Below are 284,578 nucleotides of genomic sequence, written 5' to 3' on the forward strand. Positions count from 1 at the left end.
TTATAACGTGTGTATTGTTCGGCTGTGTGAGTCTATGTGCATCATGTGCATGCAGTGCCCACAGATGCCAGGGGGCCTTGGAAAAGGCAGTTTTGAGTCTGATGTGAATGCTGAGACCCAAACCCAAGTCCTCTGCAAGACTAATTAGAGCTCTTGCTGGGTTGTGTCTCCCTCTTCTGTTAAGGTCTCTAATTTGTTTAAGGTGCTGGAGATTAGATCTCTGAGACTGCTAGGTAACGCTCTGTCACACGACTACACTTGGAGTCCAACAGACAACATGTTTATGTGTGCACATGCAGGTATGAATGTATGCTTGCATACTTGACTGCATGTCAAGGCCAGAGGACAGGTTGCCTGTACCATATTAACTTTAAAGTAGTAAGCCTACTTGGCATACCCAGGGTAAACACTGAAGAGATATTATATCTCTTCATAGATTCCTAGATTGAATTTGCTTTATTCCTGCACATATATATGTGTGTACCATGTGTGTGCTTGGTACCTGAAGAGTTGAGAAGAGGACATAACTGATGCACTGGAAATGGACTTAGAGATAGGTTTGCGCTGTGTCACATGGGTGCTGACAAAGGTGTAAGCTATGTCATGTGGATGCAGGCTGTTGAACCTGGGCCCTCTGGAAGAGCAGCAGGTGTTGGTAGAGGGAGGCTGCTTGGCTAGCTTAGACCCCCCCCAAAAAAAAAAATCACACAGGAACTGTATTAATTAAATCACTGCTTGGCCCATTATCTCTGACTTCTTATTGGCTCACTCTTACATCTTAATTTAACCCATTTCTATTAATCTGTTTATTGCCACATGACTGTGGCTTACTGGGTAAAGATCCAGCGTCTGTCTCCGCCGGGCTGCATGGCTTCTATCTGACTCTGCCTTCTTTCTCCCGTGCTATAGGCCAAGCCAGTTTCTTTATTCAATAACCAATAAAAGCAACACAGAAGGACTTCCCACACCAAACAGGTGCCCTCTCCCAAGTCCTCCCAGATTCTCTCTCACCAACTGTATTTTATAAATGTGTGACTAGCCATGGTGTGTGTGTGGGGCGCACAATGCCATCATACCAGCACTGGGGCCTCTAACTTACTGAGTTAGATTTTATTTATTTATTATGTATACAACGTTATGCCCCCGTGTATGCCTACAGGCCAGAAGAGGGCGGCCAGATCTCATTACAGATGGTTGTGAGCCACCATGGTTGCTGGGAATTGAACTCAGGACCTCTGGAAGAACAGTCAATGCTCAACCACTGAGCCATCACTCCAGCCCCATAAGATTGTCTTTAAAGAAAAAAAGTGGACCACAGCCATGATGGTATAAATACTTTCTAACAAGATTTTGTGTCTTACTACAAGATACAAAATTAAGACAAATTTGGGAAAAGAGAACTCAGGAACAAAATCCTGCTCACAGTTGGTTTTGAAGTGGGGGAGGGTGTGGTGATATGGTTAGATGGAGGGAGGGTCCTGCTGCCAGCCCTCATAACCTGAATTTGATGGAAGGAGGGAGCTAACCCTCTCAAGGTGCCCTCTGACTTCCAGACATGCATCTTGGCACATGTGACCACCCCCACACAGTAAATGAAAGTAATAGAGACTAGGAAGACTGGGCAGGTGGTGGAGAACTTGCCGTGCAAGCAGGAGGCCTGAGTTTGAGCCCCAGAAACAGCCCAGGTGCAGTGATGTGCACCCATAATCCAGCTCTGGAGACAGAAGCATCCATGAGGCTTGCTGGCCAAATTGGCTGCAGACGGGGAACTCCAGGTTTGAGGCCCTGTCTCAAACATGGTGAAGAGAGATTGAGAGACACCTGATGTCAATTAGTAGCCTTCAAGTAAAGAGTAGGTACACACAGCCCAGAAATAAACCTAACAAAGGGTATGAAAGACCTCTGCAATGAAGATGTTTAAAGAAAAATGAAAACAAAAATTGATGAAAATGCAAGATTGAAAGAAAGGATTAGACCTCCCCTGTTAACAGTAAGCCGAATATTGTAAAAATAACTTAATACACGGATTCAATACAGTCCTGTCACAATTGAGTAACATTCTTTACAGACAGAAAAAGAATCCCAAAATTCATATGGAAGAACACATCCAAAAAGAGCTAAAATAATTATGAGCAGAAAACATGGCTAGAAGCTGGGCGGTGGTGGCTCACGCCTTTAATCCCAGCACTCGGGAGGCAGAGACAGGCGGATCTCTGTGAGTTCGAGACCAGCCTGGTCTACAAGAGCTAGTTCCAGGACAGGCTCCAAAGCCACAGAGAAACCCTGTCTCGAAAAACCAAAAAAAAAAAAAAGAAAGAAAGAAAGAAAGAAAGAAAACATGGCTAGAAGTATATTAGTATCCAATCTCAAATTGTATTAAACTCCTGTAGTGACAAAGTAGCATGGTAGCCGTGGTGCACACCTTTAACCCTAACACTCTGGAGGCAGGTGGAATCCCTGTGAGTTCAAGACCAGCCTGGTCTATAGTGTGAGTTCCAGGACAAGCTCCAAAAGCTACGGAGAAAGCTTGTCTTAAAAAAAAAAAGAATGCAGAACCTGTTTTTACTGCCAGAAGGCTGGAGCTGATGTTTTGTAGCCTGGTTACCTTTGAGCAGTTTGTAGGACCAAGGACTTTCAGACACTGAACCGTACCGCAGACCAGCATTTTGAAACTTGTTTCTCTCAGTCAATCTGGAGAACCTGTCTTTAGGGAAGGTAAAGGTGTCATGTGCACTTTACAAAGAGTTTAATGTCATGTCTGATCCGTGTTTGGCTTTGTTCCTCAGAGATCTAGGTATGTGGTGGTGTGCGTGTGGGGCTGACATAATCCTCACAAGAGTAGCTTTCTCCAGATCGCTGAGCTTAAATAAGCATAAAATAATCCACTTGGGTCAGACTCCGGATGTTTGAACCAGCGCTGGCTGCTGAGTTTCATTGGTCGGAACTGCCTTCTTGCCTCCCACGGCTTGTTACTCTGTTGCCTATGAAGTTTGCAGATGCCCCACGCCCACGAGCACCTAAAGGCCGGTTCTGTTTACCAGGAAAGTGGATCTCCTAAGGTGGGTGTCTGTTTACCAGGAACCTCCCTTAATCTCCCCAAAGGTCAACTACCCTGCAAGGGCATCTGGTTCTTAGTCTGTCCAAACAACTGCTAGATGAAATGGTGGAAGATGGCAACCTTGCCTTCGGGCGCCAGCAGCAGTCTGTTCGCTCAGGAGACCCCTAAGCTCATCTTTGGTCACTTTTTCTGTTGTCCCACCACAGAAGCTCGAGGACCTCCTATCACACAAGAGCCTTTCTACGTTGTCCCCTTGTACATCCCAACTTTTCCATATCCCCTTCCTAGTAAGGATTCCTGGCATCACTTGGCTCCCGCCCTGCACTTAGACCTCTGCACTCCTTCCCAAGGCCCCTGACCTCACCCATTCCTGCCTAGAACCATGTGAAAGTCAACAACTGTTTCCCCTGTCTCGTCCTGCCTAAGCTTGACTCAAGCGGGATCTCATTTTCAGCTTCACTGGCTCCCACTAAGCTCACTGTGCCATAGTCTCTAACCCGGTTACAGAGCCTGTGCCTTTACCACCAGCCCCCTACTAAAGATAGAGCGACTGTGAGAGTAGTCAGCCAACACCCCCATCCTCCTTCCTCTATTCTCCTGGCTCCTCCAAACTTAACTCGTGCCTACTGAAGTCCTAGCAACAGGCCCTATTCTCATTAGACGATTTAGTAGCCTGACCACCTGTTCCAGGAGCAGCAGGGTGCAGCGCATGTGCACTGAAACGATGCAGCCAGTCAAGGCACTGCCTGCTTACTGGGCATGCGTGCAGAAGGGGTGCTCTCTGCCAGGTTTCCACGCAGGCGCACCAGCTCCTCCCCAAGGAGCCTGGCCAGTTCTGGCTTTATTAATAACTTTGGGTCCAAAGATGGACATGTTGCTTGCTGATGTTACAAATGTAAGAGCCTTAAAGGGACAGGCGGTGGTGGTGGTGCACATAATCCCAGCACTCGGGAGGCAGAAACAGGCAGATCTCTGTGAGTTCAAAACCAGCATGAACTACAGAGGGAGCTCCAGGACAGAAAGGCTCAAGAGCTACAGAGAAACCCTGACTCGAAAAACTTAGAAAAAGAGCCTTAAGTTACTTATTTTTTTTTTTAGAAGAAAGCTTAGAAAATGCTCAGTTACCTGCCATCCTAATTTGGTTTCAAGCATAAAAGCCAGGCTTTGCCTTTTCCTAGAACTCACAGGTCAGGCTTCATGAAAAGCAGGCTCAAAACCACCATGCTGCTGCTACTTAGAAATTGCTCATTATTCCTTTATGCTCCAGTGATAATTCAAAAAGACTTGCCTTTCCAGTGGCTACTGTCATTAGTCAAGCATCTAAGGGTTGTGGTAAATGATTGGATGTTTCCAGATAGAAAGGAAAGGTAAAAGTTAAAAGATTAGGATGCCTGATGTTAAGCAGATGGTGGTGGCAGGTACCTTTAATCCCAGCACTCAGGAGGCAGGCAGATCTCTTAAGTTTGAGGCCAACCTGGTCTGCAAAGCAAGTTCCAGGACAGACAGAGCTTTTACACAAAGAAACCCTGTCTCAAAACAAACAAAGAAACAAATAAAAAAGATGGCTGGTGTTTCCAGGGGTCTTAAGCAAGCTGTGAATGTTATAATTTAATAACATGGCACTAGGGCTGGAAAGATGGCTCAGTGGTTAAGAGCATTGCCTGCTCTTCCAAAGGTCCTGAGTTCAATTCCCAGCAACCACATGGTGGCTCACAACCATCTGTAATGAGGTCTGGTGCCCTCTTCTGGCCTGCAGGCATACACACAGACAGAATATTGTATGCATAATAAATAAATATTAAAAAAAAAACACGGCACTAAGGAACACCATACAACAGAACTCTCACGGAAGGGGTTTATTAAGAGAGAAAGGCATACAAGCCTGCCTGCTTGCCCTCCTGCTTGTGCCAGCCTGCCTGCCCGCCTGTGCCAGTTCGCCCGTCTGCCTGCCTCTCAGAGGAGTGGTGGGAGAACAAGAAAGGGAAAAGAAGAGGAAGAGGAGAGAGAAAGCAGGCGGGGTTTCACTTTTTAAAAGGGTGGGGGTGCAGCCGACTAAGGTGTTGCCTGCCTGTGTACTGGGCATGCACAGGGGTGAGGCACTGTGCCAGGTCTCCCAGAAGTGGACCAGGTATGCCTAAATGCCAACATTCCTCATCTGTTTATTTTAGAAAGGTGAGGAGTTAGGAGTGGCAGGGAAAGTTTGGTCCTGCTGATCTGAGGCACTGGAGTCTTGGGGACCTGGGAACGCTGAGGTGCTGGCCACCTCCCGAGGTAGCTTACTGTTTCACATCATTGTCCAGGCTCTACAGAACTGTCTGGCACTGCTTGGACCTGGCAAGATGCTGGTAGGGCAGAAGATAAGGTTAAGTTTAGGGGAAATTTTTCCTTAGATCCTGGTACTTGAGGGAAGGGGTGTTCCAAGAGCAGGGAACGCTGGGAAGCTTAGGCTGTTGATTTTCAGTACTTCTCTGGAGTGCGGTTGACAGTGCATCTGACCTCTTCAGGGTGGGTCCAAGTCAACTCCCTGGATCTCACAAGAGGTTTTTGAGGGCACAAATAGATATGTTTTAGACACATTAGCATTCCCACTATTTGTATCTGTAACAAAATCCATATTTGTACCATATTATAGAAAAGGTGGTATACTCACACAGTGGTAGTACCCTGCCAGTTTAATACCCTATCAGCATTTCATCACTATGAACTTTTGGAATCTTTTTTTGTTGTTGTTTATTTTATTTATTTATTTATTTTTCAAGACAGGGTTTTTCTGTGTAACAGCCCTAGCTATCCTGGGACTTGCTCTTATAGACCAGGCTGGACTTGAACTCACAGAGATCTGCCTGTGTCTGCCTCCTGAGTGCTGGGATTAAAGGTGTGCGCCACACTGCCTGGCGAACTTTTGGATTCTTAATATAGCAGTAGCATAATGAGAGGGAGAAACCTGGAACATGTTTCATTCTTTTAAATTCTTCTCATCCTCAGACCTTCATAGCTTGCATTCTCACACCTTAAGTCTTCACATGCTTTCCTCATTCCCTGCTCCTTCTGCATCCTCTCTACTCCCCAGCTATGCTGGGTGACTGTGTACACAAAGTCTGAAGGATACTTGGATCTGAGGGATGAGGAAGGCACTGTTGCACCCGAAATCTGGAAGCTGAATCACTATCAAGAGACCAGCTCTGATGCAAAAACAGAGAGTCTTTATTTGTGAGTTAACTCAGGTCCCTCCATCCTTCTGAAGCGGCAATAGCAGCAATGACAGCAGCAGTAGCAACAGGAGAGATCCTGAGCAGCAAACAAGGGGTTGAAATAAGGAAAGAGCCTTAGGGGAAGTCCAAGCCCCTGGGCTTGTGCTTGGCTGTCCCCTGGAATTCAGACTTCCAAGCTTAGGATTGGCTGCCCCCTATGATGTAAGGAGGCTTTCCAGGCCTGAGGAGAGTTCCAAGCCTCTAGGGCCTCAGTGATTGGTCAGTTTTCCTTGTTCAGGGATTGGCTGGTTTAGTGTCAGGGGCAGAGATGGCTCCAAATCTGGGACCAAACTGTGTTTCTTTAATTCTTTTTACCTTTTTGATCCTAATTTTGGGATCAGGGTAAAATCTTTGGTATGCTCTGAATCTAGTATATTCTTTTGGTCCTGGTTTCAGGGTCAGGGACTTTTCTCTGGCTCTTAATTTGGGAACAGAGTATTTCTTCCCCCGGCTCTGGACCTATTTTCAGAGTGTGTCTCTTTTGTTGGGTTGGGGTTTGGAGCAGAACCATTCAGGGTCTAGGTAGGGTCTATGAATCAGGGATTTTCAGAGGCCTGGGTCTCTCAGGCACAACCCACCCAGTGAGTCATCACTCAAAGAATAGGGGCTGAGGGACTAAGCCTGAAGGACTCTTGGGTCCGAGAGATGAGAAACCAGGCCTTACTCATGGGAAGACAGAGAAAGGGGGCTCACCAGTCCTACCGGTGCTAGATGGAGGGGCCCAGAGTCAGTTGGAGAAGCAAAACATATGGACTTGATGTCAGTGTCCTGTTGTACCTCAGAGTGCTGGGGGGCAGGAGGAAACCCCAGGAGAGCCTGCCAAGATCGTGGCACCAATGTTATAATTTTAAAAAACGGCAGGCAACAAGCAGCCTTGGCAGGTTGGAGCCAAGAGGCCCCACTGCAGGTGAGAGAGACTCACCGTGCAAACGGCACTCACATAGAGGATTGTATTGGGGGAAAGGAAGGAGAGATAGGAGGTATAGAGCTGCCTCATGGGAAGAAAGAGAACGAGAGAGAGAAAGGGGGGGGGAAGGGAGAGAAAACAGGTGGGATTCTGCCTTTTAAAAGAGGGGGTGCAGCACATGTACACAGAGCCCACACAGCAGGCCAGGGTACTGCCTGCGTACTGGACATGCAAACGGGGGTGACACACACACGGGGGTGACACACTCTGCCAGGTTTCTAAGGGGCAGGCCAGGTGTGCCTGAATGCCAACAGTGAGGATCTGATGAAATTATTAAAAGTGTGTAAAGAATGATACTTAAAGATTATATATATAATGTTGAAACTTCAAAGTTCAAAACTTAACATATTACCGGGCGGTGGTGGCACATGCCTTTAATCCCAGCACTCGGGAGACAGAGGCAGGCGGATCTCTGTGAGTTCGAGACCAGCCTGGTCTACAAGAGCTAGTTCCAGGACAGGCTCCAAAACCACAGAGAAACCCTGTCTCGAAAAACCAAAAAAAAAAACAAAAACAACAAAAAAAAACTTAACATATTAATAAAGTCTAGTCTGGGTCGCAGTCATAAACACTGGCTGCTGTAGCTTTCAGTTGTATGCTGATTGCTCATGTTCTTATCCCCAGAACCATCTTCCGGTTCCTCAAACTCTTCCCCACCGTCATCTTTCCTGCCAGGAAACTTCTGTCTTATTGCAAATGAACTTCATGTTTCTGTCATGTTGGCAACTTTTCAGGCTTTGTTTTTGTTATGGTTCAATCCATGGTGTTTTCCAGCTGTCTGCAGACACTCACGATTACAGTGAGGATTTCAGTGTCGAGTACAGTGGTCCTGTTGATACATAAAACTTGATCTCTTGTCAGCTCTCTTACCCCCAACCTCCCAGGCAGTGTGATAGGCATAGACATCTCAAGCCTATCCCCCAAATAAAGATCCCCGGGCTCCTTAGCTCTATTTCGTCCCAGCAGGTTTCTACCCAGCTTTCAGATACCATCCAGGAACCAACTTCAGCCCTGTAACTACTCTAAAACCTGCTCACTTATTTTAACTTCAGAGGTCCTACAAAACCTGGAAGTCCTAAAATTGCTAACCATTGAAGTGGGGGGGAGGGGATTTCCTCTTCTTCAGTGAAGGATATTGCTGTTATGTGAGCTTGTCTGGCCAAGTGGAAGTGTAGATTACACACATTGGTTTACAAACTACAGCCTCCAGAGGCCAACCCCCAGGAGGAAATTCCTGCCAGAGTCCTCTCAAGGGCACTCGATGAAAAATGTGTTAACTGGGGGGAGGGAACGCAGGTCAAATAATCCCAAGCTAACTCCGAATAGAGTATTCTAAGGTTTTCCTTTATTAAAAGGGAACTCACGGATCACAGAGAGGAAATAGGAATGGTGTCTGACATCCAGGTGTGGCTCACAGAAGAGAGAGGCCAAGTAGGCGGGACCATGGCTTTTTGGTGCCCAAAGTCACGCCCCAACCTGGTCCAACCTCTTAAAGGCCATTGGCTGAAGGAGGTTCCCCATGAGGCACTGGCTTCCACCCCTCCTTAGTCTGCTAATCTCTATCCTTCTCATAATAATGGTTGCTCCTTTTCCTCGAGGAGAGAGTTAGTGAAATAACACAACACCCGGGGCTGGAGAGATGGCTCAGCGGTTAAGAGTATTGCCTGCTCTTCCAGAGGTCCTGAGTTCAATTCCCAGCAACCACATGGTGGCTCACAATCATCTGTAATGAGGTCTGGTGCCCTCTTCTGGCCTGCAAGCATACACACAGACAGAATATTGTATACATAATAAATAAATAAATAAATAAATAAATAAATATTAAAGAAAAGCCACAATGTTAAAAAAAAAATAACACAACACCTTGCACAGCTTTGGACTAGTGCTTCTGGCACCTCCTCTTCTCAACTCCCCAGTCAGCAGGAAGCAGCCAAAGTACTCTTGTTCCCCCTTATCAAACGCTAATGAAAAGATCAGTCAGGTGGCTCAGAAATAAAACCACAGCCCTACAGCCACCTAATCTTTTAGTTTATTTTGCATACAGACGTCTTACCTGCATATACATATGTGCGCCATGTGCATGCCTGCTGTCTGTGGAGGCCGGAAAAGGGCACTGGATCTCCTGGAGCTAGAGTTGTGGTGGGTACCCCCGGTGACATGAACGCTGGAAACACAGACCCAGATCCTCTACAAGAGCAACAAACGCTCTTAACTGCTGAGCATCTCACTAACTCTACCACCTCGTTTTGGACAATTTGTTAAAAACGTATATTAGAAGGTGGAGATGAAATGGCTCAGTAAGTAAAGGCATTTGCCACCCAACTGGAGGACCTAACTCTATCCCTGGGGCTCATCTGGTATGCACTATGATAAAAGGTTTAGGCATACTGTCCCTGTCGATGCATTTGGCTGACCTCAGACTCACAGAGATCCACCTGCCTCTTCCTTCTGAGTGTTGGGATGTAAGGGTGTGTGCTGCACCAGACTGTCAATCCCTTCATGTGCTGCTCACCTATTTCTTTCTTGGTGGTATCTTTGTGATGAATAAGGCCAGGTGAATGACCCCAGCCTTGTCCTGGAACCATGGCAGTATCAGAAGCTGGATATGAAGACAGATGGACCTCCAGTGTCCGGCATGGAGGAGGCTATGGCGCAGCTTTCTTCATTCCTCCTAAATCTGAGTGCATCTGATGCCCCCGCCTCCACCATGCCACCCATGTATGACCCCGACAAAATCAAAGTCGTGTTCCAAGACGCACTGGAGGAAAGGTTGGCTCCACATCACCTTGGCCCCCGTCTCCAGAAAAAGCTGATGACACTGCTAAGATCGCCAGTGGCTGAGCAGGCTTAAGGTCTACTCACAGAACCAGCACAGATGTCTTCTTTCCTCCTCACAAGTTCATTGACTGAATATTCTCACGGGACAGTGTTTCTCTTCTGTGATGGGGGTCTTACTATTTGTTCAACTTGAAATGAACGTGTGACCCCGGGGTCCACTTTCCTGTGGATGTGTGCTGCCTGACAGAGTTCTTACTGTAGATTTTAGAAACCTCTGTAGACACGTGTTTTTAAATTTTAAAACAAAATTTTGTTTGTTGTTTTTCTAAGACAGGATCTGTCTGCTCTCCATGGTCCCCATGTGCTGGAGTTATAGGCGCAAACCACAATAACTTGTTGCGAATGTATTTTGACTGCATGTGAAACACTAATTCAAAGCAACTACGGGGCTGTGGAGATGCCTACATAGGCAAAAGTATTGCTTCCAGGCCAGGCAAATTGATCTCCATCCCTGAAGCCACAGGATGGGAGGAGAGTCAACTCTCAGAAGTTCTCCAGTTCTTCTTGACTCACTTCTCCACAATGCCACGGCCCAGGTGCATGCACACACACATGCATGAATGCACACACACAGAAATATCACTAAATTTGAAAAGAATCAGTATTTTCCTCCCCATCGTATCTTCCCTGTTATTTCAGTAGTCTAGAGAAATGATACCAAGTTCCTTGGTAAGTCTTCCTAACGGGTCCCCCTCCCCGGAACAGACGCATGAGCCTTCATAATTGTCTCAGAGCACAGAAGAACAGAAAGGTCACTCAGCTGATTTTCAGAGGTGAGTAGGATTTCTCTATCAAAAGAGAGCAAGGAAACCGAGACAATGATGGCTCACTGCAAATAGACCTTTAAAATACTGAATAAAATATTAGTAAATGAAATTCACTATTGGATAGCATACGAACCAGAAACCAAGCTGGAGACTTAAAAACACATGCACACAGGAGGGGGAGGGAAATAGCAGGCAGGGAGGAGGCAGAAATTTTTTCAATTAAAAAAAGACACATGCACACAGACAGAGACACGGGGACAGGGGTCATCCTTGATACAAGAATGCCAAGTTTGCTGTGCTCCAGGGAAGCTTATATAGGGATCCTTAACTGATAGCCACGCCCCAACTCTCAGGATCATTCAGCTACAGGCCTAACCAAAACCAACTCCCCTGCCATCAGGGTCTCGTGCTCAAAGCAGCTACAGGCATAGGTAAAACAAGTTGTTTTGCTCAGTTCACTCCAGCAGGCAAAGAAAGTCAAGGGGCCAGGGGTCTGCAGCCCCCAACCCACTATTGAAAATTTTAAGGCCTTGCTGGGCAATGGTGGCATACACCTTTAATTCCAGCACTCAGAAGGCAGAGGCAGGCAGATCTCTGAGTTCAAGGCCAGCCTGGTCTACGAAGCTAGTTCCAGGACAGCCAGGGCTACACAGAGAAACCCTGTCTTGGGGGACGGGGGGGGGGAGTGCAATCTCGCCCAAATTCACACATGAACCCACAGCAACACATACATGTGCCTTTCCACCACCACATACAAAGATAACTATTGTTTACTTATTTTAGCCCTGCTGGGAACTAAATCTAGGATTTGTGTGTGAAAGATGTGTGCTCTGCCATGAAACTATATTCCCAATTCCAAAAGCAATTTAAAAAAATCCCACTTATAAGAACAGTAATCTCATTAAAATATTTAAAAATAACTAAAAATACTAACTATGCCAGTTATGATGGTGTACACCTTTAATCCCAGCACTAAAGAGGCAGAGGCAGGAAGATCTCTGTGAGTTTGAGGCCAGCCTGGTCTACATAGTGAGTTCCAGGACAGCCAGAGCTACATAGTGAGACCCTATCTCAAAACACGAAAATAAATAAACCTAATGACCCAAGCAAGTCTGATGCCAGAACTATCCTAAATCTCACAACACTCTGAACCCCAGCAAAGCTCTTCTGTGACCTCAGGTTTCATCATCAACAGTTGGATTTTTAGGATTGGAGAAATGCTTCAGGGGCAGCTTGCAAGCAGATATGCTGCTGCCTACATCTTGATCAGTGGAACAGGAAGTGGACTGAGTGACACACTGAGTAAAATTTAAGCAAAAGAGACCTCAAAGCCCACCCCTACAGTGACACACTTCCTCTAACAAGGCCACACCTTCTAATGTGCCACTCCCTTTGGGATTATGGAGGCCAATTACATTCAAACTACCACATTCCACTCCCTGATATCCATAAACTTGTAGCAATATCATAATGCAAAACGTATTTATTCCAACTTCAAAAGTCCCCATAATCTATCATAGGCTCAACAATGTTTATAATCTCAAAGTCTCTTCTGAGATTCATGCAATCCCCTCTAAATTCAGAATCAAAAAGCAGATCACATACTTCCAACAGCACAGGATATACATTACTATTTGGGTGGAGCTCTGTCTGGGTTCTCCCAACCCAACTCCAAACCCTGCCAATCATTACCCCATGAAACAGGGGCTTCTTCCCCAAAGATGCCCAGAACCACACCTACAGGCTTTTTTTTTTGGGTTTTTTTTTTTTTTTTTGGTTTTTCGAGACAGGGCTTCTCTGTGGTTTTGGAGCCTGTCCTGGAACTAGCTCTTGTAGACCAGGCTGGCCTCGAACTCACAGAGATCCACCTGCTTCTGCCTCCCAAGTGCTGGGATTAAAGGAGTGTGCCACCACCGCCCGGCCCTCCAGGCTATTTAATATCTGGTCCCCCAACTTGCCACGTCGTTCTCTTTAATGACTTTCTCCTCCCCTCCCCAGACCACCTGGGAGTTGCTTTGCTTAATAAACCTGAATTTTTAATTCTTAATTCGACTTAGTTTGATTGGCTACATCGGCAGAGAGACTTAATATTGGGCACACTTTCATTTGGTGCATTTTCCAGGAAGGAGTTGATCTCCCCCTTCCCTCTTTGGTCCTCTTCCATGTGGGTGGGAAGGCACTCTTTTCCGAACCCATCCTCTGCCGGGCTACATCAGCTTCTGGACTGGTAAACTGCCTATCCCAAGAGGTCCTCAGAGGCCTGGGACCTCTCCTGATTTTGGAGTGATCCTACCAAAGATGCAACTGCACTAGGACCACTGATCCTCTGTTCTGTGGGGACCCTTCCTCAGAAGACATCCTGATTAAGGCACACCCCACACCCTTTTCTTGACCCAAAGTTTACAGTTGTGGATATAGTACTTTAGGCTTTGGATCCCAATACAGACTTGTTAGATGGACAGTTGCAGTTCTAAGCCAGACCCCCATCTCCTTTGGAGTGTCTTTTGCAAAATCTTTTTAAATTGGGGCTACCTGACACCATATGTCCTGAATGCCTGATTTCTCTGTGCACTAAGGCTTGGCCACAATATGTCCTTGATGTTAAAGATGGTTGCCAGAGGAAACTTTTGAATTTTCCATACTCTGTATACAGAAGTTTTTGTCTTGCCTGGTTCTGCAGCCATTCAGTTCCAAAGAAACACACAGAGGCTTATATTAATTATAAACTGATTGTTCTATTAACTAGTAATTAAAACTTAAACTAACCCTTTATTCTTGTCTATGTTTGTCACATGGCTTGGTACCTTTTATCAGTAAAGCATTATCATCTTGCTTTCTCTGCATCTGGCTGGTGACTGTAGACTGAGCCTTTCCTCTTCCTAGAATTCTCCTACTATGGTCACCCTGACTATACTTCCTTCCTGGCTACTGACCAATCAGCATTTTATTAAACCAATACAAGTGACAAATCTTTACAGGGTGCAAGAGCATCATCCCACAGCAATCCTCCTTGAAAATTTTCACCAATGTGGGGACAAGTGGACAGCACTTCCGTATGTCCACAGCTTCTGGGTCCTGTGCTCCTGCGCTTCCCTCAGTAGCCCGTGTTTCATGGGACTGGTCTTGTTGTCTAGGCTCATAGTGCCCCCAGATTCCGGCCTATCTGGGAACTGGGACCCTGAAAATTCCACCCTGATTGTGCTGCCAGAGACACTGGCCCCTCTCTCACTCCTGCCCAACCCTGCCTATCAACCCCCTTCCTACAGGGCCACAGGTTCCATTCAGTAGCCAACACTTCTCTCATTCCTCTTCCTATCCACCCCTCCTTCCTTCTGCCCCCTCCTGGACAAAGGTCAAGGTCAACTTCCTCCTCCTTACCCACCTTCCTCTTCTCTCTTTCCTCCTACAGCTCCTCCCTACCCTTCCATGCCACAACCCACATCCTGGTCTTCTATACATTGGCCTAATCCCCCTGAATCTTCCTGGTCTCTTCTCACAGCTGGACCTGCCAAGACTCTTGCCTTCTTCTGCCCTCTCTGAGAAAGAGCTGCGGTTGATGGAACTGTTCAAGTCCATGCTCTTTTTTTCTTTTTTTTTTTTAGAGACAGGGTTTCTCTGTAGCTTTGGAGCCTGTCCTGGAACTCCCTCTGTAGACCAGGCTGGCCTCAAACTCACAGAGATCCACCTGCCTTTGCCTTCCTAGTGCTGGAATTAAAGGCATGTGCCACCACTGCCCGGGTCCATGCTCCTTTCTCCCTTCAGGACCCCTCACAGATAGAAAAGTGGTTGGGTTCCTTCTCTGCTAATCCTTCTGTTGATATCAAGGAGTTCCATTACCTGTCCCAAACCAACGATCTGACATGGCATGATCTCAATGTCATCCAGGCCTCCACTCTCCCTCCTGAGGAACGAGGTCAAGTTCAGGCAGCAGCAAGACAGTGTGCTGACCAGACTGGCCTAGTGCATAATATGCTTCTTGTGGGTGACTGGGTGGTGCCAGCTATAGAACCATAGAACTGATAGCTGGGACCATCAGTCAGGTATGATGACTGGCAGAGGTGGGACCTCATGGTCCACTGCTCCTGTCAGGGTATAGAGATGTCTTGGAAAAAGTTGTTAATTTTGATAAACTCCAAGACGTTACACAGTGAGTCAATGAAAATCCAGCCATTTTTCTCAGTAGGTTACAAGAGACCATGGTTCAATATACCCACCTTGACCCAGCTTCTCCAGGGGCATCCACTGTCCTGGTCATCCATTTCCTTTCTCAGTCGGCACCAGATGTTAGAAAGAAATTGAAAAAGGCTGAAGAGGGTCCATACAGAAATTGGCTCAGGACCTTTTCCACCTTTATCCCTGGTCCTAGCACTCTCCTCCAATATGTGGATGACCTCCTTCTCTGTAGTCCCTCCCTGCCTCTGTCCTAATGGGCCATCTCTTCACTTCTAAACTTCCTTGGCTCCCTGTGATATTGAGTTTCACCTGCTAAGGTTCAGCTATGCTCTCCCACTCTGGTGTATCTGGGTGTTTAACTCAGTCCAGGGTCTAAGACCCTCCCCACCTGTAACAGGAGAGGTGCTTGTTTGTCCTGGCCGCCCCACCAGCTTAGTTCCAAAGTCAGCACACAGAAAACTGTATTAATTAAACCACTGCTTGGCCCATTAGCTCTAGTTTCTTATTGGTTAATTCTTACATATTAATTTAACCCATTTCTATTAATCTGTGTATCGCCACTTGGCAGTGGCCTACCGGATAAAATTCCAAGCGTCTGTCTCTGGCAGATCCATGGCGTCTCTCTCTGACTCTGCCTCCTTTCTCCCAGCACGCCATTTAGTTTTCCCCACCTACCCAAGTTCTGCCCTATCAACAGGCTCAAAGCAGTTTCTTTATTAACCAATGAAAGCAACACAAATACAGAAGGACCTCCCACACCACTCACCCCTGACAGGGCCCAGGCCCTGTGAGATTTATAGCCCTTGACCACAGCAGCTCAGATTCTCTCATTTTTGGCCTGATGGGATCTTCCACCACTGAATCCCTAACTTTGTCATTACAGACAAGCCCCTATACCAGGCAGCCAGAGAGACCCCCAGAGGGCTTCTTACCCACCTGACCACCATCCTCCGTCCCTTCTCTTTACTGCAAAATTCCCTTCTTTTAACAGTCTCTACCCTTGCTCTTCCAGACCCCATACAACTTTATCACCTTTATACAGATGAGAGGTTGGGAGTGGCCACTGGGGTTCTAGTTCAAACGTTTGGACTTTAGAATCAGGCTGTCACTTTTTTTGTTCAAACAACTAAACCCCACTGTCTGTGAATGACAGCCATGCTTGTGAGCCTTGGCCACAGCAGCTAAACTCACTGGGGAGGCACTCAAGATCACCCTGTTCCAGCCAATCACAGTACATCCCACCCACCACCTCTCAGACCTGAGCCACTCTTCTCTCTTTTTCCTTGGGCCTTCACAAGTCCAAGTCTCTCATTTACTGTTTCTAGAAAACCCTAGAATTACCTTGAACTCCAGCCCTGCTCTGAACCCCATAACCCTCCTTTCTGTCCCTTTTTTCTCTGGTTCCTCCTCTCATTCTTGCCCAGAGACTGTAGAAGTCTTGTGCTCACCCAGTCTGGTCTCCTAGACCCCAACTGAGCTTCTTTGTTGCTGGAAATTCTATAATAGACAGATCAGGAAATCTCCAGGCGGGGTATGCAGTGGTCACTTCTACTAAAACAGTCCAAGTGACCTGTCTGCCAAAAGGGATCTCTTTCACAAAAGCCTGAATTAATTACCTTGACTAGAGTGCTCCACACAGCCAAGAGACAATGGGCTAGCATTTATACTAACTCTAAACTCTTTTTAATAGCCCAGATTCATTCTGTCCTTTGGAAGGGAAGAGGCTTCCTCAATACAAAGGGCACTCCCATAGTTAATGGACCCCGTATAGCCAACCTCTTGGAGGCCCTCCAGCTCCCTGCAGAAGTAGCCATAGTCCGCTGCCAGGGACACCATTCCTCCAAGGACCTAGTGGCCTTAGGTAATGCCAGGGCTGACTGAGTAGCCTGGGGACTGACCTCCAGCTCCTTTGGATTAATAGAACAAATTTTGTTTTTGACACCCTCCTATCAACCCTTCTATCAACCTGAGAAGGATGAACTACTGAAAAGGGGGTCACACAGACAAAAGGTAGATGTTTTATTTAAATAACCACCCCCTTCTCCCTCAGGATCAGGCACTCTCCATCATTTCAGACATCCATCAAACCTTGCATATAAGGCCCCAAAGCTTTGTTCCATTTCTTAGGGCCCCTCTTTGACTACACCCTTGTTTTACAGGCTCACTCCTGCCAGACATGTGCTAAGGGGGCCCTATAGACACAGCAGCCCCTGCACCATCTTTGAGATCAACCAACCTGGCCAGATTTCACCCACATGCCCACTCATAAGAGAGCACTGTTAACACTCTTACCTCCTAACTCTTGTCAACACTTTTACAAGATAGATAGAAGCATTTCCCACCTCCAAGAAGACAGCAGCTGTAGTGGCTCGGGTACTCCTGGACCACATCATCTCTGGGTTTGGCGTGCCACAGACCATAAAAACAGACAACAGGATAATCTTTACTTTCAAGGTCACAGAGCTTGTGTTAGAAGCTCTCAACATTTCCTGGAAGCTCCATATCCCCTGCCATCCACAATCCTCGAGTAGATGTAGTTAGGGAATAAAATGTAATCATCTGAAAAGAGCTGTAAATGTGTGGCTATATAGGGGAGATGTATGTATGTACAGAGAGATATGTAACTCTAGGAGAGATGTATGTATGTACAGAGAAATATGTAACTCTATGTAAAATCCCTGCTGAGTCTTTCTTAGGGTGAGTTTTTAACCATAAAAACCATGTTTTAGATTAGCATATTTCAGTTAACAAGAATAGTTAGCCAGAAGTGGACATTAGCCAGAGGAGGCCTCTATAAATTGGTGCTTGCTGCTGTCTTTTGATGTAGCCATTTGCTCAGCCAGTCCACCAAGCTGAAGGTGTGCCCTGTGGCCTTGGAATGTGGTCAAGGTCTGTACTGCCTAGGGAGCAGCTTTTTAGTCCTAGAGGGCTGGAGAGAAGGGTCCAGTTTCTGAATCTGGGTTGTTGTCTTGATCTTGTTGTGAGGCCTTCTAATGTTAATCCCATGGACATGAGGAGAAAGACCTCTGACCCAAATCATGGCCATATTAATTAAAGCCATCTGTCTCTCCCTAAAGGTGGAGTTCAAGAGATCAGCACTGAGCATGGGCAGAATAAGGGTTTTTATACTTCAGGAGTAAGGGCTTTTCAAATGGGGGTTGGTCAGGCAAATAAACAGGGTTACAAAAGTAGAAGAACATAAACATAACAAGTTGGTCATAACAATCCTTTGAAACAAAGTCATGGTTGGAAGGTGACCATAACAAGGTAGTCATAACAAGGTAGCTGTAACAAAGTAATCATAACAAGGTGGTCATGACAACCTTCTCGAGCAAAAACATGGTTGCAAGGTGATCATGACAAGGTAGTCATAACAACAAGTGGTTATAACAAAGTAATTATGGCGATTTAAAAGAAAATGGCTCCATAGGAAGTAGCACTATTGGGAAGTATATACTTGTTGGAGTAGATGTAGCCTTGTTGGAGGAAGTGTGTCACTGTGGGGGTAGGCTTTGAGGTCTTTTATGTTCAAGATATGCCCAGTGTGGCACACAGTTCACTTCTTGTTGCCTTCAGATCAAGATGTAGAACTCTCAGCTCTTTTTCTAACACCATGTCTGCCTGCATGACACCATGCTCTATATATTGATGATAATGGACTAAACCTTTGAAACTGTAAACTAGCCCCTTTATAAGAGTTGCCATGATCATGGTGTCTCTTCACTGTAATAGAAACCCTAACTAAGACAGTCGTTATAACCAGGTATGGTTGCAACATGATCATAACCACATCCTAAAGCAAAGGCACAGCTGTTGTTTCCTGGAACATGCAGCTCAGAACCATTTGTAGCTAAGGTTACAGGTTGGCCATAGCCCAATCCTTGAGAAATAAATATTTAGTCATAATCAGGAATGAACCTAGTTTGTCTTCACTGTAATATAGCTTTCAAGCCCAAGATGGAGGCAGGCTGGTTCATTAAGATTCCCTGTAACTGGAATTATTGGTGGTTGTGAGCCACCATGTGAATGCTAGTAACTGAACCCAAGTGCTCTGCAAGAGCAACAAGGGCTATTAACCATTGAGCCACCTCTTTAGGCCCCTTATTTATTTATTTTTTGATACACAGTTTTTCCCTGTAGTTCCACTGATCTGGAATTTGCTGTGTAGCCCAGGCTGGCCTTTATCTTCTAGTCCTCCTGTCCTAGCACTCTCTATGTTGGTATTTCAAGCATATACCATCCTCCATAGCCTGCAAAGCTACATATCTACTTGTCTATCCGTGAAATACAAGGTGACTATTAGCCACACCTATTGGCAATAATCTTGAGAGAGCAGAACTCTCTGATCTAAATCTAGGTGGGACCTTTGCTTGAGGTAGAAGCACAATAACCTTGAAGAAGTAGAGGTAAGTTCCAATTCTCTGACCTTTTATCAAAGTGGAAATAGGCTCACATTTTTGGGCCTCTACACTCTGTAGGCTAGAGAGATGTCTCAGTGGTTAAGAGCATTGGCTACCCTTCCAGAGGTTCTGAATTCAATTCCCAGCAACCACATGGTAGTATACAACAATCCATACTGAGATATGGTGCCCTCTTCTGGCCTGCAGATATACATGCAGGCAGAATACTGTATACATAATAAATAAATAAGTCTTTAAAAAAAGAAGTTCTTCTAGGAAAGAGCTCCTGTGTTCCAGCCAGCATCTACTGCCACCCTCTGTATGAGATACCTTAGTGCTGCAGTGACCACTGGAATCTTAGCCCCACCTGTATCTAGAGGAGCAATCACTGGAACCAAAGCCCTGCCTACACCTGGAGGAGTGATCACTGGGGCTGGGACCCTTCTGCACCTTGAAGAGCCATCATCTGAGACTTGGGCCCACCTGCACCTGGAGAAGTGATCACTGGAGGTTCTGCTCTGCCTGTACCTGAAGAAACATTCAATGGAGCTACAGTCCCCAACTACACCAATTGCAGGAAGAGGAACCCCCTGAAACACAGACTCCACCTATACCCATTGGAGAAAGAGATGGGTAGACAACAAGGTAAGACTACACTAAACATAAAGAGCGGTACATGTAAAGATGGAAAATACACAGAGAGTCTGGATTATGTTTATTATTGTGTGTTCTTTGAATTTTCTGACTGTGGATGAGCTAAGTACAGAGAGACATTACATTGTACGGGCTGCTAAGCTAAACCAGCATATATATTTTACAGGTATCTTGACTTCAAAATTTGGGTCTAAGGATATGTTACTTTGGAAAAGAAGTTCTACTATTGTTTCCACAGAAGATGAGAATCTGTGGATTCCTTCCAAACTAATGTGGTTTTATTAAACAAGACTCCCCGAAACAATGACCCAGATGGTCCAACATCCATGATAACTCCAGGACTGCTGGCTGAGATAAACCTACCACACAGGATGCCCCATGACAGATCTAATTAGCAGCATCTCCAATCAGCAGGAAGTAGTCTAGACAACAACACCCAAATTCCCTAAATGATTGTTTATAAATGTTTGTTTACATTTAAAGGGTGATATACTATAGATATGAATACTTTACATTGATATGGATCTTGATCTATTGATACAAATTTTAGGTCAATTTTGTTATATGCATATTTCTGCTCTTTATTAAGGTATTGTGTTTGTGCAGATCATTTAAAAATGTAATGTATAATTAAGAAATACAGGTTAATAGATAATCATCTATAATAGTCAAGCTTGTAGTCATGTTAGTTAGGTTTTCTAGATATATAAACATATATTTCAGTTAAATAATCTTCAAAACTTCCCAAGACCTACAGAATATGGCAATTAAAATGTTTTAAAAACTTAAGACTTTTTATGACAATGAGACACATTTGCTCCTGGCAGCACCAATCTACTTCAAGAGGATAATGGGCATCGAAGAAGTTTCTTATGGACTTTGTTAGCCATTTGGGCAAGAAATTGATGGAGGAGTTACTTTCATTGGTTAATAAAGAAACTGCCTTGGCCCATTTGATAGGCCAGCCCTTAGGTGGGTGGAGTAGACAGAACAGAATGCTGGGAAGAAGGGAAGTTGGGCAGATGCCATGCTTCTTCTCTCCAGGGCAGATGCGATGAAGCTTGAGCCCAAGATGGACATACACTAGAATCTTCCTGGTAAACCACCACCTCGTGGTGCTACACAGATTATTAGATATGGGTTAAAGCAAGATATGAGAGTTAGCCAGTAAGAGACTAGAACTAATGGGTCAGGCAGTGTTTAAATGAATACAATTTGTGTGTTGTTATTTCGGGTGTAAAGCTAGCTGTGCGGGAACCGGGCAGGATGAAAAGCAGGCCTGCCCACAGCTCCCACTACAAGAAACCACTCTTGTCTGGACTGCTTGGTGTTATGCTATATGAACTGGATATGCAGGACCCACAGAAAAATGACTGTTAAACTTGCCTAAAGATGAGACTGTCCTTCAGGGTTCTTACTTCATAAAAGAGTCTTCCAGACATTCTACAGGACACAGAAGAAAGCAACTGATAAACTTTGTCAATACAAGCCATAAGAGATCTTCAAATTTCCTGCTTCATGGAAAAGTCTGCTGGGTGCTATGGGCCTGGAAGCTGAAGGTGGGTGTCACAGTGTTTCAGAAGAACTTGGGTGACTGCCCAGGCAGTGAGATGTATCTGTCAATGCTAGAGTTTTGAAAGTTGCTTACAATGTACTTCCTGCTTACTTAGATAATACTATATCCTTCTGGGGTCTTTGATGGAGTTAAAGAATATATAGTTAGGGACTGGAGAGATGGCTCAGAGGTTAAGAGCACTGGCTCCTCTTCCAGAGGTCCTGAGTTCAATTCCCAGCAGCCATATGGTGGCTTATAACCATCTGTACTGAGATCTGGAGGCTTACATTGAGGCAGGCTTACATTGAGGCAGAATGTGCGGGCTTACATTGAGGCAGAATGTTGAATTCATAACAAATAAATCTTTTAAAAAAGAATAGATAGTTAGAATTATAGTTTACCTTAGTTATGACAAAATATAAAGTAGATATAAATACTGTAACTGTAATTCTTGCATGTCACCTGTTTTGTTATATGTAATTTTACTATGTTAAAGTTAAAACCTTACTTTTTTTTTTTTTTTTTTTGGTTTTTCGAGACAGGGTTTCTCTGTGGTTTTGGAGCCTGTCCTGGAACTAGCTCTTGTAGACCAGGCTGGTCTCGAACTCACAGAGATCCGCCTGCCTCTGCCTCCCAAGTGCTGGGATTAAAGGCGTGCGCCACCACCGCCCGGCTCTTACTTTTTATTTAAGCAAAAAAGGGGAAATGGTGTGGGCAGTCCTTCTGCAAATTTGTTGCTTTTACTGCTTAATGAATAAAGCTGTTTTGGCCAGTGGTTTAGCAGAATAGAGAAATCCCAAGCCGAGATAGAGGAAAAAAATAGGCAGAGTCAGTGAGAAGTCATGTAGCCGCTGTAGGAGACAGATATCTCCACTGGAAAACTTTTTTTATCTAGAATTCCTTTCCAATCTCTATCAGGTTTCATGTGGATTTAGCTAGCCCCAACTCGGTTGTCAATCTGCAGACAGAGGGTATTCATTTGTTCCCCTTCACTTAGACCCAAAATAATCACACAGAAACTATATTATTTGCAATACTGTTTGGCCAATAGCTTAAGTGTATTTCTAGCTAGCTCTTATATCCTAAACTAACCCATCTCCATTAATCTGTGCATCACCACAAGGTTGTGGCTTACCGGCAATGTTTCAACAGGCTGCAACAGAGGTATCTAACTTCTGCAAGCAACTACTCACTGACTCCACCCGCTTTTCCCTCTATCTCTGCTTGGAATTCCCACCTTACTTTATTCTGCTAAGCCACTGGCTGAAATAGCTTTATTCATTAACCAATAAAAGCAACACATATACAGAAGAACTTCCCACACCACAATACGGCACCACCAAAAACTAAAAGTTCTGTAACAGCAAGACCTGAACATTCCAATGCAGATGAAACAAAAAAACTGGCCTTAAAATAACTTTATGAAGATGATTGAGACACTTAAAGGGGAAAAAAATCCCTTAATGAAGTGGAGGAAAAGACAAACAACAAATTGGAAAAATCAACAAATCCCTTAAAAAGAAAACAAAAAAACCCCAAACAAACAAAAACAGAACAAAACAACAACAACAACAACAACAAAAACCCCAACCAAACAGGTGAAGAAAATGGTTCAAGATTTGCAAACTGGAATAGAGGCAATAAAAAAAAACAAACAAGAAACAAGGAATTCTGGAAACGGAAAATTTGGGTAAATGTTCAGGTGCCACAAATGTAAGCATAAACAACAGAATGCAAGGGATGGAAGAGAGAATCTCAGGTGTTGAAGATACGATAGAGGATATAGATTCATTGGTCAAAGAAAATGTTCAAGCCAACAAACTCCTAACACAAAATATCCAGGAAATCTGGGACACTGTGATAAGACCAAGCTCAGAATAATAGGGATAAAAGAAGGAGAAATACCACTCAAAGGCACAGAAAATATATTCAACAAAATCACAGAAGTAAACTTTCTTAACCCAAAGGACATTCCTATGAAGATACAAGAAGCTTACAGAACACCAAATAAACTGGACCAGAAAAAAGTTCTATTGCCACATAATAATCAAAACACTAAACATACAGAATAAAAAAAGAATATTATGAACTGCAAAGGAAAAAGACCAAGATCTATCAGAATTATACTCGACTTCTCAATGAAAACAATGAAAGCCAGAAGGTCCTGGATGGATGTGCTGCAGACACTAAGAGACCATGAATGCCAGTCCAGATTACTATTCCCAGCAAAGCTTCAACAGACAAAACAAGATATTCCATGACAAAACTAGATTTAAACAATACCTATTCACAAACCCAGGCCTACAGAAAGTACTAGAAGGAAACCTTCAACCCAAGGAAGTCAGCTATATTCACAAAAACACAGGCAATTTATGATCTCACAGCAGCAAATTCCAAAGAAGAGAAACACACACACACACACACACACACACACACACACACACACACACAATGCTGTTGTCAGAAGTTTCTGTCTGGCCTGATCCTGCAGCCGTTCATTCCAAAGAAATACAGAAGTCTACATTAATTATAAACTTGTTGGCCTATTAGCTCAGGCTTCATATTAACTAATTTTTACATCTTAAATTAGCCTATTTTTCTTGTCTATGTTAGCCACATGGCTTGGTACATTTATCAGTGAGGCATTCTCATCTTGTTTCCTCTGTGTCTGGGTGATAACTGTAGACTGATCCTTTTCTCTTTCTAGAATTCTCCTGTTTCATTGCCTGGTCATTCTGCATATACTTCCTGCCTGGCTACTGGCCAATCAGCATTTTATTAAAATAATACAAGTGACAGGATACAAGACCACTGTCCCATAGCACAATGCCACCACCACCAACATAAACAAAAATAACATGAAGTAGCAATCATGGGTCATTAATATCCCTTAATACAATAGGACTCAATTTGCTTATAAAAAGACACAGGTTAATATACTGAATACGAAAGCAGAATCCATCCTTCTGCTGCACACCTCAACTACAAAGACAGACATTACCTCAAAGTAAAGGATTGGGAAAAGGTTTTCCAATCAAATGGACCAAGAAAGAAGTTGGTGTAGCTATCCTAATATTCAACAAAATAGACTTCAAACTAAAGTCAATCAAGAGAGATGAAGAAGGACACTTCATACTCATCACAGGAAAAATCCATCAAAAGGAAGAAACATTACTAAAGCTTAAATCATACAGTAATCCCCACACACTAAAAGTGAAAAACTTCTGCACTCCACTCTCACCACTGGACAGTCTACCAAACAGAAATTTAACAGAAAAGAAGGAAACTAACAGATGTCACAAATCAAATGGACTTAACAGGCATCTACAGAACACTCTACCCAAAACACAAAAGAATATACTTTCTTGGGCCGGGCGGTGGTGGTGCACGCCTTTAATACCAGCACTCGGGAGGCAGAGGCAGGCGGATCTCTGTGAGTTCGAGACCAGCCTGGTCTACAAGAGCTAGTTCCAGGACAGGCTCCAAAGCCACAGAGAAACCCTGTCTCGAAAAAAAAAAAAAAAAAAAAAAAAAAAAGAATATACTTTCTTCTCAGCACACATCTACACACCTGACCACATACTCAGTAATAGAGAAAACCTCAACAGATACAAAAATATTGAAATAACCCCATGTGCCTTATCAGGTCACCACGACTTAAAGTTAGAATTCAACAACACTCATTTTAGAAATTCTACAAACACATGGAAATTGAACAATGCTCAACTGAATCACTACTGTACCAAGGAAGAAATAAAGAAAGAAATTAAAGACGTCCTAAAATTCAATGAAAATGACCACACAACATACCCAAACTTATGGGACACCAGTGTTGATGAAAGTTCATAGCACTAAACACCTTCATAAAGTGTGGAAAAATCTCACACTAGAGAATTAACAGAACACCTGAAAGTTCTAGAACAAAACAAAATTGACAAACCTTTATCCAAATTAACAAAATCAAGTCCAAATGGATCAAAGACTTCAACATAAATCCAGCCACACTGAGCCTCGTAGCAGAAAAAGTGGGAAGTACACTTGAACACATTGGCACAGGAAACTACTTCCTAAATATAACACCAGTAGCACAGACACTGAGCAACAATTAATAAATGGGGCCTCCTGAAACTGAGAAGCTTCTGTTGAGCAAAGGACATGCTCAATGAGACAAAACGACAGTCTACAGAAGGGAAAAAGATCTTCACCAACCCCACATCTGACAGAGGTCCGATCTCCAAAATATATAAAGAACTCAAGAAACTAGATATCGGAGGGATGGCTCAGTGGTTAAGAGCACAGACTGTTCTTCCAGAGGTCTTGAGTTCAATTCCCAGCAACTACATGGTGGCTCTGTAGTGAGATCTGGTGCCCTCTTCTGGCCTGCAGGGATACAGAACACTAACCCTAACCCATAAACAAACTAATAAACATATGAATGAATAAATACACCTTTAAAAAAGAAACTAGACAACAAAATTCCAAATAATCCAATTACAAAATGGGGTACAGATCTAATATAAGAATTTCATGGCTGAAAGACACGTAGGGAAATGATCTACATCCTTAGCGGAAATGCAAGTCAAAACAACTCTGAGATGCTATCTTACCCCTATCAAAAACACTGATGTCAGCTAATGCTGGAGAGGATGTGGAGTAAGGGAACACTCCTGCATTGCTGGTGGGAGTGCAAACTGATACAGCCACTGTGGAAATCAGTCTGACGATTTATCAGAAAATTAGGAATCAGTCAACCTTAAGACCCAGCAATACCATTTTTGGGCATATACCCAAAGGAGGCACACTCATACCACAAGGGCATGTACTCAGCTAGGTTCATAGCAGCATTATTCGTAATAACCAGAACCTGGAAACCACCTAGATGCCTCTCGACTGAAGAATGGATAAGGAGAATGTGGCACATTTACACAATGGAGTACTACTCAGCAGTAAAAAAAAAAAATGGCATCTTGAAATTTGCAGGACAGAACTAGAAAAAAAAAAAAAAAACATCATGAGTGAGGTAACCCAGATCCAGAAAGACAAATATAGTATGTACTCACTCATAAGTGGATATCAGACATAAAGCAAAGGAGAACCAGCCTTTCCACAACCCCAGAGAAACTAGAACCCTGTTCCAGAAACAGAAGCTGATGCAGAGACCCACCACTACCCACGGCCTGAGCTCCCGGAGGACAATCGAAGTGAGGGAGGAGCAATAATATGAACAAAGGCGCGAAGACCATGATGGGGAAACCCACAGATTCAGCTGACCCGAGCTCCTGGGAGCTCGCCGAGTCTGCAGTGACAACCGGAGAACCAGCACGGGACTGAACTAGACCCCCTGAGTGCAGGTGACCCTGGTGTGGTGTGGGCAGTGTGTGGAGCCTCTGGCAGTGGGACCAGGATCTAATCCAAATGCATGAACTGACTTTGTGGAGAGATAGCTTACTCAGCCTAGGCCGTGGGTGGGGATGGTGGGGGTGGGGAAGGCCTTGATCCTGCCTCAAGGAGATGATGGGACAGACTGAGTTGATTTCCCAGGGGAGGCCTTACCTCCTCTGAGTTGTGGATGAGGGGTGGGGTGGGAGGAAGATGGGGGAACAAGAAGAAAAGAGGGACGGGGAACTGGAATTGGTATGTAATAAATAAATAATAATAAAAAAATGAAAAGTTATTTTGGCGGGTGGTGGTGCTGGCACGCTTTGAGACCCTGCACTCACTGGGAGGCAGAAGCAAGTGGATCTCTGAGTTCGAGGTCAGCCTCGTCTACAAAATGAGTTCCAGAACAGCCAGGGATACACAGAGAAACTGGGTCTCGAAAAACCAAACCAACCAACCAAAGAAGCAAATAAATAGAATTTTGTTTATATGCGAATGTGGGGGTGTCTGCAGAGGTCACAGAAGGCTTCAGGTCTTGTAGCATGGGTGCTGAGAACTGAGCTTCAGTCCTTACCAAAAGCAGTCAGCGGTCTTAAGAACGGAACCATGCCTTCACTCCCTCTCCACTGCTAAGTTTTTTTGTTTTTATTTTTTATAATTCTTTATGAATCAAGACAAGATGTAGCACATTCTACTGTAATCCTTTTTTCTCGTGTTTTGAGACAGGTCTCAGGTAACCCAGGCTGGCTCCCACCGAGGAAAGAAAATGACCTTGAATTCCAGATCCTCCGGTTTCCACCTTCGGAGTGCTGGGATTACGTGCAGGAGACACTTAGCTGTCTCCTGTCTTAAAGCTTGTAACTGAAAAGAAAAAAAAAGGGGAGGAGGGTTTGCCAGGTGGAATTCAGTAACTGGTGGATACGGCAGGGTCTGTTGCAGGTCCTCTTAGAGAGGTGGCCATTAGGCAAAGTGGGGGAAAGGACAGGACAGGACAGAGGCATGCTCTAGGGGATGAAAGGGGCTGGAAGAAGTAGGGCAAAAGCCTCGGAGGAAATTCCTTGCTTGAGAGTTTGGAAGGTAAGTGCTGTGTGTCTCCTGTAGATTTCCCTGGCAGAGCCGAGACGATTCCATTCTGCGCTCCCGAAGCCCGGCGGCAGAGGGCGCCGTAGCCACGCCCGTCCTGCGCCTCCGGGGCGGGGCGTCCTCGGGGCGGGGGCGGGGCCGCGCGCTCACGTGACCCCAGCTCATGGCGGCGGCGGCGGCGGCGGTAGCGGCAGCGCCGGCGGCTCTCAGCGGCTGGAGCCGGATCCTGTAACCGGGGTGTGGGCCCGCGTCAGTCCGTCCCTCCTTCGGCCCCCTCTTGTCTTCCGGAGTGTGGCTGGCGGAGCCGCGATGGCGGAGCGAGGCCTGGAGCCGTCGCCGGCCGCGGTGGCCGCGCTGCCCCCCGAGGTGCGGGCGCAGCTGGCGGAGCTGGAGCTGGAGCTGTCGGAGGGTAGGCGCGCGGCGGCCCGGGCGGGCGGGCGGGCGGCGGCCTGCGGGGAGGTTGGGCCGGGTGCTTGCCGCTCCCCACCCGCGAAGCGTGGCTGCGCTTTCATTGTTGTCCCTGGGGGCCCCAGCAGGACTTGGAGACGGGTCAGCTCGAGACAAAGCTGCGCCCTCCGGCTGACACCTTGCCCCTCTGCCCTGGCTTTCTCCTGAAGGGCCGCACGCCTGCACCCATCTCCTGCCTTCGAAAGAGACCCAGGGCAACGCCGCAGCTCCATCTCTTCCTGCTTCTCTAACAATGCGAGGTGCCTCACCAGTGACAGGCGTGAGAAAGGAGCGGGGGAGCCATTGAGGGTCCGAGATTAGAGGCAGTGGCGCTAACCCAGAGAGACACCCGATGCTGCTGCTTTTAGACGGCTTCTCTCATGGGGGGCAGCGGGGCTTTTTCTTGGCACCTGTATTCAGGCTGGGTTTCCGCATCTGATCGTCTTTTGGAGTCTTTGAAGAGGTGGCTACCGGTTACGTGCAAATCCTGGCCAGCACCCTCTTTCTTTTGACAATGGATTAGTACAGGGAGGGTTGGGTTTATTTAGATAATTTCAAACATGGACTATATCTAGACACTGTTACTAGTAAAGTCCCTTGGACAACAATGAGAAGCGCAATGCCGGCTGTGGGCATGTGATCAGGGAATGCGCTGTTGCCACCAGCTCTCTCTCTCTCTCTCTCTCTCTCTCTCTCTCTCTCTCTCTCTCTCTCTCTCAAGTTCCTGTTTTTATCGCAGGCGGCCTCTGAACAAAAGCAGCATTTTCTCCGCGCTGGGTGTCAGTACTTTGCTGATGTCTCCAGAGTTACATATTGTTGAATCCCTTGCCAAAGGCCTTCACCATTATTTTTCAAGTGCATTAGAAACTGTTGATGGGGTAGGGGGGAAAGAATGTGACCAAGTTCCCGTGAGAGTTCCAGTTCTGACTTTTGTTAACTTACCATGGCTTTTTAAAGGGGTTTTCCCCTTAAAAGTCACTTACAGTGAAAAACCAGGATGAATTTGAGTGTTACAAATCTTAAGCAATTGAAGGAAATAATTAATTTTAATAACACTTTAAGGCTTTCCCAATGTATAGGGTGGTGTGTTTTCACCTGCATGTAATTACCAACATATTATTTTTCAATTAATCAGTTGGGATGTGCTTAGGAAGATAGGAATCCTTTGGGCTGGTTGCCCGGTGATACCTTTGGTCAAAATAGTCACCAGGTACAAAAAAGTCAGTTGAAGTAGTTTGTTAAGATATGTTTCCCTTAAGATTTTCCTTTGCCTTGTCATCCTTGTGTGAAAGTGTTGTCATTAAGTCTGATTAACTCCATTCAAATCTTTTTAAACAGTTACTATTATTTTTTTTTAAATAACAAATCAGCTATGGCTTTCCTTAGCCAGAAAGGGAGGTTTGGCTGAATGTTTGCGTGAGAGGGGGATTAAAAATAGGTTCTGATTGCTTTCATCGGGAAAGGGAAGTCCCGGGCGCTCCTCTGGATGTGATCTGCTCTGCGTGACTGTTTACACTCGGGGTGTTTCTAGACATCTGCGGAGAGAGCTGTTCTGAGAATCTATTTCGAGGATCTGCCGCTGATTAGCTCACCCTGCTCTCTGAGAAAGGTGCGAAAGTCTTAGAAACTGGAGACAGCAGCCTTTAGACATCTGAAGGTCAAGTGAATGGGTTATTTTCCCAGGCAGAATGTTTTGATTGGCACATGGCTTAGTTTAAATTTATTTCTTAAGGATTTGTACTGCATTAGCTTGCATTTTATTCTTCGTGCTCCAGAAGGAGATAACAGTTGAGAAACCTTGAGCCTGCAATGTCAGCGGATTGGCCATCTGTCTGTCTTGCTTCAAGTACACAGATGGTTGGTGCTATTTGGAGTTCAAGTGAAGTTAAAATAAGCCAGGGGTCCCCAAATCTTCGGTGGTATTTGTGACATCAGCAGGAGTCCCCAAATCTGTGGTGGTATTTGTGACATCAGCAGTATATTTTGAACTAGCCTTTTCAAAAAAAATTTTTTTTCTCTATAATTACTGTTCTGACAAAAAAACTTTGCTTTTTTTTTTTTTTTTTATCTTTTAAAGACCTCTGTCTGTGTTTGTCATGACTTGCTGACATTGGCAGATTTGGTCTTTCCTTGTTTTTTTTTCTTTTCTTTTTCTTAGTTTCAGGCTGTAGTTGATCCTAAAGGTAGGAGAATGTGAGCAAACTACTGGCAGAGAATTTTCTTTGTGTGTGTGTCAGTATGTGTCCGTGTGTGTTGTGCTACAGGCTTTGATCACACATGGGGTGAGATGTAGGTCGGTGCCTCCTTTGGGCTGTTTGCCGCAGAGCCAGTGCAGAGCCGTGTGATGGGTCCGCTTTTCCAGGCAGCTCATCAGGGACCGCTTCTGCACTAACAGCCTGGGACTGTCTGGAGAACCATTTAGAAACTGAATTTATAAATGAGCTTGATAGATGAGTTGGATATGGCTCTTAACATAGTTCCTATTTCTATCTTTTCTCAGGATCTGCTTGTGTCCTCCCTTGACAGTAAGCTCTGTTGGACTTCACCCCTTTGGTGTAATGGGCTTGATGAGAATTGTCTGTTTAAATCTGACCTATCGTCTGTTGTGTGATGCTTTTCCTAAGCACTGTCATCTGAACATCACTAACCTTCTCGATGGGGTAGAACAGGTATATTTACCCCCCCCCCCCTGGTTTAACAGCAGGGAATATTTGGACTCAGAAAGGTTAAAGGATTTTGTTTAACACTGCCCATCGAGTGGGCGCCATTATCTCAAGCCGTGATATTATTATGGAATCTGGACGATTGCAGTATCTGAGTTGTGATTGCTCAGATTTCCCCCTAGGAAACACTGCGTTCAGTGTTTATGCCACAGTTCTGCATAGCCTTGTTGGTTCTTAGATTCATGGTGTCTGCTTGCTGCTCAGCTGCCTTCCCTGTGCAGAGGATACAGAGGTGAGCAGGATGCTGTGCCAGCCTGCTAGGGGACATCTCTAAAAAAGTCAACAAAACGTCACACAAGACCATGATAGAGCCATGCACAGGGGCTGCCTTCTAAGAAAGAGGAAGCTTTCCCGTTGTGAAAAGCATCAGAGAGCTGTAAGTACAAGTTGTGTAGTTGGTAGCAAAGGCTGTGATTTGGCAGGCGCACAGCACTGGGTGTTAGGCCAGCGCTGGTGGTGCAGGCTGGAGGGTGAGCAAGTCTTTCCGTGTCTGAGAACAGCCCAAAGACAGTGGCGGCTGGAAAGGTATTTAAGATAAAACAACACTTACCGGAAGGGAGCCTCCCTTTTCTTGTTTGGACACTTCTGGGCATGAACAGCATCACACCCCCTGTCCCTACATGTTTCATTCCCTGTCTCTGAGTCCTGAAAGTGGCACAGAGTCCACCTTGGAGGCGGAGACATAGAGGGCACCTTCTTAGGAGTTGTAGGAGGGTTGAAAAGAAAGGGGAAATATGGGCAGACTGAATTTTAATCTCAGAAATGAGCAGGACAACTTTCATCAGCAGAAAATTTGTAAGGCCTTTCTGTTTACCTGCAGCGGGGACTCACTTCTCTCCAGATGTGTCACGAATTCATGGAGTTGTAGGCTACATACCCCACCCCCCAGGCAACTGAAATACCTGATGTCAAGAGTTCAAGTCTGGAATATAGATTATTTTTATTTATATTGCTGCATGCTAAAGAAGCATTCTACCACTGATTTCTACCCTCGCTCAGTCCTATAGACTTTTATTAAATTACATTAATTATTAATTACATACTATGTATGCACATGAGCTCATGTGTATGTGTCAGTGTGTGCTCATGTGCGTGTTCACACACACGTGTCATGGTGCGTGAATGGAAATCAGGAGAACAGTGGGATCAGTTTTCTCCCTCCCACCATCCAGGTCTTGAATGGTGAACTAAGGTTGTTAGGTTTGTTGGCTGGTGCCTTCCTGCTGAACCATTGGGCCAGCCCCAGATCCATGTGTTTAAAATGTCTGATTTTCTTTATTGGAGTATTAGGGATTGAGTCAGGGCCTTACACATGCTAGGTGAGTGTCTACCATCACCCCCATGAGTGCTCTGCCGTGGGGCTGTGTCACCATCTCCCCGCCACCCCGGTGAGGGTGAGCGCTCTGCCATGGGGCTGTGTCACCATCACTCCGGTGAGCTGAGCACTCTTCTGTAAGGCTGTGTAGATTTTACTTATTTTTTCCCCTTCATTGCAAAGAGAGCCTAGGCTGGTTTAGAAGCCACTATGCCTGGCCCCCATAGGTTGATTTGTTTTTGAGACAGGGTCTCTCTGTGTAGCTCTGGCTGCCCTGTAATTTACTGTATAGATCAGGCAGGCTGGTCTCGAACTCAGAGATCCTCTTGTCTCTGCCTGCCAAGTCCTGGGATTAAATCTGCACCACCACACCTGAATCGTTTATTTATTTAAATAATTTAAAAGAATTTTCCCCAGGGTTTGTAAGGTCATTATTGTAATTTTCCATTGCTCTCTTATGCCAAAATATGGAATAATGCCCCTTCTTGCCTGTTTATATTTTGTCAGTCACATGTTTTCTGATTAATTAAACTGCTTTTCATTTAATATAAACTGTAGAAGCCAGAGTTGTAAGGAAGTTTAATATGGGCTGGTATAATATGGCATGTAGGGCAGCGTTTGCCCCGACAGGGGATAGATGCTCAGTGACTTGGCTGTTCTCGTGAACAGGGTCCTTTTTGAAGTGATGCATGAGGTCCGCTGGTGGAGGTTTTTTAAAGCAGGGTTTCACTCTACCGTCATTTCCCTTGACAGCCTAGATCCTTGCTCTAACACACGCTGGTCCCTGTGGAAGGCTGCAGCAGAAAAGCTTTCGGTCTGTTTTCACTCATCGTCCGCCATATGCGTGATGAGAATGTACCTGAGCCTGAAGGACCAGGCACTTGGCTTGAGCATGAGTGTGGTTCTGAGATTTGGGCTTCTGTAGCCTGGAGGGCTGGTGTGGGTGCCTCAGCCGTCCAGCAGGATGGGCCTAAGCTCCCTTTGTGCCCAGTGAGCACTTCTTTTGCTTTTTCCTCCAACTGTTTTCTGGTATCTTTTCCTTTGAGTTGACATGCAGCCAGCCTTGTTGAACTGTAGTCCAGGCCCGCTGCCTCTCTTTAGAATGACCTTTGGTCTTTTCAGAAGCTAGAGCTTTGGATTGAAGTCTTTGCTAAGTCCAGGGTTTCAATGTTTATTTATAAGTTTGTATTATAAGTTTACTGAAGGAACATAAGCTTGCATGTTGCTTAACCTTGGGGTCAGTGCTAATTCAAAAATCAGTAACTTATTTTGTTGTTGTTGATTGTTGGTGGGAAGTTTCACGTGCTGATGGTAAATTAAGTGCAGTGTAGTGTGGATGCACTTCTGTGTACAGGAGGAGGGTTTGTTTGTTTGTTTTGGGATAGGGTCTCACTATGTAGCTCTGGCTATCCTGAAACTCGCCATTGTAGACCAGGCTGGCTTCAAACTCAAAGAGATCTACCAGCCTCTGCCTCCCAAGTGTGGACTTGTTTTTTGTTTGTTTGTTTTTGTTGTTTTGCTTTTTTATGTGATGCCTGCATGTATGGATGTACACCAGCGAAGTCAGGGCGCTTTGAATCCCCTGGAACTGGAGTCAGGATGGTTGTAAGCCACCGTGTGTGTGCTGGGAATTAAACCCAGGTCCTCTGCAAGAACAGACAGGGCTCTTACCTCCTGAACCATCTCTGCAGTTCCTACTCTTAGTTCCTTTCCCTCATTTTCAAGAAGAAGAACCATGTCCTCCCTGTTCTGAAGTGCACACCCCTACTGTGTTCCCAGTCCCATCTCCCACCTGTCCTCCTCTGTGGGAGCTTGGGACCTGCTGTAAGTATCTCTTCATTCCTAATCTTTTTACCTTTGTCTTTTTGCTCAGCTTCTCATGTAACTTCTTGACTCTTGGTCTCTTCTCTTCAGCATTTATAGTTGTTCCAGTTTTTTTCTGGGGAAGATGGGAGAACACACAACAAACGCTTCTCAGCTGCTTGCTGTCATGTGTCTAGAGGAGGAGATACTGACTGTGTCTGCGCCCCCTCCCACCCCCCAGGATTTTTCTGTAGCTTTGGAGCCTGTCCTGGAACTAGCTTTTGTAGACCAGGCTGACCTCAAACTCACAGAGATCCGCCTGCCTCTGCCTCTGCCTCTGCCTCCTGAGTGCTGGGATTAAAGGTGTGCGCCACCACCACCCGGCCCAACTGTGTCTCTTATTTTGCCTTTGCTTACTGCTCAGTCCACCACCAAAACAGCTGTTTCCATGACTGCTAGTTGCCTCGATTCAGACTGGGTACCTCTGGGTACTGCTGTAGTGCTGGGCACAGCCCTTTGCTATTTTATTTTTTTAATCTTTTTCAGACAGGTCTCTGTAGTCCAGGGTAACTTTGAGCTTGTGGTAATCTTTTTGCTTTGGCCTCCTGAATGCTAGAATTACAAGTGCGAACACCATACCTGGCTCTGTGGATCATGGTCTCCACAACATTTTCTCTCTTCTTGATTCCTTGTGGTTTCCAGGCTGTTCTCATGCTTTGTCCTGGCATCTCACTCCATCTTGCTTCTGATGCAGGTGTCTTCAATAGCTTGTCATCTTACTTACATATAATGTACGGAGCAGTCTCACGCACGCGTCAGATGTCAGTGGCCCTCAGTTGACTCCCAGGTATTAATCTCTAGCACTGAGATCCTTTGCTGTGTGCATACCACTGGTATCCCTCTGGACTACTTAGTAAACCCAAAGCTTCTTCTTGTTCCAACTCCTCCACAGCTAGTTCTCTGTCCAAAGATGGCCATTGTTTCAGAGTGCCTTCTTTCTGTCTGTGGTGCTCAGTTTTCATTGTCAGTGCTGTCCTAGTTAGGTCCACTGCTGTGAAGGAGAATGGCCATGACAACTCTTTTTTGTTTTTGGTTTTTCGAGACAGGGTTTCTCTGTGGTTTTGGAGCCTGTCCTGGAACTAGCTCTTGTAGACCAGGCTGGTCTCGAACTCACAGAGATCCGCCTGCCTCTGCCTCCCGAGTGCTGGGATTAAAGGCGTGCACCACCACCGCCCGGCCCCCATGGCAACTCTTATAAAGGAAAACATTTAATTGAGGTGGCGGCTTACAATTCAGAGGTTCAATCCATTATCACGGCAGGGAGCATGGAGATGTGCAGGAGACATGGTGCTGGAACAGGAGCTGAGAGTCCTACATCTTGCAGGCAACAAGAAGTTGAACAAGTATCACACAGAGGGAAGCTTAAGCAAAAGAGACCTCAAAGCCTGCTCCCTCAGTGACTATTTCCTCCAACAAGGCCACACCTATTCCAACAAGGCCACACCTATTCCAACAAGGCCACACCTCCTAATAGTGTCACTCCCTATGAGCTTATGGGGGCCAATTATATGCAAACTAAAACTTGACTGGACCAAGAAACATCAGTGAATTAATGAGATGGACCTTTGAATGTATCGTCATAGGCTTCTCCAGAGAGGGTTAGCTGAGGGGAAAGTAGGAAGATCGCTTTTAGTGTGGGTAGCACATAACAGTCTGGAGTCCTGGACTGGATAAAAAAGGAAAGAAAGAAAACAGACACAAGTTCACACATCTTTCTGTGCTGTCTAGACTGCCAAGGCGTGAGCCAGTGGTCGTCTGCCACCATATGTCTTCCACGCCATGATGGACTGTGTCCCCTAACTGTGAGCCGAATGAACCCTTCCTTAAGGATTTAAATACCTCTGTCAGGTAGTTTGTCATAGCAACAAGACAGCAACCAATACATCATCTAAGACTTTCCGATGCTATAACAGAATCCTGTAGACGGGATGATAGGTATATGATAGAAATGGATTGCTTACCATTTACAAGTTAAGAAGCCGGAGTTGGAGGCAGCCAGCACATTCTTTCTTGTGTGGGAAATGGTGCCATTGGGGCTCAGTGGGAGTTTGGGCAGGTGACTATGGAGGAAGAGACTAGATTGTGACTCAGAATTGTGACAACATTTGTGACTAGAGTCCAGTACCCACAGTGTGTCTCTGTATGCAGGATGGCTGAAGGCTGACGGGGGTTGGGGCTGCCTTGTGGACCATGTATTCCCAGCTGGATGCAGGTGGTCATGACTTCTAATGGGGTCTGTGTTGATGTTCTGCAGATATTCAGTTCTGTGGGATAACATGGTACATCTTGGAATGTTGATCTAATTAAAGTTTGGTAGAATATATTACTGTTTTAATAAAGATAAAAAAGATAAAGGGCTGGGGCATGGCTCAGGAGTTTAGCATCAAACATGAGAACTGGTATTTGCACTCTAGAGCCTAGTAAGTACTGGGTGGATGTGGCAGCCCAGTCCAACCTCAGAAAGCAAAGCTGGGGATCCCCAGACCAAGTTGGCTAGGGAGACTAGCCACAACATCATTGAGCTCTGGGTTTGGTTGAAAGACTCTGCCTCATTGAATAAAGGTGGAAGAGCCAACCAACTGAGGATGATTCCCAGCATCGGGTGTACCCACGTGCATGTGCAGCTCTACACATGTGTGCCAACACGTGCATATCACACACACACACACACACACACACATTCACAAGTTGGAAGAAGGAAAAAGAAACTCTAAGAAAATGAATTCTTAATGTTTAAAGTTTGTAATGAATCCAGTTTGCTTTAGTGGCTGGCCACTTCATGAGTCCTGTGTCAGTCAGTCCCGTGTTCCTTTCTTAGGAAAGAATTGAAAGACTAAGTGCTTTCCTCGGGCAGGATGGTTTTCGGTTCCTATGTCATGTGATAAAGGGCACCATTCACTTAGGATACAGTGTGTAGTGGCCCTAACTGGTGAGGACTGAGACCAGAGAGCAAGGGCAGGAGGCTCCCCTAGAGGCTGCTAGAGCCACTCCCCACAGTGAGGTTAGGGCGTGGCGTGGAGACCTGTAATTAGGAGGCAGAATTGTTGACTGGAGAAGCAGTGGGGCTGCGGACAGGAGATTTGGCGGAGGAATCTAGCGGACTACTATGCTCTGGGGCTTCCTCAGTCTACCCCTCTGTGATGGGTGTGATGGAGGTTGTCCTAGGAGAATTTGTGCAGCAGGAAGAAAACAGCTCTGGGAAGTACCAACATTTGGAGCTACAGAAAAGGAACCTGGAAAAGAAGGTGGCTGTGAGAGAAAGGGCAAAGCAGTGGGGATTCCCTTAAGAGTCCAGTTGCTGAGGCCGCTTGACTGAAGTAGATTCATAAGATGCCACTGAACTTACAGGCCAAGGAGACCACTAGTGGTGGCTTTTGCCTGAGCTTCTTTTGTTGTTGGTGGTTGTGTTTCTTTTTTGGGAAGCGGTCTCACTACATAGCCCTGGTTGGACTGGTACTCCCGCTGTGATCTAAGCTGGCTCAAACTCAAGGCGGTCTTCATGCTGGAATTGCAGGCGGTTTTGGTGGCCCTGGGGGCAGGGATTGTGTGTGGAGACTACAGCATGTTGGGTTCCTCTTGGTGAAGCATGCAAAGCCGAGAGAAGTGGAAGTGAGGCCGGCAGGAGCACGGCCTGGCTGTGAGGAGATGAAGTGGTAGGTTGCTTGTCTGTGTGTCTCTTCCTTGTCTGTCCCCACTAGAAAGAATGTTGCAGGACCCTTGTCCACCCCACAAGAACAGAAGGAGCTTCTGGTGTGGTAGGCACTGTCACGTTTCTGCTGGCCAAACAGGAGAGACTTGAGCATGTTAGATTTGGAGTAGAGGGGCTTGGGGACTTGGAGCATGGTCCTCTTGAGTCAGCAAAGTGGAGTGACTGCATCAGGGAAAGAGGAAAGGGCAGATAGTCACAAGTAGTAGAGGAGGGAGTTGAGAGGCCTCTCTTGGATGGCCTTGTGATTACTCTGTCAGTCAGAAATAAAGAGTAAAGAGTGAGTATATATTTTTGGTAAAAGCTTTGTGAAGACATAGAAAAAAGAAGAAAAAAAAAGCCAGGTGGTGGTAGTGTTTGCTTTTAATCCCAGCACTTGGGAGGCAGAGGTAGGCGGGTTTCTGAGTTTGAGGCCAGCCTGGTCTACAGAGCTAGTTCTAGTACAGACACCGTAGCTACACAGAGAAACTCTGTCTTTAAAAACCAGAAAACTACAACAAAAACAACCCAGACAGCAACAAACAAACCAACTAAAATCAGAAACAAGCCAGCCCTTCTAAAATGACTGCACCAGGAGGCACGCATAGGTGATGATCTGCTACGTAAGGGCAGCCGAGGCCAGGCTGTGCCAGACAGGCTGAGTAAGAGCAGGTGAGACAAGAAGCCGTGTGTAGTCTCAGACTGCAGGTCGGGTGTGGCTGAGCACGGAGGATTAGCACACTTGTGTGCATGCTGGCTCATTGTGCCACACAAGCAGCGGAGTTCATCCTTAGTGTCTTGGGAAGTTGGGGGAAAGTGGAGTACAGTGGTTCGCTGTCCCTCCTTGAGAAAACCAAAAGAAACCTGAGCTCTGAGTGCAACGGCAGCATCTTGGTCCTCATCAGGCTCTTTCCTGTGATTTGTTTCTGATTCATTCAGCAGGAAACGACTTCCCCAACTGTAGCAAACCTGTTTCTCAGATAATGTAGAAGTAAAGGTAACAGTGAGAAAGAGGATGTGTGCTGTCATGGCTAGTCACAGGAGACGTGACTGTATTGGTCTATCAGGTTTATCTGGAGGTAGGGAATAGTACACTGCTTTTGCTTACAGTGCCTTTTTTTTTCTTTTTTTGAGACAAGGTTTCTCTGTAGCTTTGGAGCCTGTCCTGGAACTAGTTCTTGTAGACCAGGCTGGCCTTGAACTCACAGAGATCCGCCTGCCTCTGCCTCCTGAGTACTGGGATTAAAGGTGTGCGCCACCACTGCCCGGCCAATGCTCTATTTCAGTTAGTCAAGTTTAAGACTGCTTATTTCTCAGGGTCTTTCTGGAAGAGAAAAGAATAGGAAGGACGAAGTTACAGCGTTTTAGACTTGGGTTGGAGTGAAATAACCCAATCAAGCTGTTTGGTTTTCTTTTGCTGTCAGTGAATAGGCTTCTGAGAGTGAGCTCTACAAGGAGGAAAGGTGGCTGAGCTGAACTCTTTTCATTTGCTAGGCCGTGTTCCCTGAGAAGGAGGGCGTCTTCCAGAAAGGACAGGCTCTGTGGGTCATTGGCTGAAGGTAGCTCCAGATTCTTCACACCGTGTTTAATTCTCTGTAGGGGAAAGCACCTGCTCCTTTTCAGAGATGGAAGGACATTTCCTTCAGATAGAAGTGCAATCAGAAGTGACTAAGGCATCGTGACTGGAACTTGGCATCGTTGTAACTGGTTCTACGGGTGGTAGAAAACTATCTCCGCCTCCCTAGAATCTCAGTCTTCACTGTTAGTTAAACAGCACCACAATTGACCACTCATTTTGCAGAAGAAAAATGACTTCATCAGCACTTTGAGGAAAACTTGGGCAACAGATCATGTGTTCACTTGCCATCGGAAAGCTGAGGACCCATTTATCATTTTACTGAGATTTATAAAAACATCTTTCAATAATTTTGAATCTGGACTGGAGAGATGGTTCAGTGATTAAGAGTACTGGCTGCTGGTCTCATTCCCAGCACCCACACAAGGGCTCACAGCCATTTTAACTCCCATTTCCAGGTGATCTGACCTTGTCTTTTAGTTTCCACAGATGCTAAGAACGTAATATGGTCCACAGACACATGTGCAGACAAAGCATCCATATTCATAAAAATAAAAAAATGCCTTTTTTTTTTCTTTTTATAAAAAGAACTTGGAACCAGGCCTGATGATTCACACCTTTAATCCTAGTACTTGGAAGCAGAGGCAGGTGGATCTCTGTGAGTTTTATGACAGTCAAGGCTACGTAGAGAGACACTGTCTTAAAAAAAAACAAAACTTTGAATCTGTATGTGGTCACCCCTAGCTGTAGTTCCAGCTACTTAGGAGGCTGAGGATCATTTGTGCTCAGGAGTTTGAAGCCAGACTGGCAATTTAGTTTGTTTTTTTTTTTTTTTTTTTTTTTTTTAGCCCTGACTGGCCTGGGATTCATTGTGTAGACCAGTTTTTGTTTTTTGTTTTTTTTGTTTTTTTTAAATATTTATTTATTTATTATGTATACAATATTCTGTCTGTGTGTATGCCTTCAGGCCAGAAGAGGGCACCAGACCCCATTACAGATGGTTGTGAGCCACCATGTGGTTGCTGGGAATTGAACTCAGGACCTTTGGAAGAGCAGGCAATGCTCTTAACCTCTGAGCCATCTCTCCAGCCCCCTGTTTTTTTTTTTTTAAATAGGTTTTTCGTTTGTTTGTTTTTGTGTGCCCCCCTCCCGAGACAGGGTTTCTCTGTAGCTTTGAAGCCTGTCCTGGAACTCATTCTGTAGACCAGGCTGGCCTCAAACTCACAGGGAGCCATCTGTCTCTGCCTCCCGAGTGCTGGGATTAAAGGTGTGCACCACCACTGCCCAGTGGCCAGTTTTTTTTTTTGTTGTTTCTTTTTTAAAGATTTATTTATCCTTATGTGTTTGTGTGTATATGTGTACCACAGATACAACCTTGAAGCCAGAGAGTGTTAGACCCTCTGGAGCTGGAGTTGGAGACAGTTGTGAGCTGCCTGATGTGTGAGCTCTGGAAGAACAGCTTGTGCTGCTAACCACTGAGCCATCTCTCCAGCTCCACCCCTCTGTTTTTTCCCTTTGTCTTTTTGAGGGGTCTCAGTATCCTCCCCAGCACTGGGATGCAGGTGGCCTGGGAGCCCGTCACCTCCTGCCTGTGCTGTCCTATGTGATTGTTCTGCCATCAGAGGAAGCAATGTTCATGTTTATTTTGTTTGTTAATTAGTCCTAATGCTACGTGTGCAAATTATGCCTAAATATTGAGACCCCACAGCTTTTGTAGCGTCATTATTAAGTAAATATTGCTTTTGGAACCTAGAACTATTGTTGGGGTCATAGGAAAAGAAGTACAATCTCTTATTATCCAGTCCTCTGCACTCAGTGAGAATAGCTCTGACTCAAGGTCCGCTAACTCTTCTTCTTACCCCATTGATGATGTTTCTTACAGCTAAATTTTTCTCTTCTTTTTTTTTAAAGTGGAAATGATTCTAGGCAGTGACACAGTTCATCAAGCACAGCATATGGGAGGGCAGAAGCAAGCAGATCTTGGCATTTAAGGCAATTCCAGTCTACCTAATGAGTAGGGCCACAGAGTGGGACTGGTTCAAGCAGCCACTGCCACTAACAACCCCAAACTGGGAATGAAGATAACATGAAGAACATACACGCTAAACTATAAAGTCCTTACCTTTCAAAAATTCTTTTTTTTTTTTTTTTTTGGTTTTTTGAGACAGGGTTTCTCTGTAGTTTTGGTGCCCGTCCCGGAACTAGCTCTTGTAGACCAGGCTGGCCTTGAACTCCCAGAGATCCACCTGCCTCTGCCTCCCGAGTGCTGGGATTAAAGGCCTGCGCCACCACCGCCCGGCCCTTTCAAAAATTCTTTCTCCCCCCTCTTTAAAACAATTATTTTTATTTAATTTAAGGTTATGTGAATGAGTGTTTTGCCTGCATATTTGAGCACCACATACAGGGCTGGTGCTGAGGGAAGCCAGAAGAAGGCATTGGATTCCCTAGAACTGGGTTTACTGGTGGCTATGAGCCTTTGTGTGGGTGCTGGGAATCAAGCGTGGGTCTTTTGGAAGAGCAATAGCGACTCTCCAGCCCCATCTGCCTTCCATATGGCCTCACTGTGTAGCCAAGGCTGCCATCAACTCTTGATTCTCTTGCTTCAGTCTCTCCAATCTTGGGGTTACAAGTGGGTGTTTATCACTGCTGGTTTCTCTCTTTAGCACTGTGTTTGCTTCATTTTACTTTATACCAGGTGGGCGGCAGACTGTAGTCCTTAACAGAGTTGACAATTGACTTAGCCCAGGAAGTCTTTTTCTTTTTTTTTTTTTTTTTGAGACAGGGTTTCTTTGTGTAGTCCTGGCTGTCCTGATACTCAGTAGACCAGGCTGGCCTCGAACTCAGAAATTCATCTGCCTCTGCCTTTCTGTGTGTTGGGATTAAAGGTGTGTGTACCACTGCCTGCCTAATCAGAAAGTCTTTAATATGTCTATTTTTAGTGCTTCTCTTGGGTTGGGAATAAAAGTTCAGTAGCTACACATGCACAGAGTCCTGGGTTTGATTCTGAGTTTCCAAAACAAAATAAACCAGAAACCTGTTTATTTTATCAATTGTTCTCCAACACAGATCTAAATTAGAAACAAAAATCGTTATAAGGACCTACACTGGAGGAGCTGAAACAGCAGAGGTGTTTTTAGACAGGGTCTCACTGGCCCTACGATGATGGCCTTGAAGTTGTGATCCTCCTGCCTCTGTCTCCTGCAAACTGGGGTTACAGGTGTGAGCCATGGTTACCTCAAAGTAGCAGGGTTTTTTTGTTTTGTTTTTCTTTTTTCTTTCTTTCTCTCTCTCTCTCTCTCTCTCTCTCTCTCTCTCTCTCTCTCTCTCTCTCTCTCTCTCTCTCTCTCTCTCTCTTTCATTTTACTGCATTATCATCACCAGGGTCCCTTTCTCCCGGAAGCCCTGCTTCTCCAGTGTCCTAACCCCCTAATCTGCTGCCTTGCCTGGGAGGGGACAGCACTAGAGCATCACAGCTTTTGCCTCTGGGATTTTCTGGAGCCTAAGAGGCTTCAAGACCCAGGCAGGCCGTTGTAGTCAGGCCTCAGCAGGGGACTGGCCTCTCTCCTCAGCAAGTCCTGCTCCTGGGTTTTTTTTTGGGATTTTTCGAGACAGGGTTTCTCCGTAGGTTTTGGTTCCTGTCCTGGAACTAGCTCTTGTAGACCAGGCTGGCCTCGAACTCACAGAGATCCGCCTGGTTTTTATCAGCATTCTTCCCAGCTTCTCTGAGCATGTCTAGTTAAAAGTTTTTAAGGAAGATTTCTTCTAATTTCTGAAGGGCAGGGTTTTGACAGCCCATCTTGGTTTGTTGCTTCTTCACAGACCATATAAAATGTGGTTTTTCCTTGTCAGTGTGAGTGACTTCCCTGTGAACGTTTGTAGCTTGTGTGCTTTTCTTCCGGAATTGAGTCGATTTTCCTAGATGTTTACAGTATTATTGTGCAGTATTATATATAAAAGAACATAGATAATGTGTGTTCACAGTTTGAGAAGGTGTACACTAGACACTGCTATACATGTAATTTAGTTTTAGTATTGAAACTTTAAAATACCCTTTAGGGCCCATAGACTTGTTTTTCTCCTTACACTCTGCATAGCCATCAACCTGAATTTCTTTTCTTTTCTTTTTTTTTTTTTTTTGAGGCTAAGTATCTCTGGATAGCCCTGTCTGTCCTTGAACTCCCTGTGTAGACCAGGCTGATCTCAGACTCACAGAGCTCTGCCTGCTTCTGCTTTCCCAGTGCTGAAATTAATGATGTACACCACCATACCTGGCTCCTTAGAATTTATTTCTGGGTTTTCTGTTACTTTAAATATTACAACTGTGAGTACTCTTATATATTTCCTTCATAGTTAAAAGTGTTCATCTATACTGTTAGTCTTGGATTTTCCCCATGTGTTGTACATAGCAGAAAATGTGAGCAAAATTTTTGAATGGGAAATTGTAAATGATTAAAAATTATGGCATTTCGCTGGGCTGTGGTGGCGCACGCCTTTAATCCCAGTACTCGGGAGACAGAGGCAGGTGGATCTCTGGGAGTTCAAGGCCAGCCTGGTCTACAAGAGCTAGTTCTGGGACGGGCACCAAAGCTACAGAGAAACCCTATCTCGAAAAACCAAAAAAAAAAAAAAAAAAATTATGGCATTTTTGTATTTTTCCATAGTCCCTTAAATATACTGTTTTTTATTCTCAGATTTTTTTTTTTTTTTTTTTTTTTTTTTTTTGGTTTTTCGAGACAGGGTTTCTCTGTGGTTTTGGAGTCTGTCCTGGAACTAGCTCTTGTAGACCAGGCTGGTCTCAAACTTACAGAGATCTGCCTGCCTCTGCCTCCCAAATGCTGGGATTAAAGGCGTGCACCACCACCGCCCGGCTATTCTCAGATTTTTAAAAGATTGCTTAGCTGGGTAGTTGTGGCGCACACCTTTAATCCCAGCACTTGGGAGGCAGAGGCAGGTGGATCTCTGTGAGTTCAAGGCCAGTTTGGTCTACAGAGCAAGTTTCAGGATTGTTGGGACTGTTATACAGAGAAACCCTGTCTCAAAAATTCCTTAACACTTACTCTCTTCCTTGAAGACTATAGAAAAATAAGGGACCAGAGGATTTTGAGTTAGGTACTAAAAATCATGCAGCTTTTGTTAGCTAGCTGTAATTTAGGCAAACGTGATGCTTTTGCAGAGACATTTCAGAGGTCATCTGCGTCACATATCTGTTTCAGGTGCTTCTCTTCGAACTGGAATGGTGTGTGGCTGTGAGTTTCATAACTTTTATAATTTATTCTTTCTATTTACCTCATCATTTTCTATCAGTAACTCAAGTTTTTTGTTTGCACTGTGTTGCAGTATATTTGTGTATGTGAAGATGTGTCCATGTTTTGTCTCACCTACCTAAGGCACCTGTTTTATTTAATAAAGAGCTGAATGACCAATAGTTAGGCAGGGCTTCCAGGCAGAGTGGGGAATTCAGGATGTGTTGTAATATGAGCGGCAGGGCTGCGTCCCCGGCACCCAGCCGCCCGCATGGCTAGCTTATGCCCCGAAATAATTACACGGAAACTGTATTCTTTTAATCACTGCCTGGCCCATTAGCTCCAGCCTCTTATTAGCTAGCTCTTACATATTGATCTAACCCATTTCTAATATTCTGTGTAGCACAACGAGTTGGCTTACCAGGGAAGATCTTAACCTGCGTCTGTCTGGAGTGGGAGAATCATGGCGACTCTCTGACTCAGCTTCTTTCTCCCAGCATTCTGTCTGTTTACTCCACCCACCTAAGGGCTGGCCTATAAATGGGCTAAGGCAGTTTTCTTTATTAGTTAACCAATGAAAGCAACAGATAAGATACAAGACCCACTTCCATCAAGGATGAATCTAGGTGTACAGGAGGCACCAGCTCAACGGGGAACAAGTCAGACATACAAAATGGAAGAGAGGTTGCAAAAGCCACATGGCAGAATGTAGATTAATAGAAATAGGCTAATTTAAGTTATAAGAGCTAGTTGGAAATAAGCCTGAGATAAAGGCAAAGCTTTCATAATTAATAAGAAGTCTCCATGTCATTATTTGGGGGCTGACATTCCACAGGAAAGTTCAACTATAGTTGGCGCCCAATGTGGGGTGCCAGATGAAGTGTTTACTTATATTGTTCTGTTATTAAATAAAACTCTAGAGTCAGACATTAGGGTAAGAACCTGATTGCTCAGAGAAGTGGCAGAGAAGCTACTTTCTCAATCAGAAAGGGCTTGTGAATCTTTCTAAGCCCCTTCCTACTACTTCCTCTGTCTCTCTATCTGTATTCTGGGTCCTCCAAAACCTTTATGACCAATTCTGGTCAGCTGGTTATGAACTCTGCCCTCTGATTCAAGATAAACTTTATTGACAGTCTCGGCATGTCTCTGCGAACAAATATTCCACAGCAGCACCGGAAAAACAAAAGTAAAAAACACCATAAAGCATTCAGAAGTGAAAAATTTAAATGAGAGGTGGTAGTGTGGCCCTTAATCCTAGCTCTGGGTATGGATGGGTAAGAAACAGATAGATCTCTGTGATTTCCAGGCCAATCTGGTATCAAAAAACAAAACAAAACAAAACAAAACATCCTTAGGAGATCTCCTGAAGAGTAGTAAAGCACCCAGATTGTAAGTGTGTTCTGTTTGAGTGCTGAACATTTGTCTCCAGGCTGAAGCATGCTCTACCTTTTTTTCCTTCCTGTTGGTGTTTGGGATTGACCCCAGGACTTTAGATACAGTAGACAGTGCTTTGCCATTTAGTTACGGCCACCCCTTGCTAGGGCTAAACTACACACTATGCTTGGGATAATAGTTTTCTTTCTTTTTTTTTTTTTTTTAATTTATTTATTATGTATATAGTGTTCTAGGCACCAGATCTCATTACAGATGGCTGTGAGCCACCATGTGGTTGCTGGGAATTGAACTCAGGACCTCGGAACAGCAGTCAGTTCTCTTAACCTCTGAGCCATCTCTCCAGCCCGATAATAGTTTTCTTATATCATTCTGGGTTAAAGGTAGTGGCAGAAAGAGGCGTCTGTCAACATGGCATGGCTCAGAAAAATTGTACTCAGTTTTGATCAGTGATGACAGGGCTGATAAACTATGGCACTCAGAGAAATCCATCAGAAATACCTTTAATAAGGAGTACCATGGCTGTGCTTAAGGTGTCTGCCAACAAGCCTGCAGACCTGGGTTCTTTCTCTTCAGGACCTGTGTAGTGGAGGGAGCGAACTGATTTCTGCAAGTTGTCCTGACCTACACATACAAACTATGACAATTACACTCTTCCTCCCCCAATCACACTCACAGTCATGAATAAAATTTTAAAAGTTAGCTATTTCTAAGCTACAGGGAACAGTTTGTTTGGGTTGTCTCGAATGGTGTACACCCTCTGATAACTGTCACCTTCTGGCCTCTGGAATGTTCCTGAAACGTAATTGTAGGTGTGCATTCAATTAGACATGAGATAAGAATGGGTTGGAGATTTTCTGATGATTGCTGCAGCAGTTACATTTTGAGAGTGGAACTTGCTTGAACACGAGAGACGGTACGTAGTTTTCCACGGCTGGGCTTATGAAAGAGCCTAAGCCTTGGGTTTGGAGGGATCCCAGGTGTCCTCCGCACTTGCACCGTCTCCTTGCAGCAACATGTACTGTGAAATATGAAAACAGTTTGGCCACGGTGCCAGGCTAGTTCAGGAAAGTCAAGTTTCAGAGTTAGGGTGGATGAAGAAAGTCTCATGCTAATAACTCCGTCTTAGAATGGCTCAAGAGATTAGAAAGTAGAGATTGAGATTGAGGTAGTAAAATTCTTAGTGCCCAGAGTGATTTCTAAACTGTGAGCATTTCATTTCTGTGAAATGTTTTGTGTTTTACCAAACAAATGCCTGCTTCCGTGCCCTGCCATAGAAAAGCTTATGAGGAGATAGATTTTTAGTTTTGACAGATAGAGAAATATTTGTAAGTTTGTCATAGAGAATGTCAGCTTTCCCTCATTTGGAATATGGAGTAAGAGATTAAAATGGAGACAAACTGACCAAAATACTGTGTCTAGTCTTTATTATTTTTAAAACTGAATTAATAAGTAAAGGAATCCTGATGTGCCTGGTTAGAGTTAGAATCAAGGTCTTGTAGCAAGTGATATAGAGGTTTTGATTCGGATTAAAATCTGCATTATTAAAATAGAAGAACTCATATCCTTGAACTTTAAGAGAGCTTTTACCCTACAAACTGGTAATGATGGCTTATGAATTCTCCATGCTGGAGGGAGAAGTCACCAACAGCTTCTGTTTGGGGAATAGAGAATTGCAAATCTAATTTGGGAGGGTTTAACTCTGTCATGGCTTACAGTGGCATCCCTGTGGACTGGACCACCTCAGAAATCTCTAAGTCTAAAGTGTGTGTGACTGCAGACCATCTCACACCTTTCTAGGTCTGGGACTTTCTGGAACCTGACTCCTCCTCTTGAATTTGTGACTCATGAAAGAAAGTATCATACATATGCAGTGAGCCCAACCTGGAACCTCATAGGACCCTGACTAGGCGCTGTGTTTATCTTGGCACTTCTTCCTCTTTTTTTTTTTTTCTTTTTTCTTTTCATATTTTGAGACAGGGTTTCTCTGTAGCTTTTGGAGCCTATCCTGGAACTAGCTCTTGTAGACTAGGCTGGCCTCAAATTCACAGACTTCCGCCTGTCTCTGCCTCCTGAGTGCTGGGATTAAAGGTGTGTACCACCACCGCTCGGCTTTATCTTGGATTTGTAACATGCTCCCCAAATCTTTTTAATCTGTGTTAATGTATATTTCAGTACTAGCTTTTCCTGTCTTCATATTTCCTTCTAAGAGGAAAAACACAGTTCTTTAGTTGCCACTCTCAAACCTCCTCTGTTTTACGCAGACCTGTCTGCGTATAGTGTTAGTTACGCTCGTTCCTTGTGATGTGAGGTGTGCCAGGAAGGATGCAGACAGGAGAACGGGTGACTGACTCAGATGCGCCATCCATGACACTGGGCAGCAACCACGCCTAGAAACCTTGACAATAACAGAGCCTGTGTTTGATACACCTCACTTGTTAAGTCCTGTCTGGATTTTACCATGCTGTACGTGTGTTGTTCATCAGCAGAACTGAACAGGTGCTAGAACATTCCAGAGCTTTAATCAGACCCATGACGACACTCTTCTGGCTTTGGCCTTACAAAGGAAAAGAACCACAATAGCCAGAACAAATTTTTGGTTGTTTCTTGTGGGGTGGTTGTGGTGAAATGGTTTAGGGCTCTGACCTCCATTAAGGTAGATTGTAATGGGTAAATTAAGGTGAAGGCAGTCTCCCAGCGTCTTCCCCTTCTGTAGAAGTGCCACTGCATAATGATAAAGAGGAACAATATGCACATCCAGTTCCCGGCTGTAAACATGGATCCTATACGTTCTTCTCTGTTACTTCTCCACTTAGGTATTTACTTAGAAACAGCAATAGAAATGGGTGAGTTCTTCTTGGCCTTGCTAGGAGCAAGTGTGAAAATGCAGTGCAGATACGAGTGGTGGTGCCTGCCTCTAATCATAGTGCTGGGCAGATTCTGTCTCTGCAAGTCAACCAACCAACAAGAACACAGCAAAACAACCAAGAAGAAAAGAGCCACACAGAATTCAGTGTTGTTTGTTCATTATTTATTTTTTTTGAGACAGGGTCTTATAGCCCTGACTAGACTGGAACTGGAGTTATAGCGATTATAAGCCCCTAATGTGAGTGGGACCTGAACCCAGATCCTCTGAAAGAGCAGCCAGGCCTCTTAATCACTAAGCCACCTCCCTAGTACTCAGAATAGTTTTTCAAAGTTCATAAAACCGAGCTCTATAGTTCAATGGATTTATATGGCATTTTTACAAAAGGACTGTGCCTGTGAACCTACTGCGGTGGTCTTAAAGGAAAACATTGGCTAGGAATGTGGCTTAGTATGTAGAGTGTCTATCTGTCCTGCAGGAAACCTAAGATCCCCAACACCCATAAAACTGCCTGTGTTAGTGTACACCTGGGGCTAGAAACAGGAAGATCAGAAGTTCAAGGTCATCCTCTGCTACAAGTGAGTTGGAGGCCAGCCTGGGTCACAAAACTAAATCCACAGCAAAAGAAGGAAAACACCTTCATTATCAAGAACTGTCCCCAGTAGCGTTTCCCCATCATAGGTACAGACTTCTGGGAATACCGCCAGGTTTTGTCCTCTTTTGCATTTACTTCAGTGATATCTTAGGAATGCTTCCTTTTGTTCTGGCTTCCCTTGCAGGAGTTTGTTCTGTTGCATGTGAGTTTCAGGAGTGCTTTCTTTTTCATTGTACACAATACTAGAATTATAGCTGTGATAATTCATTTGTTTTGTTGTTGATGGACAAGTAGATTCGTTTATAATTTTGATTGTGAATGTTCTTATCTTTCTTGGTGCCCATATGTTGGTTATAGTCAGTAGTAGAGCTTCTTGGCACAGGGTAGAATTTTTGTTGTTGTTGTTTGGTTTTGGTTTTCGAGACAGGGTTTCTCTGTGTAACAAGTTCCTTGCTGTCCTGGAACTTGCTTTGTAGACCAGGCTGACCTCTGACTCCTGAGTGCTGGGATTAAAGGTGTGTGCCACCACTGCTTTGCTTTAGTTTTATCTTTCAGTCCCTTTTTTTTTAAATTTTTGAATATTTCATTCATTTATTCATTCATTCATTCATTCATTCATTTTTGGTTTTCGAGGCAGGGTTTCTCTGTGTAGCCCTGGCTGTCCTGGAACTTGCTTTGTAGATGAGGCTGGCCTCGAACTTAGGTAGATCCACCTGGCTCTGCAACACCAAACCTGGCCTTTTTAAAATTTTTTTTTATTGATTTTTATTGAGCTCTACATTTTTCTCTGCTCCCCTCCCTTCTACTCTCCTCCCCTTCAACCCTCTCCCAAGGTCCCTGTGCACCCAGTTTACTCAGGAGATCTTGTCTTTTTCTACTTCCCATGTAGATTAGAACCTGACATGTTTGAAGTGCTTGTGTAAGATGGACATCCTAATCTAAAAATCTAAGCTCTGAAAGCTAAGACAGCTGGTCTTGGTGAGTACTGACAGTGTCCACAGACAGAGAGTCCTCACCTGGCTCAGCGCAGTAGACCACACGGAGAGCATAGTGCTGCCTTCCATCTTTATGTGCAGGGCGTAGGTAAAGAAGTAATGTAAGGTTAGGTGTTTGGTGTGTCTGGTCGCACTGAGATCATGTTAATAAAATTCACCTTGGACGGGGCATTGCCAGCGAGAAGTTGACAGGCACACGAAGGAGTAAGAATCTTAGGAATTCATAGGACTTAGATAAAAACAACAGTCACGCTTTTGTCTCAGCCTGAGACACCAGTATGCACCCGGCATCTTCAGGGTTAGACTGCCGAGCTCGGTCAGCAGTTTTCCTCAGCACAGGCTGGTCTTCCTTTCTGGGCTAGGGAGGACGGTCAGAAGAAACATCAGCCCAGCGGTGCCAGTGCTGGGAGCCTGGAACCTATCTGAGCCTCCTGGCAGCGCACACAGTGGGAAACGGTGGCTAGGCAGCACCGGCGTTGTTGGCAGCAGAGAATTTCTTTCTAGTCTTTTGTAGTTGCTGACATGAGATGCCAGCGTAATGTGACTTATTACAGATTTTGTGACAGACACTGACCAGAACCGAAAGCAGCAGCAGAGCTCAGCTGCCGTCTGTGACAGAGCCGGGAGAGCACAGAGGCCTGCTCAGAGCACAGTCCTTTCGCTTTGGACTTCGGAAGAAAGTGAGGTAGCTGGCATTAATGACTGGTACTTTGGTCAGTAATAGGGTTCAATTCAAATACATATTATTTGAGTACCCATTAATAGGTCAGATGACTTGCTGGGTGTGGTCTAGCCTACAGTACAGGGATGAATTAGACGGCGCCCTCACTGTCACTCAGAAGTGTGACACACAGGACACAACAACAGCAGCCTGCAGTGTCCTTGTGAAGATGTCCCCAAGGAAGTGAAGTGAAGGGGACAGAGGAGTTCCAGGTGAGCTCTGGACAGGGAGAAAAACAGCAGCAGCCTGCAGTGTCCTTGTGAAGATGTCCCCAAGGAGGTGAAGGGGACAGAGGAGTTCCAGATGAGCGCTGGACAGGGAGAAAGCTGTCCATGGTGTAAGTGTCAGAAAATTTCATTTCTCTTAGGTAAGTATGTGTAGGTGGGCAGGGGTTAGTGTGATGTGCAGTATTGGAGTACCCGTGTATTTGCTCCATATGTGTGGGTGGCATCTTGGTTTAAGTACTAGGATGGTAAAGAAAATAAAGAGCTCACTTTTTTTTTTTTTTTTTTTGTGAGCTTATTTATGTGGCTGCACGTGCTTGGTTAGAAGTGCGTGTGCTCCCTAATGTAGGAGAACACAGAACAGTGGAATGATCTTTTCCCCCAGATGAACTGGAGCAGTGTCTTGCTCAAGTACCAGGTTTTGTCTTTGAGAGAAGGTTGTTGGTTTAGTCGAGGCCTGAAGATCTTAGGGAAAGCAAAGGAAAGCAAAGGGAGAGTTTGACAAAACATGGACTTCTGGCTTTAGATCTGAATTTCTGATCAGCTAGGTAGAGGGAGTGGCTGCAGGTGCACCTCAAGAGTCCTGTGTTCAGCCAGGTGGAATGGTGAACCCTTTAGTCCCAGCACTCAGGAGGCAGAGGCAGGCAGATCTCTGTGAGTTCACAGCTGGCCTGGTCTACAAGAGCTCGTTCCAGGACAGGGCTTTTATACAGAGGAACCAGGTCTGGAAACCGCCCCCCCCCACACACACACATAAAAGTTCTACGGCAGGGGCTGGAGAAATGGCTCAGAGGTTAAGAACTCTGACAGTTCTTCCAGAGGACCTGAGTTCAATTCCCAGCACCCACATAGAAGCTCACAACTACCTATCTGTAACTCCAGTTCCAGGAGTTCTGTCATCATCACACAGACATGCATTCAGGCAAAACACCAACACATGCACAATAAAGATAAATATCTTTAAAAAAAAAAAGTTCTACGGCAGTCAGCGAGAACCATCAAGACTGTTATTATCTATTTTTCAGGATGAATTTGAACATTCAATCCTGCTGCCTCCACCTCTCAGTGCTGGGATTATAGGCATGTGCTATCATGGCCAGATTTATCAAAACTTTTTCTTTGGCCATGCATGGTGGCACATACCTTTAATCCCAGCCAGCACTTGGGAGGCAGAGGCAGGTGGCTCTCTCTAAACTGGAGGCCTGTCTGTTCTACAGAGTGAATTCTAGGACAGCCAGGGATGTGTGTAGAGAGACCCCATCTCAAAATAAATACATAAATAATAAAAAATAAAAAACAACAAATAATTTTTGATCAAAAATAGAAACTTTTATATTTATTTATTTATTTTAAAGATTATTTATTTATTATGTATACAACATTCTGCCTCCATGTATGCCCGCACGCCAGAAGAGGGTGTCAGATCTCATTACAGATGGTTGTGAGCCACCATGTGGTTGCTGGGAATTGAACTCAGGACCTCTGGAAGAGCAGGCAGTGCTCTTAACCACTGAGCCATCTGTCCAGCCCTTATATTTATTTTTATAAATATAAAGTGATATTAATAAGGTTTCTACCTTCTCCTGGCTGTTGGGAAGACAATTTTTAGTCCCAGGTTCAGTTCAGACTGATTATTTTGTGGGAAAAGAGGTGATGAGGTGACTTGTGCAGTAGTTATAATAATGTACTTTTAGTTTTCTAAACATGACAGAATGTCCCCTGTGTGTTGGGAGTAGCCATGTGTCACCAAGCCTGAGCCTCCATCCGTCTATCTATCTAGCTGTCTCTTAATTTTTTTTTCTTTACTGACAAGGTCTTATTGTGTAATCTAGGCCAGCCTTAAGCTTACCTCTGTCTTTGGAGTGCTTCAAGACCAGTGATTTTTAAACAATGTACACGCCAAAATCTTATCGTTTTAAAGCATGTATTCAGAGAGAAGGCCCAGCAGTCAGGAGCACTGACTATGCTTCCAGAGGACCTGGGTTTGAGTCTTCACAGCTCTTTTGTAGTTCACAACTATCTGTTCCAGGTTAGGCACCCTCTTACAGTCTTTTTGGGTGCCAAGCACACACATGGCACACAGCACGCAAAGCACCCATACACAGAAAGTAAAAATTGTAAGAAGTGTGTATTTTAGTGACCCTCAGTCTGTTCAGTACTATGCGGCTGCTGTCTAGTTTCAGATCTCCCATTTGGGTCTGATCTTAGTTTTTACCGTGATAGAAGATAGTAGTATTTCAGTGTCTTTGTTTGATATAAACCCACGCCTGGTTTCATTGTCTTAAACCCTTACTGAAAATCAAGGGCAAGAAAGATGGCAGCACGTAAAGGCTCTCGTCGCCAGACCCGATGACCCAAGTGGCCTCTGCACTTGTGCGAGAGTCAGAGGACAACTTTGTGCAGCGTTAGGTTCTAAGGATCGATCTGAGCTGGCAAGCAGGCATCTTCATGCAGCAAGCACCTTCACCTGCTGGGTCTGTGAGTTCAAATCCTATTCGTTCTCAGCTGCATAGTACCGAGGGGAGGGGAGGCAGGACCAACGCGGAGTAGGCAGTCTTGTAGAAGGGAGCAGCGGGCTGCGTCCCGCTGCCCAGCTCCTGCATGGATAGCTTAAGCCCCGAAATAACCACACACAGATTCTATTCTATTCTATTCTATTCTATTCTATTCTATTCTATTCTATTCTATTCTATTCTATTCTATTCTATTCTATTCTATTCTATTCTAATTATGTATACAATATTCTGTCTGTGTGCATGTCTGCAGGCCAGAAGAGGGCACCAGACCTCTTTACAGATGGCTGTGAGCCACCATGTGGTTGCTGGGAATTGAACTCAGGACCTTTGGAAGAGCAGGCAATGCTCTTAACCACTAAGCCATCTCTCCAGCCCCACAGATTGTATTCTTTTAAACACTGCTTGATCCATTAATTTTAGCCTCTTATTGGCTAATTCTCACATCTTGCTTTAACCCATATTTAGTAATCTGTGTAGCACCACGAGGTGGTGTCTTACCGGGAAGGATCTTAACCTGTATCCATCTCGGAGAGGAGAGCTATGGCGTCTGATTGACTCAGCTTTCTTTCTCCCAGAATTCTGTTCTGTCTACTCCGCCTACCTAATTTTTTGTCCTATCAAAAGCCAAGGCAGTTTCTTTATTAACCAATGAAAATAACACATAGACAGATGACCCTCCTCCATCACAGTCTTCACACTCTGAGCACCTGTTCGCAGTGCCTTTCCACAGAGCTAGCAAGCAGTCCCTGGAGTAAAGCAAAGCCGCACCACTCTGGGGACATCAGGATGATGCGTGGCTAAGGGACAAGCCTGGAACTGACCTCAACCAATGAAGTTTTTAAATAGAATTTCAATTCGTTATAATGACTTGTGTTTTCAATGTTACATATACAAGTATGAGTTAAGTAGATTTCAGAATCTCTTTGTGCTTTGAAATATGCCTACAGGATAGTCTTACAGAATTTTTTTGTTGTTTTGAGAAGGGTCTTACTATGTAGCTTAAGCTGGCCTTGAACTCTTTCCTCAGTCTCTTGAGTGCTGGGATTGTGAACTTAATCCATTGCTCCGTGCACTTCTGTGTTTACTCCTGATAATGTGCCTCAGAGTTTACATTTCCAGTGTATTTCCAGTGTGGTGCAAATACAGGGCCCCTGTGGCTATTTGTTCTCAAACTTGAGTACTTTTAAGTCTTGGAATGATTTGCATTGTGGTCTCATGTCTCAAGTTTGATATACTGGGAACTTGGAGATTGGAGACGGTGAAACAAAAGGAAATAATTGAGATGTTTCTCTGAAGTTAAAGCTGGTTTATGTATAGATAATTTAAAAACACATTGTTTAAACAGCAGTTGAAAAATATGCTGTCGCCGGGCGGTGGTGGCGCACGCCTTTAATCCCAGCACTCGGGAGGCAGAGGCAGGCGGATCTCTGTGAGTTCGAGACCAGTCTGGTCTATAAGAGCTAGTTCCAGGACAGGCTCCAAAACCACACAGAAACCCTGTCTCGAAAAACCAAAAAAAAAAAAAAAAAAAAAAGAAAAAGAAAGAAAAAAGAAAAATATGCTGTCCTTGCCAGGTGTGGAGGCTGAGGCCAAAGGATTGTGAGTTCTAGGCCAGCCTGAGCTACGTAGTAGTGTGAGACCCTCTCTCAAACCAATAAGACAAAACCCACCAAAATCTATAGTATTTTATTAAATGAAAGGCTATATGACATGTGCGACAGAATTTCTTTTCGTTCTTTCTTTCTTTTTTCTTCTTCTTTTTTTTTTTTTTCCCAGACAGGCTTTCTCTGTCTGTCCTGGAACTCACTCAGGAGACCAGGCTGGCCTTGACAAACACATTTATCTTAGTGCTGATTTCCTCCAGAATGAAATTAGAGGAGCAGAGTAATAAGTTCCCTTCTTACTCTACGTCCTCCCCCGAAGTGATAACTGGAGGTGATATATATTTTGTATCTGCATTTATGGGATTCCTTCTCAAATAGAACAGACTCAAGGAAAAACAAACAGAGCAGGAAGGGACCTCCTTTAAAAATGCAAATGTGTCCAGCACTCGGGAGGCGGATCTCTGTGAGTTCGAGACCAGCCTGGTCTACAAGAGCTAGTTCCAGGACAGGCTCCAAAACCACAGAGAAACCCTGTCTCAAAAAACCAAAAAAAAAAAAAAAAAATGCAAATGTGTCTTGTGTGTCTGAATTTATTTGCAGTTTATACAATCCCACCCTGCAGGTCAGTGCACTCACAGTAAAGCTACAGAGTGCATTTTATTGGCAGGCTTTTTCTCTACCTCTGGGGCTAGCCTAGGGCTTGAACCCAAAGTCTTGGGTCTGGTAGGCTCTACCCTGAACTGCAGCTTCGTTTGTATTGACTTTCATTTTAAAATTCAAGACAAAGATGGGATTTTCTTGTCTCCCATGTCCCAGGGTGCAATACATTCGCTAAGAACTGAAGTTCTTTAAGAAACTACAGGGTTTAGCCCGTGTGAACTTTCCGTGTACGGCAGCCCATGTGAGCTTTCTGTGGTACAGGTTGCAGCTTGTTTGTGTCTCTTAGTAAAAGTTTAAATTTCATGGTAATTAGCTAAATTGCATGATCATTGAAACTAAAAATAGAAAGTACTTCAGACCAGTGAAGCTCTGAATACAGCTGCTTCGGGTTTAGACTGTAAATTGGAATTACCTTCATTGAACAAGTCAGGGATGAGAGTGCAGGCTGATTTAGAAAATAGTCTGCTGGGGTCTCTGAGCTTTGTGTTAACTGGGGTGTTGGCAGCCCATTGAAACTCCTTTATAACTGTTCCTTATCAATATGCAGTTCATGTCTCAGGGCTCTGAAGGATGTGTGACTGTGCAGTGACTGTGAAGTGCTGGACACGGAACCAGGTCTCACCTATGCTAGGCAAGTGCTCTTCCTCAGGTGTACACCTCCTGTTCCACAGGCGTACACCTCCTGTTCCACAGGGTACACCTCCTGTACTACAGGGTACACCTCCTGTTCCATAGGGTACACCTCCTATTCCATAGGGTACACCTCCTGTACCACAGTGTACACCTCCTGTTCCACAGGGTACACCTCCTGTACCACAGGGTACACCTCCTGTTCCACAGGGTGCACCTCCTGTACCACAGGGTGCACCTCCTGTACCACAGGGTGCACCTCCTGTTCCACAGGGTACACCTCCTGTTCCACAGGGTACACCTCCTGTTCCACAGGCGTACACTTTCAGCCCTTGTTTTGAGTAATTTTTATACTTGATTTTAGTCAAGGCTGAGAAGCAATTTGAGTAATTTTAAAGGACTGACTCGTTCCTTTTTTAGATAGTGGTCAGTGATACAGTGTTGGATTTTCTAGAAACTTCCCAGTTTGTAAGTTATATTGGCCTTATGTCTTTCTTTCTTTAGCTGGTGGATAGCTGCCATTTTGTTTTGTATTTCTTGAACAGTGAAACAGAATGAGGAGGGCCAGTGAAATGGATTCTTTTTTTTTTGGTTTTTCGAGACAGGGTTTCTCTGTGGTTTTGGAGCCTGTCCTGGAACTAGCTCTTGTAGACCAGGCTGGTCTCGAACTCACAGAGATTCACCTGCCTCTGCCTCCCGAGTGCTGGGATTAAAGGCGTGCGCCACCACCGCCCGGCAGTGAAATGGATTCTAAAACCCCCTTGTGCTCTCTTGTTTTAAGTTTAAGGTTTATAATAGCATGTGAACTCTAGGATGTTCTTGAATTTTCTCTGTAGTTGCTGGTCTTGACTGCTGCTATTTCTCTGCCTCTGCCTGGATTACAGGTGTATGCCATACCTGGCTCCCAGATGATGATGATGATGGTGATGATGATGATGATGATGGTGATGATGGTGATGATGATGGTGATGATGGTGATGGTGATGATGATGATGATGATGGTGATGAGGATGGTGATGATGGTGATGATGATGGTGGTGATGGTGATGATGATGATGGTGATGATGATGATGGTGATGATGATGATGATGGTGATGATGATGATGGTGATGATGATGATGCTGGTGATGGTGATGATTGTGATGATGATGATGATGATGGTGATGATGATGATGATGGTGATGGTAATGATGGTGATGATGATGATGGTGGTGATGATGGTGATGATGATGATGGTGATGATGATGATGATTTCTTCTCCTCCTCTTCCTCCTTCTCCTTTTCTTTTTTGAGATAGGCTGATTTCTGAACTCTGCAGCTGAGGTGGGCCTTGAACTCTGGTTCTCTTGTCTCTTGAGTGCTGGGGTTGTACAGATTAATGCTACCATGGCTGGCAAAGAAGGAGCCTGCTTTCAGTTCAGCCCTTAGTAAAGTTTATTGGGTTATTTTTGGGAATTGAGGATTCCTGCTGTTTTTTTTTTTAGTTTTAATTTTTGTTTGCTTTTATTTATTTTCAAAGGACAGGGTTTCACTGTGTGGCCCTGACCATCCTGGACTTACTTTGTAGACCAGGCTGGCCTTAAACTGGAAGAGAGCTTTCTGGGTGTTGGGATCAAAGCTACCACACCCAGCTAGTTTTATTTATTTTTACTATTTGTGCAATCTATCTATCTATCTATCTATCTATCTATCTATCTATCTATCTATCTATCTATCAGCAAGGTCTCACAATGGTCTGAAATTTGGAGAGATCCACCTGTCTCTGTCTCCTAAATGCAGGGATTAAAGGTGTGTATTACCCCGGGCATTCCTCCTGATTTTTTGAACAGTATCCTCATTATTTTTTTCCCCACTCATCTTCATGCAACTAGTACATTTTCAAGTGCATTGAAAAATTCAGCTGCTTAGAATCTAATTATGAATATTCATGAAAAACCCAACGTAAAAGAATGAAGCTGTCATTTATAGCTGTTATTTCACTAGTAGCTACATAAAAGTTCTCCTATAATGAGGCCCCTGGAGGATCATTGGGAACCTAACAGGCTTGCTGTTGTTGTTTTGCATTTGAGACAGGATCTTATATAACCCAGCCTGACCTGGAGACCCTCCTGTTGCCAGAAGGAAACATGAGCCCCTGACCCTCCCAAGTCCTGGGGTTATGGTGTGTGCTACCACGCCTAGTCCCTGACAGGCTCTTCTGGACCTTATTGTTCATTTTTAGCTTATTGAAAATTATTATTTTTTTTTTAAGATTTATTTATTTATTTATTATATACACAGTATTCAGCCTCCATGCCTGCAGGCCAGAAGAGGGCACCAGATCTCATTACAGATGGTTGTGAGCCACCATGTGGTTGCTGGAATTGAACTCAGGACCTCTGGGAGAGCAGTCTGTGCTCTTAACCTCTGAGCCATCTCTCCAGCCCCTAGCTTATTGAAAATTATTAAAGCCAGGTGCCTATGCATATCTGCAACCTTAGAATTTGAAAGACTGAGGCAGGAGGATTATGAGGTTGAGGGCGGCTTAGGTTTATAAAGTGAGACCCCATCTCAATAAGGGAAGGAGAGAGTAGGAAGGGGTTGGTTAGGAAGTGAATAGGCCTGCTAGAGCCAGACCGCCAACCAACTTACTGCAGCGAGAGCCCTCTGTAAGTTAGCTCATGGTCACCATTCTCCACAGACAGTGCTCTGGTGGGCTGTCCTCAAACTCAGAGATCTGCCTGCCTCTGCCACCTGAGTACTGGGATTAAAGGTGTGCGCCACCACCACCCAGCTCTATTTCTGTTATTAATTCTCCTCTTGTTTTTTTAAAAAAGGTGTGGAAATAAATTTTTTAAATTCTTAGACTTTTATCAAATTTCTTTTTATTTTTTCACCTTTTAAAAGCTTGAGCTTTATTTTGGAGATGATGATTTGTGTTCTGTTAATTTCAAACTTTTCAAGTAAGTGGAGGAACGTAGTAGAGTTGGTGTGTTCATGGAGTCGTGCAGACAGCAGGAGCATCACATGTAAGGACACCCAGTCTATGAGCTATCCCTCCTGACCTCTCCCCAAGCTTCTTGCAGCACTCAGTTCCTTTTTGTTCCTATGGCTTTGCTGTGTGGCTTCTTTGTGTATATGGGGCCACACAGTGACATGCACGCCTCTGTTCAGGGGACCAAACAGTGATATGTATGCTTCTGGTCGGGGTCCTTCTGTCTTCTCCTTTCTCTTAAGCTGTCCCAGGAACTTAATCAGAACTAAGCAACCATGTAAGAATTCTCTTCTTATTGTTGAGTAGTACAGTATTGGATATGTAGACTTCCCAGATGACTGGTACTGGTGCATTTTAAGCACCAAAATTAGAGTGATGGTTGGTGCAAGTTTTTCTGAATTACATGGCCCATCGCTCTAGTGGTCTCATAGGATTTATGATGAGTGGTGATAGCTGTGTACTCTGCTCCTGTGGAGGATTGTGCACTAGCGGAAGACTAAACACAGGCGAGAGCAGCGTGTCTGTTCACCCAGTACTGCAGGGCTTCAGGGGCTGATGGTGCCTGAGGTCAGTTCTGCTTCAAATTAGAGTCTGATTTAAAAACTTCTTATACATAGCATAACACACACAACATGTGTTCATTGTTGAAAAGGTAAGATTCGTAACTAAGTCAAAGCAAGATGACAAGCTGTCCACATACCAAGATAGCTGTCCTTAGTGTCCCCCTCGTTTTCCCTGGCGACTGTCAGTGAGCTAGCTCCTCAGTAGCTGTAGCTGTGACTAGAGCCCCAGGTCACTGTATTGCTGTATGTTTTTGAATCCTTTTTTATTTTTATTTTATTTTTAAGTGAAACATGATTTCACTGGCTGGCTCAAACTCACGATTCTCCTGTCTCAGCCTTCTGTCCTCCAAAGCCATCTGGTTTCTTTCCTCAGCTCTCCTGTAGCCCTTCCCACAGCCCCTGTGCTGTCGTCCGCGTTGAGCAGCATGGCACTTGTCTCCCTCCTGTGGAGATGGCACCTGACACGTGTTCCATGTCATTATAGTTTGCTCACTGGGAGCCAAGTTCTGCCTTCTTTACTCTTGACAGCACCCAGTGTTCTCTGACTTGCTGAGCCTTCTTTCTACCCCAGCATCCTTAAGTTATGGGCTCACTTGTCTCATTCCTCTATTTATCTCTGTCTATCATATATCTATTATTCATCCACCCATCTATATCATACAAAAGTAGGGCCTTTCAGCCAGGCATAGTGGAGCATTCCTTTAATCCCAGCACTGGAGGCAGACAGACAAAGGCAGGCAGATCTCTGTGAGTTTGAGGCTAGCCTGGTCTACATAGAGACTTCCAGGACAGCTAGGGCTACAAAGAGAGATCTGTCTCAAAATAAAATAAAATAGGGCCTTCCTGTTTGACTCAGGTTGCCCTTGAACGCACACTCCTCTTAACTTTAACCCTTAAAGCGCTGGGTCCAGCTTTAGGGCACCACACAGCTTCCTGGCTTCACTCAGTCTCAGCCACTGCCGTTGATGGTGCCTCTCCCTTATCTCTTCCTGGAGTTTCAGTCTCGTGTGTAGGTCCTGACTCCATTCTGAGTTAATTTTTATGCGGTGCACATTCTTCATATGGATATATCTAATTTTCCCAGCGCTGTTGGTCAAAGACCATCTATTAAATGATTGTGAGATTTTTCACGAGCATTTAAAAAACTCATTTAAATGTGTAATTACTTGATTAAGCCTTTCTGCCCCTATAATGAAGTACTATGAGAAGGAATTGTGTTTGCTTTGTACACTCCTGTCTGCAGTCCCTCGAGCAAGGCCTGGCCCTTTGCAGCCTCACGTCCTCATCATTTACTGCAGAAGTTCACGGCAATTCTGAATGTCACAGAGGCAGTCTGCGCCTTGTCTGTCTGTCTGAGAGCTGTTGCAGGGTGAGGTCGGTAGGCTGAACTAAAGAGTGTACTAGGTGATTTGTTATTCCCATAACCAATAAACAATGTCTCCATCAAAGAGGACTTGTGGCTCATTGCTGTATTATTTTTTTCAACTCATTGTTTTAATTAAAGTTTTATTTTGGTTTTTCGAGATAGTGTTTCTCAGTGTAGCTTTGGAGCCTGTCCTAGAACTCTCTCTGTAGACCAGGCTGGCCTGAACTCACAGAGATCCACTTGTCTCTGCCTCCTGAGTGCTGGGATTAAAGGTGGCTTGATTTTATTTTATAAAATAAAATTTTGTGCACATATACTTAAACAGTTCAGTTCTGTAGGATAAACACAAATAGCTCTCCTCAGCTCTCCGCTGGCCTCCTGCTCTGGAGGTTGGGTTCCAGTTTTCCGTCTGCTCCTTTGGGCTTTCCCTTCACACCTTTAGACGTCGCTCTGGGGCTCAGTTCTTTCACATTGCCCGCTCGCCTTCCTCTCCATACAGTTGTGATTTTTGCTAAGTGTTGGATTGATAGTCACTGTTTAGATTATGGTCGTACATGCTGTTTACAACTAAGTTTTGTGGTGTACCATCATTTTTTTTCTCTTCCCTTAAATGTGTTTTCTGGGAATTGTTAGATTTTATTTTCTGTATTGCTCGTTGATGTGGATCCAGACTTTTGCAGTTGTATGTTTCTTCCTGTGTGACCATCATACCATAGCTTTGTTCAGTTTTAACTTACTTTTTCTCGATTTTTTTGAGACAAGGTTTCTATGTAGCTCTGGCTGTCCTGAAACTCACTTTGTAGACCAGGCTGACCTCAAACTCACAGAGATCCTCCTGCCTCCTGAGTGCTGGGATTAAAGGCGTGCGCCACCACCTGTACTGCCGGGCCTATGCTGGAGTCTTATATGGCTGATCACTGGGTGAATGGCACAGCAGAATAAATCACATTTCTCTGGTTTTCTAGAGGTTTCCTTTGTGAGTTTCCTTGATCACTTCAGCTTGGTGCATCTCTGAAAGATATCTGTGTGTGTGTTGTGTTTCTAGTATACAGTAGTCCCCTATTCCAGAAACTTTCTGTTTGTCCTCTGGAGACCAGTTCTCTCTTCTGCCAGAGTAAAGAGGGCAGAACTATTCTTTTGACTGCATGGAGGAGAGGGGAGGATCTGGAGCCTGGCTTTTCTTAAACTGAGAGTCTACCCATTGCAGTCACATTAGCTGAGGGATCTGGCCTCCCGTTCCCGTGGGTTTTTGTAGTGTGGATCAGTCTTTGCCACTTTGGAATTGGCTTCCTTGGGTCGTCTGGGAGACGTTTATCTCATAATTACCTGCTTTGCACATTTTAGAATTGCATAGCTGCGTGGTCTGAGAAAGAGCAGGCTGAGTACTTACTCTGCCTAGAAACTCCCAGCCACCCTTATCTCCACTCTTCCTCTCGTGCTGGTCTTCTGGTCACCTTTTATCTGCTGTCGCCCCTGGCTTCTGACTTTTACCCTCATTTGTTCCAGCCCCAGTCCTGTTCAGTACCTGTATTTTTCCAGCTCACTGGGCCTTTCAATGGTTTGTCACTCTTTATCCCCGCTTGCCTGGAGCCTCCTGTTCTTGTCTTGGAGTCTAGACCCATCGGATAGTCTTCTCATTGGTGTATTGTTGGTTTGCCTGGTTGTCTATGCTTCTTTGCTTCCCCAAATACGAAGCACACTCACCGGAGGGCAGTTTCTAGCTGTGTTTGATCAGCTGCTCAGGAGTCCTCAGAAGGGAAGTGTGGGGGCTGACAGTGTGCTGTGACAGCTGTGTCGCGCCACACCACCTCACTCCCTGCCTTTACGAACTACTCTTCAGGTGACGCGCCATTTTCTTCACAGGGTTTTACCACTATGGAAATGAGTATTTGCTTTTTAAAAGTAAAATAAACGTTGTGAGTAGAATAGTCCTTTTATTTAGAATTAGGCTGAGGTGGAAGGGTCTAAATGATACATGTTGTTAAGCTTTCTTAATGGCTGAGATTTGGTTCTTCGTCTGTCTCGTGGGGCCAGTAATCTCTTCCTACTTTATAGGACCGCAGAAGCAAAGGTAAGAGATTAAGGGAAAGCATTTGGGAAGCTAAGGAATTACCTGTCATCTGTGTGCCATTTGCTTCTCCAGATGTCCCGGCTGAGGTGTGGGGCTGCGGTCCTGACTGACAGCAGAGTCAGCAAGATGAAAATCCCCCACCCCCTGTATATCGAATGATTTTTTTTCTTGGGTAGTCACCATCCCTGCTCTGCCCCCTAGACCTGGCGTACCTGAAGCATTGACCTTGATGTTTGCATAACTGGGGCTTCCTAGATCCAGGGCATCTGCCAGGAGGGTGTGATTCATGGTTGATACCTGCTAAACTGTGACTAGCTAGCAGGTTGCCTGAGGGAGGTAGTTCCTGTAGTTCTGAGGGAATTCATGGTGGGCAAAAGTAGAGTGGAGAAAAGGCTCTTAGATCCTCTCCCTTCCTTCACTTAGCCAAGAAAACATCTTTCCTCTAGGTTAGCAGGAAATTGCAGATTGATATTTTCATATTATCTTTCTTCCTTCCCCCTCCCTCTCTTCCCCACTGCTGTGATCTTGTGAGCCTCCTGCCTTAGGCTCCTAAATGCTGGAATACTATGCTAGTCCAGATTTATTTGTGCGTATTTATTTATTGACAGGGTCTCACTGTGTAGCCCTGGCTACTTGCTATATAGACCAGGCTGGTCTTTAACTCACAGTGATCTTCCTCCCTGTGCCTTATGCTTGCTGCAGCTAGTATATTGTGTATATACATAGTACACTGCCAGATTCAGTATTACGACTACTACTATATTTTCTTCTTTCTTAGATTATTATTTTTATTTTATGTGTATGGATGTTTTGCCTATGTAAATCTGCACATCACATGTATGTAAGTAGCCATGGAGCCCAGAAGAGGGCATCAGATCCTTTTGAACTGGAATTTCGGGCAACTGCCATGTGGGATGCTGGGAATCAAACTCAGGTCCTCCGGAAGAGAAGCCACTAAAGCCATCTCTTCAGCTCCAGATTTACTTTTTAGTAAGGCAGAAAAGCAGAGTGTGTCTAGAATGGGGTGCAGCAGGCTTAGGAGAGGGCATGAGTAAGTTTGGTCGAGGTCTTCAGGCCTGTGTATAAATCTTCCCACTCCTAGCATTGTGTGACAGGGTTGTTATAGTTCACCGGACAGTAAATGGGGCGATCAGATGTCCTCCCTCACCTTTCCTCAAGGGACACATTTCATATTATTCTCCCATGAGTAACTAATCACATTCTTAAAAACTGTAATTTGGAAGTTAATCTTCATAGAAATGAATGTGATACTATTAAATTTAAAAGATTAAAGGTAATAATTTAGACTAAATAATGATTTAGTCTTTTTTTTTTTTAAAAAAAGACTGTTTTAGGGTCTAGAAAATGACGTAATGGCCAAGAGCATGTATTATTCTTGTAGAGAACCTGAATCCCATTCCCAGCACCACATCGGGTGGCTCATAGCCACCTAATTCCCAGCGGGTGACTAACGGTCTCCAATTCTAGGAGGTCCAGCACCGTCTTTGAGCCTCTGTGGGTACCCGAGATGTACATGGTACATAGATATGCATGCTAGCAACACACTCATATATATACACGCATATATATGTATATATATTATTTTGCACTTCTACATAACCTCTCCAGCCTTCAGTGCAGGGGATTGACTCCAGGTGCCTTTCCTACCCCTGAGGTGCATGTATCCCAGTCCTTCCCTGTCAGGTCAGTGGCAGTTTGACTATGTAGAGCCCTTCGGTGAGGTCCATGTTAGCATGTAGGGGTTCTGATGGCAGTCCTTCTCCCGCCTTTGCTGGAGTTACTGTGAGCATGCGTAGTCTGGGGCCTGGGCCGTGTCTGATGATAGTCCAGGTCTTGGCACTTTGTTGTTCTTCTTTGGAACAAACAGTTCTGCATGTGTGAGCTTGAGGACCATGTGGAGATTGACCTGGGTTGGTGTTCTTGTTCACATCTTGAGGTTCAGAGTCCCACGACTAATTCAGACCTAAGCCATGAGTGGAGAAATGACAGGAAGAGTGATTACCTTGTGCTTGTGGCTTACGTGAGTTTTTCTCAGGCTTCTGGCCAGGATGAGGTCATTTCAGCAGTTTTAGTTTGTGTCCACTGTGCTGTTTTGTGAATTGGGGCACAAGGACAAGGCCATTCTTGGGTGAAAGCCAGGAACTGAAGGAGTTTTGTTTTGTAACGCAGCAGCCGCAGGAAGTGCACAGCACTGTGAGCCCCAGTGCACACTCCTGCTTGCCTTGCTATTTTTCTTATTTCTCTAAGAAAACCTGATGGTTGTGCTTAATTCAGAACTTTTGTGGCAGTCAGAGGCAAGAGAGATGATTATGGGCCTCTTTTCGTCTTGCTTAATACCAGAAATAGACTTTTCTATTTGTTTTGTTTCGTTTTTTGCCTATAGAACTTTGATAAAATATTAATTCTAGGGCCAACAGGATGGCTCAATGGGTAAAAGTCCTTGTTAGAAAAACCCGATGGCCTGAGTTCAATCTCTGGAACCCGCTGTGGAAGGAGTCCTCAGAGTTGTTCTGTCTACCACATACATGCCATAGTATGTATTCTTACATACATGCATATATGCACACATACACACACAACTATATTGTGTACATAATAATAAAAAAAGATTCCTTCTAAATATCAGGGAATTAAGCCTTAGAGAATGACCCCCCCACACACTTGCTTTTTGTGTCCATTTCTCCTGTAAAAGAATTCCCATCCCTCATGTGATCAGGGCACCGCAGTGTGCAGCAGTGGTCACATGGTGCAGTGTGGTGGTGGATGCAGTAGCAGTTGGGTAGTATCACTTTGCCCTCTCAATTTGAAGAGGCCCCTCAGTTGCATAATACTGTCTCTTAAGTGTAATTTGTTAATTTTAGGGTCAATAAAGTATCATAACAGAGAAACTAGTTAATGGCCAGGTAATTAGTAGGGTTAGAAACTAGTTAATGGCTAGAGTAATTAGTAGGGTTATAAAATTGTTAATTGGTATGGGATGCCCTTCTGTATGCTGTGAATGTGTCTTGGTTAATAAAGAAACTGATTTGGCCAATAGCCAGGCAGAATAGAGCCAGGTGGGAAAGCTAGGCAAAGATAAAGGGAGAAAGAAGGTGGAGTTGGGGAGACACCAGCAGCCACTGGAGAAGCAAGATGTGAGGTAACAAGCCACGAGCCTTGTGTAAAATACAGAATAATAGAAATGGGATAATTTAAGTTGTAAGAGCTAGTTAATAATAAGCCTGAGCTAATAGGCCAAACAGTTGTAATTAATATTAAGCCTCAGAGTGGTTATTTGGGAACTGGCGGTGGGAGAGACACCTCCAGTTACAGTTAATGGCTGGAAAAAGTTAGTAGGGTTAGAAACTAGTTAATGGCTGAGGTACTTAGTAGGGTAAGAAACTAGTTAATGACGAGAGTAGTTAGTAGGATTTGGGGGTTAGGCTAGGGATGAACCTTTCTAGAGATTCTAAGGTGCTTCGCTGCAATGTGATAAATAACTTTCTCCATGGAAAGCCAAGGCTTAGTCCTCCCCTATCAGCCTACCTGACTTTTGCTATGAAAGGGAATGTTGGTGTGAATACCCTAAAGGTGGCATCCCTTCCAGTTATTTCGGGGAGTTTGGCTGGGGTGGGGCTCTATGAGAAGTTTGGAGTTTCAGCACCTTCCTAGGTGGCAGTTGGAGATTGTCCAGACCTACTGTTGGCCATTAGTACCTTTTACCAAGTTGAGTGTAGCTTTTTTGTTTGTTTTTTAAATAAAACATGCTCTATTTTAGATAAACTATTATTTTTAGGAACAATGTGTCAGATTTATCTCTGTCTCTCTCTGACTCTCTCTGTCTCTGTCTCTCTCTCTCTGATTTTCTGAGATGGGCTTTCTCTATGTAGCCTTGGCTGTCCTGGAACTCTCTCTGTAGACCAGGCTGGCTTCAAACTCACAGAGAATCTCCTGCTTCTGCCTCTTGAGTGCTGGGATTAAAGGTGTGCGCCACCACCACTAGGTTTAAGAGTAGCTTTTTTTTTTGATAAAAGATTCTTAGAAGTGTTGGTTTTACTTTCTCAACCAAACTTTTGTTGACTAATTAAGCTATTTAGTAGACAATGAGTTGTAGCAAAACAGCTGTGACCTAGCCCCTGCCCACAAAGAAGGCATAGTCAGGAAGTGATCTGAAATGAAAAAGAAGTTCAAGTGCAGTTGTGTGCTGAGGTAAGTGATAATAGGGACAGGGAAAGCAAATTCAGTGACTGTGTGGGGAGGGAACAGGGAAGGGCGGGCTGCTGGCTCAGGCCCTACAGAGAGTTTGTTGTTGGCAGCTTCTTGAACAATTGGTTCGTGGTAGGCAGGAGTCAAAACTGTGACCTTCAAAACCTAGGCCATTTCATTGTTTGTGTGGCTTTAACAGATATCCAGGATTTGGAATTGATTTAAAACTGCATCTTTGTTTGTGTTTCAGCTTTTAGTTTTAGTGTTCCTGTAGGAAAACCCTTCACGGGTGCAGCTGTGAGCAGCATTGAGGCTGCTGGCCCAGATGGTCCCGACAGTGCAGCTCTGGTGACACCGTCTCCGGGTCACTCCTTTGTCTTCAACACAGAGCAGCTTTTATTTGTTCTGCAAGTGGAAACCAAGACCCCGTCTCTGATTTGGATGTTTTGTCATCTTCATGTAGCTTCTCTTTCTCTAAGCTGAGGAGTCCATTTCATGCTGATGTAAAGAAATTGTTGGACCCAGCACTCAGGAGGCAGAGGCACGTAATCTCAGAGTTTGAGGCCAGCCTGGTCTACAGAGTGAGTTCCAGGACAGCCAGGGCTATGCAGAGAAAACGTCTTAAAAAACAAAAAACAAAACAACAACAAAAAAGAAAAACGAACAAAAACCCAAACAAAGACAAAAAAGGCCATAGCCTTTTCTTAAACTTCACTGGATATATACTCCTCCTTTAAAGGACAGTGTTTGGGTTGGTGACAGGGCTCCCCGGGTGACAGCGCTTGCCCTGAGGCTTATCCTTGGAGCCCAAAATGGAAAAGAGAGGTCTTCTGACCTCCACATATGATCTTGCTTGCTCTTTCTCTCTCATTCTCACATTCTCTTTCTCATACATTAATAAACAAAAATTTGAAAATTGCGTTTGTACAAAGCTGATTTTTTTTTCTTTGCGTTTACATTGTGAAGTTAAAATCTGTTTCCTAGAAAAATCCTTTGCAAGAGGAAACTGAAAGCATTGTCTAGGGTGGGGGTAGAGGTTGCTAATCTGTGACTCTGAGCTCAGGCTGTGTGGGAACAGTTTTGTAACATTTGACTCAAGCAAACATTTCCTGAGGGCTGCGGGCAAGGGACGCCTAGTTGATGTGATGGGTCAGGTTGAGCAGGAGAAGGCTATGTCTAGAAGACACTGACAAGGCACCGTGCTGACTCTTGTGAATCACCTCCCTTCCAACCCATCTTGGCCACTTTCCAGATAATGAGAGAGTTCTACTATGTCATTCGTGTAAGATGAAGAGCCTATTAAATTCGTTTACTTAAAATATTGCTTTCAGATTCTCCATTATGCTAATGAAATTGAGAGTAACAGCAAACATGTTGCTGTCTTGATGCTTGTTTCCATAACTGAACATTCCCAGAGTGCCCGCTTTTCATGGTGCACAGTGATCTGGCCCCTCTCCTACTGTGAGTCTTCCCGAGCAGCTCAGTGGTCCGGCCCTTGTGCTGTGAATCTTCACCAAGAGTATTAAATCAGATCCAAGCAGCTCCAGGAGATGGCTGAGAGCTTGAAAATGTGCCCAGCACAGCATCTTGGCCAGGAGGCATGTTAAACAAAGGATGCTCTTTGGCATTCAGAAACTGATAGGCATGTGCCATTCTGCATATGAGTGCTCATAAAAAATGCTGCTTAGGGTCTTGTGTGCTGTCATTCAGGCTGAATTAAATAGTTACTATCCTTGTAGGTAGTGCAAACTGTTGGCACATTACCCCAATGAAGCAGATCTCAGCCGCTCACCCAGATACTGCCGCCCTCTGTCCCCTTAAGCAGGTAATTGCTGGAATGCCTATTCAGAGCTCTGTGCTGAATGGTTTAGGGAGTGAAGCGATCAGTAAAAGTCAATCCTGTCAATTGCTTTAGCCTATCACCTACAACTCAGTGTTGGGACACTCCATGCTAGGGGATGTAGCAGAGATGTGCTGGAGGCCTAGACCAGGGGTTCTCAACCTGTGGGCCAGACCCTTTTGGAGTCAAACAACTCTTTCACAGGGGTCCCCTAAGACCATCATAAAACACATATATTTACATTATGACTCATAATGGTAGCAAAATTATAGTTATGAAGTAGCAATGAAAATAATTTTATGGTAGGGTCACCATGAGGAACTGTATTAAAGGGTCACAGCATTAGGAAGGGTGAGAACCACTGCTCTAGACTGCTGCTAGAGACTGGGAGTAGCACCAGTCGCTCAAGGAGCTGTTCAGGGAAGTTTTATTTTCTCAGTGGAAACCCACACTTGTCACAGAGGAGACAGACAGAGTCAGACGGGAGATGTTTTCAAAATTTTCTTTCTCCAGAATATGAACTTTCCCTTCCTCAGGTTAAGGATGGCAAAGTCTAATTATGGAGACAGCATGAAGGTATCTTACATGAAGGCAGAGGATTCATTCTTCCAATAAAATGGCTTCTCAAGTACTTTTAAAGCAACTAAAGATAAATATTTATGGATTATATTTCAGTAACTGGAGGGCATATTGAAGATGTATTTTTCTTCTGACTAAATGTGTTTTTCTTTTGACTATGTTTTTCTTGTGTTTAATGATCATAAGAATTCTTGGAACTCTTTCCCCAAATCTTACAATCTGAAAGTGGATGCAGCATGCAAAATTAATTTCAGTATGGAATCTTGACACTGCTTGCCAGTTTCATTTTATAAACAAACACGAAGGGCGACATTCTCTCTCAAAATACCTTAGAAACGTTCATCTGTCCGGGAGCTCAACATCGAGTGATACTTGTCCAAGACATTTCTTGTGGGGGTTGATGAGCCCTTGGGTGTTATTGACCAAGTTCCTAAGTGCCGAGTGGACCTGTGCCAAATCCTTCCCTGCTCCTCCAGCTCCTTCAGTCCTCTCAGCCCTGGACTTGCTGGGGCCTGTGGTAGTGACTGTGCACAGGTCATAGTGCCTTTGCATGTTTTTCCTCCTACTCCTCTTCAATATTGTTAGTACACTACTGCTTGTAGTAATAATGGTCATGGTAAAGGAAGCCGTTCATTGTTACAGTTTGACTTCCTAACTGAACAATGTTTTTATTTTTTGATTTTCGAGACAGGGTTTCTCCATAGCTTTTTGGTTCCTGTCCTGGAACTAGCTCTTGTAGACCAGGCTGGCCTCGAACTCACAGAGATCCGCCTGCCTCTGCCTCCCGAGTGCTGGGATTAAAGGCATGCGCCACCACCGCCCGGCTGTCTTCTCTTCTTAAAACAGGATCTCATTATGTAGCCCAGGCTGCCTTCAAAATTACAACCTCCCAAGTGCAGGATTGCAGACATTGACCACCGTTCATGGCTGGGAAGACGGGGTCTTTCTATATAGTTCAGGCTGGCTTTGAACTTGATTCTCCTGCTTCATCCTCTTTTCTCAAGTGTGAAATTACAAATGTGTACAACCTGCCTGATTCTTCCTCTTTTTGGTTTTTCAAGGCAAGGCTTCTCTATGTAGCCCTGGCTGTCCCGTAACTTGCTTTTAGACCCGAGAACCTTTACCTATGGAGCGCTGGGATTAAAGGTGTGTGCCACCACTGCATGGCTTTTCCTCTTCTTTTTAAGGCTTTTCACAAACTCTCTTGATCCGTCCGTCCTTCCTTCAATCCATCTATCCTTCCTTCCATCTGTCTATTCTCCCTCCCTCCCTCCCTCCCTCCCTCCCTTCTTCCCTCCCTCTCTCTCTTCCTCCCTTCCTTCCTCCCTTCAATCCTTCTTCCTTCCCCCTCTCCATTCCACAGGATCTCACAAAACTGAGACTCAGCTGGCCTTGAACTCCCTATGTAGCCAAGGCTGGCCTTGAATTCCTGATTTTTCATTACTGACTTCTGAATGTTGGGATTATAGGCTTGTGCTACCACATACAGCTTTAATGTCTGCTTTATTTTAAGAAAAATAGCTATTTGGAAAACACTGAATTTATTGACTTATACATATACTCCAAATTTAGAGCGTTTCTTTAAACACTATCAAAATCATGGGGACTGGAGATAGTTGTCAGCAAAGTGCTTGCTGCGCAATGAATGAGTTCTGACTTTAGATTTAGATTGTGTGAGATGCCAGCATGGCACACTTGGAATCAAGATAGGTGGATCCTGAAGCTTCCTGACCTGACTGTTGCTTTTTGACTGGTATCAAAAGCCAAGTGGATGGCTTCAGCTCAGTCTCTGACCCCCACACTGTTATGTAACACCTATGTACCCCAACCCCCTTCCCAACTATCAGGAGTTTGTTATGCTTAGCTTTTCAAAAATTGTGGGTTTTGCTTGAAATCACTTTGAGTTCATGGACTACAAGGGTCACTTCGTTTATTTCGGAGAAAATAGCTTTCAGATAGGCATTTCTTCCCAGTGCTTTGAGAGTGGAGTCAGAGAAGAGAAGCAGCTGACTCAGCTCCTCACTGGACTGTACATGTGTTTGCCTTGAGCTAATAACAAGTATGACAGTTGTTTCAAGTAGTCTTTCATATAGTCAACAAGGCAAGTAATGCCTTCCTGTCTTGATTAAAGTGCCCTTTACTTTGAAGACCCTCACTCAGTGCTGGGGGCTGGGGTGGCAGAGAGGTGGGCATATCATTTTAGGGGACTGTGGAGGAACTCTTGTTTTTTTCCTGTTTCTTCCTCTGCCCTCTGACTTTCACTCTTTGCCTTTGCTGATGCCCTGTAGGGTGCTGATCGTAGTTGAATGCCACTCTGGGTCAGACCTCCACTCCACCCTTCAGACAGGCACCAGGCAAATGCTGGGACTATCCTAGGGCACAGAGAGAAAAACCGGTCCTGAGCCTCACCTCAGCCTTCAGGGGCAAAGGCAGCAGGGAAGGGCCACAAACCTGCTAACCGCGTTTGTTGGCTTGCCTATGTGTTCATCCAAAGAGAGCTCACATCACACAGAGGAGTCCACAGTGAGGCTTTAGCTGTGAGTCATGTGTGATCCCAGGGTGGGAGCAACTCAGGCTACCTAGGGCCTCCAGAGCTCTCGGCTACATAGGCTGTTTGCACTCACCATCCCAGGAAAAGGCCATGGCAAGACTTCACGTCTACTTTTGTGACTGAAGCCTGTTTCCTTTAGTTTTTAACACAGATGTCTAACGATGCCCCTTGTGATTTTGTTATCTCCAAAGGTAGTTTCATTTCCTGTGTCTCCTCTCCCTTTGTGTTTAGCATGGTTCCTTTAGTTAGTCAGGTGTTCTTTCCTGGGAGCTACAAACATTGCTTTTACAAACTGGGAGTTTCTGCCGTCTAGGGATCTTGATTTCATCTTAACAAAGTCACTAATTGTGTTGTTATAGATGTGAGAGGGATAGCCTGTGGTACACAAGGTAGCTCCCATCAACAAAATTGTCATACAGGCCTAAATGCCAGCCTCAAACAAAACAAAACAAAACAAAAAACCAGTTTTATTTTAGTTCTCTCATAATCTGTTAGAGATTATGTATTTATTTAGAGGCTGGGACTCATTCGTAGATCAGACTCCACCCACCTCTGCCTCCCATGTGCTAGGATCCAGGTACATGTCACCACACCTCGCTGTTAGCCCTTTAAAAACATTTTTTTTAATTAAAATTTTGATTGGGGCTGGAGAAATGGCAGTTATGAGCAGTTGCTGTTCTTCCAGAGTACCTGGATTCAATTCCCAGCACACACATGGTGTCTCACAACCATCCATAACTCTAGTTCCAGGGAATCCCATGCCTTCTTCTGGCTTCCTTGGGCACCAGGCATATCTACAGACAAATACGTACATAAAATAAAAATAACTTTAAAGGTTTTATTTTTACTTTTTAAAAAATCTATAATTGTCTTATTTTGGAGAAAGTGTTTTTAATTATGTTCAGTAGGAGTTGATTTTAGAGGTGATAGATCCCTCTTAGGAATGAAGGCTCATATTTGTGCCTTAGGTCATCCTGGGTTATTAGTTTCTAAACCTAAGAACCACAGTATCTGATGATGTAAAAATACAGGTCCCAACTAAGTCTTAAAGTACTTCTCTAGGAATGCCTTTAAACTAGCCGGCTGCATCCCTGGAAGTGCTAGGAGTTCATGAGCTAAAAGTCGGATGTGCTCTGAAGACTCATTGTGTGAGAAGAAAATGCTCTTTGTTGCACTCAGAAATAACGTACACCCCTGGGACAACCAGTCCTGCCAGTAAAACCAGTCAGACCACCTGGGCTGAACCAGCTGGACTTTGAGGGCCAATGGAACCTGGCTCTCTGGTCTCTGTGCTGTGCAGTTCTTCTGGTTAGCCACCAGCTGCAGTAGGGAGGGTAGAAGGGAGCGTGGGAGGGATGAGGACACGGTCAGTGGATCCGTGCCTACTACCACTCTTACGCCCAGGAGGGAATTACTCAGTGCTGACTTCCCTCCTGAGCATCTGCTGCAGCCCACACTCACCACAGAACTAAGCGTCTTGCTGTAAATTCACCTGCCCAAGGCGGCAAGGCTAGGTGCTCTGTTCTTCCCATCAAGGGCGGTCCTGTGCTGTCTGCGTTGTCTTCTGGTTGGTAGAGAGGAAGGTGAATGTGGGCGAGCTGTTTTGTTGCAGGGGTTCATGAGCTGTGAAGTTGTAGAACTCTATCTAGGATGGAAAGAAAGATGGAAACCTTTTATTTGCCATATTTCTTTAGAACTGAAATGCCACCTCTCTTAATGCTGATGGGGCAGGGCTTAGTGGAGACAGGAGAGCCTCCCCAGTTAGAAAGGAGTGCCCCCTCCTTTTAGGTCCTTTGTGACTCAGATGCTATGATTGACCAGGGTGGATCCGGAAGGAGGAAAGAAGGGTGTAGTGGCATTTCATTTTAATAAATAAAGACTGCCTGAAGATCTGAGAGTGAAACAGTCCCACTGGTCAGCCTCACAGACCAGGCTATGGTAACATACACCTTTAATCCCAGTGACCACAATGACATGCACCTTTAATCCCAGGAGCCACACTAGTTGCCATAGAAACCGGGTGGTGCATGCCTTTAATCCACGGTGGTGCATACCTTTAGTCCCAAACCTAGAGAGGATTATAAAATGGGAGGAAACAACTCTCAACACAGTCAGGATCACCGTTTCCGACTGAGGTTGAGGTAAAAGCCAGTGGCTGGCTGCTTTGCTTTTCAGATCTTCAGGTTGAACTCCAATTTCTCCCTCTGGGTTTTTTATTAATCGTGCTTCAGAAGTGCACTCAGTTTTGAAGTGAAGTGGATTTTGTTTTGGTAGCAGCTTTTCCCTTGAGTTGCTGTTAAGAATGCAAGGTAGAATTTATGAAACTATAGTATCTTATAAGAAGCAGAAAGGTAAATACTGGCTCCATTTTAGCCTTCTCGATTACTATTGTCTATCACTGTATTCTGGACATTTTCAAATATAGAGGAAGTAGAATACCAAGACTCCATGTACCCATTGCTCAGTAGTGATAATTACAAATATACACAGGACCAGTGTAGTGTTATCTATTCTGCACCCACTTACCCATGTGATGTCATCTCTAGTAATTTTAAATATTTTTAAAATTTATTATTATTATTATTTTTTTTTTGTTTTTCGAGACAGGGTTTCTCTGTGGTTTTGGAGCCTGTCGTGGAACTAGCTCTGTAGACCAGGCTGGTCTCGAACTCACAGAGATCCGCCTGCCTCTGCCTCCCAAGTGCTGGGATTAAAGGCGTGCGCCACCACCGCCCGGCTTTAAAATTTATTTTAATTATATATGTATGGGTGCCTACATACATATGTATACATATATACATACATGAAGTGCCTATAGTGGACAAGAAAGGGCATTAGATCCCCTGGAACTAAGTTACAAGTAGTTGTGAATGGTCAGATGTGGGTGCTAGGAACCAGCTTGAGTACTCTTTTTTTTTTTTTTTTGGTTTTTCGAGACAGGGTTTCTCTGTGGTTTTGGAGCCTGTCCTGGAACTAGCTCTTGTAGACCAGGCTGGTCTCGAACTCACAGAGATCCGCCTGCCTCTGCCTCCCAAGTGCTGGGATTAAAGGCGTGCGCCACCACCGCCCGGCAAGCCTGAGTACTCTTAATCCTTAACCATTGAATCAGTAAAACATAGGCATCTGTGTATTATTTCCCTCAGAAATAGAGAAAGTTTGTGGTTACATTTCTCCCCTCACATCCCCCTACTTAGTTTGTTGTCCATTTTAAAAGGTGACTGATAATCAGGCAGAGGAACCTGAGGATGTGTACTCCATTTGGGAGAGGGGATGTTTACTTGATTTGATTTCCAGGGAAGGTATTAAAAGGCATAATTACTGGACCTCAGGAGATTGTTCAGTGGACAAAGTGCTAGTGGTGCACTATAAGGACCTGTGCTTGGATCCCCAGCACACAGATAAAAAATTCAGGCACAGCAGCCCCTCTGTAACAGTGACCATAGAGGGAGATGGGATTCCCGGGGCAAGAGACCCTGCCTCAGTCTATAACGTGACCAAGGAAAACTCCTAGTGTCAATTATGGCTTCATTGCACATGTGCACACACGTACTCATACGTGTGTCCACACAGATGAATAACTATATACATGTATGTACATTCTAAATGCATTAAACACAGAAAAATCTAATTCTTGGTATGAATCTGTCTAATAAAACTGAAGCGAAGACTATACACTAAGTTCTTTCTAGAATTCTGTGTAGTTGTAACTAGAATCATGCTTTTAGAGCCAGGATGATGCCATCTTGTGTTCTGAGAACAGTGTCATAGCTTCATATCAGACCTGCTTCCTTCTCTTCTTCTCCCGGTAGCTAAGCCTCATGCTTATGAAAAATTAGCAGGCAGTCCCAAACATCGTTGGGGACTTCCCACCATGGTATCACGTTACCCTTGGCAGCCAGGCCCCTGTCAGTCCCCACTTATCGTGGTGGCTGGTTATAGTGTAGGAGGAGTACTTGTCTACCTACACCATGCCTCAGCTCCTCCACCTCCTTCACAGGATTCTGCTGTCTCTTTGTCCCTCTTCTGTTTCCTGTGTCTGCTGGCTCTTCCTGTCTGTGGGTGGAGTCTATTGCTATGTTCTGGGGCACTCTTTAACAGGAAATGATCCTTATGCAGTCACCTCTTCCTATAGTTATGGCTCACTCCCTTCTCTTCACAGGAAAACCAATCTTCCCAGAGACTGGTCTGTTCTGGTCTTGGACTGGTCTCTAGGCAAGCAGGGCTGGCTGGCTCTGCGGCTGAGCTGTGCCCCAGCTCGCACTTCCCTTTTTTGTTTTCTTCCATTGCTGTGTTAAGCCACTTGACGCTGGTACCATTCCGTTCTCACTGCTTCACAGAGCCGATGTGATGAAATCCTGCGTCGTCTTTCTGTCTTACAGAGCCTTCCTCGTTCTCTTGACTGCCCCTTGCCTGTCCTGGGCTAGAGTGACTCTACTCTTTCCTCTCTCGGTTTCTTCTCTTTCTAGATCCTGTGGCTTTCACATGGTCTTTATGTTGTTGACTTTTAAGCCCATACCCGTAGTTGAAGCCAGTCGCGTGAGTTCCGCATGGATGACAGTGGCCTGTGGTTCTGTCTTCCTGGGTGCATAGGAGGGTTGGGGCTCTCCCCAGTTCGTTTTCACTTCAGTAAACAAACCCTGATGCATACAGTTGGTGAAGTCAGAACCTTAGGTCGCCTTCCACTTGCCGCCGTTTCTGCAGTACTTGAGCACACCTGTGGTTTCTGCAGTACTTGAGCACACCTGTGGTTTCCGCAGTACTTGAGCACACCTGTGGTTTCTGCAGTACTTGAGCACACCTGTGGTTTCTGCAGTACTTGAGCACATCTGTGGTTTCTGCAGTACTTGAGCACACCTGTGGTTTCTGCAGTACTTGAGCACACCTGTGGTTTCCGCAGTACTTGAGCACACCTGTGGTTTCCTCAGTACTTGAGCACACCTGTGGTTTCTGCGTTACTTCAGCACACCTGTGGTTTCTGCAGTACTTGAGCACACCTGTGGTTTCTGCAGTACTTGAGCACACCTGTGGTTTCTGCAGTACTTGAGCACACCTGTGGTTTCCGCAGTACTTGAGCACACCTGTGGTTTCTGCGTTACTTCAGCACACCTGTGGTTTCTGCAGTACTTGAGCACACCTGTGGTTCCCTCTGTGCCTCTCACATCCTCTTCCACCACTGACCATTGCTCCTCAGCTGGAAATTGGAATTTCGGAATTGGTCTCCTGCTTCCATTTTTGTCTCTTGTACACCGTTTTCCCAGGAGGCGGAGTGTTCTGTGAGAACCTTTAACCGTTGGAGCTGCTTGCTTAGTCTTTCATGACTGTTTGATGTAGAATCAACTGCTTGCTCTCTCAGGGCTCTGCTCGATTTGCTTCATCTCTTCCACACTTCCTGTCCCTCACTGTGCTGGCTTCTAACCGGCCCTTCACCCCAGCGCCTTTCATGTCCTGGGCTTCTGTGCACTCTTCTGTCCCTGGCCTCTGTCTGTATTCTTGAGGATGCAGCTTCAATGTTGCCTCTCCCCTGTTTGTTTTTTGTTTTATCAAGACTGTTCATCTGTGTAGTCTTGGCTGTCTCTGTAAACAAGGCTGGCCTCAAACTCACAGACATCCTTCTGCCTCGGCCTCCCAAGTGCTGGGATTAAATGTGTGGCTACCATGCCTATCTGGGAAGCAATCTTACCCTCTCATGTGGCTGATGTTTAGGCCAGATTTAGAATTTAGCAGACCTTTCCTTAGTTTTAGAAAGTGAAGCCCCAGCCGAGCGGTGGTGGCGCACATTTTTAATCCCAGCACTTGGGAGGCAGAGACAGGCGGATCTCTATGAGTTCGAGGCCAGTCTGCTCTACAGAGCTAGTTCTAGGACAGGCTTAAAAAGCTACAAAGAAACCCTGTGTTGAAAAAAAGAAAAGAAAAAAAAGTGAAGAAAGTGAAGTCTAGAGTAGAATGGTGCGCGTCTTGTAAAGATGTAGACGAGCAGGGCAAACTCAGTATCTAATGCTGAATAATGGGGAGAGCTCAGCATTGTCAGGCTCGGAGAGTCATTAACGTGTTTACAAATGTGTTTTTTAAGTTTGAGTCAATTCAGAAATAGAGTTTGGCCCCTGACAAAATGAACTTCCCTAGCTTTGTTATACATCAGCTTAGATATGCCCTAGTTCCCTTTCTGTTGCTGCTGTGAAATACGTGACAAGCAACTGAAGGGAAAAAAAGGTTCTTTTGGCTCAAGTGCATCCTGGGAAAGTCAAGACCATGGCAGCCGAGGCCACTGACCACACCGCACCTGCCTAGGGAAGCAGAGAGCAATGAATGTTCTTGCTTAGCTCCCTCCTTATATTCCTCAGGACTGAAGCCTGGGGAATGGGGCTACCCACCTTGATGAAGCTAGTCAGGATAAGCCCTCACAGGCATGTACACACATGTACACATGCACACGCATACATAAAGTAAGTGATCTTCATATTTTGTTAGTTAAATTGCTTCTGTAGGTTGCACAGAGAACAGAGAGGACTGGACAGGATTTGTAGCTCTGCCTTTCATGAGAGAAGACAAACAGACTCTGGTGCTGTTTGTCAGTGCACATGTGACTGATGGCTTCTCTGGCCCAGTCTGTGCTGGTGAATCTGTTTAGAATGGGTGAGTTAACTGGTTTTATGACCTGAACGCTTCTGGGACATCAAGGTTATACCCAGTATGGTTGTTGGATAGACTACATCTGTGAACAGCTGGTCACATACATTTTTATTCACTCATTTATGTGTTTATTCATTGTTTTGAGGGTCTCACTATGTAGCTCTAATTGACTTGGGGCTCATTCTACAGACCAGGCTGGCCTTGAACTCACAGAGATCTACCTCTGCCTCCCGAGTGCTGGGATTAAAGATATGTGCTACCACTCCCAGCCTACCAATGTAGTTTTCGAATTAAGCTAGCTTTTCACTAACTACATTGGTGGTTAAAAACATACCCATTGTCCGGGCAGTGGTGGCGCAGGCCTTTAATCACAACACTTAGAGGCAGAGGCAGGTGAATCCCTGAGTTCGAGGCCAACCTAGTCTACAAAGTGTCAGCCAGGACTGTCACATACAGAAACCCTGTCTCAAAAAACCAAACAAAACCAAGACAAATAAACAAACAAACAAAAACCCCACCAATTTCTTCTTCTTGTTGTGAATCCTGTTTATTTCTTCTGAGCTACACTTCCAAGCCGTGCTTTCTCTCTCCAAGCCCCGAGTTTTGGTGTGGGAACAAGAGCACTGCCACCCCCACTTAATGAGTTTGCTTCACTTACAGATGCCTTTGAGTTTAAGCGAAGACATTTGAAAGTTGATGTCTGATATTCAAGTGTTTAGAATCGTTTGTCAGCATTATGGCACTTCATGTAAATGATTCTTGATTTATCCATTGTGCTTAGAATGTGTAGGCGGCACTCCAGTATTCTGATTACCAAGGGAAAAGGTTAAGAATGAGCCCCTAATGTAACAGTAGGCAGGTGGTGGTGTATGTAGCTTCTCACATGTGCAGCACCTTGTTATTCCAGTGGACCAGGGGGTCGCATTGGGATGGAGCTGTCTGTCTGTCTGATGCATCTGAGGGAGCTTCAGGGCAGAGTATTGTGAGAGATGAACCCATAGCAGGACAACTCAGGCCTGCATGTGTGTAATGAGAACTGACTCTAATTTTGTCTAAACAATAGAAGGTTTTAATATTTGAATCATGAATTGTCATAGGACAATGCTGGAAACTGAATGTCAGGTTTCAGAGAAACCCACGACGATCTCATTCATACCTGTGGCCCCTCCCCTCCCAGGGGCTAGGCTTCTCTTTCCCCAGCCTGATCCCCGTAAACTCAGCCATTTTCCTTGGTCTCTTGGCTGGGAGTTCCCCTCTTGATCCTTTGCTGTCCCTTCCTCTTTCTCCTCTCATAGTCTGCCTCCTGTTCAGCCAGGACTCTCCCTCTGCCCATTCTCGCATCTACAGCGAGAGTCCTCCCCGTACTTTAGGGGCAGTCATGTCCTTCCCTTGTATCTCGTTTTCTCATTCACTGAACAGTAAAGTCCTTTGGCTAGTTTTAGCCAATGACTTAATTGTTTTTGGTATTTCAGCTTCCTTTCTGTTCTGATTTGTTTTAGTTTTTGAGTCATGCTATGGCTCCATCTCAGGGAGACCAGCCTGTTCTTGAATACACCACTCTCCTACCTTCCCCTCGCTGTGATTATGGGAGTGAGCTGCAAGCTTAGTTTTTCTGCTTCTTCCCATTGGGCAGGTGTGTTCTGTGTCCCAGTGGATGGCATGGAGTGAGTGTTCTTCCAGGAAATGGCTTCACTCAAGCGATTTCTCATGAGCTTTCCTTTCCCTCCTTCTCCTTATGCCTTTCCCGCATCTGCGACCTCGAACATGCTAGACGAGCTGCTCTGCCACTGAGCTACCTGCTCCCCAGCTTCTTAAGTGTATAGTTAAGTGTACATAACTATAAACCCAGAGGCTGAGGCGGAATTGTGAGTTCACGGTCAGTCTGACTGTGGAAAGACTGCTTCAGATAACATCTACAAAAAAAAATCAAACAGACAGAAAACCAAACCTAAACACATATAAATATTTTAAAGATCCTTGGGCAGTACACAGTTGCTTGACCTGAGGGCATGTTCTGATTTTATCTCTTGGTCATTTCACTAGATGTCCAATAGAGTATAGGATATAACTACCTCTTTCCCTCTCAGAGGTGGAGCTGCTGGACGTATTTGTTAGTGTGACAGTAATGCTCAACACCATCTCTCCATGTCTCTGTGATGCAGGAGGAGCTTTGAGAGTACAGACTTCTGTAGTCTGTCTGTGACCACTGTCCTGGAAGGAGAGTTCGCATCCATCCCCTGCTGCTCCCGCTCAGCCCAGCTGAGCAGCAAAGGAGATCCTAACTCAGATGTCTGGGTCTGGGCAGTGCTGTTCTCATGATGGCTAGGAGTGAACATTTATGCATTCAGGGTGTTAGGCAAGTACATTCAGGAATTATGTATTTGAATAAATATACCTCTGTCCCTCACTTTCATAAATAAAGTTAAAATCAGGCACCTTTTGATGTCTCAAATGATTTTCAGAACCAGCCCTTGGCTCCTTCAGTGAGTAGCAGATGAAGAGAAAATATTTTCTGCAAATTTAGTGTTTAATTATTAACATTATTGATTGACTCTAGAATTAGTTGGCTTCTAGTCTTCACAGAAATGTCATTTTTGTAGTGTGTATGATTGTGGATTAAATACCATTTTACAAATGAGAAAAACACGCTACCCTTGCCATGTAGCACTGTGGGGTTACTGTGTGGAAGCTGCAGGTTGGAACAGGCCTTACAAGAGGCGAGAGGCTGGGCTCTGCCAACCTGGCCAAGGTTAGCCTCCTCTTGCTTGGGGGTTCAGAGAACATTCTTCTCCCTCACCCAGATAACCATTTTAATTGATTAGTTCATACACAGATGACTGTTTTTAGAAATATTTTTGTGTAACGCAGGCACTCCTGTTTATCTTTTATTTATCTGAAAATTATTTTTTAAAGACAAGGACTGTTTGGGAGCAGCTGGCATTTACCTGGCATTTCCGGATTTGATTATGTTTCCCAATTTACTGATTTGCATAGCCAATTCTCTTTTTGAGGGTTTTGCCTAGTAAACTGTTCCCAAGATATCTGTATGGCTAATGCCTTCAGATTTTGTATCTCATTCTCAAAAGAGTTCTCATTGCCTTCTGTGCTCCAGCCCGGCTTCTCCTCAGTGCTCCAGCTCTGCTTCCCCTGGCTCTAGCCTGGCTCTCTGATGCCCCACCCCCTAGTTTTCCAACACTCCTCACCTTCCGTTCTACAGAGTTCACCTGTTGCACCTCTCGTTCTTTGTCCATCTTTTCCCTGAAATGTTTCTGCAGGAATGAAGTATTTTGTGATTTTTATCATATTTTAGCCAGTTAAGTGACTGCTTCTCACCTTTAACTTACTCTTGGTGACCTTCCCAGTGTTTATCCTCTATCTTGATGCCCCACTGCATTTATGTCTACTCTAGGCTATGTGGCTGGTGTCCCTTCTCTGAAGACCCCAGTCTGTTTGCACCCCTGTGCTCCTGCTCTAGTGTGCTGTAGATGTCACTCTCTTCTGGTACAGTTCAGCTTCTGATCCTTAACCAGAGAGCAAAAGTCCTCTCTCTTGGCTGCAGCACAAAGGGGAGATTGGAATTGTGGGAATTCCTGTTCTGGGGGGGGGAGGGGCCTGCGTGAAGTCACGTGGTTGAACTTCCCAGCTGCTGTGTTAGTGTGCCGAGGGAGCCCTCACAGGTTCTCCTTATGAGTCTGTTAGTGGAAAGAAGTGGGGTACAAAACCCACCAGTGCTTGTGTACTCCCAACATGCACTGCAACATGATGCAGCCCTGAAGACAATGAGAACAGAGCTGGTAGAGAGGGTGGCCAAGGCTTATGGTCTAGGTTGGGTTGATCACTCCTTTTTACATGTTAACTCAAACATGTGTTAGCAGTCTGTGGGACAGGGAAAGGTTCCCTTTCCAGAAACAGAAGCACAGCTCAGGGCTGGAGATATCAGCCAGTGCTAGAACATTCGCCTAGTGTGCAAGGCCCCGATTCACTCGCTGGTACTACAGGGAAAGAAAAAATGTTGTTAAAGTAGTTGCCAGAGAGACAGCTAGTGAGTGATCTGTGAGCATCAGAACCCGGATGGATCATCTCAGTCCCGAGCAGTGGCACCAGCCTCTTATCTACCCAGAGAGGCTGAGCAGGACTACTAGGAGCCAAGGCCAGCTTGAGTACATGAAACCTGACTCAGAGTTAAAGGAGGGAACCCCAATCTCTGCATTCCGTAAAACCATGCTATGATTATAAGCCATAAACTCAGTAGGGTTTTTTTTTGTTTTTTTTTTTGTTTTTTTTTTTTTTTGGTTTTTCGAGACAGGGTTTCTCTGTGGTTTTGGAGCCTGTCCTGGAACTAGCTCACAGAGATCCGCCTGCCTCTGCCTCCCGAGTGCTGGGATTAAAGGCGTGCGCCACCACCGCCCGGCTGGTTTTTTTTTTAAGCTTTTTTTTTTTAAAAAAATATTTATTTATTTATTATGTATACAATATTCTGTCAGTGTGTATGTCTGCAGGCCAGAAGAGGACACAGAACAGACCTCATTACAGATGGTTGTGAGCCACCATGTGGTTGCCGGGAATTGAACTCAGGACCTTTGGAAGAGCGGGCAGTGCTCTAAACCACTGAGCCATCTCTCCAACCCCTTTTTTAAGCTTTTAAGATTTTCTGTGGGGGCTGGAGAGATGGCTCAGCAGGTAAGAGCCCTGGTTGCTCTTCCAGAGGACCTGGGTTCCATTCCCAGCAACCACATGGCAGCTTACAACTGTCTGTAACTCCAGTTCCAGTGAATTTGACACTCTCACACAGATATACATGCAAGCAAAGCAAAATAAAGTAAATAAATAATTTAAAAATAATTAAAAAAAATTTTTCTGTGTTTGAGAGTTTTGCCTGAATGTATGTTTGTGTGCCGTTGCATGTGGTGCCCAAGAAGCCCAGAAGAGGGCGCTGGGTCCCTAGAACTGAAGTTAGAAGGTTGTTAGCTCCCAGGAATCGAACCCAGGTCCTCGGCAAGAGCCAGCTGTCTAACCCTACCTTAGTAGTTTTAAGAACTTTCAGCCAAGAGCAGGGTGGTTAGTGAAAAAGTCTTGTATTGACAGTGTGACTAAGCATAAGCCTCTACTAGCAGAGTTGATTTGGCTCAAATTTGGGGGGTTTCCTGAAATTACCAATTGTTCTGGTATGGTATAACAGGCTCTTAATCTGAACATGGGAAAAGCATAGCAACCTCGCTTATTTTCAGGTATACCCTCCAGCATGTAACAGATGAGAAGTTAGGAACTGTGTCACGTCTCTTTTTACTACAGTTTATTTTGATGATATTTTGAGGCAGGAACAGCATATCACGTGCTTGCTGGTTTTACTTTAATAGTGAAAATACCAAATGCAATTTAGAAAAGCCATTTTGATGGGCTGTGAGGTGGCTCAGCAGGTGCCTCGCAAGCCTGACAACCTGAGTTTGAGTCCTGGAACCCAAATAAAGGTGGAGGGAGCAAACCAACCACACAAAATTGCTTTCCCAACTCTACGTGCCTGCTGTGGCCCACGTGCTTGTCAGCCTCTCTAGAATAGCATCAGTCTGAAATTAGCAACATACTTTATTGATCCACTAACTCAAAGGCTCTTTTGAAAATCTTTACTATATACCTTTATCTATCTATCTATCTATCTATCTATCTATCTATCTATCTATCTATCTATCTATCTATCTGGAGTGTGTGTTTGTGTTTGCATGCATGCATGCACGTGTTGTGCGATCCTGTGGAAGGTCTCTCCACTGTGTAGATTCCCAAGGCTGAATCCAGGTCATCTGCTTGGCAACAAGTCCTTTACCTTCTGACCATTTCACTGGTCCTCGCTTAAAACTCAGAGTTAGGTGTGTGTTGTGTGTCCCCCTTCCATGCTCTGATTACAAGTAAGTAAACCATATTTACCTTGTGAAATTTCAGAAATTTCATGATTCCATTTCTTTTTAAATGATTTATTTTTTATGTGTACAGTGTTCTGTTTGCACATATGTCTGCAGGCCAGAAGAGGGCACCAAATCTCATTACAGATGGTTGTGTGATGTGGGATTTCCCTATGTATGCTGTGATTACCTTTTAATGAATAAAGAACTGCTTTGAGCCTATAGAAGAGGGGGCAGGGCAGAGCAGAGCTAGGCGGGGAGGACCAGACTGAATGCTGGGAGAAAGAAGGGCAGAGTCAGGGAGAAGCCATGGGGCCGTCTCCAGAGTCAAACATGCTGAAACTTTGCCAGTAAGCCACTGCCATGTGGTGATACACTGATTAATAGAAATTTGTTAAATTAGTATGTAAGAGTTAGCCAATAAGAATCTGGAGCTAATGGGCTAAGCTGTGATTTAATTAATACAGTTTCTGTGTGATTATTTCAGGTCTAAGCTAGCCAGGCGGCTGGGAACTAACAAGCAGCCTCCCACTACAGTTGTGAGCCACCATATGGTTCTGGGAATTGAATTCAGAACCCCTGGAATAGCAACCAGTGCTCTCAGCCTCTGAGCCATTTCTCCAGCCCTCATGATTCCATTTGTATACACTGATTAGCTGTGAAGATTGTTAGAGGTGTGTCTTAAATAGTAGTTAAAATGTCTTTTAAGCCGGGCGGTGGTGGCGCATGCCTTTAATCCCAGCACTCAGGAGGCAGAGGCAGGCGGATCTCTGTGAGTTCGAGACCAGCCTGGTCTACAAGAGCTAGTTCCAGGACAGGCTCCAAAACCACAGAGAAACCCTGTCTCGAAAAACCAAAAAAAATGTCTTTTAAGTGTTTTAGTAACAGTTTGCAGCTCTGCTGGTGACACCCTGTGGCAACAGTTATTTGCCACTGACTGAGTAGTTCCTAAGTAGTTACTGGATTATGGGTGTGATGCGTGTGACAGCCAACAGGCACTTAAGATAGTCTGAACTAGTGGAGTGTCTTTCATGAGGTGCCAGGTGCTAGGTCTCGATTGTCCTTTTCCTTCCCAGTCCTTGTATCTGGTTCACAATGGCAGTCCAAGGTGGCTGATCACCACAGTTCTCTTTCAGCCACCAGCAAGAAGGAGGGGGATGGAGGACACGACCTTTCTATTTGGGCCCAGTACCTGAAAGATGGACCCTCTTTAGTGGTACTTAAATCGCCCCTCAGTAAGTAGCTGAAAGGCATGTGGCTGCTAGCACCATGTTAAGTTCCATGATGCTGCCTTTGCTATGGTTAGGGTTGGATTTGTTCCTGATCATACATGTCCAAGCCCCAAGTATGTATAGTACAGGCATCACACCCCACTGGGAGCATCTCCTGAGTTAACTTCCTTTGCCCTTAGAATAGGAGGCTGATGGCTAGGAGTCTGTGAGGGCGTCTCCACGTATTAACTCTTTTCATAGTGTGTGGATTCTCTTAGTACATCTTGCAGTTGAGAAAACTGGGTCTTAGAAAGGCTGAGACACACACAAGGCATGGAATGTGTGTACACCTGCACTCCTGTATTCGCATGTACACACGCACACACAATTCAAAATCAATCAAAATGTCCCACTTCTTGTTCTCTCCATCTTAACGAAGTCTTAGGGTGGGTGTCAGTGTAGACCCCAAAGGCAGCCCTAAAGCCGGCGGCTCTCTTACAGGCCATGTGCGGGTGACAGGTGATCTCCATTACCTGTGCTATTCCCCACAACTGGCCTTTGTCACTGGTTAGAGGAAGAGGTGTCATTAATGTTCCTCAGTGCTTCTACCTTTTAAAAGTCTGACAAACACAGAGAAGTACATTTGTTTCATACAGTGGGAGAAAAAGACTTCTCAAAGTGACTGGCCCAAGGCTGCCACTCCCTTAGGATATTTATACACCAGTAAGGACTCACATATACCACCAATGCAGCAGAGGCTGGGAGGCCCTTGAACTAACCATTGAACCATCTAGTTCATTTAAGACTCTACCGGAGTCTCAGTTCTTAGCACACCTCATCCAATGTGTAATTACACCATTAATTATAGTATTTCTTGGATGTCTCTATTCTGAAAGAAAGTAAACTTCATGAGTGTGACTAAATTCTGGGGCAATGTCCCCAGCTAAAGTAATACCCTGCACTTATGAAGTTCCTAGTGTTTGTGGCCTGCATCATCAGCCAGCATCTACACCTCTGTATCATAGTTCTTTCCAGTTAGATATGCCCTGATCCGTCTTTACAGACCCCCACCCCTCCTCCAGCCTGTAGACTCCTGTGGAGACATGCTCACCCTTCCTTCTGAGCAGCCTGCCTCTCCCTCCCCATAAACTGTTGAGCAATTGAGCTGCCAATGGTTTTTCAGGGCTTGCTTTACATTTGTGGCTGTGGCTGTCATTCTTTCTCCTCTCCTTTTCTTCCCGTCTGTCCTGGATTCCCTGCTTCTTGGTGCCATCTTTCCCACTCTGTCTGTTCCCCAAATGTCAGTTTCCCCCAGGATTTCTTCCCTTCCTCTCTCCTCACACAGAATTCTTTGTGGGTGATATCATTCTCACTACCACTTCAGCTGCCACCTCCTACGCTGACGGTTGCCGAAGTCTGTAGCTTCACGCTGGCTCTGTCTGCTGCCCACTGGATATTCTCTTTTGCTTTTGACTTGCTACACGCGAGCAATGCCAGACAGTGATCAACGAGGAAACTGAGGCCAGAAAGTAGCGTAGGATCAAAGAATTAGTATATATCAAAACGAATGAAAAACTAAGACTCCTGATGCCTGGAACCCCAGACTACAAATCCCTGCCAAACACTGAGATGTGTGTCCTGTGCCATTGGCAAGCCTTCCCCACCCTGAGACAGCCCTTGTCTCAGCTCTCACTTGTGTTGACTCTGTGTGTGTGTGTGTGTGCGTGCGCGTGTGCACGCTCACGCACACACACACACACACACACACGGTGCTCTCTCTGCTCAGTAGTGCCTTCCCTTTCTCTGCACCTTGGTCTACAGAGAGTATGAGTTGGCTGCCACCAAAATTCCTCAGCTCTTTACCAAAGCTCCTCCTATTTTTCTGAATTTCCAGAGGACATGCTAGTTTCATCTAGCCTGTTGATGAAGCATGCCTGACTCATGCATTGCTTAATGTGGCTTTGTTGGTTAGTTCAGGTCTTTAAAAAATTATCCAGTAGGTGAAGAATAAAAGCGGAGCACTCGGCTACACTTGTGGGTCCCTGCTGGAAATAGTTTCCACCTTTGTGAGCAAATTAAAGATGATAGTCTGAGCGATGAAGTAGCCATAGAGAAAATGACCCTTTATCTTGACATCCTGGCGCTGGGCATCATCCCTGCTTCTGAGCATTTAGTCCTCTGTCCGTGCATGATGGCACTGTTTCCACTCGTGTGTGTGCTGACTGGTCTCCTTCACTTCCTTCTGCTTTTCCTCTCCTGTCTGCCACATCTAAAGCTACTGGATTTTGTTGACTTTGCTGACCAGAGTTCAGCACCTCACAGAGACCCCGGTGCCCTCTTTCCTCTTCTGATGTTACGATTTTAAAGCTTTTTACTGTTGTCCTTGGGGGATGGGGTGTGCCAACAGCAGTGCTTGGAGGTCAGTTGGGGTCCGTTCTCTCCTTCCACACCAGAGTGCAGGGTTGGAGCTCAGGGTGCTTGTGCACGAGGCACTTCTGCCTGCTGAGCATCTCACCAGCTCCTCTTCTTTTCAAAAGATGGAGCCAGAGAATTGTGCAGAACTGTAAAGCGGGTGTCTGGAAAGGTCCAATCAACCTAGAACTTTCTAAATGAACCTGTTAAATATAAACGTACATTAGGACCTGAGGGTTGGGTAGGGATGGGGTGTGTCAGCTAAACCTAGCTGAGTGTATGCTTAAGTGCCAGGGTTTATTATCTTTTTTATTTTTATTATTTATTTATTTTTTTTTTGGTTTTTTGAGACAGGGTTTCTCTGTGGTTTTGGAGCCTGTCCTGGAACTAGCTCTTGTAGACCAGGCTGGCCTCGAACTCCCAGAGATCTGCCTGCCTCTGCCTCTCGAGTGCTGGGATTAAAGGCGTGCGCCACTACCGCCCAGCCTTTTTATTCATTCTTTTGAAGTCCCACCAGAAGCACCCTGGAAGGAGGTAACCAGCTTGTTCTGTAGCTTCAGTAGCAAGAATCAGTCTAAACCGGGCTCTGCTTCTCTGTGGCTTATGCTTTTTCCAATGCCCAAGTCTGTGGGAAACTCGCCATTTCTTGACTCTTCCTGCTCCTTTTTAACATTCAGCCATTTGTAGAACCCAACTCTTTGCAGGCAGCTTTTCTAAGTGAACAAAGGAACATGCCCTTTGCACCAGTGAGATTAATGTGGCCAGCTGCATAATGATGTGGCCACACTTAAGAGTTCAGCTTCTTAGTGTCTTCAGTGTTTGTTTCACTTCGTTGCTTTTTATTTGTTTAAACTTGTATGATGTCTTTAGTAAAATACCATTTGTAAGAAGTCATATATTTGACCTAGAAAGCTGAGTGGTGTAAGCAGAGCAATCCCATGATTGGAGTTTTTGGAGTGTGCAGTCGGGGTTAAACATTCTCACACAGAAGCGGCAGTCGCTGTTCTCAGAGGCCCCTACTGAGGATGGAAGGTTGAACATCCTAATTTCTTTCAAAAATTGCTGTGCGAAATTAACAAGGTTGATTTTTTAAAAAAAGAAATTAGTTACCATGAGTTGTAAGGACATCTATCAATATTGCACAGAGAAACCCTTTCTCAACAAACAAAACAAAAAACAAGCAAAACCCCAAAATCCCAAACTGATTTTAAAACTATCAGGTATGTGAAGATTCTCATCTTCTAACTTGTGTTGTTTTAAGACAGTGTCTCACTCTGGCTAAGGCTGGCCTGGAATTCACTATAGATGGTAATAACTTCACAGAACTTCATTTCTTTCTTAACTATTAAAACTTTGCCTTTTCAATACAAAATTTATTTCACCTATATGTAGAAAGAAACACAAAGAGTGTTAGAAATAATTCATTAATTTCAAGGTTTTAAAAAAAATTGTGTGTGTGTGTGGGGGGGGGAGGCACAGGCACTTGTGCCTTCTACCTTTATCTGGGTTCCACAGCCGTGCCTGGCCTGCTGAGCCACCACCGTGCTGGCCCAAAACAGTGTATTTAGTTAATTGTAATCTTCGTAGACACTTAAGTTTATATGTTCCAAGAAATAGCAGGGAAAGGCTATTGGTTTGAGGGGTAAAGCCAGAGTTGTTTAGTGTTCTTATGAAGCTGTCTCAGGAAAGAGGATGTTTGAAGCCGTATGGCTGCTCTATGTAATATACTGAACATCTGTTTTCTTTTCAGGGCTAGTGACATGGATGTGTGGTAAAGGTGACTGCCACATGCTTGAGGACCCAAGTTTGATTCCCAGAAGGAGAGAACTGTCCCCAATCTTGATGTGCTTGCCATGGTGCACACACTTCCCCTTTAAGCTCTTACATGTGTGCATGTCGCATACAAGCACACACACTAAATGCATGTAAAAAGAATCTGCATTTGAAGGAACACATAAAACTTAATAAAAAGAATTTAAGTACCACGTAGCTTTTGTGCCCTTTCAGGTCAGCTTTCTAGATGGGCTCGCTGACACTCTCAGCTGTCGCCTTTCTTTTCCTCTCTGTGGTCTGTGGACATTGCTTGTGTCTGAGCTGCCACAGCTTTTGTTGTGCTACCTTCCCCGTGATGGGTTGAATAAGGGGGTGACGGGCATCAATTTGAAGACAGTGGGGACCCTTTATAACTTTTCTTTTTTAGATTTGGCAGTAAGTGGACATGAAACTCAAACAGGCTGAGTTTTGCCCCAGTTACTGAACTTGTAGTAGCTGCTGCCATCTTTGCCACCACCTCTAGCAATTTTTTATTTTTATATTTTAATGGTTTATTTATTTTTATCTTGTGTGCATTTCGTGTCTTGCCTGCACATGTATCTGTGTGAGGGTGTAGACCCAACTTAAGAGCAGCGTCAGTTGCGTCTTCTCTACCATGCTGAGGCAGAATTTTGAAGGTGACTAGACAGATTCAAGTTTTACAGGTCCCACCCTGCTCCTGGCTGGCTGGTTGTTTTTATGACTATGTACTCCTTCCACAGCCAGCTGCTGCAGACCTTTGGACAGGTGTTCTCTGATAAGCATATGCGTGGGTGGAAAACACATATTCTCTTACTGGTAGGGAAAACCAATCCCTGTATTTAGTTCTCAAAAAACTGAACGCTGAAGAGACGGCTCAGTGAGAAAAGGTGCTTGCCTCCAAGCCTGCTGGCCTGACTCGGTCCCTCGCGCCCACCCACCTTTCCCCTCCACAGGGGAGGGCAGGAAGAGGCTTAAAAATAAAATAAATCTTTAATAAAAACCCAAATGACCAGGGGCTGGGATTGTAGGCCAATGGTAGAGTGCTTGTATAGCTTGCGTGAAGTCCTTCCTTCATCTCCAGCACCACCAGCTTCCTCCGTAAGGAAGAGACAACAGCACAGTGGGCAGTAAACAGATGGGGTCAAGTCTGGAAAGCTTTGCCCTAGTGAAGCGAAACCTGCTCACCTTGCAGGGCTGAGGATGACTTCCGAGTTCTGAGTCCTGGTGGCTGTGACGCAGACAGGGAACGGCAGACATAATGGAGTGGGCGCGCATCTGTGTCTGCATGACTTCCTCTGGCTTTGAGGCTCTGGGATGTGCTTCTGTTCCTTCCTCTCCAGGTCCTGCGAGTGCTCTTCTGGACACTTTTATTGTTTGGTGTTTTGAGACAAGGTTTCACTTGTATGGACCAGGCTGACCTCAAGCTCACAGACCTCGGCCTGCCTCTGCCTCCCTGTGCTGGGATTACAGCCATGGTCGCCATGCCCTGCCCTTTGTTCTGATCACCCTTAAATTCTGCTGTCAAATCCCAGTAACCTTCCCTAGGGTCCTTTCCCGAGGCCGGTCAGCTCCTGCTGAAGTAAAGACTTTTTTCCATTCCAGTTTTCCACCCAGCTACACCTGTCTATTTGATTTACTGTTCCTTACTGCTTCCATTTTACCAATTGTCCAGTCTCCCCTTCGACAAATGTGTATTGTACCAGGATGTGGGCGGGCCACTGAGTTGAACAAGACAATCCCTGCCCTCAAGTGCACAGTGTAGTCGGGAGCCAGAGGTGTAAACAGATCATTAAAATACCAGTGGTGTGCTAAGTGTCCCCACTGAGTGTGCTCAGAGTTACAGGAGAGGAGCCCTGGGAGGAATGGCAAACAGTGGAGAAGACACGTCTTGGAGGAGCCCACGGTAGAGAACTTTACTGTCAAAAAGAGATTTTTAGGAGCCCACATCCGAGTCCCCACATTCCTGTGGCGCTCATGTTTCTTCCTGGTCTCCTTAATGTCTGTGCTCAGTTCTGAATCTAACCCAGCTAATTGGCATGGCAGAATTAGACTCTCTTAATTGACTCTTTTGAGAACCTGAGACATACTGACAATGAGTGATGGAGACCGTGAGCACCGAAGAAAGCCCTTGAGAGGCCTTTCACTAGCAGTACTGGCCCCAGGGAGGACTTTGTGAGTGGGCAGGAGCTGGGTGCTCTGTCCTTTACAGTGAGATCAGCTTTCTGTTGCAGTGAAGGTTTCCTGTGCAGTAGGGTCCTCTTCCTCTGTTCATTGTGCATATTCTTGGAGATTACCTGAATTCTTGAATTGGCCTATGGGAAGAGTTTTGATTTTTACTATTTTATTAGAGAAGGGTTAGAGAAGCAGATGAAACTTGTGATTTAGTTTGTATAGTTCAGTATGTAATCCAAATGAAAATTTAAAATTTCCTGAAATAGTGGGTTTTGTAGAGTATTAGGAAACGAAACTGATGCATTAGTCGAGGCAGAGAATTAGCTAACGTGAGTGAGGTCCTGGGGTCCAGCGCAGCCCTGCAAAGATGAAGAGATAAATACAGAAGAAAAAGTCACATTTTAAATGCACTGTACAAAGTATGGTACGTCTTGTTCTTTTCCCATTATTTAATTTGGATGTCTTATGCTAGCAAATATACATGTATGATTGTTCCTTTTATGTAATGTAATGTGAGTGTGTATGTGTGGGCTCACATGCACATGTCAGAGAGCAACTTGTGGGTGTTTGTTCTCTCCTCCTAAGTGAGTAGCAGGGATTGAACTGGATGATTTTATCCACGGAGCCACCTCACTAGTCCTCATTCTGTCTTCAAAAATATAAATAAATGCCGGGTAGTGGTGGTGCACAACTTTAACCCCAGCACTCAGAAGGCAGAGACAGGAGGAGCTCTGTGAGTTTAAGGCCAGTCTGGTCTACAGAGTGAGTTCCAGGACAGGCTCCAAGGATACAGAGAAACCCTGTCTTGAAAAACCAAATATATATAGGCTTGTAAAAAGATTATGTGTATGTGTGTCTGTGTGATATGCACACAGGTGCACACATACCCACAGAGGCCAGAAGTGTAGGATTCCCCTGGAGTTGGAGTTACATGCATGTGGGTTTTGAGAACTCTACAGTTATCTACAGGAGTAGAGAACTTAACCATTGAGCCATCTTTCCAGCCTCCCTCATTCTTTCTTAATGGAAAAAGGTTTTGTTTGTTTTTGAGATAGGAACTTAATGTGTAGCCCTTGCCAGCTTAGAACTCAGCAAGTAGACCGGGCTGGCTTTGACCTTGCAGGAATCCTTTCCCTCTGCCTCCCAAGTGCTTAGATGATAGGTGTGCATCGCTCTATCTGGCTTATTGGGAAAAATAGGATAGTATAAATCAAGCCTATTTTGTCAAAATCAAACTTGGTCAGAGTGAGTGAATGAAGTTAAGCTTCTTCTCCTTAGGTCCCCTCTGTAAGAGGAACTCACTTAGTTCCTGATCTTCTAGATTTACATGTCTCTGTGTGCAGATGTGCCTAGGTCTGTGTTTTGTAAGACTAGGTCACATGTTCCCGCTGTTCTGCTATTGTTGTTTGCATGGAACAAATTTTAGACATTGTTCTTTCCCACTGTATTTAGAATACCTATGTCTTCCCTAGATCAGGGCCTTTTAGCCTCAGCATTGTTGCTATTTGTGCTAGATGGTCTGTGTTGTGTGGCGTCCTGTTCATTGCAGAGTGTACACACACACACACACACACACACACGCATACACTTTGTCCCCAAGTGCTCACAACCTCTCATTCTCCATCTGAGACAAAAATGTTCCTAGACATTTGCCACACACCCCCACTCCACTCCAGGACCTCACTGTTGCTAACTTAAAGCCACTGGTAAGCACCTGGCTTGTTTCCAGGATTCTCATCACAAGAATGGGGCATTCTTTCACTGTTTTTTTTTTGTTTGTACACATATAAATACAATATTATAAATATAATATTGGGTACATTCATAGAAGTGAAGTTGTGAAATCAGAATTTTTATAGAAGTTGTTAGAGAGCCGGGCGGTGGTAGTGCACGCCTTTAATCCCAGCACTTGGGTGGCAGAGGCAGGCAGATTTCTGGGAGTTCAAGGCCAGCCTGGTCTACAAGAGCTAGTTCCACGACAGGCACCAAAGCTACAGAGAGACCCCGTCTCGAAAAAACCAAAAAAAAAAAAAAAAAAAAAAGTTGTTAGATAACTTAGATAATGTAACTTATTTTTATCAGTATCCTGATGATTCCAAATTCATACGGTTTTGAGGTCTATATGCCCTCCCCTGTTGATGGGGCATCTCCATGTGTTCCACAGGTCCGTACACAGTTCATCTCTTGTGTCTTTATCCCATCAGTAACATAGCTCATCTATTCCCCTATCTTTCATCTCAAGCCATGACCAGTCAAGGAGTCTAACCCAGTCTTCCTCCTCTCTCTTGGTTCATGCTCACAGTCTCTTTCATTCATTTGCTTCTTTTCCTGCTTGTGTCTCTGTAGCAGGCTGGGACATCAAGACTGCCTGTCCTTGCTGTCTGTCTTCATTGTGCTTCCTGCAGTCTGCATTTGTCTGATGGGGTAGGCTGAAGCTAGCCAGCTGCAGCAGACATGTATCACCCTGGATTTCAGCTTTCTATTGTCGGATTCTCCCCTAGCTATTGGCATACAAATAGTAAATGTTACCAACATGAGTGCTTAGAGTCAGGTATGGTGGTGCAGTCTCAGCACATCTCAGCACTTGGGCTGAGACTGGAAGATTGTGACTTTGTAACTAACCCATGTTATATAGCAAGCTTCTGTCTCAAAATTACACATGCAGGGGTTAGAGAGATTGCTTTGTGGTTAGGAGTACTTGCTATGCAACATGGGGACTGGGGTTCAGCCTGGTACCCATTCCTGTGAATGCCCAGAACCTTTGGGATCCGACAGCCTCCTGGCTTCTACACGCACACACACACACACAGAGAGAAAGAGAGTAAGTGAGTAAGTAAGTCTGTAAGGGAAAAAAACTGGCCAGGAGGTGGTGGCATATGGGATTTTGAGACCAGCTTGGTCTACAGAGTGAGTTCCACGACAGCCAGGACTGCTACACAGAGAAACCCTGTCTTGAAAAACCAAAACCAAAATACTGGAAAGTTATATGCTTAAATTATCTTTTATGCTACTTAAAAACTTTTTTCTGTTTTTATGCGTTGAGTTTTATATAAAACTTTATTTTATATAAACCTTTCTCTGCTTAAAAATTTCTTTCTCTCTCTCTCTCTCTCTCTCTCTCTCTTTCTTTCTTTCTTTCTTTCAATAGAAAAATGCTCTTGTGCTGTGTGTATTTCACTACCTGCATTTTTTGCCACAGCTCTGAAGCATTTATCTTTTCTTGAAGGCCTTTTGGGCCTGTGAGGTTCCTCTTCTCCTACTCAGCCTGCTCACTGCCCATCCACCTGCTCCTTGGAGTGCGGGCAGCTCAGTGGATTGTCTGTGTGTGTGCACTTCACTTTGTTGTAAGGAACAGCCGTGTATATGAATGATACAGGCGAGTGAATCAAGGAGAGGGTGTGGCAGCTCCAGCCTCAGGTTCCAACCCGGGTGTTAGCAAAAGGGCCTTGGAAAGTCGCTTTCACAGATCAGGTATCGCGTACCACTCCGTTTTGGAGCATCTTAAATACGAAGGAGGTGAGGATGCTGAGGGATGCCAAGGAGTCTCTGTTGCTGTGTGTAGCGAGTTTCTGTGCAAGGTTGATGAGGGCCAAGTCTGTGGGAAACCACACTTTACAAAGTCTTGTCAAAGAACCAATTTAAATACTCTATTGTATATGTGGTACTTCTGTAACACTGTAATATTTTTTTTATAGTGATTAACCACAAAATAAGGATAATGCATAACCTATTTCTGTTTCTTGCTGTTTTAGGGGACATCACACAGAAAGGATATGAAAAGAAGAGGTCCAAACTTCTGTCTCCTTACAGCCCACAGACCCAAGGTATGGGGTGAGAAATCTTTAAGTGTTCTTACACTAAAGAAATACTGTCTTAGTAGACATGTCTCTTAAGGGAAGAGAAACAGGCAAGATAAGAGGAAAAGAGTCTCAGCTGGGCATTTTTTTTAATAAAAAAGATTTATTTATTTATTGTGTGTACAGTGTTCTGCCTGCAGGCTAGAAGAGGGCACCAGATTTCGTTATGGATGGTTGTGAGTTACCATGTGGTGGCTGGGAACTGAACTCAGAACCTCTGGAAGATCAGGCAGTGCTCTTAACCACTGAGCCATCTCTCCAGCCCCTCTGCTGGGCATTTTAAAGATACCTGAGGTCACTACATAATTTACTTAGAGCTTGGGTAGTAGTGTGTGAAAGATGGAAAATTTCAGGCTGTGGAGAACCACATTTTATATATATGCAACTTGAGCATATGACAATTTTAGTAGTGATAGAGAGAAACAAGGAGAGCAAGGAGGGAGAGAAGACCGATGCCTGTTACAGGGTGTGCCAGTGCTGGGGGACAGGAAGACGTAGAGTCAGGACCCCCAAATGCCCGAGAGTCAGCCTACATCCTAGTTACTACTTCTGTGAAGAAATTGCCAAGTTTCTTATATGTCTGAAAGTCCAGAGTGCCCTTTGTGCTTAGCTCCAGTTGCTCTTCCTTGCCTCCGAGGGGTGGGACATAGGACTGTATGTGGTGGCAGAGAACAGTTGTGGGAGTTGGTGCCCTCCGTCCTGAGTACTGAACTCGGGTTTTCAGTTTTGGTGGCAAGTACTTTCGCTTGGGGAGCCATCATGCCAGCCCACCATAGGGTTATAATTTTATTTTTAAAAATGATTTACTTACATTTAGTTATTTTATGTATATGAATGTTTTGCGTGCCTGAGTGTATGTGTACCATCAAATGTGCCTGGTGCCCACAGAAATCAGAAGAGGACTTCAGATCCCCAAGTTACAAACCCTTATGAACCACCATATAGGTGCTGGAAATCATACCCAGGTCCTCTGTAGGTGCACAAGATCAACATGATCTCTTAGCCCCAGAGCCTCCAGCCCCAAGAGGTTTTTATTTTTATTTTTTTTAAGACAAGGTTTCATTAAGTAGCCTTGACTGGCCTGAACTCAATGTGTAGGCCAGCAGTCTGACCGCCTAGAGACCTGCTGTCTCTGCCTCCTAAGTGCTAGGACTAAAGGTGTGTACTGCCACACCCAGCTTAAAGTCACTTGTACTCTGTCATTTCTTTTGATAGCTACGTGCCGCTTTAATCATAACTTACTAAAAAACATTTTTATTTTTAGTTTCCCTTTATAATCAAAATTGGTTTCTGTAAGTTTGTTCTTTGTAAAGCTAATGGCTCAGTTATAAATGCCATGAAGTTTTGTATCTACCATGGTTGTCAACTAAATGTAGTATATGGTTAGAGTCTGTGAATATTTGTTGAATGAATAATAAACAAGGATTTCCTTCATTATCCCACAGCATCTGCAGGGGGCTGGCTCTAGGATCCCATTAGTTACTAAAATCTGCATATGCTTAAGGTTCTCCCAGACAATGGCATATTCTGTTTGTGTTTGACTGTAATCTGTGCACATCTTGCCGTGTTTTAAATCATTTCTCGCTCACTTCTGATGCCGACCATGATGTGAATGCTGGCTAAATCGCTGCTGCACTGTGTTGCTTAGACAGCGATGGCAGGAGGGAAAAGTCTGCACATGTTTGTACGGACAGCCTCTTCCCCAGAATATTTGCAGTCCAAGGCTAGTTGACTTCATGAATGTGGAATGTACAGACACAGAGGCCCGATGGTCCCTTCCTGTAAAACGCTAGTCAGTTTTAAAATACCTTATGAACAGATGGCATGGAAATAAATTGAGAGAAGAGAGGTGGAAATCAGTGACAACTAAGGAAAAGCCGGTGTTTGCTATGGCGTCTGATGAGTGGAAGGAGGGAGTGTTATGTGTCTGCTGCTTAGCCGAGAACCTCACCTGTCCTCGGAAAGCCCAGAGACATAGAAAGAGAGGCTGGGGAACGGCTCAGTGGACAGAGTGCTCGGCGTGCAGGCTTGAGAGCAGGGGTCTAGATTCCTTCACATCCACTGTAAACCAGCAACACAAAGGGGATCCTAAGTCACAGTGTGAAACCAGTATATGAATTCACAGTGAGAACTTTGTAGTGCCCTATGGGCAGACCTCAGACCTCTGTGCAGAGCCCAATCCTAAGTAAGTGATTACTTGGTGAGGTTTTTATCTGCAGTACACCGGGAGTGTGCACACGTCTTTCAGAGACTTGCCCTTGCAGATGGCCCCCATTCCCTTACACCTCTGTTAGCTTCCTGACAAGAGATTTCTGTTTCCTACGCCTGGCCCACCCATTGTTAGTCCTCCATTTTGCCTAACAAGGCTATCTGTCCAGGTAGAAGGGCTGTGCTTTGGATTCCAAATATTCCTTCCTCCCTTTCTGAAGCTGGGGGACTGTGTGTCCTTGTCACCCTGGATAAGGCATTGTGACTGGTGCACACTGAGTCCACATAGTGGGGGAGAGATGGCTCAGCATTTAAGTGGATGCTCTTCCACAGGACTCAGGTTCAATTCCCAGCACCCACGTGACCATTCACAGTGGTCTGTGACTCCACTTCCAGGGGATCCAACACTCTTCTGGCCTCTGAATGAACATGGTACGCAAACATACAAGCAGGCCAAAGACCTCTACACACACACACACTAATTTAAAGAAGACACATTAAAAGGCAGTAATACTGAAGAAAATGGGCCTGCTTGCTTCTTCCTGCCACCACGTGGAGCAGTTTTGACTGTCAGTAATAAAATTCTGCTCCTGCTGAGACCAGCAGCTGAGCTTCTCCTGTGCCTCTGCAGGCACCGCCCTTCCAGCCAGTTCTTGCTGTTTCTCCCTTTGCTGTCCATCCTCTGGCTCACTGCTCAGACTGTTTCTGCTCACCCCTCAGCCCACTCCAGCACCTGAAGCTGGCCCCACTGGATTCATTAGTGTTCACACTTGCCTCTCAGTCACTCTTTTTTTTTGGAAACAGGATTTTTCTGTGTAGCCCTGGCTGTCCTAGAATTTGCTCTGTAGACCAGGCTGGCCTCAAACTCAGAAAGATCTGCCTGCCTCTAGAGTGCTAGAATTAAAGGTGTGCTCTGAGTCACTTCTGAATTCTTCTTATTAATACAGTCTAGAATCACCTGGGATTATCTAGATCAGGCTGGCCTGTGGGTATGTCATATCTGTGGTGGATTGATTATTTAAGCATATTAATTTCTTGTTCCTCATATTGTTTTTGGTTTTGTTTGTTTTTTTGTTTTGTCTTATTTTCTCCCTTTTGAGACGAGGTCTCTCTGTGTAGCTGGCTGTCCTGGAATTTGGTATGTAGACTGAGCTGGCCTTAAACTCACATGATGCCTCTGCCTCCCATGTGCCGGGATTAAAGTTGTACACCATCACACCTGGGAAATGTTGGAATTCTTACAACAAGGCTCACGCCTTTTTAACTTCTCACAGTCTCTTGGTTTTAGGCACATTGATTGCAGGCCCAGTCTGGATTCTGATTTACTAAGTTTAAGGTGGAACCTGAAAATGTGCATTTCTGTTGGATTTCCAGATAATACTTAGGTTGCTGGTCTGCTGACCAGATTTTCAGAACCAATGGACTATCTCTCCAGGTTATTTGAGCCAAACCTGTGGCTTTATCGTTTGAATAGTGGCAACTCACAAATGTGAGTCTACAAGCCAGATCCTCTCTAGAGCCCCATCCATAGATCCACTGTGTACTCTGCTCTGCTCTTTTTTGAGACTGAGTCTCACTGTGTAGACCAGGCCAGCCTCAAACTCAGAGATCCATCTGCCTCTGCCTTCTTATATAATCCATTGAAAGTCACTTCTATTTCAACCTTTTCAAATTAATTAAATTGATGACTTCCACGTGCTACCCTTACTATACCTCCAGTCTGACCTCTACGCCACGTGTGCACACGTATACACACACACACACACACACACACACACACACACAATTTTGTTAATGTGATAGAGAGATCATCTTACATCAGGCTGGCCTGTGGGTGTGTCTGGGGATTATCTTATTGTGTCATTTGATGTGGGAGGGGCCAGCTCACTATGGGTGATACCATTCTTTGGGTTTGGGTCCTGGATTATATAGAAAACTTGAGCTAAGTATTAGAGGCATTTATGCATTCATTCTCTCTATGTTCTTGACTTTGGACATTTATTAGCTATTTTAAGTTCCTGCCTTCATTTCCCCACAGTGATGACTGTACCCTGGACTTGTAAGTTTACTTAAACCTGTTTTCCTCTGAGTTTGTCAGGGTGTTTTGTCACAGGACAGAAAATGAATCTAGGTCTCCCTTCCCTTAAGTCCCAGCTAGAGCAGAGTTCAACAGATTACCCTTAGCAGCTTTGTCTGGGGTTATCAGGATGGCCCAGGAGTGGAGGACTCACCCTCAAGGCAGCCAGTCTGAGCCTGAGTCCTGGGCCCATGTGCTGGAGAACTGACTGGTTCTGACCATGTCCTTAGTTCTCGGTTTCTCTTTAAGCCCATTTTGGTAGACTTGATTTTTCAAGGAAACTACTTGTGTTGTAAGTTTTCTGATTTATTGCGCTACTTACTGCGTTCTTGGGTGTCTCCAATTGTCTGTATTGTTTGCCTCTTTGGAGAATATGCTTTACTTTCTGATTTATTGTTTTCAGGTTCTTTTTGTAATTTTTTGTTTGTGTTAAGTTGGTTCATGAACTTTTACAGAATTTGCTGGATTGTTCACCTAGATTGTCTGCCTTCTTTCCTAAGAGAAGTGGTTCTTAGTGTCACTGTGCTCAGAGAACATGTCTGTACAGAGGGAAGCTGTTAAGACGTGTCTAGCCCTTAGTCGGTCTTTGAAGCTCATCCGTTAGTGTTTCGTGTGTGATGGTCCCTTGGTCAGGCTCTCACTCACATTGGCGGGAAGCCCTTTGCTGTCCTCCCCTCAGGCTCTGACCTTACAGTTTTAAAGGCTGTTACTGTCTTCTGAGGTGAGGAGGGCGCTCCTGTTAGAGCACTTGCCTACCTCAGCAAGACCTGACTTGGGGAGTTAAATATATATAAATAAACATAATTTTAAAGTATTGGAATTTTCCTCATATAAGAACTTTAGAATACTTTAATGTTGGTTACTACCAATTTCCATGTTACATTTTAGTATTTGCCTGCCTCTCCATTATCTGCTGCTACTGTTGTATGGACTTACTAATCATTTATTCTCCGTTCCTTTCGATACTTACTCCTCTCAAGTCGTCTTTCTTCCTATGAGCATAGTTAGTATTAGGTACTTTAACGAGGATATTGCTAGTAAATTCTCTCAATTTCTTTTGATCTTCCTTTTGTTCTTAACTCTTTCTCAGAAGGAATACCTTGAGGGTTGGACAGACTGTGTACAGTACTGTATATTCTATATCATAAGAAGACATTACCTCTTTGTGTATTATACCCCATAGAGCTGTAGATTTTGAAAACGACATTTAGCTCTGTTTTTTAAAAGTGACACTAGAATGTGTCCACTTCTTCCAGACTTTTAATCGCCTTCTTTTTATTCACCCTAGAGCGATGTTGATGCCGCTTTTCTTGTTGCTGTTAAATTTATTTTATTCTATGTTTATGTGAGTTTTGCCTGTGTTTATGTTTGTGCACCTTGTGTGTGCAGTGTCATCTATGCAGAGGCCAGAAGAGGACATCACATCCCCCTCGAAGTTGAGTTACAGATGGTTGTGAGCTGCCATGTTTGTGCGGGGAATCAAACCTACCACAAATGCTCTTAACCGTTGAGCCATATCCGTGCCCAGAGACTTGTTATGAAGGTGGCTGCTTCAGTACAAGTGCCTTTTAGAATAGGAAGTTAGCACTGCACTGCGACATGGTATTGTCAGAACTTACGTGCCTGTGCTCACTATCTGAGTTCAGTTCCCAGGCTCTCAGCCAGCCATTGTGTGTGTGTGTGTGTGTGTGTGTGTGTGTGTGAGAGAGAGAGAGAGAGAGATATGTGTACATATATATGATCTTTTCTCAAATGCTACATGATCTTTAAAATTGGAAAATTCAGCAGTCTAAATATAGCAGGTCGCAGAAGACTGAAGAACATGTTTAGAAGATAAGTCATGGAAATCAAGTGCTGACAGTTTGGGTTAATATTAAGCTTGATTTAATTCAGTAGCATCTTGGGAATTAGTTTGTACAGTCACCATGTGGCAGGAAGATGGCCTATCCAAATTATCCTGGCAAATCATTTTTGAGTCCAGCAACACACTAACTGCTATTCCTTTAAACAAACCCAACCTCTATCTGATATTTAGGTGTCATACTGTCTTCTAAGAACCAGGTCCATCTTTATGAAGATACAGTCTCATCCAAAGCCCTGAACACTTTGACTTTGAGCAGCAGGAGAAATGTGGATATAGCCCTTGGCTCTCAGCTCCTTCCTGGATGGAGCCATACGCTCTGGCCACCAGTGGCCTACTCCAGTGGCCTACAGAGCTCCTCACCGTGCTCAGAACTTCCAAAGTCCAGAGCACAGCTCCTGGGGTGCCTCGGTTAACACTTCCAGGAGGGCCAGGAGCTTAGCTGTCCTTCTGGTGTGAACTGGAGAACTGACTTCAAACCGTGTGTGTGTGTGTGTGTGTGTGTGTGTGTGTTCTGACTCCTGAGTCATTCTCTCTTTGCCAAGAGTGATTGTCTTTGGAGGGACAAGACAATAAAGGTTTTGTGTGGGATGTTTCACTCTGCTGACCTGTGGTCTGATCTTTAGTTGAGGGATTTTTCCATACAAATGTCTATAGTTCCAGCAGCTCTAAGAGGAGAGCATTTATTGTGACTCTACAGGCACTGCCGGCAAACAGCAGAGCATGTTTATTGAGTAGTGGCAGCGCCTGGGTGCTGTTGGGGCCCCAAGGCGGCAGTGCTGGACATGGCCAGCGAGCCCTTCCCATCTTTGTGAGTCTCTTGCTTCTCTTAGAGTCCACTGACTTGCTCTGACATAGGCTCACTCTACACAGGAGTTCTAGACAGTCTGTTGGCCTTGTCTGAATTGTATTCCTCTAGACTTAATATACTGTTACTACGTGTGTGAGAGTGGGTGCGTGTGCCTCGGCATACATGTAGAGGTCAGAGGACAACTTCATGGAGTTCTCATCTCCTTCCACCTTTATGTGGGTTTCAAGGCCCAAGCCCAGGTCACCAGGTTAATACAGTAGATAGACACCTTTACTACGGAGCTGTCTCACCAGCCCCATGAGCTACATTTTGAGAACATTCTCTGCACTGTGTGTCTGATTGAACTGCTGGGCTCTTAAGGTCTCTCAGAAACACTTTTGAAACTGCTTATCTCTCTCGAGTCCCTGCTTTGTAGTGCGGTACCTCGCATCCAGTACATGTGCAGCCATCTGCAGAGCTGAACAGAAAGGGTTTCCTCAGCAGACATCTAGTTAGGTCAGAAGCAGTGGCTTTTCTGCACACTGGAGGGATCGTGCCTCCACCTGGGTGACCTTGTCATTCAGATCTGCTGACACTGTTGGTGTGCTCATTCTCACCTGAGACAAGCATTAGTGTTTCCGCTTTCACTTTATTTTTCTATTTATTTGTTGGCTCAGGATCTTCTGTGTCCCGGGTTTGTCTCATTCACCGTTCTTCTTCAGTCCTGAGTGCTGGGGTTACAGGCCTGGACCACCTCCTCCTCCTCCTCCTCCTCCTCCTCCTCCTCCTCCTCCTCCTCCTCTTCCTCCTCCTCCTCCTCCTCCTCCTATTTATGGTAATGCTAAGAGTGAAACCAAAGTCATGGGACATGCCATGCAAGTGTCCTCTACTGAGATACATACCCATCAAGTTTTATTCTTAAATGGAATTAATTCATATGTTTTAAATAATCTGTATTACACGCCTCCAGCAACAAAGATGCATAGTGCCCTGCTTCTCCTTCTATAGGGACCAGTGTCTTCCAGTCTTTTATTGTTTTAACAGTTACTCTGTATTCTAAATAGTAGTCTTTTTTTTTTTTTAACTTTTCCTCAGCTTTAATCAGCTTGAGGATTATTTATTCATTTCCTTCTATAAAAGATTAGTTTCAGCCTGGTAATACAAACTTGGAGTCCCAGATACCTACCCAGCAGGCTGAGGCAGGAGGGCTACAAGTTCAAAGCCAGTGTGGGCAGTTTACCAAGATCCTGTTTAAAAATAGTGTTAAAAAGAAAGAAAGAGAGCTAGAGATACAGGTCAGTAACAGCAAAGCTGAGGTCAGTCCTCAGTGCTAGGGAAACAAAGATCAGTGTTTGTCACCTCTCCTCCTGACCACAGGCACACCACACCCTCCCCTCTCCCCCTTTCCCCTTTTCCTTTCCTTCACAGTTCACACCTCCCAACTCATACCCTATGCTATGCTTAGTATGAAGGAAGGGAATGTGCTTGCGCGCGTGTGTGTATGCATGTGTGTATGTGTCTTTCTGTTGGTCAGCGAGGTGTTTGTAATTATGGAACCAGCACAGCTAAACCATGTGGTTTACTGTGATTGCGTGTCCTTTCTTACACAGCTTTTGCTTTTGCTCAGGTCAATACGTCAGTTCTGTCTGTATTTTTGTAGTCAGCTCTTGTCTGCTCTTTCTGTGACCTCCCTGTCCTCTGAACTAAGTTGATCCCTTGTCCTGTAATAGGCATTTTGGAAGGAGGAGGCATAAATGGGAGTTTTCATTCTGCCATGTTGAGTCTGAATTCTTCATTCCAAAATTTTCTTTCTTTCTTTTTAAAAATATATTTAAATTTTAATTTTTATTATTTATGCGTTTTTCTGTATGTTTATTGTGTGTCCAAGAGGATGTGTGTGAGAAAAAGGTGTCAGAGGAGGGTGTCAGGTCCCCTAGTACCGGAGTCACAGGCAGTAGTGAGACCACTGGACATGGGTATTGGGTACCAAACTTGGGTTAGACAGAGGTCAAGTGCAGCGCCTGTGCTCTTAACCTTTGAACACTCCAGCCTTTCACCCAATACTTCTGTTAGGACTGTTGTGGATTTTCACAAAGATTACTTGTTTCCGAAGATCTCTTTGAAAGAGCCGGGGCTGTTCTGGCTCATGCAGTAATCTCGGCATGTGAGGTAGGGACAGGTGAAGCCGGAGTCTGAGGTGGTCTGAGTCTGAGGTCCTTACAGCAGAAGACAGACAACGCACAAGGTCTCCTCTCTTGGCTCCTCAACTAGCTGTTCACTACCAAGCTGACAACCCCCCTCAGGCTGGTCTGAGAAGAGCTGCGCCTGACCTGCTGCCTCCTTGCAGGCAGCTCATTGCTGTTTAAAATTGCTCCTGAGACCAAGTCTAGTCTGGTGAAACAGCTCTGTAATTCCCTCTTGAGAACTTGAGGCAGGAGGATGGCAAGCTGAAAACCTCCCTGGGCTATAGAGTGAGTTCAAGAACAGTCTGGGCAACTTAGGCAACTTTGCCTTGAAATAAAAGGCTGCTGGGGGTGTGGCCTAGTAGTGGACTGCTTTCTTCCTGAGTGTGGGGCTGTGCTTCAGTTCCCAGCACTGTCAAAGGCAGTGAATTAATTAGAACTGCGTTTGCAGTGTGACTGTGGTTCCCCTAGGTCCTAGACCTGCGTTTGTGCCACCACAGCTGCTTTTGATGGCTTTGGTCAAGAGGCTCCTGCCTGCTGTGTTGATGCTGGTTTGTTTTTGCTTTCCCTTTACTGATTTCTTCTCCTGTCAACTCCATTTCATTGGGTCTGTGTCCCAGTCAGGATGGGAGCTCTCCTCCCTCTCTTCCTCCCTTCCTCCCTTCCTCCCTTCCTCCCTTCCTCCCTTCCTCCCTCCCTCCCTCCCTCCCTCCCTCCCTCCCTCCCTCCCTCCCTCCCTCCCTCCCTCCCTCCCTTCCTTTTTTTCCTTGTTTGGGACAACGTTTTACTAGATAGCCCTGGCTGTCCTAGAACTTACTATGTAGACCAGACTGACTCACATTGTACACATTCCTTGGCCTGTAGATCTCTCTCTCTCTCTCTCTCTCTCTCTCTCTCTCTCACACACACACACACACACACACACCCCGCCTTCTTAGGGAAAAACATAATTGTGAATGTGGTTGTGTGGTGACCCAGGAATAAGCTACAGTAAGCAGAGTTCCCTTGTCAAGCTCAGGTGGGTGCTGTTGTTTTGTCAGGGTTCAGTTGCTCCCGAGCACCCCGTTTACAAGCAGCTGCACTGCAGTACTTGCTTTACAGGCCTTTCCTCAAAGGTCTTCTACGTTGAGTCTTGCCTCAAGGCTGTGCAAGTGTTTATAGACTGTTATGAAGACAAAGGAGAAGTTCCAGGTTAGCCCCCACTACCCCCGACTGCCAAGAGTCAGGACTACTATTTTCCCCAACAGCTTCCTGTAAGAATATGAAAGCAGAATCACAGTTCATTTTTCATAAAACATTTAACTTTGTGGACATTGGTAGACAGTATTGCTTTGGGGGTGTATGTGAAATACATACCCCACACACATCTACCCTTCCCACCCACACAGATACATGTACATGCCTGTGAGTGGATGCCTACATAAGAAGATCAAAGAACAGCCTTGGGTGTCACCTTCCACCTCCAGACAGCATCTCCCATTGTTGTCATTTGCCACAGCTTACACTAAGCTAGTTGGCCCACAGGTTCTAAGGATTTCTTTCCCCAGTGCCTGCCACTGCCCATCTCTCTGTGGGAGTGCACTGGGGTCACAGATGGGAGCGTCACCCACTGAAGCGCCGTATCTCCATTAAGTAGGAGTTCTTTAATCTATGTCCTAAGCTTTAAATTGATATCTTCATTTTTTTTCTCCCAACCACCAGCTATTGTTGGTAGATGTGAAGAGACCAGCAAATTTGTTTTAAACAAATTGTTAGGAACCTTGCTGTAAAAGACCAAAGGCAGCCACTTTATGCACCGTGTGAGTTTTCTTGGTGCTAGAGAAACTCAGGCTGCTGGGATGCAGCCACTGCCCAGGAGCAGTGTTTTGGAGTGTGAGGAAGTAGGCTTGCGAATGCCTGAGAGGTAGGAGCTACCTGCTGTGGAATCATTCTGTTCTGTGTCTTATTTTGACTTACAAGCCCCTTTGCAGGTAAGGCCTCCTGCATAATGGAGATTCTGCAGCTTCAGATCCCAGCCTGGGCCTGTGCCCTTTGTGAGGGCGTGGGTAGGATGGGAGGTGCCATGACTGGGCACACATCATTGTATCTGCCCCATATATCTTATCAGAAGGAAGTCTAGTCCCTTCCTCTCAGGGCTTCTTTTTCCCTCTGAATTGTCAAAGGGACTTAGGCGGCAGTAGAAGTGGTCCAGCCTCCACATCTGAAAGTGAAGAAGCCTCACTGGGTGCTACTGAAAGCCAGTCTCACTGTGGCCTGTGATGCCAAGCTGCTTCTCATCTGCCCCTCTGATGCATTCTGAAGGTGGTTCCCATTCTTCTTGACTCACGGTGGAGTTCCCGGAAGTGTTCCCTTAGTCTCTGGCACAGCTACTTTCCTAGTGTCCTGTGGCCCAGAAAATCTGTGGGTCAGGATCAGTTCAGGCACTTAACTCTTGGTAGATCAGGACTGCTGACCCCCTTTCTTCCCAGAATTCACTCACTTCCTGTGCTTGGAATCCAACACTCACAGGTCTTTCTCCAGATGTGAGGCTCTCAGTAAACCCCGGTGCCTTAGCGCCACAGCACAGGCCCTGAAGGACTTGGGCACCTTCATCCATCTTGAGCAGGGCAAGAAAGAGACCAGTGACCCTGCATAAGGGCTTGGGTGACAGCTGATCATTTTGTAGGCAGCTCTGTGACGGACCTCCTGATTTGTTAATAGCATCTGCCAGGTGCCGTTCCTTTGGAGATGTAGTGGTGTGTGTTAAGGAGCCTGTGATGCCTGTACTTGGAAGGCGGAGGCAGGAGGATCCTGAGTTGGAGGCCTGTGTGTGATCAAGGCTAACCTGCTCTGTGTATAGCCTTTTGATCCTGTCCATTACAGAGAAAATGGAGGGAGTGAGAAAGAAAGGAAAGAAAGCTGAAGAGCTGCCCTGCTGTCAGCCAGCCCACTGGACTTAGATGACTGAGCCCACTTTTCTTCTCAGCGTCATCTTGTTTCCTGTGCCATGCTGGGTTTGCTCCACCAGTCTTCTTGTCTGTTTCAGGGTTCCCTCCCTGGGCTGCTGCAAACTTCACACTGTGGGAATAAGGTGGCTTTCCCTTCTCTGCGCCCAGCCAGGTCCTGCAACAGCATCCCATTTTAATTGTCATGCGTCTTTCCTGAAGCTCATAGAAGTTTAATTCCCCGTTATGTGGGTCCAGATATCTTTGTTCTTTTCCTTTTAGCACATACCACGGGGTGAAAGCTTGAGGTGGGGTTGGCAGGGGTGGGTAAGGGGAGACAGTAGCCGGAATGCATTGTGTACATGTATGAAGTTAATAAGTGTGCCAGGTTAACCCTGGCATTAGCTGCGGCTCCTGTTTGGATGCCAGCACCACAAGACTGGGAGCACAGTCGCTCTGACCACCTTGCAAAAGCAAGTGTTTGTCCCTTGGTTCCTCTTAGAACTGTCTGTGTCTACTCCCAGGACTGTGACTAGTTCTGAAACCATAGCAGAGCCAAAGGGCTGAACCGAGCTGGCTTTCCCAAGTTTTTCTGGGTGGGGAAGCTGTGTGCTGTTTTCTACTAGTAAATGCTGTTCCTTTCTGAGCTCTCCTTGCCACTGTGTTCAGATAGCAGACAGACAGAAGACACAACACCTTTCTGAAAGAGTAGTACATTATATGCATGTTGATTGTCTAAAAGGAATACTTTGAAGAACTTGTTTTAAAAACAAAACCAAAAAACACATGTAACCAAACCTACCATCACCATTTAAATTTAATGGTGACCCCTAGTGGCTACTCCGCATAACTGAAGCGTCACAGTGTTCACAGTGAAGCTACATTTTCTGTTCCAGCATTTCTATAGACTTAATACCTTTCAAATTACTTTGATTTTTATAAATACTTTTGTTTTTTATAAACTGAACAGTGAAAGGGTAAAGAATTCTCATGTATATCATTTGTGCTTCATCCAGTATATAGGATACTTTTAAGTCCCATCTAATTCTTAATATATAAAGTGATTTTTTTCAGACTGAATGGCCTGAAGTTTTTCATTTTAACTTATAGATTATCTGATTATGTTACGACATGTAATGAATTCTGCCTTTGCTTTTTCTTTACCATGGAAACTTGTATCAACCCACGTCATTTCTGAGATCTGATTAGACAGGAGATGGTTCACCTTTGGTCAGCATCTTGCCTGCACATTCGAGGCTTCAGAGCGTTAGCTTATGTTCTCTGCCCTCCTTGTGCAGTGTTAGTTATGTTCTCTGCCCTCCCGTGCAGTGTTAGTTATGTTCTCTGCCCTCCTTGTGCAGTGTTAGTTATGTTCTCTGCCCTCCTTGTGCAGTGTTAGTTATGTTCTCTGCCCTCCCTGTGCAGTGTTAGTTATGTTCTCTGCCCTCCCGTGCAGTGTTAGTTATGTTCTCTGCCCTCCCTGTGCAGTGTTAGCTTATGTTCTCTGCCCTCCCTGTGCAGTGTTAGCTTATGTTCTCTGCCCTCCCTGTGCAGTGTTAGTTATGTTCTCTGCCCTCCTTGTGCAGTGTTAGCTTATGTTCTCTGCTCTCCCGTGCAGTGTTAGCTTATGTTCTCTGCTCTCCCGTGCCCTCAGACCCCTCCATCCTTGATATGGCCAGTGGCGTATAGTTCCAGTTTCATTCATAAACCAGTGCACTTGCAAGTGGCTTGCACTGACCCCCAGCATCCCTGTAACCTCCCTGGATACTGTTGTGCCCTCTCACTCCCAAGGACGCACTGATCTGTTAGTTCCTATAGCGAAAGAGCCATAACTTAGCTTAGTGCTGGAGAATTTTGCTTCAAGAGTCACTTTTTATCCAGGAGCATGTAACTGAATATTGTTTTATTTTGATAGGTTATAAATTTTAGTTTTAAGAGAATCAATATAACTTTTATCTTCTTCCTTACACTTAGGTAATCCCTAAATGTTCTATAATGACCATCTGATTTTATGTTCAGCAAAAGTACTTTAGCTATACATAGTTTTGTACAGCTCTCCGCAGCCAGCCTGTCTCAAAGCAGTACCTAGAAATAAAAGTTGATAAAAAACAAACAAACAAATAAATAAATAAAAGTTCATAGTGAGTGATGTTTCCATTTCATCAAGATGAGCTGCCAAACTGTTATATTCCCCTGGTGGACTTGGTGCTTCCAGGGAGTCTGCTTGGCTCTGTTTTCATTTTACAATTTCTTTTTATATTTATTTGTTCGTTCATTCATTCATTCATTCATTGTGTGTGTATGCGTGTGTGTGTGTGTTCGTGTCCATCTGCGTTCCTGAATGTCTGCACCCTGGAGTATGTGGAGGTCAGAGGACAACTTGCAGGGGTCAGTTCTCTCTCCGCCATGTGGGTCTTGGGAATTGAGCTCTAGTTGTGCAGTTGTGAGGCTTGGTGGCAGCACAGTTGGCCATGGAACTTTCTTGCTGGCTTTGTTTGTTGTCTTTGAGACAGTCTCACTGTGTAGCCCTGGGTGACCTCAAACTGACAGCAGTCCCCCTGCCTCAGCCTCCTGAGTGCTGAAATGATGGACTTGGGTCAACATACCCGGCTTCTGTTCCACCTTTTAATATAGCCTCTTGTCAAGTTGAAGCAGATGTGTTACACATTTGAGCCAAGTTTATTCTACCATAAATCCATGTTTCTGTGGCATGATGTGTAGGGCATACTTATTGAAATTGTAAATAAAACTTTTAGGTTTATTTCTGACAAATTATAACAAAATAATTGCCATGGTTTTAGAGCCCAGAGAAAATGGGTTGGCTTAGATGAATGGTTCTTGAGGGGACAGAGACAAACGTCACAGCCCCATTACTTGGTTGCTTGGTAGAGATCTGTGTAGGCTTTGTTTTCAGTGTCTGTTGGGCTGTGCTCTTGGCTGTGTGTCAACTAACCCCGTTTTCATTGGAAGACTTGCTCTATGTTGTGTGCCCTTGATTGACCATGATAACCTGTAGCTCATGCTGAGTGGAAATGTGTGCTCTCTCCAGGTCCTTCCTAGATGCATGCCTGGCATTTCTCCGTGGCAGCTTTTTTCATTTATTTATTTATTTTTAAAGAGGGCACCAGATCTCATTATAGATGATTGTGAGCCACCATGTGGTTGCTGGGAATTGAACTCAGAACCTTTGGAAGAACAGCCAGTGTTCTTAACCTCTGAGCCACCTCTCCTGCCCCCAGATTTTATTCTTTAGCCTACATTATCTTTCTCTATTTAATTGGCTATATTGAAAAACATAAAGCAGAGCCGGGTGGTGGTGGCGCATGTCTTTAATCCTAGCATTTGGGAGTCAGAAGCAGGTGGATCTCTGTGAGTTCGAGGCCAGCCTGGTCTACAAGACCTAGCTCCAGCACAGGCTCCAAAGTTATGGAGAAACCCTGTCTCGAAAAACCAAAAAAAAAAAAGAAAAAAGAAAAAGGAAAAACATAAAGCAGAAACATGTCTGAGAAAGACAGTAAAAATACTTAAATCTTTGTGCCTCCCCTTGTAAGTAAGAATTTACATTCATTCTTTTTAACATTTGAATTATTAACAATACAGTTTGGAAACACTATGTGTCTTAGAGTGATTTATGCTGTTTGTTTAATTAGTAAAATAACCAGTGGTAGATAATAACAATTGTAGTTTTATATGGCCCCTGTTACAATAAATAAATACATATCTTACTTCGACAAACAAACAGAAAAGTCCCTCAAACCAATAGGAGCATGTTTTGAGGATCAGTGTGCCACCTCAGACCATTTTCCCTGTGCGTATTTACAGAGTAGCTCATGTGTGCTAATGTGATTTCCTTCCTGCCTATATCATCTGACTGTAGAAGTAAAAATAGCTCCTTTCTATTTTTTGTTCTCTATTTAGAGTTGGTTGGACTGTATTTCAAGTGCTTTCTCTAACAAGTGGCTTTTTGCAGAATCTTTTCCGTGGTGGGCAGTAAGGAGTGTAGCGGTTGTGGGATTTTTGTTGGGACAGGAGCGGGGTGTGTGTGGGGGGGTGCTTTTCCCTCTTTACCTAGCTGCTGACTCTGAATCCCAAAGCATTGATGCTCCTAGCCTAGGTAGTTAATCCTTCTTAAAAGTTCTGGGATGTTTTCTGTAGTCTCTTTTTAGAGCCTTTTGTTTGAGAACCAGCAGAGGTAGACCAGCCAGGGTCTGTGCTCTGGCTCTACAACTCCCAGCAGCTAACCCATGTCTGCCCTCCCTGTTAAAGGGAACGGCAGGAGGGCCGGCTTTGCAGGCTTACTGTGCAGAATGAAAAATAAGATGAGACTGCTTCCAGGCACAAGCAAACATTTAAATGTTGGTTTAGTTATTGTAGCTTGGGTTGGTAGAGGCTTTCTATGAAGGACCAGATGGTATTTCAGGCTTTATAGACCCCGTAGTGTCTGTCATAGCTACTCAGTTCTGCTTGGACAGCATGGACACGGCCACAGACACTGTATGGGACTGTTCCTGGCTATATCCCAATAAGTTTATTTGTAGAAACAGACTGTAAGTCAGCGTGGTGGCACACTTGTAATCCTAGCACTCAGGAGGATCAGGAGTTCAAGGCCAGCTTCACCTGCATAGCAGGTTCCCACCTGGCCAGGAAGACATGATACCCTGTCTCACAAAGCAAAAGAAAAGAAAAATCAGTGTACCTTGGTTTGGTGGTGCACACTTTTAATCTCAGTACTGACAAGACTGAGACAAGGTTCCAGGTTCTAGGCGAGCCTGAGATACATAAAGACCCTGTTTCAAAATGAAACAAAAATCCAGGAGATGGGCCGTAATAGGCCAGGAACTCTAGTCTATTGACTGTTGTTCAAGACTAATAAAAGTAACATATGAAGAAGATAATGAGAATATAAGAATTCTGTGCAGCTCTTATTTGAAGTGGGCTATTGAGAATTTGGGTTGACTTAAAGACTAGTTTACAGACTCAGACATCACAAAGGCTGTGTCTGCATGAGATGTTAAAGGGAGTGGAAAGGCAGCTGGGTGTCAGGAAGGGAGATCAGAGGGAGCCAGAGCGGGACTGCAGCCCACCTGAACTGGACTGACGGTTGTCTTGTCTTCCCTGCTCAGTGCTGTCTAATGTAGTACTCACATTGTATCAGACAGCAGGTTTAAGACCTCTGTCTGGGGGCTGGAGAGATGGCTCAGAGGTTAAGAGCACTGGCTGCTCTTCCAGAGGTCCTGAGTTCAATTCCCAGCAACCACATGGTGGCTCACAACCATCTGTATTGAGATCTGGCGCCCTCCTCTGGCGTGCAGGCATACATTGAGGCAGAATGTTGTATACATAATAAATAAATAAATCTTTTTTTTTTTTTTTTTTTGGTTTTTCGAGACAGGGTTTCTCTGTGGTTTTGGAGCCTTTCCTGGAACTAGCTCTTGTAGACCAGGCTGGTCTCGAACTCACAGAGATCCGCCTGCCTCTGCCTCCCAAGTGCTGGGATTAAAGGCGTGCGCCACCACCGCCCGGCTTAAATAAATAAATCTTAAAAAAAAAAAGACCTCCGTCTGTGTCCTGTCTAATGTAGTACTCACATTGTATCAGACAGCAGGTTTAAGACTCCGTCTGTGTCCTGTCTAATGTAGTACTCACATTGTATCAGACAGCAGGTTTAAGACTCCGTCTGTGTCCTGTCTAATGTAGTACTCACATTGTATCAGACAGCAGGTTTAAGACTCCGTCTGTGTCCTGTCTAATGTAGTACTCACATTGTATCAGACAGCAGGTTTAAGACCTCTGTCTGTGTCCTGTCTAATGTAGTACTCACATTGTATCAGACAGCAGGTTTAAGACTCCGTCTGTGGCCGGGCGTTGGTGGCGCACGCCTTTAATCCCAGCACTCGGGAGGCAGAGGCAGGTGAATCTTTGTGAGTTCAAGTCCAGCCTGGTCTACAAGAGCTAGTTCCAGAACAGGCTCCAAAACCACAGAGAAACCCTGTCTCAAAAAACCAAAAAAAAAAAAAAGACTCTGTCTGTGTTCTGCCCTCCTCAGTTAATGAGCCTTGGGTGAGAATTCCAGCAACAGGAACCAGGAAAGAGCATCGCTAGATCTATGGTGCACACAGACGGAGAGCATCCTAAAACGTATCCCTCCTTGTTCTCTCAAACACAGTCAGTGTACTAAAAGATAATCTAGATGTCTGGGTGTGGCTCAGTGGTGGAACCATACCTGGCTCTTGTGAGGCCCAAGTTTGATCAGTACTGTAAAAATCTCAAACCAAGTGGCAAAACCATGACCTTATTGGAAGTTTTATTTCTCCATCTTAATGGGCCAGTCTCTAGGATGACTTTTACACAACATTTATTGTCTAGCTATTTCTTTCCTATCAGACATTGATAGTTATAGCTGTGAGGGAGTTTTTTAGCTTGAGGCTTTTTTTTTTTTTAAAGATTTATTTATTTATTATGTATACAGCATTCTGCCTGCATGTATACCTGTAGGCCAGAAGAGGGCACCAGATTTCATCATAGATGGTTGTGAGCCACCATGTAGTTGCTGGGAATTGAACTCGGGACCTCTGGAAGTGCAGCCAGTGCACTTAACCTCTGAGCCATCTCTTCAGCCCTAGCTTGAGGCTTTCATATCGAATTTATGTGCTTACCTTAACCTTTAGCCCTTTACTGTAGATGAAGGATAACTACCTTTAGCTGTGACAGGAATGAGTGTCATGCTTAGAACACAACCACCCACCCACTGTTGCTGTTGGATAACCGTCTTCCAAACTTTCTTTCTTAGAAACTGATTCAACAGGACAAAAAGACAGAAACCAGACTCCTGCTCCCACTCCGACTCAGACTTCTGCTCCTTCCAAATATCACCGAACTCGATCTGGAGGGGCCAGAGATGAGCGATACCGATCAGGTGAGAAGGAATTACAGACGTTTTTCTGCCTGAAATGTGATCTATGTTCTGAGCAGTGTGAACTGTGTGTCCCGGGAAATGTGAACTGTGTGTCCTAGGTGGTGTGAACTGTGTCCTGAGTGCCCCCATGGTTGTTGTGCTGCTTTTCCTTGAGCCAGGAGGTACATACTGAGTAGATACTCAAGTTTTCTGACCAGACAGCAGCAAATAAAACCATTCTGCCCTCTAGAAATTTCAGTTTCAGAAAAGGAGTAAGACAAGCGCAACATCATTGTGAATAAATAAATGAAAGGAAGGTAGGAGTCAGGTCACGTGTGGGGCGGCAGCTCCTGTGCTTGCAGAGTTGTAACCAGCCCGTGGCTCACAGACCTAGACAAACACAGTGGACTTCCCACAGCGAGCACATCCGTTTGGTGATGGCCTCTAACCCAGAAGGCCCTGCTGGCAAAGGGAAGGGCATCGCGCTGTACTTGGCAGTGGGACAAATCCTACAGCAGGTCTTTCTGAGACCATGTAGCGTATGTGTAGCATATCCTATGATTTAAGTAACAGAACTAGGCTGAAGAACTTAATAGTAATATTATTTTACTTCCTCTAGACTTTGTCCCCCTCTTACCAGCTAAAGGTACCATGACCCTTTCTCGAATTGAAAATATCCTCTCAGAAACATCATTTAAAAGGACATGGTTACAGAGCTGACCAATCCATTCTGAATGGGTATTACTAGACACATTTTCACATACAGAATGATGAAGGATGAGAGATATTCAGTCACCACCACAAACGGTCACACAGCATACCAGTTTCCCCTGGAATTCACCTTGTCCTGAGGGATCAGGTAGGTAGTAGATAGAAGCATGGCTGCCAGACAAGAATCAGTTAGGAAAATGGTACCAGATAGTAGGTCCAAAACTAGTTCATTTAGCCAGAACTTCAGGCTGAATTCAGGGCTGGCAGGGAGTGAAGACAGGCTAGGGAAGGTTAGAGGCCAAATCTTGAACATTCTTTTTTTTTTTTTTTTTTATTATATATTTTTCTTTAAGTATTTTTGCCAACAGGTTCTAATCTTGAACATTCTTAAGTGCTAAGTGTTTTAGCAGAGTGGAAATCGACTGAGATTTCCATTTGTTCTAGTAGCTCATTCCAGTGCACACTGCTCGTTGTACACTGCTGTACTCCAGTGCACACTGCTTGCTATACACTGCTGTACTCCAGTGCACACTGCTTGCTGTATACTGCTGTATTCCAGTGCACACTGCTCGCTGTACACTGCTGTATTCTAGTGTGCACTGCTCGCTGTACACTGCTGTATTCCAGTGCGCACTGCTCGCTGTCCACTGCTGTATTCCAGTGTACACCGCTCGCTGTATACTGCTGTATTCCAGTGCACACTGCTCACTGTACACTGCTGTATTCCAGTGCACACTGCTCACTGTACACTGCTGTATTCCAGTGCACACTGCTCACTGTACACTGCTGTATTGCAGTGCACACTGCTTGCTGTACACTGCTGTACTCTATTGTACACACTGCTTGCTGTACACTGCTGTATTCCAGTACACACTGCTCGCTGTACATTGCTGTGTTCCAGTGCTAAAGAGGTACTTTAAGGAAACAAAGGAAGTAAAGTAGGATTCCTTGTTTTGCTACTGGGTTGTGGCCTGGGCTGCCCTTAGATGTATGAGTCCCCCTTCCTCAGCTTCCCAAATGCTTAGATTACAGGTGTGCACTGCCACCCCAGCTAAAAGCAGCTGTGGTTAAAGGTGGGCCAGAGGGAGGTAAAAGGTGGAAGCAGCAGAGCGTATCCATACTTCCTGGTTGTTGCCAAGCATCCAACCTGGTTTCCTAGGTACTTCTGTCACCTTTAGAGGCCAACTCAGTCAGCAGTGTGCTCTAAGCAGAGCAGAAGAGGTTGGGCACTTAGAATTCTCATTTCTAGACTTCTGGGAGATTTTGTTTTCTCTCCTGGTTTATCTTTCTTTCTTGACATGTTCATTAATGGATTATGATAAAAGACCTAGTTTAAGGAACAGTGTGTCCAAAATGATTGTAGATCAAAAAGTCTTTGTGAGCTCACTGGCTGATGTGAAGTTTGTGACTCTCTTTTGCAGAAACACAGTCACTATCTCCAGACCCTGCCATTTAAAACCATTTCTTTTAGAATTCCCCAAATGATAGAAAATGTAGTCTGTGAAGCAGGTATTTGGAAAACGCAAGGGCAGTGATGAGGAGTCAGTGGTCAGGCTGGTCCTCGTCTCACTGGGGCTTTGTGAGAGAGGAAGCTAGCAGGAGATAGGCTGGGCAGGGGCAGTGGGGAGGAAGGAAAGGTCCCAAACATCACTTCTGTGGCTCAGTGGCGAAGAGCACTCGCCACTCTGACAGAGACCATAGTTTGGTTCTCAGCTCTCACATTGAGGGGCTCGCAACAGCCTGTAAGTCCAGCACCAGAGGATCTGACCCATTTACTGGCCTCCAAGGGTATACACACACATGTATGCAAACACACAACACATAAACACAAATAAAAATAATATGTATTGCCGGGCGGTGGTGGCGCACGCCTTTAATCCCAGCACTCGGGAGGCAGAGGCAGGCGGATCTCTGTGAATTCGAGATCAGCCTGGTCTACAAGAGCTAGTTCCAGGACAGGCTCCAAAACCACAGAGAAACCCTGTCTCGAAAAACCAAAAAAAAAAAAAAAAAAAAACCCCCCAAAAAAATATGTATTAATCTCAGAAGGGCTGGAGAGAAGGCTCAGTGGTTAAGAGCACTGGCTGCTCTTCCAGAGGACCCGATTTCAATCCCCAGCACCCACACGGCAGCTCACAACCATCAGTAGCTCCAGTTTCAAGGGATCCGATGCTCTCATCTGGCCTCTAATGGTACACACACATGAATGTGGTAAAGCACCCATACACATAAAATGAATAATAATAAAACTTTTTTGAAAAGTACTTCCCTAACATTAAAAAGAAATCTCCAAAAGTATGAAAAGCCGTGAGAGTTGCAGCATTGCCATATGGGGAACATAAAAAGGCGGGGAAGCATAGATTATAGACCAACATGGTGGCTTTCAGTATATTGGGACCTGTTCAGCTGAATAGCCATGGAAACTCTCAGCACACTGGAGAATGGAATGGTCTCAGAATTCTGGCATTCCTGAAACCAAAAGCAACTGTGTCTCTAGTCATGAGGTGGACTGTACAGCATGCCACACGCAAAATAGCTCAAGAGCTTAAGGAATGATTAGTAAAGTTTGCGCTTCAGAGTGAAGAGGTGGGTGCACAGAAAGGCCTGGTAATCTAATGCTGGCCAGTGTGGCTCGAAAATGTCCTTACTTGGCACAGGTTTATTGGCATCTGTGATATTTCAAACAGTCATAATCAACTCTAAATAACCTTTGTGTTTAATGTTTAAGATATAATTGTAAGAGCTGTTTTCAGAGTTTATTTATTTCATGTGTGTGGGCGTTTTGCCTGGATGTCTGCATGTATGTCTGTACATTGTGTGTGGCTACTGTGCATGGAGATCAGAAGAAAGTCGGATCCCCTGAACTGGAGTTACAGACTTGTGAGTTGGCACGTGGATGCTGGGAATGGAACCTGGGTCCCCTGCAAGAGCAACGTCTCTCCAGCCCCTGCTCTTAGGAGTTTAGATCCTGCGTCCTGTTCTTGGTGTGCTTTGCCAGAGGACCGTAAACACGCTGCTGCTGCAGTGCCTCTTCCTCCTGTCTACTTGTGTGGTTTGTTCCCAAGTGCAGCAAACACAGTTAATGCTTACAGTGCAAAGGAAATCCACCTTAGAATGCCTTAGATGTTGATCTTTGAAGAAATTAGCAACCCCAAATAAAACAATAAAATGAGAAAAGACATTCAGGGTGTGTTAGCATTACCCTGTTAAGCTGAAAAATGATACTCAGCTTTGATGGCTTCTGGGAGAGAAATCCAAAGTCAGCTTTGTCCAGGGAATGAACTACAGAAGTGATTTCTTTATAAGAGATCAAGATGAATCCTGTGCCGTTGAACCCGTCACATTCTGTTAGGAGGGTTGCTGTGTTCTGACCAGTAGGGATCTTGGCTGGAGTAGCTGGGTCTGTTCCCTTTGACACCAGTGTCTGAGCCAGCGTTTTCATGTAGGGACAGTTGGGTGGCCCGGTGTTCTTGGACCTGATGCTGTGACTCCTACTGTGTGGTTCTTCGTCATACAGATGGTGTGAGCTTCCCATCATCAGCGGGATGATGCCTGACTTTGGCAGCTTTGCTCTCATATTTCCTATCACATGTAAAAATACCTAGGGAGGTAAAGAACCAAGTGAGAGCACTAGCTTTGCTACTGTTCTGTCATTGAGAAATCCCTTATTTCATTGTGATTGCTTACTTATTTTCCAAGGCAGTGATGAACCATATTTCTTCTAATAAATGGACCCTTTTAAAAATATTTTAATTTGGAGGCTGGAGAGTCAGTGGTTAAGAGCACTGACTGCTTTTCTTTTTTTTTTTTTTTTTGGTTTTTCGAGACAGGGTTTCTCTGTGGTTTTGGAGCCTGTCCTGGAACTAGCTCTTGTAGACCAGGCTGGTTTTGAACTCACAGAGATCCTCCTGCCTCTGCCTCCCAAGTGCTGGGATTAAAGGCATGCACCACCACCGCCTGGCACACTGACTGAGTTCAATTCCCAGTAACCACATGGTGGCTCACAACCATCTATAGTGAGATCTGGTGCCCTCTTCTGGCTTAAATGTGTACAAGCAGATAGAGCACTCATAATACATAAATAAAATGTAAAAAATATTTTAATTTGTCTCTTTTGTAAGATAGTGTGAAAATTTCAATAAGATATGGCATTCTTGATTTGAGTGGACTTAGGGAACACTAAAATAGTATGAAATAAATATACATGTTACATAAAAGTATCCTATTTTAGAACCTAAAGTAAGTAAGTTGGTATTATACTTTTAAAAGTAATTGCCCAAACTGGACTTGGTAAGTAGTATACTCTGTAATCCCAGCATGGAGGAGACTGAGCATTAGTTAGTGCTCATAGGTACAGAAACTTGAGGCAAAAATGTACCCTACTATTGAGCTGGTGTTTCTTGCAACATTCTTAATTAGTGCTGTATGTGTTTAGATTGTTTTTGTAATATATGATTACTTCTTTGTTTCTTTTGGTGATTCTAGGGATTGAAGTAGGATTGGACTAGAGACCTCACACATCCCAGACAAGTGCTTGGCCATTGAGCAATTCCCTCTGCTCAGTTTTCTTATTGTTGACAAAATGACCCATACAATATCTGAGTGGTATAATTGTAACAGGACAGCAAGCTCAGCCGTGACAGTCATGTCTTACTGGGGTCCTCACCATCAGTGTGGCTTCTTCTGAGTTGATGCTGTGGAAATGCAGCATGCCTCCCTCTTTCATCTAGAGGAGAGCTTCTCTCGTCTTTTTCCAAATCTGTTTTGTTTGCGTAAAGTGACTGACGCAGGGGCTCCAGGTCATGTCTTTCTGTGTTAATACCCCTGGGTTCAACCAGGAGCGATGGAGCTCTCCTGGCAGCACTTCCTGTGGTCTGAGCACAGCACGATCCTGGGGAAGCATAGATGGAAACACAAGAGTCCTTCACACAGTCCGGGGTACAAAGGCAGCATCAGAAAGAAGCGGGAGGTGCCTGTTGCTGAGGCAGGCTTCATGCTGATGCTGTCCAAGCCATTCTGAAGGATAAATAGCCGTTTACTCTGTGCAAAAGAAAATGACAGATAATGTGAAAAATGCAAAAGCAGATAATGTGAAATATAGGACTGAAATTCTATCTTCCTGCCCCTCTTAGTACATAGAGCTGGGGTTTGCAGAGGGTTTGTAGGCCCAGAGAATTTACTTTTGAGATTTGTTTGAGAATGCAAAGAATAGCTTAGAAAACACAGAAAAATGTGAGAAATAGGTAGATATTAGCTATGTGATAGTAATTACAGCAGTTTATAGGGCACACATGCCTGTTGGCAGACTATTACAATAAAACAGCAAGTTCAACTCTCGACCATTGTGCTTCTGAGAGTCTTTTCTGTGTGCTGTGCAGCTGGTGTTGCTCACCAGGATGCAGGTTCTGTTGAGATACTGGCGTTCACACAGCTGGGAGATAGCCTGGAGATACGCTACCTCCCACTTCACCTCTCTGGATTAGAGATTTGAACGACAGAAGGTACACATACCAAAGGAAACCAGCCAACACTTTTATCACTTGGACTTTATATATAGAAAGACTTTCTGATGCAATAAAAGGCACATAAGTTTTTTTTTATGGTGGTAGGAAAGCAGTATAAATTTGCCTCTTGGCAATTTGTATCTCATATCCCAAATATATGAAAAAAATTAGGGAAAATAAAACTGGAAGTTGATGGGGAAGATGAACAAATGACTTGAAGGTTTGTTTTACCTCAGTGGGTTAAAGGCACTTGCTGCCCAGCCTGATGGCTTGAGTTCACTTCCTGAGACTCACATGGTGGAAAGAATGGACAGATTCTGACCTCTACATGAGTGACTTAGAAAAGAAAACATTTGACAGGACTTGCAGTTTCGGGGGATGAATCCCCCACCCCCATGGCGTTGGAGCAGAAGCCGAGGGCTCACATCTTGAGGTAAAACCCCAAGACAGAGAGCTAACTGGGAATGGCACGGGCTTGTGAGACCTGAATAAAGCCGTGCTCAGCAGGCGTGCAGCCTGAGAGCTGACCTGAGCGGCATTTGATTACGCTACTTTCTCCACGTAAACGCTCCGAGTCTAAAGACCAGACAGCTAGAAACAGGCACTGAACTCAACTTAGAAGATTTGTTACAATCGATATAACAATTTTGAAGTAGCTGTTTGTGTAGCATAATATAGATTCAGTGAGTGAATAAAATATTGGAGGCATTGTTAAAAGGAAGTTACAAATGGAAAGGGGAACATTAGAAGGAATTTTTTGGGTTGAATGAAATCAGAGTATCAGGGACTCATTTTTAATACACATATAGATAGAAATAGATATGGACATGTGCACAAATACTTGTGTTTGTGTTCCATCGATCCCTGAAAGGCCCAATAATACCAAGAGCCGCTAGTTCAGGATCCTGGTTCCTAAATGCTGCATATCTACCATTGACAGGAGCTCCTGAGAGAGCTGTGCTCCAGTCCTGGAGCAGGGAAGGTACTAGGTGATTCCCAGATGATCATTGCACTTGTTGTGTCAGGAAACCATAACTACCAAAATGAAAAGTATCCAAGAGCCAGGATGCCAGTAATTTGCCAAAAACGCTGACACCAGGAGAGTCCCAGAGTAGATACGGACCCAGTGAATGTGTTGATTCCCTAAGTAATAATTATCTCACCCAGGGTCCTGATGCAGTTAAGACTCATCAGTGGTCAGGCCTTAATCCCAGCGCTTGGGAGGCAGAGGCAGGTGGATCTTTGTTCAAGGTCAGCCTGGTCTACAGAGCAAGTAGAGTGTGTGTCTGGGGAAGAAACAAACAAACACAAAGAGGACGAACCGCGTGGATTAATTTAACAGACAACATTTGACTGAATATTCGAAGGCACTCTCTCCAATAATAGACAGGTATATCTTGATACCTTGTTTTTAGAATGGCTCATTCTTTGAGGTGTCCCTGTCAGAGTATATAGCTGGATCTAATAAGAACATATCAAAGCTGCAAACATTTGGGGACGTTTTATAAAAATAGGCTGTGCGACACTGTTATGACAATAAAAGACAGGAAGACTAAGACACTGTCCCAGATTATAAGAGGCCAAAGGATCGGGATATCCAAAAGGAATATGTGTCTAGATCAGGAAATGCTGGTGGGAAACTGTGGCATTATTGGGACAGCTAGGTTGTGAGTCAGACAGCAGGATGGGCGCATCAATGTTGAAGTTACAGATTTTAAAAAACAAAACAAGGTCTCACTGTGTAGCCCTGCCTGACTTCTAATTTACTTCTAATTTAAGATCCATTTGCTGCTGCCTCCTGAGTGCTGGAATTAAAAGGTTTCCTAGAGCACACCTGGCTACACTTCCAGATTTTGATAACTGAACAATGGCCATGTAAGAGAAAAATTATTATTCTAAGGAAGTATTAATAAGAAGTGGATATTCGTTGCTTTCACCCCTTTGCTTGGAGCTAATGCTAAGGAGATAATTAGATGTGTTCTAAAGTGTAATGTTGAATTATTCTTATTGTGGACAGTAGTAAGAAAAACAGAAACAATCTAATCTTTGATATTAAAGGGTTGCCGAAGTTGTAACCTGTTAACTCCGGGAAGTGCTGTGGAGCCCTTTAAAGTCAGGATGCGGAGCCGTTTATTTGTGTCAGTCAGGGCTGTTTTGGTTGCAGGAGCAGCTGCTGACTCAGGTTCCCTTAAATAGCTGGTACAGGTCACAGAAGGAAATGGCTGAGAAACCCCTAGGAAGGGAGAGAATTCTAGGGATCTGACTTGAAGTTCAGACTCTCCTTTCTGGGCCATTGTCCTTAGCTCACATCAACCCTGGGACCTACACTTTCTGACTCTGAGGTCACACTCAAGAGCAGAGAAGCTGGGCAGTGGTGGTGCACACCTTTAATCCCAGCACTCGGGAGGCAGAGGCAGGCGGATCTCTGTGAGATCGAGACCAGCCTGGTCTACAGGAACTAGTTCCAGGACAGGCTCCAAAGCCACAGAGAAACCCTGTCTCGAAACAACAACAACAACAACAACAACAACAACAACAAAGGACAGAAAAGCCTGGGACGATGTGTCTGGAGCCATTCCTGGGTAGGAGAAAGTGTCAAGTGGGGAAACCTTGGGTTTGCTCTACCTCAGCAGGATCTGTAAGAGCATCTTTATTTCCCTTCAGTCCTTGTGTGTGAGGGGGCTGTGTACATGTTTGTATACACATGTTTGTGCTGGTATGAGTGGGTGTGTGCTTGTGTGTGTGTATGTATGCAGGCCAGAGGTCCAAGTTGAATGCCTTGTAAAGAGGCTCCTTTACAAAGCAATGACAGAATGCATCATGCTGTGTGCAGAACAATCGGTTTTTTTTGTTGTTGTTGTTGTTGCTTTTTATTTATTTATATATTTACTTATTTATTTTGTAGTAGGGTGAAGAAGCCAGAATTCTGTTTGGAATATGCTAATTTTGAGGTTCCTATGACAAGTGCAAGAGGCCAGAGCCATGTGCAGGCTGCAAAATGAGTAACATGTACCCTTGTGACTTTTAGACCAGAATCACCCCTTCTGTCCCTGTGGCACAGAACTGAGGGAGTTCTTTCTGACAGTTAAGAGTACCCTAGGCTACTTTTGTTGGAAGTGCTCTAATTCAAAATTTTCCATGTAGGACACTAATTATTTCCTTAGAATTAACTTCAGTCCATGTAGAGGCTGGACTCCCTCTGGGCACAGGTGCTTGCTAGACTCATGCCCCCTCTAGTCAGCCCTTTGCTGTGTCCCAAACTTGTGCACTCAGTCTTCACGTTCTCTAGGAAATTGCCCTTGACTTCTTTTGTTTCTATCTTTGGTTTTTATCTTAATTGATCTGAATCAAAAGATAAATAAAAGCCGGGCAGTGGTGGCACACACCTTTAATCCCAGCACTCGGGAGGCAGAGGCAGGCGGATCTCTGTGAGTTCGAGACCAGCCTGGTCTACAAGAGCTAGTTCCAGGACAGGCTCCAAAACCACAGAGAAACCTTGTCTCGAAAAACCAAAAAAAAAAAAAAAAAAAAAAAAATCTAAATACCAATAGTTCATTCCTCAGATGTGCACAAGTGCAAATAAATCCATATGTTATCTTTTCAGATATCCACACAGAAGCGGTTCAGGCTGCTCTGGCAAAGCACAAAGAACAAAAAATGGCTTTGCCCATGCCCACCAAAAGGCGGTCCACATTTGTCCAGTCTCCTGCGGATGCTTGCACTCCTCCCGGTAGGTTTTTCAGAACCTTTCTCTTTGACATTTACTCTCTAGATGTTTGGACAAGTACCTTTTTCTCTCTGAGGTGGGCCTGGAGCTCTGCACACATCACCCCGTGAACCTGTGCAGTGCTCTCTGCTGTCACTTTCTGCACAGCACAGAGCACAGCATTCCCAGCCCTGTGCACAGCACAGCTTCCTTCTGAATCCCAGCGTTGACTGGCCTGCGACACCCACACTCATGTCACCAGCAGCATGGGCCAGGCCCTTCTGTGAGGACGATATGGCTGCTTTGTGTCACAGATATTAACTCATCCTCAGTTGATGCTTCATCTCAATTCAACAGCCAGCATAGGAGTAGACATGGAATAGAGTTTTGTTTTACTAAAAATTTTAGGATGTCATTAATACAAATTTGAAATAGATCTGAAAAAATAAATATCCTTTAATATGTTTGTATCTTTAAAGTTTTCCTTTTTAACAGTGAGGTCTTTTTCCATTGTGAATTTAGGAGTTAGAACTTTAGATCCTAGGACCAACTAGACAGTTCTCAAATTTCTTTCCTGTTCAGAATGTTTCATCAAATTTTTGAAAACCTTATTTTATTTTTTCTTAGATCAAACAGATAATATTCTTTAATGATTTGTTTATTTTATGTATATTAGTGTTTTGCTTACATGTATGTATGCACACTGTGTATGTGCCTTGTGCTCTTGGAGGCCAGAAGAAGGTAACAGGTACCCTAGAACCAGAGTTACAAACTGTTGCAGGTACTGGGAACTAAACTTGGGTCCTGTAAGAGCAGCAAGTGCTCTTAGCCCTCCCCTCGACACCATGGATTTGGATAGCCTCCCTGGAGGGCTGCACTGTGTGCTTGGTTTCTCGTTCACAGCTGCCATGCTGAGCTATGCTTATGGATTCAGGCTCACGTCAACAGTTTTCTCCTAGGTTTTGACTAACTTCTCAGAGCACTTGGGTTTGCTGTGGGCTCATTAGCTGTGTGTGCTTTTTTCCCTTCACATTTGTGGTGTCAATATGTTTGAAAGAGAAATAGCTCTGTGGCTTCAAGTGTTTCTCAAAATGTAACTGTAACATAGGATACCTCTAGCAGAATAACACAATGAAGCACTTTGTGTCCATAATGGTGCATACTTCAGACCCACTCATTCAGAATCTTGGATGGGTTCCCTTCCACATTTGTACAGTATTCAAGTTGGGTTCTTGGGCACAAAGGGGGCTCTCAGTCTCGAAGCCATCCATGTTGGCAGATCCCCTGCAGCATGGCTAAAGGTTCAGTTTCAGTAAATGGCAAAGGGCGGGGAACAGCACAACATGCAGTTCTTAGAAGCAGCCCTCTCCTGGCCCCCGTCAAGGCGGTGTGGGTCCAGAGTAAATGGCTACTCTCATGGCTGTGGGTTAAAAGTGAGAGTGCCCCACAGGATCAGGGAGGGCCTTTTATCAACCCTTTCTTAAGCATCACTGCCAGAGGGGAGCTCAGTGGCCCTCGAAAGAAGTCACAGCTGTCCACTGCTGAATGGAACCATAGTCCTTCGCCGTCGGCCCACTGCAAGCCTCTGAACTCTAAACATGCATTCTCTCTCTCTGTGGAACCTTCAAGATGAAGCATAATGTTCTTGATCACGTTACACATGTTAATAATTTCATAACAACGACATGGTTCTCTCTCCTAAGGCCCAAATTCAGCAGAGCGGGGTGAATAGGCTTTTTGTCCATTTACCTTCTGTTCTAGAGGTTTCTGAGTAGGAATTGAAATACTTCCATATGCTATTAGGGACACCTATGTTGCAAGTAGGAAATTTTTCCCAAGAGGAGATGCTGAGGCTCCTCTCCAGCAACCTCACACAGCCCCGGGAGGTAGACCCTGGTGTTTTCATCTAGCGATTCTGCACATACCAAGTACAAGAACTCTGCTCCAGAGAGGGCAGGCAGGAGGCTGTGTCATTAAGGAATCTGCCAGCATCTTTCATGTTAGCAGTGGAATTTGCCATTCTTGCTGGGTGGTGGTAGTCCAGGCCCAGCACTTGGCAGGGGTCAGGGGCAGGTCAATCTCTGAGTTCCAGACCAGCTTGCTACAGAGAAAGTTCCAGGATGGCCAGGGTTACCAGAGAAACCCTGTCTCAAAAAACAAACAAAAGAGCATCGACAAATCTTGCTATGTTGCAGTTTTAAGACACTGACAGCGTGTCCCAGGACCTGTGACCTCTAATTCAGATATCAGTTTTATATGGCTTATCTACTTTTGCTAGCCCCAAGTACCCAAGTTAAGAGGCTGTATTCTAGGAGTGGGAAGGAGGAAGAGAGATTACAGGATTGCTCATCACTCAATGTTTTTGAAATCAGCTTCTGGCCAGTTATAAAAATGATCAAAAGGTGGGCAGCTGGAGAGATGGCTCCGTGGAGTTTGGAGCATCCAGCCCCGTCATATCCACCCCAGCAGTGCATGGGGAGGATGCAGGTGGATACCGGAGTTCACTGACCAGTCGGGCCTGAAAAATACTGTGGGAATGTATTGAGGAAGACTTCACGTGTCGGCCTCTGGCCTCCCAGGCTCACCCTGCAAGGGCACCTCTCCACACACACTCCACCTCATGCGCACACACAAATAACCCAATTTACCCCACAGTGTGCCACATGAACCCGTTTCACAATAGTTTAGCCTTTGCTCTTTGTACACCGAGCTGTCACTGCACACATCAGGTTTGAAGGTTCTTCCCCTTCATGAGCTATGTTGTGTGGATCTCACTCTGGGACACTGACCACTCGGCTACTTTCCCTTTGGGAGGTGTCCAGCCACCTGGATTCCTAACCTGATGAAAATTAGAGCTACCTGATCCAGGGGGCTTAAGGAGGAAACCCCAGAGATTTTTTTTCTCTTACGGCATCATTAGTTTGGAAGCAGTGGTTAATGGTGTGGGAAATGATCTGTCGTCTCTCAGATAAAGATGTCAGCCAGCATACACTAACCTGCCATGGGTTTGAAAGTATAAGTTCTCTAAGTGTGTCATGAGTCCTAGTTTGAATGCTGTGCCCTTCCCCATCTTTTAGGGTGCTTGAATTACTATTGCCCAGTTCTCTTATGTGCTGAAATCATTTACTGACGTCATGCGGCAATGGCCTCAGCTTTCTCTGTGGAGGTTCTTGGTGTAGCACCATTGCCCATTCATATAGGAAAGCAATGCCAGCCACAGTAATTTATTTACTCGTTCCTGCTTCTGAGCTTTTTCTGTGGCAGTGGGAGCTTATTGTTTGCTCCTGCAAGAGTGGCCAGGTGACCAGATAAACTCCAGCACCGTGACCCCAAGACTGGCTCTAGTGGAGGCATGTTTTGTGTAGACGTGTGGGGTCCTGAATAGGGTCTTGCTTGGCAGTGATAATTATCTTGGGGTGGAAGACAAGGGTAATTTCCTCTCCCTAGTTCTGTTTTCAAGCCTTTACACACTGTCAATCTCTTTCCCTATGTCTATATATTGAAATGATGTCTTGGAACACATTTGGGATATTGTTAGTTTCCCATCTACCTCAAGGATGCTTTATAGAATTATTTTTTCTTATACTGTGCCAAGAACTTTCACATGACAAAGACTGCCCTGCCCGACTTGTGTCTTTCCTAAGTAGGAAGAGCAGATGTTCTGTAGCCGTGTGACAACCAACGTTCACAGTCGCTGAGTGACTTGCTCATTGTAAAATAGTAGTGATCAGACTCAGTTTTGTTCCTGAGTGTCACAGGTAGGAAATCCCTTTACTTAACAGCTGCCCACATATGCACAGTACTAGAATAGTATACATTAAATAGCCATTGCCTCCGTAGAGCTACAGACCAAAATACCTTCCAGTCAGTTAAATGTTACTTGAAAGGGAATACCGAGGCTGGGGATGAGGCTCAGCATACAGGAAGTCTTGGGTTCAATCCCTAGAACCACACGACAGGTTTGATAGCACAAACCTATAATCCCACATGCAGAAGGTGCAGGATCCTCTTTAGTTACATTCTAAGTCTGAGGCCAGCTTGGGGTACACAGACCCTATCCACCCCCCAAATGAAAAAGATTGGTGAAAAAGAGAAGTCTTAAAGACTACCAGCTTGCAGAATTGCCCGAGGATTATGACTAACTTAAAACCACGCAGTAAACAGTGGCTGGACCCTAGCCCAGTGCTGGGTCTGGCTTGTGTGGCAGTGTCCTTTCATCGTCCACAGGGGAAGCCGTAGTCACATGTGCTCGAGGAGCTCCTTCAGCAGTATTTGGTGTTCCTAGGCCACCGTGCCATCAGGCTACATTTGTGTTTTTCAATAGCTTTTTGTAAAATTATGATTTTTGCTAATGAAATTTGCTAATGAATGTAATCTCATACTTAGTGCTATTTATACATTTCACGTACTATTCAGAGGGAAGTAGAGATAGAGGGCATGCGGGCACAGGACTGAACTAGGAAAATGAACTTAGGGGCTGAGAGATGGCTCAGTAGTTAAGAGCACTGACTGCTCTTCCAGAGGACCTGAGTTCAAGTCCTAGCACCCGCATGGCAGCTCACAACTGTCTGTAACTCTAAGATCTGACTTCATCATGAGGACATACATGTAGCAAAACACCAATGCAAATAAAATAAAAATAAATTTAAAAAAAAGAAAGAAAAAAGTAAAATGAACTTATCCATAGATGGTATCTAAGTTGATTGTCTTTGGGAGCTGGTGAAGAAGAGACACTTGAGGAGACACGAGCTGACTTCATATGCAGTTTGTACAAGGCCCTGGATTTAGTCCCTGGTGCCCTTCCCACACAGAAAAATAAAAAGGAAGCAACAAGTAGGTTGAAGACGTCTAAGATCTGATTGTTGTGTCATAACTAGAACCAAGTCCAGAACAGTTGATTAGTTAACTAGTTAGTATGGGCACACTCATGTGTGTGTGTGTGTGTGTGTGTTCGTTCACACCTTCTACTGTGTGGGCTCGGGGTTGAATTTGAGTTGTCAGGCTTGGTGACAGGCACCCTTACCCATTAAGTCATATAGCAGTTCCCAGAGTGAACTGATTCAAAAGGTCATTCCTTAAGCTACTTAACATATTTGCCTCTTCTTCTGGACTGTTGTGTGTTGAATATATGCTTTCCTGAAAACTCAGAGCACTAAGGGTTGTTAGATATTCAGTTTAGTATTCAAATGGGCAGTAACCTGGGTGTCATGATGCAGGCCTGTAATTCCAGCACCTGGGAAGTAGAGGTGTGGGGATCAGAGGAGTTCAAGGTCCTTCTGATTTACTTGGCCAGTTAAGGCCAGTCTGACCTGCATGAGTCCTGTCTCAAAGAACCGAAACAAAACAACAGAAATGGTGTCTTGTCTCCCAGGGTATATATAGCATTTGTTTTCTAAGCAGACTTTCAATAGATGTGGGAAGTTCTCAGGAAACCTGTTTAGTGATGTGTGTCTGGGAGTTCGAGGCCAGCCTGTGCTGCAGCGGGAGTTCCAGGACAGTTAGGACTACATAGAGAAACACTGTCTTGAAAAATAAAAAATAAAATAAAATAAAAAAAATAATAAAATTAAAAATTAAAAAATTCTCTTGAGTAGTTTTCAATCTCTCTAAGAGCTGCATAGCAAATGACTGTCCACGTCCGTGGGCTTAGTGTTAGTTTAAATGGTTCAGAATTTGTAGCCTAAAATAGACTCAGCCCCTATCTCCAGAACAAACCTTTTTTAAAAAAAATAAAAATTACATTTATTTGTTGATTTGTGTGTGGAAGGTATGTGTTGAGGTCTGAGAACAGCCTGCAGGAGCCAGTTCTCTCCTTGCTCCATGTGAGTCCAGGGAGTCAAACACTCAGCTTGTCTGGTGAGCAGCAAGCACGTTGAAACTCTGAGCTCTCTGGATGCCCAGAACTAACCAGTCTTCCCTATGCTGTACACTGCCTTCTCCTAGACCCCTTCTTATTCTGTAAAGATTCGTCTTCTCAAGTTTTAAATCTCCCCTTGCCTATGTAAAAACCATCTCTCCTCAAAGTATTCTTGTACGTGCTGAAGTTGCCGGTCATCCAGGCAGGAGAAACGACTTTTCTGTGTGGCAGAGCCCCATCCACTTTCTCCTCCGCCAGATCAAGCCTTAACTGTTCCGTTGGCAAGTTTGTTCCTCTGTTCTCGGAAGCACTTGCTCGAAGTCGCCTCTTCCATGCCCAGTTGACCTGACGTGTTATTCTGAGTGGTTGTAGGGTGGTGGGTGTCCCTTAGCCTCAGGGGATTGTTGTTACTCTCTCGTCGTAGCCAGTGTCTAGACCTAAGCTTGGCATATTGCTGAATGGCAGAATGTGTTTTCCTTTGTTGTTCTTTTTTAAAAAGATTTTTTATTTTGTGCATCTGAAGGTTTTACCTGTATGCATATGTATATACCGTGTGATCTTCTGGAACTGGAGTTACAGACAGTTGTGAGCTGCCATGTGGGTGCTGGGAACTGAACCGGGGTCCTATGGAAGAACAGTCAGTGTTCTCAACTGCCGAGCCATCTCCACCTCTGATAGTAACTATTCTCCAGGAACTGGTCAGCTCATATTGCTGTCCCTCAGTGTTTGTCGTTTACTTTCAGGTGTCAGGTACTTTAGGTGACATTGTCATCCTTATAAGTCTTTCTTTTTTCTTAAAATATTTTTATTTATTTATTTATTAAGTATACAATATTCTGTCTGCATATATGCCTGTAGGCCAGAAGAGGGCACCAGATCTCATTACAGATGGTTGTGAGCCACCATGTGGTTGCTGGGAATTGAACTCAGGACCTTCGGAAGAGCAGGCAATGCTCTTAACTGCTGAGCCATCTCGCCAGCCCCCCCTTATAAGTCTTTTAAAATTAGTTTTTTTTAACCAGGAGGTGGTGTACACCTTTAATCTCAGCATTCAGGAGGCAGGAGGCAGTTTGAGGCCAGCCTGGTCTACAAGAGCTAGTTCCAGGACAGCCAGGGCTACAGCAGAGAAACCCTGTCTCGAAAAAACAAACCAAAACCCAAAAAACCCAAATAGAGCAGTGGTTCTCAACTTTCTCAATGCTGCAATATTTAATACAGTTCTTTATGTTGTGGGGACCCCCCAACCATAAAATTCTTTCGTTGCTTCTTCATAACTATAATTTTGCTAACTGTTATGAATCATAATTGAGTCTGATATTCACTATTGGGTTGTGACCCCCAGGTTGAAAACCACTGAAATAAATGATAGGCTTCTGGTGAACAGTATCAAATGGTGCTGTGTTAAATCACAGCCCAGCACAAAGAGAAAGCCAGGCTTTAAAGATTGTTTTCTGGCCTGGGGGTATAATTTAGCAGTAGTGTGTTGGCCTAGCGTGAATGAAGTCTTAGGTTCAGCCCCTAGAACCAAACAACAGCAACAAAACGTTTTGAGCTCTAGGTAGTGACTCAGGACTGTAATTCCAGCGCTCAGGAGGCAAAATGGCTGATTGTTACGAGTTAAAGGCCAAGCTTTCCAGGACTACAAAACATGACCCTGTCTCAAAAACCTCAGTCAACAAAATGGTTTTAGCAGATAACGACAGTGCGGTGCGCCAAGCCTGATGACCTGAATTCCATACCCAGGACCCATAGCGGAAGGAAAGGACTTAACTCCTGCACATTGTTCTCCATGGTACACTCTCCAACAAATACATACATTTTTTTTTTTTAAAAACAAAAGTTGGACAGTTTATTTGATCAAAAGTTGAAATACACTTAATCACCTTGCTGTTAAGCTTGCAAATGCCAAAGTTAGATCGCACTGGAGGAAACTGCTTTAGTTCTACACTGAGATACTCCGAAGTCCACAGCAGCAACTATGTGGTGCTGTTTTGAGTCTAAGGCATAGTATATTATAAGCAATATATAAAATTTGTCTGCTAGGTATTTAGTAGACAGGTTTTGCTAAGTTAATTCAGGCTGACCTCAAATACATACATTTTTTAAAAACTTCCCCAAACCCCCCATTTTTTTTATCTTGCCAAATTTTTTTTACAAATATTCCTGGTAGACATTTTTTTACACTACAAAATAATAATATTTAAAAGAGCCCTCTCTCTCTTTTTTGTGAAGTTATAGGCTCAGGCAAGTGTGGAGGCCCACTGCCTATAGACCTACTCCCAAGAGACAGGCTTGGGGAGACTCTAGTACAGATCCAGCTGCAGCAGCATAGCAAAGCTTGGCTCAAAAAGGAGAAAAGAAAGAAAGCACGGCCGTCTCAGAGCAGCACTAAGCATTGCACATCCCTGGGAGTTAATTCCCCGTGAATGTGACCACGCCCTTGGGTGCTGTGACCCTCAGAGCAGATGGTTTTCTTTTTTTCTACCAACCTTCAGGGGTCTGTTCTCTTGGTTCTCATTTATTATCTTTATTTTATGTGTATGGGTTTTTTGTCTACATGTATATCTGTGCATTCACAGAAGTCAGAGAAGGGCACTGAAGTCCCGGGAATGGGAGTTACCAGCATTTGTGAGCTGCCAGATTGGTACTGGGGTCAAACCTGGTTCCGCTGGAGGAGTTGAGAACAAGTGCTCTTGACTGCTGAGCCCTTTCTCTTTTCTCTGCTTTCATCCTAAAGGAACAGGCTGTTTAAGTTATTCTGTCTTTAAAAAGAAAAGATTTATTTTTTTACCTTGGGTATGCTGTTGTGTTGAATGCCCAGGGGTCAGATAGTGCAGTCTCCCTTGGAGTTGGAGTTGCAGATGTTTGTAACCCACTTGACAAGGCTGCTGTGATCTGAGCTCAGGTCCTCTGACACAGAAGTAAGTGCTTTTGACTGAGCCGTCTCTTAGTGCCTCATTTAAACTGTTACTAAGGGGAAATATCAGACACTGTGGCAGAGCAGAGACAGAGACATCTTTTCATCAGTCCGCTAGGGTCTGAGAGGGCTGTGTGCTGGCCCACAGTGGCCTCAGGAAGGCATATTTCCTCTTATGTCCTTAGGCTCCCTGATTGTGCCCTCACCTCTTTTGGTTTCTTTGTGTGCTTCAGCTGGTTTCTGTTCTGTTAATTTCTTCAAATATGCCTTGTTTTCTGTACCTGATGTTATTGCTGTGCCTCTCAGCCAATCCCTGCTTCCGCTGCAGGGCAAAGGAGTATGAACTCCACAAGGCTCCAAGCCCTCCTCACCCAGCATTTCATTCTCCCTCACTGGTACAGTGCTCATGAAGCAAGATTAATAAAAATTTAGAGACAGAAATTGGGGTTCAACCTGAAGGTCAGAAAAGCAAAACAGCCAGCCACTGACTCTTACCTGATCTCAGTCCGAAATGGCAATTCTGCCTCCAGGAATATCAGAATGAGACTGTGACTGAGAGCTGCCTCCTCCCGTTTTATAATCTTCTCTAGTGCCTTTAAAGGCATGTAGCGCCGGTTTTTATGGCAACTAGTGTGGCTCCTGGGATTAAAGGTGTGTGTTACCACTGCCTGGTCTGTAAGGCTGACCAGTGTGGCTGTTTCACTCTCTGATCTTCAGGCAGTCTTTATTTGTTTGTTTGTTTGTTTTTTCGAGACAAGGTTTCTCTGTAGCTTTGGTGCCTGTCCTGGAACTAGCTCTTGTAGACCAGCCTGGCCTCGAACTCACACAGATTCACCTGCCTTTGCCTCCTAAGTGCTGGGATTAAAGGCGTGCGTCACCATTGCCCAGCCAGTCTCTTTATTTATTAAAATACAAAAGAAACTCCACCACATGCTCAGGCATATTTATTTGTTGAATGGGTAAGGCTTCATAATGAATCATTTAACCTCAAGTTACAAGTAAACTTGGTGGGTCCTCAGAGTTCACATGGAAGACAGACACCAAAGCCATCCACATTTTGCCCTAGCCTAAACTATTCCATAGCTAATAGCCATTAAACACCCTGAGGAGGGCTGGCAGGCACAGCAGGTAATTGAATTGAAACACTACACCTAATTACATAATTGATCAAATACAGAAACATAATGCAGTCAGTTTTCCACAAATCCAATAATGAAAATATGAGTTTTACTACCAATAAAAATTGATTGATTCTGGTTTTTGACTTATACAAATTAAAACGGCACAGTAGGGGCAGCTTATAAATCCAGAGGCCTTTGTGGGATTCTGAGATGTTACCCCAAAACACTAAATTCTCATGGTGAGGGTCACAAGTCTCACTGCCTCCCTGCCCCCCCACTTTCTGCTTGTTTACAGAATGTTTTCCTTTCAAGATAGAGTTGAAATTTTCTTTTCTTTTTTTAAAAATAGTTATTTATTTATTTGTTATGTATACAATATTCTGTCTGTGTGTATGTCTGCAGGCCAGAAGAGGGCACCAGACCTCATTACAGATGGTTGTGAGCCACCATGTGGTTGCCGGGAATTGAACTCAGAACCTTTGGAAGAGCAGGCAATGCTCTTAACCACTGAGCCATCTCTCCAGCCCCCTAGAGTTGAAATTTTTTCTAGAGATTATAAAGTACTGCTTTTGTTAAGCACCATTGTACTTGTGTTTTCCTTTGACACCCTGTTATATTGTGTACCTTTTCCCTGCAGGGAGCCTTCTTGCTGTATCACTGAATTCTCTGGGGTCTCCATCTGTCTGGCCTCCATCTTCTACCTCCTTAGAACCTACTCCACTTAACACTGAGGCACTCAAAATCAAGTCCTCCTCCCAAAGTTCTTGATTTCTTCCATTGCTTACAGCACGTTATGTTCTTGTGTGGGGTTGTATGTTGCCAGTACCATACTGTAGGTCCTATCTCACAGGCATTCATATGTCTCAGCATCCCTAGGACCTGACATAGATTCCAGCATATAGTACATTAAAACCATTACAGTTTTTGGACTTTGTGTCTCCTTTAATGTGAGGTAATGCTTTGCTGGTAGTCTGAACAAGAAGTAAAGGTAGTGGCCATTGCTTTATTTGGGCTCTCTGGTTTATAGATTAGATTTCTGAATTCTGGATTACCATGGTTTGGTTTGGTTTTCTTTTTCTTTTTTTAAGCTCAAATTCCTATTGTGGAGTGTTAGTTTTTTTTTCTTTTTTCTTTTTTTTTTTCCCTCTTGTTTATTTCTCTGGCTCTTTGAATCTCTGAATTAGACAAAAAATTTCTGCAGAACTGAGCATAACATTTTTTTTTATTAAAAAAACAAAACAAAACAAAAATTGCTGGGCAGTGGTGGTGCCTTTAATCCAGCACTGGAGAAGCAGAGGCAGGTGGATCTCTGTGAGTTTGAGGTCAGCATGGTCTACAGAGTGAGTTCAGGACAGGCTTCAAAGCTACAAAGAAATCCTGTCTCAAACCCCCAAAAAACTGAATGATACTGGGGCTCTGCTAGTTAGCTCATATAGCTAACTATATGTGGGTTCCATTGTTAGTCCTGCAAAAACAAGAGCAAAGAGAAGGAGTCCATTCAGCCCACAGGTCACTAATTAGAGCCACCCAGTGTCATTTAGAAGTTTTCCCTGGGTCTGCACTTAAGTTTTTAGCAAGCTGTTCTAATTTAGGCCTGCTTCCTGAAGTTAGAACCCAGCTTAGTCAAGGGAATTCTCATGGCTCTGTCATGTTTGAAAACCTCACTAACCCTGTGACCAGCCAGCTTGTCAGTAGAGCCGGCAGTGCCTCCAGGCTAAGTTTCTTGCCCCCACTTGAGATCTCATCACCCTGCTCTCTTCCTACTTTTCAGCAGAAGTAGTATCCATGTCTCCTGTAGCCCTCTCCTTTTAAGCAGAGACAGATACCCAGAAAAACCCATGTGACCATCCCTTACAAGGTCTCTAATGAGCGAGCAAACCAGAAGAATGTAAACACTGATTGATTAAATTATTAAAAGTACCTAAATTATCAAATTAATTAAATTATTAAAAAAATGTTTTAAAGTTTCCCGTGGTCCTCTGAGGTCAGCGTTCTGTTTTGTGAGTTGTGTCCCCTAGATCTCTCTTCCACGTCTAAGAAATGTCACCTGATCATCTAACTTGAGAATGTTGGTGTTTTACTGGTGTCAACATCGGTTGTGCAGTCAACAAGCAAGAACTGAACAGTCTGTGCTCAAGGCAGGATCGAGACCTCTTTTTCTCTAATTCCACACAGACACGTCTTCGGCCTCTGAGGATGAGGGCTCTCTGAGACGCCAGGCTGCGCTCTCTGCTGCCCTGCAACAAAGCTTGCAGAATGCCGAGTCCTGGATCAACCGCTCAGTCCAGGGATCGTCCACCTCTTCATCCGCATCTTCTACGCTGTCCCACGGAGAGGTCAAAGGAACCAGTGGGTCTCTAGCTGATGTATTTGCCAATACCCGAATAGGTAGGAGTTGATCTACCCAAGAAGCCCACCCAATGTTTCATATGGCACCCCAGTATCCTGGAAACAGTTTATGATTGTGTTAGGTTTTCAATGTGGCCTGAAATATATGATCACAGAAACAGTTGATGAGGCAGAAAAAGAAGCACCAGCTATATATTGTTGTAGGGAAATAGGTATCATCAACATTATTGATACAAATATTGCTCACCTGAAGCCATATCTATTTCTGTAAGCAATACTGAAACTGCAAAAATATAACCCCAGTCTTAGCACGGGTTTATGCCAGGAGAGAAATAGTCCCTATATTAAGAGCTACCAAACCTCAGAGTTCCCAGAAATATCATCTGTATTCCATAAAACATAACATATTTAATCTGAGTAAATTCACACTAAGCCATTGTCGGCAAGGCCTTTTGTCTCTGGCTAAAGACTGGGTTTATGTTGCTTGCTGCGGTGATGTTGCTGCATGAGACGTGTGCAGGTTGTGGGGAGGCACACCAAGCCGCTGGCTGCTGCTGCTGTCGTAGGGTGTCTAGCTGTTGCTTGGCTCTGCTTTATGTATTTGTGAGTTCTGTCCCCCACCAGGTCTCTGCTTTACTTCTTGGCAGTGCCAGTCGCACGGCCATGGCCTAGTGCTGCGTCTGCTGTCACACTCCCTTTCCTGGACGACCAGTCACTTTTCGTTGTCCACTTGTCGTCTCAGTGACCTTCCTGTGTCACTTTATATAATATTCCAATTTGATTTTTGAAAAGGCTGGAAAATTATAGATTAACAGTATACTTTTTAATGATGATAGTTACCTTGTGGATATGATTGCCACATTAAAAAGCCACACGTCACTATTGTGACCCGCCCTGCACTCCTTGCTCTTCTCTGTATCCCTGAGCCTCCCAGTGCAGCCGCACACAGATAGGCATTTCCCCACCACCCTGCCACAGGCAGCAAGCAGCTTTGATTATTTTATGTCATATGGTTTGTGTCCTCTAATTTCTTTCTTCAGAAGATGTTGTCTAGTTTTTGTGGGGGGTTAGCTTCATTCGGTAGCTTTTTCCCAGCCCGCAGCAATCCTGTTCTCACCCCAGCTTACTTTCCACGGACACTGAGCCAGATAGTGTGCACCTGTAGTCTCAGCACTTGGAAAGCAGAGGCAGCGGGTCAGCTGACCTGGCTAAGGAGACCCTGTCTCAAAAAATTCAAAAGAACTTTCCCATGAAGTAGCATATGTGGGGAGCCTGGCCGGACAGTGGGTCCAGCTTAACTCTGGGCTGTCTCATCAAAATTAGAAGTAGGCTATCTCGTTTTCCTTCCTTTGAGAATATGGGTCTCTGACCCACTCTAAGCCACTGTTCTGGTTTGGTAGAACTGGAAACATCCCAGATAAAACATGACATACAGAAGTGTTCAAGGACCTAGAGAACTAGTAGAATTGGACCTTACTCACTTTGATTCCGTTTTTGAGTGACTTTTACAAATATTGGATTCCTGTTATCCACTCTGTAAGGAAATGATGTTTTTGAGAAACATTGGCTATGTGATTTGATCTAATAACCAAATCTACTCAGATCTTGAGAATTATGTTTTAGAAAGCTGATATGCTCTGGTTTACCTTCATTTTCCTCCAGTAATTTCTAGTAGACTTTGATGGAAATGTTTGTTTTAGGGCTGGTGAGATAGCTCAGCAGGTAGAAGCACTTTCAGGCAAGCCTCAGGAATCGTTCATCCTTGGGACCTCCAATGGAAGGAGAGAACTAGCTCACAATACATGATGATAATAATAAGTAAATAAGAGAATAAATATTTTTTAAAGTTTGTTTTAAAAGAGCTAAAACAAAAGATTTAGAGTGTTATTTTTACTGTTAATACATATGATTCTAAATTTTGTCTTTTCCCCTCAGAGAATGTCTCAGCTCCTCCTGACGTCACTGCAACTACCTCTTCCTCTTCCTCACTTCGCCCAGTAAACATTGACCTGCCACCATCTGGCATAGTTAAAGGCATGCACAAAGGATCCAACAGGTCCAGCCTTATGGACACGGCTGATGGTATGGAGTCCCTTGGTAGGGTTAGGGAATATACGTTAAACTGGGAAAATGCAGCTTCTGCCCAGCAGCTCTTCTCAGCTGCCCTAGCGGCAGAGACACCTGCTGCCGGCTCACTCGTCATCACCGTGCACAGTCCCTCTTGTCACTGTCCATGCTGGTGTTTGTAGAAAGCACCGTGAGTCAAGTGTGGAAGAAAAAAATGCTACACGAGGAACAGAAGCCTGGGGAGACCTTTAGCTGCACACTCAGCATAGCGCTGGTTGCCTCCTGTTGTTAGAAAGTTGGTCAAGTGTATATTTGGTCCTTTTTGAATAGAATAAGATGGCAAAGGCCAAGCAAGCAGAGCTGAAAGTAAAATCTGAACCAAGCGGTGGTGGTGCATGCCTTTAATCCTAGCACTCGGGAGGCAGAGGCAGGTGGATCTCTGTGAGTTTGAGGCCAACCTGGTCTACAGAGTGAGTTCTAGGACAGCTGGGGCTGTTACACAGAGAAACCCTGTCTTGAAGGAAAAAAAAAAGATGATGATCTGGGAGGGAGGAGGAAAGGAAATAAGGGTAAGAAAGAGAAATCACAGTTTCAATAAACAAGGCATTTAAATCCTTAAAAGTCTCATTGGTAATAAAAATCTTAATAGGTAAGTTTTTTAAAGAGAAGAATGAGGTAATTGAGGTAATAAAATGTATTTATTGAGCTCAATGAATTTTAACTGAATTTACCATTGCTTTTCCCCTTACAGGTGTTCCTGTCAGTAGCAGAGTATCCACGAAAATCCAGCAGCTTCTCAGCACACTGAAACGACCCAAAAGACCCCCCTTAAAGGAATTTTTTGTGGACGACTCTGAAGAAATTGTGGAAGGTAGTAGTGAAAGTGCCAGAAGCACACACTCACTAGCAGCTAGTACACACTGGGTGTGTGTGGTCAGGGCTGAACGTGGCATGGTTCTTACTCAAGGAGTTCATGCGGCTGTGCAGTTTCCCTCAGGATCATTTATGTGTTAGGTCTCGGAGAAGGGATGGGGACGAGGAGGACTGGGAGCTAAGAGCTATCCTCATTAGTGTGGTCTTTGTACTCAGTCATTGAGTCACAAGGCGCATTGTTGAAGGAGCTGTGGGCTGCGTTCCTGCCACCCAGCTCCTTCCTGGCCGCCTGGCTAGCTTATGCTCTGAAATAACAACACACAAACTGTATTCTTTTAAACACTGCTTGGCCCATTAGCTCTAGCTTCTTACTGGCTAATTCTTACATCATGATTACCCATTTCTATTAATGTGTGTAGCACCTCAAGGTGCACTTACCGGGAAAATTCTAGCCTATGTCCATCCTGGGTCGGAGCTTCATCGCATCTGCCCTGGAGAAGAGCAGCATCCCATCTGAGCTCACTTCCCTTCTTCCCAGCATTCTGTTCTGTTTATTCCACCCACCTAAAGGCTGGCCTATCAAATGGGCCAAGACAGTTTCTTTATTAGCCAATGACCTTCCTCCATCAGCGCATGGTGTGTGTGCCTGTGAGAGAGAGCATGTGTGGAGACCAGAGCACCACTTCCGAAAGCTGCTTCTCTCCCATTGTGCAGGTTCTGGGTCAGCAGGTTTGATGGCAAACACCTTTATTTGATGAACCGTCTCACTCGCCTAGAAATACATGATTTCTATAATTATTTGTAATTTGTATTTTTTGAGCATGTCGATAACAAATCCAGCCTCAAAGGTTTGTTTTCTTTCTTGTAGTACAGATGGGCCTTTTATTGACTCTGCCAGTCAGTGCACACACATTCACTTTCCAGAAGACAGAGTGGTAGATAGTAAAGACATTTAAAGACATGAAAATGCACTTCCTTCCTTCATGCTAAATGTGATGTAGACCAGTCAGTTATAAAATGAGTCAGTGTAGAAACAGGTTAGCCAGGATGTTCATGTTAGAGAATATGGGAGAGGTAGGAGTTAGTCCTGTGTGTGTGGTTGAAGACAGGTGGTCGAGCATCAGAATTTTTTTGTGCAATAATTAAAAACCATTCACTGGTGAAATCACGATATCCTGGATTTCATAAGAGAACTTGAGAAGGGAGAGGGTGTGAGTGTGGGTGAAGAGCAGCCATTCTGTGTGATTGAAGCTCATGGCAGACTCACAAAGAGTGGAGGGGACCAAGGAGACTGCACACAGGGAGAGAGACTAACGGACTCTCCTGCATGAAGAACTATCAGGAAGCCCTGTCGGTTTGCTTGTCCTGAGACTAGAAGAAGACTATAATCATATCAGAATAGTAATGGGATGTGGCATATTGGAGACTAGTTCTGATCTTTGCTGGGTTCTAACAGTGTTTTACTAATTATAAATAGGTTTCTTTGACTAATGGTTGTTTTTGGAAAAGGAAAACACCTGTATCTTTTGGAAGCATGAAGAAGTGTGCACAGAGCTCTAGTGGAAAACTCTACCTCCCAGATGCACAGTCTCTGTAGAGATGAAGTGGCTTATAACAGTTACTCCTGGGTATTCTTGTTAAATTTAGATTAAATCTAAGGGTTTTAATGGTCTGAAAATATTATGCAAAATAAGGAGTGAAATGAGTATTTTGTTAGTAGAAGAATGAATTCAGAGAAATGGATGCAAATAGGGAACATTACACTATGTAAGTAAGCCAGACTCAGAAATGTGCAGGCAGCATGTCTTTTTCCTGCAGAATCTAGATTTAAATGTGTGTGTGCAGGTCCTGAAAAGGGGGCACTGCGAAAGGGGAGAAGGGAGTCTTAGCAGAGGTGGGGCTAAGAGAGAAATGGAATTCACATGATGTGAAAGCAGACATGGTCTGCTTGGGAAGAGGGAGGCCAGCAGGAGCGGGTAGGAGAGGTGGGATGGGGATGAGCAAGAGTGAAATGTAATGATACAGATGCATAAAATGCTGTTTGGAAGCCCCCTGCTTTATGTGCTAACTCTAAAAAAAGAATGAGTCAAACAAATCCATCATAATAGTGAGTCACAAAGAACAGTTTTTTCTTCTTATTTTTAGTTGTCTTTCCTGATTGATTTTGTGTGGATGGGTGTTTTCCCTGCATGTGTGTATGTGTACCACTTTCATGCTTGCTGACCGCAGAGTCTAGAATTGAGTATCAGATCTCCTGAAGCTGGAAATACAGACAGCTATAAGCTGTCATGTGGGTGCTGGGAATTGAACGTGGGTCCTCTGGAAGAGAGACCAGTGCTCTTAACCACTGAGCCATCTCTCCAGCCCATATATAGCTGCAGTATGCACTAGGGCATGCACACAGCAAAACCAGGCTAACATGGGTAGTGGGTGACTGCACACTCCGAGTTGAGTCACACCTGAGCTGAAGTATCACTATCTGTGTGCCCCTGTGCACTCTGTAGCTGTAAGTGCAGTGCTTGTTTTCTCTAAGTGTTTTGTTGAGAGAAGAGTCTTGGCAGTATTCCTTGGCAGACCTTAAATTTGATCTTGTTCTTGCTTCAGTTTCCTGAACTTTGAGACTATGGGGATGGGCTCCCACACCCAGCTTGTTCACATTTCCAGTTTACTATAGTCTGTACACATGGTTGTACACAGTAATTACTTGAGTATTTAGCCTATATGTAAATTATCTTTTCTTCTATGAGAATATAGAGTTTAAGACTGAGCACAGTGGGAGATAGAGGTGGGTGGCTCTCTATGAAGTCAAGGTCAGCCAAGCCAACCAAGCCTAGATAGGGAGACACTGTCTTAAAAACAAAAGCAAACAACCAAAACCAACAATAAACAAAAGAAATGTAGGATTTAAAGAATTATTTGAATAATACTTGTCACTGTAGAAAAACCTACAGCATATATTTTGAGTATAAACAGTCTCTCTGATTCCTGGTGTAGGTGTTCCTCTCTCTCCACTCAGCTAACACCGTTAAGCAGCCCTTGCATTTGGGGCACTGTAAGCAGTGATGGGAGTAAACCATCCCTTCCCTGGAAGCTGTGACTCCCTGGGAGGATGATAGAAGCCCTAAGGCCTCACTGTGAGAATGAGCCAGAGAGAGACAGAGGAAAATGTGTTCGAGTTGGAGTTAGAAACACGTGAACTTATTTCATCTTCTTGCCTGTTTGCTGCAGTACCTCAGCCAGATCCCAACCAACCAAAGCCTGAGGGCCGACAAATGATGCCAGTGAAGGGAGAGCCCCTTGGAGTCATCTGTAACTGGCCCCCTGCGCTGGAGTCTGCCCTGCAGCGCTGGGGCTCCACCCAAGCCAAGTGCCCCTGCCTGACCGGGCTGGACATGTCTGGGAAACCAGTATATACGCTCACATACGGTGGGTCCCCACTGCGCTGAGGTTTCTCGAGGACTCTGGGCGGTGCTTCTTTGGGTGGTTCTCGGTTGCATGTGTCTCGGTTACTTCATTAGACCCTGTGTTCCAGGTGGAGCTATTGCCAAACACTTTGATTTGCTAAAGTGATGTGGGTAAGCAGCTAGGTTTAAGGGCAGCAAAAGAAGATTCGTTTTTGTTTTTACATTAGAAGATTTGTTTTTGTTTTGTTTTATGTTTCTGAGACAAAGTTTATGTAGCCCGGGATGACCTTGAACTCTTGGTTCTCTTAGTCTCCTGATTTCTGAGTTGCAGGCATAAATCGTGGCACTGACTAGCCCCTCCCTCCAACGTTCATCTGACACCTATGAGTACAGCCCTATGGCTCCTAGAACCAGCTTCTCTTTTGATCTTAGTTCTATAAGACAAAATTTCACTATGTAACCCAGTCTGGCCTTAAAGCAGCAGAAATCTTCCTGCCTCAGCCTCTGAAGGGTAGCATTATTGTTATGAGCCCACGCTCAGCTTACTCCGTTTATAGTGTTTTTTTTTTTTTAATCATTTGAGTTAAACCTTCTAGAAAACCCTAGGACATAGCCAACTAACTGTCTTTTAGTCTTGTGTTGTAAAACAGACAAACAAACAAAAAATGTTGTCCTCTCTTTAAAGGTATTAAGTATGCTCTTGTTACATTATTTAAAAAAGTATTGAAATGAGCCATATATCAGTGGCACTCACCTTAATCCCAGTACTTGGGAGGCAGAAGTGGACGGATGTCTGTGGCCTTGAAGCCAGCTTGGTCTACGTAGCAAGTCCCAGGATAGTAAGACCCTGTCTCAAAAAGAAAAAGAGAAAAAACAAAACGCAGGAAAGAACTTGAACTCTTTTTTTTTTTTTTTTTTTTTTTTTTTTGGTTTTTCGAGACAGGGTTTCTCTGTGGTTTTGGAGCCTGTCCTGGAACTAGCTCTTGTAGACCAGGCTGGTCTCGAACTCCCAGAGATCCGCCTGCCTCTGCCTCCCAAGTGCTGGGATTAAAGGCGTGCGCCACCACCGCCCGGCAAGAACTTGAACTCTTAAGTAAGGCAGGGTGTTTTTCATTTGTCCTGGGAAAGAGTGGCTCTTTAGAGTGCCCGGGAGGCTGCTTGAGGGGCGACTTCTGTGTTGGGGAGGGTGGCTCATCGCAGCCGCTGGTGACTCAGTGGTGAGCCCAGTGCTCTCTGGCTGAAATAGGCCTATAATCTCTTCCGTCTGATTGTTTTCTTTTCTCAGGAAAGTTGTGGAGCAGAAGTTTAAAGTTGGCTTACACGCTGCTTAATAAACTGGGGACCAAAAACGAGCCTGTGTTAAAGCCTGGAGACAGGGTAACTGATTTTGTTTGTTTAGAAAGGTGGTATTTGTTTCTGATACATGCCCTGGGCTTTGTTGTACAATGATAACACTTACATTATTCCTTTTTAAAATGCTTACTTGTTTTATGTGTATGGGTGTGCGGCCTGCATGTGTGTCTGTCTATACCACGTGTCTGGTGCCTAAGGACATCAGATTCCCTAGAACTGGAGCTGTGAAGTGATTGTGAGCTCCCACTGTGCTGGAAAGGGCCCCTGGTACCCGTAAGACCAGCCAGTGCATTTCACAGTGAGCTGTTTCCAGCTTCAGCGTAGCTCTTATTCTTAGAAAATGAAACCAGTTTAGTCGGGAGTCCAACGGGCCAGCTCAGCACTAGGTGCCGTTTGTAATTCAGAGGCTTCGGGCCTCTTTCTGGAGCTGCCTGTAGGTAAACTGAGGCAGTGAAAAGGAAAAGAAGTCTTTCTGAAAGTAAATACTTCCATGTCGGCTCGGATGTTTGTCTTTATAAAACTGGTTCTTAAAATTGTTAAAGGCAAATTGATACTGTTTCATTTAGTTCTTAATTGGAAGTGATATTTTTTAAAATTTTTTAAGTTTTTTTTTTCCCTGTTAGTAATGTATTGAATAGGACTACTTCCTGTCATTCCATATTACTGTTTATTTGTGACTTGTAGAATGAAATACCTGCTACTGCACAGCAGTTTTCATGAATTAACTGACTTCTAGCTGTTGATTTCCATCAATCTGAGACTGTCGGCCTTGTTCAGCAAGCACTTCTTCTCATTGAGCCATCTCACTGACCCCAGCTTTCTTTTTAGTAGACTAATAAGCAGACTTTCTTAATGTAACCTTTTTAAGAATTTTTTTTTCTTTTTTTTTTTTTTTTTTTGGTTTTTTCGAGACAGGGTTTCTGTGGCTTTTGGAACCTGTCCTGGAACTAGCTCTTGTAGACCAGGCTGGTCTCGAACTCACAGAGATCCGCCTGCCTCTGCCTCCCGAGTGCTGGGATTAAAGGCGTGTGCCACCACCGCCCGGCAAGAAAATATTTTTTACATTTATGTGTGTGTGTCTGTGTGTGAACATGAGTGTTCTTGTGGAGGTCAGAGGACAGTTTATGGGAGCTGACTCTCTCCACCACGTAAGTCCTTGGAGGATTAAACTCAGGTCATCAGGCTTGGTAGCAAGCACTCTTAGGCTATCTCATGGATCCTCAGTAACTATTTAAAAATGCTTTTACAATGTCCCAGAAATCCTTAAAGTATGGTTTTACATATACAGACTGACACTGAGGACTTCCCGTGAGTCACTGAACCTAAGCAGGCGATGCTGTGCCTACCCAAGTGTCAAGAAGGCCATTTCGTTCTGTGGAATTATTTTTAGACCTCTAGGACAGTTTAAAGGTTTAGATTGAACTCAGCTTTGGAGTGAGTTTAAGCAGTTTGATTGCAAATTGAGAAGAAACAGGAACACAGTGATTAAGGGGCTGGAGGAGTGGCTCACGGGATGAAGGGCTTGCTGTAGAAGCCTCATGTCTGCGTCCCATCTCTGGAACTCACAGACCTGACCGTTGTCCCCTAAGCACACACACTATGGCACGCACCCAGCACCCACACGCATATTTTATCCAAACAGTAATAATAAATAAAAGAAACTTAAAAGAATCCAGTGACATGATCAGATTTCAAACGTGAATCTGCGAATATTCCAGCCAGAGAACAAGCACCACAGTGTAGTAAGATGAGTGGTTTTGCATCCTTGAGTAAAGTTACTCCTGTGACTTAGCAGAAGAAATCACAGGCTTGCCCACATAGGGCTTTCAGTGTTCTCCTGGCTTACCTCTTGCTAATGAGCCAGCTGTATTTCCAGTTGTTCATATGTTACCAGATGCCTTCATGCTGGACTACTTGCATGTTGAGTGCCTAGGGACTGGTGCGATGAAATGGTTAAGAACAGACCTGTGTGGTCCCAGTGTGGTGACTGGGCTGGTTAATACTTGTAGGTGCCCTCTGAGACATACACAGCTCTAAATTACATGCTGTTGTGTCGTGAGATGTCCACCACATTTATCTATTAACCCTTCACTAAGGTAAATTGCGTTAAGCTTCCTAAGTAATTAACATATTAGACAAGCTGTCTGCTACTGAATCACAACTAAGATTAAATGAAACATTTTACCATAATGATAATGAATTGCATCTTTATGTCTCAAAATGTGTAAGTTTTAGGTTTTAGGTTTGCTTTTTGGTGTTCCTAGGAATGTAAATGGGGTCTTATATGAGGCAAATACTCTCTGAGCTACAACCTCTACCCCAGAATCTATAGTATAACCATGGGGATGATGGTGTCCCTACCAGATGTTTTTGTCCTTCTAAGTCACTTAATTTCCTTCAGAATGAATAACTGTTAAATTGTTTGACTTATTGTGTCCATGGAAAATGTTCTATGTGTATAGAGTTAATCAGTCTGTGCTCCACTGTTGTGTAATGTCTTCGGGAATTTTAGGTTGCCTTGGTTTACCCCAACAATGATCCAGTCATGTTTATGGTGGCTTTTTATGGATGTCTCCTGGCAGAAGTGATTCCAGTACCTATAGAAGTACCACTGACCAGAAAGGTAACATCTCTGTGCTAAATGTCTTTCGCTGTGATACAGTAGGCACTGGACTGACTCAGTGACACTAGAAGCAATGTAATCACTAGGCATGGTGGCCTCTGCCATTAATCCTAGCACTTGGGAAGCAGAGGCAGGTGAATTTCTTGTGAGTTTGAGGCCAGTCTGGTCTATATAGTGAGTTCTAGGACAGCTATACAGAGAGATACTGTCAAGAAAGAAAAAAGGAAGGAAAGAAGGAAAGAAAGAAAGTCATGGGAGGCGTATATTTGAGTGTGCAGTGGTTGCTATTCATACAGTACCATTCCTTCAGACTTACTTCATCAAGTGGAGGAGGCGGGGGAGGTGATGATGCAGTGGAGGAGGTGGGGGAGGTGATGATGCAGTGGAGGAGGCCAGGGAGGTGATGATACAGTGGAGGAGGCCAGGGAGGTGATGATGCAGTGGAGGAGGCCAGGGAGGTGATGATGCAGTGGAGGAGGCAGGGTGGTGATGATGCAGTGGAGGAGACCAGGGAGGTGATGATGCAGTGGAGGAGGCCAGGGAGGTGATGATGCAGTGGAGGAGGCCAGGGAGGTGATGATGAAATGGAGGAGGCCAGGGAGGTGGTGATGATGCAGTGGAGGAGGCCAGGGAGGTGATGATGATGCAGTGGAGGAGGCGAGGGAGGTAATGATGATGCAGTGGAGGAGGTGAGGGAGGTGATGATGCAGTGGAGGAGGTGACTGCTCCACAATGGAGATTGTGTTCAGACCATGTCAGCCCTGATAGTAAAGATGACAGGGCAGATTTCCATTCTAGTTTGAATGGTTTCTCCCTGAACTTTTCACACTGGCCATTTCATGCTGTTTATTTCTGAAAATTGATGTTAGAGACTAATATAGTAGAGAATGTTGATTTATAATAAAGTTTTTTAAGTAATAATAAACAGATTGGTGACATTGCTAAAGTTTTAGTTGATGGATAGATCATAAGGCTCCCCTTAAGCCGGCAGTCCTTTGTGTTCCCCTGGTGATGCTTCGAAGACGGTAGGTAAATACTTTAGACTTTGCCTTTGGTTGCTTTTGCTGCTATTTAAGGTTAAGATCTATTTCCTCTAAAGTAGAAGAATAAAGGAAGATAAGATTTGGTGTAATTGAATGGAAATATGGGCTTTGATATCTATCTGTGTTATTTATTTTGTTTTGGCCTGGGTAACTGCTACTCTTGATTTGGTGATAGGGCTGGGAGAAGAAAACTGTGTTAGAATTTGTTCCACTGGCCTCAAGAGTCACAGAAGGTTACACTGGCTTAGGGTGCACACTTTCCAATGTCAGGTTGAAACAGTGTTTGGTTGTACTTAGGAAACAACCACAGAAATTGTTTGAGCCATGTTGTCTCGAGCTGCGACATTTGGAAGCTGTCTGGGCTCCATTGCACAGTGGGTAGTGATGGGTGTCTCTGGGTGCCATTGCCAAGCGTGGTGTACTCATGCTCACTCACGCTCACACCCTCACTCACTGTGCTCACACCCTCACTCACTGTGCTCACTCACGTTCACACCCTCACTCACTGTGCTCACTCACGCTCACACCCTCACTGTGCTCACTCACGCTCACACCCTCACTGTGCTCACTCACGCTCACACCCTAACTCACTGTGCTCACTCACGCTCACACCCTCACTGTGCTCACTCATGCTCACACCCTCACTCACTGTGCTCACTCACGCTCACACCCTCACTCACTGTGCTCACTCACGCTCACACCTTCACTGTGCTCACTCACGCTCACACCTTCACTGTGCTCACTCATGCTCACACCTTCACTGTGTTCATTATTTTTTTCTCCACAGGATGCTGGAGGTCAGCAGATTGGCTTCTTACTAGGGAGCTGTGGGATTGCCTTAGCTCTCACCAGTGAAATTTGTCTGAAGGGCCTGCCAAAAACCCAGAATGGAGAAATTGTACAGTTTAAAGGTGAGTAATATTCATGCCCAAATTACCCATTGAAAGTCAGGTCTGAGTCCTTTAGATTTTTGTTTGTGTTTTGCTTTTTTCAAGACAGATTTTCTCTGTGTAGCTCAAGCTGTCCTCGAACCCACAGAGATACAAGTTGCCTCTGCGGCCTGAGTCCTGGCTAGTTCGAATTTTAATAGAGTAACAACTAAGGACTTCATGTGTATGGTTTTTTGTCTGTTTGTTTTTAATTCTTAGTCACGAGATTGGTATAGTAATTGTCCCTATTTTTCAGGTAGGAAATTTAGAATCAGAATCCTTAAATTCCAGCTAATAAAGGCAGAGCGGTGATTTGAACCCAGACTGTCAGGTTCTGTAGTCACACTCTTAACCTGTGTACATTAAGGCTGGGGGATGGTAGGACACACGGCTCTGCAGGCTTCCCCTGATGGATGAGTCTCCCGTTGTGGAGGAGTCAAGCCCGCATTTCTCATGTGGACAAATGATCTTTTGAAAGAAGCTATAATTAGCGACTTTTCACTAAACCTAGTAAAAATTAGGTATTTTATTGATGATGAAATGATCTTAATATGCTGATTTGACATTTAAGATGACTCATTCAGTGTGAAGTCCTTCACTGGTGGCTTAAGCAGTTCAATTTTCACTCTGGGTTGACAGGTTGGCCTCGGCTCAAGTGGGTTGTAACAGATTCCAAGTACCTTTCAAAGCCTCCCAAAGACTGGCAGCCCCACATCTCACCCGCTGGTACAGAACCAGCATACATCGAGGTAAGTCTGGAGACAGTGTGTGTTTCTTGGCTTTTTTTACGCTTTAGATGCATGTTAGTGACTGCTAAGAGGTAATTTTTTTGTAATAACAAGGATAGGTAAAACTTGAAATAGCTTTGACCATGAAAGAAGAGGGTGGGTGTAGTGACCTTCCTCCATCATTTCCCCTTTTTCTGTTTAAACAAAAAAAAAAAAGGAAGTCTTTAACTTTAACATAGCAAAATTACATATAACAAAACAGTTATCAAGTAAGAATTACACTTACAATATTTACATCTATTTTATCTTTATCATAACTAAGGAAAACTATAACTATCTATCTATTCTTCAACTCCATCAAAGACTCCAGAAGGATATAATATTACCTAAGTAAATGAGAAGTAAGCAACTTACAAAACTCTAGAAATCACAGAGACATCTTGCTGCCTGGACAGTCACCCAAAGTTCCTCTGTACCGTTGGGGCATCCATCTTCGGCCTAAAGGCCCATAGTATCCAACAGACATTTCCATGAAGCAGGAAATTTCAAAGTCAGTTCAGTCACTATCTGCTGTGTCCTGCAGAATGTCTTGCAGACTCCTTCATGAATCAGGAACCCCGAAAGATCATCTCACCTTTAGGCAAGTTCAGTAGTCCTCTCTCTGCGGGTTCTCTGTGTCCAGTTTATGCAATAGTCCAGGCAAGAGCAGTTTCTTGCCCAAATGGCTATCAAACTCCATAAGGTGCCTCTTCGATGCCCATCTTCTTTCTTCTTGAAGTAGATTGGTGCTGCCAGGAGCAGACGTGTCTCATTGTCATGAAAAACCCTAAGTTATTAAAACACTTAAAATGCCATATTTTATAATCTTTGAAAGATATGAAGAATGCCTATCTAAAATATATCTATGTACATCTAGAAAATCTAACTAACATGACTACAAGCTTGACTATTATTGATTATCCATTAACAACCTATATACATTACGTTTTTACATGAACTACACAATCACAATACCTTAATCAAGAGCAGAAATACATATACATATAACAAAATTGACCTTAAATTTCAATCACTAAAGCAAAATCCATATCAATGCAAATTATTCATACCTATATCATCTCCCCCTTTAAATGTAAAAGAACATTTATAAACAGTATTTGGGCATATGGGCGCAGTTATTTCTCTCCAAACTGCTTCCTGCTGAATGGGGGCGTTGTTAATTAGGTCTTTCAAGGTATAACCTGTGTGCTGGTTTCATCTCAGTAGGCAGTTGAGTAAAGTAATTTTTTGATGGTATTCACAGCAACCTTTCAGGAGGGCATGGTCCATCATACCATATTGGGATAAAAGCAATCCACAGTGTCTCATCCTCTGTGAAAACAAAAGAAGAAACTCTTTTCCAAAGTATCATATCCTTAGATCCAAATTCTGAAGTCAAGGTATTTTCAAAATATCTATGTTGGATTAGTTCAGTAGCATTTATAAACAAATATCTTTTAGCAGCTGTTGCTCCTTCCTCAGCATTCAAACAATTCAAACAGAGCATAATAGCATACAGTATCAAAATTCTCTGTGTATTTTCCATCTTTGTGTGCTTTGTTTTAACCTCTATTTTGTTTATTTTTACTTTTATTTTTTGAGACACATTCTCTGTATATCTTTGTCCTGGAATAACTCTGTAGACCAGGCTGTCCTTGAACTCTCAGAGATCCTTCTGTCTCTGCCTCCCAGGCATTGGGATTAAAGGCGTGTGCTACCACACCTTGGAGTCACAGAGGTCAATCTCCCTCTGCCTCCCAAGTGTTGGGATTAAAGGTGTGTACTACCACACCCAACTACTCTATTTCTTCCTTTTTTTTTTTTTTTACTTTTAAGAACTTTAACTTTTAGCCTGCATATATTTTTAAACATACTGTAAATCATTTAAACGTTTTCTTCAACTTTGAATCTTTCTTTTACTGAATATCTCTCCTTTTGTGACCACATGAGCCTTTAATTTGCCAAGCAATATCAGTAGAACTAAAGCTGTGGCTTTTACGGCTGGATCCAGCCCATTCTTTAGCTTTCAGCCTCATGGTGGAGGTACCGGCTGTAGCCATGTTTATTGCCACAAGTCTATGGCGTTTCAAGGTCCCTGCCAGCAAGCAAGCTGCAGCACTATATCCACAGACAACACTCAAGTCCTCTCTCTGTAGTCGGCCCTCCTGCCTCAAACAGTCAGAGTTTGCCCTGGCAGGACGGCCCAGAAAGCCAGCATTTTTAAACGGCACAGCTTTTTTCCTGCTACAGCTGAAAACCGAAAAGCATGTGTTCAGCTTTTCATCAACACCGTTTAAATGTTTCGTGGCAGGACCTCTTAAAAGAGCTACAGGATTTTGCAGCTAAAGCTGAGTCAGGAAGCCTCTCTTAGATGAGAGTGCTTGCTTGCCTCTAGCAAGCAGAGCAGACCCGAGAAATTGCTGCTTCCAAGAAAACATGCTTTACTCTATTCTTTTCCAAGCTTTCTCAGGCTTTCTGTGGATATAGTTGCCCCACGTTGGGCGCCATTCTGTAGTGGGGAGCTGCGGGCTGTGTTCCTGCCGCCTCAGCTCCTGGTAGCCTGGCTAGCTCATGCCCCGAAATAACAACACAAACTGTATTCTTTTAAACACTGCTTGGCCCATTATATCTAGCCTCTTCTCGGCTAACTCTTGCACCTGGACTAGCCCATTTCCAATAATCTGTGTAGCACCCCAAGGTGCGTTTACCGGGAAGATTCTAGCCTATGTCCATCCTGGGTCAGAGCTTCATCGCATCTGCCTTGGAGAGCAGAGGCATGGAGTCTGAGCTCACTTCCTCTTCCTCCCAGCGTTCTGTTCTGTTTACTCCACCCACCTATGTTCTAACCTATGAAGGCTAAGCAGTTTCTTTATTTTTTAACCAATGACCTTCCTCCATCAGATGGGCATACTGCTGATACTGCTGACGCAAAGAGAGTGGGGCCTGTTTGAAGCCATTCAGTGCGGGGCTTCCCTCATCCCACCCCTCCTGGGAACTGCTGCTGGAGTTGGCCCTTTATCATGTAGCCCTCCTCAGCACCCTGGCCTCATGGGAAATGTCATTGCTCTGTACTGCGAGGCCCTGCTCCTAGAATCCGCTTGCTTGAGAGCCTCACATTACCCACAGGTTCTCTACTGAAGGGGGAACTTTTAAAGGGTTGTTAGTAGGTGAGAAATAAGATTGACTTTATTGTATAAAAAGATTTGTTTAGGCCAGCTTGGCAGCTCAGCAGGCCCGCACTCGCTACTCAAGCTTGACAGGTTTGACCACAAAACCTCACGTAAAGGTGGAAGGAGAGAACCACCTCCACCACCTCCATACATGTGCTATAGCATGTGCACCCCCCCACACACACCTTACACGCAAATAATAATGAAGTTTTTAAAAGATTTGTCTAGATTGGCTGGGCTATGAAGGAAACACTGGGTTTTAGGGTTGGGTTTGTTGTTTAGTTTTGTTTTTTTTTTTTTGTTTTTTTTGGTTTGGTTTGTTTTTTTTCCTCTAAATTTTATATGTATGAGTGTTTTGCCTGAGTGGACCATGTGCATGCAGTTCCCACAGAGACCAGAAGATGGCATTAGCTCTCCTAGAACTGAAGTTCTAGACAGTTATGAGCTGCTATGTGGGTGCTGGGAACTGAACTGAGTCCTCTGGAAGAGCAGCCAGTGCTCTTAGCTTCTGAGCTATCTCTCCAGCCCTAGCCTGCATTTAAAAAAAAAGCTTTTGAGCTGGAGAGGTGGCTCAGTGCTTAAGATCACTGGCTGCTCTTCCAGAGAAGAGTTCAATTCCCAGCATTCACATGCAGTTTACAGTTGGAACCCCAGCTCTAGGGGATCTGGCACCCTCACACAGACGTACATTCAGGCTAAACACCAGTGCAAAGAAAATAAAAATAAATATTTTTTTTTTTTTTAAAGTTACTGAAGTGAGCCAAAGCTTGTGGAGATGGCTAAGAGAAGTGGATAGGGTTGAGAGACAGTAGGGAATAGAGCCAGCCAGACTGGTGACTGGTCCTGAAGGGAGAAGAGGCATCTGGATGGATGGCAGAATCCTTCAGTTAAATAGAAAATATAGAAAGAGTCAGGCAGTGTGTGGTACACGCCTTTAATCTCAGCACTCAGGAGGAAGAGGAAAGCAGATCTCTGTGAGTTCAAGGGTAGCCTGGTCACATAGTGAGTTCCAGGACAACCTGGTCTACCTAGTGAGTTCCAGAACAGCCAGTACTTCGTAGTGAGACCGTGCCTCAGAAAAACAAGAAAACATGGAGAGAGTTCTCATGGGTGGAGGTGGGCATGGGACGGAGACTTGGTAGCATGCCTTCCCGTGACAAGCGGGATCCTGGGAGTCTAGGCCTCTGAAGGAGAGGCTAGTGGACACAGAGCCAACAGTCAAGCAAAGATACCACACCCTGATGACACAGGGTAGGAGGGAAGGGGATTCTCAGGTGTGCCAGCATTTAAGGCATAATCAGAGATGATTCTGGGTGAGACAGCTCATGAGAGTCTGCCGCAGGGGTATTGCCACAAGTTGCCGGCAAGCCTGGGCTACATTGTGAGCCTTGTCTTGGAGGGGGAGAAATACAGCTCAGAGACAGAGCAGAGCAGTGAGGGAGAAATACAGCTCAGAGACAGAGCAGTGAGGGAGAAATACAGCTCAGAGACAGAGCAGTGAGGGAGAAATACAACTCAGAGACAGAGCAGTGAGGGGGAGAAACCAGGAGACACAAAAGCTAAACAAGGAACTCAGATGGGCAGAGATGTGTCAGGTAAATTGGGGAAAATATCTTTGATCTGACACAGAAGGAAGGCTGCACCCTGGATGAGACACTAAGGATAAACGCGAAGACGCCACCTGCAGGAGTGGATGGGGCCCTGCTACCAGCCGAGGCCCTGCTGCTTCTTGGTTTTAGTGTTTCTGTGGTATTAGGGGATCAAACCAGCGTCTCACACAGCTCGGCAAGCATTCTACCATTGAGCAGCTACTGAGGAATGGCTATATTTGGCATTTTGCTTCTGTTCATACAGCTCAAATCTCTTGGCATTAGTCTTTTTGGTGACCACATCACGTCGACGAGCGACTAAACTTTGAGGTCATTTTGCACATGCTCCAGTTGGGCTTCATTGTCATCCGGTCTGGGCTCTGTTTGACTAGAATTCGGGATCCAACTGCAAATAATAAATAAAAAGTGGTTTATCTGGGTTTAAGTTTAGGTTTATTTTGTCATTTATAATAACCCATCTTATTGTGCTTCTTACAGTTTTGTTTTTGTTTTATTTTTCTAGTATAAAACAAGCAAAGAAGGGAGTGTGATGGGAGTCACGGTGTCCCGACTTGCAATGCTGTCCCACTGCCAAGCTCTGTCACAGGCCTGCAATTATTCAGAAGGTCAGACCTCATCCCGTGACTGCTCTCATTGTTAACTTCAGATACTGTGGCTGTGAGTGCCCACTTGGTGATTGGACTCCATTTAATGACCAAAATCAGAGGGAAATGTTCCAGGGCACATTCTTGGCTTGCTTTTGCCTTCTTTCTCTTAAAAAAAAAAAAAAAAAAAAAAAAAAAAAAAAAAAATCCTGTAGTTTAAATAAATTTCTAGACAAACCAGATATGTAAAATCTGATTTCTAGAGTACAGAGATAGAAAACTGTATTTTTAGGCCTGGGGGGTGGGTGTCTCAGGTGTCTCCATCTTCCCATGGAAAACTTCCAACTAAGTACTTACAGTCCAAGCTGTGCTGCTCCAAGGGTTCAGATTAAAACAGAAAGCACTGTGAAGCAGGTACTGTGGCCCACAGCTGTAGTGCTGGCCTACTAACACAGTGAGGAGCAGGGTCAGTTTGAGGCCAGCCTGGAACACATAGCAAGATATGAGATGAGAACCTCTCTCAAAAAAATGAACAGAAACAAAAATGCACGGACACAAATTTAAATCTTTTGCTATCTAAATATATATTGCATAATTACAGTTCAGACTGGCCTCCACCTCAAGCCCCTTTGTGCCAAAATCCCAGGTATGGGCTCCAGACCTGACTAAAGTGTTACTTCCCAGTGCTCCATTTTCTTTGCTTTCAGAGCAACAGGCATGTGTGAGAACAATCATAGGATTTAATACGTGCACAGGCATGTGTGAGAACACTCATAGGATTTAATACGTGTGTAGGCATGTGTGAGAACAATCATAGGATTTAATATGTGCACAGGCATGTGTGAGAACAATCATAGGATTTAATACGTGTGTAGGCATGTGTGAGAACAATCATAGGATTTAATATGTGCACAGGCATGTGTGAGAACAATCATAGGATTTAATACGTGTGTAGGCATGTGTGAGAACAATCATAGGATTTAATATGTGCACAGGCATGTGTGAGAACACTCATAGGATTTAATACGTGTGTAGGCATGTGTGAGAACAATCATAGGATTTAATACGTGCACAGGCATGTGTGAGAACAATCATAGGATTTAATACGTGTGTAGGCATGTGTGAGAACAATCATAGGATTTAATACGTGTGTAGGCATGTGTGAGAACAATCATAGGATTTAATACGTGCACAGGCATGTGTGAGAACAATCATAGGATTTAATACGTGTGAAGGCATGTGTGAGAACAATCATAGGATTTAATACGTGCACAGGCATGTGTGAGAACAATCATAGGATTTAATACGTGTGAAGGCATGTGTGAGAACAATCATAGGATTTAATACGTGCACAGGCATGTGTGAGAACAATCATATGCCACATCTGGGTCCTGTTAAGTTCCAGGGCTTCATTCAAAGATTCTGACCTAGGGAGCTGAAACTTAAGCTCCTGAATATTAGAAACATAGAGAAATCTGTCATTGAGTGAGAACAATTAGATGCAGGCTTATGTATGCCTGTTTTATCTTGTTGATAATCTGTCTATAGATATACCTAGAAATAGGCATCTGTATACATAGTTTTTTTAAAAATATTTATTTATTTATTATGTGTACAGCATTCCTTCCATGTGTGCCCGAAAGCCAGGAGGGAGCGCCAGGTCTCATTATAGATGGCTGTGAGCCACCATGTGGTTGCTGGGAATTGAACTCAGGACCTCCGGAAGAGCAGCCAGTGCTCTTAACCACTGAGCCATCTCTCCATCCCTATACATAGGGTTTTATGTAGAATAATATTTCATGCTTTTCAAAGAAATATAATTTTTATATATGTTTGTGAAAATTCCAGAGTTTCTTTTTTTAAAAAGACTTATTAATTATATATACAGGACTCTTCCTACATGTTACCAGAAGAGGTAACCAGATCTCATTACAGATGGTTGTGAGCCACCATGTGGTTGCTGAGAACTGAACTCAGAACCTCTGGAAGAGCAAGCAATGCTCTTAACCTCTGAGCCATCTCTCCATCCCCAGAGTTTCTAAAACAAATAGATGTTCCTTATTTTACTAGGAAGAAACTTTTGAATAATACCTCTAAATACTACAGAGTTTCTACCTTAGTGTCCCTGTAGTGACCATATCCCTGTCACTCTCCTCCAGCCAATTTGTAGGGGTCTCAGTGACCAGAGACTCTGATCCCCTAGTGCTTTTCCAGAGCCACAAGTTGCTTGGTAGGAGCATGAATGCGACTGTCACTTTCTGCTCACCATGACCTCTTCCTGTTTCCCTCCATCTTTTCTAGGAGAAGCCGTAGTAAATGTTTTAGACTTTAAGAAGGACGCTGGATTGTGGCATGGCATGTTTGCGGTAAGCTGTCAGAGTCGGTGTCTTTGTACTACAATATGTCTGAGGCTGGGGCTTTGTGGCAAGTGTATCTCTTGGGACTTGCACCTGGAGCTCTCAAAATAACATTTTTTAGAGGACACACAAACATGAGGACCTGAGTTTAGCTCCTCAGGATCCATGGAAAGCCAGGTGCAGTAGTGCACATCTGTAATTCCAGTGTGAGATGGGAGGCGGAGACAAGAGAATCCCCTAAAGCTGTGCCCAGCTAGCTTGGTGTAGCAGCGGTGAACTGTGAGCCATCTCTGCCTTGGGCTGCAGAGATGGCTCAGGGTTAAAACTCTTGCTGCTTTTGCAGAAGATCCGAGTTCAGTTTCTAGTGCCTATGTCAGGTACATTACAACTACCTGTAATTTCAGAGAAGGAGGAGAGGGCGGTAAATCAGTTTAAGTAAAAGAGGCCCTGTCTTAAAGCAGGATGCAAGGACCAACACCCAAGATTGTCATCTGACCTTTACATTCACACCATGGCACCATGGTCCACAGTCATACATGAACATTCAGGGACACACATACAGTAAGAAAAAGACAAAACTACATGCTTGGAGCACAGAATAGAGTAACAAGGAAGAGGGGCTTCCTGTAATAGGATGGGAGCACAAGGAAGAGGGGCTTCCTGTAATAGGATGGGAGCACAAGGAAGAGGGGCTTCCTGTAATAGGATGGGGAGCACAAGGAAGAGGACTTCCTGTAATAGGATGGGAGCACAAGGAAGAGGACTTCCTGTAATAGGATGGGGAGCACAAGGAAGAGGACTTCCTGTAATAGGATGGGGAGCATGCCGTTGGTGCCAGAGAAGGGTGACTTCTCACTCATCCAGTCACTTGGGAATTTCTATGAGAAGATGACAGTCAAGTTGGACTTTGGAAATAACTAAGTTTATCTAGGTAGAGATTTTTGGTGGGCAGAGTTGGAAAGGGTTTGTTTCTTTGGGAAAACTATGTATAACATGAAGTTAGGTGGAAAGAAAAATATGGGATCATGAAGTTGGAAAGGCCTTTAGAGAGCTAAGCACCCAGTCCAGGATCTAGAGAGATGGCTCAGCACTTCTAGGAGCACTCGCTGTCTTCAGGGAACCCGAATTCTATTCCCAGCATCCATAGCAGGCAGCTCATGAACACCTAGTTCTAATGGATCACACACACACACACACACATGCACACACACACATGCACACACACACGTACACACACACACACGTACACTCTCCCCTCTCTCTCTCTCTGTCTTTCTCAGCTCCTTAGGGGTGTAGGTCTCTACCGGGGAAACCCACCCTTATTTTGGAAGAGCTGTATCTCTTGCAAATCTATTTCCTTTTTTTAAAACCAGAAGTTAACGAATGAAAGCTGTGTGAGGAGGGTCTTCCAGCGCGGACAGAACATTTTCCCTGAAGCTCACTTAGCGCCGGCACTAGGACTTGATGGCACAGGGATGGTACCTTGTATATAAGGGCATGTAAATGGCGAGGAGTGTAGCCAATGTCAGGCTTAATTGGGGATGGTGACTGGTAATTATAATTCTAGTACTTAGGAGTCTGAGGCAGAAGAATCACCATGAGTTGTTCAAGGCTAGCTTGACACACACACATGCTAGCTTGAATATTCAAATTCCAAACGAGGTAGGATGATCTCTCTTTCTCTCTCTCTCTCTCTCTCTCTCTCTCTCTCTCTTCTCTCTCTCTCTCTCTCTCTCTCTCTCTCTCTCTCTCTCTCTCTCTCACACACACACACACACACACACACACACCAACAGAATCACCACAGGCTTGATTACTCTGCCTCACTAGGTCTCTGGGGATTGCACATCCTTGATAGGGATGGCATAAGGGACAACAAGCTGCCTGACCCTCAGTTCTCTCAGCTGTATTATCTTTACAAACACTTAACCTAGGGAACGGGAAAATGAGTCTTTTTCTTTGTAGTGCTGTCCCATTTCCATTCCTTTCCCCTCAGCCTGTAGTGTGTGGCAAGCAGGAGCACCATGGAGCACTGGGTAGGCTGGGAACAGTTTAGTAGTACCTACTGACTCTGTAAATGCAGCAACTCCGTGACTCAGCACGGCTTCTCTTCTCTATCTACCCTGAAGAACCAGCCGTGTGTGTGCCAGGGGTGTGAGGGCGGGTGCATTGCTTCCACACTCGCTATGACTAAGGGGACTAGAGCCCTCTGATTCTAAGGTGCCTAGATTTATCTATGAAACAGTCAGAGTGAAAAGCAGCAAGTGGGAGGTACATGTATACTGTGATGGCTTTCATTTAAAGACTCTGTATTTCTAAAGAATATATGTATATACATTCTACATATGTGTGTGTGCGTGGACAAAGGGCCCGAGGGATAGATATTCATTGCTGTGACGCCTGGGAGAGAGGAGCAAACCAGGGTTCGAGCAGCTCTCAGAGGTGCTGCAATGCTCCTGCTAGAACTCCAGTACTTTTCGAAAGGGTGGGCTTGAGTAACGCCTGTAACATCGCTAGGAGAGCGTCAGCACCACTCTCAGGTGCTCGCTGCATGCTTTGTATTGACTGCTTTGTATGTTTCTTTTCTTTTCAGAATGTCATGAATAAGATGCATACAATCAGCGTGCCCTACTCTGTTATGAAGACCTGTCCTCTCTCGTGGGTCCAGAGAGTCCATGCCCACAAAGGTAATCATACACATCGACATGCTAGTTATGAGACTGGTGCGGTGTGCCCTGGAGAGAACTGTCTGGCCGTGATGGCTTCCCACAGTCTGGAGTTATAATGTGGGTATGCTGTCTGTGTTAGCTCACTGTGCTCTTCCTGGACTCTCTGGAATTTGAGCTGTTGTTAGCTCCACTGAATGCTGTGTTGTCAGAATTCCTGTGACTGTGACCTGTGAACTGGACAGGGTCACACAGGCTTTCTTAAACTCTTAAAATTGTTCTTTAAGTGAGAACTTTTACAAACTAAGTAAAAATGTTGTTATTGTAATACATTGAATCTGGGCTCAAATTTAGCACGTATGTGTCATGACTCTTTCCCTTTGCATTTGTAGCCAAAGTAGCTCTTGTGAAGTGTCGAGACTTACACTGGGCCATGATGGCACACCGGGACCAAAGGGACGTGAGCCTGAGTTCTCTGAGGATGCTGATTGTCACTGACGGTGCCAATCCCTGTGAGTGCGGGGTAGCGATCCCAGAACATCTGCTTCCGACATCTGTACTGAGGGTCACTTAGAAGCCATGCTTGTCCGTTTCAAGGGTCTGACTTGGTGTTGTGGTGTTTGTATCTGCACATCTGTCACCATGACTCAAGTTTCAAAACACCTGTTAGCCTAAGAGAAACCACATGCTGACTCTTTGTCACTCTTGATCCTCTCCAGTGTCCCTCACCTAAGACTCTCATGAATTTCCTTCCTCTAGAACAAAACAAAACAAAACAAACAACAACAACAACAAAACTGATTTAAAAAATGTGTGTGTGTGTGTGTGTATGTGTGTGTGTCTGTATGAGTGTATGTGTGCAGGTTCCCCAAGTGCCCAGAAGAGGGTGTCCGGCCCTCTGGAACTATGAACTGCCTGGCGTTGGGGCTGGCAGCAGAACTTGGGCCCTGTGGAGGAGCGGCAGGCTGTCTCAGCTGCTCTCACTCTGCAGTGTCCTCACCCCCATTCTGTCTGTAGATTGGCCTGCTCTGCACACTGGGTGTGAAGCTGCCGTGTGTTAAGTAATAGGCTTCTCTCAGCTGGCATGTTTTGCACTTGTCTGTAGCCTTTTCGTTGGCATGTTGTAGTCCATCACAGACATACCACGTTTATTCATCCGTTCACCTCTTGATGGACTTAAAGGCTCCAGGAAACCATGCCTTGCTCATTTAACTCCTCCATGTGAGGCTCTTGAGTGAAAGGAGAGGTTTGGATGTAACTTAATATGTATCTTATGAACTTGGTGTGAATTCTTCCAAGCAGCAAATAGAGAGAATTTGCAAGAAACTTGTAGAGATCTTACTGTGCTGTCTGCTTTTCTGGGTAAGCACAGCAGTGCTGGTCCTCCACTCTGGGAACTCAGCGAAGCATTGGCAGCTGTGTTCTGTTTCTTACGTGAACGTACTCATCATCCTGCCTTCAAACACACATGGAGAACTCATGAAGGGTCAGACACCATCACTGAGAGCAGGTGGGACTGCCATGGCTGCGCTGCCATGGCTATCTTAGATACTTCAGGGGCTGCTCGAGTCCCACCTGGCTGCATATTACCTGCATTGTTGTCTCTTGTAGTGGAGTTGCGGGCTGTGTTCCTGCCACCCAGCTCCCGGCCGGCTGCCTGGCTACCTTATACCCCGGATTAACAACACACAAATTGTATTCTTTTAAACACTGTCCATTATATCTAGCCTCTTCTTGGCTAATTCTCACGTATTAATTTAGCCCATTTCTAATAAACTGTGTAGCACTACAAGGTGCGCTTACCAGGAAGATTCTAGCCTACGTCCATCCTGGGTCAGAGCTTCATCGCATCTGCCCTCGAGAGCAGAGCTATGGCATCTGAGCTCACTTCCTCTTCCTCCCAGCATTCTGTTCTGTTTACTCCACCCACCTATGTTCTAACCTATCAGGCCAAGCAGTTTCTTTATTGATTAACCAATGACCTTCCTCCATCAGTATCTGAGCTTGCTCTGTCTCCTTGGTAGGTGTAGCCTTTCCAGATTGTAACTATAAGTACTGTCAGGATCTTTCATGGGTCGGATGAGCACGTGTGCAGCCCTCATTGGCACAGTAAACTGTTTGCACGGAATGACTGATGTACAGTGGAGGTTCTGACAGACAACTATGTCACACACACCCATTAGTTCCCACAGTAAGGAAATGCTCGTTTCCGCTTTCAAGTTGATCTGTTCCCACTCCTTAGGGTCTGTGTCATCCTGTGATGCTTTCCTGAGTCTATTCCAAAGCCACGGACTGAAGCCTGAAGCCATCTGTCCATGTGCCACGTCTGCTGAGGCCATGACTGTAGCCATCCGCAGGTACTGCTTAGGATGCCAGACTCTCTTGATGGCTGTCACAGCCTGGATGAGATGTATGGTTTTTTTTCCCCAGTGATGAGAATAGAATTTTAAGTGATTATCTGCTTTATAAACCTAAAAGTTAGGGCTGGAGATGGCTTAGCAGTCAAGAGTACTGGCTGCTCTTCTAGAAGACCCAGCACCCACATGGCAGCTCACAACTGTCTGTAACTCCAGTTCCAGGGCTTCTGACAGACTCACACAGACATACATGCAGGCAAAACACCAATGCACATAAAATAAAAAATAAATTATTTTAGAAAATGCTAAAAGTAAAATTTACCTAGTAAAGTCATTTCAGGCATCTCATTATTTTTCTTCTTGCCAGAATATACCTTGAAACTGAAATTGAACTTTAATTGTTCTTATCTCATTTTGTGAGTTATTTTTCTATGTTGCCTACACTTCAGAATCCTTTGCATCTTAAATTAGAAGTAGGCTGTTCTTTTTGGTTTTTGTTTTTCTTTTATATATACATATGTTTATGTTTATATATACATATATATTTTATTTTTATTTTATGTGCATTGATGTTTTGCCTGCATATATGTCTGTGTGAGGGTATCAGATACCCTGGAATCGAAGTTACAGACAAGTGTGAGCTTGTAGGTGCTAGGAATTGAACCCAAGCCCTCTGTATAGATCTGGTTTGATGGTTTGTTTGTTTTTTCACATTTTAGGCCTGGGGTTCCAGGGGCTCCCTTACCAGGAAGAGCCATTCTCTCAATGAATGGATTGAGCTATGGGGTAATACGGGTCAATACTGAAGATAAAAATTCAGCCCTGACAGTCCAGGATGTGGGACATGTGATGCCTGGAGGTGAGTTGTGAGGCTGTCATTGGGATTTCATGAGAAATAGTGGTGCTGCTGCACTAGAAAGGTAGCTTGGTGGTGGATTGCCCGCCGTGCGTGCCCAGAGCCCCGGCTTCCATCCCTAGTACCTTGTAAAGAGGGGAATGCTAGAGGATGTGTAACATGAAGGGCCTGCTTGTTGGGGTTTATGTCCTGCCCAGTTCCCACAGCCGGTAAGCCCCAAAGAAAACACACAAAGGTTCTGCATTAGTTATAACTGATTGGCCCATTAGCTCAGGCTTCTTATTAGCTCTTGTAGCTTATATTAACCCATTATTCTTATCTATGTTAGCCACATGGCTCAGTACTTTTTTCAGCGGGGCAGATCACATCCTGCTTCTTTGGTGTTCTGGTTAGGACTGGGGAGGAAAGGGCTTCCTCCTTCCCAGCATTCTACTGTTCTTATTGCCCCACCTTTATACTTCCTGTCTGATTGTCCCACCTATACTTCCTGCCTGGCCAATCAGCATTTATTTAAAACATGATTGACAGAATACAGACAATTCTCCTGCACCAGGAGGAACAGAAGACTGGTAAACCAGAGGGTTAAACTCGGAATCCAGTTTCACTGCTTAGTCACATCATTCTGTGAGCCACTCCAGTGACGAGTGGGTGTCATCATGCTGGCCCTGTGCTCGCTGTATGAGGTCAGAATCTCAAAGGCATGTGTAATTACACTCTTTACGTGGGTGCCAGCCATTGTTTTCACTGGAGTTGCCAACTCAGGAAGGCAGAGAGTGCTGCTCTCATGGGTGCTGTCCTGACCCTGTGGAACGCCAGCACCCACTTCATTGGGAGGCTGATGCAGTCCTTCCTCGGTGCACCCATGTCCAAGAGCTTTAGGTGCCAAGTAAACTTCACAAGTTCATAGCTCTCTGTAGCACTTCTGTTGGCTGTTCTTTTGTTAGTTTTTGTTTTTGGTTTTTTTTTTTTTTTTTTTTGGTTTTTTGAGACAGGGTTTCTCTGTAGCTTTGGTGACTGTCCTGGAACTAGCTCTTGTAGACCAGGCTGGGCTGGCCTTGAACTCCCAGAGATCCACCTGCCTCTGCCTTCCGAGTGCTGGGATTAAAGGCATGCGCCACCACCGCCCGGCAGCTCTCTGGGTTTGTAAGCGAAGTTGTTGCTTTCAGTTTTCTAGACTGTCTTGTTCTGTTTTCTGTGCACTAGGCATGATGTGCATTGTGAAACCAGACGGACCTCCTCAGCTCTGCAAGACAGATGAAATCGGAGAGATCTGTGTTAGCTCCAGGACTGGAGGGATGACATACTTTGGACTTGCTGGTGTGACCAAAAATACATTTGAGGTACATGATGTTATTTCTCGGGGACATGTTGGGTGAGGTCAGATGTTATATGGAGACCTTCTGGCTTCGCAGCACAGCACAGCGTAGTGGTTGAGCTCTGGGCTTCAGGAGCCCGGTGCCTAGCATCAGATTCCACTCCTACACTCACTGGCTGCTGTGGGGCCACTTTGCCTTACTGAATGCCCAGTTCCTTTATCTTAAGATGTGAGTGGTAGGCAGACATGGTGGCCAGTGCTTGCAGTCACAGCACTTGGGAGCCTGGGGCAGGGGACTACACCTGGGCTGCAATACAGGACCTTGTCTCCAGAAACGCAGAAGCAGAACAAAAGGTGAATGGTAACAGTGCCTATCTTACCTCGTGGACTCGGTCAGCCTCTGGCAAAGGACATGGTGTGGAATCTGTTGGATATTAAAAGAATGAGGCCTCACAAAGGTTTACTCCAGCAGATTTGCCACTGGTAGAGCTTTCTGGGTTAAAGATTTTGACTTTGAGAGTGCTGTGACAGTTGTGCCTGCTGCGTTAGATCGCCGATAAAGGTGTGGGACTGGGAGATGTGCAGTGCTGGCTGTGTGAGCATGAAAGCCCGAGTTGAAATTCTCAGAGCTAGGCGTGCATCCCAGCTGCCCTAGGCCCAGGCAAACCACTCAGCCTCACTAACGGACTTGGCAGGCTCTGCATTCAGCAGACAGTGCACCTCAGTGAAAAGACCCCAGCATCAGATTTGAGCTTCGCACACGTGCATTCTTGTGCACATACACATTGTACACGTATAAAAAGACTCAACCTGTTGCAGGGGTCAGATTGCTCCTCATGCAAGTACTCACTGACTCCTCTCTCTACCTGCTCTGTTCTGGGTGCTGGGGACACCCAAATCAGGGCATGTAGAGCTTTTGGTAAAGCTGTTGTTCTAGAGGAGGCCGCATTTTCTAAGAAGACAATGCATGGCCTTCCTGTAGGCATTCTCCTTGCAAAGCTGAGTTGTAATGAGAAGTTGCCCTGCTGAGCCTGCACACTGGAATAGGTGGCTAATTGTCTGGGTTACCTTTAGGGGCCAGAGAAATTTTGTTGATGGATTATGACTCCCTTACACTACTAGATGGGACTAGCAAGAATGCTGCTGACTTTTAGCGCTGTGAATTGCTTTTTCTGCAACAGCTTCACTCAGGTTTCTCAAGAAGATAGGACAGTGTAGAGTAAGTCTGCAAACATCAGAAGCTGCATTTCAAGCAGTCTGTTTGGAAATGCGATTGTACACTAGCTATCACTGGTGACAGCATGGCTTCTGTGTGACAGTGCATCTATGTTATCTGTCATGTGCTCCCTGAAGGGGACTAAGAACAGGGATGAAGCAGCATAGTATGAACCTGTCCTGTCATCAGCACCATCGCTTCAGTGCCCTCAGTGCTGTTCCCATTCACTGTGGGAGTGGAAGCGTGCAGGTGCCCAGGGTGTGCTCAACACCAGGCTCTTGGTTGCCACGCGGCTGTGTTTCAGTCTGTGCACATTTTGTTGTCCTAAGTCTTTCCCTCTGCCCATGGACAGTCAACCCAAGTCCTTGTGCACCCTAAGCATACACTCCACTCCTTCTCGGTCCTTATTTTTCCTTCTTTAAAATTTGTTTTTAGACACTATCTCCCCTGTAGCCCAGATTGACCCCAAATTCTTGGTAATTCTTCTGTGTCAGCCTTCTAAGTTGCTGGGATTATAGGGGTGAACCACCATACCCAGTTTCTGTTTCTAAAGAGATTTTTAAACATTTGTTTATTGTGTGTCTGTCTGTGTGCGTGCGTGAGCACATGCATGTGGAGGTCAGAGAACAGCTTGCAGGAGTTTATTCTTTTCTATCATGTTGTTTCTAGTGATTAAACTCAGGTCATTAGACGTGGTAGCAAGTGCTACAACCCCTAAATCCCTTGATGGGCCCCAACTTGTTTTTAAGTACTTGAACTACATATATATATATATATCCAGTGCTTGTCATTGAGTCTTTCTTACTGAAAATAAGGTTCTCACTGTTGGAGACTGTCTCACTGAGTAGTCTGACTAGCCTCAGGTTTATCATCCTCATACCTCAGTCTCTTGAGAAGCTGGCATTACAGGCACATACCACTGCACCTAGCTTCAAACGGAATTGTATTATCACGTGTGTATATGATAGAAAGGAAGAGAAATGAGTGTGAGAGAGAGGAAAGGTGGGGAGGGGGAAAGGATAAGAGATTGTTCCAGCTGCAAGTGTGTAGAGGTCAGAGGACAACATCGGAGTCAGTTCTCCCCTTCCGCTTTGTTTTTAATTTTAATTTCAATTTCAATTATTTATATGTATAGGCAGTTTGCCTGCATGTATGTCCATGTACCAGGTACATGCTTGGTGCCCTTGGAGGCCAGACAAGAGAGTTGGAACCCCAGGATGGGAGTTAGAGATTATTGTGAGCCACCTTGTAGGTGCTGGGAGTCAAACCAGGTCCTTTGGAAGATGCACCGGTGCTCTTAACCATTGAGCCATCTCTCCAGACCCTATTCCCACTTGGTTTAGCAGGGCCTCTCTTGTTCTGCTGCAATGTGTATTTCAGGCTAGTTGGCCATGTGGACTGTGTGGTCCCGTCTCTATTGCCTAGCAGCAGTGCTGGGAGTATAGATGTGTGAGGCTGCATCTAGCTTATTATATAGGGTCCAGAGATGACGCAGGTCATCAGGCTTGCAGGGCAAGCACTTTCGCCTACTGAGCTATCTGCAGGCCTTCAAGCAGTATTGCAGATAATGGCGGGAGCTGCATGCCTAGAGTTCTCACACTTTCTTGGTGGTGCTTGCAGTAGTGGCCAAGTGCAGTACTGCTGAGATGCATCCCCAGCCCATGAGAACATTTCTTATCTCCAGTATAGACACAGTTATAGCAAAGTGGAATGAATCCTCACCTAAAAAAGGAAAAAACAGCCAGGCAGTGGTGGCCCACGCCGTTAATCCCAGCACTTGGAAAACAGAAGCAGGAGAATCTGTGAGTTTGAGGTCAGCCTGGTCTATAGAGTAAGTTCCAGGATAGCCAGGGCTATACAGAGAAACTGTTTTGAAGAAAAATAAAGCGGGGGAGGAGCAGCCAGGTGAGATGGCTCAGCAAATCTCTGTGAGTATGAAATCAGCCTGATCTACAGAGTGAGTTCCAGGACAGCCAGGGCTGCACAGAGAAGCTCGGTGGTGGTGGTGGTGGTGGGAGCTGGAGATAGGTTGGTGGTTAAGAACACTGCTGAATTTGCAGAGGACCTGAGGTCCAGGAGATCCTGTACTCTCTTGACTTCTGTGGCGTGGTGCACATAGTGCATGCCAGTACACAATACCTAAGACGTCAAATAAAAACAAAATTTAAAAATTAAAAACAAAATAGCTACTGAGAGAAAAGAGGAAAAACAGCTATAAACAGCTATACAGACCCCAGTAAGTGAACAAATGAATAAATGATTGAAGCACGCTACCGGGGATGTAGTTAAGTGAGAGAGTATGTGCCCTGGGTTTTGTGCAAGACCCTGGGCTCCATCCCCACACCAAAGCACCAGAGAGAAAAAGTGAACAAGGACAGCTGGAGAGAGACCTCTAGCGTGCATGGAAACAAAGTTCCCATCACTGCTCTGGGTTACCTGTTTGATTTTAAACAAACTAAGTCTGTCCCTCACCTTCTCATCTGTAAAATGGATATAATCCCATTTTGAGGACTTGACATTATGATTAACTGTAAAGCAAATTAACCGGTTAACAAATATTAACTCTTGTTACAAATATTTTAAAAATTAAAGGAAGGAGGCTGGAAGACACTTACTGCTCAGTCAGACGATGTGCTGACCTGAGTTCAACCTCAGGTACACAGGGTACAAGAGGAGAATTGACTTCTGCATGCTGTCTTCTGGTCTCTATATGAGCACTGTGACATGCAGACACAGACACACAGACACACACACACACATACACTAAGATAGATAGATAGATAGATAGATAGATAGATAGATAGATAGATAGATAGATAGATAGATAGATGAGTGTAAAAAAATAAAGGGAGGTAGGAATGGAGAAATGAGTTAAGTTTCAGGCTGTTCTTCCAGAGGACTCAGGTTCAGTTCCTACCACCCGCATGGCAGCTCCCAATCATCTAAAACTGGTTCCACGAGATCCTGTGCCCTTTTCTGGTTTCTAAATGCACCAGGTATGCATATTGTGCGCAGACATACATATAGGCAAAACACCTGTACACATAATTTTTTTTAAAAAAAATTAAAAGTTAAAGGGAGGGAAAAAATCAAGTAGGAGTAAAGAATCCCAGGAGACACATGCGAACCAGGTCTCTCCTATGCATGCTCATGTACATGCACACAGGCGGCCAGTAAATAGCCATCACTAATAAAGCAATACAGTTTCCCCCCCCCCTTCTCCCCCTTTTTTCGAGACAAGGTTTCCCTCTGTAGCTTTGAAACCTTTCTTGGAACTAGCTCTTGTAGGCCAAGCTGGCCTCAAATCTACAGAGATCCACCTGCCTCTGCCATCTGAGTGCTGGGTGCTTACTACCACCTGGCCGGAAAAATAGGTTTGTTTTTGTTTTTGTTTTTTTAAAGAGAACAAACTATCTTTTTTCATTATGCATATAGGAAAAGTAGTTTTAATCATAATGGAATGTCTGCCCCCCCCCATGAGATTAACATAGTGTTAGCTGTAACATGGGGAAAATGGACATTCAGTGTGACAGATGTTCTGTGTGACGTTGGTGGAGTCGGTGTTGAGTTGTGTGGGAAACTACTACAGTTGAAGACTCGAATTATGTAAATATTTTATGATAGTATTCATCAAAGCTGTTTGACTTAGTGAGCTATCAGATCACCTGTGCAGACCACACCCTAACCAGTGTGTCCTCCACCTGTGCATGTACTGCACCCTAACCAGTGTATCCTCCACCCATGCAGACCACACCCAAACTAGTGTGTCCTCCACCTGTGCAGACCACACCCTAACCAGTGTGTCCTCCACCTGTGCATGTACTGCACTCAAACCAGTGTGGGTGGCCCTGGGTGGGCTGGAGAGATAACTCAGGGGTTAAGAGCACTGGCTGTTCTTCCAGAGGTCCTGAGTTCAATTTCCAGCAACCACATGGTGGCTCACAATCTGTAATGAGATCTGGTGCCCTCTTCTGGCCTGCAGGCATACATAGAGGCTGAACACTGTATACATAATAAATAAATAAATAAATAAAAAGGTAAATAAATTAACAAATAATTTTTTTTTTTAAAAAAAAAGATAGTCATTAAAAAAAAAAAAAAACTGGCCCTGGAAGCTGGGCAGGGATTGGTGCATGCCTTTAATCTCAGCACTCGGGAGGCAGCGGTAGGTAGATCTTTGTGAGTTTAAGGCCAGCCTGGTCTAGAGAACAAGGTCTAGGACAACCAAGGACTGTACACAAAAACCTGTCTTGTAAAATAAAAATTAATTATTAATTAAAATAAACTGGCTTTGCGTCAGACACTATACATGTTTCTCTAAATCTGTGTGTACTACTTTATCTTTATACAAGCTCAGAGGAGGATCTGAGAGCATTCTTTTTTAGCTGAGAAGAACTTGAGGCTCAGTGCCATCACAACTTGACTAAAGTCTACTTTACCAGTAAACTGACTCCCAAAGATTTGCTGTCTTATCCCTATGAAATGCTCTATTATACAACCGTCCTACACCATGGGCTAGATGAGTTACTACCAGATGGGAATATTTATCTCAGGTATATTGTGAAAGTTCTGTGATATATATACTTTTTATTTTTTAATAGTTTTTTTTATTTGTGTGTATGTTATATGTCTTTCTGTGTGTACATACCCATGTCTTTGTGTTGACTGAGGTTTTTGTCTCACCTGGTCACGCAGCTGTTCAGTCTCAAAGAAACACACAGAGGCCTATATTAATTATAAACTGGTTGGCCTATTAGCTCAGGCTTCTTATTAACTAATTCTTACATCTTACATTAACCCATAATTTTGTCTGTGTTAGCCATGGTGGCTTGGTATCTTTTATCAGTGAAGCATTCTCATCTTGCTTCCTCCTCATCTGGGTGACAACTGCAAACTGAGCCTTTCCTCTTCCCAGAATTCTCCTGTTCTCGTTGCCCCACCTATACTTCCTGCCTGGGTACTGTCCAGTCAGCGTTTTATTAAAATACAAGTAACAAATCTTTACAGGGTACAAGACCATTTTCCCACAGCAATTCCCTCCCCCCCCTTTTTTAAATCAAGAACTCTGAATCTGATCTCCCTTGTTTAACTTTCTTCCTGACCATTATCCATAACAACTTATAACCAACACTCTAAACAAAGAGAAACATCCATAATCCATTTTTTTTTTGGTAATGTGGACATAGTTTCTAGGATACTTCCTACTGATCAGGGTACTGATAATCTTATGAGCACCTAAAGAAAATTTAGAATTATGATCAAGTCCTGACTGGAATATTCTGTGAGACTTGATCATCTCAGCCAGCAGTCTTGAGGCTGTTCTGGATGTAGAACTCAGACATCTGGGCCATCCGCTCCTACCAAGAGATTTCTCAGGGGGTCTTCCTTGATCAAACCTGATTTTTCTTTCTTTTTTTTTTTTTTTAAAGATTTTATTTATTTATTATGTATACAACATTCTGCCTCCATGGATGCCTGCAGGCCAGAGGGCGCCAGATCTCATTACAGATGGTTGTGAGCCACCATGTGGTTGCTGGGAATTGAACTCAGGTCCTCCGGAAGAACAGTCACTGCTCTTAACCGCTGAGCCATCTCTCCAGCCCCCCAAACCTGATTTTTCTTAACCCACAGCCTCTTATTTCCTGTGGAAACAAAAACAAAACCTCTTCTCCAAAGTAACATATCTTTTGATTTCAGTTTTCAAGTCAAGGTATTTTCAAAATACCTATCTTGGATTAATCCAGCAGCATTTATAATCAAATGTCTTTTAGCAGCTGTTGTTTATTCCTTAGTCATCAAACCATTCAAAGACAACACAATAACATACAGTATGTAGACTCTCTGTGTATTTTCCATCTTTACGTGGCTTTATTTTAAACTGTTTCTTTTGTTTTTATTTTATGTATTTATTTATTTTGAGGTTTCTCTTTATATCTTTTTTTAAAATATTTATTTATTTATTATGTATACAATATTAATTCTGCATGTATGCCTGAAGGCCAGAAGAGGGCGCCAGACCTCATTACAGATGGTTGTGAGCCACCATGTGGTTGCTGGGAATTGAACTCAGGACCTTTGGAAGAGCAGGGAATTCTCTTAACCGCTGAGCCATCTCTCCAGCCCTTCTCTTTATATCTTTGTCTGTCCTGGCACTCACTCTGTAGATCAGGTTGCCTTGAACTGTTGGGATTAAAGGTGTGTGCCACACCCAACTATTCTCTTTCTTTTTATTTTAAAGACTTTATCCTTTTTTCTCCCAAGCTTACATATATTTTTTAACACACTGTAAACCATTTAAATTTTTTTTTATTTTTAATCTATCTTTACTATATATCTCTCAGTTTCTGACCACATGAGTCTTTTTTTTTTTTTTTTTTTTTGGTTTTTCGAGACAGGGTTTACAGGGTTTCTCTGTGGCTTTGGAGCCTGTCCTGAAACTAGCTCTGTAGACCAGGCTGGTCTCGAACTCACAGAGATCTGCCTGCCTCTGCCTCCCGAGTGCTGGGATTAAAGGCGTGCGCCACCATCGCCTGACCGACCACATGAGTCTTTAATTTGCTAAGTGATATGGCTAAAATTGAAGCCGTGGCTTTGACAGCTGTATCCACCCCATTCCTTAGCTTTCTGAGAGTCTGGCATCATGACGGAGGTACTGGCCAGAGCCATATTATTTATTGCCACAATTCTGTGGAGTTTCAAGGTCCCTGCCACCACCAGGAAGCATGCTGTTGGCTACTCATAAACACTATGTGTTTGGCGGAAGGGCCTCTTTAAAGATCTGCAAGGTTTTTGCAGCTAAAGTTGAGTCAGGAAGCCTCACTTAAATGAGACACACTTGCCTATAGCTAACAGAGCCCACACGAGAAAATGCTACTACCAAGAAGCCATGCTCATCTCTTTTCTTTTGTACCTAGAATTACGTCCCCCAAGATCCCTCAGGTTTTAAGTGGATTCAGTTGTCCACGATAGCGCCGTTTATTGACTGAGGTTTCTGTTCCGCCAGGTCCCACAGGCATTCGGTCCCAGAGAAACACATCACCTACTGGTTGGCCTGTTAGCTCAGGATTTCAATTAACTAATTCTTACATCTTACATTAACCCATAATTCTTGTCTGTGTTAGTGGCTTGGTACCTTTTATCGGTGAGGCAGTCTCATCTTGCTTCCTCCTCATCTGGATGACTGCTGGAGACAGCCTTTTCGCCCCAGAATTCTCCTGTTCTCATTGCCCAGCCTATACTTCCTGCCTAACTACTGGCCAATCAGCGTTTTATTAAAATACAAGTAACAAATCTTTTCAGGGTACAAGATCTTTGTCCCATAGCATGTGTGTGTGTGTGTTTTCACGTGCTCTGTATATGTGTGTGTGTGTGTGTTTTCACATGCTTTGTATATGTATGTGTGCATATGAAACAGTTCACCTGGGGTGTCCTCCTCTGCCACACTTTACCTTGTTTATGTTTGTTTGTCATTTAGGTTTTAGTAGCTGGCCAGGAAACCTCTAGCTTCTGCAGTTTATACCCTCCCCCAACTTTTTCCACGGGCGCTGAGATCAGAACTGTGGTCCTCATGTTTGTACAGCATGTACTTTACCCAATGAACTGTCTCCCCAACTACGCAACCCCTGTTTTGACATATTTGGTTGTTATGTCAATCTGTGTATCTTGTGTGCTCATGAGGTGACACATTTGTTAAGGTATTTCACATACTGCCTGATGTGTTATGCCCACAGTCCACGTGGTGAAAGGAGAGACTTCATTCCCCACAGTTATCCTCTGATACACATGTGTGCAGTGGCATGTGAGTATGAGCACAGACAAAAAAATAATGAGGTAGTAAAACATGTATGTACATGTATCTTTTTATAAGTACAGGGGAGAATAACAAACATTGAAATGGTTGAGAGTCCTGGATTTGTTGCAGAATTTGGCTTCTAATAAGCATGGTGTACACACACACACACACACACACACACATACTGGGGGTGTTCTTTGTTTGTTTTTAGAGATGGGGGGGTCTTACTGTGCAGCCTTGGTCAGCCTGAAGATTGTTCACTGAGACCATCCCTCTGTCTCCTGGTGCAGGGATTATTAAGGGCGTGCACTAACCATGCCCTGCTCAGTTAGCATGTGTTACTTGCAGCTTTTCTTTTGTAAGACTTTTTTAAAAATCCAGTGAATTTGCAGAAAAACTAACCAAGCTTTTCACCTTTTCCTTTTGTCTTTTAGGTGATTCCTGTGGCCTCTTCAGGCTCTCCTGTGGGAGATGTGCCCTTCATCCGGTCGGGGCTGCTGGGCTTCGTAGGACCGGTAGGTGACAGTTTCCTGTTGATTTTGCTACATACGATCTAAACATTTGAACCTTAATTCACAGAATTGCATAATTCTGTATAACTGAAAGTGCCATAGTACCTCTTATCAGCAGTCGCAAGTTGTCCCTCTCCTGTCTTCAGCCGGTCTTGCTACATGGTCCTGGCCGGCTTGCTGAGACCCTGTGTCTGCCACCACACAGGGCACTTGAGTTCTATTTAGAAGATTGCTTAAGGCTGTCATAGGAGCTGGACAGTGCCAGCTTTTTGTCCCAGCACTTGGGAGGAGAGGCAGGAGAATCTCTGAGCTCAAGGCCAGCTTGGTCTACAGAGTGAGTTCCAGGACAGCTAGGGCTACACAGAGAAACCATGTCTTGAAAAACCAGAGAGAGGGAGGGAGGGAGGGAGGGAGGGAGGGAGGGAGGGAGGGAGGGAGGGAGGGAGGGAGGGAGGGAGGGAGGGAGGGAATAATTTGTTACTTGGTAAATGGTATTTACAGGTACTGAATCTAGAGCTGACTAGGACCCGAAAAGTCTTTCTCAAAGGGTACATGATGAGCCCAAGGAATCCATGAGGATGGCAGAGGGCCAGACCACGGGAAATGATGGGTGGTCACTATCTTATAAACTCATCTGTTGTTGTCTCCTTCCTGCCCGCTTTCCTGCTCTCAACTGTTCAACTCCTCTGAGAACGTATAGAATTGACTTTTGCTTCTCTTTCCACCTGGGGTTTGGGTGCCAAGACTCACCCTCTTAGAAACTGTATACACTGAGTGTAACCTCAGCTGTCCTGACCTCCTGTCAGCACCAAATCGTCTCAGATGCCTAGCTCTTTAGCTTGTGACACTGCTGTTGGGGTCTGGGACGGAGCTTCAGCCATCTCTGAAACAGACTGTAGTCCTGCTCTCTAGGGTGACCCCTAAACCCTGACCTAGCTGCCAGAAAGCTATGCCAGCTGAACAACCTCACTGGAAAAGATTTGGAGAAACAGGCATCTCTATTTTAAGATTGTTTTTATTATTTAATTGTACGTGTGTGTACTTGCATAAAGGAGTTGAATGCCGTGGAGTTGGAGTTACAGAACTTGTGAGCCACATGACATGGATGCTGGAGACCACACTCAGCTCCTTCATAAGGCCAGTGTATTCCTAACCACCAGCCTAATCTCAAGCCCCTCTTCTCTGACTGACACCAGCTCTTAACACAGTTGGAAGTGGCTGGCTCCCCACTGGCATTGTAGGTGGACCAAAGCTTCATCTGCATAGAGATTCTGCCTTTCTGTTTGTAGTCCAGTAACTCTGGGCCACTGCACTGTGCTTAGAAAGTTAATGAGTGACATTCATATGGAGATAATACTGGCTCATTGAGTAGATGTCAATAGGCCAAGCCTTGGGACTAACTTACTAGGAGGGAGGCCATGGAATGTTCCCACAGTGCCAGCTGCTCTGTTGTCCTGGGAAGAAGACCTGCAGCAGTCTTGGGCCTTTTTCTCCATCTGCTCCTGCTCTTGCCTGATGGAAACAGTGGTATCCTTCCATGCTCGACACAACTTTTTAGAGATTAAAATTACTTGACTTCCCTCTAATTCCAGTAGTCAGCGAACATGAACTAACCCATATACCCATGGCCAGAAAAGTAAATGACACATGGTTGTAGTTTCTTCCTTGTGAAATTCCCCTCTAAGAATATAAATGAGTTCATCACAGACTGTAAGACCTCAGTGCGTGCTAACTAGTGACTCAACTAAACCTAATGACTTGAGTTCAATCCCTAGGACCTATTGACAGAAGTTTCTGTCCCACCAGGTCCCACAGCCATTTGGTCCCAAATAATCACACAGATGTCTACATTAATCATAAGCTGGTTGGCATAGTAGCTCAGGCTTCTTACTAATTCTTACATCTTACATTAACCCATTATTTTTGTATGTTTTAGCCACATGGCTTGGTACCTTTTTCAGTAAGGCAGCCACATCTTGCTTCCCCTATGTCTGGGTGACAACTGCAGACTGAGCTTTCCTCTTCCCAGAATTCTCCTGTTCTCATTGCCCGATCTCTACTTCCTGCCTGGTCACCCCACCTATACTTCCTGTCTGACTACTGGCCAATCAGCATTTTATTAAACAAGTACAAGAAACAAATCTTTACAGGGTAAATCCATTGTCCCACATCAAGGACATCAGGTGGAGGAGAGATCTGGCACTTTTGAGTTCTCCTCTGACTCCACAAGCATGCCTATGCCCACCCACACATGCACACACAAGAGAAATGGTGTGACTTTTAAACAGACTTCCTTGACTCAAAAATGCCACTTTCTCACTGATTCCAGAGGGTTTCTTTAAAAAAAAAAAAATCCAATTGATGTGGTTTTAATCCACATTCAATCCCACATGTCTTTAATCCCAGCATTCAGATGGCAGAGGTTGGCAGATCTCAGTGAGTTTGAGGCCAGCCTGATCTATCTAGTGGTTTCCAGGACAGCCATGACTACACAGTGAGACCCTGTCTTGGGGGACTTGGGGAAATATAAATAAATAAATAAATAAATAAATAAATAAATAAATAAGGATTTGCTGAAGGAGGTGGAGACAGGAGGATCACGAGTTCAAGGCCAGTCTGGGCTACACATTATATATATATATATATATATATATATATATATATATATATATATATATACTATTACATTGTTTTCTTTAATGTAAACACACGGGTTTTTTGTAGTGTTGGGGATTGAACTGTGTACATGCCTTAGAGGTATTTTTCTTAGCCGTGTTTTTTTTTAATGAGATTTACTTCAAAGCTGGAGATGTAAAGTGTCTTACCCATTAACCATGGAAATGAAGGTTAAAGAAATCATTGTTAACTTTCAGGGTAGCTTGGTGTTTGTGGTTGGGAAAATGGATGGATTGCTCATGGTTAGTGGTCGGAGACACAACGCTGACGACATTGTCGCTACGGGACTGGCTGTCGAGTCCATCAAGACCGTCTATCGAGGAAGGTAAGTGCTGCACAAGACGATGTCACCACTTTGGGGTCGTCTGCTGTGCTTTCTCTAGACGCTTCTTCCAGTTTCTTAGGTTGGCTTGGGTTCAAACGACAGAAGCCTGACTTTAAATATCTGGCTTACAGGGTTTGGTCTCTAAGTGACTGAGAAGAGTAAGATGGGTATCAGAGCCTGTGACTCTTTGAGTTCTGAAGATGGAGGAGAATTGAAGAAAGAACATTGCCCTCCCATACTCTGCAGAAATGCAGACCTAAGAATTCTTCCTCTCATTTCTTACCCAATTGCTGTATTGTCCATGTGCAGATTGACATGTCAGCTAGTGTTGAGAATCCAGGTTCTGTGGACAAGGCCAGGCCTTTCCTTCTGTTTACTAATGCAAGAAGAGGTATTCCAGCAGTTCAGTCTCCTACAGGGGTCTGGTAGGGTTATTTTTGTTTAGTTTTTGCACAAGAACATTTTGATACACATGTATGATGTGCTTGGAGCATGTGTCTCCTTATCCCTCCTTTCCTGACCTGAGTTGCATAAGAAGTAAGAAAATATGAAGATATTACAAAGAACCAGTTCCTGAACTATGTGGTTTTCCGTAACTGTGTGGCTCTTAGGAATGGAGGAGCTCCTGGGCCCTAGACCCACTGTGTGTGGTCACAGTTGTGTCCTTGGGCACAACACAGTGGCAGGCAGGTAGTTAATATCCCATAACTGCTGTGGAGGGAGGGCGGGACTCATGCTGGCAAAGCAGCGTCTTTGCTCTCCAGTCCTTCCCCACCCTTCCTGCATTCATTCAGCAAACACTCCCTGGCGGCAGCTATACGCTGCTTTTCTGGGTGCTCTGACAGGGAAGGAAACAGGTTATGTGTGTGCCCTCATGTTCTCACGACAAACACAGGAGCCAGGCAAATGGCCACATAGATGGCACCGAGGGGGTCATGAGTGCTGTGGGGTGACCACCTGCAGTGGCCTGGGGACGCCTCACTAGTAAGGGGACATTTGAGCGCAGACCTCCCCTAGATCCAACTCCATCCCCCCCCCTTGGCCTCAGTCTTCCTCACTCCCTTGCCCATGTCTGACTTCCGCTCCACTCTCTGCTTCACCACTCTGCTCCAGGCACACTGGCCTTCTTGCTGTTCCTCAAACCTGCCAAGCTCGTCCCTACCTCAGAACCTTTCCGCTTTCCGTTCCTTCTGCCCGGAATCCTCTTCCTCCAGATCTCCGCGTGGCTCACGTCCTCACCTCATTCAGGTCTCTGCTCCAGTGTCCCCTCCCCAGGGAGGCGCTCCCCCAAGCATCCATATCCCACTCTGCTGGGCACCCCACTCCACCAGTCCTGCCCCAGGTGCTTCCTGGTGCACATCACAACATGGCTTCATTATCTGTGTGTTGATTGGTTCTGTCTGTGACACGTGAGCATCACAAAGACAGGAACTGTGTCTTCTTTACCATTCTGTGGGGCTTAATTCGTGTTGTCTTCATTTTTGTTTCAAGTGAACCATTCGACCCTGGTTTGGTGATGATGGCACCTTTCTCTCTACTGCTCATGTGTGGGTGGTATGTCGGGACGGCTCCTCTTCACTTCCAACTCAGGAAAGCAAACAGGATGGTTTTGAAGGGAGACTGATGTGTCTGATCTGTCTCTCTTAGAATTGCTGTGTTTTCTGTGTCTGTATTTTATGACGAGCGCATTGTGGTGGTGGCAGAGCAAAGGCCCGATGCGTCTGAAGAAGACAGCTTCCAGTGGATGAGCCGTGTGCTGCAGGTGAGCACTGGGTCTGTGCCAGGTCACAGGTGGCTGTGACTGCCGCCTACCAGATATGCTGTCTTTCAAAATTATGTTTGAGGGCTAGAGAGATGGCTCAGTGGATAACAGCATTGGTTGCTTTCCCAGAGGTCCTGAGTTCAAATCCCAGCACCCGTACAATGATTTACTGGGTGGTGGTGGCACACACCTTTAATCCCAGCACTGGGGAGGCAGAGGCAGGCGGATCTCTGTGAGTTTGAGGCCAGTCTGGTCTACACAGTAAGTTCCAGGACAGCCAGTGCTACACATAGAAACCCTGTCTCAAAACAAACAAACAAACAAACAAACAAACAAAAAAAAAACAGAATAAAACAAAAAGACCAAAATAAAAGTTGTGTTTCAGACTTTGATGTGCAGGAAGTGAGATGTGTTCATGCCCACTCTCCTTCCTGCCTCTCCCACTTTCTCCGTATCTCCCAAACACCTTATTTGTTTCATGCCCGTGTGTTTACTACCCATGAAGCTTTTGGCTGCCCTCTGTGGCACGCATCTCTGAAAGTAATCGTTGTCAGTAGGTAACCTCAGTCTTGCCATACCATGTGTGTAGAGGGTTCAAGCACATGTAAGTGAGAGAGCTTTTCTGTGGAGCTGGCGGAGGTGGGTAGATGGACCAGTGTTGTGCCTGTCTTGCGAGACTCCCAAACAAGACCACCACAGAGCTGGTATCTGAGGTAGGGATTTACTGAATACAAGCTTTCATCCTGCACTCAGACGTGGTGGGTGGAGGAGAATGGCCCTGAGCCTCTGGGTTTGTTTTTGTTTGTTTGTTTGTTTGTTTGTTTCAAGATAGGGTTTCAGAGCTTTGGAGCCTGTCCTGGAACTAGTAGTTCTTGTAGACCAGGCTGACCTCAAACTCACAGAGATCCATCCGCCTGTCTCTGCCTCCCTAGTGCTGGGATTAAAGGCGTGCACACCACTGCTCAGCTGGGTTTGGGGTTTTTTAAACGGAAAAACTGCAAGCAGGGTGGCCCAGCCTTGGCGGTTTAGAATTGGTAAGGGCATGCAAGGAACCTTTGAGTTCGTAGGCTGGGGTCTAGGGGAATTTCAAACAATGGTTATCAAAAAAATCACAAGGAGGGGCTGGAGAGATGGCTCAGTGGTTAAGAGCATTGCCTGCTCTTCCAAAGGTCCTGAATTCAATTCCCAGCAACCACATGGTGGCTCACAACCATCTGAAATGAGATCTGATGCCCTCTTCTGGCCTGCAAGCAGACACACAGAATATTGTATACATAATAAATAAATAAATATTTAAAAAAATATTTTAAGAAAAATCACAAGGACATTTGTAGCCTGCGAGTGTTGTTCACCCAAATTTCTCACTGGTTGTCTCACCCAGGTGGGGTCGCCCTGACCAGGGTCCTGGCAGTTAGTAGCCTTTTTTGGAATATTTATGCCTTTGTTGGAGCTGAGTTCATCCCCTGGTTAAGTCCTGAGTTCTTTCTCAAAATGGAGTTTGTTCTGCTCCTTCACCTTGAGGGTAGGAAGAAGACTTGTGCTCAGTGTTGAGAATGTGTTTTTAGTGGAAACTGGCTATGAGAGTGTAAGGAACCAAGTCTCCATCTGTCAGCACCGTGGGTGGAAGCTGGTGACTTCAGAACTCGTCCCCCGACCTGTAGAGATGGAGCAGGGTCTCTTTAAGGACAAGTGGATTGAGTGAGGTCACCAATGGAAGTGCCTGGTCTGCCCTCACTAGACAGTGGTGATCTTATTAATATAAAACGCTGATAATATTACCCACTGTGAGTCCCACGCAGGCTGAGACTTCTCTGTCTTTTTTATTCTCCACTCAGCCCCCAGAGCTTGAGAGCGATGCTAGCGTGTAGCATAGTACCATTCAAAAATACTTGTTGGCTAAATGTACAGTCCAGAGCAAGCTGGCCCGCCCTCCCAGTGACAACTCTGACGTGCTGGACGTGTTTCCAGGGCTGTGACTTCTCTGCCTAGGGCGCTTAGCCTTCTGCACAGTCCCTTAATAACATAGAAATGATGCAGACACAAAATGAGAGTCAGCACCGGACAATTTCAGGTTTCTTTCTCTTCTCAGAATACGTTATTCTGAATTATTAGCTAGTCTACAGGCAGGCTGTTTGTAGTACAGAAACGAAAAGAACTGCTGGGTACAGTATATGCCTTTAATCTCAGCACTCAGGAAGCAGAGGCAAGCAGATCTCTGTGAGTTCAAGGCCAACCTGGTCTACAAAAGTTCCAGAAGAGCCAGGGCTGTTAAACAGGGAAACCCTGTCTCAAAAAACAGAAGACAACAAAACAGAAAGAAAGGAACTAGGTATGATGCACATGTCTTTATCCCAGCACTCTGGAGGCAGAGACAGGCGGAGCTCTGAGAGCTGAGTTCGAGGACAGCAAGGGCTACATAAAGAGACCCTGTCTCAAAAACAAGCCAACAAATCAGAGGACATAATCTGAGTATAAACCAGGCTAAAATACTGTGAAGACTGTAGGATTGGGCTGATACCTGGTTATCTGAAAGGTGGCGGCAGACGTGCAAAGATTGATTTTAGTCAGGTATGGCAGTATGTACTGTAACCCAGCACTTGGAAGGTGAGGTTAGAAGGTGAGGTGAGAATTTAGAGTTCAAAACCACCACATTAAACACTGTCACCAAGGAACAATAGTAAGGCCTAGAGAGAGGGCTCATGGGATCTTCCAGAGGACCTGGGTTGGAGTCTCAGCCCCCAGGCTGACAACCATCTGTGACTCCAGTGCACCCATGGGCACCATTCATACACTTGGTACACACGCATACATATAGGCAAACATCCACATACATAAAATAAAGAATTAATTAAATGAAAAAGAGTGAGAAGGGCTCTGCTGGTAAAGGCAGTTGCAGTGCAAGCCTGATGACCTCAGGTCAGTCCTGGGGACCCATTTAAAGGGGGGAAGAGAGAACAGACTCCTCTAAGCTGCCTTCTGCCCTCCTCAGGAACGCTGTGCTGTGTCATTTGCATGTGCATGCACACACATACACACCATCACAGTGGCACCACCATACCCATCCACACAGGAGATTTTTTTCTTTTTTCTAATTCTGTAACTTTATTTGATATTCATTGAGTTAGTTCTCATCCCAGGACTAATTCTGTAACTTTATTTGATATTGAGTTAGTTCTCGTCCCAGGTCACTGTAGAGGTTTTAATGTGGTTGTAGGACACAAGTTGCTGACATGAAGAGCTTGTCTGGTGAGTCCTCATCCTCATTTCATTTTTCTGGACAAACATACGGGATACAGTGTGGACCATTTCTTATTCTTTTAGACCAGATGAGCCTGGTGTCAGCGTGCACCCCTGAAGTTCCCTTTGCTTCATCGCACATTTCTGGATTTCTGGAGGGCCTGAGGGGCGTGTTTCTTGAAGCCCTCCATGGGTGTGCTCATGAATGTTGATGGTGTATTCTCGGTCACCTCTTTGTTGATGGCAGAATGTTGATGGTGTATTCTCGGTCACCTCTTTGTTGATGGCAGAATGGCTCATTTTCTTTCTTCTGCCAGACCCAAGTTGGAAAGGAAGGGCTCGAAGGATTGTAGGAAGGAAAACCGGGTGGCTGGTATCACTTCCAGATCACAGGGAGGTGGAGAGTGGAGGTGTAAACAGGCATATTTGGGGACTTAGTGATCTACCAGACTCCCACCTGGGATGGATAGAGAGGCACCCTGCCGAAAAATTATGGGCTCTGTCAGGATATATCAAATGTTCTCAAAGTAATCTCCCTGTTTTTCTTTGTGTTTTTCCAGGCAATTGATAGCATCCATCAAGTAGGCGTTTACTGTCTTGCTCTGGTGCCTGCCAACACATTACCAAAAACTCCACTAGGAGGAATCCATATATCTCAGACAAAACAGCTCTTTCTGGAGGGATCTCTGCACCCGTGTAATATCCTCATGTGTCCACATACATGTGTGACGAACTTGCCCAAACCCCGACAAAAGCAGCCAGGTAATAATCTAGCTTCTAGCTGTGACATTACAATGCAGCTTTTTGAAGGCAAATTCTTTCAGCGCCGTGGTGCGTCGGTTTAGGCTCTGTGCAGAGATAACAAGAACAGCATACGCTGCCCAGCAGCCAGGAAGACGGCTGCCTGTGGGAACGCTGCCCTGGCTGAACGTTTCTCCTCTTCTGAGTTTGCCACGATGGTCAGTGTCCCCCTAGGAGAAAGGGGTAAAGCGCGTCCTCTGGTGACAAGAGCAGCTGGTTTTCCGTGGGTGCCCACTAAATGCCATGCACTGGCTCTGCATCTTACGTGTGTGATCCTGAGTGTGAGCCGTGTGCTCGCTCTTAGTATCATTGTAACACACTGACTTTCTGCGGGAATTTCATGCCTAGAGCTACTCCTTCTCTCATAGCTGCTGAGGTTTGGTGTGGGCCTATCTTACCTCTGGGGAATAGGCATCTTCCGAGTTATAACCGGAAAATAAACAGCATGCTTTATGTTGGCCATTTTCAAGGTACAAACCAAAAGAATATGAATTGCCACATGGAAAAGAGAAGAAACACAAATCAGTTTCACCTTCTTGCCTGATTTCTCAGCAGACAAATGTCACGGGGCTGGGTGGAAAGCTAAGGTACTGATGTGACCGATTGATAGGCAGTCCTCTTTAAACATATGTCAAATTCAGTTGATGTCCTGTCTCAAAAAATTAAGAAGTCAGCCGGGCAATGGTGGCGCACGCCTTTAATCCCAGCACTCGGGAGGCAGAGGCGGGCGGATCTCTGTGAGTTCGAGACCAGCCTGGTCTACGGAGCTAGTTCCAGGACAGGCTCCAAAGCCACGGAGAAACCCTGTCTCGAAAAACCAAAAAAAAAAAAAAAAAAAAAAAAAAAAATTAAGAAGTCATGGCGTGGTGGCATACACCAAGACAGTGGGATCTCTGAGTTCAAAACCAGTCTGGTCTACATAGTAAGTTCCAGGCCATCCAAGGCTACACAGTGAGGCCTTGTCTCAATGAAAGAGATGAGGAGGGACTTAAAACTGGCATGGCTTTGCTAGATGTGCTGACACCTTTTAGCCTCTTGTCTGCTTAGAAACATCAAAGCCCAAACCAGGCCTCTCCAGTGCCCCCCTCTGCCCCCGGCCCCTACCCTGCATGGTGAGTAGAGGGAAAGAAGACAATGGGAGGACTGGAAAGGAAGGTGTGGCATTTGAGTCTATTTTATGAGGTGGCCGTTACTGACAGGTGAGCAGCGTGTGCAGTGATGAGGTATGGGATGCTTGCATGACCCTGCACTGCTCTAAAGTGGAGAAGTCGGTCACCGTGCTCGCTGTGGTCCACCGTCCCAAAGTCCTATCCCGCCCTCGGCCAGACCGTTAGAACTACCCTATCTTAGTGACAGTGGGCTCTGCTCGTGGAAATGAAGGGGTTATGGAGGCTAGCATTCTAGTTTTTGTGTTTGTTCATTGGTCTTTTGTTGGTTGGGACTACTGTTGTAATACGAGAAAGTCTGGATCAAGAAGGTTGTGTGGTTGATTAAGAAATGTAAGGAGCTGGAGAGATGCCTGAACACTAAGAGTCTTTGCTGCTTCTCTAGAGGATCTGTATTCAGATTTGAGCGTTTGTACAGGCGACTCACAACTGCCTGTAACTCCAGCCTCTAGGATTAACACCGTCTTCTGGCCTCTATTAGGTACCCACACATATGGCACATGCGTGCACTCACACACATAAAAATGAAACAACAGAAATGGAGTATCTTGACACACATTTCCTACATAGGCATATAGCAGCTACATAAAATGCACTTCCTGCAGCAGGATGGATTCGATTCCCAGCACTGAAGAAACACAGACCTGTTCAATCTCTTCTTCATCCTAAATCTTATTGCTTTATTATGAATAGAATCCTATTTTAAGTAGCAGTATAAGATTTTTTTTAATTTATTTAATTTTTTGAGATAGGATTTAAATGTGGTGGGCCTTAAATTCACGGTCATTATGCCTCAGCCTCCTAAGTGCTGGATTACATGCATGCTCACCCTGATAAACATATGATTTTTTTAATGAAATCATTCATGTTTGAGTAGATGCTTTTAAAATGTTCTTAGAGGTACAGTAGACTTTAAATTTTTCTTTTCTTTTTTTTGTGTGTGTTTTGAGACAGGGTTTCTCTGTGTAACAGCCCTGGCTGTCCTGGAACTCACTCTGTAGACCAGGCTGGCCTTAAACTCACAGAGATCCACTTACTTCTGCCTCCCAAGTGCTGGGATTAAAGATGTGCATCAACACTGCCCAATCCTATACATTTATTTTTATGTGTATTGGTATTTTGTCTGCATTTATGCCTATGCAGCATGTGAGTGCAGTGCCCAAAGCGGCCAGAAGAGGGTGTAGAATCCCCTGAAACTGGGTTATAGATGTCTGTGAGCCATCTTGTGGGTGCTGGGAATTGAACACAGGTCCTCTGTAAGAACATCAGTGCTGGGGCTGGAGAGATGGCTCAGAGGTTAAGAGCACGAACTGTTCTTCCAAAGGTCCTGAGTTCAATTCCCAGCAACCACATGGTGGCTCACAACTATCTGTAATGAGATCTGGTGCCCTCTTCTGGCCTGAAGGCATACATAGAGGCTGAACACTGTATACATAATAAATAAATAAATCTTAAAAAAAAAAAAAGCATCAGTGCTCTTAACCACTGAGCCAGCGCTCCAGCCTCCTTGTCTTCTAAGGCCACATGGCTATGACAAAGATCACTGTAGTTTGAACATGCTGGCACTGATGAATGGAGAGGGCAGGCGAATAGTGTGGGCGTAAAACATCAGAAAAGTAGTCGCTGGAGAAATGGTTCAGCAGTGTGGAACCAGGCCTGTCTTCCAGAGGATCCAAGTTCAATTCCCACCACTACATGACAACTCAAAGCTGTCTGTAACTCTGGTTTTAGGGGATCTGCCACCCTCTTCTGACCTCCTCAGCCAATGCATGCACATGACATACAAACAGGCAAGAAATCCACATCTAAATAAATAACTGAATTCGTAAGTGTTTTTAATTCAGAAGAGCAGAGAGTTAGGAAGACAAAGATAATGAGTGTCGAGTCAGCCTCACCGAGATGCTGTTGGCTCCAGTCATGGAAAAAACAGAAGCAGAGCCGAGTCTGTTTCTCTTCAGGTGAAAGGTTCAGAACAAGGCAAGCCTGGCGAGGATTGATCAGTCCTCCGCTGTGCTGTGCCACTTCCTGGCCTTTTTGTTGTTGTTGTTTTGTTTTTATCCCTTATTTTGGTTTTTTGAGACAGGGTTTCTCTGTGTAGCTCTAGCTGTCCTGGAACTTCCTCTGTAAACTAGGCTGGCCTGAAACTCAAAGGAATCTGCCTGCCTTCTGCCTCCCAAGAACTGGGATTAAAGCCATACACCACCACCACTTAGCTAAATACTTATTTATTTTTATTTTGTGTGTATGGGTGTTTTGCCTGCATTTATGCCTGTGTACCATGTGTGTTCAGAGGCCAAAAGAGGGCATCAGATTCCCTGGAACTGGAGTTAAATGTGGTGGTTAGTTGCTGTATAGGTACTGGGAACTGAACCTGGTCCCCTGAAATAGCAGCCAGGTGCTCTTAATGACTAAGCCATTCCTCCAGAATCTTTTTGTTCTGGTGACTTGTTACTGAACTATTGCTATAGGTGTGCTGCATGACAGTAGCCTTTGAAATAGCAGGCATTTGCTTTTCCCTCTTGGAGTCTACATAAGCTGAAGGTCACACTCAGAATTTGCCATTGTTCTCTTTGGAATGGGCTGTGGCCTGAAGTCCCAGCAGTCTCAGCTCAACCTCCTTACTACTGGATTTGCTAGTATAAGCCACTATGCCCAGTATGGGCAGTACTTTTCACAGGAAACATGACTGAAACGGGATGTCCAGCCAACCCACACAAATGTGGTTAGGGTGTCTATTTCTGTCACCACCTCCTACTGTTTCTTGTCTAGAGCAAGTCAGACCATGTCCAGCAAGTCAGTGTAGCCAAGTAGCATCCGGTGTGAGTGCAGCTAAGAAAAGGAGGAAGGTTCTGACAGAAACAACTGTGGCCATGAGTCTCCTTAGCAGCCTGCCTGACCTCTGGCAGTGTTTCTGCATCCTGACCAGCAGAGAGGAGAAAGCTGTAGAGAGAATTCCTTCTCCAAACAGATCTCACGGAAGTTAGAAGTCACGGGTGACCTTTTCTCCCTTGTCTCAAACTAAAGAATGCAGTCTATTTCAGGGTGTGTACAGACAATCTGGGTTGTCAGCAACTCTGAGTTCAAGGCCAGAGTAGTCTTCAGAGAGTTCTGGGTTGGCACAGTAAGAACTTGTCTAGGAAAAAGAAGAAGCAGATAGAAAACTGTGTTGTGTTATCGAGAGAGAATAGTAGGTAAAGTACGGTGTTGGCCTCAGGGAACTTTGAAAGTCTTTGTGGGAAAGGTGAGGGAGTGTCCTGGGAACTGCCTCCTGCCTCTCCATTCTCACTCTGACCCATCTGCTCAAGAACTGCACCCAGAAGACCCTTGTTCATGTGCTGCTGCTGTGGAGAGACACGTGACCACGGCAACTCTTATAAAGGGAAACCTTTAATTGGGCTCACTTACAGTTCAGAGGTTTAGTTCATTATCGTCGTGGCAGGAAACACGGTGGCATGTGACAGACATGGTGCTGGAGAAGGAGCTGAGAGTTCTACATCTTGATCTCAGGCAACAGGAAGTGAACTATGTTCCACACTGGGTGTAGCTTGAGCATGTGAGACCTCAAACCTACCCCCACAGTGACACACTTTCTCCAACAAGGTCACACCTCCTAATAGTGACACTCGCTATGGGCTAAGCATTTGAGCACTTGGGTCTGTGTGTCCAAACCTATTCATACCACCACAGTCTTATACCACAGTCTTTAAGGTGTTACTGCTTAGAGTCCACTTTTTAAATGTCACTCCTGGGGCTAGAGAGGCACTCAGAGGCTGAGGGCAGTTGGTGCTCTTACAGAGAACCCTAGTTCAAATCTCTGCACCACATTGGGTGGCTCACAACTACCTAGTTCCAGGGGATCTGATCCCCTCTTCTGGCTTCTGCAAACATGTACACACACATATACATATATATAAATAATAAAAATAAATCTTTAGAAACAGAAACAGCAGTTCTGTTTATTGCACACTGTAAAGCTAGTTCAGATCATTTTCACAGGTATACGCTGGATCCTTAATATGGAAAGGACTGTTTGGAGAGTGGCATATCTCATTTATTATGCAATTTTATAAGAAAGGATGGTGTCTTAAGATTACTTTGAACACTTTGTAGGCAAGCTGTTCTCCCATCAGAGTGTGGAAACAATCTCCCATCCTCAACTTTTTTATCTTTTATGGCAGACAGTTTAAAATTGCATTTTTTTGTGTGTGTGTATCAAAGGACAATTTGTGCAAGTAAATTTTTTCTTTCATTAATCCTTAAGCTGCTGACAAATAAATTTTTCCTTCAACCATGTTGATCCTGGAGATTAAACTTAGGTCATTAGACTTGTTGAGTCTTCTTGCTGGTCCCTTTTCTTTTCTTTTCTCCCCCCCCCCCCCCCCGCCTCTGGTTTTTCGAGACAGGGTTTCTCTGTAGCTTTGAGGCCTGTCCCGGAACTAGCTCTTGTAGACCAGGCTGGCCTCAAACTCACAGAGATCCACCTGCCTCTGCCTCCTGAGTACTGGGATAAAAGGCATGCGCCACTGCCGCCCACCTTTATTTATTTTTTATTTATTTATTATGTATTCAGTGTTCTGCCGTTACAGATGGTTGTGACCACATGTGGTTGCTGGGAATTGAACTCAGGACCTTTGGAAGAGCAGACAAAGCTCTTAACCACTGAGCCATCTCCAGCCCCTTATTTTTTTTTAATGCATTTTGAAGTAATTACAGACTTACAAAAAATTGTCTACTACTATGAAGTTATGGCATATTCTTTATCCAGTTTCCCTAAATATTCACACACACATATACCTTTTTTTTGAGTTCTCACTGTATAGCATACAAGTGCTGAGAATAAAAGACATTGCATATTAAGCATCATTATTCAGAACCTAATGGCAATGATGGTTTTGTGGTTTGTTCTCCGTTGACTCTAGATTGCAGACATCATGACCTTTTACCCGTACTGTTTGAACACTTTTTCCAAAGAAGCACAGAACTTTCTCCACTTGTTTTATTATAACAGATTTTTCACTCAGGTAGTGTGTAAATGTAGATGAGGCTGGCTGCTTGTTTGTTTTCCAATCGCTCAGACCCGAATAATCACACAGAAATTATTATATTAATTACTACACTGTTTGGTCTGTTAGCTCAGGCTTCTTGTTAACTGACACATCTTAACCCATTTCTATTAATCTGTGTGTCACCATGAGGCTGTGGCTTATCGGGTAAGGTTCTATTCTGGCATCTTTCTCCTTTGGCAGCTACATGGTGCCACTGACTCTGCCTACTCTCTATATTTTTCCAGCCTGGCTATATTCTGCCTTGCCATAGGCCGACGCAGCTACTTTATTAACCAATGTTAATAAAACGCACTCATAGCATACAAGGGGAATCCCACATCATGTCAAGGTTATGTGTTGTATTTGGCTGCCTTATTTTATCTTTAATGCAAAGACAGTTCTGGTGCCAGCAACAGGAAGCTAAGAGAGGACTGTGAGTTTGAGGCTTGCGATTTGGATTTCCTCATTTACTTTTAATAAAAAAAAAAAACTTCTCATTCCCTCTTTTAAAAAATTATGTATGCTTATATGTGTGTATGTAGAGTATGTGCACATGCATGCATTATGGCACACATGTGGAAGTCAAAGGACATGGTTCTAGAGATGGAACTGCTATCAAACTTGGTGGCAAACACCTTTACCCACTAAGCCATTCTCACTGGCCCAGCACTACTCAGATTTCTAATGATCTCGGGCTACATCCTGATAGGTGATCAGTTTCTTGCAGACCAGATACCAGTTACTGTAAGCACTCTTTTTGGGGGTTGTGTTGGTCATAGCAAATAAAGCTGTTTGTAGGAACCGATAGAACTGTGGACTCTGGCCGGGCGGTGGTGGCGCACGCCTTTAATCCCAGCACTCAGGAGGCAGAGGCAGGCGGATCTCTGTGAGTTCGAGACCAGCCTGGTCTACAAGAGCTAGTTCCAGGACAGGCTCCAAAACCACAGAGAAACCTTGTCTCAAAAAACCTAAAAAAAAAAAAAAAAAATTGGACTCTGGAGTACAATTGTCCCCATAGAACCAAGCGCAGTGGCCACCTGTGCCCCTTGTTCCCTCACCCTGAGTCTCCTGCGTCCGTTCTGTTTGTCTCCAGCACTTCCCAACTTTGTTCACAGCATGTATACCTTTTGGTTGCCTTTTGCACTGGAATACAGGCTCTTCGTTCCATGTCTGAAAGACCACATAATCCCTGACGTTGTTGAATGAACTTCTGAACCAGTTTGGGCCAGTCCAGAAACGTTTGGAAGTGTGTAACTTGAGTCTTCACAGGCTTGGTGTCTGCTTCTGTTCACAGGTGTCGGTCCTGCTTCTGTGATGGTTGGGAATCTGGTTGCAGGTAAACGCATAGCACAAGCTGCAGGAAGGGACCTGGGGCAAATTGAAGAGAATGATCTTGTGAGGAAGGTAAGTTCCAGATATGCCAAGTGTCTGCCAGTGAGCTCAGGATAGAGTGCAGATCTGGGTTCATTCCATGAGTCTTTGAGACTTGCTGACCTGAAGTCCTTCTCTCTGCTTTGTGATTTTAGCACCAGTTCCTGGCAGAGATTTTGCAGTGGCGAGCCCAGGCAACTCCTGACCATGTACTCTTCATGCTGCTAAATGCCAAGGTATTGCACTCGCAGGACTGGGGAGGGTTTGTATAGCATGTTCAAGGCCCTAGGTTCAATGGTGATGCATGCCTATAATCCCAGCACTGGAGTTAAACTCATTATCCTCAAACTATGTATATAGGTTACAAGAGACACTGTCTCAACGCAAGCAAACACATGAATAGAATAATTCATGTGTACTAAGAAAGTAAGAAAACATTAAGAAAGAAAGACTCTAAATATGTTTGGTTTAAGTCAATGCTAACATACCCTAAGTACCCGGAACACTGGGAGAGAAAAAGAAATCCATACATGTCTTTAGTTACCAGGGGAGTTTTCTCAAGAGAATCCTTGGCCTGAGGTGATGTTCCAGAGGCCAGGTCTGTGGAGTGTGATGTCCTCTTGACTGTGCTTGTTTGTGCTTGTTTCTTTCTGAACGTCAGCCCACTTCTCCTTCTCTTGAAAGGGAACTACTGTGTGCACAGCCAGCTGCCTTCAGCTTCATAAGCGAGCTGAGAGGATTGCATCAGTACTTGGTGACAAGGGACATCTAAATGCAGGGGACAATGTGGTATTGCTCTATCCACCTGGTAAGTGTTGGACTGGTAAACTGGACTCTGAACTGTTCTGAGATGACATATACCAGGAGAGGAGAGGATGGGAACTTGGGGCCACTGTCTGCTACCACAGAGGCCTGGTGCTCTGCACCACCACAGCTCTGCCTGTGCACTTGCTAGAACTGAGCAGTGGGACGGCTCTGCTGAGAATGTCTGTTTGCAGTCCCTCTGTTTCCATCAGTACCTGCTTCATACAAGGTCCTCAGGCCACATGTGGTAGCACACTGCTGTGATTCCAGTCCTCAGGCAGTAGCAAGGGGAATTAGTTACATAACAAGTTATAGACATATCTAGCCTGAGCTGTTTAACAAGACTTACAAATAGCCAACATTGTCCTAGCCCTCAGGAGGCTGAAGTAGGTAGACCTTTGTGAGTTTGTATGATGAGTTCCAGGCCAGCCAGAACTACGTGGTGAGACCTGTCTCTAAACAAACAACACCAAATAGCCAGGCAAGGAAGCACACACCTAATAATCCCACCCTTGGGAAGTAGAGGTGAAAGGATCAGGTTCATGGCCAGCCTCAGCTACACAGCAAGGAGAAAGCTCAGTAGGTTAAGTGATTGCTACAAAAGCATAAGGGCCTGGGTTTAGAGCCCCAGCATCCATATCCAAAGCCAGGCTTGGGTCAGTGAAGGAGCTTAGTGGGTAAAAGTGCTTGTCATGCCTGATGACCTGATGTTGATCCCAGGAACTCAAGGTAGTAGGAGAGAATCAATTCCCAAAGTTGGCCTCTGACCTCCACATGTACACATACACACACACATACACACACACATACACATACACTAAATAAGTAAGTTTATATTAAAAACAATCCAGGCATGGTGGTATGCACCAGCAGTCCTAACCTTGTAGAGGCAGAGGCAGATGGGTCCCTCAAGCTCCGTGACCATCTCATCATCTAGGCAAATTGGTGAGTTCCAGGTCCAGTGAAAGAACTTATCTCAAAATATAAGGTAAAGAGGCCAAAGAGATGGATCATCAGTTGAGTTCTTGCTACTTTTCCAGAGGACCAGAGTCAGTTCCCAACTTAGTGCCTCACAACTACCTGTAATTCCAGGTTCGATGCTCTGTTCTGGCTTCTGCAGACATCCACGCACATAGGTACCTGCTTAGACACAGACACTCACGTACACAGGCACATGCTTAGACACAAACACACACATGCACAGGTACATGCTTAGACACAGACACTCATGTACACAAGTACATGCTTAGGCACAGACACACACATGCACAAGTACATGCTTAGACACACACACATGCACAAGTACATGCTTAGACACAGACATACACATACACAGGTACATGCTTAGACACAGGCACACACATCCACAGGTACATGCTTAGACACAGACACACACATACACAAGTACATGCTTAGACATAGACACACATCTTGTGGAATAATCATTTTGTACAATGTGAAGATGTGTCTTTTCCAAGACACCTTCTGATTGGTTTAATAAATAGCCGAATAGTTGGACGGTGGTGGTGCACGCCTTTAACCCCAGCACTCGGGAGGCAGAGGCAGGCGGATCTCTGTGAGTTCGAGGCCAGCCTGGTCTACAAGAACTAGTTCCAGGACAGGAACCAAAGCTACACAGAGAAACCCTGTCTCAAAAAAGCAAAAAAAGAAAGAAGAAATAGCTGAATGGCCGATATCTAGACAGGAGTGGATAGGCAGGACTTCCGGGCAGAGAGAAGAAGAGAAGGTGAATGGCCGATATCTAGACAGGAGAGGATAGGCAGGACTTCCGGGCAGAGAGAAGATAAGGTGAATTGTAGTGTGGGAGAGACACGAGAACCCAGAGAGGAAAGTAAAAGTCACGAGCCACATGGCAGCATGTAGATTAGTAGAAATTGGTTAGTTTAAGTTATAAGAGCTAGTTAGAAACAAGCCTAAGCTAAGGCTGAGTTTTCATAATTAATAATAAGTCTCTGTGTCATGATTTGGAGGCTGGCAGTCCAAGAAAGCCTGATACATATGGTGCAACATGGAATGCCAGATGTTGTGATTCTTTTTATCGTTTTATTAAAAAAATAAAACTTGGGGGTGAACATTAGGGATTAAACGAGAGATCTGCGGAACAACTGAAGCACTGTTTTCCTCCTCTCCACTTCCCACTCCTATTCCTCCCCTTGTGCCCTTCTATCTCCCTCTGAGTCTTCCAGGCAACTCTTTGGTCCATCTCAGCCAGCTGAATGTGGACCGGCTCGGAGCATTGAACACAAACAGCTCTCCCCAACACACATGCACACACAAAAGTTTTGAAAAGGTAGAGCACAATGGAGGAGGACAGCCAGCTCCGGCCTCTGACCTCTACCTGCGTGTGCACACACTAGTGTCAGCTCAGGACAGAGGTGTGCATAGCATGCCCTGTTGCCTGCTGAGCCGTCTCACTAGCCCAATAGTCAGAATTCTAAGGGAAAAAATTTTGGGGGGTGGGGTTTGTTCGCAGACTGGGTTTCTTTGTGTAGCTCTGGAGTCTCCTGGAACTGTAGACCATGCTGGCCTTGAACTCACAGAAATCCGCCTTTCTCTAACTCCTGACTGCTGAGATGAAAGGCTCCACCACTGCCGGGCTCTAAGTGAAATATTTGAATTGTAAGATTGACACAAGACAAACAAAGATATTTGCATTCCCCTTCTGTGTCCCTTCTGTCCCCTCACTGGTATGCCTAGGCTTCATCGGTACTCTGTCCCCAGTGCTACATTTCACCGTATCCTGCTCTTTTCTCCCTCTCCTCCACTTTTTCTGTTGTTCTTTCTACACTGTTCATTTGTGTGAACACTAATAAGAATGCCTAGGAGACTGTCTGCTCTAGGAGGGATGTATCCTGTGTGTTTGCATGAAGTTCTCTTCCATCTGTCAGTAATGAGGTGGCAGGTCCCCAGTACTTCCTGAGGCTCCCAGGCTGCACTCGTTGACCCACAGTGTCTAAGAAATCCAGTTTTGCTGGGCGGTGGTGGCGCATGCCTTTAATCCCAGCACTCGGGAGGCAGAGGCAGGAGGATCTCTGTGAGTTCGAGGCCAGCTTGGTCTACAAGCACTAGTTCCAGAACAGGCTCCAAAGCTACAGAGAAACCCTGTCTCGAAAAAATTAAAAAAAAAAAAAAAAAAAAAGACATCCAGTTGCTTTTCTTGCAACAGCCTTTGAGCAAGGAAAGCTTGACAGTTCCTCCCTGTCCTTATTTCCTTAGTTAAAATCCTTGATTTCTGCAACCATTTTTCCCAAGTAATAGAAAATAAAAATCTTCTAAGAGCTCACGTCTCACCTTGAGGATGTACTCAGAGGCACAACACGTGCTAGCCCTGTCACAGCTCTGGGTTCCGTTGCTGGACCACCCAAATATATTTGTGTGGATATATTCCTTCCTTGTTTCCTGGGCCTCTTTATATAGTTTAAATTGTTTCCTATGCTTCCTTCTTTCTTTACTTATTTATTGTTGTGTTGTTGTTGTTTTAAAGATGGTCAGACTGGCCTTTAGCTATCACTACGTAGTCTAGGCTGATCTTGAACCCTTGGCAATATGCCTGCCTCAACCTCTCAAATACCAAGTGTGAGCCACCATGCCAGACTTTTTAGTTTTTGATAGGGTTCCTCTTGTGTATTTCCAACTGTCCTGAAACTCACTCTGTAGACCAGGCTGGCTTTGAACTCACAGAGATCTGCCTGCCTCTATCTCCAGGAGTGCTGGGATTAAAGGTGTGCATCACCATCGCCCAACAATGCCAGACTTACTATTTTTCTTAATTATTGGAATTTATTCTGTCAGGGTTTTGTTTGAATTGTGGTCAAATAATGCACGTGAGCCAGGTATGGTGATGCTCGCCTGTAATTTCAGTGTTTGAGAGACTGTGTCAACACCAAATGAAGCTGAGTGGCAGTGGCCTTTAATCCCACTACTTGTGAGGCAGAGGCAGGCGGATCTCTGTGAATTCAAGACCAGCCTGATCTACAGAGAGAGTTCTAGAACATTCAGGACTGTTATACAAAGAAACCCTGTCTTGAAAAAACAAAACAAAACAAAACAAACTCAACACCAGATGAATAACTAGCTCACACACCTGTCACATGGGTTCAGTTTCTTGCGGTAGCAGCGGCTAAGTGATTCCCCTGACAGTGCCCTTTGTCTTGCAGGCATCGAGTTAATCGCTGCATTCTATGGCTGCCTGTACGCAGGGTGTGTACCTGTGACTGTGCGCCCCCCCCATGCTCAGAACCTCACTGCCACATTGCCCACGGTGCGCATGATCGTTGACGTAAGTTCTTTCTATATCTGTGTCTACCCCATTTCATAGAATCACATTCAGACAGCTAAGAACTCCGATAACTTCCTGCTATATAGTGCCAAGTTGTCACATTTTTCTCCTAAGAAGTCTCCCAGCTTGGTGTGGTGTGGTGTGGTGTGTGTCTGTGGTCCCAGCACTCCGGAGGTAGATATACAAATGAGAGTTGTAGGCTAGCCTGGGCTATGTAGAGAGTCTATGTCCAAAACAAAGAAATAAACAGGCAAACAAAACCAGACTAACAGCTGTTCCCTTTTCTGACCAAAGTGGCCATGATCGTTCAGTGAATGGGAGAGCGATGGTCGAGGGTTGGGATGGTGCCTGTCGGTAGAGTAGAGCAGGGCTCAGTGATTTCCCGTAAAGCTCGCCCCTCCTCCCGTCTCAAAACAAGGGATGATCTGGCTGACTTGTTTTTATTGCATAAGAACCAGTGTAATTTTGCATGTCAAGTCCTCCCAGTCAGGTCACTTTGGGTTAATTTTGTATGTTTGGCATTAAAAGGTGCGTCGGGGGAGGGGCTCCCTGAGCTCCACCCCAGCTGAGAAGTTGATGGCTGTCAGAGGAATGGAAGTTGCTTTTCTTTAGGAGTGTGGCCACTGATAGGTTCCCATGTCCCAGTGATTGACCCATGCCTGTGTGCAGATGGGCAGCACTAGCTGGACTCAGTAGCTTAAAAGGAAGTTAATCAGCTGGGCAGTGGTGGTCGTGCACGCCTTTAATCCCAGCACTCGGGAGGCGAGGAAGGCGGAGCTCTGTGAGATCGAGGCCAGCTACAAGAGCTAATTGCAGGACAGGCTCCAAAGCTATAGAGAAACCCTGTCTTGGGGGCGGGGGCAGATAATTAAGTAATGAGAAATTATAGAAAGGGCATGAAACTGGGAGGGAGATTAGATACGGGGACTTGGAGGAGATGGTGAGGTGAACATAATCAAGACAGTGTATTTGCATATGGAGTTTCGAGAAAAAAATAAAGATGGAACTTTTAAAAAACTGTACAGGGCCGGAATATGACTCAGTGGTTGAGAGATTGTTAAGCCTTAGCAACACCAGAATAAACAAAATGCCCTGAATTTTGTCCTAGGGTTGATAGAAAGTTTTACAATATATGAGAATTGAAATTGAATAAATCTCTATTGTGTCATATTCTGAGACCTTTAACAGAAGGCAGCCTGGGCCAGTGCACTGACTGGCATTTGTTTCTCCAAGAGCTGTTGCTGTGTCAGCAGCTTCAGCCACAGCATAGAGCCACGCTCATCACAGATGATTTCATTACATTTTAATTCAGCAAAAATGTCCTTGTTAGCTCATACAGAGAGGCCTGGGGAAGCGCTGGGAGTTTCTTTCTGTTGACGCACTTTGTGGGTGAAAGTAGGTCATTTTGCTCTTCCTGCATAGCTGAACAGAGCCCGTTTGTGTGGGCACTTCGATCTGGATCCATGGCCAGATTGGTGTGCACCATAGGTCTGGATTGCACACACCAGTTCCGAATGTACCCACTATCTCCTCCCATTCCCTAAGCACTACAGAGTCCACGTCTTGGTTTATTAGGTCTTTATGAAGATTAGGATTGCAGGGTCCTTCCTGAGAGTATGACCGTTGTAGGCAGCAGCCCCTGTTAAAAATGCCTGGGAGAATTAAGCATGCCACATTTTCAGAAATAAAATCACAAGAGGGAAAGAATGAAACAACCCTGGCTGGTATGGCGAGCAAGCTACTTCTAGGAGCAGACAGCGCTAAGCCTTCTGGTATTTACTGCTGTCCCTTTGTTTCTAGGTCAGCAAAGCAGCGTGCATTCTCACCACTCAGACTCTGATGAGGTTGCTGAAGTCTCGAGAGGCAGCAGCAGCTGTGGATGTGAAAACCTGGCCAACTATCATTGACACAGGTGAAAGGAGTTGTCCAGACCTGCTACCATTCACTACCAGAGGTTTCCTAGAATCTCACACATTTGCACAGCTTTGGTGTTGTGACACCTTCATTGTCTGCTCACGGAGCAAAGCCAGATACCCCGTGTGTACTACCAACATGGAGGACACAGTAAAGCTACGTCCAAGAACTAGCCCATCATATGCTAAGTGCTCTCCAAACAAAGTATCTTGCTGAATGTGATTGCTATATCTATAATCTCAGGACTCTAGAGACTGAGGCAGGAGGATTATTAATTCAAGCCCAGGCCTTGCCACAGCGTAAGACCCTGTCTCGGGGTGGGTAGGGGGAAGGCAAATGGTGTTTCAGCATTGCATTGGCATCCTCCGAAGGTATCTGTATCTGGTTATATTTTATCGCCAGATACATGAGACGGGCTGGAGAGGTAGTTCAGTTGGTAGCTGTGGAAGAGTGAGGAGCTCCCTTTGATCTCCAGGAACCATATAAACAGCTGGGCACAGAGGTCTCGAAACAGGACCCTAGAGCTTGCTGGCCAGTCTAGCCTAAGTGGGAAGCCCCAGGTCCTAGTGAGAGAGAGAGAGACCCTGTCTCAGAAAAACAAGGGGTATGACTCCTGAGAAATGACACCCAAGGTTGACCTCTGGCCTCCAGTGGCACATAGACACATACACACACACACACACACACACACACACACACACACACACACACACACACTATTAAGACAGTCTGACCCTTGACTTGGTAGATGTGTTGTAATTTAAACAAGGGACTAGAAGTTAAAGACCTGGGCTCTATCTTGAGCTTCATAAATTGCTATGTAACCCCATTCTAAAATACTGTTGCTGTACCCCAAAATATCAAATTATCCAATGTGTTGAATGATATGAAAACCAGAATGTTAGCCAGGCGTTGGTGGCGCATGCCTTTAATCCCAGTACTTGGGAGGCAGCGGCAAGCAGATCTCTGTGAGTTCAAGGCCAGCCTGGTCTACAAGAGCTAGTTCCAGGACAACCAGGACTATTACACACAGAGACTTTATTTAATTGGGCAGTGGTGGCAAATGCCTTTAATCCAAGCACTTGGGAGGTGGAGACAGGAGGATTTCTGTGAGTTTGAGGCCAGCAAGTGAGTTCCAGGACAGCCAGGGCTGTTATACAGAGAAACTCTGTCTTGAAAAATGGGGGAAAAAAGATTGTACATGAATTTTAGTGATATTCAATCAGATTCAGATATGGGAATAGCTGGAGAACTGGGGGAACAGGGAGAGTGGGGTTCTACACGTAGACAGGACTTAAATACTGCTGCTGCTCTTGAGAATTCTCTCCAGGTTGGACAATAATATAAAGTGAGGCACGTAGAGCTTGGTATAATGTCCAGCTGTAGTGTGGGGCCATAGTGGTAACACATAACCAGAGATAGCCACCCAGTGACATGGAGATTTAAAATTCACGATGGTTTCTTAATCCAGAAACCAAAGGACTACCAAGGGGCATAGTTGAGCTAGGGACATCTTGATATTCTTGGTTTTGACTTGAAAATCTGGGATAAGGGCAAGCTGTCCTACCATATCTAGTTTTCTGGAGTCCCGGAAGTGAGCCCTGCTTGGGGCTCTGCATGTCAGGCGATTGTAGGCGTTTAAATGAGTGGAAGAAAAGAATTCCAAATTCTAGGGGAGGGAGCTGTCTAACTTCTTTTTTTTCTTTTTTCTGTTTTTTTTTTGAATTTTCGAGACCGGGTTTCGCCGTAGTTTTTGGTTCCTGTCCTGGAACTAGCTCTTGTAGACCAGGCTGGCCTCGAACTCACAGAGATCCGCCTGCCTCTGCCTCCCGAGTGCTGGGATTAAAGGCGTGCGCCACCACCGCCCAGCAGCTGTCTAACTTCTTAAGTAGCTGTGGTAAAATATTATGCAGAAACAGTGTAAAGAATGAAAGGGTGGTTCTGCTCACAGCTCAAGGTGCAGTGTGTCTTGGTGGGGAGTCCAGGCAGCAGGGGCTTGGGAGGAAGAGAGCAACGAATGATCACCTATGCCTAGCCTTTTCCTTTTTATGTGACTTAGGAACCAAACTCACATACGGTGCCATTCTCCAATAGGCACCATATCTGAGCTCAGTTACCCTAATCAGGATTATCCTATGCCCAGCATTGGTGGCCACACACACCTTTAATCACAGCACTTGGGATGCAGAAACTGGCAGAACTCTGCGAGTTCGAGGCCAAGGCTAACCTGATACAAATAATGCTCCCATGCATGTGCCTAGAGGCTGTCTCCAGGTGATTCCAGCTCCTGTCAGGTTAACAGTCAACACCATCACACCGTGCATGACTAATGTGACACACTAATCTGTAAGTGATATGTTTTAATGGGAAAAAGCATAAGAATAATTAATGCATCTTGAGTATATACACAATTGTTATTTTAAAAGTGCTTCATGTGGGAGTTAGATGGCTCAGAGGTTAGATAGAGTATTGGCTGCTCTTGCAGAGGTCCCAGGTTCAGTTCCCAGCTGACATGGCAGCTCATAGCCACCTGTTCCAGTGGGATCCTGTCTCTTTCGACTTCTTCAAGAGGCTCCTGCATGCATATGTTACTCCTACATACACTTAGGGTCACACACATACACATAAAATAAATAAACTAGCTGGGCGGTGGTGGCGCACGCTTTTAATCCCAGCACTCGGGAGGCAGAGGCAAGCGGATCTCTGTGAGTTTGAGACCAGCCTGGTCTACAAGAGCTAGTGCCAGGACAGGCTCCAAAGCTACAGAGAAACCCTGTCTTGAAAAACCAAATAAATAAATAAATAAATAAATAAATAAATAAATAAATAAATAAAATAAACATAAAATTTTAAGGCTGGAGAGGTGGTTCAGTGGTTAAAAACACTGACTGTTCTTCCTGAGTTCAATTCCCAGCAACCACTTGGTAGCTCACAACTGTCTGTAATGAGGTCTGGTGGCCTCTTCTGGCCTGCAGAAATACATGCAGGCAGAACACTGTATACATAAACAAATCTTTAAAAAAAAATTTCCGTGGTTGATGTGAGTTAAATTTCCAGTAACCATTGAAGGTAGATATTTGGAGATCTGTTTTAAAGAAAAGGAAAAAGAGATGTCAGGGACATAGAGCTGGTGACATAGTTGACCTCTGGGATTGAACACCAGCACTCTGCCTTTTCCAAGATGTTACCATTGGGACATCTGCAAATGAATTTGTTGGCTGTGGTGTTGCAGGTAACCTTTACCTAGTGGCATCACGGCTCCTGCTTGCATTTGAGGGTGACAATAGTGAGCTGCTGGGTTAGACACAGGAGGTTGAGACCTTGACACATCTTAGAAGCAGTTAAAGAGCAATGGTTTCTGTGTTCAGGCACGTCTGCTGTACATCAGCTTTCTTTTTTGCATTGCAGATGACTTACCCAGGAAACGGTTACCTCAGCTGTATAAACCACCCACTCCTGAGATGTTGGCATATCTTGATTTTAGTGTCTCCACAACTGGCATGCTTACAGGAGTAAAGGTAAAGCGGCCTCACTCTGCTGGTGAGATGCCAGGCCACAGTGGGCTGACCTCTGTTGTGGAGGCCAGCCGGCTGCACCAGAGGCCAGTGGGTGGAGGGTTAAGTGTCCTGGCTATATTTACATCTGAGCACTGGCTCTTCCGGAGAAAGTTATCTCAAAGGATTTGCACTGTGAAGTGTTGTGGCGGAGTACGCGTGCTACAGATAGTAGGAGCGCTAGGTAAAGTCTGTGTGCAGCCATCAGTTCAGGTCCCGGGAGGCTGTGTCCGCTGCGGAGTAGAAACCCATCTTCTTAGTTTGTACTTAGGCTAGGCTATGAAGCAGCAGAATCCATATGTCACATGGAGAGTTTGGGGGCTAAAGCTGGTCAGGGCAGTTCCTGTGCCTTTGGGGTGCCAGCTGCATCCCGTGTGTGTCCTTGCTTTGCAGATGTCCCACTCTGCGGTCAATGCTCTCTGTAGAGCCATCAAACTCCAGTGTGAGCTGTACTCCTCTCGGCAGATCGCCATCTGTCTTGACCCGTACTGTGGACTTGGCTTTGCCCTCTGGTGTCTCTGCAGGTAGGATGGAGAAGCCTGCCTGTGAGTTTGGGGCTGTGACCATCTCCTCCTCCCTTTTGCTTTCTCGGTTTAGTTAACTTTAGTAAAATGCTGCTGTTTCTGGAATATGAGCACCTTTTCTATTTCTGGTGTTTGTTTAGTTTTGATTGCTTTTTTATTCTCCCTACCTATTTTTCTTCCTCCTGGAACATGGCACTGTTCTGTCACCTGCTTTCTGTCCCATCCTGTAATCCTCGTTGTAGAAGCCACGCCAGATAGAAGGACAATTTCCAGGTGACGTCTGACATTAGACAGCAGGATGTGCTCTAGGCTGGGCAGGAAGGCATGGTGGGATGCAGTGTCGACAGCAGGACGTGTCCTAGGCTGGGCAGGAGGGCATAGAGGGATGCAGTGACATCATGTGGCTGGAACGCAGCAGTTTGCCTTGACCAGATTACTTCCTGAGGACTGGCAAGTCTCTGCTCTTTTCACTGCCTGCCAGAAAACCGTATCTCAGGCCTGAATTTTCGCTTCCTGTAGAGATGCCAAGAATGTTTCCAAGTGCCTGTCTCTCTTGTAGCATCTTCCTTCTGTGTCCCTGTCTTCATTGGGGTATGGCTGTCCATGGGGCCAAAGTATAATGTGGGTGTCATCTTCAACTTCCTCTGCCAGTTACATGTAATGCGCATTGGTTCAGTTGTTCCTATTACCTACCTTTGCCTTAAAGTCACTTCGGGGTCTTGGAACGTTTCAACAAGACCAAGAATGTCTACCTGTAATCCTAGGGGCTAAGGCAGGAGATCATAAGACAAGCATGGTTTATAACAAGACCACACCTCTAAAAGGAAAAGAAGTGGCTGGGGAGGATGGCTCCATGGCTAAAAGCCCTTGCTACTCTTGTAAAAGACTCTGTGATTCCAGTTCTCAGAGAGCTGCTGCTGCTTCTGACTCCCACAGCACACACATGATACACTTATGTACATTCAAACAAAGTACTCATGCACATAAAATAAAAATAGCCAGGTAGTGGTGGCACACACCTTTAATCCTGGCACTCAGGAGGCAGATGCATGTGGATCTCTGTGAGTTTGAGACCAGTCTACTCTGCAAGAGCTAGTTCCAGGACAGCCAGGGCTACCCAGAGAAACCGTCCTTAAAAAACTAAAATAAATAAATACAAGTCTCCTTTAAAAAGGAAAAGAAACAAACAACAACAGAACGAGGTATGATGGCTTGATCCTGTGAGTCTAGCAGGAGACTAAAATGGAAGGTTGACCATGAGATCAAGGTCTCCTCTTGTGGGTTAGAGGGATTATTGTATTTTTATACCCTAGCAAATTACCCATTGTACATGGAAGAAAAAGCTGATGAGGCCTTCTGGACTGGATTGATCCAGACCCCCATTCTGGTGTTGCTGGGCTCTTGGTGATACTGAGTTTAGAGGTTAGCCGTCGTGGCTGTAGATCTTCTCGGCGACTCCACATTCCTTTCGTTAGCTCTTGCTGCACTGTTGGGATTCATCTGTCACCATCCCTTGCCCAGACTCCGCAGCCTGTCTGACCGTCTCCCAGTCTTCAGTGGCTCCAGCTCCAAAACCTATGCCATGGTGGTTTTATAGCAGCTTAGAGCTGCACTGGGTGTGAGACCTTTCACGACTGCTTCAGTCTTCCTGGCCTCACTCCTGTGCTCTGTTCCAGGAATGTTATGCACACCCTACACGCTTTTCCTCTGCCTTCCCACTTGTAGACACTCATCTGGAGTGTTCCCCACTTTCTCAGTTTGAGTGGTTGTCTTTGTCCTGTGCTCTTGGCTCGTCCTACCGCAGCCGACTTTGTTTTTGTGGTCACATGTCCTGTGAGTCTTGCAGAAACAGGATGAATGGTCAGCCTTGTCCCTAACGTGGCTCTCTGCTGCCTCTGCCCTGCTGGTGCTCTAAGATGCAGAGAGTGAGCGCACATCAGCTCTCCACTTATTCTTTGCAGCGTCTACTCCGGGCACCAGTCCGTCTTGATTCCTCCTCTGGAGCTGGAGAACAACCTTTTCCTCTGGCTCGCCACCGTCAACCAGTACAAGATAAGGGACACTTTCTGCTCCTACTCCGTGATGGAGCTCTGCACTAAAGGGCTGGGGAACCAAGTGGAGGTGCTAAAGGTGAGGAGCAGCCCCAGCAAGTGATGTCCTAAGAGGCTTGATAATGCTGGCGCAGAGGGAGGTAGACAGACCAGCTTGTCTGCTCTTTGTCTTCTTTCTAGCCAGATGACTGGGAAGCTATTTTGTAAAGATCAGAGAGTTTAACTTTACTCTTCCTTAATTTAATGCCTTCTTTCAAAGCCTAATTTTATTCTTTGTGGAGGGGTGGGGATCGATTTATATAATAGTATGGGAAAGTCACCTCCAATAGATTTATTTTCTTCCCAGTAAAATGAAAACCTCAGAATACTGAAGGTTGGGTACTTCCTAAAGAAAAGGGCTTATGTGTTTCCAGTGACCATGTGTGAGGAAGTCAAGTACTAAATTCTCTTTAACAGAGAAACAGGACCCCAAGAACTAAAACAAGAGGTAGAAAGTTAGTGTCCAAGACCAGAAACACACACCACAGAAAGAAAAACTTGAGTTCGGGGTTTCGGCAATGACTAGTGCTTTTCTAGCCAACCCCGACCCTATCACAGCAGGCGCAGAGCACATCAGATGTCCCCGGGGGTGATTGACTGTGGAGGGTGTTTTAGCATTTCCTTTCTGAAGCTGCTGTTCTCCATTTCTGGGCTGAGAAAGTAGCTCTTGGCTTTTCCTGAGCAAAAAAGAATCTTCTTAACCATGCTTCTTTCAGACCAGAGGGATCAACCTCTCCTGCATCAGGACCTGTGTGGTGGTTGCAGAGGAGCGACCACGCATCACCCTGCAGCAGTCCTTCTCCAAACTCTTTAAAGACATCGGTCTGTCCCCTCGAGCTGTCAGCACCACGTTCGGCTCCAGAGTCAACGTAGCAATATGTTTACAGGTGACTCCGTGAGCTCATTCTTGCTGTTAGTGGAGCAGGCCAGCAGGCTCCAGAGTGCTGCTTTCTCCTGGTGTGAAGAGCTCCAGGACTTCTCCAAGTCCTGCTTGCATTTTAGTAATTAAGATACAGTATACAGCCTTTTTTTTTTTTTTTCCCCGAGACAGGGTTTTCTCTGTATACCCCTGGCTGCCCTGGTACTCTCTGTGTAGGCCAGGCCAGTCTTGAACTCAGGCCAGTTCCACGTGTCTCTGCCTCTTGAGTGCAGATTAAAGGTGTATGCCACCAAGCCCAGCTAATACATAGTGTAGCCTTCTTTTTTTCCTGTCTCCTACATGTTTTGCCTTTTAAAAATCAACCTGCATCTATTCTTTTGCCCTGTTGTTCTTGGTGGGTCTAGAAGCATCTGATTTCATGCTGCTTGGAGGCTCCTGAGGTCAGTGAGTACAAGGACAAGAGAGAAAGAAGGTGGCCAAGACTTGGAGCGCTCCTGTGACCATGGTCAAGTGGCTTGCAGGAAGTGTCACGATACTTTCCTGTGGAATCTCATTGTGTCCCTTGCTCTCATCTGTTTTGGCATGGTGGCTTCTCTCGTTCCTACTCTGAGCCCTGCACCTGTGCAGGAAAGCCCCCTGCATTTGCTATTGTTCCATTGCTTCAGAGACATTTAAGGATGCCAGGGCCAAGGTTCCCCATCTTCTGGCTTTGCCAGAGTGAAGGTTTCAGGGGCCTCCTTGCTTCTGTGAGATGTGGTACAGAGACCGCTCATTTAGCCTTAAATAAACATGTGCTGGTTTGTTCTTTAGGGAACCTCGGGGCCTGATCCGACGACTGTGTATGTAGACCTGAAGTCGCTGAGACATGACAGGTACGGTGAGCAAAGGGCTCGGCCTCAGGGTCAGCACCCCGTCCTCTTCGTGTCTGGATTTCCAGGGCTGGTGGAGGAAGGGAAAGGATTCATGTCTATTATTAATACATGGTAGAATTTTTCTTATAAAAAGAAAGCTTCATTGGCATTTGGTGGGTTATGTTTTCATTTTTATTTTGTTTGTTTGTTTGTTTCCACCCAAAGGGGTGGGGTAGGGTTTGAAATGTCAGTTTGTTAGGTAGCCTAAGATGGCCTTAGATTTACAGTCATCTTCCGGCCTCTCATTCTGCTAGATTATTACAGGCGTGTAGACCAGGCATGGCTTGTTGCTTTGTTCTGTAATTAAAATGTGATCTTCGTTCCTAGCTATATAAAAATACTTTTGTGGAACTGGGCATGGTGGTGCATGCCTTTAACCAGAGGCAGGCAGATCTCTGAGAGTTTCATGCCAGCCTGGTCTACATAGTGAGTTCCAGGACAGCCAGAGGTATACAGAAAGTCTCTGTCTACATTTTTTTTTTTTTTAAAAAGTGTCTTTGCTCTGCAGTCTAAAGATAAAGATGCGAGCAATGATAAATGCAGCAGGACAGGGTCTCTGAAACACCGCATCTGACTCCAGGGTTGTAAAGCCAGCTCCTCCCCAGCTCAGAAGATTTTAACTCTGTCTCACAGTACACACTGCTAAGATACTGAGTCCTCTGCACGCCAGGCTGGTGGCTGGTCCCTAGTGTACCCAGGTATACACTAGGCTGCACCATGGTGATTAGGCCTGTGTGTCTGTGTGTCTGTGCAGGCCAGAAGACAACCCCAGGTATTGTTACTCATTTACTCAAGGAACATGCACCTTGTTTTGCGAGACAAGGCTCTCTCTCTGAGACCTGTGACTTACCAATCCTGCTAAGCTGGCTAGCCCCGTGGATACACTGGTCTCCACGTCCCAGCACACTTGGCTTCTTACATGATGCTGAGGCTGGCATTCATGTCCTCATGCTTATGCAGCATTCTTGCACCGGAGAGATTTGCCCCTCTTCTCCAAAGACTTCACCATGCCTGGAACACTTGTGGTTGTCACAGTGGGAGCTGTTACTGAAATCTAGCAAATAGGACCAGGATGTTGTTAACACCCTCACCAAAATCTGTCTGACGTATAGCATCAAGAATGCAGAGTAAGGGGCTGGAGAGATGGCTCAATGGTTAAGAGCATTGCCTGCTCTTCCAAAGGTCCTGAGTTCAATTCCCGGCAACCACATGGTGGCTCATAACCATCTGTAATGAGGTCTGGTACCCTCTTCTGGCCTGCAGACATACACGCGGACAGAATACTGTATACATAATAAGCAAATAAATAAATATTAAAAAAAAAAGAATGCAGAGTAAGTCGGGCGGTGGTGGCACACACCTTTAATCTCAGCACTCGGGAGGTAGAGGCAGGTGGATCTCAGTGAGTCCGAGGCCAGCCTGGTCTACAGAGCTAGTTCCAGGCAGGACTGTTACACAGAGAAACCCTGTCTCAAAAAAACAAAAACAAAACAACAACAACACCAAAAAAACCAACAAAAAAGTGCAGAGTGTAAGCAAGCCCTGCTCTGCTGGGAACAGATGGTACCACTTAGAGGCCTTGCAGAGGCAGCCATAGTGGTGAACCCAGTTTTAGAAAGACTGCATACATTAACTGCTGTTTCTCTGCAGGGTCCGACTTGTGGAACGGGGTGCCCCCCAGAGCCTCCTGCTCTCCGAGTCTGGAAAGGTACTCTATTCTGCCAGCTGCCGGGGGGGTGCGGGGGGGGTGCGGGGGGGGCGGGTAGGCTGAAGCTTGAGGGAGAGCCTAAGGTTAATTCCACAGTCTCATCTAAGTGGATGGCTTTATTCAGTGTACATGGTCATGAAGACAGATGTGCACTCATCTCCATATTGTTTAAACCCCATGGCCTGCCATTCTTACTGATAAACCAGCAAAATGTGTTCATTGTGTACAAGTGCATAGATAAGCAGCACCTAAAAAAAGTCAGTTCTATATAAACTTGAAAGGCAAGTCAGAAGGTGCCGACTGTGGGGGAGCAGAACAGCTGTGCCTGTGCAGGGAACATCCTTCATCAATTCATCCCCGTCTCTCCGTCCTCATCACTTCATCCCCGTCCCTCCATCCTCATCACTTCATCCCCGTCTCTCCGTCCTCACCACTTCATCCCCATCCGTCCATCCTCATCACTCATCCCCGTCTCTCCGTCCTCACCACTTCATCCCTATCCTCTCCGTCCTCACACTTCATCCCCATCTCCCCGTCCTCACCACTTCATCCCCATCCCTCCATCCTCATCACTTCATCCCCGTCTCTCCGTCCTCATCACTTCATCCCCATCTCTCCGTCCTCATCGCTTCATCCCCGTCTCTCCATCCTCATCACTTCATCCCCGTCTCTCCGTCCTCATCACTTCATCCCCGTCTCTCCGTCCTCATCACTTCATCCCCGTCTCTCCGTCCTCATCACTTCATCCCCGTCTCTCCGTCCTCATCACTTCATCCCCGTCTCTCCGTCCTCATCACTTCATCCCCATCTCTCCATCCTCATCGCTTCATCCCCGTCTCTCCGTCCTCATCACTTCATCCCCGTCTCTCCGTCCTCATCACTTCATCCCCGTCCTCAGCATCTCCCCCACCCACATTGTCCCTCTGCCCTGCACTGTCCAGACAGAGGACAGGATTGTGAGGCACAGACAGGAGAGAAGGTCGAAAGAGATCTTACGTAATCTATCCAGCTGATGTTACCCCAGAAGAATCCGACTTTAGTTTTTCTGCTGTGTGAACTACTTGTGTGGACTGTGCTATTAACTGCCCCATGTCTGCAGTTGGGTGCCCAGTCTTCAGGAGTGCCATGTCATGAGGGCAGGCTGCGGCTCCAGGGAACTGTCCTTTCATTCCCTTCCTCCCAGCTTTAGAAATTTACACCCTGGTAGCCAGTCTCAGACTTTAGAGACCCAACCTAACAATTTCAGCAAGGTGAGACAGGTGACTGGAATGGCTGGCCAGCCCACCTGTCTTTTTGCCCAGCTGGGTCCTTGTACATACTAAGCAAGCAGCTCACTGCTGAGCTACAGTCCTGACCCCAGATAAACCTCCTGGAAAGCCTGAGCCGTTTGCTCATCAGCACTTAGTTTCCTTTCCCTCCTGAAGATAGAAGTGTGACGTCTCTTGAGATGCGAGGGCATGAGGTCCTTCTCTGTGTTCTCGTTACTGCTGCTCCCCAGCCTGCAGCCCCCATTGACTATGGTGTGGTCTCCAGTTGGGCTCCCCTGCTGTTTTAACTTTGGAGAGGATTTACCCAGAAGGGTACCAGTCTCACTGTTGTGACCCTGGGCAGAAGTTTTTCATCCTCTGAAGAGATGGCAGTCTGCGTCTGCTTAAGTTGGAGAGTGGAACTTATTGGTCCTTAGGTCTCAACCAAAATGAGGAATATTGACCAGGGACAAACAGAAAAGCACATCAGGGCACCTTGAGTAATGGCAGCTCCTGCCATTTTAGTCCCTAGAGGTAAAGGCTCAGGTCCTAGAGGTCATTGGTTATTTTGCGGGGCTGGTGGTTGAAGCCAGTCCTCAGGCATGCTAGATAGGCTTTTGACAGTAAGTGAAGGCACAGTCAGAGCTGGGAGTTTTGACTGAACTGAGCATTTGTATTTCTCCTTTGATTCTTAGATCTTACCTGGAGTAAAAGTTGTTATTGTTAATCCTGAGACCAAAGGACCTGTGGGAGACTCTCACCTGGGGGAGGTAGGTGTGAATCTCATGTTCACTCTGAAGTCAGGACTCTCACCTGGGGGAGGGAGGCGTGAATCTCATGTTCACTCTCATATCGGTAGCCAAGATTTTAAAGATTTTAAGAACACACACTACAAGCAAACAGAACTAGACTGAATGAACTCTACTCCCTCCATTGGGAATATCTATTTTTTCTGGGAGGGGCAAAAGGAAGAGGCTGATGATCAAGACTGGGTAGAAATAGTCTCAGGTTTGTTCACTACCATCCCCTTAGCTAAAAGCAAACTAGCCAAATGCTACCTGTTCCTACCTGTGAAGGGTTGGAACCAACAGGAGCCATGTGTATACATTTTTTTATAATTTATTTATTATGTATACAATATTTTGTCTGAAGACCAGAAGAGGGCACCAGATCTGTTACAGATGGTTGTGAGCCACCATGTGGTTGCTGGGAATTGAACTCAGGACCTTAGAAAGAGCAGGCAGTGCTCTTAAATTCTGAGCCATCTCTCCAGCCCTGTATACATTTTGTTGTTGTTGTTGTTTTGTTTTGTTTTTTTGAGACAGGGTTTCTTTGTAGCTTTCGAGCCTGTCCTGCAATTAGCTCTTGTAGACCAGGCTGGCCTTGAACTCACAGAGATCCACCTGCCTCAGCCTCCTAAGTGCTGGGATTAAAGGCATGTGCCACCACCGCCTCGCAATGTGTATATATTTTTAAATTCACATAAATGTTAAGAGTCCACCCCCCAGTGTCATACTTCTTCTAACAAAGCCACACCTCCTAATCCTTCTAATCCTTTTAAATGGTACCACAGATGTCTGAGCCTATGGGGGACATTCTGACTCACACCAGCACAGCCAGTAACTAGCCTGTCAAAGCTGGGCAGGCTGCTTACTTCCCTAGACTTGTTTGCTGAGCTTTAATAATGATGACATGCACCACACAGAAGGAATAAATGCTGTCATATTTGAATGCATTATCCCTGTATCTGCAAAGCACAGAAACAGTCTCTCAAGTGGTAGCTGGTGCTATCCTAGATGCCAGCTGCTGGCCTGTTAGCACTGTGAGCTCAAGTGCCCTGGCATCCCCAGAGCTTGGTGCCATGGTTACACCACACGTGTAGCAGCTGTGCTTTGGTGTCTTTGTGGGACTCTGAGCTGGTGAGAATGAACCCAGGGGAGCAGTGCAGCCTAGTGGTTAAGAGTCCGGTCTCTGGTGCTAGCCACTGGTGTTGGGGCTCCTTTATAGTCCTGCATCTTAGAGGAGTTTTTGTTGTTGTTTTGGGGAAGGGGAGCAGTTTTAAGACAGGGTTTCTCTTTGGAACCTGTCCTAGAACTCACTTTGTAGACCAGACTGGCTTCGAACTCACAGAGATCCACCTGCTTCTGCCTCTCGAGTGCTGGGATTAAAGACATGTGCCACCATTGCTCATCTTGGGTTTTGTTTTTTGTTTTTTTTGTTTTGTTTTGTTATTTCGATTACAGACGATTTTTAGACTTTTCTTTCTCCCTGTATAGTGAGAAAAATAATGATGTGACTGTCTCAGAGCTGATGGAGTCTGGCAGAAAGTACATGCTGGCAAATATCAGCTACATACTGTTGTGCTTGCATTGTTAATATGAAAATGAGATTTAAAAAGAAAATCTGAGGCCTGGAGAGATGGTTCAGAGGTTAAAAGCACTGACTGTTCTTCCAGAGGTCCTGAGTTCAATTCCCAGCAACCACATTGTGGCTCAAAACCATCTTAAGCATACAGGCAGACAGAACACTGTATACATAATTAATAAATAAATCTTAAAAAAAAAAAACATGCTGGTTGCTGTTCCCGAGGACCCGGATTCAATACCCGACACCCATGGCAAAACACCAATGCATATAAAATAAAAAATTAAAAAAATAAGTCCCACAAGAATTGAACTGATGTCTTCATCTTTCCTCTTGTAGATCTGGGTGAATAGCCCCCATACAGCTAGTGGCTACTATACCATCTACGATAGTGAGACTCTTCAAGCTGACCATTTCAACACCCGCCTGAGCTTCGGTGATGCTGCGCAGACCCTCTGGGCCCGGACAGGATACCTTGGGTTTGTCCGCAGGACAGAGCTCACAGCAGCCACTGGAGGTAACTTCCACCCCTGTTCTCTTCCCAACTTCCTTGTTTGCATAACACTGGCCAGGCTGTTCCACCCACCTGTGGAGTATAGAGTCCCCCTCTGCACGCTGAGCATATAATGGAGTCACATTGCCCTCTGAGGACTTTCAGGAAGAGAAGCCCTCTAGACTGTGGCAGGAGCATCCTAGAACAGGGTACTGGAGCAGCTTGTAACTCCAGGCACAGCGGAACTCTCTCGGGCTGACACCAGCGCTGAGCAAGCCTAGGATAACTAGCTCTTCCTCGTCTCTTCTTCCCTGGCACGCCATTGAGTCCTGGAGAAATAGAAACATCCTTTATCACTGAGAGCGAGTTGGTTCTTTTTTTTTTTTTTTAATGGTCTTACTACATAGCATGACTGGCCTCCGACTCACAGAGCTCCGCCTGCCTCTGCCTCTAGAGTGCTGGGATTAAAGGCATGCATTACCCTGCTTGGCCTGGGAATTGTTTTGGAAGTGGGTCAAACCTGCTTTTTGACAACACTCTTTCAGAGGAGTCCCTAATGTCGTGCTCTGCCCACCCAGTCATCCTGGCCCCTCCTCACTGGCACTGGGAGCCACTGCAGAATTCTCAACACTAGCTGTATTTGTACACTGAAAACACCATGAGCTGTAAGACCTCAGCCAGAGCACACCATTTCTCCTGATCTGAGCAGTGTGTATCGTTTCTTCGTAGTTCTTGGGGAGATGAGGGCTGTGGTCCCTGACCAGGTGATCATGAGTGGCCCTCCACTCTAGTAAATGTCAACATGGTGTCCTCTGCCTCACGGAAATGATGTGCAATTCAGTGCTGTGATACATTCAATGCTGTGGTACATTCAATGCTGTGTGTGGTACATTCAGTGCTGTGTGTGGTACATTCAGTGCTGTGTGTGGTACATTCAGTGCTGTGTGTGGTACATTCAGTGCTGTGGTACATTCAGTGCTGTGTGTGGTACATTCAGTGCTGTGTGTGGTACATTCAGTGCTGTGGTATATTCAGTGCTGTGGTACATTCAGTGCTGTGTGTGGTACATTCAGTGCTGTGTGTGGTACATTTAGTGCTGTGTGTGGTACATTCAGTGCTGTGGTACATTCAGTGCTGTGTGTGATACATTCAGTGCTGTGGTACATTCAGTGCTGTGGTACATTCAGTGCTGTGGTACATTCAGTGTTGTGGTAATTCAGTGCTGTGTGTGGTACATTTAGTGCTGTGTGTGGTACATTCAGTGCTGTGGTACATTCAGTGCTGTGTGTGGTACATTCAGTGCTGTGGTACATTCAGTGCCAGCACGGAGGGCAGATCATTCCTCAACGGTTGTCATGTTTCTGCTGTTATTTCATCATCAGAAATCTACTCTCATCAGGAGAGTATTGCAAACGCTACCTTCCTTCTGTGTGCTTGCTGGGTTGGACCTGGCTGGTCTCCCTGCCCTGCAGTCTAGAAACTGTGGTGCATGACCACTGCCCCTTTGTGAGGGCCCTCCACTTTCCGTCCTCTTCCCCTCCCCTCTCCCAGCCATATCTGGCTAATTCTTGTTCATTTGTCAAAACTCAACCATGGCATCAACATTCTAGAAGCTCTCTTTAAATCCTTGATTAGATTAGGGCTAATGAGTCTCCCCAGTTCCTCAAGATTTTATGCCTACCCCTGCCTTTGTTGTTGTTGTTTGTTTGTTTTTCAAGACAGGGTTTCTCTGTAGCTTTGGAGCCTGTCCTGGAACTAGCTCTGTAGACTAGGCTGGACTCCAACTCACAGAGATCCGCCTGTCTCTGCCTCCCGCGTGCTGGAATTAAAGGTGAACACCACCACCATCTGGCTATACCTCTGTCCTTCTTACACTTAACTTGCTATAGGGAAATTCCTGTTTGTATCTCCCCCAGTTAGGTCTTTTCAAAAAATGTTTTTAGTTGCTAACCTGATTATTGTATGCATATGTGCTCGAACATAAGACGGGAGGGGTGAGCGAGAATGTGTGTGATTGGAGGACAGTTTACAGGGCTGGGTACTCCTTCCCCGTGTGTACCCTGTTGACAGGTACCTCCATCTGCTGAGCCGTCTCACCGGCCCCTATTTAGGTCTTCAGAACAAGACCTGTGTTTTGTCATTTGTGTCTCCCTAGCACTTAGCACAATTGCCATCACATAATAGTAATAACAGTGGCTATTTTTAGCACCTAACAATTACCACACACCATGTCAACTACCTTGCAAAATCATTTAATTTTTTTTAAAATTTTTATACCATTGAAATGGCTCCGCTGTTAGAGGATTTGCAGCTCTTCCAGAGGACCCAGGTTCAGTTCCCAGCACCCACATCAAGTGGTTTATAACCACCTGTAATTCCACCTCTGGGGTTCCAATATCTTCTTCAGGACTCTTAGGACACGTACAAACACACAGAGACACTTATTCACACAATTAGAAAATAAAATCTTGCTGGGTAGTGGTGGCATATGACTTTAATCCCAAGGGTGGCAGAGGCAGGTGGATCTCTATGAGTTTGGGGCCAGCTGGATCTACAAAGCAAGTTCTAGGACAGCTGTGTCTGTTACATAGAGAAATCCTGTCTCAAAAACCAAAAAAATCTTTAAAAAAAATTGTGTGCTCACGCATACTACCACACAGATGTGGAGGTCAGAGGCCAACTCTGTGGAGTCAGTTCTTTCCTTCCCCCGTTATGTGGACTCTATGTGGAACGTACTTACCAAGTCGACTCTCCATTCCAAACTAAACAATATATCCCTTACAGCAGCTGTTTACCTGAGCTCTGTCCACAGAGGCCCAGAATCATAGCCAGCTGACTGGCAACATCAACCCTGTACTCTTAAGGCCGACACTTTATGATATTTATTGGGCGTCTGAAGTGTGTTCTCTTCTTTCTTTCAGAGCGCCATGATGCCTTGTATGTTGTGGGTGCACTGGATGAGACACTGGAACTGAGAGGATTGCGGTACCACCCGATTGACATCGAGACCTCCGTGTCCCGAGTCCACAGGAGCATTGCTGAATGGTAATCCCACACCTTTTTCTCACTGTGACTTTAGTTAATCAGCCATTTAGTCCAGTTCTACCTAACCAGAGTAAGGAAACATGTGAACCACTTTCCATCGTGCTTCCACGGTCCACTGTGGCCACCAGAGCCTGTTCACCAGAACCCAAAAGAACATGGAGGGAAGCTGTGGGCTGAGTTCGTTTGTAAGGGTAGACTCTCATGGGTAGAAGAATTAGCAGGTCTCCTGCCTCCAGGAAGTCAGTATAATGTGGCAGGAAATAACTTTAGGCTCAAAAGACCCACCTTGAAATTGCTAGGTGGCCCAGAAGGTCAAGTGTTTAGCACTAAGTCTGGTGACTTGAGTATAGTTTCCAGAACCCCCACTAGTTGTCCTCTGACCTCTACATGTGAGCTGTAGTAAACACATATGCTTCCTCTCTCATGAATAATATGATAAAAATGACTGATAATAAAGGCTCACCTTCCCATACTTCCTTGTTCTTCCCAATCACCAAAAGGCTCAAATCAGCCTGCGCTTTTTAAACCATCGGTAGGAAGCAGATGAAATCGCTGGGGTTGTCATCTCAGCTGGTTTTCTCATTGCAGGAACATACCTGCAGTTCCCTTAGGGATTAGCCAACCTCATACTGACAGAAAATTCATTAAAATTAACACTGAGTTTCACCTACTAGTTTTCATTCTGGGTTTTTATTTTTGTTTTTAACTTGGGTCTGTGTGACTATATGCCACATGTACAAAGGTACCTATGAAGTCCAGAAAAGATGTTGGATGGCCTGCAGCTGGCCTCGCAGGTGATTATGAGTCACCCAAAATAGGCTCTGGAGTCAGAGCTCTCATCTTCTCAAGCAGCAGCCAGTACATTAGCCACTGAGCCATCTCTCCAGCACCTCATTTTTGGTTTTGTTTATTTGTTTTGAAGCAGGGTCTCTCTCTATAGCCCTATATATCCTGGAATTATCTTTGTTTTCTTTGTAGACCAGGCTAGCCTCAAAATTAGGCGATCCACCTGCCTTTGCCTCCCAAGTATTATTCTGAGTTACTCTTTTTGGGGGGAGGGTGGTTTCGAGACAAGGTTTCTATCTCTGTATAGCCCTGGCTGTCCTGGAACTCGCTCTGTAGACCAGGCTAGCCTTGAACTCACAAAGATCCACCTGCCTCTACCTCCCAAGTGCTGGAATCAAAGGCATGCACCACCACGGCCCGGCTTATTCTGTGTTTTTAATGTATGGTGTTTCTTCCCTGTTTAACTCCTGTGTCCTTGTCCAGCTTGTCCCTTGTTGCGTAACCACATTTTCTATGATAGCGGCTCATACTTTCCAAATACTCCTTTGTCTAAAGATGTTCTTGCTGGGCATGCCAGCCTGTATTTGTATGCCAGCACTGAGGAGGCTGACACAGGAACATTTGGAGTTGTTCACGAGCTTGTGCTACCCAAGGAAGAGATCCTGCCTCAAAACAAACACACGAGAAAGGGTCTTCATGTTGCTTGGGTCAGAATCTTTCTCTAGACCTAAACCAGACTGATCAAGGCAAGAACATCTTAAATGAAAAGACTTCTGTAAAGCATGCAGGGAAGCTGGCGTCAGAACTGATTTTATATATTTGACTTTATTACAACTAATTATTACTTCTAGCTATCTTTACTATGGGATCATTTTAAAAATCTGTTTAGCATTGTGGATGGAAAGCCAGCCCATCCCTTCTGACTGAGTCATTTGCTCAGTGGGAAGTGTGTCCCTCACAGTACTTTCACACAGTGGTGACTTTGCAATTGTGTTCAAGAAGGTTTAAGTAAACCAGGCGTTGGCAGTGCACACTTTTAATCCCAGCACTCAGGAGGCAGAGGCAGGTGGATCTCTGTGAGTTTGAGGCCAGCAGGTCTACAAGAGCTAGTTCCAAGACAGCCAGAGCTACACAGGAAAAGTCTATCTTATGGGGCAGTAATGTCAGACATACTGGCTCACGTTAGCTAGAGAGACCTTATCCCAGACAAAGAAACCACACTTAAGCTGAAGAGTAAATGGGAGGGACACCTGAATCTTTTTACCTCTGTAAAGATTGAGTCAGGACAAGGGACAGGTGGACAATTAGGGATCGCTGCCTCCTCTCTCTGAAGCTCCTTCTTTCCTGAACAGCTGCTGTGCCCTTCCACTCAGTCCCAAACTATCAGACATGTGTGTTCTCAGTTCAGGCAGTGCTACACTTAGAAACTGCTGGAAGGCTCGGCTAGTCGGCTGTTCACATACATGGCTGCTGGCTTCTGACATTCAGGAGAAAAGACAGTTCACGGGGGATGTGCGTCAATCTCGAAGGACCAGGGCTGGCTCGCGGTAAAGGCACTTGCCAAGCCCGATGACCTGAGCAGGATCCTCAAAACCCGGGAAGGAGCCAGCTGACCTCTCCACCCCGTGTGCATGTGCACTCCCCACAGTGAATGCTGAACAAGTGTTTTAAAGATGAAGAGGCTGGATTGATGGCCCATCAATTAGGAGCACTTCTGCTCTTACAGGGATGCAGGTTCTGTTCTCAGCACCCGTGTGGTAGCTCACATGGAACTCTAGTTCCAGGGGATCAGACAGTCTCTTCTGACCCCCTCGGGCTCTGTAGCTTACGGTGCACTTATATGTATGCAGGCGAACAACCATGCTTGTAAAATCAAAATCCTAAGTATTTTTAAAGGATGAATGTTAACTGAGTGTCATTGGATTTCAGTGCTGTGTTCACGTGGACCAACTTGCTCGTGGTGGTGGTGGAACTGTGTGGCTCTGAGCAGGAAGCACTGGACCTGGTTCCTCTGGTGACCAATGTGGTTCTAGAAGAACATTACCTCATCGTTGGAGTTGTGGTTGTGGTGGACCCTGGGGTCATCCCCATCAACTCCAGAGGAGAGAAGCAGAGGATGCACCTCCGAGACAGCTTCCTGGCTGACCAGTTAGACCCTATCTATGTGGCTTATAACATGTAGCCAGCCCGTAGGGGCCGTCCTGAGTGTCAGACAGACTGAAGACCCGTGGCTAGGGGAAGGCTTGCTGCTAACATGAAGATGGCTCCAGTGTAGCCTTCATCTCATCTTGTGGGATTCTGCAGTCACAGAACACCCAGGAAAGGGGAATTCTGTGGTTGCAACGAAAACATGTTAGCAGTGCGTTAGACCTGACGCTGGCATCCGCGACAGCACGTTACTAAAGCAGTTACATGCATGTTGCATTTTCCTCAACTGGTATACATACTTGTATTTTTACCTAATGTTTTAGACTTTTATAAGGGAGTTTAATGAATTCATATGAAGGGGTAATCTGTGTGCCACAGTTCCCCACTCTGTACTGTATTTTGCCATTTTCCTGTAGTCAGGTGTTCTGCGAGGTTTCTTCAAACGAAACCACCAAGCTTGAGTCAGCCCATAAGCAAATCAGATGATCACGTGAGAGCTGCTCTGTACGTCTAGTGGTCAGTTACGAGCATCTGACCCGTGTTTAAACGTGTAAATAAGAGTGCGCATAACTCGGCTAAGGAGCTGAGCAGTCGGCTCGCCTAACTGCAGCTGGTGTAGCCGAGCTTCCACCGCCCCGTATGGTAGGACCGCCTGGCCCAGCAGGGCAGCGCCTTCTGTCTGCACGAGAGCTGCCTGCATTGGTTTTCAAAACTTGTATTCCCAGAATTAGCTTAAGCTTCTAAGGATTCTTTAACCCATTCCTCTGAGCTGAGAAAAAAAAAAAAATCTCATGTCGGGATTTTAGAGGTAGCTAAGATTCATCAACTCCTAACCGACTCTACAGAACCATGGTAGTCCACTCGGGCCAGTGTTGAAACTCTCATTTAGAGTGACTGGAGAATTGTGAGTTGTGCTCTTTCCATGCTCGGTGTCTGCAGACTACATGTAGAGCTTCCCCCGCCCAGGAAAACTGAGGAGCGAGCTCATGGACTGTAGGCCACATGTGCACATCTTAACACTAACCAGTCTGGGCTGCCAGGATAGCCGGCTCCTCGGAAACAGGGAAGTCTGATGTATGCGAGAAACTCCTTTGAAATAACTGGTGCCTGGGCCACACTCAGTGTGGGACTGAGTTTGACCTTAGGCTCAGTTCCCTTTCTTTGGTCTGAAACTTCATGTATTTGAATATAGTTAAATTTTATTATTTTTTTCTTACAGAAATATTTTTAAAAATTAAAGAAAACTTCAAGTAAAAGAATTAACCTGTTAAATCAGAACGGTTCTCTTTGACCCGTTCCGGTCTATTGTGTAAATATTTATTTAGACTATTTTGATAAAACATATTATTTACCCCACTGTAACATCCTGTAAACTAAATGTGTTTTTAAGCAATTTGTAAGACTTGTAATTACCCTAAAAATAAGGTTTATTAAGCAGAGACCAGATTCTTCACCAGGGCAGTACTCCTGGGTTGCCTTCAAGCTCATGACTCAGCTGCTATGGCCCTTCTCCATATCGTCATCCTCCCGGCTCCTGCTCCACAGAAGTAGGACCTCCGAAGAGAGCTTCTATTTCAGGACCTTTGCATTCTGGGTAGGACTGGTTTGCATGTGATGAGGGAGGTCTTGGGGTGTACAGGAAAGGGGTGTCTCCTGGGAAGGGTGATATCCCATCCAGAGACCCCTTCATCTACAAAGAAAACAGCCTGCTTATTTTGTAAGTCTTAAACTGTTTTGCTTTATTTTTTTTTTGAGACAGGTCTTTCTACATAGCCCAGGCTAACCCTGAACACCGTCCCCGTGCTGGGATTGCAGGGATAAGTAAACTCTTAAACCAGTTTGTGATGATTTATTAAGCAAAGCAGGGGCCTGGTCGACAGTTCTATGCCAATAATCTGCAAATTCTAAGAGGAAAAAAATGTAGGCCAGTCTATCTTGAATGATAACTTGTTTTTAATTTTGATTTTTTTTTGAGACAGGGTTTGGGTTTCTATGTGTAACAGTCCTAGCTGGCCTGGAACTGGCTCTGTAGACCAGGCTGGCCTTGAACTCACAGAGATCCACCTGTTTCCCAAGTGCTGGGTTTAAAGGTGTACACTACCACAGGCTGGCTCTTGAATGGTAACTCTTACAAATGCAAATTATTAACTTGGCATCACCAGTCAGGAACACATTGTGATAAATGTAATGTGAGCCACATCTGTAATTTAAACTTTCCTAATAACCACTTTTTAAAAAGAGGTTTCATTGTGTAACGCTAGCTGCTTCCTTCCTATGTGGACCAGGTTGGTGGCAAATTCACGAAGATCTTCCTGCCTCTGCTTCCTGAGTGCTGGGATTAAATATGTGCGCCACTATACTACCCATCTGAACACATCTTTTAAACATTTCTTAAAGCATATGGCATTGATTTTAATATATTTACTAAAAGTACTATTTCTTTGATATAAAATTATTGAAATTTTTTTAATTTTGGAAATCTTATGTGTAGTAAACATGTTTTAGTTCAGACTAGCCACTTGAGGCCTCAGTGACCAAATGTGACGAGTGGCTGTCATCATTCCTTCACGCACAGGACTGTAGCCAGTTCATCTCACTGTGACCAGCTCTCAATACTTAGGGTGATTGTCAAGTTGTCATTCCCAGGTCATCTTTTTAAAAACGATGCTGGGGTGGAACATAGGACCTGTGGTGAGCTCACCCTTCCTAGCCCAGGCTGGCCTGGAACCCCTGCTCTTCTTTCCTGTCCAGAGTGCTAAGATTGCAGCAGACCCTTGCTGATCATGACTAGTCTCCCCCGCCCTCCCTTGCTTTGGGCCCATCCCCTGAACCCAGATTGTACTAGCAGAGAACAACTGAGCGCTTCCCCTGGGAGCCTCATCACTGCTCCCTCCTCGATGGGCTGTGCTAGACCCTGCAGTAGACCTTAACAAGAGTTTTTCCTTACACAGCACTGGAAACTTCCTGGCTGAACTGACAGTGAAAGCAGCCTTGAAATGAAGTCTATCACTAACAAATCAAAAACAGCCTGCAGCCCTGCCTGACCACTGGACATGGGGGCTAGGCTGAGCCTAGTTACACAAAGGAAAACTCTTTTTTTTTTAGTTTTTATTTTGTGTTTGTGTGTGTATAATAGGATTTTACTGTATAGCCCATGCTGGCCTCAAATTTGAGGCTCTTGCCTCAGCCTTCCAGTGGTGAAATTACAGGCTTGTGCAACCGACCACACTTGGCAATAGCAATCTTCTCATCTGGAAATCTGTGAGCTTTTGTCTGGCCCTTAGGAGAGTGACTGAGATGGAGCAGCTGCACCCATGCCATCCTGTGCATCTGAGCCTTCAGAATGCCCACCATGCCCACAGAGACCCTGTTGTCCCCAGTACAAGTCCTTCAGTGTGCAGTTGTACAGATTCGGCTGCTGGGAACCAAGCCTGTCTCCTCACTGTAGTTCTTTGGCAGTGCTTGCTTAACGCTCTCCTGGAATCCCAAGGGCCTGAGGCCTTAGGCTCCTATTAAGGTCTCTGCCCCAAGCATGGTGCTCAGTATCTTGGCCAAATAAGTTACTTTCCTTGAATATCCGAGAATTTTAAAGTAAAGCAATGGGGACTTATTCCCTTACCCTGGAGCTCCAGTAAAACTAACTGCCTTAGAGTGGTCCGTGTCATGTTTTCATGTGAGACCCGGCGTGTCTGGAGCCGGCGGCCGCAGTCCTCCATATGCACAGTAGGCCTTGGCTTTCACTCAACAGTCCTGACTTAGACGTGTGTAGGATGGGCCATAAGATTTGTCCTGAGGAAGAGACTGCAAAGACATGAAGTTTTTAGTCATAAATGCTGTTTTGTTTACTTTCTGTCAAGATGATATTTACCCCTGTCAAATTCAAACTATAGTACTGTGTAATTATGTATAAAGGTTTTTTTATTTATTTGAAATTAGATTAGATATACATTTTTAAATTTAACATCTGGCTGGACAGTGTTCTATTAACTCATTGAATGTGTTTCCTTTGTCTTGTGTTAATAAATATTGATGCTTGATTGTGTTTAATCCTTCACACATTTTGCTTATGTGTGTATGGTGTGAGAACTGAACCCAGGTCTCCTGAAGGCTACGCATTTGCATTCAGCCTACTCTAGCGCTCAGCCACACCCCTTTTGGGAACCGACAGAATAAGCCTCAGACAGTAGGGTGGAAGGTGACTGTGGCGGCCCAGCAGAGAGCTCCAGAGCTGTGCCCTGTAGGCGGCTGGGGCAGGGCACAGTAGTGCTGCTTTGTAAACCAATTGGGTTTCTTTTTCTTTCTCTCTCTTCTCTTCCTTCATTTTGTCTTTCTTGGTTTTTTTTTTAAGAAAGAGTTTCTTTGTGTAACAGTTCTGGAAGTCCTGGAACTCGCTTTGTAGACCAGGCTGGCCTCGAACTCAAAGAGATTCGCCTGCCTCTGCCTTCTGAGTGCTGGGTTCAGACGTGTGTGCCACCACTGCCCAGCTTGGATTTTGTTCTTAAATATTATTTTACTATTTTTGATCTTTGTATAAGTGTTTTGCCTGATTTATGTATGTGTACTGAGTGCATGCCTGAGAAGGCCAGAAGGTACTGAGTCCCATGAAACTGGAGTTAAAGATGATTGTGAGCCGCCATGTGGGTGCTGGGAACCAAACCTGAGTCCTCTCTGCAAGAGCAATAGTGCTCTTAACTGACAAGCTGTCTGTCTGCAGCCCCTTGCTTTTTTTTCCTTAGGGTTATTACATTTGAACTTATTTTGTTGGGATGAGGGGAGCTCGCTGTGGTGCCTGTGTGGATGACAGGAGTCAGTTCTCTTTGTACCGTGGGATCCCAGGTACCCAACACAGGTCCTCAGGCTTGACTGTAAACATCCTTAACCACTTGACCCAGCTCTCAGGATTTCTCAGAGTAAAATGTTTAGTTTCTGCCCTCTGAGCCTGTGGCACGTCTCGGTTGCAGGCCGTTCTTCTTCCTTGAGCTGGGCTGAGTTCCGGCCTTCCTGGATGTGAGGATTCATTTGCTGTATGTAGCATTTCCTGGTCTCTGGAAACCTGAAGGGAGTCCTTTCAGTATGGACCACGCTGTTTTGGCATTGAGGCCCTGCCTCCCCAGCTTGGCAGACTGTTACCAAGTGATCCCCACCAAGAACAGTGTGTTTGAGAAAATCACAAGGTGTGCCTTCAGGGCAATGCAGGAACCAGTCATGATGTGTAGGAAGTGTGCCTTCAGGGCAATGCAGGAACCAGTCATGATGTGTAGGAAGTGTGCCTTCAGGGCGATGCAGGAACCAGTCATGATGTATAGGGCAGTTAGGAGCAGTGGGTGAGAGCAGGCACACAGACAAGGAGGACAATGAGGACCAGCTGGAGGCCATCATCTGAACTGAAGTTAGACTTTTACTTTAAGTCATGATCTCTAGCCTAGGCTGGCCCCAAAACCCATCATGATCCTCCTGCCTCAGCCTTTGGAGTTCTGGGATTAGAGATGTGAGTTACGATGTCTGACCTGAATTTAAGTTTTGAAAGATGACATAGGTAAGATAAAACAAGTAGGAAAAGCAGGCATGGTGATGCACACTTGTAATCCCAGCCCAGGGAAGCAGAGCAGGAGGAGTTCAGACTTGTTCCCAGCTACATGGGCAGTTCAAAGCCAGCCTGGACCACATGAGACTCTATTTCAACAAGCTATGAGTCATTAGAATTGCTATGATGTAAGACTGGAGATGGCTCAGCGGTTAAGAGCACTGGCTGTTTTTTCCAGAGGACCTGGGTTCAGTTCCCAGCACCCACATGGCAGCTTACAACTGTCTGTAACTACCTCCATGGGTCTGATACCTTCACACAGACATGCATGCAGGCAAAATACCAACACACATAAATGTAGCTCAGAATTGAGAATAATAGACGTGATTTATTTAGGGGTAGATTCACAAATCAGAATCCTCTGCTGGAACAGAAAACAGAAACCAAATCCCGCAGCCGGAAAAGAGACCAGACTTACACTTTACATTGGCATAAATAGTTTAAGAGTCTACGCCCCAGTGGGCAGGTGACTTAAAGGCTACTGGCTGTAGGACTTCCTTTAGTACCTCCTCCTTCGTTTAAATAAGAGAGTTCTAAGCCTAATACAAAATTATATACAATAAGAACAAGTATCTTTTATCATAACTAAGGAAAACTATAATTATAAATTCTACAACTCCATCAAAGACTGCAGAAGGATATAATATTACCGAAGTAAACAGGAAGTGCATTGTAAGCAACTTCCAAAACTCTAGACAGAGATATCTCGCTACCTGGGCAGTCACCCAAAGTTCTTCTGTACCGTTGAGGCACCCATCTTTAGCCTACAGGCCCATAGTATCTGGCAGACTTTTCCATGAAGCAGGAAATTTCAAAGACAGTTCCACCTATATTGACAGTTTATCAGTCACTTTCTTCTGTGTCCTGCAGAATGTCTCGCAGACTCTTTTATGAAGCAGGAACCCCAAAGGACCACCTCACCTTTAGGCAAGTTCAGCAGTCATTTCTCTGTGGGTCTGCATGTCCAGTTCAGCAGTCTAGGCAGGAGCAGTTTCTTGCCCACATGGCTAGCAAACTCCATAAGGAGCCTCTTCGGTGCCTGTCTTCCTCTTGAAGTAATTGGTGCTGCCAGGATTGGCATGAAAAGTCTTAAGTTATTAAAACATTTTAAATGCCATATTCTGAAGGTCTCTGAAAGATCTGAAGAATACCCATCTAACTGAAATATATTTCTATACATCTAGAAAATCTAAGTAACATGACTACAAGCTTGACTATTATAGATGATTATCTATTAACCTATATTTTTAAATTATACATTACATTTTTAAATGAGCTGCCTAAACACAATAATACCTTAATCAGGGCTGGAGAGATGGCTCAGTGGTTAAGAGCATTGCCTGCTCTTCCAAAGGTCCTGAGTTCAATTCCCAGCAACCACATGGTGGCTCACAACCATCTGTAATGAGGTCTGGTGCCCTCTTCTGGCCTGCAGGTATACATGCAGACAGAACACTGTATACATAATAAGTAATACATTTTTTTTTTTTTTTTAAAAAAGGAGTTATGGAGCTGAAGAGATGGCTCAGTAGGTAAGAGCCCTGATTGCTCTTTCAAAGGACCCGGGTTCAATTCCCAGCACCCACATGGAGGCTAACAACTGTAACTTAAATGATATCCACACAGACATATGCAGGCAAAACACTAATGCCCATAAAGGGGGGGGGGGGCGGTCACAAGCAGAAAATTTCCCCCTATATCCCAACAGCAGAAGTAAGCTAAGGAGCTAGCTACTCCAGCTGGGCATGGTAGTACATGGCTTTTATCCTTTGTAACCTGGAAGGCTGAAGCCAGACAGGAGTTCAAGGCTAGCCGGGGTAACGTAGTGAAACCCTATCTAATAAAAGGCTGAGAGTAGTGGTGGCAGTGGGGACGTACTTATTACTAGAACAGGTGAGAGCAGTGTATGCAATGTCAGGCAACCGTGTTTAAAACAGGATCCTAGTGTGTCACAGGGTCAAATTGGTTTGTTTTGGGGGGGGGCGGGGGGTGATGCGGGTTGAGACAGGGTTTCTCTGCATAACAGCCCTAGCTGTCCTGGAACTAGCTCTGTTGGCCTTGAACTCAGAGATCCACCTGCTCCTGCTGGGATTAAAGGCCTGCGCTGCCACCGGCCAACACCGTCTAGTCTAAGGCAGTGTCATATGAGGACAACTTTAAACTTTAGGGAACCAAACACAGGCCTTCATCTATACGAGGTAAGTGCTCTCCTACTGATCTTCCCTAGCCCAACCTTTACTTTCTGCTCCCTCTGCCTCCACCTCCTGGGATTGGAGGTAACACCCAGCTTGTGCGATGGTATCCCGAAGGCCAGATACTGAAAAAAACGAATAAAAGCCTTCCAACATCCTTTCGCCTTGCAGCGCACAGAGCGGTACCGGTCAAAGTCAGGGACCTCAACGCTGCCGAATACTTAAGAGCAAATAGCTCAGCCTGGCGTTGGAGAGCAGCCTGAGCGAGAGTTAGGATGCGAACCCCGAGACTTGCCCAAAACGCGCGCACCCGGCTAGCCGCGGTGACGGCGTGCCACGTGAGCACGCGGTGACGCAGAACGCAGGCCCCGCCCCTCCTCACGCTCCGTGCACTGTTTGGCCCCCGTCCCAGCCCCCGGCCTGCCGCGGATCATGCCGCCAGAGACGCCCCTCGCGGCCGGGAAACGGTAGCCCCGGACGGTTGGCTCTCGAGTTACACTGGTTCTCCCCGCCCCGCCGACCCTAGGGAGGAGCGCCACCCCGCCGCGGTGTGCGGCTGGGACGTGAGCGAGCGGCGAAGTCGGCGCCGCCTGGGACGGGGGAGTGGAAGTTCCCGCCCCGGGCAGCGGCCAGGCGGCTCTGCAGGTACGTGGGGGCGGCGGGGCGGCCCGGACGGGAACGCGGCGCCGGCGAGGACGCAATGGCGGCCACGCGCCGGCTGGGGGTCGCGCGCGACTTGCCGCAGGTGGGGGAGGGGCGCGGGGGTGGGACCGGCCGCGCGCTTCCGGCCGCGCGCCTCCCGGGCGAGCGCACGGGCGTTGGGCTCCGGTCCGGTGGCCCCGCGCTCTCGACGCCGCGCTCCCGCGGCCCCACGCGTGTCTCCGTGCGTGGAGGCGGGAATAGCCGTGACGGCTCGCCCTCAGGCTGCAAGCACCCAGTCCTCGGGCTCCCACCTGCGCGACTGGGGAGAACCCCCGCCTTAAGGCGGGGTGCGGTGCTTTGCTCTTCCGGGTGTCTCTCCGCTTAAGTTACAGTAGAAAACTCTGTCTCGGTAGCCGCTCTTTCTTTCTGAGGCGGGATTTGTTAAGTAGAGTTTCTGCTGCAGGGCGTCTAGATGTGGTCGCCTTTAGTTTTATGGTAGCCTTTTTAGTTTTGCCTGAGACAGGGCCTCCCAGACTGATCTTTACAGTCTAGGCTGACTTTTGTTGTTTTTTGTTTGTTTGTTTGTTTGGTTTGGTTTTTCGAGACAGGATTTCTCTGTATAGCCTTGGCTGTCCTGAAACTGTTTTTTGATAGTCTATTGCCATGCGGTGTGGTGGTGCACGCATTTGATCCCAGCTTTTGGGAGGCAGAGGCAGGTGGATCTCTAAATTCTAGGCCAGAGCTAGTTCTAGGACAGCCAAGCTAAGAGGAACCCGTCTCGAGAGGAGAGGGAAAAAAGAACAAAATATTTATTGCGGGACATGGTAGCACAGGCCTTTAAGCCCAGCTACTCCCTCGGGAGGCAGAAGCTGGTAATCTCACTCTCTCTCTATATATATATCCTCTCTCCGTCTCTCTGTCTCTCTCTGTCTGTCTCTCTGTCTTTCTTTCTGTCTCTCTGTCTCTCTCTCTCTCTCTGTGGTCTACACAGCGAGTGCGAGTTCCAGGCTAGTAGGTCCCAATAGTAAAACGTTATTATTTTTTTGTATGCTCGCCTGCCTGCATACAATTATGTTCACCTCCTGTGTATCTGGTCTGAAGAGGCCAGTGGGTGCCATGAACTGACCTTAGGTCCTGTGGGCTCTTAACGCCCAGCCATCTCTCTAGCCTAGTGTTAGTTTTGGGGGGTGTTTGCTTGTTTGAGAAAGGCCTCATGCTGTATTTCCAACTGACCTTAAACTCTTATGTGCCTCAGTTTGGCCTAGAACTCACAGCCTTGAAAAGCATCGTGCCTAAAGTCTTCAAGGGCCTCTTGACACCTGTGGTCATTTCAGCACAGGTGTGGTAGGAACCTTTGTGAAACTGGCATCACCCGTGTTAAGAGTTTGTATTGTATTTATGTTCGCAAAATACATTTATCCCCAGATTTTGTTGCCAGTAGATATTTTGTTTAAAATTCTAGTTGTCCCCACCCCCACTTTACAGTGACCACTTAAGGTTTATCTCCTATGTAATGACGCTAAGTGGGGGTGTTTGCCTAGCGTGCTTCGCACTCGGCACTAGGAAACAAAACAGGAAACTGGACAGTCAAAAGTTGAATGAGACAGCTCCTAAATAGTGTTTGTAGTTCTTGATTGTTGATCTGCAGGACTGTGATAGTACATATCACCAGTAGATGGTACTCAGGTCAAAAAAACATGATCTCACTGAATTTCCTTTTTTGTTTTTGTTTTTGTTTTGTTTTTTGAGACAGGGTCTCTGTGTACCAATCCTAGCTGTCCTGGAACTAGCTCTTGTAGACCAGGCTGGCCTCGAACTCACAGAGATCCGCCTGGTTCTGCCTCTCTAGTGCTGGGATTAAAGGCGTGTGCCACCACCGCCTGACATTTCCAGTTTTCACGTAGGATGTTGAAATGTCAAGTTTTCCTGTGCCTCGGTTGCCCTGTTTCTATTCCTGAGCTGGAGTGATTCTCTGTGGATATGTCTTTAGCCATTATTTCATCAGTTCTAATTAGATCCATCTAAGTAAGAAGGTGGTTTTGTTAGTGTTAAATGTGAAGACATTGGTACTGTGTAGGAAAAGGGTGTGCTTGACTTCCTGCGACTTACATTACTATGGTAGGTGCCATGAGAAAAGCCAGCCAGCATGATCTACAGGGAGAATTCCAGAACAACCAGTGCTACACAGAGAAACCCTGTCTTGAAAAACCAAAAACAGAGAGAGAGAGAGAGAGAGAGAGAGAGAGAGAGAGAGAGAGAGAGAGAGAGAGAGAGAGAGAAACATAAAGGGTCCAGGATATATGGTCAGCTTCTAAACTATTCTTGTAGGTTTGCCTGGAAGAAGAAATCGTAGACGCCTCAGGAGGAGGAAGTGGAATAGTGTTTGTAGCGTAGGAAATAGCATGTATGAGGTGAAGCAAACCAGGCACATTTGAACATCTGGAAGAGATTCAGTGTGACTCATAGTTGTGGAAATGGTAAGTAAGGGGCTCCCTGACCCCAGGCTTAACACAGCTCAACGTTGTTAGAAGAGAATGCGGTATTTGGTATTTCCTGTTCACTATGCTGTCCACTGAGGACACGTGAGGGTGGCTTAGAGCTGGGAGAGATCGGCAGGCTGGTGAACAATCCGGAGAGAGAGATGTGCCAGACAAGGGAGCCCCATCAAGACGGAGAGGTGGTGATGTGAGGGTGTGGTTGGCACAGGGGCATGTGAAATAAATGAACAAGGCTTTGGGGAAGCCCTAGCTTCCAGTCTTTTGCATGGTAATGTGAGATCCACAGTGAGCACAGGTTTTGAGTGAAATAGGTAGTGTGTGACGTGCTCCTAGGAGCTGGGGGAGCTCAGTGGAGGGTGCTTGGTAAGACCCTAGTTATGGCCTCCAGCAACAGCACAGAAACAAAACTCTTATCATGGAATTTCACTTGGGAAGCCCCTGGCTACAGAATTTGTTTAAAGCACCTTGCTTTGGACTAGAGGGTGTAACTTAGAGAGTTATCTGCTCTGTAGAGGCCCTGGGTGTGATGATAAATTCTGCATAAAGCTGCTGTGTCGGTAGGTGTATTGAGAGGTGGAGACAGGACCATCGGAAGTTCCAGAAAGGTCATCCTCTGTTATATAGCAAGTTTGGGGCTAAACCTGAGCTACCGGAGATCTTGTCCTATGGGAAAGTACCTTGCCTTTACTCTGCCAGCAATGCTTAGCCTGCTGTGACTTCTCAGTATCCGGAATCCTTCTAATTGGTATGTGCATGTTATGTATTGCTTTGGTTCTTTTGTTGTTGTTTTTATTTTGGGTTTTGTTTTTTTTTTGTTTGTTTTTCCAGACAGGGTTTCTCTGTGGTTTTTGGAGCCTGTCCTGGAACTAGCTCTTGTAGACCAGGCTGGCCTCGAACTCACAGAGATCCACCTGCCTCTGCCTCCCAAGTGCTGGGATTAAAGGCGTGCACCACCACCGCCCGGCAGTTCTTTGTTTTTAATAGTAGTAATTTTATTTTGTAAGTATTGGTGTTTTGCCTGCATGTTTATCTTTGTGAGGGGTTCAGGTCCCCTGGAACTGTTACAGACAGTTGTGAGCAACCATGTGGGTGCTGGGAATTGAACCCACAGTTACGAGCAGGCGGTGCTCTTAACTGCTGAGCCAGTTAACTCTCCAGCTGCTCACTTTGGTTCTTATTTATTTGAAGCTGAGTTCCATAGATCCTTTGTGAGTCTGCCCAACTTGCTATTACCTCATGACAGATACTGCTTGGAACTTAATTTATTTTTATAAAAAATACACATATAACATTTATTGTGTTTTTAAAAATGTTATTTTAAAAAACAGAATTTTAGCCAAGCACGGTAGGGTACAGCTGTTGCCTTGCTTAGCACTTGGGAGATGGATGTCTGGTTAGCAGCCTGGGTTTTAGGACTCTGTCTCAAAAACAAAGATAAAACAAAGCAACTACAACAACAACAAAAGCCAATCAGATTTAAAATTTTTAGGGACAGCCAAGAAAGGGTGAACAAAGTATTCCTGGGCCTGGAGAGATGGCTCAGCAGTTAAGAACCAGGTTCAGTTCCGGCACCCACATGGCAGTTCACAACCATCTGTAGTTTCAGGGAATCTGATGCCCTCATACAGGCAAAACACCAATACACATAAAATAAAAATAAATCTCTTTTTTATTTATTTATTTATTTATTTATTTAGGAGTATATTTGCAGTTGATGATGTCAGTAAAGCAGAACAGGTGCTGTTATTGCTTACAATGAGCTAAAACTATAAACTTGGGAAAAGGCTTGATTTGATTCTTTAAAAAAATTTTGAAAATTTTATTTTTAATTTATGAGTGTGTTGCCTGCATGTATGTTTGCTTTTATTGTTTATTTGCTTGCTTGCTGAGACAGCGTTTTCTGTGCAGGCCTGGAAGGCCAACTCACTGGGTGGCCTCAAACTAAAAGAGATCCAATTGCCTCTGCCTGGACCAAAGGCATACACCTCCGTGCCTGGCCTTTTTAACAACAACAACAAAATATTTTTAAAATTTTATGTACATGGATGCTTTGCCTATATGTGTGCCTGTGGAGGCCAGAAGAGAGCCTCAGTCAGATCCCTTGAGACTGAAGTTTCAAATGGGTGTTGGAAAGTAAACTCAGATCTTCTGAAAGAGCTGCCAGTGTTCTTAACCCGCCGAGCCATCCTCTAGCCTGTGATTACGATTTCCTTCTATATTTTTGGTGTTGGGGAAAGGGCTGGTGTCATCCGTAGAGTTGGAGCACTTTGTATAGGAGGTGAGTTTTCACTTTTTTTCAGTGACCAACGATAGTTTACATCTGGAGAGTAAATGAATTTGTTTTCTAAGACAGGCATGGTGGTGCATTTCTGTAATTTTAGCACTCAGCATGCTGGGGGCCAAACTAAAGGCAAAAAAGGGAAAAGCTGGCTAGCACAAAGATGGAGAGATGCTCAACTTTATTACCAGTGGGGGGTGAAAACCAAAACCACAGTAAGGCACCACCTTGTTCTTACTGTACCTTAAGTTGTAATGTACTGGTTGGACTGGGGGACTGCATTGCTAAACTGGGCGGAGGTGATGCACGCCTTTAATCCCAGCACTCGGGAGGCGAGGCAGGTAGGACTCTGAGTTCAAGGCCAGCCTGGTCTAACGGAGTGCTTTTGTGGACAGCTAGGCCTTGTCTCAAAGAAAAACAAACAAATGGGCCTGGTGACACATTCCTTTAATTCCAGCACTCTGGAGGCAGAGACAGGCTGATCAGTGAGTTCCTGGACAAGTAGGGCTAAATAGACCCTGTCTCAAAACTACCAGAATAGGGCTGGGGAGATGGCTCAGAGGTTAAGAGCACTGCCTGCTCTTCCAAAGGTCCCGAGTTCAATTCCCAGTAACCACATGGTGGCTCACAACCATCTATGATGAAATCTGGTGCCCTCTTCTGGTGTGCAGGCATACATGTAGGCAGAATGCTATATACATAATAAATACATAATTTAAAAAAAAAAACTACCAGAATATGAAAAATAAAATAAATGATTTAGATGAGAAAATTTTCTCTGTATTCTATACATCTAAAGTTTTTTTTTCTAAAGACTTTTTATGTATACAGTGTTCTGCCTGTATACGTGCCTGCAGACCAGAAGAGGGCACCAGATCTCATTATAGATGGTTGTGAGCCACCATGTGGTTGCTGAAAATTGAACTCAGGACATCTGGAAGAGCAAGTGCTCTTACCTCTGAGCCATCTCTTCAGCCCCACAATTAAAGTTTGTAAAGAATGGAGAGGTATGGACAGTGGCACACGCCTTTAATCCTAGCACTTGGGAGGCAGAGGCAGGTGGAGTCTGTGAGTTTAAGGCCACCCTGGCCTACGGAGAAACTGTCTCAAAAAACAAACAACAAAAAACGACTAGAGAGATGGATTGGTGCTTAAAAGCACTGACTGTTCTTTACAGGACCTGGTTTAATTCCCAGCACCCACATGATAGCTCACAACCATTTGTTACTAGGGAATCTAGTACCCACTTCTGCCGTTCTGAGACACCAGACATGGCATACAGATATACATGCAAGCAAAATACCCATGCTCATAAAATAAAAATTAAAAACCTGTTTAGAAAGCAGGGACAACTAGGTACCCACTTTTTAGCATCACTGACATTCAACAGAAGTTTCAGCCTCTCTCTCTCTCTGTCTGTCTGTCTGTCTGTCTGTCTGTCTATCTACATTCATTCTCAAAGGAAATATTTTCCCTCCTGCTTTTTCCCTTTCTTTTGCCCCTTCCCCTTTTTCTTTCCTTTCTTCTTTTTTTTAAATTTATTTATTATATATACAATGTTCTATCTGTAAGTCTGCCTGCAGGCCAGAAGAGGACACCAGATCTCATTACAGATGGTTGTGAGCCACCATGTGGTTGCTGGGAATTGAATTCAGGACCTCGGGAAGAAGGAGCAGTGCTCTTAACCGCTGAGCCATCTCTCCGGCTACCCCTTTACTCTTTTTTTTAAGAAACCATTGTGCCTCTTTTTTTTTAAAGATTTATTTTGTTTACAGTGTTTATAGTGCATGTATGCCTGTAGGGCAGAAGAGGGCACCAGATTTTATTACAGATGGTTGTAGGCCACCACGTTGGTTGCTGGGAATTGAACTCAAGGCCTCTAGAAGAACAATCAGTGCTCTTAACCTCTGAGCCATCTCTGCAGCCCTCCTTTATTTTTGAGATAGGGTCTTGACTATGTAGCCCTGGCTAACCTGGAACTCTATATAGACCTATTTAGAACCACAAGACTATCTCTCTCTCTCTCTCTCTCTCTCTCTCTCTCTCTCTCTCTCTCTCTCTCTCTCTCTCTTTTTTTGGTGTTTTGAGACAGGGTTTCTCTGTTGTTTTGGGGCTGTCCCGGAACTAGCTCTTGTAGACCAGGCTTACAGAGATCCACCTGCCTCTGCCTCCCGAATGCTGGGATTAAAGGCATGTGCCACCACTGCCCAGCAAGACTAGTTTGTTTTCGATAGTGCTAAGGTTAGTGCCAAGACCTCATGCATACTAGATAAACTCACTCTCTTCCTGTATCTAACCGTAAATGCAGCTTTTTTATGACAGTGAGACATACCCTCCTGGCAGCACCAGTCTATTTCAGAGAAGATAATGAGCATCGAAGAAACTCCATGGAGTTTACTTTTGGGGGACAAAAGTAAACCACTGAGCTTAAAAATGTCCTTGTCTCAACTGCTGGCAGTATTCTGTCCCAATTGGACAGGCAGGACCCAAATGAAAGTGACTGTCCAACATTGTCAGGATGAGGATGGACAGCCCTTCAGAATATCCTGCTTCATAGAAGTCTGTTGGATATGCTAGGCCTCTAGGTCAAAGATAGATACCCCAATGTTGTAAAGGAACCTTGGGTGACTGTTGAGGCAGGTAGCTGTTTCTATCATTGCTCACATTTTTTGGAAGTCATTTGCTTGTACTTTCTGCTTACTCAGTTATTATTTCCTTCTTGTGACTCTGAGGGTTGAAAATCAGATATAGTTTTCCTTGTTTACCAGGTGCAGAAAGCAAGTTATGATAGAAAGTAAATTAGGTACAAGACTTCAGACTCACCAAGATAGGACAGATATGAATTTGTCAAATGCAAATGGACTAAACATTGTTGATGTATTTATTACCTGTATATATTGTATATAGTCATTGTACTTATTTTATATAGTTTTTCTTATATTAGTTACCGTCTTTTTTATTTTAGACAAATAGGAGAAATATAGTGATATTTTAATTGTATTTTAACAAGTAAAGCTTGCCTGAAGATCAGAGAGTAAAACATCTGCCCTGGTCAGCCTTACAGACCAGGCATTGGTGACACACCCCTTTAATCCCCATAGCCACACTAGTTTGCCACAAAAACCGGGAGGTAGTAGTGCACGCCTTTAATCCCTGCACTGGAGAGAGGAATATAAAATGGGAGGAGACAGCTCTCAGGATCAGATTTATTCTAAGGATTCCTGGAGGCAGGATCTCCTTGTTGGCTTGAGGCTGAGGTAAGAGACAGTGGCTGGCTGTTTATTTTTCTGATTTTGAGGTTGAACCCCAATATTTGTCACTGGGTTTTTATTACTCGTACTCCGCATACAGACCTAAATCCTATCTAAATCTTCTATCAGTCTTTTTCTTCGTGGTTCTCCCTGTCACATTCTATCACGGTTCTCATTTTTCTCAGCCCACATATCCCGTGAGTTAATATTTAGATCATCTGGTCCTTAGAATAAGAGACAGTCTCACTGTGTAGCCTGGCGGGCGCCTGAGACAATCACCTCCTGAGGTCTGGGGTTACAGTTGAGCGTCATCACCTGGTGGCTCCCACCTTTAATCCTAGCACTCAGGAGGCAGAGTCAGGTGAATGTCTTAAGTTCAAGACCACTCTGGTGTACAGAGCAAGTTCCAGAAGGGCCAGGGCTACACAGAGAAACTGCATTAAAAACAAAACAAAAAGTTGAGTACCAGCCCTGCCCTTTATTTTGTTAACCTGTTAGTAAATTCTCTTTATGAAGCCATGCATGCAATTAGAGACTCAACCCTAGATTGGAGAAAGATCTGTTGATAGGAAGACTCAAGTATCTAACATTCTAGCTTTTCCAAAGTTTAAAATGTCAAAGAATACTCTCTGAACTGGTTCTCTTCTGGGTTTTTATTACTAACCAAGTGTTATGTGACTGTAGTAGTTGCTGATTCTGAAGCATTTTAACTGCCTTTTTCCCTTTCAGTTGATTATGGAAGATTCCCACAAGAGTAACTCTTCAGAGACTGCACCTCAGCCTGGTTCAGCAGTTCAGGGGACTCACATTTCTCAGATAGCCCATCCGGTAAGTCAAGAGCTAGCCAGCATGCTGAGCCGGTTAGTAGTGTTCACAGATGCACCTGTCGTCGTTCTGTATGCTCAGAAAACCCAGCACAGAGAGACTGGGAGATGATGCTGCAAAGTTGGGGGTGGGGAACTGAAGCACCTTTAGAAGGAAGTCTTCCCCCTCCATTTGTTTTTTTGTGGGGGGGAGGCGCAGACTGTCCTGAAACTTGCTATATAGACTAAGCTGGCCTCAAACTCACAGAGATCTGCCTGCCTCTCTCTCTGTGCTAAAAATAAAAGTGTGCATCACCATGCCTAATGTGGCCTGGAATTCTTGATCATCATCTTCTAGCCTAGTACCAGAGTACTAACATTATGGTACTGGAATAATAGGTGTATGCCCAGCTTGGACCGTTCTCATTTTAGCAAATTCATTATGGATATATTGAAATTTTTTTGTGATAAACATATTCATTAGAGAATTTAGCTTAATTGACTGATGTGTGCTCAGACCAGAAATGTCAACTTAGGAATTGTAAATATAAATTTTAATATAATTAAAATCATGGAGCATCTTCTGGCTTTTCCCTAGGGCATAGAAAGCTGAAGAGAGTCTTATTCCTACCTAAAACAAGAGTAAGTTCCATAATGTACAGGCCGCTGGCTTTTGAGACTCCCAGAAGTTGAAGGTGGGGTCATATGAGGAGGGAAGGGGAAGTCATCTACCTCTTTTTTTCTATTGGTGTTTGAGACGGATTTCTCTGTGTAGCCGTTGCTGTCCTGGATCTACCTCTGTAGACCAGGCTGGCCTTGAACTCACAGAGATCCTCCTGCTTATGCCTCCCAAGTGGCAGACAAGTCAACTACATTTTAAGACAAGGTCTCACATAGCTCAGGCTAGCCTCAAATTCACTGTATAGTGAAAGGTGGCCTTGAACTCTGATCTTTCTACCTCTGCTTTAGCGGCACTTGCTGTTATTCCTAGCTATCAGCTACATTTTAAAGTTATTATCATTTTGAGTGGTGGTATGCACATGCCATGACACATGATTTGGGGTAGATAACATGCATAAACAGAGGGATTATAGAAGAGGGAATTGGATGTTACATAGGATTACTAGAAATAAAAATAGCATAAGTTAGTAGGTGGTACCAGGGTTTATTAGACTCGACAGTCAGTGAGCTTGAAGATAGACAAGTAGAAATCACCCAGATGGAAAACAGAAAGGAAAGGGGGAAGAAGAACAGAGCATCCAGGAACTACAGGGGAGGTGTCTGTTACATAGTCACGCTGCAGATGAGATTGCTGAGATGTGAATCTAGTTGGGGAAGACTTCACTGGGTGTGTCTTGGGGTTCCACTGTTCATATGGAAACATTTGGCGCTACTGATAAAGGCTGACCTGTCTTCTAAGTCCAGGAAGGCCGTGGTGTGCCTTATGGAGAATGTAGATACCAGGGTGAACTAGAATGCTGTTTACTGCCAGTCAATGGTAATAAGTTAACTAGATATCAAGTAAGGTATCTTGATACCTGTTTGTTTTTGTTTTTCAAGACAGGGTTTCTCTGTGGCTCAGGCTGTCCTGGAACTCACTCTGTAGACCAGGCTGGCCTCAAACTCACAGAGATCCGCCCGTCTCTGCCTTCCAAGTGCTGGGATTAAAGAAAGGCGTGCGCCGCCACCCAGTGGTATCTTAAATCTTAAAACCAAAGTGTATATTGATGAGTGGACCACATATTTCCCTAGGACAGTGGTTCATGGTGTGTGATAACGTTACAGCACCTGCAGACAAGAACCATCTGTGTTTCTCAGCAGCTTCACAGAAGGCCTTGACAACGACTGTTTTAGTGGATGTCAGGATAAAAAGGAAGAGGAGAACAATGAATGGACAAATTGTAGACTGAATCAGCAGCTCCCTCCAGCTTACTTTTGAAGATTGTTTATGTGTATGAGTGCACGCACACCTTTGTGAATTAATGTTCTCTGTGTGTAGGTGCCCTAGGAGACCAGAAGACATTGAATCCCTTGGAACTGTAGTTACAGATGATTGTAAGCTACCAAGTAGGCTCTAGAAATTGAACCTACATCCTCTGCGAGAGGCGTGAGCCATTTCTCTAGTCCTGAGAAGTTGCTTTGTTTCTTTTGGTTTTTCAAGAGAAGGTATCTATTTGTCACTCTGGTTGTCCTGGAACTCACCCTGTAGACCATGCTAGCCTGTAACTCACAAAATTGGAGTTTGGTTTTGTTTTTAAGGAGGAATTGGCTGGGCAGTGGTGACGCACACCTTTAATCCCAGCACTCAGGAGGCAGAGGCAGGTGGATCTTTGTGAGTTTGAGGCCAGCCTGGTCTACAAGAGCTAGTTCCAGGACAGGCTCCAAAGCTACAGAGAAACCCTGCCAAAAAAAGGGGGGGAGGGGATTGTAATCTTTTATTCACAAATGCATTTTTTTTTTATAATTGTGTTTGTTTTTCGTGTGCTTTTTGTCATGACTCACTGTAGCTCTTGCTGCCCTGTAATCTGGCATTTGGACAGGCTGGCCTCAGTCTGCCTCCGAGTGCTGGGTTAAAGGCACGTACCACCATACCGAGCTCAATCTCTAGGAGTGGGTTTCATTATGGCATTTTCTTACATATGGGTCATTATATTTCATTCTTATTTGTTCCCCCGCCACCACTCCATGCCACCCCCACCTCTGTCCTTCCTTCAGTTAGTCTTCTCTCCAACATTCTTATCTCTCTATGACTTAAGGTCTCTTGACCTCTTGTGGTCCCTTCTAGACAATCCCCTGCCCCCCCTTCTGCCTCTGTCTCATTTTCAGTGTGTTTGTATCTGCCTGCCTGTCTCTGTCTTTTAAATGTTGTCTCTGCATATGAAAGAAAACACATTTATTTTTCTTAGTCTGATATTTTTGCTTAATGTATGATTTCTAGTTTCATCCATTTTCCTATAAAGGTCATGTCTTCATTTTCTTTACAACTGAATAAAATTTTACTGTGTATATATGTACTACATTTTCTTTATTCGCTGCTGATGGGCATGTAGGCTAGTTCAACTTCCTACTTATTGTGAACAGTGCAGCCGTAAATGTGGATGTGGTATTTTGACTGAGAGTCCTTCTAGTATATAGCTGGGAATAGAATGGCTGGGTCATATGGCAGCTTTATTTTTACTTTTTTAAGAAACCTGCATACTGGCTGCACCCGTTTTTATATCGTGTGTTAGAGCTTCTATTTCTATAAGGAATGTCATTGATACTGTGATGAGAATGTCACTGACTTCCAGATTGCTTTTGGTAGTATAGCATTTACATCTTGTTAGTTCTGCTGATCCATGCGTGAAATGGTCTCTCCATCTTTTAAAATTTACATTATATTCCTTAGATTTATTTCTAATTTTTTATTATCACTGGAAGGTGTTGTAAAATGGGTTGTTAATTTCTATACTAGGGCATAGAACATAACTGATTTTTGTGTGTAGTTTTGTGTCCTATTGCTTTGGAGACAGTGTCAGATCTAAGCATTTTCTGGTGGGGTTTTAAGGTCTTTACGAATAGGATCAGACTAACCAGTTGGCTTAGCCAGTAAAAGTACTTTGATCTGGATTTGATGAAAAAAGGTAACAGATGTGTTGTGAGCTGCTGTGTGGGTGCTGGGAACTGAACCGAGGCTGCGCAAGGACAGTGAGTGCTCTGAACTGGTCATCACTGCCTCCCGTGACTTCTCTGCTGCTGCTTCCTCAAGTATTTCATTGTGTCTGCCTGAGAGTCTGACACATCTGTACAGGTGCTTTTGGAAGTGAGATAGCTGTGGGATCCCTTAGTGGAGTTGTAGGCTGCTATGAGCTGTCCCTTGTGGGTGCTGGGAACCAGCCCCGGTCCATCTCTCCAGTCTCCTTCATCAATTTAAAAAAGGTAATTGTGTTGAATATAATAATCGTGGTTGGCCGCCGGGCGGTGGTGGTGCACGCCTTTAATCCCAGCACTCAGGAGGCAGAGGCAGGCGGATCTCTGTGAGTTCGAGGCCAGCCTGGTCTACAAGAGCTAGTTCCAGGACAGGAACTAAAAAAAGCTACAGAGAAACCCTGTCTTGAAAAATCCAAAAAAAAAAAAAAAAATAATAATAATAATAATAATCGTGGTTGGCTATTATTTACTTTGAGAGTTTGGGGTGTACTGTTTCATGGTTTGTGGCTTATGTTTCTGTAGAGGCTAATGTAGGTTTTCTTGTGTGAGTCAATGTTTTTTTTATTAGAGATTTTAATTTTTTTTCTCGAGTCTGCTATTTTACTATGTGTTATTAAAAGGCCTTTTCTGGTCATGTGACTAACCCCCTTTTGTGATTCATGTCCTCCGCCTGAGTTTGATAAGGTTTGTGTCATAATTTCATTGACTATGTTTTCTGTACCTTTAATTTTCACCTCAGTTCTTTATAATGTAGTCTTAGCTTTTCTCTTTTCCTCTCTCCTTTTCTCCCTCCTCTTTACATTTTTTGAGACAAATTTCATGTTGAGCAGAGGACCTTGGAGGGCCCCTGGCAGCTTTACAGTCAGGCAGAAGTCTAGACAGGTGCCCACTGTAACAGGTCCTTACCTGAGGTATGTACATTCAGCTCTTCCAGCTGGTTTGTTGCTGTTTTAATATTCTTATTAACATAATCATCTGAGAAAGAACTGTCTTGATGTCAGTAACCGACACAACAATATTAACCGCTGGAATCCTGAGTCTGAGCTGGCAGAGCTCGAGTCAGGGCTCCCTTCCTCCCCACGCCCCTGTAATTTTGCTTTAGAGCTCTTCCATCTGGTTCCCTTTATGTCCCCTCTTCCTGGGCTCTCCTTGCCCCTTAACCCCTCACGGTTTCCAAGTTTGTCATTTTGTTCTTTTTTTTTTTAAAATATTTATTTATTTATTATGTATACAATATTCTGTCTGTGTGTATCTCTGCAGGCCAGAAGAGGGCACCAGACCTCATTACAGATGGTTGTGAGCCACCATGTGGTTGCTGGAATTGAACTCAGGACCTTTGGAAGGGCAGGCAATGCTCTTAACTACTGAGCCATCTCTCCAGCCCTGTCATTTTGTTTTTATTTTAAATAAGGCGAACTTTTCTTATTTTACATAACAATTCCACTCCCTCTTCTCCTCAACTTCCCCACCTTCCTCCTACCCTGCCCACCATCCACTCCTCAGGGTAAGGCTTCCCCTGGGGAGTCTGATACAGCACTCTGAGGTGGGACGAAGGCCCTCCCCTCAATATTTAGCCGAGCAAGGTGTCCTTCCAAAAAAGAATAGGCCCCAGAAAGCCAGCTCAAGCAGTAGGGATAAATCCTGGTCCCACTACCAGTGACCACAAAGACTTCTCCAACCACACATCTGTCAGCCACATTCAGAGGGCCTCCTTTTGTCCTATGCTGTCAGTCCAGAGTCAGTGAGCTCTCACTAGCTCAGGTCAGCTGTTTCTGTGGGTGTCCCCACTATGGTCATGACCCCTTTGCTCATATTATCGCTCCTCCTTCTCTTGAGCTGATCTCTGGAAGCTCAGTCCAGTGCTTAGCTGTGGATCTCTGCATCTGCTTCGATCAGTTGCTGGATGAAGGTTCTGTGATGACAGTTAAGGTAGCCATCAATTTGTGATTACAGGGGAAGGCCAGTTCAAGAATCTTCTCCACTACTGCTTAGCTGGGGTCGTCTTTGTGGATTCCTGGGAAGTTTTCCGGTGCCATATTTCATGCTAGCTCCATAATGGCTCCCACAATCAAGATATCTCTTTTCTTGATCTCCTCCTCTGCCCTCCCCCCATCTCAACTGTCCTGTTTCCTCATGTTCTCCTTCCTCCCCTTCTCCCCTTCCCTTCCTCTTACACCCCCTCCCCTTTGCTCCCATATTTCCCCTTCCCTGGAGGATCCATGTATGTCCCTTTTAGGGTTCTCCTTGTTCCCCAGCTTCTCTGGGATTGCAGACTGCAGGTTATCCACTTCTGAGTGAGTACACACCGTGTTTGTCTTTCTGGGTCTAGGTTACTTCACTCAGGATGTTGTTTTTTCTGGTACCATCCATTTGCATGCAAAGTCTGTCTTTTTGTTCTTTAGCTCTAAGAACTCTCATCTTTTAATTCACCGCTGCTTTATCGTGCCTGCAGGTGTACAGGCAGAAATTGTATACATAATAAAGAAATCTTGAAAAAAAGGGCTCAGTAAAAACTATATTATAACAAATTATAGTATAATAGATACTGTATTAATTAACAAATCTCTATTCCTGAAAAGTTCTAGGTTTGTCAGGTATCAGGATAGGATTGCATTTTTCCTTCCTTTGGGGTTGGGTTTGAGACAGGATTTCTCTTTGTAGCCCTGACTGTTCTGGAACTCACTTTGTAGACCTAGTTGGCCTCAAACTCAGAGATCTACCCACCTCTGTCTCCTGAGTTCTAGGATTAAAGGCATTTGGCACCATCGCCTGGCTAGCATTGCATTTTTTAGTATATATCCAGCAGCCAGCATGTTTAAGGTTATTCCTTCAAGCTGTGCATAGTGATGCATATCTTAATCACAGCACTTGGGAGGCAGAGGCAGGTGGACCTCTGTGAGGATTCATTTGTTTGTTTATTTATTTATTGGTTTTCAAGACCGGGCTTCTCTGTGTAACAGCCCTGACTGTCCTGGAACTCTGTAGACCAAGGCTGGCCTTGAACTCAGAGATCAGCTTTTGCCTTCCCGAGTGCTGTGTGCCACCACCGCCCAGCTAGTCTTTAATTTCTGTATCCTCATTTTGGGGTGCCATTGAAAAACACAGAACTGAGCCACGTGGTGGTGCACTCCTTTAATCCCAGCACTTGAGAGGCAGGGGCAATTGCAAGCCAGCCTGGTCAGTGGAGCAGTTCCATGACAGCCAAGGTTACACAGAGAAACCTTGTCTCAAAATAAACAAACAAATTAAATGAGCATATTAAGTGAAGGACAGATTTTAGACTATGGCAGCATGGCAGACTAGCATCAACTGAACCATACTCTTACAGCAAAAGGAAAAAGAGCTGTGTGGGGGTATAGATGTATAAGTGCCACACGTGGAGTGCCCTATGCCTTGTGAGTCATGTGGAGGCTGGATGTTGACAATGGTGTCTTTCTCAGTCCTTCTACATTTTAATTTTTGAGGAGGTTTGCTCACTGGTGTGGCTGCAGTAATTGGTCAGCAAGCTCCAAGAATCCTCCGCCTCTACCTTTGCAACACTGGGACCCCAGATTGCACTGCTGTGCCAGGAACTCAGTTCCTGAGCCCGTGCGGCAAGCATTCCAACCAGTGAACCATTTCCCCAGCGTTGGAGCTTTGTAAGCACTGGGGTGTACCAAATAAGAGTTCGGAGGACCTTAGTGTGTGTCGGCCACCTGTGATTGCTGAGTGGCATTCGTCACAGTTAGGCTCCTTCCACAGAGCAGGAGCCCCATTTTGAAGGGGATATATTCAGGGTTTTTTGTTTTGTTTTTCGAGACAGGGTTTCTCTGTGGTTTTGGAGCCTGTCCTGGAACTAGCTCTTGTAGACCAGGCTGGTCTCGAACTCACAGAGATCCGCCTGCCTCTGCCTCCCAAGTGCTGGGATTGAAGGCGTGCGCCACCACTGCCTGGCTTATACTCAGGTTTTTGAAAGACATTTCTGTCTTGTTGATGATTTATGTCTCAAGGGACAGAAAATAATTTCTGTTTTCCTGAAGAGTGAAGATGGACCTAAGAGTCACACCCTAGCTAGCACAGACAGTGATTTAAATTTTTTTGGCAGAGGTGTGCTGCTGAGGCCTTTTTAAGGGGCTGAGGAAACTGGGGGTGTTGCATTGTGGAGCAAGCCTTGAAAGATCTTGGCTGGACTTAAGTTTACCATCAGATTTCCACAGAAATTGCATTTGTGTTGTTGAAATTTCACCTGAAATACTCGACGTTTTAGAGAAGATAGTGCCCAGAGTTGGATGTTCTGGTCCTTTGCTCTTGATTACTTGAATTGTTTTCAGTCAGGTCTTCTTGGAAGAGCATGAAGCTGTGTTGGGATTTAGCCCAGTAGTGGAATGCTTGCTAGGCCCTTGGTTGGTCCTCTGGGTGCACAAGTCTGTTCCTCAACCGGGAGATCCCTTTTGTCTTTACCTTCCCACTGCCCTTCTCCAGGCTTTGGGGTGGTCCTTTAGGATTGCCTTAGGACCTCTGATCCCATGTCGTCTTTCCAGGAGGCTGTCGGGGAAGGAAAGTGCCAGTATACTTTCTTCCTGACCACACAGTGACTGGCAGGGTTGTCTGATTAGTGTTTTGTCAGTTCAAGTACAGTCTGATCTGTGTAGTGGGTTCCAGAACAGCCAGGGGTACATAGTGAGGCCCTGGGGTAGGGGGTGGGGGTGACATCTGTGACACCTCGATCAGTGAAAGCACTGTTACTCGAGGGCCACTTGTTCCTTTTTCCTGTCAGATGCACATTGGCTGTGAGCTATGAAGGGCGTTGTGAACTCTGCAGAACTCTGAGGGTTTGCTTTCTTTTTTGAGACAGGGTGTCACTGTGTCACTGTTTAGTCCTGACTGGCCTCAAAACATAGTCTTCCAGCTTCCCGAACTCTGGGGTCACCGTAATGAGCTGCCATATCAGGCTGGAACTCATTCATTGAAGACGATGATTAAAATGTGCAGCAAGCTTTCCCACACTAGCATGGCCTCCGTGATAGTGAAGGGAAGGCTTTGGATAGAGGCTAGCTGTGCAGAGGGCTGGCTTCCAGAGACTGTTTGCATTATTTTATGTTTAATCTTGAAAAACAAAAAAACAACAAAAAAAGGAAGCCGAGTATCCTAATCCAGTTTTTTTTTTTAAAGATTTATTTATTTATTATGTGTACAACATTCCTTCCATGTGTGCCTGAATGCCAGAAGGGGGCGCTGGGTCTCATTATAGATGGCTGTGAGCCACCATGTGGTTGCTGGGAATTGAACTCAGGACCTCTGGAAGAGCAGTCAGTGCTCTTAACCACTGAGCCATTTCTCCAGCCCCCTAATCCAGTTTTAGGCAAATGTTTGGTATTTAGTTCATTTGAAGAGCTAAAAACGGGCCGGGCAGTGGTGGCGCACGCCTTTAATCCCAGCACTCAGGAGTCAGAGGCAGGCGGATCTCTGTGAGTTCAAGACCAGCCTGGTCTACAAGAGCTAGTTCCAGGACAGGCTCCAAAACCACAGAGAAACCCTGTCTCGAAAAAACCGAAGAAAAAAAAAAAGTTAAAAATGGCTGAGCTGTGGTGGCACACCTTTAATCCAGCCTGCTCTACAGAGTGAGTTCCAGTACAGCAAGAGCTACATAGAGAAACATCTCTACTTAAAGCTTGGTTTCAAAATGTTCAAGAATAGTTAATGTTTACTGTGTATCTGCTGCACATATTGGTTCATTTAATCATGAGACAATGCTGATGCCGACCACTGCAGTTCTTGAAATACATTCCCCCCACCATCTCTTCCCCTAAAACTGCCCGGGCCTTTGCTGGTTTCCCAGGGCAGCTCACTCCCTTGTCTCATTTTTATCTCCTCCTACTCTTACCAGTCTATTAATGGTAAAGGATTCTTGAGTTAAGTGTGATTGCCTGTTTTGATTTTATGCCTTTAAGGACTCCCAAGAGCTTTGCCTTTCAAGTTGTAAGTATTTACTCTTATTATCTTAAGTTATGTGTACTTGTGAGTACCTGCACATATGTGCAGGTAGCCTGTGGAGGCCAGAGGTATCAGTCCTTCCAAGGCAGCGTGGCATGGCTGCTAGGAATTGACCTTTGGTCCTCTGGAAGAACAGCTCATAATCACTGAACCATCTCAATCCCCAGCCTCCCACGTGCATCCGTCTAGCACAGACCTTGATCCAGCAGTCTCCTTGGGACAGTTATCTATAGGCAAAGTACATGTCTAAATATGGTGCAGGGTGCGATCAGAAGTAGATTTATTCTTAACCAGCAGAATATCATTTAAAGGTTTATTTACATGTGTATTTTATTTATAAGTGCTTTGTCTACATGCTGGGAATTGAACTTCAAACCTCTAGAAGAGCAGCCAGTGTTCCTAACTGCTGAACCATCTTTCCAGTCCCCAGCTAGTATCATTTTATTTGCGACATAAGCTTTATTGTTAGCTCTGTACTGTATTGTATGTTCTGATTTCTTTTCTTTCTTGGTTTCTTAGGACAGGGTTTCTCTGTCCTAGAACTTGCTCTATGGACCCACCTGCCTCTGCCTCCTGAGTGTTGGGATTAGAGGTGGCACCTTGCCCAGTCTAAGTGTTTGTTCAATTGCTGTCCTTCCCCTTTCCTCCTTTTAGATCTTAGGGGTGATGTGCAGGGAATTTGGGTGACGGAAGACGGATCATGTTGAAAGTAACAACTCGATTCTTTCCCCATCTGTATTCTTCAGCATATTAAATCAGTTCTGATTTTTAGGTGTCATCTTTATCAGAAAGTGAGGAGTCTCAGGACTCATCTGACAGCATAGGCTCCTCACAGAAAGCTCACGGGATCCTGGCCCGGCGACCATCTTACAGGTTGGTGCTTCGTTTTCAAATGTGTTTAGATAGTTCTGTGAAATCTAAAGAGGGCAAGCATGGTTAGGCAAGGTCACAGATCTTCAGAGAAGTTGGTTGGAGCCTGGCGTGGTGGTGCACACCTTTAATCCCAGCACTTGAGGCAGAGGCAGGTCTCTGAGTTCAAGGTCAGCCTGGTCTAATTTAGTTCCAGGACACCTAGGGCTGTTACTGGCGGGGAGTGGGAGGTAGGTTGGAAGCACATTAAGCGGAGGAATTTAGATTTGAAATAGTTTGCTGTTTTTGAGATGGGATCTTTCTGTGTAGATTAGGCGGCTGTCCTGAACTCACAGAGAACACACCCCCACCCCCCACCCCCGCCCGTGCTGGGATCAAAAGCGTGTGTCACTGCCCTGCTAGTATTTTTTAACTCTAATAGCCATCTAAAATCAGGACTGCCAAGTTCAGGATTGAGCTGTATTGTGTGCTCTTTCTTCTCTGTCTGCATCTGAGCCTTTGTCCAGGCCCTGTGCGGTTTGTCTGAAATACCTGTATTCTGCACAGTTCCTGTATGTGCTTACCAGAGCCTCTGCTTACCTCTTCCTGACTGCCCTGAGACAATAAGCTTTCTTCTCTAGTCCCTTTTAGTGCTTGTTAGTGTATGTGTGTATGTGCTTTTAGATTCATTTATGTTCATGATGTTTGCCTGCGTGCATATGTGTGTGCGTCTGTGTGCGGCATATGTATTCAGGAGGGTAGAAGAAGACATATTTCGAGTAAATGAATTTACTACAAGTTCATGGTCGAATTGACCAACAATAGAGGCTGTGTGGTAGGGGGACTCGGAGACAGTGTGACAAAGTGCGTAAACAGTGTAGCGAGGTTTCAGGAGGTGTGAGAGAAGTATATGAAATGTCCGATGCGAGTGAGAAGACGTGAGACACAAACAAACCCACTTAGGAGTTTATTAGAGGAGGAAGGTACTTGCAGGCCTGAGGAAACAGTGTATGGAGGGGGGGGGCAAAGATGGTGCGTCCATCTTTTAAAGGCTGCCTGGCACATGTGTACAGGGGGAAGACGTGCCTACGTCACACACTGAGAATGGTGGACCCACGCCTTGCACGTGCACACAGGGGGTTTGCATGAGTGCTCACACACTGATGACGCAGGTAACAGGTGATCCACGCATGCTCGCAAGGGTTTTAGTTGAGTCGCACGTGAGTCATGTAGGCCCTTTGTTCCCAAGGGTTCACCCACATGTGCCTGCCTTTAGGATCCAGAAATGCAGCCTTATGGGTGGGTGAATAATTACAGTATGTATAGGGTCAATCTATATAGTATAAATAGGCAGGAATTACTAGGTCTGAATCAAGGCAACACTAACTTGAACTTTATATGAAAATGGAGCAGGCAGAAAAACCTAGCAGAAGGGCCCCTTCAGCTAAGGACAACATAAGCCGGCATAGACTGGAGGAAGGAGAGCGGGCCTGCCCGTTGTAGGGACGGGAAGGTGAACAGGGAGTAGGCACTGGGAACTTTGTTCTCTTGAGTATTTGGACTCCTCATTAATGTTAATGGACAGGCATGTTAACCTTGTTTACTTTTTAAGAGATTTCCTTTAATCATGTGTGTGTGTTAGGGTATGTACATATGAATGCAGTGCTAGCAGAGGTTGGAGGAGGTAGACAAATGCCTTGGAGCTGGAGTTACAGGTAGTTGTGAGTTGTCCTCTGCAAAAGTGCTCTTAACCATTGAGCTGCAATAACTGGCTTTTTGGTTTGTTTGAGACAAGGTTTCTCTGTAGCTTTGGAGCTTGTCCTGGAACTCACTCTGTAGACCAGGCTGGCCTTGAACTCACAGAGATCCACCTGCCTCTGCTAGGATTAAAGACGCCACCACCACCTGACTGCCCGGCTATAACTGGCTTTTTAAACTTTAGCTTTAGTTTTGGTTTTTTGAGACAGGATAGCCCAGGCTAGACTTAAGCTTGCCTGCTTTCCCCATCCCTAAGATTGTATATCTGAAGCGCCATGCCTCATTGAGATAACCAGCTTTATTAATTCCTTAAATTAATTTCCTTACATAGAAAAGATTGATTTGGCTCAGTTTTACTGGTTTTGACTCATGATTGGCTCCATTGTTTTGGAGCCTGTCAGGGTTAGAAGCATGTGGTAGATAAGAACTTGATAGTGCATAGGCAGCAAAGACTGATGGGTCCCAGCACCCTCCCTATTCGAGGACACATTCCCTGCCATTTGGCCCACTGTCTCAGCAAAGCACAAATTCACCATCAAACTTTTAACACTTCCCCAAAACAAAGTGACAAATTGGGTGGTAGGGAAAATTGTTAAGAATGTAATTAAAAACTATAAAAAGCTAAAAGAAATAATATATTAGCACATAGAACCGCAGGTCATGAAATTACCAGGGATTCCATGTCTGATTTAAATCAAAAAAGACATCAAGAGGAATTAAACCCTAAGACTAGAACAGGAGACTGGGAAGACCTTGAAAATAAGGAAAACTGAGAAAGATAGTCCTGCAGTCTACTGGGAAATCAAAAATAAGCATTACAGCAGTTAGCTGTGACTGAAGAATGGGTAGTTGGAGGTAAAGGAAAGCTGAGTAGATTACCTAGGATGAGCACAGAAAGTAAATAGGAGTGAGGAAGCAGGTGATAGACTTGCAAGGCGCAACCTACGGCTATCTAACTTACTCCCAAAGAAGACAGTGGGCACAACTCTCTTAGTTGAGGACAGGTTTCTACAGCCTGGGTTATTAGCTTCAGAAAGCCAGATCCCAGATGGGAAATGTATGCAGAATCTACAGGAGAGAAAATTGGAGAATACCAAATTTAAACATGATTTTGTTTCTCTAGTGCTGGCAAACATGCTAGGCAAGCTATCACTGAGCTGTGTTCCCAGCCCAGATAAATGTTTGATCTTAAAAAGCTTCCAGAAAGAGAAAGATTAGAGAGGAATGACCATTAAGCTAATAAACAACAGGCATTTTGAACAGCATCCTTAAACAGTAATGGGCTAATGTCTACCTTTTGGCCTAGAATTCTGTACTTGGAGATGTATTCCAGTGGTTGCATCTTGCTTACACGTACAAGAGCCTGAGTTTGTCCTTGTGCTACCCTAAAGATGAGTGTTTCCTTACTTGTTACTGTTGGCTTCTTAGAACACTACCTGTGACTCATTTGGTAGCTTGGTAACACAATAGGGAACTGGAAATGTTTGTCAAAGGTAGATGGTCACTTACCTATGTGTGCAAGGCCCTGGGTTTGGTTCCCAGTACCACAGGAAGGAACTGGAAGGGGAAATTATGGAGACATTCCAGGCAGGAATAGTCTCTTGGAATTTTATATTGATTCCTGTCGACCAATCTCAAACTCTTAAAAGTAGTCACTAAAAGAACCAAAAAGTTGGATCTTTAAACTTGCACAGAAGTTCTTGAATCAAATACTTTCTTGCACCCACTTCAGTAAGCAGAAAACCACCTGCGTAGAAGTATAAATGGTGAAACCATGTGGGGTGGTGGTGGTACACACTTTTAATCCCAGCATTTGGGAGGCAGAGGCAGGCAGATCTCTGTGAGCTTGAGGCCAGCCTCGTCTACAGAGCGAGTTCCAGGACAGCCAGGACTGTTGAACAGAGAAACCCTGTCTTGAAGGGTGGGGGGGGGGCGGGGGGCGGCTGGACGACCAGATGGAGGATAGATGGAAGCATGAAGAGCAAGTCCGGAGTACCTGACTGCCTTATGTGCGGCAGCAAGGGACTCAACTGGGTTTTGTTCACTAAGCTGAGCCCTGAAGGAGCCTAGAATCTGAGAAGCTTCCCAAGGTAAGACTTGTAGGTGTCTGTAGATTACTCAAAGATGAATACCACTGAGAATTCTAAAATATACATGAAGGTGAACTACCTGAAAAATCAGAAAAGGAACTTGCACACACACACACACACACACACACAAATCAGTAAATGACAAAAAATCCACAGAAAAAAATACTTGGCAGAAAAACTCTTTATGACATTCAACACCTGAAGGCTAGAAATGGCTTCATAAACACATGTGGACTTGGGAACTGAAGGATGGATGTACAGGAGAAGCTGTGGCTCAGATCCTAGCTGCTGTCCTCGGGATAGATAGATCCAATCAGCACTGCAGAAGCTCTGAGAATTAAATTGATACTGGAACCAAAGTAGACAGATGGCTGATCAGAACTTGTAGCTTGGACATAATTAGATTGATAATAACCTAGAACAGTAAGAAATTCTCCTTAAGGATTCAGACAAGACTCAGAAGTTGATAAAAGAATACCGAAAATGTCGAAATCACTTAGCATATAATCTGAAAAAGTCCTTCCTTGGGTTTGCAGGGGAGGGCTGTCTGCAGATTCTAATACCTAGATATGGAATACCTAGATATCTAATACCTAGATGGTGAAATTATGTGGTAGAAACTTAGGACTGTTAACAAAAATGTTCTAGCAAGTAAAGAGTTAGTCCTCCAGAAATAAATGGAGACAGACCCTCTGGGCAGACTTAAAGAGAAATGTAACAGAAGTAGAACTCATGTGTTCAATAGGAGAATGGGGTGAAAAGAAAATAAATCCATCAATTTTGGAGAATAGTGAAAAGAGGCAGGAAGATTCTCTGGCACCCGTGAGATATAAGGCTACTTAGCACTGGGGGCAGAAGAAGGGTGTGACATTGAGAAGGGAACATACACCCTAAAGTTGTAAAGTTGAAGTGTAGTGGCGCCTGCACACCCCTGAGGATAGACACACTGCAAATGGACTAACTGCATGGTAGTGGAATTGTCTTCAAACCTTTTATTTTAAAAGGCAAAGATGATTAGAACAGATTAATAAGAGACTCACTTCATATATAATGCTGTACCTGGGCTAAAGTTGGATAGCTGAAAACAAAGGCAAACTCTTAATACAGAGACTGGGATGACTACATCAGCATCACAAAGAAATATCAGAAATACAGAGGATAGAGCAATCCAAATGTGTATGAATGTTAGAGAACAACTTCACAGTACATATGTCAAAGCTAACAATTGAAAAGTGACTCAGAAAAGCAGCTTGATATTAAAGTTAACATTAGCAACCAGCAAGATCAAATGGTTTGGGGAGACATTACCAAACAACTGTTCAAAGCACATTCATGTACCACACTGAGTGTGGCAGCTCATCCCTGTAACCCAGGCTTGCAGAGCTGAAGCAGGAGGATTACTTCTGAACTTGAGGCCAGCCTATACTAGAGTTTCAGGCCAACCTGGTGTATAGAGTAAGACCTTGTTTCAAAGACAAAAGTGCTGTGTCTGGTGACATAGGAAGGTAGAGTTCTTAAATTTGAAGTCATCCTGTTCTGACAACTACAGATCAATCAGGGTAAGGCCCTGTTCAGAGGAAGAAAAAAGGAAATGACACATTTGGGTTACTGGCAAACCTAACTTTTTTTTTTTTTTTCTTTTACCTTTTAACAGATTCAGCGTGTATTTATTTATCAAGGAAAAGAGTGCTTTCAAAGAAAGGAGGGATTCCAAGAGAGGAGTGCCCTTAGCAGTCTAAAAGAACTGAAGTCATTTATGCTCTCCTACAAGAATTAGACCAGAACCAATAATAGAAATGTGATGGAAAATCTCCAAGTAATTGGAAATTAAACTTAAGAAACCATTCATTTGCCAAGCAAAGTTTTTCGGTTTTTCTTTTTTTTTTTCTTTTTTCTTTTTTTTTTTCTAGACAGAGTTTCTCTGTAGCTTTGAAGCCTGTCCTGGAACTCCCTTTGTAGACCAGGCTGGCCTCGAACTCACAGAGATCCGCCTGTCTCTGCCTCCCTAGTGCTGGGATTAAAGGCGTGCGCCACCACCGCCCGGCGTTTTTTCGGTTTTTCGAGACAGGGTTTCTCTAGGTAGCCCTGTGTAGGCGGAGTTTTTCACCTAGACAACTGACTCCCCAATAAACACACGGAGACTTCTTACTGATTATAAATGCTCAACTAATAGCCTAGACTTGTTATTCACTAGCTCTTACAACTTAAATGAACCCATTTCTACTAATTTACGTGCTACCACATGGCCTATGGCTTGTTAGCTCATTTTCTACAAGTCCTGCTTCCTTTGCATCTGGTTGGCAACTCTGCCTTTCTTCCCAGCATTCTCTCAGTCTCACTCACCTGCCTGATCTCTTCCTGTCTAGGTATTGGCCATTGGCCCTTTATTAAACCAGTAAGAAAAACACATCTTCACAGTGTACAAAAGGATTATTCCACAGCACCCTGGATGCCCTAGAACTCGTTCTGTAGACCAGACTGGCCTCGTGGGTGCTAGAATAAAGGTGTGCACCAGCACCGCCTGACTGCAGACAGGAAGTCTTGAAGTCAGAATTCTGTTGTTACTGTTTTTTGAGACGTGATCTCTTCGTTTAGCTCTGACTGGTCTAGAACTTGGAGCAATCCTCCTGCTTGAGCCTCTGGGGTGCTAAGATTAAAAGTGAGCTGGGCTACCATGCCCAGCTTGCATTTTAGTTTTCATCAATTAAAAGTACTTTTTTTTTAATATTTATTTATTATGTATACAATATTCTGTCTGTGTGTATGCCCTCTGGCCAGAAGAGAGCACCAGACCCCATTACAGATGGTTGTGAGCCACCATGTGGTTGCTGGGAATTGAACTCAGGACCTTTGGAAGAACAGGCAATGCTCTTAACTTCTGAGCCATCTCTCCAGCCCCTTTAAAAGTACTTTTTAATGCTGAGAATATACTTCGGTTGGTAGAATGCTTGCCTGTTATACTTATTTCCCAACACCGCATAAGCCACACAGTAGTCTCAGCACTTGAGAGGCAGAAGATCAGAAGGTCTTGGTCTGGCTAGCATGACTCAACAGGTAAAGTGACCTGTTTCCAAGCCTGCTAATTTTAGTTCAGCCCCTAGGACCTTTGTTGTGAGAAAGGAACCGATTGCCCTCTGGCACACACACATACATAAAATCTAATAAAAATGCTTTCTAGAGCCAGACTGCTGGCACACGTTTCTAATCTGAGCTCTTAAGAGGAGACAGGAAGATCAGGAGTTAAAGATCATCCTTAGCTAGGAAGAGAGTTCTGGACTAAACGAGATTGTCTAGGGTTTTGTCTGCAAAATAGCAAATTTTGTGGGATGTAACTCAAAACGTCAATTACTGGAAGATTGACAGCATTAAAGCCACCTGGCTAGGGTATATAACTTTAATCTCAGCACTTGAGAGGCAGAGGTGGGTGGAATTTTGAGTTGGAAGGCAACCTTCCAGCTGGTGAGTGTAGAAAGACCCTGTCTCAGGATACCAAGATAAAGGAGTATTCAGTGTGTTATGATAAAAATGAAGTTCAGTTCCTTCATGACTTCTGACCTAAGCAAGAACCACAAAGAGCATTTCAGAACACCGCTTCACATTCAGAGGAAGGTTATGTCTTCCCCTCTTTCCAAAGACCTGAGACAGAAGTACAACGGTTGATCTATGCCCATTCAAGAGGACGATGAAGTTCAGGTTGTCTGAGGACACTTAGCAGATTGGCAGAGTGGTCCAAGTGTATGGGAAGAAATGCATCGTCTATACTGACTGATTGCAGCGAGAAAAGGCTATTAACACAAGAGTGGGCATCCACCCCAGCAAGGCTATCACCAGCTAAAGCTGGACCATGACTACAAAAATCCTGAAAAGTGAAGTCAAGTCTCCACATGTAGGAGAGGAGAAGGGCAAATACAAGGAAGGCATGATTGCGACAATGTAGGAGAGAGCCGTCAGCCCCTAGGTCGTCCTCTGATGGCCACATGTACACCATGCAATTCAGTGTTCGTCTTATTTTCAGTGTTAAACTATTAAATATTTAGAACATTAGTAAACATTAGAATATAACATAAGCCATCTATGCACTGTATACCAGGTAACATAACATACTGCTTCAGGTTAGTACCTTTTCTGCAGAGTGCTGTTCCCTAAGCTAGTGTGTGCCATTCCCGTGTGTAGTCTCTTAGGTTTTTGACAATGATGGAGGAAGGTCATTTGTCAATAAACAAACTGCTTGGCCCATTTCTATTCATGTATGTAGCACCCCAGGTGCGCTTACCGGGAAGATTCTAGCCTACATCCATCCTGGGTTGGAGTTTCATCGCGTCTGCTCTGGAGAGGAGAGCATGGCGTCTGCTTCTCAGAAGAGCTGCCCTGCATCTGAGCTCACTTCCTCTTCCTCCCAGCATTCTATTCTGTCTACTCCACCCACCTAAGGGGTAGCCTATCAAATGGGCCAAGGCAGTTTGTTTATTGACAAATGACCTTCCTCCATCATTCCTGCAGAATGTCTCACAGACTCTTTCATGAATCAGGAACCCCGAAAGATCATCTCACCTTTAGGCAAGTTCAGCAGTCCTCTCTCTGCGGGTTCTTTGTGTCCAGTTTATAAAATAGTCCAGGCAAGACCACTTTCTTGCCCAAATGGCTATCAAACTCCATAAGGATCCTCTTCGATGCCCATCTTCTTCTTGAAGTAGATTCACATGACAGGAGTTAATAGTCTTCCCAACGTAACCTTGATAACCTTGGAGAGCCCGTGGGAATGCAGTGTCTGCGTTTTTATGGTAGTAGGTCTGCTCTTGTTTCTGAGTACTGTGGGCTTTTCTTCCACTACAGATGATTTAGAGTTGAAAAGGCCACTTCAGCTTCCTAAGTGAAGGACACTTGAGGACAGAACCTTCTTTCCTGGGGAGAAGGAAGTAGTACAACTAAACAGAGCCTTTGCACCTAGAGAGGTGCTCTCTGTTTCTTGTTCAGTGTGTAACAAACCTAGACTACATACTGTAATGATAAATGCTAAACATAAGAATTCCTTAATCAGTTCAAGGCCAGCCTGGTCTACAAGAGCTAGTTCCAGGACAGGAACCAAAAACTATGGAGAAACCCTGTCTCGAAAAATCCAAAAAAAAAAAGAATTCCTTAATCCCCTAGGACCTCTTCCTTTTGTTTGTTTGTGTGGTTTGGTTTTTCAAGACAAGGTTTCTCTGTAACAGCTCTGGCTGTCCTAGGACTTGCTCTGTATACCTGGCCTCTAACTCACAGAGATCTGCCTGCCTCTGCCTCCTTAGTGCTGGGGTGAATGATGTGTGCTACCACTGCCCGGCCTCTTTTTTTTTTTTTTTTTTTTTTAAATGTGCATTGGTGTTCTGCCTGCATGTATGTCTGTGTGAGGATGTCAGATCCCCTGGAACTGGGGTTATAGACAGTTGTGAGCTGCTTTGTAGGTGCTGTGAATTGAACCAGGTTCTTTGGAAGATTCGCCAGTGCTCTTAACCACTGAACCATCTCCCCCCAAGACTTCTTAACACTGGCTTGGGGCTCTACTAGAGTCGTGCTCTTTATTTTTTAATTTTTTGGGGGGTTAATTTTACTATGTATCTCTGGCTGACCTGGGACTCACAGATCTGCCTGCCTCTGCCTTTGGGATTAAAGGTGTGTACCACTAAGCTCAACTTGATTATTGTATTTTTTAAAAATTCAACAGTTATTTATTGAGCCCAACACACCCAGCTTTATATGTGCTCATGCACTTAAAAAATGAAAAGAAAAGGAGGCTGGAGAGTGGTGGCACATGCCTTTAGCCCCAGTGCTTGGATTGCTTAGAGAGGGATCTCTTGAGTTCGAGGCTAACCTGGAACAGAGTGAGTTCCAGAACAGGCAGGGGTACACAGAGTTCTCACATAAGGAACACTGCCCTCTTCAGGCCAGTCCCTTTTCTGGATGAGTAGGGAAGCTACTTGATTTCCTTGCTTGTAAGTCACTGGCTTGTAGTTTTCCAGGAGTCCCATGTGCTGTCCCTGTGTTGGGCTCTTGTTTCCAAGGACATGTCTGGGAAGGTCTCCCTTTGTTCTCTCCTTTTGGAGTGTCTGCTGGCAGCTGTCTTTGTAGATCTGGGATAAGACTGACTTAGTAGGGTCGAGTCAGATCTGCTTTTCCTTTCTCTGGGACCCTGCCCCTTGATTCCCACTTCTCTCTCAAAGAAGGCTCGTCCTGACAGTGTCAGCTACAGCAAACTGCTTCACAACAACGAGGCATGATTCCTTCCCTGTTGAGCTTGGAAATCTGGGGGGAAGGGGGTATTGCCATGTTGGACTAAGCTGAGGTGAGTGCTGGAGCAGAGGTCTGTCCCATCCAGACAATTGAACCTTAGGTAAAACTCTAGAATTCCTGAGTCAAGGTCACTGAGGATGATTCACAGGGAAAAGAGTTTCTGAGATTTAGAGCCATTCTTAGCAATAGCTCTTAGAAAGACTGCATTGTGGTGACTCAGACTCTGCTTTTTTGTGACTCTGGGATCTGTGTCAGCAGCTGGCTGAGTCTAAAGACTTCATGCTCTTGAGGAGCTCCTGGAGAATTCAAATGCAGTGGTTTGATAAAGCACACTGAGTTGATTTGTGGCTGGCTTCTGCATTTGGTTAATACCTTTTTTGTTTTTGAGATAGATCCATTACTATGTGGCCCTTACTCATTTCAAATTTCTGATTCAAGTAATCCTCCTGCCTCAGCCTGCCAAACTGAAACAGAGGCCATACACTACCACACCTGGTTAGATTACTGCGCTTGTAATCTGAACAGGTGTGGTGGCTCCTCGTGTTACGCCAGCACTTGGGAAACTGTGTCAGGTAGGAGGGTCTCAAGTTTGAGGCTACGTAGGCACGAAGAGAGTGTCTTTGTAAGACACTGTCATTAACAGAGTTCTCTTCTTTTACAGAAAAATATTGAAAGACCTTTCTTCTGAAGATACACGGGGAAGAAAAGGAGACAGAGAAAATCCAGGCATTTCTGCTGTTACTTCTATGTCTGTTCCAACCCCCGTCTATCAGACCAGCAGTGGACAGTACAGTATGTAGTCGTTCCCATATGTACACAGGCGCAGAGGACAGTACAGTGTGTACAGGAGTCGTTCCTGTAGACACACACCACTAACTGGTGGGAAGAAATGTCACGTGCTTTTTATGCATTATCTCACTTCCTGACAACAGCTTTGTGAGAATGGGGGTTGGCCGTGGGTGAAGGAAACAGACTTTCTGGTAGATGGGTTGGCAACACCCACTGTCCTATATCTTGGGCTATTAATGTTCAAGGTCACCAGGGCTCCATAGAGAGTTCCAGGCCAGCCACAATGTAATAAGACTGCCTCCCTCCCCAATTAGATATTGTCTATCTGACTTTCAAGATCCCCTCTCCCCAGTGTATAGGTGCTCTTTGGGTCTCATGTCTAGGACTTTAATGTTGGTGGAAATTAATATCTGAGTTACTTCTGTAATAAAATGTCATGCATGAAAATTGTATTTTCAGTTTGAGGTTAAGGAAGAAAAAGCACTGAGATTTTGTGATGTGGCGGTAGCACGCACCATGAGCTCTGCTGGGCTGTCAGTGTAGAGGGCCAAAGTTAGCAGGTGTAATGAACTCAACACTATTGTTTTTGATACAGGGTTTGTGTGTGCTCTGGCTGGCCTGGAACTCACAAAAACCTGCCTCCCTCTGCCTCTGAGATTAAAGATGTATGCTACCACACCCTGTTGCTTCTCAGCATATGGATGTATATTTTCAGTCTTTTATGATACTGGACTTATGCTTTTCCATCTTCTAGGTTTCCCTGTATTTTCTAAATTTTTAAAATTGTTGGCACACCTTAAGTTTATCTTGGTAGTGGAAGTCAGGAAGGGACTCCAGCTCCTCCCCTCCAGCACCTGCTCAGTCTTGGGCGACACCATTTACATGTCAGATTCCCCACATTTTCCTGGCCAGTCTTCTGTCACTTTGGGAGTTTTGATAAACGTTGATGTGTAAGGCCACTCGCAAACCTGCTTGACTGCCTACCATACACAAAGCTGAGGGTTAACTCCCAGCACTAAAGAGAAAATGCTGGTAAGTCTGATTGGCACCTTCCGTCGATGCCTGTCCCTCTAGACACTGAGCATCACAACTTCCCGAATCCTGCAGTGAGTCTGTCTACAGTCCGTGGAGCCTGGCTCTGTTATTACCTTAATTTTCTTCTTCATGCTTTAGCCACAGTTACTTAAAGTGTCAACTGAAATGGGCTTGGTGACCCACACCTATAACCCCACACTAGGGAGACAGAGACAGAAGATTTAGGAGTTCAAGGTCATTATTGGTTATGTAGCAGTTTAAGGGCCAGCCTAGATTAAATGAAGCCATCTAAAACCAAATCAAAACCTAAAAGAATCAAATTGTCAAGATTCTTGCTCCAGTCCTCGCAGTGGCTTTCTCCTAGTATAATACCTCAGGCCTAAGGACCTGCACTCGGTTCTGGTCTGGCCTTCAGTCTAGCCACACAGACTCTGTGCCTCCAGCTCACGCAACTTATTTTCATTCTTCAGGGTCTTTGAAGTTGTCATCCCTAGCCTGGCATTTACTCTGCAGATAGTCACATGGCTGACCTCGTTCCTCCCTTCAAATGTCACTTAAAGGGACAACTCATATATTTTTTTTAAGGTTGATTTATTTGTGTATGTTTCTGTGAGCACACACAAGGAGCCAGAAGAGGAAGTTACCTTTTGAGCTCCACCTCTTCCTTTGAGCCAGGGTCTCTCCCGAAACTTGAAACAGCAATCCTCCTGTTCTCATACCCCTTCAGAATTAGAGTTATAGGACTCCATAGGATGCCTGACTTACTACATGAGCTAGCTCATGAACTCTAGTGTTCCTGATGGTACAGCCAGCACTCTTAACCAGCGAGCCATTTCTCCAGCCATGGGATGACTCTTTAAAATGTGCTCGCCATGCTTTAGGTTTCTTCACCCCTCTAGAGTTCTCTGGACATGTAAGACACCTGGAGCAGTGGACGCAGAAGTGACGTGCGGAGGTGGATGCTGGCTTAACTAAAGCTGAGTCTGCTCCGTTATTGTACACTTGATTCACTGTTCCTCCAGCACACAGAAAAGAAAGGGAAAAACTACTGAGAGGCTTAGGCAAATGTTTCAAGTGGTAAATGTAGATAAATACAACCACAAAAGAGTGTTTAGGGCAGTGGAGTCCAGTAGGAGTTCCAAGTATGGTGGCAATGTTTATATTATTTAGGACAGTCACCATCAAATCAGCTGAAGCTATTTAGGGCTTGACATTGGACTGGTGCAAATAAGGAACTGAGGTTTTTGTTTTATTTTGGGTATTTTTTCTGTTGTTGTTGTTGCTGCTGTTGGTTTGGTTTGGTTTGGTTTTGGTTTTTCAAGACAGGGTTCCTCTGTTGCTTTGGAACCTGTCCTGGAACTAGCTCTTGTAGACCTGGCTGACCTTGAACTCACAGAGATCCGCCTGCCTCTGCCTCCCAAGTGCTGGGATTGGATTAAAGGCATGTGCCACCACTGCCAGCAAAATGTAATATTTATTCTTAATTCTCCATTTTTTAAAAAGATACCCATGCTAGCCTGTTCTGGTCTTAAACTCTTGGTTGTACCTCCTAAGTGCTGGGATTATAGGTGTGTTACCATGCCCACGTTCAGATAAAACCCTAACATGTTTATATTTCTTTGCCTTTACCCCCAAGGTGGGGGGGTGGGGGGCGGAGGGAGTAAGCCATTAGAACAAGCATAGTGACATAACATGCCTTCTTGCCTCAATAGAGTCTGAGCACAGCCTAGACTACATGAGATAAGTATCTTAAAAAAGAAATAGTCGGGCTGGAAAGATGGTTCAGAGGTTAAGGGCTCTGGTGGCTCTTCCAGAGGTCCTGAATTCAATTCCAGTAACCACATCATGGCTCACAACCATCTGGAATGAGATCCGGCACCCTCTTCTGGCATGTAGGCATACCTACAGACAGAACACTGTATACATAATAAATAAATCTTTAAGAAAAAGAAACAGTCTTTCTTTTTTAGATCTCTTTTTTTTTGGATCTCTCATTAATGCCCCAGAAATTTCTTTGACAGCATTAGCAATTAACGTGAAATGTCCATAAATTTCAAATTTTATGATTCATTGTGTGTTACACAGCTTGAGACTAAATCTTGGGTAGTATGTCTAAACTTTATAAAGACATTGCTACTCTCAAGAGTGCTCAGTGATTTTGCCAAGTAGAATCACACTCAAACCTATTTTTATCTGTCAGTCTATCCATCCATCCATCCATCTGTGTGTGTTGGTTTTTCAAGACAAGGTTTCTCTGTTTAGTCCCGGCTATCCTGGAACTGGACCAGGCTGGCCTCAAATTCAAAAGAGATCGCCTGCATCTGCTGGGATTAAAGGCGTGTGTCACCACACCTTGCTTTCAGACTTGCTTAAATGTTCCTTTTTTATGCCTTTCTTTGAATTTGTATTATATAGCCTTATAACTATTTTTTTCCCTTTGGTTTAAGTTGCCATTGCCCCAAATGGAGCCTTACAGTTGGCCAGTCCAGGAACAGATGGAGTTCAGGGACTGCAGACATTAACTATGACAAATTCAAGCAATACTCAACAAGGTACAATCCTTCAATATGCACAGACTTCTGATGGACAGCAAATACTCGTCCCAAGCAACCAAGTAGTTGTGCAGAGTAAGTGTGCTCCTTATCTACAGACATGTCCAGGTCCTTTCTGAGGCAGTTGATGAGTAACTCACGTCTTTGGCCCTGCAGCTGCATCAGGAGATATGCAGACCTATCAGATCCGTACCACACCGTCTGCCACTTCTCTGCCACAGACTGTGGTGATGACTTCTCCTGTGACCCTTACATCTCAGGCAACAAAGACAGATGACCCCCAGCTGAAAAGGGAAATACGGCTGATGAAAAACAGGTGGGTATAATGAGTTGCGCGTATCTCATCACCTGGTTAGGTGATTGATTAGAAAGGAGGTTTGGCTCGGCTTTATTTTACCATATGCTGGGTTATATCGGGTTCATTCCCAGTGCATCGGCGAGCTCATTTGTAAGTCTCTGTACTAAATAGGCTGTCACCAGAGTTCAGTGTTTCTGTAGCCTTTGAAATCGCATTGTTTAGTGACAGGTTCTGTGATTAAGAGCAGTGGCTACTCTTCGAGAAAACCCAGATTCAATTCCCAGCACCCACATGGCAGCTTAAAACTCCAGCTCTAGGGGACCTTAAATCTGATGTAGCCTATTTGGGCATTGCACACATGTGATGTACAGACACACACAAGCAAAGCACCTATATACATAAAATAAGAATATATTTTACAATTGAAGAAGCATTGCTAGGCAAAGCTTTTTGAACAGGATCTCCTGTTAGGCACACCCTAGAGGTTCTGGGTACGGTCCCACAACAGGAGCACAGAAATGCCACAGTAAGCAAGCCTTGCCAGGTACAACAGTCGTGTGTGCTGTACTTGAGCCACCGATTGCACTGAAAAGATACATATTGTAATCTGCAATGGGCACATCTTGCTAAACAGTACCAGCATCATCGAAGCTTTTTAATATTTATTTATTTACTTATATATACAATATTCTGTCTGCGTGTATGCCTGCAGGCCAGAAGAGGGCACCAGATCTCATTACAGATGGTTGTGAGCCACCATGTGGTTGCCGGGAATTGAACTCAGGACCTTTGGAAGAGTAGGCAATGCTCTTAACTGCTAAGCATCTCTCCAGCCCCTCATCTGAGCTCTTTTAAGGTGTAGTGGCAGCAGCAGCCCCCTCCTCCTCCATGGGCTGTTAGTGGCTGCTGTTGATGGTGCTGCTGTTTGCTGAAAGCTAGTGTGGACAGCAGTGAAATTTGCCACACGGGGTGACATTTCCTTTCTCTAATTTCTCTGAACCCTGTTATGCTGGTGGTAGCATTTTACCCAGAGCAGGGTATTTTCCAAAATAGAGTTGGTGACCTCAATCTCTGCCTCCACCCTATGTAAAGCTAAATCCATGTAGTATCTATCTTGATGGCTGTTTGATCTGGTCACACCACAAAAGCTTCCCTTGTTTGCAACGAGGCTGCTTCATCATCTGGCTCCCGTGCTCCCTGGAATTGTCCTTTCCATGCAGTTTGGCCGGCCGGCTGGGAGGGCTTACTCTGGCCTGACTTAGCTTTCACCAGCCCTTCTCACCGAGCTGAATCATTTGTAGCTTTTCACTTAAACATTTGAAGGCCACTATCGGGTTATATAAGAGGATTGACTTCATGCACATCTTGAATACTAGAGAGCTTCGAGGAGAAAGCCCTTTGAACAGTCAGAACATACACTACATTTCCCAGAACTCACCATCTTAAGTGGGCAGTTTATGACTCCAGACCACAGTTAAAATGCTAATATCAAGGGCTGGAGAGATGGCTCTGCGGTTAAGAGCACTGACTGCTCTTCTAGAAAGATCCTAAGTTCAATTCTCAGCAACCATATGATCTGACGTGACAGAACACTGTATACATAATAAAATTTTTTTATGGTAACATGAGGATCACAGATGAAGATGATTCAGTAGGTACAGGTTCTAGTCTGGAAGCCTAGTGGCCTGAAGTCAATCCTTGGGACCCACACAAAGATGGAAGGAAAAAGTCAGCTCCATAGTTGTCCTTTGACCCGTGTGTGTGTGTGTGTGTGTGTGTGTGTGTGTGTGTGCGTGTGTGTGCGCGCGCGCGCGCATGCACATTCAGGTACTATGGCAATGTGTCCCCTTCCATACACAGTTAAGTTTTTTTAAAAGGTATTTTACATCAACAATCACCATGGAACATTTACGTCCTTCATATATATATATATATTTCCCCCCATTGCCTTGTATAGTACTGGCCCGTAGCCAACAATGGCTTTGATTGTGATCTTGCTCCCACTTTCTGAGTACCAGGAATATCAGACCTCCACCAAGTAGGGTCTTGTGTAGTGCTGAGGCTCAAGTCCAGGGCTTCGTACATGCCAGATAATCGCTCCACCAATTGAGCCATACCGTCATCCCCTTAAATAGATTTTAGTCATATTACTACATTCACTTTGATATATCAGGCATGAAAACTTGCTTCTTTGAGAAAATGCATATCTAATGGTACTTTATGTACTGTGTTCAAGAGGAGTAAGAAAAGGTGCCAAGAAACTCGGAATGACAACAAAAGATCACAGATGGAGGAGTTGAAAGACTACAGTATGACTGGGCTTTTCAGCTACACACACCATCATAGGATAATGTTTTTAAAGCAATAAAATTAGCATAAAATAATTGTTGGTACATGCAAGTTTAATTGAAAATAAAACATCTCTTTATTAAATGGTGACAAGGATTGCTATCCTTTACTTGTGTCTCTATGAATGCTTTTGTTAGATAAACAGATGATTGTTTTAGAGGGTTCAAGGAATGACATAAGATACATTATGGAACTAGAAGAAAACTGATAAGCTCTTGTACCTATATATATGAAAAAATTTAAGCCGGGTAGTGGAGGCGCAACTGAGCAAGTCTTTTGAAGAGCAGCAAGTGAGTTGCCTATCTCCTCCAACTCCATAGATGATATTTTAATTTTTCAAATGGTGCAGCATTGTGAAGAGGAGGGTGAGGCAGGAGGATCACAGATTTGAGGCCAGCTTGGGCTGCACAGCAAGACCGTGTCAGGAAATAGTCTGGAAAAGATGACTGGGGAAGATTCCTTAGGTGTATTTTCCGCATGAAGGGTGTGGCATTTTCCTGATGTTTTGGTGCTTGTGTTTAGGGAAGCTGCGCGAGAATGCCGCAGGAAGAAGAAGGAGTACGTGAAATGCCTGGAGAACCGCGTTGCCGTTCTGGAAAACCAAAATAAAACTCTAATAGAAGAGCTGAAAACTTTGAAGGATCTTTATTCTCATAAAAGTGTTTGACTCTTTAAAGAGAAAGTATTTTTATGGACTTGCTTAAAAATTAGATTTCTTTTTAGTGGAGTTTTATAAATTCAAAGGTCAAAGAAGCTACTTTGTATTAGGTTTTTACAATGCAAAGGTGACGGGGTGAGTGGAGATGACTGTAACAAAGCTGCTGGTACAACTGGAAGCTCCGGGGAAATGTACTCAAGGAAACGGACTTTGGCAATTTAATTTTAAATAACAGTCCAACCAAAAGTGGCAGATACATTGATAAAGCAATCAGTTCCAAGTTTGTATTTCTGTTTCCTAAGATTGCCTTTGTGTGTGTGTGTGATTCCTACCAATAAATTCTAAATGACAAATGTAAAAGAAACCATAATGCGTTACTAAGTATGTAAATTATGTGGTCTGATTGCTGCTTGTCACAGTGTCGGGTGTGTTAAATGAGTTTTGACAGTTGGTTTTGTTGGACTTGAGGGTTTTTGAGAAGTGTTCTAACAGGCGCAGGGCACACTATCTGAGTGTGGTGATTTGTAACATTTTTATAAGAATGGAAAGAAAACTGTCTTGAAAATTTGACATTTTTAAATAGCTTGTTTTTTTGCTTCCGGTAAGGGCAATTTTTCACAAGGATATAATAATTTTTTTGATTCTCTAATCCTGTATGCAGTTGAAGAGCATTACTCTTTGTGCTTTAACAGAATGAAGTGTTTACAGAAGCCCTTAAAATATTTTAAATAACCTAAAGATGCACGCCAAAGCTTCCCGAAGGTTTGTAATCATCTTACCGTAGGTTTGTCAGGTTCTAAAATAGTTATTGAGGCAATTCTACGTTGACCTATTTTGTAATGTAGCCAATGGTACCTTTATAAGAGTGACTGCCGATATATTTTTATAGTGAATCTTTATAAATTCTAATGTTGAGTTTTTAATGATTATTTTAAATGTTTATATAGTTTTAGTAAAAAAATTTGTATCTCAAATTATCATTTTTATATTATGAGAAGAGTAAAGTTTTCGATTGGCTGATATTTGAATTGTACTTTTTCTATGAAGTTTATCTAAAGTTGAAGCTGTGGTCAGGACACCAGTGTTTAACCTCTGTATTCTCATCTGTATACACTTTGAAACTGTTGTGTGCCTATATGGTATGTTTCATATTGTCTATGGAATTAAAAAAAACATTTGATAAGATTAAGTTTGCGGAATACAAAATACAGTGTTCAACATAACAAGCGCCAAGCCGACTGCCAGCCACTGTGCATGGCACTCGTGTGGTGGACTTGTAACCTAAGGTCCCAGTAGCTCTGCAGTCTGGTCTAGAGGTGCTTTGATTCACCAGCTATGATAAGCTCAGGAAAGCTGTCTGCAGGTACATTAACAGACCGCCACTTACTGTTGATCCTGCCGAAGGGCTTGTTCATTAGTGGAGCTTGGCCACAAAGGCTATTTATTCCTTACTTTTTTTTCTTTCTTCAACCTAAAGAACATGGGGTTTGTCAGGGTTTTCTAGCAGCAGGGAGTATTGTTTAGTTGGCAGGTTACTATCATTTCACACATGTGCTGGTGGAAATAATCGCTGTCTGCTAAGACCTGTCAGATTCTTTTAGACTGTACAAGCATCCTACCAATGAGGGAGCGTCCCAGCCCAGCAAGTCACTGTGTGATGACTTTAAAGCAGAGTGAAGACTGGGCGTTGCTCTGCTGGCTGGAGTGCTGGAGCTGCAGCATGACTTAGCATGACCGTCAGTAGTGGTGACGGCAGTGTGCATGCATTCCCAGGAAAGGATGTGCCTAAGCTCCGTCTGGAGAAGGCTGGATGGGTAAAGAATGCCTTGAGTTAGTCAAGAGGGCACAGTCTTCAAAAGCATATCCAATCTAATCAGTAATGTTGGTTTGTTTGGTTTTGTTTTCTCAAGACAGGGTTTCTCTGTGTAGACAAGACTGGCCTTGAACTCACAGAGGTCCCCTGCCTCTACCTCCCAAGTGCTGGGATTAAAGGTGTGCGTCATCACATCAAATCAGTAATACTGTTACAGATTTCTTGTCTTTTTCACTATAAGTCACAGGGAAAGGCCATTCTAGATTGCCCCTGTCCCCAGATCTTCGGGACTGGTATAGCAGAGGTTTAGGGCACATTATCCACTGTCCCTTTTCTCATTCTTAGAGGTAGACTGCCCTTTGACTAGTATAGTTTGTTGCAGTCATAATTATTAGAAATTAAATCTTTCCTGCCATTTCATGATTGAGGTCCTTTTTCTCCAAGTTGTTGGCTGTCTTCAAGTTAGCTTGTGCCATATATAACATACACCATATATAACATGTAGCAACCTAAACAAGTCAGGGTGACTACATACATGTGTTCTCAAGAGTATTCCGTGTCGGGGCTGGAGAGATGGCTCAGTGGTTAAGAGCATTGCCTGCTCTTCCAAAGGTCCTGAGTTCAATTCCCGGCAACCACATGGTGGCTCACAACCATCTGTAAAGAGGTCTGGCGCCCTCTTCTGGCCTTCAGGCATACAGACAGAATATTGTATACATAATAAATAAATATTTAAAAAAAAAAAAAGAGTATTCCGTGTAGATGTATAGCACTGACTAGTGAGGTCATGGTATGCCTTTTATATACAGTGGGCAGAAGAGACCAGTAAAGTCCCCTTTCCACCCCTGTGGAACTCAAGCCCCTGAGGTTCTTGTTTGCTAGGTCACATCAGTGTAAGTGGCTGGGATTCAGACTTCTAAACTCGTGTGGTGCACACCTGTAATCTCAGCAGAAACCAAGGGGCTGGAGCAGGAGGATCAAGAACACCTTCAACCCCAGTACTGGGGGTTGGGGGAGGGCAGAGGCAGGGTGATCTCTGGGAGTTTAAGGCCACCCCAGTCTAGCAGAGAAACCCTGCCTTTGGAGGGAGGGAGTTTGAAGCCAGTCTGTTGCTTGAGGCAATGTCTCAAACAGATCAGTTGGACTTCCCACTCAGCAAACCCATGAACTCCATCAGTTCAAAGGAGAAAACTAACTCCAAAAGTTGTCCAGTGACCGCCTGGGCGATATGGCGTTCACCTGTATCCACACATCCTATATACAGGTACAGTAATACATTTATTTAAAAAAAATAACAATCTGGGAACACTGTCTTGTAGCTCCATCATGAGGGTGCCTCATACATAATATTTGATGATCTGAGTTCAAGTAGGCACAGAAAAATTTGATATTCTGCCCAGAATCACACAGTAAATAAGAAAATTAATGTTAAATTTTAGGTCTAGTCAACACTAAAATGTATGGTCTTGGTTATGAGAATATGTCCCTTATGGATTTTTTTTTCTTTTTGAGGCAAAGAAGTTTCCCCCTCCTTTGGCTTAAAAGTAGTTTAAAGCCCTGTTTAAATTGTCCACTAGAGGGCGACCTCCTTTAAACACAAGTTTGTAGAAAAGTCTGGCAAGGGCCAGCAAGATAACTCGGGTGAAGGCACTTGCTGCCAGGCCTGATGCTCAGTCCCCATGTAGTGAAAGAAGAAAATGGCCTCACAATGCACTGTGGCTGCATTTACACACAGGAACACACATGGAAATGTCAAAACAGCAAACTTTTTTTTTTTTTTTTTTTGAGACAGGGTTTCCCTGTAGCTTTGGAGCCTGTCCTGGAACTAGCTCTTGTAAACCAGGCTGGTCTCGAACTCACAGAGATTCACCTGCCTCTGCCTCCCAACTGCTGGGATTAAAGGCATGCGCCACCACCGCTCGGCCAACAGCAAACTTTTGTACAACATCCAGGACAAATAGCTTGATTGTCTTGAGATCTGAAGGGAGAATGTACAGGGGCCCCCCACAGTTCCTGTCCACTCCTGGTTCCCTACAGGGAGGCAGCTGCTTGGGTTCAGTGTGTAGTCACTACATGGATTCATAGGTATTCAGGCTGAGACGAGAGTCCTGTGGGTTCAGTAATAACAAGGTCCTGTCTGAAAAACTACAGGAGGTTGAGAATGAAGCCAGGTGGTGGTTAGTCATGCCTTTAATCCCAACCTGGTCTACAAAGTGAGTTCCAGGACAGCCATGGCTGTTAGAAAACCCAGTCTTGGGGGTGGGGGGAGGCTGAAAATGAAGCTCAGCTATGCTGGCCTAGGAGGTACAGTGCTCGGGGTTCAATTGCCAGCACCAATGAGCCAAGATGGTGGCCTTAGTCTATAAGGCCAACACTGTCAAGGCAGGAGACAGAATTTGAGGCCAGCCTGGACTACATGAAACCTTTTGCCAAAAAATAAAACTTAGGGTGAGATGGCTTAGCAGTTAAGAGCGTGTACAAGTTTGTACCCACATTCAGCTCACACCTGCTCATAACTCCAGGAGAGGCCACACTTCTGGCCCTCTGAAGGCACCTATACTCAAGTGCACACACACACACACATATATAACAAAATCTTTAAAAGTAAACATTAAAAAACAAGCATGATTTAGTGAATTTTTTAGTTCATAAATGTTTTTCAACATTTTGCCAGTCTAAAAAAGTCAAATATGACAAAGTGCAGTGGAAGCCAGGAGCCGAGCCAAGGTAGAGCACTTGCCCAGCATGCACAAAGACTAGGGTGTGATTCACAGCACTAAAACTAAAGCAGTGCAATTCATGTTTTGGACTAAAATTGAACATCAGGCTTGTAAACGATTCAGTGGGCAGAAGTATTTGACCCAAGAACCAGTTCCCACACATCCTCCTGACGCATACACATGCTCCCTGCACTTATATCACGCATATGTGATTGTTTCTAAATTAAAATCAGGCTGGAGAGTAGTCTCAGTAGTTGACAACATTTGCACTTGCAAAGGACCCATCTTCCGTTCTAGGCACCCACATGGCAGTTCATAACCATCCCCAGAACGCTAAACTCCATGGGCAACGGGCCTAGGTGTGCTGCACAGACATAAACAGGAGAAACAGGTGGAGGAGTGCACACCTTTAATCCCAGCGCTTGGAGGCAGAGACAGACAGACCTGTGACTTTGAAGCTAGCCTGGTCTGTAGTGGCATTTCATTTGTATTTTAATAAATAAAGCTTGCCTGAAGTTCAGAGAGTAAAGCAGCCCCACTGGTCAGCCTTTCAGACCAGACAGTGGTAACACACACCTTTAATTCCAGTGGTGCACGCCTTTAATCCCAGCCTTAGGATTATAAAACAGGAGACAGCTCTCAGACACAGTCTCATTCTGAGATTCCTGGAGGCAGGATCGCCATTTCAGACTGAGGTAGAGGTAAGAGCCAGTGACTGGCTGTCTTGCTTTTCTGACCTTCAGGTTGAACCCCAATTTCTCTCTCAGTTTTATTAATCACACATCACTGTTCTACATAACAAGTTCCAGGACAATCATGGCTACCTTTAAAAAAAATTAAAAGCATAGACTGGACCAAATAATAAAGACTATATCAGGTTGGAGTGGGAAGCAAAATTCTACTACATGTTTATAAATGCTAAATTTAAAATGTAAGGGAACGGCAAGACAGAGCGTTCCAAAAGCCAGTCAAATTGTAGCCAGAGAAAGCTGGAATGGCTGTATATGTGTGTATAGAAAATAGACTAGACACCATCCTTGGTTCACAACTGCACTCTTGCTGCCGTGAGGAATCGTAATGTAGACATCTGTGTTTTCTGATGCTCAGCTGACTCGTGTGAAAGGGTCATTCGCCTCCCAAAGGGGTTGCAACCACAGCGTGAGAACTGCTAGTCCAGAAGATCATACGGTTAATGCTTTTGCTGACCTTCCCGCCTTCTTGAGGACTGGGGTAGCTCGTGCTACCACGCTAGGCCCACCTCTGACCTTGAGTTCACTAGAACAGGGTGAGGACACTAAAATGAAGAAATATGATAAGAAAAAAAGGAAAAATTCTAGAGACAAAAGCAGGAAAATAACAAAACAGATTTGAAGAAATAACAATCCCAGTTGATGCAGACACAGCCCTTTGTGGGCAACACCATTTCCTGGGCAGGTAGGCATAGTCTAATAACAAAGCTAGCAAGGCCTAGGTCTGCAAGTGAACCAGCAGCAAGCAGCATTCTTGCACGGTTTCTGCTGCCCTCTGTGCTGAGAGGTAGCTTCACATAGACCAGCAGGCCGGCCTTTGACTTCCTGCCCTGATGCCTCAGTGATGGACTGTAAACTACTGAGATGAGATAAGCCTTTTCCTTTAAATCGGTTTTGGTCGTGGTATTTGTACAGCAACAAAATGGAACTAGAGTGGGCGACCTCATCTTACATCTGAGAAAGAAAAGCCAGGGTGAAGTTAGCATGCCAGGCAAACAGGATGCGTGCCAGCCTCAGACACCAACTGTGATTCAATGCAGAACACACAACACACAGCTCCTGCGCATGGGGTAAGAAGTCAGGCTCAACACGTTTTGAAGGACTGATTCAGGACTGTTTCCTCGGCCTGCGTCCATCTGCCCTTTCATGAGGACTCGAGGGCACGCTGGCCGCTGCTCCAGAAGACTAGTGAGCAACACACAGAGCAGGAGTTTAGAGACTGCTTTCTGGTAAGAAGCACAGACTGATGGAAGTCTGGACTCTGCCCCCCTTTGCTTTGGATCAACTCCCTGCTTTGCTCTGCCCAGAAGCATGCTAATTTCTTAGGGTCCTCTAAAGCCTGAGGGATGGGCCTGACCTGCCTCACACCCCTTCAGGCCTGACATGAAGATGAGAGCCAACTAAGGCATTCTCCGCCCAGACCCCTAAAAGTCTCCAGTTATTTCCCCAAATGCTCAGTCACCTCGAAGTCCAGAACAGTGAACTGTACGACACAGAGCACCCCATGATGAAACCACCTCCACATGGGGGCAGTGACCCCATGAGAAATCTGAGCCTGTCTTCAAGGAGAGCAGTCATAGGAACCAGATGTGGACTGACATTCCAGAATCAGCTTGTAAATCAGCCCCTCCCCCAAAGTGCTAAGGTTTCAACTGGGATTGTTTTAAATCTCTGGGTAGGTGAGCTGGAGAAGCCACACACCTCAGCAATGGTGACTCTTCCAGCCCATGAGTACAGTAGATTTGTCCATCTAGTCCGGGGTGTAGAGATGGCACCAACTGCCTTCTTTCCTACTGTTAGTAAGGCGCAGGCCATGATCTAACTGCCACCTTCTGTTTTTCTTAGACACTTTATATGGCAATGTAATAGATTCCCTTAAGATTTTAATGAAGTTGGGTGGTGGTGTTGGCGGCACACACCTTTAATTCCTTGAAGAAAAAAAAGTTTTTTTATTCTCCTTCAGTTCCAGCCTCCTGCAGGTGGTCACATGCCAGGAGCAGACACTGCCCAGTGCCAAGATTTCCAAAGGACTCAGAGATCAGACCCTCAGCTTCTGCTCTGCCGGGTTCCTGTGGCTTCAGGAAGGAAGACTAGTCATCTTCCTGGGTTGGCTGAATGGATTAATCTCATTTCCCTCCTACTCCTAAGATGAGCAGCCAAACAGACCCAATGCTTGGGGTCCCGGGTCAGCCTCTAGCTAGCACAGGCAGGCAGGCTTGTGTCAGGTCACAGCAAGCTTGGCCAGTTAACAGATAAAGTCATATTCAATGTGATCACATTAGGAAGAGGAACCATCTAAGCAGCCCTGGTTGTCGTGTGTCCCTGATGTGAGGGTAAGCAGCCCTGCCTTATTATCCCCACTGAATCAAGACAAAGACAACCTGGGTGCCAAGGGTCTCTCCTGCCATGGATCTGACAGGTCGGAATCATGTGAGATCCCTTCTTGGGAGACAAGCTCCCTCCTGACTGAACCAGGCCTCACTCAGCTTTCTTCTTTCCCAGCTGTGACTCCTGAGAAAATTCAGATTTCCTGGAGAACAGTTTAAAGGTCTAGTAGCCAAAGAAAAGGACACAAGTATCTTTAGATCCTCCTGCCAGGATGGACAGAGCAGTGATGTTTGCTAACATTTCAGCTCCACCTGCTCCTTATTGGTGAGCGTGCGGCACTGTGTCCTGTGACCGTGCCAAGTCACTCAGAAGCCCTGTGGATGCTTGCTGAGGTTTTTGCTCAGGAGATTATAACACTTGCAACACTGACAGCTCTACTGCTGCTCCTGGCTGTCCGTGCCCTTACTGTCCTGACCACGAGACCACGACTTGACTATGGTGTTAAATAGGATTGTTGAGAACAGAATTTCATAAAGTGATTCTAGTCACACAGTCTTCTACCAGTGAGTGTACTGTTCACTGTAGTTAGTTTACTTTAGCTCCTCAGCAGCCTGGAGGAGGTGCCTTCTAGTCCTGTTTTAATTGTTTTGATGTGTATGGTGTTTTGCTCACATGTATGTTTTAATTGTTTTTTTTAAATATTTATTTATTTATTATGTATACAATATTCTGTCTGTGTGTATGTCTGCAGGCCAGAAGAGGGCACCAGACCTCATTACGGATGGTTGTGAGCCACCATGTGGTTGACGGGAATTGAACTCAGGACCTTTGGAAGAGCAGGCAATGCTCTTAACTGCTGAGCCATCTCTCCAGCCCCGTTTTAATTGTTTTGATGTATATGGTATTTTTTTTTTTCAAGACAGGGTTTCTCCGTAGCTTTGGTGCCTGTCCTGGAACTCGCTCTTGTAGACCAGGCTGGCCTCGAACTCCCAGAGATCCGCCTGCCTCTGCCTCCCGAGTGCTGGGATTAAAGGCGTGTGCCACCACCGCCCGGCTCACATGTATGTTTTAATTGTTTTGATGTGTATGGTATTTTGCTCACATGTATGTTTTAATTGTTTTGATGTGTATGGTGTTTTACTCATGTGTCTGTATCACATGTGTATCTGGTATTCACAGAGTCAGAAGAGCATGTCAGATCCCCTAGAACTGCAGTTAGAGACAGGTCTGAGCTGCCATGTGGGTGCTGGAGACTGAACATGAGTTCAGGGCCCAGCACCAGGACAGACAGCATGTGGGGGAGGGCTGAAGAAGGGCATCAGATCTATGTGGTGGTGAAAGTGGGGTCTGCTCTTACAGCTCTGGGAAGGGAGGGTTGCGTAGCACAAACTACAATGGGGCTCTCTGATTTCTGGGCAGGAGGCAGGGACGCAGTGGGAAGCCAGGACGTGTGGCCGCCAGTAACCGTGTGGCCACCAGTAACCGCTTTGATATCAACTCCCATGCCCAAGTGAGAGACCTCGCACCTGGAAATCATGGTGCTCACAGGGGACATGCTCAACACGACACCAGTCAGGACTGGTCAGGGAGCAGGGTTGGTTGCTTCAGGGACTGTGGCCTCAGCAGCAGCCAATCTGGATTCTAGCATCACAGTCTTACAAAAAGGTCTTTTGTTTTTTAAAAATATACTACAATGTTTCCAGATTAAATTAGACACTGTTGGAACTTTTACAAATCTTTGGAGGATTTTCACAAGAGGGCGTCTGAGTCGGTCCCACTCCAGTCCTGCAGGAAGGCCTCAGCCAGTCTGGTGAGGGTGAGAACAAGAGTCCTGAGAGAACCCCACCTTCCAGCCACCTCCACTGTGCACCCCACCTTCCAGCCACCTCCACTGTGCACCCCACCTTCCAGCCACCTCCACTGTGCACCCCACCTTCCAGCCACCTCCACTGTGCACCCCACCTTCCAGCCACCTCCACTGTGCACCCCACCTTCCAGCCACCTCCACTGTGCAGAGGCTGGAATGTCACAGGTTCAGGGCCTGATGAAACTTGCGCTCTTTTGCCATCCCATGGCCACCTCTGTCTGAGCTAACACCCTGCGACCAACCAGGAGAGCCTTTGTGATGCATGAGTTAGCATATTAATTAGCTTCTACCCACTGGGAAGCAATGGGCAGAGTCTGAGACCCATAGCAGAGATTTCTCCCCACTGTAACCCGCTTGCCTAATGTTTCCACCAATGTATTTTTAAAGTGCCTTAATTTAGGCCTTTCTTTATTCTGTACTACACGTGCCTTAGGGTTTCTGTTGCTGATAAGACACTCGGCGAGGAAAGGGTGATTTCAGTTCACAAGTCTCAGGTCACAGAAAGTCAGGACAGGAGGCGCACAGACCATGGATGAATGCTGCCTGCTGGCTTGCTCTCCAGGGCTTGCTCAGGACCATCCAGGACCACTTGCCTAGCAGTGGCACGAACCACAGTGGGCAGGGTCCTCTCACGTAAGTCATTAATCAAGAAAATGCTCCACATGCCTGTCCACTGGCCAGTCTGGTGGGGGCATTTTCTCAGTTTGGGTTACCTCTTCCCCAAATGACTCTGCGTTGTGTCAGGTTGATAAAGAAAACTAACCTGGACACCAACTTTGAATGCATTATCAATCTTCCTGCCTCAGTCTTCCAAATCCTGGGCTTATAGCATAAACCACTGACTAGTCCTGAAAGTCTTTGTACTAAAGCCATGGATCGGGTTTTACCATAATGCATGGTGGAATTCACAGAGATTTACCTGTCTCTGCTTCTCCAGTGCTGGGAGTGCTGGAACTAAGGGCATGTGCCACCATGAGCCCCTGAGAAGTTCTGAAGCAGCCTTCCTGCCAACGTGACTGGACACAGAATCCATGTGATGCCATACCCCTCGGTTTCAACTAACCGAGAGTAAACAAGCAAAAGAGGAGGCCGCTGAGGCGCTCAGCAGGTGTAGGCGTTTGCATGCCGGCCTGAGACCTGAGTTCAGTTCCCAAACAAGGTGCCAGGAGAGAGCTGACTCCTAGAGTTGTTGTCTGATCTGGACACACACGCGCGCGCGCGGTACCAAGCATACAAAGGGTAATGCCCAGGGTCTGGGCAAGCTGATGTTACTCAGTTGTAGTAGATATGGAACCATGTCATTACGTCTTGTCAAGAGAGAAACAACTAGTGCCTTGCATTTAGAGTGTATCTTAATGCTTAAACATTTCTAAACTGTTTTTGTTCCCAGGCAAAAATGAGAATGTAAATTAATTGTTTTTATTTGAGACAAGGTCTCACTCTGTAGCCCTGGACCTTCCAGAGATCTGCCTGTCTCTGCCTCAAAAGTGCTGGAATCAAAGGCTTGTGCCACCAGGGCCTGGTTTTAAGAAGTGAAGAAAGGATAAACAGAACTGAAAGTACCAGCCTCATGTGCAGTCCTCTTCTAACCCAGATAACACAAGCATGCATTTTGTGGATGCTGAGGTATTGCTGCTACCGGCATGGTGAAGTTTTCACACAGCATTAGCTCAGGGTTAGCAGATGATAAATTCTGCTTTATGCAGTGCATGAAATTAGGTATTGGAATGTGTGTGCGAAGATATGGCAGTCAAACCAGTATTGCTGTCAAAAAGACAACGCTGGGTTTAGGGTAAGTTCACATCCTGTGGTATGTGACATAGCCACCAGCTAAGAACATTTCCTAATGCTCCATCGGTCTCTGACAAATGCAGTACCATGGGAACACCACCTTTAATCCCAGCACTCAGGAGGCACAGCTGTGTTTTGCTATCAAGATATGTTACAAGAGGCGTAGAAAAAATATCTTACATGAAAAGATTCAAACGTAATTGGGTGGATACAATAAAATATACTTATATTGTTTTCTAGTGCTTTATATTCAAATGAATTTTTAAAAATAAAATATTGGTCTACTTCAAGTAAAGTTTTTTAAAAGGCTAACTTTAAAGATTTTAGATTATGTATATAAAGGGCCCCAAGTGCACGAGTTTGCACATGACAATGCTATCAGAAGCCACAAGAGGGCAGCAGATCCCAAGGAGCTGGAATTAAGTTGGCGTGCGCTCTGGCAGGAGTACTAGGAACCAAACTGAGCCCTCTGCAAGAGCAGTACATGCTCTTAACTGCTGAGCCATCTCTCATAAATAAATAGTCTTAGTTTTCTATTGCTGCAATGAAACACCATGACAAAAAGCAAGCTGGGGAATAAAGGGTTAATCCCACATGTTGTCCATCACTGGAGGAGGTCAGGACAGGGACTCACATGGGCAGGCTCCTGGAGGCAGGGGCTGATGCAGAAGCCATGGAGAGGTGCTGCTTACTGGCTTGCTCCCCACGGTTTGCTCAGCCTGCTTTCTTATAGAACCCAAGACCACTAGCCCAGAGATGGCCCCACCCACAATGGACTGGACCCTCCCACATTGATCACTAATTGAAAAAATGTCTTATAGCTGGATCTCAAGAAGGCATTTCCTCAACTGAGACTCCTTCCTCTCTGACTCTAGTTGACACACGAAACTAGCCAGTAAATTAAATAAAAAATACAGTAAATTAAATAAACAAATCTGGGAGTTGTGGTTGTGGCTCAGTTGGCATAGTGTTTGCTTGGTTGTTCTAGGCCTGTGCTCCATGCCCAGTACAGAATAGATTTGATGGCACACATCTGCAATCCTAGCACATGGGATATGGAGGTAGGAGGATCAGAAGTTCAAGATCATCCGCATTTACTTCACAGTTTTCAAGAGTAGCCTGGGCTACATAAGACCCTGTCTCACAACAGCAGGGAAGGGCTGAAGAGATGGCTCAGTGGTTAAGAACACATACTGCTTCTGCAGAGGATCCAAGTTCAGTTCCTAGCATCCACACTGGGTGACTCAGGACTGCCTCTAACTCCAGCTCCAGGGGATTCAATGCCTCTGGCCCCCAGAACACCACACTTATGCGCACACACTCGTATACAGGCACACATGCCTACACTTCATTAGTGTGTGTATGCCCATGGATAAGCTTCATTAAAAATAACGAAAATAAATTTTTAAAGGTGAGGTTGGATCTCTTGACATTTTGTTACAGACCTTTTTTCAATTAAGAAGTCTGTTGTTTAACAGGCACCACGGGGCTAAACTCAATGCTGACCTTCAGAGAAAGAAAAGAGAAAAAGCTTCCGCCACCCTGCAACCTGTCAAAGAAAAGGATCCAGGACAAAGGATGCCTACCAAATTCAGAGAGCAAAGGAACGCTCTCCTCCTGAGACTCTACACGTTAGAATCTAAGGCTCCAGCCCACTCCCCCCTCTACTCCCCTCAGTTGCTCACAGTTGGCTTCAGTCTCCCTTTCTGCCTGTCCCTCCCAGCACAAAGTAAGATCACCGATTGGGTCAGACCAACTAGGAAAAGCCACGTCCCAGCAATGGGGGACAGTTAACAACTGCCACAAGAGACATGCATCGTGATGCACGCCTTTAATCCCAACAACCGAGGCAGAAGCAGGTGTATTTCTGGCCAGCTTGGGCTACATAGGAAGTTCCAGAGCTAGATGGTGAGACCCTGTCTCAAAAACCCAAACAAACCAACTGGTATCAGATGGGTTATCAGCGTTGACAGTGTGAGTACATGCCAAAGACAAGTAGATTCCCGCACTTTAGCCACTGGACCCTGCCTGCACGGCGCTGAGTCTCTTCATCCTGTTTACTGTGTACACAGAAGTCAGAGAACGACTCTGAATGGAGGTGGGTCCCTCCTGCCTTTTCTGGGGTTCCCAGGTTTGTTCAGAAGCACCTCCAGCTGCCGAGCCACACTGCTGTAATCTGACACAAGCACTGAAGCCGCACTCAGAACCGCTTGCTGAGCCTTAGCCCCGGTGGCCAGGATCAGCGAAGTTCTCAGGACAGTGAGCAGCCTGCTGTCCCACACAGACGGCACGTGGAGTAGACCAGACCACTTCCCCTTAGCTGTTTCCAAGGAAGCCCAGCCCTCCTAGGGCGCAATTGTCTCTTCCTTTGAGATTATGTTTGATGGCTCTGTCTCAACAGTGCGTTTTCTCTCTATTGTGTATATAAGGACACGCATGTGGGGTCAGGAGTCAATCTAGTGGCTGGCCTTTTCTCTGAGTCAGGGTCTCTCACTGACCGGGAGCCCTAGGCTTGCCTCCTAAGGCTAGGGTTACAGGATGGGCCACTACCTGGCTGAGTGTGCGTCTCTGTAGCCCCAGCACATCTTACGTCCTCTTTGTGCTAGTCTGTGTAAAATTCCGAAATTCTTTCCTTTATCTTGTTGCAGCAGAGCCCTCATGTTGGGCTGTGTGACTCTTTTCAGACACAGATGCAGGAATTTTCACAAGTCCGCACATCACTGGAGAGCCCTCAAGACTGAGGTAAAACCGAAGAGCGCTCCAAGGCGGCTCTGGGGAGGAGGGAGGCCTCTGGAGAAGCAGTGGGGCTTCCCCCTCTGGCTAACAGGCCCCTGACAGATTTGGGGAACCACGGATACATAAATAATTTCGTAGTCTGGGAACTACAAATGAGAGAAAACATGATATTTTTCTGAGAGCAGCTCAATTCACTTAATGTGATTATTTCCAGTTGCGCTCATTTTCCTGCCAACAACATAACTTCATTCTTTTTTATGGATAAAAAAATTGCTATTCAAGGGGACCAGGTTCACACTCTGTCATGACAGGGAAGTCAAGCTGGCAGGGACCTGAAGCAGGGTCACATACATCCACAATGAGGACACAGAGAGATGGATGGATGCTGATGCCCAGCTCTATAGGTAGGTAGGGAAACTAAACTGAATGCAGGGAGAAGGAGGAGTCAGAGAGATGCTATGTTGCTGTAGGAAACTCTTCAGCCAGTAGCCTTTAAGTTACCCGCCCGCGTGGGCGTGGCCTTAGACTATAAATGCTGATGTAAAGCATGCGCGCTCTCTCTTCTGGCTGTGGGATTCAGTTGCTGTTCCCCATATGAGCAGAGGACTGTGATCTGTGAGTCTACCCCTAAATAAACCTTTATTATACTCAATTCTGAGCTAGTGTGGGATTTCTTTTTGGTGTCTATCTTCATCTGGCACCCAACATGAGGCCCAACTCCACACCTCAAACAGCCCAGAAGGTCTCCCACCCCTGCCCACCTTAGCTTGCTTTCACCTACTAAGTGTTTTTTTTTTTTTTTTTTTTTTTTTGGTAAACCCCTGCCACAGCGGAGCTAAGTGTGTGGCGACTTGGAAATTTCTCAAGCTCGTGCACATTTCCCCAATACCCATGGTACCCAACATGGGGCCATGGTGTCATGATGCTGATAGCACTACTATAAGACCTGTTTTGGATACCAGCTGCTCAAGATGGTTCCAACTTGGTTAGCTGAAATGGTGGTGCACCTTTTTACAAGCTTCTGGACAAACTCCAAACAGGAACCTCAGAAAAACCCTACCGAATACTCAGATACTATTTGCAATACCAGACAGCAATCATGAAACTTAACCATCATTTTACTTTCACAGGATCACATGGAAAGAACATTGTCCCCATGACAGCTGGAAGTAATTCTAGAAGACAATGTCCACTCTCGCAACAAAGTTTGTCTTCAGGGTTGATTATAATTGGGATAGAGTTGGGGGAAATTATATAAGCTAAGGGATCTCTTTTAAAAAAAGGGGGAAAATTGGATGGGATAATAGATTAGTGTGAGTTTACTCACACTAATAATAATAGTGAGTAATGGGGGCTGGAGAGATGGCTCAGTGATTAAGAGCACTGGTTGCTCTTCCAGAGGACCTGAGTTCAATTCCCAGCAATCACATGGTGGCTCACAACCATCTGTAATGAGATCTGGCACCCTCTTCTGGCATGCGGGCATACGTGGAGGCAGAATGTTGTTTAATAAATAAATAAACAAATATATATATATATATATATATATATATATATATATATATATATATTTTAAAAAGACTGGTGTTCTCTAAATACCAAGGAGAGGATTTGGGATTTCCTGCAAAGTTAAAAAAGCTGACTCATTTAAAAAAAAGTGAGTAATGGAGTGAATACTTGTGAGCTATTATTTATAGGCAATTTACATTGGTATATGTTCTTTTATAGTGATACAAACTTAAATTATATTGAATATGCTCCTATTTTTGTTTACAATGTTTGTATACCTAGGCAAAGTTATTTTGTCATATTGTATGCATGCATGCTTCTATCTCTGCTTAAGACATTTTGTATACTAATACAAAAATAGGATATATTTATCATATTGCAATATACATTTCTACCTCTGATCAAGATACTTGTACATTGTTTACATTTTGAGGTCAGTGTCTGTACAGACCACTTGTATCGTACTGCCTGTCTACCATATAACAGTTTGTGAGTTGGACAAGGGGCTGGAGATTGAAACACACATGAGACAGAGAGAGAGAGAGAGAGAGAGACAGACAGACAGACAGACAGACAGACAGACACGGGTCATCCTTGAAACAAGAATGCCCCTTTATTGTGTTCCAAGGCAGCTTATATAGGGCTCTATTTGACTAATGGCCGCACCCTAGCTCTCGGGATTTTTCAGCTCCAAGTCCACCAGAAACCACTCCTCTGCTATCAGGAACTCATGAGGGTCTCATGTTCAGAGCAGCTGCAAGCATAGGAAAACAAGTTGTGGGGCTGGAGAGATGGCTCAGAGGTTAAGAGCACTGGCTGCTCTTCCAGAGGTCCCAAGTTCAATTCCCAGCAACTACATGGTGGCTCACAACCATCTGTAATGAGATCTGGCGCCCTCTTCTGGCATGTGGGCATACGTGGAGGCAGAATGTTGTATACATAATAAATAAACTCTTTAAAAAAAAAAAAAGGAAAACAAGTTGTTTACTCCGGCAGGCAAGGGGTCACAGAAAATTCAGGGTCTGAGGGTCTGCAGTCCCCAACAATTGCCCTCGTTTGTTGCACAGTTGTTTAAAGATTGTTGAATATTGTTTAATATTCTAATATGAAGTCTTAGTCTTTAAGCTATATAGGTATTAAGAATTATAGGTCAATAGTCATCCAAGTTTGTCATACTTATAGCTAGACTAATCAGGTTCTTTAGGTATATAGAGATTGTATTCTGCATAAATAGGTAATCTTCAACCACTTCAAAGAGCTGTAGAATATGGCATTTAAATAATTTAGGGTTCTGTTGACATGAGACACGATTGCTCCTGGCAGCATGGATCTATTTCCGAAAGAATGTTGAGCACGGAAGACACTCCACTTGGAGCTTATTTTCTTCTTGGCAAAACTGGCCTTTGGGCAGGGAACTGCCCATGCACTGACCACTGACAAAATGCATGGTGTCTGGACTGGACAAGCAGGATACAAGAAAAAAGACTGTCAAACCTTGCCAAGACAGGGTAAGATGGTTTTGAAAAATTCCCTGCCTCTGAAAATGGTCTGTCAGTTACTCTAGGCCTTAGCCAAAATCGGTTGTTCCAATGTTGCAAATGAGACTTTGGGTGATTGCCCAGGTAGCCAGTTGTCTCTGTCATTTGTTGCACATTTTGGAAGTTGTTTGACTGCACTTCCTGCTTACTCAAGTAATATTATTTTCCCTTCTCGGGTCCTTGATGGGGTTGAAGACTAGATAGTCATAGTTACTTCCCTCTCATGACTTGGCCAAGTTATTTATAATACAAGACTTAGACTCCTTAGGATAGGATAATTATTGAAACAATTATTATATGTTTCTTGCTTGATATTGTTTATGTTTGTTGTACTTCTAATTTTTTTTTTGAGACAGAATTTCTCTGTAGCTTTGGAGCCTGTCCTGGAACTAGCTCTTTTGACCAGGTTGGCCTCAAACTCACAGAGATCTGTCTGCCTCTGCCTTCCAAGTGCTTGGATTAAAGACGTGCGCCGCCACCACCACCCGGCTATTTGGGGAATTTTAACAGACATGCCTAAGAGATAATTTTATCTGGGTGTCCATTTGCTTTGGCCAGGCATCTTCCCACATAGTTAATGCACTTGGCATCTGAGTTCCTTCATTGGCATGTAGTATTCACACACACCCCTCTCCAAACGGAGCATCTAGCAACCTCGGAACCCCTAACCCCACCTTCACCTGCAAACAATAGTCCATTTCCCTGCTTCTGGTAACAACTGCACAGGACAATTTCTGTTCAGTGTAAACCAAAGTATCCTGATATGAAGACTACAAGGCCAATCCTGTATGAACTTGTTCTGCATACATACGCAGTATGACAAAATTGTGCCCTGTGTAGCTTTGGAGCCTGTCCTGAAACTCACTCTGTAGACCAGGCTGGCTTCGAACTCACAGAGATCCCACCTGCCTCTGCCTCCCTAGTGCTGGGATTAAAAGCGTGTACCTGGCCCTCTGGTCACCTTTTAGGGACCATCTTAAGCCTGTTTGAAACTGGATACCATCTTAGCCTATGTGAAATTGGACATGATATAATTAAGATCAGACATGTTACGGGAAGAGGGGGAGCAGCAGGAAAGCGCATGTGTGATCTAATCTATCCATGAAAATAGTAATAGGAAAGAAGCCCAGCATTGGCGTGCTGTCATTCATGTGACCCCTGTCTGAACGGCGGGGCCTCCGCAGCCTGCACTACTGTTTCAGTTGAACAAAGCTATCTTGCAAATCTGTGTGAGCTAAACTTTCAACTCTTGGGATCCAGAAACACCCAAAAGACCATGGCTAACAGCTCTGGACAAACAAGGTGATGACCCAAGTCTTGCTCTGGTCCCTAAAAACAAACAAAGCAGACAAAAACCCTTAAAGAACACACAGGATTGAAAGTAAGGCATTTGAGATGGGAAAGTGGCTCCCGGTGCAGAGCCACCTGCCACCTGCCACCACCCCAAGTCCCTGGGCTTGGCCCCCAGTGTCAGGTACAGTTGCTGTTCTGCTCCTAACCCCAGTCACCCAGTGTTCCCTTGTCTTTTAGAGGCCTCTCCAAAAGGTCACAGGGCAGCTCACACCGTGGAAGCCAGCTGATGTCGGAGGAACAGCTGTGGGCAATGCCCCAGACAGAAGTCACAATCTCTTACAACTTTAATCTCACAGTACTAACCTCCTGCACTAATCCACCGTGCTACAACACAATACCAGATAGAAGGCACTTTGTAAAGAAGAGATTTACAAGCCCTGACTTAGCTGAATCTGGCACACGCCTACATTGGCTCCATAGGGAGATCCGGGACAGCCTGATCAATCCGAGACCTAGTCTCCAGACAATCAAACAAACTCAGTCTCGGTCTAAAGGTTCAGAATCTGATGTCCCCCAAGCTCAACTTAGGCCCTCCTTCTTTAATTTCCCACACATCGGTATCACCCACTAGAGACCAAGCCTTCAGTCCATGAACCTTTGGAGGACACATTCAAACCTCAGCATCTAGCAACTCAGAGGAGCACCCTGCAAGAAAGAAGGTGCTGTAGCATCAGGTGTCTGTCTGTGGGTGAGTGTGGTCCCACGGAGAAGGAAGGAAGGGCAGAGGGAAGCCAGGCACTCACCAGTCTCCTATTGTGCCGTTTCTTAGCTTGACAGCATGCCCCCACTTTTGAACCCTTATTCTCTGTCATAGCTAGACTCGTTATTTTGCCCTGATTCCAAAGCCATATCCAATTCAATTGTACAGAGACCTCCCACAGAAACATGCCTGTCCCGGCTGTTTCTCTTCCACCTTTCTGATAGTGCTGAGTAAGGAGGGACTGCCCCTTGCCACTGTCAACGCAGGAACCACTTGACTTGGATTGCTTATACAAGTGCCTACTTCCCATTCACTGACTCAAGCTTAGCACCTAACCCAAAGGATTTGCTCCCTTTATCCGCTGCGCCACCTATCTCTGCCTGGATAGGAGGCGTCCTTGCACTGGCCCCTCCCATCTCTCTGCCAAAAAGCCACGCCCTCAGACTATCACCGCCCAAAGCACTCCTTTATTCCTGGCAGGGCTCAGCATAGTTCAAGACAGGAATGACAAAATCCTGGAAAACTGAATGTCAGACACCAATCGTTAAAACGCTGGAAACTAGTCAGCGATGTTTACTAAGGCAGGGCAAGGCTGTCTTCACTCAAGACTTTTTTTTTGAACTATTTTTTTTTTTGTTTTTATTGAGCTATATATTTTTCTCTTCTCCCCTCCCTTCCTCCCCTCTCCCCTTCCATGCTCTCCTGTAACTCCCATCCTCCCATTTTGCTCAGGAGATCTTGTCTTTTTCTTCTTCCTAGGTAGATCTATGTATGTCCCTCTTAGGGTCATCAATGTTGTCTAGGTTCTCTGGGGCTGTGAACTGTAGGTTGTTTTTTCTTTGCTTTATGTCTAAAAACCACTTATGAGTG

At 44.9% G+C, this 284,578-nt stretch overlaps 2 protein-coding genes across 5 annotated transcripts; both read left to right on the forward strand.

The window, feature by feature from the left end:
* The first annotated feature begins 28,297 nt into the window (after positions 1-28,297).
* Positions 28,298-223,086, forward strand: Dip2b (disco interacting protein 2 homolog B). Of its 4 annotated transcripts, none has more exons than XM_057791489.1 (39): positions 28,298-28,534; positions 97,196-97,267; positions 116,134-116,259; positions 126,058-126,183; positions 138,230-138,442; positions 140,339-140,485; positions 141,222-141,341; positions 144,572-144,769; positions 146,033-146,124; positions 148,613-148,723; positions 150,554-150,677; positions 151,335-151,444; positions 156,745-156,847; positions 159,128-159,192; positions 161,777-161,870; positions 162,242-162,361; positions 164,092-164,206; positions 164,926-165,065; positions 166,266-166,402; positions 175,820-175,900; positions 178,771-178,898; positions 180,012-180,146; positions 180,546-180,660; positions 184,458-184,659; positions 192,204-192,313; positions 192,436-192,516; positions 192,965-193,088; positions 197,263-197,384; positions 199,185-199,296; positions 202,707-202,816; positions 203,246-203,376; positions 205,338-205,506; positions 206,183-206,353; positions 207,157-207,218; positions 208,908-208,965; positions 210,908-210,982; positions 212,916-213,093; positions 215,991-216,114; positions 218,830-223,086. In XM_057791489.1, the coding sequence occupies exons 1-39, from the start codon at positions 28,435-28,437 to the stop codon at positions 219,080-219,082; spliced, it is 4,854 nt and encodes a 1,617-aa protein (XP_057647472.1). In that variant the 5' UTR covers positions 28,298-28,434; the 3' UTR covers positions 219,083-223,086. The 4 variants fall into 4 exon arrangements, with proteins under 4 accessions (XP_057647472.1, XP_057647475.1, XP_057647476.1 ...); XM_057791490.1 differs by lacking the exon at positions 28,298-28,534 and adding an exon at positions 51,800-51,883; XM_057791492.1 differs by lacking the exon at positions 180,012-180,146.
* A 4,341-nt stretch (positions 223,087-227,427) lies between these two features.
* Atf1 (activating transcription factor 1) lies at positions 227,428-265,811 on the forward strand. Its single transcript, XM_057791924.1, has 7 exons — positions 227,428-227,469; positions 236,223-236,321; positions 246,732-246,832; positions 257,585-257,715; positions 261,195-261,374; positions 261,456-261,615; positions 264,469-265,811. The coding sequence occupies exons 2-7, from the start codon at positions 236,229-236,231 to the stop codon at positions 264,611-264,613; spliced, it is 810 nt and encodes a 269-aa protein (XP_057647907.1). The 5' UTR covers positions 227,428-227,469; positions 236,223-236,228; the 3' UTR covers positions 264,614-265,811.
* The last annotated feature ends 18,767 nt before the right edge of the window (positions 265,812-284,578 follow it).

This window comes from Chionomys nivalis, chromosome 17, assembly GCF_950005125.1.
Source record: "Chionomys nivalis chromosome 17, mChiNiv1.1, whole genome shotgun sequence".
Classification (NCBI taxonomy): Eukaryota; Metazoa; Chordata; class Mammalia; order Rodentia; family Cricetidae; genus Chionomys; species Chionomys nivalis.

Bases quoted from the DNA above. Each gene is read 5' to 3' on its own strand.
- Dip2b (XM_057791489.1), top strand. From the start codon at position 28,435: ATGGCGGAGCGAGGCCTGGAGCCGTCGCCGGCCGCGGTGGCCGCGCTG. The intron at 202,817-203,245 runs GTAAAGCGGCCT...CTTGCTTTGCAG, and splicing joins GCATGCTTACAGGAGTAAAG to ATGTCCCACTCTGCGGTCAA. The intron at 208,966-210,907 runs GTACTCTATTCT...TTTGATTCTTAG, and splicing joins TGCTCTCCGAGTCTGGAAAG to ATCTTACCTGGAGTAAAAGT.
- Atf1 (XM_057791924.1), top strand. From the start codon at position 236,229: ATGGAAGATTCCCACAAGAGTAACTCTTCAGAGACTGCACCTCAGCCT. The intron at 261,375-261,455 runs GTAAGTGTGCTC...TTGGCCCTGCAG, and splicing joins CAACCAAGTAGTTGTGCAGA to CTGCATCAGGAGATATGCAG. The intron at 261,616-264,468 runs GTGGGTATAATG...GCTTGTGTTTAG, and splicing joins ATACGGCTGATGAAAAACAG to GGAAGCTGCGCGAGAATGCC.